A 288358-nucleotide genomic window follows, 5' to 3' on the forward strand; every position below is an offset into this window, starting at 1 on the left:
TTTTACCCTTAATTCTTCAACTCTCCTGATTTTTCTCAGCGTATGCCGCCCAAAATATCTTCTTTTGGGCTTATTTTCAATTTATGTCCCTCTTTATTTAACAATTGAACTATTTAATCTTTCTAGTAACTTTTACACTTTTTTCAATTTAGTTCTTTTCACTTAATTGACTATCCAAACATTAAAATTTTCTAATGAAATTTTAATACCATATTACTAACACTTCATAAATATTTATAAAAATATTTTTGACTCAATTTTACGAGATCGAGGTCTCGATATCTTATTTTTACCCAGTTTCTTCAATACTTTCTTTTTCTAACTAACCACTAAATCGGTAAAATTTTTCTATCAATATTTTCATACGATTTTCCTATCATACCAATATTCATACAAAAATATTAAAATAAATTTCTCTTTAAATCGGATTTGTGGTTACGAAACCACTATTCCGATAACCTTGAATTTGGGCCATTACAAGTTCCCTTCTTGAAACAAAGCTCAAGGTAACTTTTTTATGCTTTACTCTGTGTTTCATTCAATTTGTCGCCTCTCTCACTTAAATCTTTTTCTTCCTTGTTTTTTTATTGAATAATCTATTTGGATTTTGCATCTGTCTGTTGAAGAATTTCTTTTTCTTCCTTAATTTATTTTTAACTTTCTTCCTTTTGTTGGGATTGGGAGGATTCAAGTTCTAGTTCTAATTCTTTTTGTGTGGCATCTCCTTGCAGATATGCATCAGAGCCAAGTATAATTCGTTATGCAAAAATTGCCCTACAATTACAAAATAAGATAGTCTGGGATGTGGCTTTGCGGTACAGATGGATGACGGGAAGCGTTACTGTTGTCAAAAGTCGATCTAAATTCATCACTTAACTGTTTGCCTGAGTTCTAGAATATATAGACTCATAGATGTAGAACATATTTCTCGAGTGGCTTAAAATGCTGCTGCAACGAGGCAGGCTGTAATCATTGGAGTCAATTTATATTTTGTTGGCTTGATTCCATAATTCTACTCTGTGTTTTATATAGTTTATATGTGTTTGTGTGCGCGCCTGCATGCACATGTGTTATAAGAGAACATTATGATTTATGCTTGATGCAGAAAAAGGAATATAACAAGAGAATGAAGGAAGAACATAATATAGTCAGGAAAAGTAAAGACAAAAAGGTAAGATTTATGGGTTTCTTTCTTCTGTGTGCTAAACTGTAATTATTTCTGTTTTCTTTACTCATATGAGCATGCTCAATTGTTTAACTCTTAGAACGCAAGATATTAGATATCCTTTAAAGGTAAAATATTCTCCCTGTGATACTGACACGCAGAGAGCATATCTTTATTTAATTTCCCATTTCCTCTTTCACATGGGCACATCTGGAGAGATGTGAATGACTGCTTCCATTCACAATGGAAACCTCTCTTGTATGTAGTGGAACAGAGCTCTTTGAGCATAGGGAGGTTATTAAGTTGAACATAATATTTTATATTTTTGTGGTACAGATGTTAGATGGAGATTTTTCTTTTGATGAATATGTTAGATGGAGATTTAATTGGTTTTTAGACTTGTAATATATTAGATTCAAGATAATTTCTTTCAAAGTTGCCAATTCATGATAATATTTTGTTGACATAATAATAAATAGGGAAATATTTGTAGTTTATGATTTATGACTGTTTTTTGGACCAAAAGATGCTTAGGAATAGCTTTTGTTTTGTTTTCAGGAAAGAGTTGTTGATCTCACGGCAAAGCCTACTCAGTTTGCAGCTCGACCTAATCTTTCTCCTTATGCACCCCCAGTGATTCCTATGGACTATGATGATGGTATTCCATACAGAGGTGGGTGTTATCTTTGACTATTTTTAAGTTGCTCTTAATTGTTCGAGGTTTAAAGATGTGCTCTATTGGTTTAGATTTGATCTTTGAATCATTTTGGTGCTTTCTTGAGTTTTTTTATTTACTTGATCCCTGCTATGCATATTGTTCTGATTTTAGATGTTCATAGCTTGAGGTATCTGTCAATGCTTTTGTAATTTATGTTGACAAGAGATGTTGAAACTTTGAAGGATTTGGACAGTGGGGGTGAAGCATTATTTCTGCCTTTTTCTTAACCTGTGGGGCTTTAGTTGGCAGGTCTTATTTGATTCCCGTTTTATGTTCTGTTATGGGCTTTAATAAACTACCAATTTCTAATAAAGAAAAGAAAGTGAGAAAAGTGAAGAGGAAAATTTGATGTTCTTCTATAGATACATTTTTTGTCACAGATGCAAGTAACAGAAGAAAGGGTCCAAGTCATGGCTAAAAATAGTCTAAAAGAGAAGTAAGAAGTAGCTATAATTTTTTATTGAATATATTCTCTTCTTGATCATTGCAACAAATAAAGCTTGAATTTAGATTTATGGTGCTTGATTAAAATATTTTATGATGTTAACACTGGAAATTTTAATGGAAAGCTGCGTTATGCTATTTTACAGGTATTAGTGGGGTGACAGGAGAACTTCTAGAGCAGAATGCTCATGCCTTCAATCAAATATCTGCAAATCTTGCAGCTTTTCAGGTGAACTACCGATGAAAGCACTTAGAAAGCAGTGCTGGAAAAAGAACTATTTGGTTGGATTCAACCTGGCTCAGTCTTCTAGCTATGACTTCTCATTGTTGTCCAACTTTCAGAAGATTGGACGAAATTGAAAGGAGTGCATGATTTCTATGTAGTTAATACAAGTGTCTTGACTGATTCATTTATTTGTTCAACCAACGTGTGCTTTTGATGTATTTAAATAAAAGCTTTCGTTATTCTACAGTGAAAGGGTCTGCATCATTATTTTCAAATATTTATGATATTATTTAAACTCCTAATTGAGTTGCTGTCACGAGTCGGTCGAGCTCCAATTCGGTTAGAGAAATTATTAAAATATTTTTCTTTAATTAAAATAAATTGTATTATTTGAGGGTAGTTTAGCCTTTTTATTTAAAAATAATAATAAGTTTACATGTGGTGGGATTTTAATATTATATTTGCATTTTAATTGTATTATGCATACTTTATTGCTTCAATGAATTGGATACCTATACTTAAAATAAACCCTTGACTAGGGAAATATAAAAAATTTGCATGTGGCAGGATTTAAACTCGTGTTAATATTCTAGCTTAATAATTGAGTATTATTATATATTTAATTTGATTTATTTATTTATAAATAAATCATTGCAATATATGTAAAAACAATTTAAAATATAAATTTATTAATATATATATAAATGTATTAGTATATGTAAAAACAGCTTTTCCGAAAAATATTTTTAGGAAATTTGCCAAACAACAGAAAATATTTTACACAGATTCGTCCAAACACCAGAAAAGTAAATCATTTCCAGAAAAGTAAATCATTTTTCAGAAATCATTTTCCAAAAAACATTTTACTAGCAAACAAATGGAACCATAATATCAAAACCATCCACGTGGTGGATGAATGGACTCATATTTGTTTCAGAAATGCAATACATTAAATCTCAACTTTAGCTAGCGAGTTTCTAATAATCAATTTTCATTGAGAACAAGCAACGTATGAAAATTCTTTTAAATTAAAGAATCTTCTAGTTCTTTAATGAATGTTCTTTAATGAATGTTCATATAAATTCTTAATTAATTTTCATATTATATATGATCCAGGATGGTCTAACTGGTCACGCCAAGTAGTAAATGTATTTCTATCAGTAAACTTCTGGTTTACTTTAACATGTGTTTCAATTGTACTAAATTGTAACAAATTAATAATTTTACTATCATTCCTTTTATTTTGTATCCACATATAAGTGCTATTGTGACATTTACTACTGGAAATATCTAAAACAATGTGAATATTATAATGTCACTAAGTCAACAAAATAAATATAATTTCCAAACAATTATATGCAATATTTGCTTGAGGGAATATGTCAAAATCTTCAAATATCTAAAAAAAATTTGCAACTTTAAGTGCATCCAACCATAAAGAGCTTTAGATAGAATTGTCATATTTTATTGCTCATAAATAGATCTTTCACAACCAAATATTTTGCTTCCAATCTCTTAATGGGGATGATGACAAAAGAAGATCACAAATATTATAAAATAAATATAAATTAATAACTCAATTCTCTTTTTTTCATCCATTCAAAATAGATATTTATAGCAATAGTGATTCATATGAAATATAATATTTTTCTCATTTGCAATCTCAATATAAGATCCATTATAAATATCTTTTAAAATCAATGGATTAACCATCACAATATATTAATATATTAGCTCTTCTAGAACTTTTGAATAATTTTTTACTATCAAATATTGGAATAATATTTTTTTTGTTTTAGTACCAAATAAGATAAATATTTTCTAACAAATAAGATAAATATTTTCTATCTATAATGATAGAATTTATTACTATATTCTCATATCCTTCCTCAAAGAATATTAACAGAAACAAAATATTTAGGCATATGCCACATATGTGGCCAATAATCTTTCATATCACATTGATAACATAAGTTATCTTTACCCTTTGAAGAGTTATCTTGAGAACTCTCATTGTTCTCTTATTTATTACTATGTTCCCACTTTTAGTAGTCCATGATTATATCTTTTATTTTCTTTATGTTTGCATTCACTTCAGGGAATGCAATAAATCTAGTAGGATAAACTTCTAAACGCCTCCATTGATTCTTTGTTTCATAATCACCATTGCAAAACATGCGTGAATTTCAAATCAAAATCTATCTATTCATATTGTCATGACTGGTCTCCAATCACATCCTCAATTACAACAACAATCATGATCTCTATATTTTCATTTTTCATAATTGTTTTGCACAGCTACATTCACTTCAGGGAATGAAGCAAAACTAGTGGGAAAAATTTTATAGTTTTTCATTAGTAACTTATTATTTTGCTTAGCCACTAGAATGCATGAGATCGTTCGAAAATATTGTTAAAGTCATATTCACAATATTGCTACTGCAGGAGCACAATAGATATTTCAATCATATAGTGTAATGTATTCCTTCGGGGAATATATATAGTACAAATATATGAGTATCTCATGTTATTTATATATATATATATGATTTTAATGTAAAACACATGAAGGTTTTATTCAACATATATCTTCTTGGTCTGAAAAATAATATTATATTTTATAAAATTTTGCATCACAAGGAGTTAGAATATAAGCTCTTAAAGAACTTTTTTACAGTTTGATGCAATATTAGCTCTTCAAGACCATATAATCCTTTTATTATATAACCTTAATCAATGCTTAATTTATTTTAAATAAAATTTTATTTATTCATATAAAAATAAAATGAATAGGTATAAATAAAACATATATTAAATGTAACAAATAATAAATTCATGTCACTAATAAATCATTGTGGTTAGATAATATATATTTTATATATCATACCACAACAAAATACAAAATATTATAATGTCAAATTAAAATAACTTTACAACTATAAAAGTTTAAACATAAACATTTTCTAACCTCCACCTCTTATGGCATAATTTCATCTCAAATTTTACAATGATAAGAAATTATCACAGATAGGGTGAATATCTCAAAGTTCATGACAAGTAAGTATTTTTACTCACATTCCGCAATAATCATATATCTTAATCAAAATCAAAATTAAACCAATCAATTCTATTAAAAATGAAAAAATATTTTTCGCTACATAAAAATTCCAATAACTAAATGCGTGAAAGGTTTTATAAATTCATAGAGATACGGATAGTAAATTATATAAATTAAACTTTTTAATAAAAATCAAATCAAATTTCAAAAGAAGTTGATTAGATTGGCTTACATTACCATGGATGAGAAGTAGTGATTATAAATATCCTTTGTAATGAAGAAAAAGAGATCATCCCCAAGCAAATATCAAAAAGCAAACTTTGAGAGTGAATCTTACTTCTCGATTTCATATAAATAATGGTACCAAGTCTTTCACCATCCTTAAGAATAAAAAGTAAAATAAGTTAATCAAAACAATGATAACGTATAATGCAAGAAGAATGAAAAATAATAATCAGATATGAAACATTAAATAAAAGAAACTTCATGTAAAAACTTTGCATATTGCCGTTAAAGATATTGAAAATCATGAAGGATAAATTTGATCGTCGATAAAAGAAACTATCACTTTAAGTAAGAACGTGCTGATAACGTATTATAAAATAAAGAGAGGTGGAGAGAATAAAGAACAAAAAAATATGAAAGCAATAGAAGATGTACTTTATTGATCAAAATGGATGATTACAATGCTTCATCAGAATATCTATTTATAGGCATAAAAAGTATAAAAGAAGTAGATATCTAATTCTAATAACTATTAGAATTTAAAGTACATTAAAACTTTATCTTGATTGTGATGAACATCCACTTAATAAGATATTCATAACAAAAAATATTTTTTTATAAAATTCTAAAATATATAATTATAAAATTCTACAAAGGTATTTAAATTTCAAGTTTTTTTTTGAATTATTTGAATTTTAAATATATTTTTTAATTTTATATATTATTTTGACTTTTTAAAATTTATAATTGTATATTTTATAATTTTCTAAAAAAATTATATTTAAAATTTTTGTAAATATTTTTATATATTATATATGATTTTTTTACATTTTCAATCAATATAATATATATAATACTAAAATTTAAAAAAAGACACATGGTGCGTTCTAATAGCGTTACGTGGTCGGTCAATAGACAGTCAACGCCTATCGTCGGTCAAAGTTAAAAAGTGTTTTTTAATATTTAAATATTAAATATTATAATTTTCTATTTTAAATTTAAAATTTAAAATTAATGTATTTATTTTAATTACACCTAACTGCTCGCGATAAATTTTTTTATTGATCAAAATATGTCACATGACGCTTTTTCATTTGCCAAAGTTGCGTAATAGTTTTTTTTTAATGTCCATTACAAAATGAATTAAAAATAAAGAAAATTAATACTTTATGTATCAAATTAAAATAAAAAATTTAAGTACCAAAATAAAAAAATTGAGTATACTTCATAGACTAAATCATAACATAACCCTTTTTAAAAATCCCCATGTCAAAATTAATGAACAAATTTAAAAAAATACGAGGTTGGTGGTCGGTGGGAGAAGCGTGCGCCGTGTGCCTCCCCAGCTCACCTCCCCTCCGCTTTTCCCTCCACCTTTCCAATTTCGGTTCTTTCCTTTATCAGTTCCTCTTTGTCTCCATTATTTTTCTCCCTTTTTCTTATTAATGGAGATTTTACAAAGTTTTATTTCTATTTGGTATACTACCAGTAAAATTTTTATATTCTACAGGTAGAGTAAGAGTTGATAAGTGTCTTATAATGATATAATATAATACAGTGGCGAAAATTTCGAGTCAATTGAATTGATGAGTCCTATTTTATCATCCTAACTCTATTTGAAATATTTTTTAATTGAGTTTAGTCGAACCAAGTGAAATTGTTTGAATTAAATTAAAAAATTAAACATGTCAAACTAAAATCTTATTACGATATAACTAATTTCATGTTAGAGCACATAAATTTTAAAATTTTTTCAAAGCAAAATAATAAAAAATAAGATATTTTAGCATGATAAACTTGAATAATTAATTAACTTATTTAGGTCCCAAAATTATTATTTTAGAATTTTTTCAAAATTTTAACTTTTTTTATATATTCTTTATTTTTTAAAATTTTTATAATTTTCTAAAAAATATAAAATATAGAATTTTTATAAATATTTTGAATTTGAAATTTATTTTGGCTTTTTTTTATTTGTAAATTTTGTTGAGAGAGAGATCAGTTTGTTCATGTTCAAAATTGACAGGGACTAAAGGGATATTTATACCAGTTTGTTATTCGAGTTATTTGAATTGTAAAATTCAACTCATCTTGAACTCGAATTACTTATTTAAGTTGACTCGAATAATTCGATTCAATTAACTCGAAATTCGAAGTTTTTTTCGATTTTTTGAATCGAATCGAGTTTTGCTCATCCCTATTGGCCCTAGCCTCCCCTAAAATAGAAAATTTTTCATTTAAGCTCCTTTATAATTTATAATATTTTAAATTGGTAATGGTAAAATTACACTTTGACCTCTAAAATGATAAAAAAATAAATTAATCATTTAAAAATTATAAAGATATAGGCTATTAAAATGATAAAATTACATTTATATTATTGTAAAAATATACAGTTTAATCCCAGGCACACTAAAAATATTTTCTAGCTTTGTCATTACAGAAAAGATATACATGGTAAAGTTTTAAGATTACTTGTAGAATAAAAATACATACTAATATTATTTATTTTGAATTTTATAAGATTCTGCTTACGTGGAAAACATGGTAATTTTTTTAACAAGTTAAAAATATCATGATTTTATGCCATGTTTTTGTCCCTTTTCAGTTGAATCATCAAAGTAAGGAACTCGAAGTACGAGATAAAAGTTTCCATATTTGATTTAAGAATATTTTATTTATATTGGTAGAAAAAAGAAACGTTATAATAAAAGACCTAAATCAATATTAAAATGCTAAATCTGTATAAACCAAGTAAGCTCCGACGTGAGGGAGGGCGTAACCATAAAGTAAACACCATTCTTGTTGAAACAGCAACTTCGGCAGACCCAAAAAACCTCATCATCAGACTTAAGCCAGCCTTGTTTTTCGCAGGTAACGGGAAATTCCCCTCTTTCACGCCGAAATCATCAGAATGAAAACAGCAGTGGAGGATGTAGAAGGAAGTCTCGTTTCAAACCAAACCAGGTTAATTAATTTTGCTCTCTTAATCTGTACTGTATAGAGTTTCAGTTTTGTTACTCCAATTTGGCGGAATCATAATAATAATTGCTCTTGCTTTGTAGTTTTGAATTGTAATGAGGGTGAGTCATCTGCACCTTGTAGGATAGGAATTATGACTCAATAATTTGCTTAATTGCGGTGTTTGTAAAAGAAGGAAGGGTGAGGATGATTAGGGTTGTTTAAGGAAATGCAAGTTTTTGTATTTGATACTCTATTTATTCAAATTTATTTTTAGAGTTATTTCTTGCCTTTATTTATATATTAGGAATATGTGATTTTTTTTAATAACTAAATTCCTTTTATGACTTAATTATTTTTTTCATTAATTCTAAAGCTAAGTAATAAGCATTTACATAAATAATTACAAAATATGATTTATTTTTTCAATTAAATATCCCTATGTATTCTAAAAGGATGGACATTAAAAATATTTTATATACTAACTAAAATTAAAACATAACTATCAAAATAATTTAACTGATACAAATTAATATTTTAAAAATAATTAAATTTTGAACATTTTTCTTTAATTTTTTTAAGAAAAGCACGAAAAGAAATTACTATAAAAAAAACGATATATATGCATAATGGAAAACTGTAACCACCAAAACATAAATAATTGCGCATAATGAATTTATTTGACATTAAATAACAATAAAAACAATTAATTAAATGGTTTGTATTTAGTATACTCGTAGTGTACTTTTTTTTTTAATTTTACAAGCAACTGTAAAAATAATACAATGTATTTTTTAATATTTTATTATACTTTTATAAGACACTTGTCAATCCCTAATACACTAATAATATCAGTATACCAAATAATTTCCTTTAATTAAAATGTTTGTTAAAAACAATTGATTGTAATGTAATAATATAATTTATAATAGAGAAATTATTTGGTACAATAGTAAAATATTAAAAAATTACATATCACTTTTTAAAATTGTTTGTAAAATTAAAAAAATATATATATATATCAAATTCTCACACTTTATAAATTATTTAAAATATTTTCATTATTTAACTTTTTAAATTTACCTTTAAAAAAAACCTTTTACGATTATATTTTATTATATTTTATTTAAATGACACAAAATATCTCTATTTACTAAAATATAATGGATTCTGAAAACATTTTATTATTTTTAGACATTATAATTATTATTCGAAAGTATAATGCATACATAGTAATTAAAAAAACTACTCAGTAGTAATAATGTTTTTATAATTTTCGATTGAATTTTAGTTCGATTAGTATTGGTATTATTATCGGTGCAAGAGGTTATGGATTTGAATACATTGAAACGTATTGTCCTTCTTTTTAAAAGTTGGGGATGAACTATAAGTAATTATAGATGTAAGGCATGAAGAGTTTTTTTTTTTTAAAGAATGTAAAATAAGTAAAAGAACAATATATATATTTATACATATAGATTTCAAACTACGGTTAGTGTCCACTTTTTTATCAGGAGAAGTTTTGAAGTGTTGTTCTTTAAGATGTTGATTCGGGCTTTAAACAGTTGAGATATTGTTTTCAAGGTATTTATATTTGATTTTAGACCTAAAATTTTGTCTCCTCCAAGAAGAGCCCAAAAGGGTTCATAAAATTTATCAGGAGCGCCTAAGACCCATCAAGAAAATATTTTATCATTTTGACGTTGATGAAATTTGAAGCCAAGCCTTTAAAAGGTCTTAGTGGATAAAAACACTACCAATAAAAGAGCTAATTTCCCCTTAACAAGCAACATGATTGAATTATTATGTGTGGATATTTTATGTTTTTCATAATTTAAAAGGTTGTTTGAAAACAAATATATCTTTCAGCATTTACATTTTCGTTAATTTAACTCTTATTTTTTCGTTAAATTTAGTCATTAACTTTAAAAAAAGTCAAATCATTTTATTTACAGAAATATTGACAAAGTATTAATTTTTTAATGATATTGGCATGTTTACATGTATTTCATATTGATATGGTATTATTTTTATTAATATTTAATGTCAATAAATAATTTAAAAATTATAAAAAAAATTAATAATTTGAAAAGTATATAAAAATTCAAAAACATTAGTATAAAGTATACCTGAATTTTCATATTTAAAAATTTAACCTAATAATTTTTTTTGAAAAACTGAAGATTAGGTTCCACCATTTTTAAGCAATTGAGAGTTAAATTAAAAAAAGAAGAAGATATAATGGTTAAAAACCAAATTAATCATTAGGACTAAATAGAAAATGATGCTAAAAGGGAAAGTATTTTTCTAAAAGGGAATCATTGGATCAAGCATGGTAGACCCTACCAAAAAATTTTTGCCAAGTGCAATCTGTCGTCGGCATGGGTTATCGAAGTTTTTACTTCAACGAAGAATCATAGGGGCTGCTTGGCAACGACAGAAGAAGATTCATTTCCTTATTACTTTCCCCCACCACACGTTTTAACGCTTAGCCCTTCCAAATCTTGAAGATCCCTTGAAATTTCCTTCCGTTTCCTTAACGTCCACTGTTCTTCGCATTTGTCTACACTTTAGATTAAGAAAGGAAGTACGCTACGAAATCAGATCTCTGCTGATTCATTTTCCAGGTAACCCATAAATCTCGCTTCTTCTTCTCTCAATCAAAATTCAGCTTCTAATCACACCGATCTCTCCTCATTTCCTTGTTTCAAATTCAGCAAAGCTTATCGAATCTATCTTTTCACTCTTTGTTTGGTGTTGTAATTCTCAATTCTGCAACTGGGAGAAAGCCTTTCTAAGCTTCAGTTCAACAGTAACCAAATTCGGTTGAGTTCATTTTCCTTGAATCTTTGTTGTTTTACGTTTCATGTGTTTGTTAAAATGCCTGAATCCGAATCATATATCATAACGTAAATCCTTTTACTGTTTTGAATGATGATCTAAAGCGAGTTGACTTTTCTTTCTGTTTTGAACCCTTTTTTTTTTCTTCTTATCCTTTTGTTATGGATAAATTGCTCGTGGTATAACTTACAAGTAAGCCGATATGGTATTATAAATCGCTTTGTTGTTGTTATTGTTGAGTGAATGAGCTGCTGGAAATAATTACTGCAGGGACTTAACATAAGAAACTTTATAGCTCTATTACTTATAATCAATCTTTTTCTTGGTTCATCTTGGTCGACTTTTAAAGTTCTTGTATATTATGTTTTTCAAATATTTGTTTTTATCCGCGGTAATTTTCTGTGGTACCTTGGTTTTGACGATCAGTGGTCATTTTCATAATACAGTTGGCAACAATGGCAGAATCTGAGTCGGACTCTGACTTTTTGAAGGAATTCTACATTCCTGCGTATATATTTAATGATGAAACAAAATTTTCTGATCTTCGTGATGTACCTGAGTTTCCAGTGCTTGTGTTTATCAACTCCAAAAGTGGTGGTCAATTGGGTGGCGATCTTCTTAATACATATAGAAGTGTCCTCAATGAGCATCAGGTACCATTACTCTTTCAGAATGCATGTTGGAAATATTTGATTTATGGCTAATCTTAGTGTGATTAATTTCAGATTTTCGATGTGGGGGAAGAGGCCCCTGATAAGGTGCTTCGCAGAGTTTACACCAGACTAGAAAAGCTGAAACAAGAAAAAGATGAATTTGCCACGAAGATTCATGAGAGATTAAGAATAATTGTAAGTCGAGCCTGATACTGTAAAATCTTACAGGTCTATATTTTTTTTCAGGCGGCTATAAATAACAGCGACCATCACTGCAGCTATTTTTAATTCAAATATTGGTATTTTATTTTGTTATTTATTCCTTACATCTAGATTGATATTTAGGTTGCTGGTGGTGATGGGACAGCTGGCTGGCTTCTGGGGGTTGTTTGTGATCTTAAATTGCCACATCCACCTCCAATTGCTACAGTTCCTCTGGGTACCGGAAACAATCTGCCTTTTTCATTTGGCTGGGTGAGAATTTACTTGCTTTTAGTTGTAAAATCAAGTGATAGGATGAGAGTTCAACTATCAAGATATGTTTTATTAATTAGAGCAATGAACTATTGGTCACGCTGTCAATTCCTTTTTTTGCTCAGAACGTACTTTTAATTGGCTTGGTAATATTTGGCGTATCCATCTCAGTTTCATTTCTTGTGTGTGAGCTGAACTAAGTTTATACACTTAGTCAAAAAAATAATTAGAGCCCTCCCTTTCAGTAAATTTGTAATGTTAGCTGAAAATTCTTGCAATTCTTGATTGACGCTATAGTAGGCAACATGAATCTGCTAGAAATCTCTATATCATGAATAATCTCCTTCTAATTTTACGAGCTATTGAGTATTTGTTCCACTGATTTCTACAGGGAAAGAAGAATCCTGGGACTGATCGGAATTCTGTGCTGTCATTCTTGGAACAAGTAATGAAAGCAAAGGAAATGAAAATAGACAAGTAATGGTGTCATAACTCATAACTCCTCTCTTTCTCTCTCTCTCTCTCACACTTGCACACACATTCTTGAGGTGTACTTGTAGACTGAGGAACTCCCTGATTTGGCATTGTATTTTGAATATCCAATTTCAATGAATTAGGACTTCGCCTCTTCTAACCTTTAGTTATACAATATACTCCACCTCTAGGTGGTTATTGTGTAAATGTTTACCAGAAGAACACATCTATCAATCCTCTGCAGTACTAATGTGCTAAGAAGTATGCAGTAGGGAAGAATCATTAACTATTAATGGTCAACCCTTCTGGTGTAACTTCTTAATGGAATAAGTTCTGGGAAAATTAAATGGACTTTTTTGACAAAAGAAATCTTCTGGGACAGGTGTAAGATCTAAAAACAGAGCTCATTCCTATTTAACTACATCATCAAGAGAACATTCTTTTTCCTCTCTTTTGATTCCTTACACCATTTTCTCTATAATCTCTTTTAGAGAGGCCAAAACTTTAGAAGCATTTTCGCATCCTGTTCTCCTTAAATATCAAAGCCAAATTTAAAACTACATAACTGCATTATTTGATTCTTATCAGTTGTACGTCTCTATATGGATGACAATACTTATTTGCAAAGATCTTCTCCTTCCAACATACATTGAAATGATTTTTTCAATTAAATTATGGGGTTTACTAACATAAGGAACTGCAGCATAGTTCTGTCTTACTGATATATGCCTTTTTGTGGTTCAGTTGGCATATTCTCATGAGGATGAGAGCTCCAAAGGAAGGTCCATGTGATCCTATTCCACCTCTGGAACTACCACATTCTTTACATGCATTTGGTCGAGTCTCTTCAACAGATGAACTGAACATGGTGAGACATTCTACCATTACCTCCTTTGTCTTCTTAAGATCATTTCTTTTCATTAAGTCTATGTTTCTTTGCTATCAAGTATTTGTATATTTTTTAAACTTTCTAACTTGCCGTGAAAACGTTAAATACCTTTTCTGATTTCAAATGCCTTTTTTGGAAACGAAAAATTCCCTTTTCTCTTTATACCATTGAATATTTTAGCACATAACTCTTCCTGGCACCTTTGGTCTAACTTCCAGTTCCAGTTATTATTTTTTACCTAATCCTCAAGTTTTATAAAAGAAATGCAATAGGTATAAAGAAGCATAACATATTTTGTATCGTATTGCATCCTTACATGGAAAGTATTGATCCTCAGGAAGGTTACCATACATTTCGTGGGGGATTCTGGAATTACTTCAGCATGGGTAAGTATTTTATGTTGCTAAAATAAAGCTATCAATCTTCTTACAGAGTGTGTTATTTATGACTGTGGATGCAGTACACATGTTTCCATATTGATACTTTAATGTACAATTGATTATACATTCTGCTATCATAAATTAACTTTCTTTTCCTTTTTTTTTTTACTTTCTGTTGCCTAATGGAATTTTAACAATCCAGTAAAGAATATATGATATTGTCAAAGATACGATTGAAGAAAAACTTTGACAAATTTAAGGTTTCCTTGTATGTCTTTATATGCATTGGACTTTCATGTCGGACATGGGTGTTTCATGAAAAATGAAGAGTGGGAGCAAATAGGTGTGTTCTACCATACAGTATCCTCCCCTCCCCCCCCCCCTCTTTTGCAGCCACCTTTTAGGCTAAACAAGGGAAACTTACCCTCTCTTTTCCTGTAAGTGAAAGGCAGGATTAGATCACTGGTCCTGTACAACCACCAAAAGACTTTACCTGCTAAGCTAGTTGACACCTGGATTACTATTGTACGATTCAACATAAAAGAACAGATTCCTTTACCCTCACCCTCTAGTTATCTGGTGTACTCATCTTTGTTTTAACATGACAAATTGACTATTGGTTAACCTCATTAATAGCATTGTAATGTTGCCTACAGGAATGGATGCTCAAGTATCTTATGCTTTTCACTCAGAGCGGAAGTTGCATCCTGAAAAATTTAAAAACCAGTTGGTTAATCAGGTATGATTCTGTCATAATGTCAACTGCTTTGTTTGATTATGCATAGATGCTTGTCAGATCATTAGACTTTCCTTTTTAATAATGTTACATGTTTACTTCTAGCTTATGTTGTCATGATAGACTTATTCTCTTTCAGCTTTGAGGACAATCTTTTTCTAGAGTTAGTTATGTTACAATTTGTAACTTAGAACTGGTTATTAAGTATTTTAAAATTCGTAATATCTCTAAAAAATTGAAGGAACTAGAAACCATACATGACACTGGATAAATTTGGTGGTCTTGTAAATTGCGTGACAAATTTCATTGGATAACAGTTTGATGATATCTGCATGCTAGAATATGCTGTTGAATTAAAAATTAATTACATCATTAGGGCATTGGTTTGTTGAGAAACTAATGCACATTACTGGTTTGGCATTGATCTGCTATGCATACTGAGATGGTTAACTGCTAGGCATTGAGCTACTGTTCAGTAAAAGGAATATGTATATGTTACCAGGATCTTGCATGTCTCTGATGCTGCTTCTCCCTCAGAAAGATATTCCAGTTACTGAATTTTTTATGTTCCCTTACCTTCTTTCCAACAGAGCACTTATGCAAAGCTTGGCTGTACCCAGGGGTGGTTTGCTGCTTCTGTTTTTCATCCTTCTTCAAAGTGAGCTTGGTTGCCTTTTTTATCTTTATGTGTAATAGTTAAAGTTTTCTATTCAAACGAAAGATCAGGTTCACATTCAGGTTTCATGCATTTTCCTTTAATCAAAGATTGACAATTTTCTCTAATGAATTCTTGATGACGGAAAATAAAAAATAAATTCAAAAGAAAAACTAGGAAAGGGGAAGGTGGAAGAGTTTATAATGTGAAAAGTCTGATTTGTTCCATATTGTACATTTGTACTACCACCTTCTGTGTTAAAATTGCATTTTAGCCTTTCATTTGAAATAAATAATGGCATGCATACAGAAATATCTTTTAGTACTCTAGGTCCTAATAGTTGGCTGGATACTATAGAGCGCCTCTGGCCAGATAAATTTCCCCTCTTTTCTTAGTAAATTGAAAGTTTTATATGATCTTAAACTACAGGAATGTTGCCCAGCTTGCAAAAGTGAAAATCATGAAGAAACACGGTCAATGGCAGGACCTCCACATACCACAGAGGTAACTTTCATTTTGTCTAAAGCAGCTTTGCTGGCTATAAACCATTCATAGTTGTCATATGTGAAAGAAAATGATCCGGTCATACCAGAAATCTCGATTGTGACATAATGTAGAGGAAAAGTATAGCAATAGGGTTCAAATGATGAGTAAAAGCATTGCTTACATATTCAATTATAGGAGTCTTTTTGCTGCCTAAATGGTAATTCATTTTATATGTTACAATACTTGGAAAAGGTAACAACTAAATGTAACACTCCATACCCGACCCAGTCACCAGACCCGAGTATGTGATGTCACATTACTTCGCTGAAGCAACTTAAGCTACTATAACACAAATACATTCAATTCAAGCTTCAAAATAATTCATATGCATGCATTTATACACTCATTGATTTCATTTCATCACTTTATGTGGGTTATATGGGTTAATTTCAGAGTTAGGACTCAAATCCAAACTCAAATGTCAAATTTATGTCTCGAGACAGGTCATAAATAATTTTGGGAGTTTTAGCTTTGAAGTTAACATGCCTTGTGACACAATTGTGTCTCGAAGCAAGGTCCTTTATGTCTTGAGACTAAAGCCAACACTAAGATGCCTAACAAACTTGACAAAACAATTTTAAGTTGGCTGAAAAGTTCAAAATCTGCATGATTCGACCACTGCAGAAGTGACTGGTAGAACATGCCAATTTACTTGATAGTTGGGTTACTGAGTCTAATATATTTTACATTGGCGTTTGGTTTAATGCTTTTGTGTAAGAAATTCATTAATAAATAGAATAAGCGAAGAAGTATAAAAGAGATTACTAACCTGAATAAAAGAAAGTAGAAGACCCAATAGTTCTCTGGGTAGACAGAGAAAACTGGTAACCCACTATTCATGACAAATTTTCTTAGATATTTGCAAAAATTGGTCATGCTATGTTATAGAGCTTCTGATCCCACATCTTGTTGTAAAGCTTAACAACGTTGTCGAAACATAAAATGTGTTTCTCGTGGTTTTTGGGCAATAAAAATGCCTCTTTTTTTCATCTTCTCAAGTTTCATGCACTATTTTTCTTAATTAGACGATTCATGCTTTGCATTTTAACAATGAAAATGTAGTTATAGAGCTTTCTGTTAAATAAAATCATTGTCTAGTGCTTATTTCAGATTTTTCTGCTTAATTTCCTAATATTTCTCCCATAGTTACCCAACAGTGCTTCTAATATCTTTCTCTTATGCCTCCTGAATTTAAACAGCATAAGGTCGATCATATGCCTCAACTTGCCCAGCTTTTCTGGTGGTCTAAATCCTTGGGGAACACCAAGTGGCAGAAAAAAGAATGAAGTTAGTTCCTGTTTTTGATGATTTGTTTGATATATGACATTTGGTTTGCCTTTTTGTTAAGATTATCAACCAACTTTGCTTGTAAGAACCTGATAGATGGTTTTTTTCCCATGAATTTACAGAGAGACTTGACTGCACCGTATGTAGATGATGGCCTTCTGGAAGTTGTTGGTTTTAGAGATGCATGGCATGGGCTCGTGTTGCTGGCTCCAAAGGGACATGGAACTCGCCTGGCACAGGTAAATAATTAAAGAAGGCAGGCATATTTCAGTAGTCAAACCCTGTTCAGATTGGACATCCCTAGTTCAATTCTCTCTCCCCCAAACTATTTTAAAACTTTATGAGAGAATTTTTCGAACCAATGATTTTGCTTCTTTTCTTATTTCCTTGCATTGTTACAAGGACCTAGATGTGTGTAAAAAAGTTAAGAGGACCATAAAATTAGTATAGTTAAATTGATCAAAACAATACTTTTTGTGTGCGTGCTCACATGGTCATATTTGTTTTTAGGCATAATTATTTATTTTGGACCTCCAATTTTACAAAAAAAAAATCATTTTAGTTCTTTAGTTAATTTTATCTTTTTTAGCCCTTAAACTTGCATTTTTTGTCAAATCACCCCAAAATGGATAAAAAAGTTTATGTTTTTTAACTTTGCTAATATGGTATACTCGTGGATTGCCATGTGGATGACATGTCAGCATTTAATTAATTTTTTAAAATAAAAAAAGTAGTAAAAAATATTGTTAAAATTAAATATCATTAAAATTATTAAAAAATATTTTTTAAAATTTTAAAAAATTAATTAAATGTTGACATGTCATTCACGTGGCAATTCACATGCATGCCACATCGGCCAAGTTAACAAATGTTAACTTTCTTATTCATTTTGGGGTGATTTAACCAAACATGCAAGTTAAAGAATTAAAAAGGTGAAAAATTAAATAAAAAGCTTTTTTTATTTTGTAAAGTTGGGGGTCAAAAAAGTCATTATGCCTTGTTTTTATTGGTATTAATCTCTTTCGGTGTTCAGTTCCATATACAGTCGTTTGGTAGTGCTTGATTTGTTTTTGTCATGGAAAATAGGCACACCGAATCCGCTTTGAGTTTCACAAAGGTGCTGCTGACCATACATATATGAGGATCGATGGGGAGCCGTGGAAGCAGCCACTGCCAAAAGATGATGACGCAGTTGTAGTTGAAATTTCCCACCTTGGACAAGTCAACATGCTCGCAACCCAAAAGTGCCGATCGAAAAGTGTGAACGATGTTTCCTCATCAACTAGTCATCATAATGGTGAAGAAGATGATGATTTTAGTGATGAAGATGACTCTAAAGCTGAGCCAGAGTTCAGGAAATTTGGTGCAGCAGACACGTTCAGAATCCCAGATGAGATTGATATTTCTCAACTTAGTTAAACATCTGATAATTCCATTTCTTGTGTTCATTACTTATTCACTGTAATAATGTTTGGGGTTCATTTGGTTTAAATATTGCTGTAAAAGGTTATAACTCAATAGTTAAATTGCCGCTTTTTAAACCAGAAACCAAATGATCCCATCTTAATGACTCCATTAGCTTCCCAATAATTTGATTTTGCTTTGGTAATTTGATTGTAACTTGCACTCCGTCAGCATTACGAATCCCCTATTTTTGTTTTTATTACTGTTACTCGGTGTATCTTTTTTTTTGGGAACTTGAAAGCATTGCAGCAGCTACCTCCTATTTGGGTATTTGAAATCAATCTGAATCTTTTAAAACCCTAAAAAGCTTGAAGCAAATGAATGAGAGGATTCATACATCAACAGAATATACCAATTGCTTTGAAGTTGAACCTCCTAAGTTTATAGAATCCTTTAGATTTTCTTTAAGAAATAAAAATAAAATAAAATAAAATTAATCTTCTTGAGTTAATATCTCTTGGATAGACTTCACTACTTAGTGGTCTTCGTAATAGAAGAGACATTAGATAATAAGCTTGTGCTTGCTTGAAAATATCATCATAAATGATTAAGGTGTGCCGTCCAGATGTATAAATTATTTAGCCAAAACAATTCCTGTTTAAGGAGCAAGATGTGATAATGTAGCTTGAGAATCCACTCTTTTGGCTATCCAATGGTGTACTCCATCACTCCCCGTTATTGGAAAGTGGTCATTACTTGAGCCACGGAAGATGTTTTTTGACTAATAGTTACATAAACAAATATTACATTTTGCCCTTACTAATTGAGAATCATATCCATGGGTATTGTTGCTTTACCGGTTAATCTAGCGTCAATAATTAATTCTCGCTAACCACGTCCTATAAAGATCATTGAATCGATAACAATAAGTCATGTTTGAAGATACTCATAAACGGAAGGTCTCGAAATAATACCTGAGACAGGAGACTCAATTAATCGAGATTCAAAAGCGAGGTCGCAAACCAGTGGATGAATATTAATTGCTACATCTGGAAGAGTAATATGGAGGGATTTAACACTACATTACTGTTACAGTTTTACAAGTTATATTTAATTAATCTAACCATGAACTTTGTAATACAATTGTAGTTTCTGTTCACTTGATTTTTAATCATTAATCATATCAATGGATCAATACTCAACTGATTCTGGACTTCAATTTAATACAAACTGCAGACCGAGCAGTGCATTAGGTTTCGGAGAATAACTCTTTTCTTGTATAAAGAAGGCACTAATTTAGCACCAACTTAACAAAGATAGCTTCAAAACTAGGATTTGCCTCAAATGTCACTTAAATATCAACTACTATCTTTAGTTCAGTCTTTGATTCAAAGTAGTAAAGAAAAACTAAATTGCAAGTGGCAGTGGAGTGTTATGTGTCAGTCTTATCCCGTGAGTGTTGAGTGATGAACGTGTCCAGGGTATTCATCAACTCACGTGCGTATATGCCTTGTGCTCCAATGCCTAAGGAAGGAAGGAACGTGCTCAGCATCTTCCTCAAGCTGCAATATTTTTAAAGTTATTTTTATTAGTAAAGTAGAACCCCCAGAAAGAATACGGAAGAAAGGGGGGAAATGTAGGTATTGCCATATATAATAGTTTCCATAAAGATTGAGATGGGATATAGGGATTGATTTTTAACTTTATTCATGTCAGTCTTTCCTCTAACGGAATCTAGCCCACTAACATGCATTAGTAACTAGATACCTGGCAGTGTTGCATTTGCCACTCACTTCTTCTCTGTAACACAGTTGATATACAAAGGTTAAATCACAGGTTAGAGACAATAAAATACAACCCAATTGATGCTTTTTTAGGTAATAAATCCATTGGTAGAAAAGATCATGAAGCAGAGGTGAGGTGGAATGAAATTCAACTCTACTACACAATATTAAATTTAGATGGAATGGATTTCGCCAGGTGGATTAATCAGATGAATTAGATCCCCAATGGATTAATCTATTTATGTATCCATCATACATGCCAAGTGGAAACCATCTCCAATAAACAATTTTCTTTTCCTACCACCAATTTAAAACAGGTATTGGTCCCAAGGTGGTCATTATATATACATGATTTCCAGTCATCTCTCTCTTGTAATTTTCTCCACAATTCTCTTTCTTTCTTTCTTTCTTTCTTTTCTCTCTCCCACTCCCTTGATTATTACACACAAGAGACAAGTATAGAAAGGTAGGCAGAGATGAGCTTGAGGAACACAAGTACCAAAGACCAAGCTCCAAAAACTGAGTCGGGTATGGGATGTTGTTCAAAGCCAGTAAAAGGCATTTCAGGATGCTTTGATCCAATGAGTACTGATAAGTCTGGTAAAAGCAGTAATGACAGCAAGCTTAAACAGGCTGAGGATTCCCTCAGGACTGTCATGTACTTGAGCTGCTGGGGTCCCAACTCCTAATTAATCTCAACCAAATATGTTCATATTGAAGTTATGGTCAGCATGCAGCAACCAAGACTGTCAAAGGCACTACATGCAGAAGCTGCTGGTTTACCTAGTCAGCAAGCTGTTTTTGTTTCATTTTGTAATTTTAAGTTAGTGTAATGTAACTTAGTTGCTTTATAACTATGTTAGGTTTATGCTTGATGTAATTTTGATGTTGATTGAGCTGATAAATCAGCTTTGTTTACTTGTTCAAGCTAATTAGCACAAGTTACCATGTGTATTAGTGGTAGTAGGTGAAGTTTAGGTCAACCTACTGTTTTGTCAAGATTGTAAACTTGTTTATGTATTGGCTTTGGGCCATTTTTGAAGTTCAATGAATGAATTCAACAAGTTTTCATCCATATGCTCTCCATTTTTAGTTTTGCTTCAAAATCCATTTGAGTTTTCTGCTTTGTTTCTTCTACAAGTCACGAGACTTGCTACACAAGCATTCTGCTGAAGCTTGCTGCTGCTGCCTCTTGCTCCAACAATTGGTATCAGAGCCAGGTTCTTAGAGGACCTGTTGTAGTTCAACATCAAAACGATGGCATCATCAGGTTTTTCACCAGCTTCACCACCTGTCTTCAATGGAGAGGGCTTCAACATTTGGGCAGTTAAGATGAGGACTTACCTGCAGGCATTCGACCTATGGGAAGTTGTCAACTCAGATGCTGAGCCAGCACCTCTTCGAGCTAATCCAACAGTTGCTCAAATAAGGCAACACACTGATGAAAGAACAAAAAGGCACAAGGCCATGTCATGCATACAGAACTGTGTGACAGATGTGATCTTTATGAGGATCATGGCCTGTGAAACACCAAAGGAGGCTTGGGACAAGCTGAAAGAAGAATTTCAGGGGACTGAGAAAACAAGGCAACAACAGCTGCTCAACTTGAGAAGAGATTTCGAAAATTTAAAAATGAAAGAGGAAGAAACAGTTAAGCAGTACTCAGATCGGATTATGGCTGTTGTAAACAGCATAAGGCTCCTAGGAGAGCAATTCAGTGAAGCTAGAATGGTTGAGAAAGTCATGTCCACTCTACCAGAGAGGTATGAAGCCAAAATTTCATCCCTCGAAGACTCAAGGGACTTGACAACTATCTCCTTAACTGAGTTAATCAATGCCTTGTATGCACAAGAGCAAAGAAGAGCCAGCAGACAAGAGGAGCACCAGGAAGGGGCTTTTCAAGCCAAAGAAGCCTCGAGCATCAAAACTCATAAAGGCAAAAAGTTCTGGAAAAACAGGCCTAAGCCTGATGCTGCTAGGAGCAGTGACCAACTCTGCAGACATTGTAAAAGAGCTGGTCATCCAGAAGATAGATGCTGGTTTAGACCAGATGCAGTATGCCAACACTGCAAGAAAAAAGGCCATGCTGAAAAAGTTTGCAAGAATAGAAGCAAACCAAGACAGAATCAATTTCAGCAACAAAAGGCAGAAGCTCGAGTAGCTGAAGAAAGCAGTGATCAAGAAGAACATGTTTTTGCTGTGTCATGTGCAGCAAATCAGAAAAAGGGTTCAAAGGGCTGGCTTCTAGATAGTGGGTGCACAAACCATATGTCACCAGATGCAACTATCTTCAAAACTCTGGATAGAACCTGCAAAACCAAAGTAAAAATTGGAAATGGTCAGTTAATCAATGCTGAAGGAAGAGGAGATGTGCTGATCCATACCTCCACAGGTGGCAAAATCATTTCAAATGTACTTTTGGTACCTGAAATTGATAGGAACCTTCTCAGTATAACTCAACTACTTGAGAAAGGTTACTCAGTTGTTTTCAAGGAGAAAGAATGTCAAATTTTTGATCCAAGTGGATCAAATCTCATAACAGTCACCATGACTGATAAATGTTTTGAAGTAGACTGGCCAAATGACTCACATTCAGCCTGCATAGCCTCCACTGATGACTCGAGACTCTGGCACCAGAGGCTTGGACATGCAAACTACAAATCCATAGCCCGCATGGTCAATGAAGGTCTGGCAGAAAATTTCATCGATTCAGTGAAGAATGATGAGGTTTGTGAGATATGTCAGCAAGGAAAATTGGCAAGATTGCCATTTCCAACAAGCACAACATGGAGAGCATCAGAGAAGCTCCAGCTTGTGCATACAGATGTGTGTGGACCAATGAAGACTGAGTCTTTCAAAGGAAGCAGGTACTTTATTTTATTTATTGATGACTTAACAAGATACTGCTGGATTTATTTTCTAAAACAGAAGTCAGAAGTTCCATCTGTGTTCCTGAAGTATAAAGCTGCTGTTGAAACTGAGTCTGGTTGCAAACTTAGAGCAGTGAGGTCAGATAATGGAACTGAGTACACCTCAGCTCAGTTCCAAGCCTACTGTGAAGAAGCAGGTATCAAACACCAGTTGACTAATGTGTATACACCCCAACAGAATGGGGTCAGTGAAAGGAAAAACAGAAGCTTGATGAACATGGCAAGATGTCTTCTGTTTGAGAAGAATTTGCCCAAAACTCTGTGGGCTGAAGCTGTTAACACAGCAGTCTATCTCCAAAACAGGCTCCCAACCAAGGCTCTGGCTGAAAAGACTCCATTTGAAGCCTGGTTTGGGTTTAAGCCATCACTGGCTCATCTCAGAACCTTTGGTTGTCTGTGCTACACACAAGTTCCAGCTGAGAAGAGAAGCAAGCTAGATAAAAGAGCTCAAGCAGGGATCCTGATCGGCTATAGCTTGGTTAAGAAGGGCTACAGAATCCTAGAACCTGCTACAAACAAGATATTGGTTAGCAGGGATGTTGTTTTCAATGAAAAAGGACACTGGAATTGGGAGAAGGCTGAACCAGAGGCAGTGGCTGAAGATCTCGCAGTGGACCAAGTTGAAAATGATGAAAACACACCTGAAATGGATGTAGATGATGTTCCAATCAGAGGCACTCGATCACTGGCTGATGTTTATGAAAGAGCACAAGTGGCTACTGTTGAACCAAGTTGCTTTGAAGAAGCAGAAAACCAGGAGGACTGGAAGCAAGCAATGATTGAAGAAATCAGAATGATTGAAAAGAATCAGACCTGGAGTCTGGTTGATAAACCAACAAACAGGAAGATTATTGGTGTCAAATGGGTTTATCGAGTAAAGAACAATGCTGATGGTAGCCTAAACAAGTTGAAGGCTAGATTGGTTGTGAAAGGTTTCAGTCAAAGGTATGGGTCAGACTACCTGGAAACCTTTGCACCAGTGGCCAGGCTAGACACTATCAGACTGCTAGTTGCCTTAGCAGCACAAAAACAGTGGCTGATACACCAACTTGATGTAAAATCAGCATTTCTGAATGGATTCCTTGAAGAGGAGATTTATGTGGAGCAACCTCAAGGTTTCAAGGTGTCTGGCAAGGAAGAAATGGTGTACAAGCTCAATAAAGCCTTGTATGGCTTGAAACAGGCTCCAAGGGCCTGGTATAGCAGAATAGATGGCTATCTGACCAGTCAAGGATTTGAAAGAAGTCTCAGCGAGCCAACTCTGTATGTTAAATCAACAAGTGCTGAAACTCAGCTCATTGTCTCAATATATGTCGATGACCTACTGGTGACAGGAGGAGATCATGAGATGCTAAGCAGTTTTAAAGTCAAAATGCAACAGCACTTTGAAATGTCAGACTTGGGATTGATGTCTTACTTCTTAGGCATGGAAGTAAACCAAGCTAAGAATGGGATTTGGCTAAGTCAAAAGACCTTTGCTATGAAGGTTCTCAACAAATTCTCAATGGAGAATTGCAAAGCAACCAGCACACCAGTTGCTGTTGGAGAAAAACTCTCGAGCCAAGACAAGCATGAAAAGGTTTGTGAAACAACCTATCGAAGTCTAGTTGGATGTTTGTTGTATTTGACTGCTACTAGACCTGATATAATGTATGCTGTGAGTCTACTCTCGAGGTTTATGCATTGTTCAAATGAAAGTCATTTTAGAGCTGCAAAAAGGGTTCTAAGATACATCAAAGGAACTTTGTCCTATGGAATGCAGTTTACCAAGGCTGAGAACTTGAAGCTAGTTGGATATTGTGACAGTGATTGGGCTGGTTCCTTGGATGACATGAAGAGCACTACAGGTTATGCATTCAACATAGGCTCTGCTATGATTTGCTGGAGCTCAAAGAAGCAGGGAGTAGTGGCTCAGTCGACTGCAGAAGCAGAATATGTGGCTGCTGCTGCAGCAGTCAATCAAGCCATATGGCTTAGAAAAATTTTGAAAGATATCAATCATGAGCAAAAGGAAGCAACTGAGATAATGTGTGACAACCAATCAGCAGTTGCTATTGCAAAGAATCCTGTTTTTCATGGAAGGACCAAGCACTTCAACATCAAACTTCATGCAGTTCGAGAAATGGAACAAGCTCATGTTGTTAAGCTGATACATTGCAGTTCTGAAGAGCAAATTGCTGATATTTTAACAAAAGCACTAAGTGTTTCCAAATTTCAACACCTGAGAGCTAATATGGGAGTTTGCAACATGCTAACCAAGGAGGAGTATTGAAGTTATGGTCAGCATGCAGCAACCAAGACTGTCAAAGGCACTACATGCAGAAGCTGCTGGTTTACCTAGTCAGCAAGCTGTTTTTGTTTCATTTTGTAATTTTAAGTTAGTGTAATGTAACTTAGTTGCTTTATAACTATGTTAGGTTTATGCTTGATGTAATTTTGATGTTGATTGAGCTGATAAATCAGCTTTGTTTACTTGTTCAAGCTAATTAGCACAAGTTACCATGTGTATTAGTGGTAGTAGGTGAAGTTTAGGTCAACCTACTGTTTTGTCAAGATTGTAAACTTGTTTATGTATTGGCTTTGGGCCATTTTTGAAGTTCAATGAATGAATTCAACAAGTTTTCATCCATATGCTCTCCATTTTTAGTTTTGCTTCAAAATCCATTTGAGTTTTCTGCTTTGTTTCTTCTACAAGTCACGAGACTTGCTACACAAGCATTCTGCTGAAGCTTGCTGCTGCTGCCTCTTGCTCCAACAGTTCATCAACTGATTCAATGTCCTTAACCTTTGACTTTGACTCTTTGAGTGCCTTCACTTCTTCTAAAGCTGTCTAACAGTCGACAGAGTATTTGTACGTATAGTATCTTTCTTTTTTCTTTAGTTTGTACAAATATATGTTCCATGTCGTAAAAGTTGGCTTGCCTGTATAGCTAGGTTTCTGCCTCTCTTGTACAAATAATAATTGTATGTTAAGGAGTGTCGATGCGTTTGATGAAATTCTGCAAAGGTTTAGTTTAAATTATCGCTTTCATCCCATCCATTACTAAGGCCCGCTGGAAACCTAACTTGAAGGACACTAGGCGCTTTCCATTAAGGGGTTAATTAGCAATGTATGTCGATTTTGAAAGATAATGGGGAAATAAGTTTACTTTTTCGATACAGAAATAGATTGATTTTGAAGAGAGAAACAGAAATATATAACACAAATGATAAATATAAAAAATATATAATTTCATTATATAATTACATATTTATTATTTTATTTATATAAATAAAAGAGTTATTAATTAAAAAGATGAATTAAAGAACTTGAAAACAATATATTTATTAATTATTAATTAAAAATTAAAATAATATGAAATAAAAAATACAAATGTAAATGGGAGAGGAATCAAACTTGAGACTTAAGCATAGCAGAAAACCTTCGTGCAAGACATGTTTTCTATTTCTCTCTTCAAAATCGACTTATTTTTTAAAATATCGAGAAATTCGCTCTAAATCCCTAATTATTTTTTAAAAACAACATTTTCTTCAAATTTTCCCTTTGATTAAGACCCAATTTCATATCTACATTTTTTTCACTCAATTTTTATTTTTATTTTTGGTATACCAAAATTCATAACACCCACTTAAATACATATAATTCTTAAAAAGTAAATAATATTTATTAGAAACAATTATATTATTAAAAGTAAAATAAATCAAAATAAGAAATTTTTTATATGAACAGATGTTTTAAAAGATATTTTAAGCTAATTTTTTTAAAGTAATGACATGCATTATCATAATAAATTATTATTATTATTTTTGATAATTTTACAAAGTTAGTATTATTGAATTCAAGTGCAATTAAAAGCTTTATAATAGTAAGGTTAGTGTCTTAAACTTTTAAGTGATCAAGTTTGAATCATTCCGTGTAAACCATGAGCACTTAAGCAAGGATTTCAAATCTTATAAAAGAAAAAAACCTAATGTAGGGAGAGATTATCCATCATTTAAGAATTTAATCCAGTTGGATTTTAAATTTAATTGGGATACAAGATATAGAAATTTATTTACAAATGATAGGAGGAGAATGTAGCATAAGGTAAGTGATGAAGAAAAGAAGAGGGAAAAACAGTAACTTGTTCCATATATTATGGGCTGAACATACCAAAAGTAGCCGCTGGTTAGAAGAAGAAGAAGGAGGTATTCGCCAAAACAACATGCTATAAAAAGTAACTGCCTCTTTCCTTTTAATCTCCTTATTTTCCTCCCTCTACCTTCATTAATATTTATATGCCTCATCTAACCCTAAGTTTTTCGCTGTTCTCTGTGTGTTTATGTTGTAGGAATGAGTTGGAAGAGTAAGGCGTGGGCTGTTGCCGCCACTACTGTTACGGCAGCTGAAGTTTCCAAGGAAAAAAAGCTATGCCTATGGAGCTCAGCTAAGCACCACCACCAAGCTGCCATTAATAATGTGGTGGGATCCTCACAAAGGGAGAGACCATCATCACCAGCAGCATCCACTTGTTCAAGGAGGAGAGACAGGGAAGAAATGCGCCATCAATCTGAAGAATCACTTAGAACAATTATGTACTTAAGTTGCTGGGGACCCAACTGATCATAACCATAACAATGGGAAATACAGTGAAAGGATAACCAGAAGGAAAAAGAGGGATATTTGTGCATTTTATATACAGTTTGTATACATGGAGAGGGTGGGTGACTGACGTATTAATGTATGGTTTAAATATCCTTATAGCTTCAAATCAAATGCAAAGAAAATGATGGTTTTTCATCTGCCAAACCAATCATAACATTATCTAAGGATATATCAAAGTTTTCCCTTTCTTTTCTTTTTCATGCAGAAGGGAAGAAACTTATTATACATATTAATTTCAGAGTGAGTACTATGCACAATAGTAGGTTTCTCAACCTCTTTTTCTTTTAATTTGAAACATAGTCAGGTTATTGGGTTATAAGACAAGAAACTTTTGCATGTGTAGTAGACCATTACAACCAATATATAGAGGAGAAAATACTTAATTAGGCAAGTAGGTGTAAATTAATGAATAGTTGAGGGCTTTCGGGTTTTAATTTTATCATTTGTAGTTGTAATGTGTGGATCTCTTTCTTATTTTTTTGTATATGCTTTATACGAATTTTGTTTAACTTTTTCAAATTAATTTGGTTTTTATGTTCGATTTTTCATCTTTCCAATTTTGTATGTATAGAGTATTATCCAATTTATTATGCTAGTAAGTAGAATTGAAGATGTTATAAATATGTATTTTTTTTAATTTGCTTTATTATATCTTGTATATTACAACCTCAAATACATAAAATTATATTGGGAATTCTTATTTAAGAATGCACGTGAAGTATATGAGTCACAAAATGAGAGTGGTAAGTAACGTTTATAATCTTCAAGAGTTTTAAAATAAAATATCAATATAAGTTTTCATTTATGAGTTCAACACGAAATTTCTATGAATGCAAATTCATCACTTTTACTTTTTCTTTTTTCTTTTTTTGAAATAAAACATTTTTAAAATTTTTCAAGACCAACCATAATTCTATGGGTAAACTATCAAATAATCACTTTTGTTTTATCTCGGGTTATATTTTAGTCATTTATGTTTGAAATGTTACATTTTTAGCCACTCACATTAAAGTTTTGTAACATTATAGTCACCAAACCGTTAATTGTCATTAACGGTATAAAGGTAAGTTGACGTGGCACATTAAATCATTATTTCAAACAAAAATTTTAGGTTAAATTATATAATTGGTCTCCATATTTTTTTCGTTTTGAGCAATTTAATTTCTTCTTTTATGTTCTTTTAACTTTCTTTTTCTTTCTTTCTTTATTTTCCATTCTCTTTTGCTTTTACCTTTGTTTTCTCCCCTTCTTCATCTCTATTTTCCACATAATTAATTCAAAGAAATGAGATTTCAAACATGAGGCATCTGGAAAATTGTTTTGCTTGAATGATCTAATAATTAATTCAAAGAATTGGGATTTCAAACATGAGGCGTCTGCAAACCATGCCAAACAGTCAACTCAAGGTTACTTGTTAATGTGTAACATTTAACCATATGATGGATTTAAGAGCCTCGTTGCACGAAAATCATTTGAGGCAACTCTTAAAACCGCAATTAGAATATGGAGAAGGAATGAGGGAACATAAAAGAAGAAGAAAAAAAAGAAAGTTAAAAGAACATAAAAGAGAGAGAGAAGGGAAGAAAACTAGAGAAGCATAAAAGAATGAAAAATAAAATAAAAAAGTTAAAAGAACATAAAAGAAAAAAATTAAGTTGTTCAAAACAAAAAAAATATAGGGACCAATTGTATTATTTAACCTAAAATTTTTGTTTGAAATGATAATTTAATGTCAAATTACAGTTTCCTAAATAAGGAATATTGTGTGTGTATTATCTAGGATTCTGTAAATACTTCAATAATTGTTATCCCTAACTTTAAGGTTGTTTTTAGGGTCAACATTTCTAGAATTAATTTGTTTCCTAGTATAGAGTTTCCTAAGTTAGCTCACTATGTGTATATATATCAGTGTAATTTCTTGTGAATATTTTTAAGCCTGATTTTAACATAGTATCAGAGCCATTTTTTAGCTCAATTTTTGGGATTTTTTTATTATTTGTTTGGCAACTTTTTCTTATTCCCGATCAACCCTCAAGCCTATAGAATTTGTTCAAAAACATGGCTGAAACTGTCAAAACCAATAACACGGGGGTATCTCAGAAGTCTCAGTGAACAACTCAAACCCAACAAGTGAGTTGCAGAACATCCAAGCACCCTACAGGTTAAATGGGAAGAATTACCTGAAGTGGTTTCAACTGGTTCGCACGTTCTTGAAGGGAAGAGGAAAGCTGAGTCACCTACTCGGAACTGGACCTAAAGAAGGAGATCCTAAGCTTGGTGCTTGGGATGAACAATACTCTACGGTAATGTCTTGGTTATGGAACTCTATGATGCCAGAAATCAGTGATACATGCATGTTTCTTAACACAACTAAAGAAATATAGGAAGCTGTGAAGCAGACTTATTCTAAAGTTTGAGATACTGCCCAAATTTATGAAATCAATACTAAGATTTCATCTACCAAGCAAGTAAGTCGGTCAATTACGGAGTATCCAAATCTGTTGCAAAGCTTATGGCAAGAGATGGATCACTACCAATGTATTCAGATGAAGTGTAGTAAAGATGCAGCACTCCTGAAAAGGTTCATTGAAAAGGATCGAATTTATGATTTTCTTGCTAGATTAAATGTTGAGTTTGATGCAGTAAGAGTTTAAATACTTGGAAAAGAGGATTTACCATCACTAAATGAGACAAATTACGATTGTTTGTGGTGAGAAAGGAAGAAGATGAGTTATGATTGAGAATAGTTAGGTGGATAGTTCAGCCTTGCTTACAAAAGCTGTAAATGATAGGAGATTTGGCCTGAAGCAGCCAACTAGCAAATATAGTAGGCAGACAGAACTTACAAGGCCTATTAACAGGGATTCCTTATGGTGCACCTACTGTAAAAAAACCTCGTCACACTAAAGAAAGATGCTAAAAACTCTATGGGAAGCCATAGACAACGAATAAAAAAATTTCAGAAAAAAGTGGACAACCAAAGGGACAAGGGCAAACACATACAACAAGACAGTTGGCTGGAGAAGAGAATTCTTAAGAATCATCTATTGAGTTCAATAAAGAAGAAATTGAAAAGTTAAAGAATCTGCTGGGATCATTGGAAAAATTTTCTTCAACAGGTAGTTGTAGTTTGGCTTTTTCAGGTATATCCTCTTCTTAAGATTCTAAAGTCTTGGATATACCCACCAAAAGTTCTTAAGTTATTGACTTAGGAGCAACAGACCACATGACCCATTCCTCATAAAAATTTGTTTTATATACACCTTGCCCTAGTAATAGAAAGATAATAGTAGCCGATGGTTCTATGATCATAGTGGCTGGTCAACGTGATATTGTTATAAATAAAACTCTTACTCTTAGAAATGTCCTCCATGTTCCAAAACTGTTTACCAATCTTCTATCCATCCAAAATATTACCAAAGACTCTAATGGTAGTGTGGTTTTCTATCCCAATCGATGTGTTTTTCAGGAACAAAATACGATGAGGATGATTGGACATATTAAGGAAGTAAATGACCTATACTATCTTGAAGAATCCAGTGGACAAGTTAATGCTCTGAATCCCCCACATTTATCATTCATCTCAGAATCTGTTAAAACCAATAAAGACCAAATTTGCCTTCATCACCTCCGCCTTGGTCATCCATCATTTCATTTAGAGTCCTTAAAGTTATGTTTCCTTCATTGTTCAAAGGGTTAACTGTTCAAAAATTCCATTGTGATGTTCATAAACTTGCAAAACATAAACGTATCTCTTTTTTGGTAAGAAATAAAAGAACATTTACTCATTTTACTCTTATTCATGGTGATGTTTGGGGACCATCCACTATTTCAAACATTTTTGGGGCTCGATGGTTTGTATCCTTTATTGATGATTGTACCTGTGTGTTTTGGATATTCCTTTTAAAATAGAAATCTGATGTAAAGTCTATCTTTCCAACCTTTTACAATATGATCAAAACATAATTTGGTGTTGAAATAAAAAGGTTTAGGTCAGACAATGCCAAGGGCTATTTCAATCAATTTCTCTCACCATATTCTAAGAAAGAGGCATTATACATGAGTCATCTTATGTTAGCACACCCCAACAAAATGGTGTTACCGAAAGAAAGAATGGTCACATTTTAGCTATTACAAAAGCCCTCTTGTTCTAAAAAAAATGTCCGTAAGCAATACTGGTGAGAGGCTATTTTAACTACTACTTATATGATAGATAGATTGCCTACAAAAGTCCTTGAATCTCAAAGTCCTATGTAAGTTCTATCAAAATTCTTTCCTAATTTCAATACTTCAAATAACCTTACTCCAAAAATATTTGGTTATGTTGCCTTTGTACATGTACATTCTTAAAATAGGGGAAAACTTGATCTACAAGCTGTCAAATGTGTCTTTCTCGGTTATTCTTCCACTCAAAAAGGGTACAAATGCTATCATCCTGCCACAAAAAATATTATGTACCAGCTGATGTTACTTTTATAGAACAAGAGAATTAATTTACTAGTCCTTATCTTCAAGGGGATCTCATTAACAGAAGATAATGACAGAGAATTCTTTCTCCTTGATTTTCCAACTCCTGCCTAGTCAAACACTCACACTCAATCCTTTACCCAGCCAAACACCCAGTCCTTACTTGCCAACCAGCCCGCCCAACCCAAAACAAAGCCTAATACACCCAAATTACAAGAAGGGATTTAGGATACTACTCGTCCTTTACTGGTTTACTCAAGGAATAAGGCACCGGTGCAAGTTCAATCATCTTCTTCTTCTATACAACTTACTACTATACAACCCGAGGTAATTGTTGAACCTACTTTGAATATTAATACTGAAACTACTGAAAATTCAGATCAGAAGGACTATGATTTTCCCATTACTATTAGAAAAGGGACTAGAGCCTGCACAAGATATTCCCTGTACTTATTCACGTCTTACTAAAATTTGTCTTATAAGCACAAAGTCTTTCTTACTAGCCTGAAATCCATCTCCATTCCCAAAATTGTATCTGAGGCATTAGATGATGAGAATTCGAAAAATTCCATGAAGATTAAAATGGAAGCCCTTAAAAAAATAAGACATGAGACTTGGTGAAATTACCGAGAGGAAATAAACTAGTAGGATGTTGATGGGTGTTCATAGTGAAATATAAGTCAGATGGTTCTTTGGAGAGATACAAAGCAATATTGGTAGCTAAAGGGTACACTCAAATGTATGGAATAAACTACCTTGAGACATTTGCTCCTGCTGCAAAGATGAACTCTGTGAGAGTGTTGTTGTCACTAGCTACCAATCGAGGCTAAAAATTACAGCAATTTGACATCAAAAATACCTTTTTACATGGTGATATTGAGGAGGAAGTCTATATGGATGTTCCACCAGGATTCGGTCTAAATACAAGACAAGTAGTTTGCAGACTAAAAAAGGCTTTGTACGGACTAAAATAGTCCCCGAGAGCTTGGTTTGGAAGGTTTACCAAAGTAATGCTCAAGTTGGGGTATAAACAGAGCCAATGAGATCACACTCTATTTGTAAAGCACTCATCTTCAGGGGAGTGACTACTTTATTAGTCTATGTAGATGCCATTATACTGATTGGTGATGATCTGGAAGGAATGGAAAATTTTAAAAAATGCCTAGTAAAAGAATTTGAAGTCAAAGAACTCGGTAAGTTAAAATATTTTCTTGGTATTGAAGTGGCACATTCTTAGGAAGGAATCTTCATATATCAGCAAAAATACATAATTGATTTGTTAACAAAGACGGGCAAGTTGGGATGCAAACCAACAGAGACGCCTATAGAGGTTAACCACTGACTTGGAGATGTACTAGAAGATATAGTCGTTGATAAAAGTTCATATCAAAGACTTGTGGGGAAGCTCATCTACTTGTCATATACTAGACCAAATATTGCCTATGTAGTCGGTGTTGTAAGTCAATTCATGCACAACCCCAAAAAATCACATCTTAGAGCCGTGTATCATATTCTACAGTACTTAAAGGGCACACCAGGCAGAGGAATTTTATTTAAGAAAAGGGAGAAGTTAACCCCTGAAGCCTATACTGATGCAGGTTATGCAGAGTCTATTGTTGATAGAAGATCAACCTCGGGCTATTGCACTTTCCTAGGAGGCAACCTTGTGACTTGGAGGAGGAAAAAATAGAATGTTGTGGCTAGATCTAGTGCAGAAGCTGAATTTAGGGTGATGGCACTCGGGATTTGTGAGCTATTATGGCTGAAAATCATTTTGGAAGATTTGAAGATCAAGTGGGAAGGTTCAATGAAGTTTTATTGTGATAATTAGTCTGCTATCAATATTGCACATAATCCAGTTCAACATGATCGTACGAAGCATGTTAAGGTTAATAGACATTTTATAAAAAAAAGCTTGATAACGGCTTAATTTGCACTCCGTTGTGTCCACTGATGGTCAACTGGCAAATATACTTACCAAAGGACTGTCCAGGAAGTTCTTTCAGAAACTAGTAAACAAGCTGAGAATGGATGATATCCACTTTACAGCTTGAGGGGGAGTGCCAGATTACAGTTTCCTAAATAAAGAATATTGTGTGTGTTGGCTAGGATTCTGTAAATATTTCAATGATTGTTATCCCTAACTTTAAGGCTGTTTTTAGGGTTAACATTCCTAGAATTAGTTTGTTTCCTAGTATAGAGTTTCCTAAGTTAGGCTCACTATGTGTATATATATCAGTGTAATTTCTTGTAAATATTTTTAAGCTTGATTTTAACATTTAACGTATCACGTGAGCTTACCGTTACACTGTAAAATATAATTAATGGCTCAATAATAAATATTACAACATGATAATACAAGTGACTAAAATGTAACCTGAATGACTATTTTAATTGTCTATCCTAATTTTATTTATACACAAAAATATAAAAATATTATCCCTTATAAGTGTGATTGGTTAAAGAAAAAAATACAACTAAAAATATATATAAAAATAAAACAAAAATGAATATGTGGGTGAAATCATTGCCTGTCAAACCTGATTTGACATTGGGATGAAAAAGGAAAGATGCTTTTCTTTTTTATTTATTATTAGATTTTGAATAATTTTGCAAGAGGGCCACATGGGTGGATGTTATTTTAATGCCCCAAAAGTAATATATGTTGTTTACATCATAACATTTCATCAAAAACAGAGCACACTCCATGAGCTCATCTCGATATTGTATTTTTCGAACCTTTCAATCCATTCTTTCTAAGCAAAATTAAGGCTTATTTTCTACAAAAAAAATATATTTATATCAAATGATTACATGGAATCAAAAAATGAATAGACATCAGCGTTGCACTGTCATTTTCCAACAATGAAAATTAAGTAACCATGAAAGTTGAATGCCAAGAAAACAAAACAAAAATATGTGTGTTTTGCTTGCAAGCATATGTTATTAGACGTTAAGGAGCTTTCAACAACAGTGACAACTCAAACCACATCCCCAAAACTGATATAATAACTTAGTTTAATATTTAATTCCTACCCCATATCCATTTACGAACAAAATTCCACCCTTGTTTCAACTTTTTATTTGCTTCTATGTATTGAACTTGACAAACATAGACAGATCCAAGTGTGTGTGTAAAGCCAAAAAATATGATGGGTGTTGAGGAGGAGAAATCTGAAGGTGAAGGGAAAGTTTGGAGTCTTTGTAGGATGCCAAAGTTATGGCAGATGAGTAGTGGCAATGGGAATGGCTCATCTTCATCTTCATCATCATCAATGGGGAACAACAATGTTTACCAGCAAACCCCAAGTAGTGAAAGATCAGCTGTGACTTCTTCAAATGCATTTTTTTCTATGGCCAAATCTTTGCTTCCTGCTCGAAGAAGACTTAGGCTTGATCCTTCCAACAAGTTATATTTTCCTTGTAAGTTTCTCACCTTTTAACTGGATGGGGTTTTGAAGTGAAGTTTTTTGGCTTTTATGATTTGGTTTCCGTTGCATGATCCTGTTCTGTTTGTGGAACTGAAAAGGGGTCCTTTTACTTATTGCAAATGCGTTTCTGCTCAAGTGATTCAATTGCTAAAAGTGAGATTTCATGGCTAGTGATGTGCTATAATTGCCAGTAAGTTAATTTGAGTAACTCAATCTGGGTGCATGAGGTTGAATTTTGTGGTTTCTGTAGATGAACCAGGTAAACAGGTCAGGAGTGCCATTGACATTAAGAACACTAGCAAGTCCCATGTAGCATTCAAGGTATGGAACATGTCCTTATTATTGTCTGATGTGTGGTAAAAACATGTTGCTACTGGTTCTACATTGATTCAAAACATCTAATGAGTGAGAGCTTTGTGGTTCCTTCTACAGTTCCAAACAACTGCACCAAAGAGTTGTTACATGCGACCTCCGGAAGGTATACTTGGTCCCGGAGAAAGCCTTATCGCAACCGGTAATCCATCAACTTAAATAACCCCTTTACTACTTTCTATGCGTCGGCAGAAGAACACTGATTGATTTATGGTTTTAATGAGTTGTTTTTTCTGACGAACAGTATTCAAGTTTGTGGAACCACCGGAGAACAATGAGAAACCAATGGAAAAAAAGAGCAGGGTTAAGTTCAAGATCATGAGCTTAAAAGTGAAAGGAGAAACAGATTATGTCCCAGAACTGGTATAATTCTGCAGATACATTTAGAACATACAATTTCTTCATGTCAAATAGTGAAACTGAAAATGTGTGGTATAACAATCTTGCAACAGTTTGAGGAGCAGAAGGATGAGGTCACAGTTGAGCAGATATTACTTGTAGTTTTTCTAGACCCAGAACGTTCTTGTCCTGTAAGTAATCAAAACATAATCACAACTGGATTACTTGGTTTATTCGTAGTCTGTTTCTAAAATAAATATCGGTCTCAAAGGCACTGGAAAAACTAAAACGTCAACTGGCGGAGGCAGAAGCAGCACTGGAATCGCGGAAAAAGCCACAAGAAGAGACGGGACCGCGTATCGTAGGGGAAGGACTGGTTATAGATGAATGGAAAGAACGGAGGGAAAGATACCTAGCTAAGCAGCAGGTCGAAGGTGTTGCTCCTACTTAGCAATTACCAACTCCATTCAATCTTTTCCATTGCTTTCTGTTTATGTTGTCATATGTGGTAAATTTGAGCTGAATTCCATTTGTTCAACGACTGTCATGTCCCCCAATTTATTGTAGATATTGGGGTATATAAGTAACAAATTTGTGGAATTTGGAAGAACCATGTCACGTTCATTATGGTTTTCCTTTAATTTTTTTGTTAAAGTGCACTCATAAACTTTGCTACTTCAGATTTTCAAAGAGTTATATAGTTCATCCTCTCTCTCTCATGGCCCAAACTGGACTTATCATATAACCATTGGTTCACAACATAGGCACTTTCAATTAAAGCAGAAAAGAATTATTTTTTATTGAAAAAAAGAGAGGTCTCACGTAGATCCAGTAAAGTCATGAACAATGTAGCGCCTCAAGTAGGTTCACCCTGGGAAACAGGGTCTTGAGGAAATCTACATCTCAATGAAATGGATCACTCATCATGGACCAAGTTCTAAAACATCTATTGTTTAAAACATGTCTACAGGCTCGGGAATAAAACAGCTTTCTCAATCAAGAATCTTCAGAAGCAGAACTGGCATTTTAAAGCTTGCATATAAATCCTCATTGCCAAGATCCATTAAGCAAAAAAGTAACTTTTTTTTCTTATTATAAATGGTGGGTTGCTGGCTCATATCAAGAAATTCAACCATTTTTTTTACTTATTTGCTTCATCGATTGCTCTCGGAAGCGCGGACAAAATAAAAGTAATCATCACCAGCACAACTTTAAAAAGAAAAAAGAGATGGGGATGTAGCCCCGATTTGACACAGAAGAGCCATTGGAAGAGAAAGGCTGTTCCGCAACACGTAAAACGGCATGGTTTTAGCACCAACAATGAGGCATTTTTCTTCAAATCTAAACATCAGATAAGCCCGGTAGAGTTTGTGCATATATTACTTTTGACATCATAACAAATGGAAAACAATGGACAAGGGTGGAAGCTCCAAGACGAGAATATGAACAACAGAGGCGCTCTTCTATCATTTATATACAACTTTGAAACAAACCCTAGTTAACTACTTCAATAAAACTACTTGGGTGCTGGGCTCACCGTCAACTTAGCTCATACTTTTCTTCATCACTAAACTTTTAGACTCACAATTTCTTATATTTGGGCCTTGCAAATTTGATGATTAAGGTTTTCAAAATTATATCAGTCGTGAAATATGTGAACTATTAATTCATCGGTTTGATTCAATGTGTTGAATTGATTTAGTTAAATAAATCATTAAATAATTTAAAAAATTAAATTATATTTAATTGATTTGTACGGATTCTAGAGTTAATTAATTTAATGTCGTTTTGAAATACGGATATTTTAATCAATCTGGTCTAATTCAAACAACTTTACTGATGATTATATCAATTTCATCATGAAATTTCAATATTTCAAACATATTCAACTTAAACCTAAATTATCCACCTTTTAAGGCCCCCCAATTTTTTTTAACAAATTTCTTTTCTTTTCTTAAGAACACATATAAGATTCGTTACAACAAATAGAATAATTGTAATCTCACGATTAATTACTTCATTTATGAATTTTATAGTAATAGAAATATATATCTTATTGAAATAAAATTTGTAACTTGCTATCATCTTGTCTAGTGAGCAAGGATTTATCTTTATGGAAAAGATAATTCATTCGGATCCGCATGAAACTCCAACTCTATTGCATTGTCATAATGCATGTATATTTGAAAGAGGATAGCAATCCTCCTTGCTTCTCTCATGGTACAATCCTTTTCTCACTGAGCTCCTTTTTCCTTGATTTATAGAGACAAAATGTAATGTAAGACTAAGATTGGGGCCAACAATTAATCACGGAAGAAAAGACTCATTGAGTCAGGATCACTAACTAATACTAATAGAATAGAACTAGAACTGATCCAAACTTAAATCGACTCAAAACCAAATAAACTCAACCCAAATAGTAAAATAATCCTATCCTAAAACAACCTAACTCTCAAATTGAGTTGATGGAAAAATTTTAAAATCCAAATTACCTTGATTTAATAATTCACCCAAACCGTCCAATTGACCATCTGCGTAAAATTCTTTTTCCGCTGTTTCCTAAGGGCCAGTTCTTCATTGCTTTTGAAAAGTGCTGTGGAAAAGTGCTTTTGAGAAGTGCTTTTGAAAAGTTTGGTTTAAAATTTGAGTGTTTAGCATTGCTATCAAAAAGTGCTTTTGAAAAATAAAATGTCCATTTTAGAAATGTTATTATCAAGTAACAAATATGCATTTAAATAATATTTAAATTAGTTAATATTATTATATTTTAGTAATAAAATAAAAAAAATTATTATAACTTGTTGTTAATATTTTAATATATAAAATATAAATTGTAAATATTTTTAAGCAATAAATATTAATTATTTATAAAATTTAATTAAAATATATAAATTATATTTTAAATATTTAAATATTTGTAATTAGTATTTTTAAAAAATATTTTATATTTTTAATTAATAATTTTAACACAATTGTAATTAAACATCAAGAAAAAAAAATACTATATTATTGGAGGGATGAAAAAGTAATTAAGCACAAAAAGTGCTTTTAAGAGAGGAAAAGCTAAAATTTTTAACTTCTCCTTTTCAAAAATACTTTTCAAAAACACTTTTAAAAAGTTAAAAATTTCAGCTAAAAGCAGCTTATTCTTCATAATTTTTTTTTAAAAGTGCTTTTGAAGTCAAAAGTACCTTTTTTAAGCAATGAAAAACTGGCCCTAAAATTCCTAATCCTAGAAAGTGTGTATGCATCGAGCTTGCTGATGTTGTCTATTTGATCTTTCTTTTTTCTTCGTACTCGTTTTACTTCTCCTCATGCTATTTCTTAATGTAGGGTAATATTTTTCTCTTTATATACATATGCCAATGTTACAGCCATTATTGGCTACGAATTCTTCCTTCTTGAATCATTAACACAAATATCAAGGTTTCCCATGATACACTTGTCATTAACAGTTTCTTCTCTGCAAGGCATGAAGAACATCAGATTTGAGGAATGATGCCATCCCGATATTGTATGGTTGCTGTTGTGTCAATATGTCATAGCAAGCAAAACACAAAAGAGGGGAGAAATACGCTACCAAAACCAAAACCATGAAATGAACCTACATGATACAAAATTATTTTCAGACAAAAGATCAATGTCGTTACAGTAGATGTGTGAAACCGATTCACTGTCCTCACACTATCATCCATGTCAAATGCCGGTAACCAACCCACTTGGCAGCAAGATTGATTCCGATAGCCAAGGCTGCACCTAATAATGGCATTGGAAGCCGTCTCTCCATAGCAATACCTTCTGTTTCCTCCCGTACTTCTGAAAGCTTCTTTGAATGGTTAAAGATAGCTAACGCTAGATAAGAAGTGATCACCAAGATCCTAACCCAAGGTTCCCCGATGGCAGCCATTACAGCTGCAACAGGCAGTACTGATGTAACATCATCTCGCTTTTTAATTACACGCGAGAAACTATATAACCCCAATAATAGAGTCCAGTAGAGTGGCTCAGAGATATAGCCAGTCACGGCTGCATAGCCAATGAGACCGGATATTGTGAGCATATATGGTTGACAACTTATGGAGTTGGGAACAGTAGCTTCAGCAATGGCGAGAACCGCTGATGCAAGCACAATAATCACAGTAAGTTCTTTAACAGGGGCATATGCCACAATCCCAGAGTAGAAAGCTCTGACACTATAGATCAAAGTATCTATACACCTGATCATGGAGGTGATTGGATCCCCAATGAAATAGAAAATAAGGGCAAGTGCAAGCTTCAAGATGTACCCCACAAAACGAACAACACTAAAAGCAGCGTTTCTCCAATTAGATAGCTCTAACAAAACAGCCCTCCATGCATAGAGAAGGAATGCCACAGCTGCACATGGTTCAAAGAGAAAGTGGATTAATTAGCATTATGTTAAACTTTTTTATGGCAATTCTTTGCTTTATATGATTGTAATGGCGTGACCGAACGGTAGTAATACATGAAAACTTTAACAACGCCCTAAACTCGTTGGAACCTATGTTATGAATAGTTTTCATGGGATTTTCACTAATTACATGGTGAAATTCTAATACTCAGCTGAATAGGACATATGAAGAAGCTCACCAACAAAGAAAGGCCACCTAACAGGAGGATCAGGAGCTTCTTTGGTCAAGTATCGGAACCTCTCCGGCATTGTACTCTCTCCTCTTGCCAACCTCTCCGCTTCATCAACACCACCATATTCTCCTCCATTGCCAGCATTAGCATAAAACTTGGATTTTCGATTGAGAGAAAGCCCCAACCGTTTCCCAGAAAGTGAAAGGAAATTTGGGGCCGGCCTGGGAATGAAAGCTTGGGGTATTGAGGGAAATGAAGGGGGGTTTGATGACGGGATAGGACAGTGCGCCGAGAAATTGAAGAAGTTTTAAGAGGGAAGAGTGATGGGTTGAGTGAGAAGTTAGAAGCAATGGTTGGGATCGTCATTGAAACAGTGAGGTGGTTTAGGGTTCAGAAAGGTTTCGCCATTAGCAGAGGATTTGGGAACTGAGAGGTTTCGCCATTATCTTCAAGGTTTTGTTTTGGTAGCTTGGGCTACTTTCATCTCTGGGCTGTTTAGGCCCATAAAAACTTCGAATACAAAATTCTCCAAAATTTATGTACCTCTTGACATGTATTTCGCTTGTAAATATGTTACTTTTTTTGTCTCTTCTACATCATACTAATCAATCTAAAGAATTATAAACAACACTTATATAGGTAGTCAGCATATGTCAAGGTGCATTCTCAATGCCTTTAATATCTAATAATCAACTGCTACAAAGCTCTAGATAAGATGTTCGTAAATGGAGGGATTAGAAGTTATTAATGCACACCCTAAATTACTAAAACTGTGTGATGGGTGGAACACACAAATAGATTCTATAAATTTTTGAAAGATTGTTGGACTAAGAGCAAATGTCTAACACATCCAAACTCATGAATCCATATCTTAAACCACTTCATGCTTAGTTTTAGGTCTAGATATTGCATTTGTTACATTATTAGGCCTAGAATCTTAAGTGGTTTAGCCTAGTCACTTTCATTTCTGCAAAGGGTTTGATGGTGTAATGCTGTAAGTCTTGGTATATGTAGCTTGAGTTGATTGATTCATCATTATGACATTTTAAGTTGTACAATTGTATAACAATCGAATTTGTTGAATATGGATGGATCCGCCATTGAAAATTCAAGCAAATTTAGAGTCGAGTGTATAATTATGACCAAGATAACCAATGGGATAAGGGATCATTTAGGTATATCCCTAGAGCCACAAGTGTTGAGATTGAACTATAGCTTTTCGAGATAAGCTTTCCCTTGCTTAAACTCTTAGGGCTAGTTTGGTATTGTTATTGCGATGCAGAAGTGCTTTTGGAAAAGTTGCAGTTGGGAAAAGTGTTCCTTAAAAGAGCTATGGAAAAGTGTCGTGAAAAAGTGCTATTTGTTTATTTCAAGTGTTTGACATTATTGTCAAAAATTAAGGTTGAAAGTTAAAATATCTATTTTAGACATTACGTTGAAAAATAACAAATCCATATAATAACAATTACACAAGCAGTACAATCACTATTAAATTAGTTAATCAAATGATATTTAAATAATTTTAATTAAATTTATGTGTCATATATTAGATATTAATAATATAATAATAATTACTATTAGTTTAATAATAGCAATTATCATGAAATTTATGCATCTATACATTTTTAACATTACAAAAAATTAATGTTTATAATTTTGAATCAAGGATAAGAAAAAAAAACTGAAGTTGCATGATATTGGATATTTTGGTATGAGCTTAGAGTTCACCATAAAATAAGCCATTTAGAATTTAATTTTTTAGAACTCTATTTCAAACATAGGCTTGAATAAACACTTACATTACTCTTATCTACTCAAGTACAAAGTGAAGTAATGTAAGTCTTTTTTCACCCCTAAACAGCTAAAGTGAACAACCACTGCACTTGATACCAACTTCTCCATTTGAGTCAATAAACACTTCTTGAAAGTGTTTTTAGCTGAAAAATCAATATGTTTGGGATTGCTGCTTTTAAACTTCTAAATGCATTTTCAAATATGCCCTTAGTGTTGCTTGTTTGGTAATTAAGCTTAATAGTACTTGTGTTGTTAATTTTTTGCAAAATACATCTCATAATCAAACATTTTCCACGGTTGAGTATGACTCCTATTTCAGTCAAATTTGAGAAATAATCTTTTAGTTAAACTCTGTTTAGTTGTTTCAATCAAACACTAATTAGTCTAGATTATTTTATTATTATTTGACTTATGAATTTAGCCTATAAATAGGCTCTTTTACAACCTTAGAAAATACACCCATTAGAGATTAGAACTCATAATACGTTTAGAGAATTTTGTGTTTACGTTTTGAGGGTTCTTTGTTTTCAGGTTTTCAGGGTTTAGTTTTTATCTTTATCCTTTGTACTCTTCGTTCTTTTGTCATTATAATAAAATTATCTTTTCCCGTGGTTTTTTTATCCTCTTTGGAACAATTTTTTCGCGTTAGATTTGTGTGTTCAATTTCTCAATTTATTCCGTTTTTTTTACTTGTTACTTAATTGGGTAGATTCTCAACAAGTGATATCAGAGCTAGTTTAATTTTTAATAGATCAGCCCATTCAGAGATGACAGCAATAAGGTTTGAAATTGAGAAGTTCGATGGTGAGACAAATTTCAATCTATGGCAAGTTCGGATGATGGCAATTCTTGTTCAAACCGGCTTGAAAAAGGTTATTACCGGGAAAAAGCCTAAGAATCTAAATAAAATAGAATGGGAAGAGCTCGGTGAAAAGATCTTGTCTGCAATCCAGTTGTGCCTCGCAAATACGGTCTTGCAGGAGGTATTGATAGAGAAGACCTCATCCGCATTGTGGAAAAAGTTAGAAACTCTTTATGCGACTAAGTCTCTAGCTAACCATTTAGTGTTGAAACAACGTCTATTTACGTTCGTATGAACGAATGTGAGCTTCTTAGAGATCACATCAGTCAATTCATTACTCTTTTAAATGATTTAAAGAACGTTGAGGTTCATATTGACGATGAAGATCAGTCTATGCTATTATTATGCTCTTTACCCCATTCATACAAGTCTTTCAGGGAGACCCTGATTTATGGCAGAGACAAACTCTTGTTCGAAGATGTGAATGGTTATTTGTAGAGTATAGACAAACTCGACAATGAGTTTGGTTTGGATAGCAAGGCAGATAGGCAAGCTTTCATTTTGGTAGCATCAAAGAAACGAGACAAAAGGTGTCGTTATTGTAAAAAGTTAGGTCACGTCAAAGCAGATTGTTATAAACTGTGAAATAAAATAGCTGCTGAGAATAACGAGGAAGATGTAGTTGATGCTAATTTGGCCGATAAAAGCGGTGATGATTTCTTGTTAGTGTCAACGAGCGATAACTCCAAGCTCACGTCTGAGTGGATCCTAGATTCGAGATGTTCTTTCCACATGTGTCCCAATAGAGAATGGTTCTCCATATACAGCTCGGTTAAAGGTGGAGTTGTGCACATGAGAAACGATTCATCTAGTAAGGTAATTGGTATTGGTACTATTAAAATTAGGATACAGATGGGACGATTAGGACACTCTCAAATGTCAGGTATGTACCTGATTTACGGAAGAATCTCATATCCTTGAGTATTTTAGACTTGAAAGGATGCAGAATCAACATCGAGTCGAGCGATATTAAAGTATCTCGTGGAGCTCTCGTTTTTTTAAAAGGTAAAAAAATCGACAGTATATATATTTTGGAAGATTCTAGAGTGACCGATGAACTCAGACGTCCCTCGTCTATTACGGAGTCGAATTCAACTAGTTTGGAGCGGAGGTAACTTGGTCATAGGAGGAAAACAAGTATGACCGTTTCATTGAAGAGAGGTTCTTTTTTTATGCAGGTTTTGAAAAGTTAAGGCACTGTGTTCGTGAAAATCAGACTCGGGTTAATTTTAATTCGGCAGTATACAAGTCAAAGGCTAAAGGTCTTCCAGTTTCTAAGCATAAATTCAACTCAATTAATTCTCTGCATAGTTCAAGATAGGCCTGTGGCGGGCTTTGGTAAAGATGGCATTGTGGAAATATGAGTCAAGGTGGAGATTTGTTGAGTATGACTCCTATTTCAGTCAAATTTGAGAAATAATCTTTCGGTTAAATTTTGTTTATTTGTTTCAATCAAAATCTGATTAGTTTAGATTATTTTATTATTATTTGACCTATAAATAGGCTCTTTTACAACCTTAGAAAATACATCCATTAGAGATTAGAACTCATAACACATTTAGAGAATTTTGTGTTTACGTTTTGAGGGTTATTTGTTTTTGGGTTTTCGAGGTTTAATTTTTATCTCTACCTTTTGTACTCTTCGTTCTTTTGTCATTATAATAAAATTATCTTTTCCCATGGTTTTTTATCCTCTTTGGAGAGGTTTTTCCACGTTAAATTTGTGTGTTAAATTTCTCAATTTATTCTATTTTTTTTTACTTGTTGCTTAATAGGGTTGATTCTCAACATCCACTTTAATTTTGCATTCTAAAACACTCATCAGTGAGCTACAACAATGGAGAATGAAGCATGCTTTTAAAGAAAGCAATCCAGTTGCTTATGTTTCTGGTAGGAATGGGGAGTTGTTATTTTAATCATTCGACTACCCACATATTTGATTTTGGATTTTATGTTATGTGTACTAGCTTTAGGGGCGAAATCAGAAAATTTTTTTTGGGTGGAATTAAATTGTATATTTTTGCGATAATAAAAATACAATTTTACCATTTGAATAGTCTATATATCTTTATAATTTTTAAAAAACTAAATGAATTTTTTATCATTTTTTGGTAGCCAAAGTACAATTTTACCATTATTAATTTAAAATTTTATAAACTATAAAAAGACTTGAATAGAAGATCCAAGTACCTACCAATACCTAGACTCCCCATGGACTAGCCCTAATTGTATTAAGGATCATTTGGTAAAAAAAAATCTTAGTACGTGATAAATGGAATCCTAATATAGTTAACTTCATATTTTAATATTTTGGATTTCAATTTTGTCAAATAATAAAACTTCAATAAGGCCAACAAGCTATTAATCTCGTTACAGGGGCAAAGCTAGAAATTTTTTTTAGGGGGGTCGAAATGAAATTTTAATTTTTAATAGTCTATATCTTTATAATTTTTAAAGGATTGAATTAAATTTTCATAATTTTAGGGGGCCAAAGTGTAATTTTACCTCTACTAATTTAAAATTTTAAAAATTTCTAAATGACCAAAATAACGATTTTTCATTTTAGGGGGCAGGTCCCCTGCTAGTCCCCTGGATTCGTCTCTGTCTCATTATAACTTTTATGTGCTCAAGTAATAGCATGTTGTATTGGGTTGAATCCCAAATATACTATTTCTTCCTTTAAGATTATATCTATGTTCAAGTTTTAACACGCTGTGTTTGCGTTCAATGCTAGGGAAGCCCTTCATTAAGCTTTGTTTGTACCCCAAAAGAAACCTTTTTTCTTAAAAGTTTAATTTAATAATTGACCCTCAAATCATGCCTTTTTTTAAGTTAAGTTTTTAAATTCTTTTTATCGAATTAAATACCTAAACTTTATTTTTTATAGTCAACACTAGCCACTGCCGTTATATCTATTAAAAAAACCTTCTACATCTAATTAAGAAGCGAGATGTAATTAAAATAAAATTAAATCAAATAATATATTAATATTAAATAAATTAAAAAATATCCCTCTTTCTCCCACCTTCTCCTATTTCATTGCAGAATGCAATAGTGGATATGGGAAAATCAAGACTATAAAACTACTTCGATTGTAGTGCTCAGAGATGACCATTGATGTTTTCCTTTTTCAAATTGTTTCCCCATTGATAGATAGATAAAACTCTAAAGATGAGCTTTTAGTAATGTTGTTTTAAATTCAAAAAAAAAAGACCTCGGATGGGACAGTGAATAAGTTAAAGATTAATGAAAAAAACAAAAAAAAAATAAATAAAGGTATGATGTGTCACAATTTGGTTAGCTCGTGTAACGATATAGGTCAACATTGGTACTGAATTCGACAAAAAAAAGGTAAATTATACCAACAGTTACTCAACTTTGGGGTAGCTAACAAAACAGTCACTTAGGTTTCAATTTAGTCACTTAACCTTCAAAAAATAATAAAACAATCTTTTTAACCATTTTCCGTTATAGACGTAAGGGAAAAGTGACATGGCAGATGATAGATTCCTTATTGTCATTAATCATCGAATTGGCTAGTTAGCACCAATTTAAACAGCCCTTTTAGCACCAATTTAAGGTTTAGGCAGTAGAAGAAGAAAAAAGAAGAAGGAAAAGAGAAAAAATATAGATGCCGACCGTGATTTCGGTGTGCTATTATGAAAACCCAACCAACTTAAACACGTCTTAGTCCAATGACAACCCAGGTAGGAGGTATTTTGGGTGTAAGAAGTTTGGGAGTGGGTTTTGAAAACCATGTAGTTTCTTCACTTGGTTTGATCCACCATTGACACCCCGTTCACAAATTGTGTTGTTTGGGTCTTCTGAAAAAAGTGAGGACATTGAAGGATGTAAGGGGGAGTGAGAGAAAAACATAGGTTTTGATGCTTGTATTTGTAATATTGTTGCTGTTTTTTAAACCCTAAACCAACTTATGTGATAGTTGGTATTGTTGTTGTTAGCACTAAAAACTAGCTTATGTGGCTGCTGGTATATTGTTTTGTTATTCATTAATGGTGAGTGAAAGCTAGGGGTCCCAAATGTAATGGTTTGTAAAGGGTAGAAGTATGCTTACAGACTTGAAAGTTGAAATATGAATTGTAATATGAGAGTATTTAGTTATTGTAATGGTCTGGTATTCTCTCATATTTGTATTTCATTTCATTTGATTTTTTGAATGTTTATTCTTCTTTTAAGGCTTGAAAGAGTATTGGTTACTATTTTTTATTTTCTTACATTGCATGGATCAATGATCATATGTTAGAAAAGATAAAATAGATGAAAAAAAAGACAAAAACACATTGGTCAACATTAAACTTCTTTTATATATTAAGGCCAAAATGTTTAAAAAAAGGAAGGGTAAACAATTGCCAAATTGCCTACAATTCTATACAATTAAATATATTTAAATTGTAAAAAAATTTACAAAAATTTCAGTGACTATATGCCTAAGTTTAGATAAAAATAGCATTAATGGACAAATTTACAAAAAAAATAATCTGCCTAAGTTAAGAAATCAGTAGTAGATATAGGCAATTTTACACAAGTTCAAAAAGTTAACAAAATAACGTCATATTCACGGTGTTATCGTTAGCCTGTCATAAATGACGCTTGAGTAAAAGTCATTTATCTAACAGTGGTTGGTTCCCTCTTGAATGAAAGCTTTTCTCTTGGGGCAGCATCTTGTTGGTGAGTTGGGGTAGTTTGTATCTGAGTTGGGGCAACCTCCAACTGAGTTAGGGTAACATGTTGTTGAGTTGGAGCAACCACTTGTTTGTGAACACCAACTTTGTGTCTTTTGACCTATAGGAACAAGTGAAATCCATCAAACAAATTTGATTTATAAGTAATATAATGAAGCAAAGGCAGATGACTTATTGGGATGTTTTGGCCAACTTCCCCTTTACAACTCCTTTTATTGTGGCCTATTTTGTTGCATTTACTGCACCTCATTTACACCCCTCTCTTCGTCAACCTTTTTATTGTTTATGGTTCATCAGGTTCTTTCATTCTCACCTTAGTAGGTCTACCAAGTGGCTTTCTTAGTGTAGGAGGCAATATTGGCAACATGTTTGGTACATACGCCTATTGTTTAGGACCCCTTACTGGCCTTATGAAGTTGGAGTAAATGGAAAGTTGGGTTTGCTTGGTGTACCATGTTTGTACATAAGTTTCTGGGAACTCAACTTTTAGATGAATGATAACCACTGCATACATGCAAAGAATGCCAGTAAGATCCTAATTCCTGCAGAAGTAGGAATTCTCAACTAGGTCCACCACATGCTGACTGCCTAGACCACATTCAACCTTATACTTGTCCCCACCAGTATGTGATGGAACACACCTAAAAAATAGTCACTAAAACAATATTAAAAACAACATGTGATTAGCCCCACCAACAATCATACACAAGGTATAAATATATTAAAAAATGGCAGAATAAAGACATACGTGTATTGGTCTAACAACATGTGATCAACTCCACTAGAATCATACACAAGGCAAAATAAAGGCATCAATATATTAAAAAATTATCTATTTACCTTAATGAATATTTGATATTGACATCAATCTTTTTTTTTTATCTTTGGGCACAATATTCTTTTAATTTTTTCATCTTCTTCTTTCTTCTTGACAATCAACAACATAATTTTGGTCCTAATTGTTTCCATCATGGTCAGAATAAGTTTCCCTCTTGCTTCCAATATCTCCTACCAATAAGAAAAATAAAGGATTAGTGAACTGCATGTCCTTAATGATTAGTAAGTAGCATAAAGATAGGGGTTTACCTTGTTAAAACATTCAGAAAGATTATTCACCAACATGTCAGACTGGCTCCTAATTGAGAAATGGGACCTTAACTAGTGAGTAGAGTTATTTTCCTTTAACCAATCATAAGCATGTTGATTGGTATTCTTCAATTTAGCCATGACCTCTACAAAATCCCTTGGAGTGCTTGCTTTGACAGCTTTCCAAAATAAATCTTTCAATTCTTTTGTTCAAAAATCAACCTTCTTGAAATTGGTATGTCAGTGTCTAACACAACGTCTTGTTTCTATATAGGAAACAACATATATATTACTTCTAAAAGTCCCTACAAATAGAACAAAAATAGTTTAATTCTTTGACATACCATAAACCCTAAACAGAAACAACATAAAACAAAGTAGACAAATGGAGTTTTACCTTTTGTCTGTCAGACATGAGAGTTATATGGTATGAGCTCACAATTTCTAAGTTTAATGCAAGCAAATCCAAAAACCAAAGCCATGATGCTTGGTTTTCACTTTCGACAGTAGCATATGCAATATGATAAATGTCATTATTTGTATCTATCCCAACAGCTGCCAGTAAGTAGCCACCAAAGTAGCCCTTTAAGAAACATCTATCTAAACCTATTATCCTCCTACAACCAACCCTATAGCCATCTTTGCATGCCTACAGAGACATACATCCTTTGAAACAACCTTTTATCCAGATAACAGGTTATTGTTGTTCCCTCATTTTAGGTCCTAACCTCTAACAAATACTCATAAATCTTCTCATATTGAGCCTTATGATCTCATTCAATTAATTCCAATGCCCTAAGTTTAGTCCTCCTACATTTGGTTAGTGAGACAAGGCAACGGAAATCTCTTTTGACATTTTGTTGCAATGATGTCAAAGAATAATCAAGATCAACAATGAACTTTTCTTTATAATGTTGACCTATCCAAGCTGAGGTTACAATTTTATTTTTATAGACTTTAGAGCAAGTATGGTTAGGGTTTGAACTCCTAATTTTCCAAGACTGGTCAATAGGGTCATTAAGGTTTAGTCTAGAGGTTCATATGTACCAAGAACATTTTGAATTGCAGACTGCCTTTAACCTCTTTAGATCTATTTTAGAGAACTTAATAAAATAACTATTCAACCTACCATACTACTTGGCAGCTTCTTTTGACTGTCTGTGAACTTAAATAACATTCCAACATGAAGTTTAGGATTACTCATGTCATTGTCTAGGTTGAACTCAGGCCAATTTTGGCCATTTGAGTCAAATTCATGTGCAATATTTAACTTCCCAGAATCATCACTATCACACAGTTCCCCTACTTCTATATCATCCATGTTTAAACCATCTAGATTAACCCTAATCCTATTAGACACAACACTATCAAATACATCACTAACATACACATCACTATCAGACATTTCTTCTTCACTATCATTAAAATTATCATCAATTAAACCTGCCAAAGAAATTTAACATCAATAAATGCAAACAACAACCAAACAATTTAATACAACATAGGCAATGACCAAATATTTTAATACAACATGACAAACAATAACCAATACAAAAACAATTTAATACAAACACATCCATTTCTATCATGCACATGGCAGACAATAACCAAACACTTTAACCCTAAACCTAGGCAATGACAGACAATAACCAATACAATATATAAGCTAAAGAACAAATTTAATCCAATTGATATTTGAAACTAGGAACAAATTTGTCTTTTTATAACAAAAAATAACCAAACTTGATATTGTTAGTCATAAAAATAAGAACATATTTGTCTTTTTAATAAGGCAATTAGTATGCAAATGGAAAACATATTTGAATACACAATATTTCAATAAACATATTTAAAATACTCATAAGTCATATTTGAATAGTTAAATCAGTTTGATACAAACAATAAACATGACATACATAGTGTCATACACATGGCAGACCATACACAGTATTTTCCATTCACTTTAATAACCAGACCCTAAACCCTATGTGAATAACAAATGAAATGAAAAATTGTCATGCACGTTAATAACAAATGAAACCAAAATCTAGCATAAACCCTATGTGAATGCAACATTTTTCAAAATTTAAATCTAAACAACCTTAAACTGAAATAACCCTAAAACTAAGAAATAAAAAACCAAATACAGAAATTTACTCGTTACAGTGGATGTAACACATTAGCAGCTTCTCTTTTATTGACCATTGTCTATGAAAACCAAAAACATTGATAGGTTTCCCTTTTTGTCTTCTTTTCTCCCCAAACAAAAAATACTAATTGATTTTTAACCCCTAAACCTTGTTAATTAATTTTTGAATCGATTTTCTAACTTTAAACCAACCTTGTTAATCGATTCCCGAATTAGTTTCTAACCCAAAACCCTATTAATTTTTTCCCAATCGATTTTCTTTTACTCTTCCCCTTAATCACAATCAATTTTTGTTTTTTTACCCTAAACCAACCCATCTATTCAGATTTTTTTTCCCTAAACTCATTTCAAACCTTGAACCTTCCATTGCTTCACCAACGTGGCAAGTTAACTGACCACATCAACTAGTTAACTTGCCACATCAGCGATCTCGTTAAGACAGTAACGAAAAATATTAATAAGTGACTGATTTGTCACTTTTTAATAACGTTAGTGACTATTTTGTTATTTTTCAAAAGTTAAGTGACTGAATTGAAACTTGAATGACTGTTTTATCAGCTACCCAAAATTGAGTGACTGCTAGTGTAATTTACAAAAAAAAAACTTAAATAACTCAAACAAAGGGCGTAGTATGAGGACCAACCGATGAATTAAGCCCTCATTAAAAGGTTAAGTTGTAACGCACCGTTTTAGCTGTTTTCGCCGGTTCGCCGGGACCAATCAGGCGGTGCGTTTTGTATCAATATCTCCCAACAAAACGATTGCCTATTTCTTGGAAGCTGCAGGTCGTATCGTCACACTCCCGTTTCGTAGTAAAACAGCATCGTCCATTGATTCCCTTCCCTTACTGCTCCCTCCCTCTTCCATTAAAAAAGAAGATAGAAAGCAGCTACCAAAATGGCTACTTTGCTAGCGGCTACAGGTCGTAGAGCAACTACTCTATCTCGATCCCCGGCTCTGTCTCAAGCCGCTTCTCTCATTCCTCGCCGTGGTCTTGCCGGCGCTGCGGGTATTCTCCGTTTTCCCTTTTTTTATTGTTACAATTTACAAGTCTTTGTTGACTCAAATATATGTAAAGTTTGTCTGAACATTTTCGAATCTCATTTACCTTAGATCATAGTTGAAGCTAAAGGATCTTAGAAGTGAAGATCCTATTTTTACCCAACATTTCTTCAACTCTTTTGCACTTTGCAGATCACCATGGACCCCCGAAGGTTAATTGTTGGCAAGACCCAATGAACCCATCTAAATGGAAAGAAGAGCACGTTAGTTTGTTTCTTTTTCATGCTTATATTTCAGTTCTGCCTTTTTATTTCTTACCCTAGTTCCAATTCTTTCCATGTTGTTTTTACCGTGCAAATTTTTGAAAACTGTTTTCTTTTAATTGATTTTGTACACCTAATTTAAGCCCTGTCCAGTCTCAATGATCGGTGCTTCATTTCCTTTACTTGAAGTTAAAAAATTTTGTTGAGTTTGAGCAGATTTTACATCACAGCATACAAGTTGATTCTTTTGCTTTTTACTCGACTATGTACAAATTAATTGATACTATTTCTGAATCAATATAATTTAGATTGGTGGGAAAACAATGTAGTGGAAATTAGACAAGTTGTAAATGTGGAAACTGTCTTGACCTTTTTTTATGGTTGTGCAGTTTGTTATTGTCTCTTTATCCGGTTGGGGCCTGCTTTTCTTTAGCGGATACAAGTTCTTCACTAAAGGCAAAGGCAAGAAGGAAGAGGTACTTTTATACTGAACTTTGGTTGTTATTAGATTGGAACCTCTGCATTTTCTTTTCTATTATCTATTTATATGTGATATGATGAAATTCAAGGAGTGTCATTATGGACTGTCAATGCCTATTAACAAAATGAAACGACTGCACTAAGCAGAACAAACACATGCATCGCTGATTACAATTAAACAAATAGTCATTGAACAAACAAGTTTTACTCTAATCTCCATTTTTTTTATAAGCATCGGGTAATTTAATATCATCCTGTGCAATCTGTTGTAGTCTCGGAATTCTGAATCAAACAGTTTCCTGAATTTGTTGAGAATGTTGAAGCAGACTTTGCAGCTTTACACTGAAGTCTGAACCGATAAACTTCCTCGACCTTGTTGAGAATAGCTTAAACAGACTTTCCAACTTTATCATGAAGCCTGAACTCAACTGAACTCACTAGACTGATCCCCAACCTGTTTATGAATGCTACAAATTTGATTGCATACATACTTAGTGTGAGAACAAGAAATCAATACATGACCTTGGTTTCCAAATGCTCATCACAAACCAACACAAATTGCATTAGTAACTAGTAAGAGACATATCCTATGAGCCAAGTTTGTCCTTATTAGGAAGTATGTCTAGAATTACCATCCAAGTGATGATATCATGTCTAGGAATCTGATGCTTGAACCATAAAATTCTCTACCAGCTTATGCATGTTTGCATCATCACAAGGTCTAGCTACACGATACCTGCGAGCAGAGTTGAACCAATTAACATCATATGCTGCTACTTGAGTTGATTAAAATTTCCTTCTCCTGACAATGCCTTAGGTTAGGTCAATGTTTCTTGTGGCTTTTCTATTGAGTCAAACTTCATCTCATTTTGTTGGAGATGTTTCCACTAGTTGATGACCTTGTTTTATTGAGTATCTAACAAGAAATTGACAATGGGGTGCTTAGCAATTTCTAAAAGCGTGATGGAATGCCTAAGCATGTTTTCAGATTTAAATTATTGTTGAGCATCAATTATAGCTTATCCCTTCATTTTAACTTTTGTTTTGTGGCAGAACATGGTGGAAACGACACATTAATGAGGTTGGAGTTTCCAAATTTTACAAATAGTCCATGAATAATGTATTGCTGGAACTTCCATGTCCTTGGTTATCATCTTGACTTTTCTGTTTTCTTTTCTTTTCTTTTTCCCTCAAGTAAATTTGGAGGTCAGCTTCTTATCAGTGAACATACAGCCTGTTTCATTGGCTTGTCTCGTTGGTAATGGGATGTAACAGTTTTTAAGACCCAAAATGTGTTGATGAATTGGAAAATTTAATGAACTATGTTTTTATGCATGTTGTCTTGATTTTGCTTGACCCCTATGCCAAATATAACTTAATAACTATGTTTAATGTTATGTGATACAATATGTTTGACGTTATAACAAGCAGGAACTTGAAGTAATGTGGATACAGTGCTTCGATTTGAGATCCAACCCATCATTCAAAAAAGAGAGGAGAAATCCAGGTTTCATTTATTTCTGAAAATGATTTCTGTATTCCTTTTCATGTTTGTTTGAAAACAGAAGGTAAAAATGTTTCAAACGATTGAAAGGTACCTTTTTAGGCATATAACTTGTGAAAGTAAGACCAACAACAATGAACACTTGAACTACCATGTAGATTTTTACTAATTCTAAACATAATTTCCTTCATTGCTTAAAGAAAGGATAGTCAATTACTGAAATAAGAGCAATACAGGTACTTAAAAGCTAGGACATAACACTTGAGAAGTGGTGTTAACTAAAACTCAGTCTCAAGACTCGTCCATTTCTTCCTTGTACCCTTGTTTATCTTGTGAATCAGACATAAAATCACCGGAAAGGTCACCATTTGTTGCTGCTTGTTTATCTGAAATCTCCATATCTTCCATTTCATCTCTTTCGGCAACTTCCTTCTCCTGTTCTTCCACGTCCCTGCTGTTATCATTGGTTGCTTCAAAATTTTGCTGATTGACTTCATTTGTGTTATTACTGGCTTCTCCATTGACACCAGTGTTTTCTGATACTTTTCTTGCCTCGGAGTTATCTTGGTTGGTGGACATTGCCTCAGAGTTGTGACGCCTCAACAAATTTGCTGTTGCAAGATCCATTTCCTTCCTCAGACCTGTTTCGGGTTTGCCCCACTCTTCCATGCTTCTTACATCTTGATATTCTGTTGAAAATATTCTACTTGTGCTTTCCACTCCATCTATTTCAGAATTTACTTTCTTCAAACATTTTCCAACATTCTCAAGGAATCTCTTTTTTGCAAATATCATCCCTTTTGTTGTGCTTAAATTTCCAAATCTCTCTGCTAAGCTTGAAATCTTACTATCATCCGTTTCCAGTTTGTTCCTACCTTGATGACTTGGTTGGCTTTTATGAAGCTCACCTTCTTGTTGGGGACTACTCTTGTTTTTGCCTTCATCCATGTGCTCAAATGTTGCAGTAGCTTTTGCATGATTCTTTTCCATATCCGTTGTTGTATGTTTAGAATTCTTATCATTTTCAAGAGTAGTCTCACCCTTTTTCTCATCTCCATTTTTAACCCATTCTCTGTTGTCTTCCTGATGATGAGGATAACTCGATTTAGTTTTGTCCTGACCTTTTGTAGAATTATCAGCACCTCCACCATCCTCACGGGCACGTGTCAACGCTGTCTTTGGCTCCATAATTGTTATATTTATTGGAGGATTTGCTGGGTGATGAGTAGTGAGAGAGGAGTTGAGGCGGTGCTTCAAGTCCTGGATTTCATCCTCCTTTTGCTTCAAAGTTGCTATTAAAGCTGGGAGCTGAGGATTTTGGTTTCCTGAATGTCGGAGGAGTTTGATCTGGTTTTGTTTATCCACCAGTTCAGACTCCATGGTCTTTTGCTCGTCTTTGAGGGAATCAATGGTAGATAGCATTTCCAAGAGCCTATGATCCAACTCCATTTTTTGCTTTCTAAGAGAGTTCATCTTTGCTTTTGTCTCTTCAGCTTTCCCTTTCAGTTGTTTGGTGTATTCTGTTTGTTTCTGTAATGAAAAACACAACACATGTAGAACCCTCAAGACAATTTATTTATGTAATATATGATAGAAAAGCAGGGAGACCTGCAGCAGGAGCTGAAGGGAAATGAGGTGATGGCTGTTCTCTTGGAGGAGGTTGGAAATGCGTCTCTCGCGGAGCTTGTGGAGGGCCATAATAGCAAGCATTGCAACCCCAAAGGCCAAAAGCAGCACCAACCCACAGGGTCTTGGCCTCTGCTGCCCGTTTCCATTACCTTTCTGAGATATTAATAATCCTCCCATCGCCATCTCTTACTCCTTTTTCAGATATCAACAACCAAGTAAGATAGGGAGATGTTTAAATAAAAAAGGAGGATACTTGGTGTTGCTTAATTTGCTTGTCATGTAGAAAGAACCATGCAACTACTCTCCACCAGCATGGGAGTTGTTTTCAGGCGGTGATTCTGGACTCCACACTCACACTGCATTCATTGTTTTAATGTTCACGTCTTCTTTTTACCACAATAGTAATAGCCCCTCCATTGTTGTTCTGAATTGCAGGCATCTATTTAGATTAACTACTCTGAAAACACTCCAATACCGTCAAATGAAAAATCAGTTGGGATAAAAGTTGTATCGGATCAAAACTCCGAGCTGATTTTATTTAAATAAATTTTTTTATTATAAAATTCAGGCTTAATTAGTAATAATTAAGGTTTTGATGGATTAGCCATAGTTGAGTAGAGATGAAGGTGGTGGTGTCGTTTAAACGCCATTGGTGTTGTTTAACCCTCCAAAATACAACCATTACCAATCAGACAAATATTCCCAAATCCTGCAATTGCGCAAGTTGGATAATCTTTTCCCTGCAATCCATCTCCTAAAAACTCTTGATTTCCCAGCCCAAACATCCTCTTCCATTAAACCTTCACTATACTCTCACCTCTTGAGGGCATGCACATACCTTCAATCTTTTCCTCACGGGCTCCAACTCCACGCCCACGTCATTAAATCTGATCTCCATATGGATCGTTCTGTAGGTATCAGTTTATTTGCTCTCTACTTTGTGTACCGATTTTAGAGAAACTCGGAGAGTTTTCGATACGTTGCTTGTAAAAGATGATAATTCGTGTACGTTGATGGTTTCGGAGTATATTAGAGCGGGAAACCAAAGAGTTCGCTTCAACTGTTTCTCGAATTAGTGGGGTTGGGAATTGAGCCTAGTGGGTTCACTCTATCTGCTGTGATAAAAGCCTGTTCGATTCTTGGGATATTGCTTTCATGGGAATTATGAAACGTGGGTTTGATTCGGATAATGTAATTATGACCGCGTTGATTGATTTCTATGGGAGGAATGGGCAGTTGAATGAGGTGTGCCAGATGTTCGATGAATTGCCTGAACCGGATGCAATTTGTTTGGATTCTGTGATTTCGGCTTACACTTGCGACAATTTTGACAGCTTGTGGGAATTTAGGGTGGTTGAGGCAGGGGAAGCAAGTGCATGCGCAGGTCATTACTTGTAGACTTGGTGTAGACATGGTGATGCGGTTCTAGAACGGTCTCTTCTTGACATGTATGGCAAGTGTGGGTGGGCTGAGGAGTCTCAGCATGTTTTCGATAGGATGTCGAAGAAGGATTCACTTGCTTGGGCTGCCTTACTTGGTGTTTACTGTCAGAATAAAGACTGAATCTGTTATTAGAAAATTGAGGGAAATGCGTGATGAAATTAATTCGTGCATGTGCAAGTGCAAGTGCAAGTGCAAGTGCAAGTACGGCTGCTTTAACACAAGGGAAACAAGTTCATTGCCAGTATGTGAGAAGGATTGGTTGGAGAAATGTGGTTGTGGAATCAGCCTTGGTGGATCTTTACGCAAGATCCGAGGCTATTGATGTAGCGCATCGCATCTTCATGTGGATGTCTGATAGAAACTTGATAACACGGAGCTCAATGATCTATGGGTTTGCTCAGAATGGAAGAGGTGGAGAAGCTCTAACCACATTTAATGAGATGATGGAGGGCATGGAGCCTGATTGTATTAGTTTTACCGGGGTTCTTTACACTTGTAGTCATACTGGGTTGGTAGATGAAGACGATATTTTAACTTAATGACGGGGGAATATGGGATTAGACCTGAGATTCAACATTACAATTGCATCGTTGATCTGTTGGGCTGTGCTGGGTTGCTAGAAGAAGCTGAAAGTTTGATAGAGGATTCAGATTTTAAAGATGATTCATGTCTATGGGCTGTTATTCTTGCGGCTTGCTCAACCAGTACAAATTCCAGTACTGCAGAGCGCATTGCAAGAGAAGTGATTCAACTTACACCTCACCAACGAGTTATGCTGTGTTGGCTAATGTATATAAAGCAGTAGGCCGATGGGATGATGCTTTTAAACTTAACAAGCTAAGGAAAGATAGAGGAGTTAAGAAGACTGAAGCCAACCACACCTACTAGGAACATACATGCCTTCTTGTCTCAGGAATGATGATGCTTTGGTTTCAAATCCTTTGGATGTACACTCCAGTGTGATTATTTTCCACTCATCCCCCATTTTCAACCTCCACTAAACAACTTGACCCTCCAATGAAAGGTTAAAATTTTCTTTCTCATAACTTTTCTTTTTTTTACTTTCTTTATATTCTAAATAAATTATGTTTAATTTTTTTCACAAAGTTAATTAGTTTTTTTAAGTTATTTATTTAAGCAAAAATAGCTTAAGTTCGAATAACAATTGTAAAAAAACAATAATTTATAAGTGATGTAATTAGTTAATTAATTAATAGACTGGATTAATTAAAATATTTAAATAAACATAAAAATAAAAATATTTTATAACTTTAAATATTATTAAATATATAAATAATGTTAGTAATCATCATACCATACCACCGGCATTTAACACAAATCCTATCATAGTTAATCTCACCAGAAAAGTAACATGATGAAGATATTGAATGAAAGTTTAGCGTACGCCATTTGGAAACTATTTCTGATTAGCATACCCTAAAATCATATAGATTTAGTACGAAGTCTCAAGCACAAAATGTAGCAGAAGAAAAAGACCACTAATTAGCATGTAATGTTAACCCTCTTTGCAGACAGGACTACTGCAGGTCTTCTTCGCTCATCATCTCGGGCAGCAGAGATTAAAGCAAAAGAATCCTTCGATTAAGTCGAACAACACGGAAATATGAGCAACACAACTATTAAAAGTTAAGACTGCTAAACCTTACTAACCACAAATTTTGATTGTCATTGTATCCAACTTTTATCTGATTTCTCAACCTTCTTCGTTCAGCAGTATGTGTATATATTTAAACAACATATCAATAAAATGAATAGGCAAGTAAGCCAGCCAGGAAGGGTATGGGAAGAAGATGCAATTTGAGTACATGGTATCTTATCTCACAAGATCTAAGTCCAACACAAGCAAATACCATCTTCTGCTACGGCCTCCTTATCATTATCAGAGTGCTGCCGCCACGGTTCTTCTTGCCGCCTCACGCTTCATCTCGTCAGCTTTACCGCTACCTCTGAAATACATGTAAACTTGCTGCAAATTTGAAAGAGAAAAAGAAAACTGAAGGCTTTAGAAGAAACGAAAATGGGGAAAGTTTTGCTGAAAAAGTAATCAAAGACGAGGAATTTATGACCTGAATAACCCAGACACTGAGCAATGATTCAATGCAGAAAAATCCAAAACCAATGAAGTAGAATATCTGCAAGTCAAAATGAAGCATACCATGTCGAGTCTTCTCAGAGATTACTGAAGTAAAACCAGAAACAACAATTGCAGGCAAAGCATCCTAATGGCCTAAAACTTACCCCCACCAAAGCATTGTGGCCAATGAGATCAATCGCAGGCAAAATACCTCTGCACCGTTAACACATCAGCTATAGATTACCATAGAGGTACAAGTATACAAGATTAAAGTACCAAAAAAAAAAACTGTTCATATATGAAAAGGATAAAAACATATTTTCCAATGTGGTTGAGAATTCAGGGATAGATTTGCTTCCCCTTCAGATTGTATAAAACTGTAGAACACAAACCATGTATGAATATTCAGGTAGAAATATTCAAAAACCCACCAAGGAAATCTTAGGTTTTAAAAAGGCTAGATATCCACTCTCTAAAAATTGTTACCTTCTCTATAAAAGAATTAAACCAAAAAAAAAAAATGTAACAATCAAAATCCTTTAGGGAGGAAAAAGTTCTAACACACTTACGCAAGGGATTTCCCCTTGAAAATAATTGGGGGAGCAACTGAAGCAAAGATGCAAAAGCCAATATGCAACTGCGAGGAAGAGAGAAATCAGAAATGAGAAGCTTTCAATATGTCTTCAATGAATATGGAACAATTACAGTGAGAAAGCAAGAAGCATACCAAGTAAAACAAAAAAAACCATCCAAATTTCAACGCACTATCAGTCCTGTAAAATGAACAGGAACATAGCAACACAGGATAAGATTAAGGATTACACGAAAGGCTTACATTTATAATCATTGGAATCAAGATAGTAGAAATAATTGCACAAAGTATTACCATCTTTATATGCAATAATTGGACAGATACAGTTTTTAGTTACTTGTAAACCAAATAAGGAAAAACCCAAGAGTAGTACCTCATAGCACGATAGAGAGGGCGATACCACATTACGTAGCCACCAGGGACCCCAGATATGAAATATATAATGGCAAGAAACCAAATTGTTGGACCTGGAATAAAATACAAACTTATACTATGATAAAGATGTCAAAATAGAAATTAAACACTTGACGGATTAAGCACAATACTAACTTTCAAAACCCACCTTCTCCTTTGATCCAGGCTGTAGTAACAGCTACCACATTCCAAGTGAGACAAAGAACCAAACCTTCCATCCAAATAAAATTACAGACTTAAGTCAGCATTGGCCATAATAACAAATTGACAATTTAGACGTTTTTCAAGATGTGAACAGAAATGATCATTACAGCCAATACAAATCACATTTTTAACTGAAAGACTCACCGAAGACTTAAATGTAAGAAGAGCAAGAAAAAAATGGAAAAAGAACAGGGCCAAACCAAAACCAACATCCAAGCACTCCATTTTATACTGGTGAAAGTTTTTCCAAAAGAACCAGAAAAACCTGAACTTGAACTCACCTAACAATGTTGTGAAAGCAACATACTGAATCTTTTGTAGGTGGACTGGTATTTCATTTGCAATATCATGATGGATAATAGGAAAATACGGTGGCCAATTTTTGTCCTCTATTACAATTCCAGCTGCCAAGAACAAGGCAAGAACACATGTCAAAATCAAACTGGTAATGCACAAACTCGTGACTCATCAAGATAAAAAATAAAAAAGAACCTACCTCGTGCTATTGCATCCTCTTTCCTTCTCAATTCCTGCAAAATATAAAGTTAACATTCAGTTACTATGAGGACAAATTATTCTAAGAGCAAAATAAATAGCAAAACCACCTTACATACAACACAGTTACATATTGCATCCGAACATATAAGAATCAAGTCATTGCATAATTTAGTATTTTCATAATAAAAAGACTACAGAACATAAAGATATTTTACAAGCATTCAGACAGAAAAACTAAACTGAAATATGAATAAGAAATTCATATTCAAAAACTATGGCTTTGAATTTTTTGTGCCAAGATAGCAATATTTAAATTACTTCAGAAATCTGTATAATTTGTAACTGCAATGCGAAAGGAACAACTTATCACAATTGATATTGAATACCGCAAAAATAAATCGGAAGCACCAGACTTATTATTCAAGGGCCAGCCTCACAAGAGTGTAAACAGCCAACAACAAATTACCTGTTCACGCTTATTCAGTTCAGCCTCTTTTGCTTTAAGTTCCTTTTCTCTTGCTTTTAGATCCTAGATTTGATAAGACAAAAACATCAAAAGAAGTCTTTTGCTTAAACATAATATCCAGAAACATGACAAACGGCCATCCAATATATGAAAACTTTTAGGATACCTTGGCAGAATCAAGAGGAATATCTACAGTTGCACCACGGTCATATGGTTCAGGAGGAAGGGGTGAAAGCCTTGATGTTGCAGGAGGAACACTACCGGGGTTCTATATTGTGTATTTTACAAGCAAGACTTTAAGCATTTGCACAGGATCATTAATTTATGCATACAGAAGCACAACACATATAGCAGCATATATAGGACACGAAAGTAAACCAGTCACATGAGAAAGTATTACACAGTCAACAAGCAGTCTTGCAAAAAAGTTTCACAAAGCACGCAAGGTATAAGCTAATGGGAAATCAGGTCCCATGCAAATTTTGGATAAACGATGTAGCACAAAACTGCATCTGCAATCAGGTTTCAACAGGCCATGTTCCTAAATATCATGATATACATGACTTTCATGCCAGATCTCCTGTCACATGGAGAAAGCATGCTCATCCCTCCATAACAGCTCTCCTTGAGCTTTGCTTTCATTCTTGGACTGTGTAATGTGGCCTTTCATGGAGCACCTATTTTGGATCTATCTGATCTTCATTCTAAAGAAAACAAGCTGTTTAAGAACAGGGAAATAATAGAATTTATTGAAACCCAGCAACATATGCAGTGGCTGGGAAGGGTTATAAATTCATCCAAGAAAAAATTCTGGCACGGCTATCAATGCTAACAGTAGCAACCACCTCAAGACCATTAAAAATGAAGCATTTCCAATCATATCAAACATTGATAGCATCTTCGCTGATGATAACCAATTTCATCATTGCAACCACCACAAAGCTACAACTTAGTGCACTACCATTAATTAGTTAGAATAAAGCCAAAGCATGGTTATCATGTGAAAATCGATGATCAACTTTCACTAGTCATTGCAACCAACCTATGCATTACTAGACACATACAGGTTAGTATGTCAACCATTCTACACCTGTCACCAGATTTTGCTATTCCCACAATTGAAATTGTACTATTCAAACATTATGCAGGTAGAGGTAACCAGACAATTGTAGGAAAAATAGTACTTACAGTAGTATAAAAGGCACCTCCACCATAATTTGATTGCCCCGATCCTTTCCTAACTGCTGGATCCTGCGATAAATAAAATGGAAACATACGGATCATTCCAAGCAAAAACAATAATTAAGAGCTTTAACAAAAAAAATCATCATGCAAAAGTTAAATCACTACTAATTTTGAAGGGATACCATGACGAGGTTCAGTGTGTTCAAATCAAAAAAACAAGTAAACCATATTCAACAAAGAAAATCCGTACACCATGAATTCACACCATCACAAGCATCAGTTTTACGTATCAGAAACAAAGCTTATTGTTAGAATACTGGCATTATTAGAGTCTAAGGCAGTTTCTTTCACTTCGTAGCTTTACATTTCCCGCAACGAAGAAAAAAGTACATGAACACAGTTACTAGAACTACATTATGGAAAACAAGAAATCCTACATAAAATGAACTAATTTTAACATAAAAATTTCCAATCAGCAGCGCAAATGGAACAGATCTAGCAATTTAGCTAATCAGTCATCCAAGTCATCAAAACCTACGGGTCAACTCTCGTCAGAAGAAAGCAGAAAAATGTGCAAATCTACAATCGGTGGCACTGGAATTTATGAAAGAAAAAATGGAATATGAATACGTGAAAACGTGCATACGAAACTTACCGAAAAAGGATTGACCTCTTCCTCTGCGAAAGGGTTAGCATCGAAGCGACTCATCGAATCTCAAAAATGAAACTGCCAACACTAAGGCAATGCGATATAGATCTGAATTTGAGACACTGAGAATAAAAAAGGCTTGGTGACAATGATAGTTAAAGGAAACTAAAAGACGGATTTGGAGAAGATAAAGGGGAGAAAGAAGTGTGACCAAAGTAAAAGGATCAAGTAAGCCGCGGGTGGGGTTTTAAATACGAATCGTAATGGGCTTGAATTATGTCCAATTTTGGGGCCAATTCCGCGTCTTTCTTTAGCGGTTAGCAGCATTGTTCCTTTTAATTAATTAAAAAAAGGGATTAATTGCACATACGTTTTCAAACTATCATGTTTCTGTGTTGAAATTTGTCACGAAATTTCAAAAATTGATCAATCAAGTCCCTTGAGTTGAGTATTAGACTTGAAGCATTATTGATTCACAATTTAGAGAAAAGAGAGACAATGTTATTAAATTTTATGCATGTAAATCCGAAGTTTTTCATATTAATGCTTAAAAATTTGATTACGGGTTTTAAACATGCTTTACATTATATCTGAGTTAATATTTAACATCCAAGATGAGGACTAAACTAATAGAAAGATAGTGATATTTTAAAGATTTAATTATAATGTTTTAAAGTTTGAAGAGTAATTTAAAATTTAGGGATAATTAATCATTTCGTGTTTGGAATTGGGGATAATTAATCTTAAAATATATACATTTGTTGGTTTCTTTATTTTAGATCTCATTAGTCAACTATGACTCAACAGCGAATACCCTTGAGAATTAAATTACTTGTGATGAGAGGCATGCTGTTGAAGGAGAAAAGACATGATGATTCTCTCTCTCTCTCTCTCTTGGAAAAATTGGATAGCCATACTTAAATTTAATACATAGAAAGAAATTAAGATTCAATATAATATTGATTGTTCCTTAAAATCGTTGATCCGAGAATCAATTGAAAAACTGATTGAAACTATATTTTTTTGTTTTTGTTTTTTAAAATAATGTATTGAAGTGAAGTGAAAGTAGGAATAAAAAATTGATGATGTATGATTGGACCATCCATCCATCGTTTTATGAGAAGCTTATAGAAAATGAATGAATAAGGGAGAGATCCACCACCCACGATATCCCCAGCCTGAAAGGAAAAGAGCAGTTAGTAAAAGCCCAACAACAAATATTTAAGTCCAAAAGGAAGCCCAAATCTAATAACTGAAAACTGACAAATCAGCAGCGCAGGTGAAGTTGGAACCAGCCACCCATTCCCCTCCCATCCTCACCAAAGCCATCGCAACACCATCCTCGTCTCTGTTCACTTGACCACCTGAAAAGAGAAGCTAGAAATAGAGAGGAGAAATGATGCAATCTCGCTTTACCTCTGTTGTTCGTGCCATATCATCCGCCGCAAAGGCAAGGCCCTTCTCATCCACCATCGATTCACCTACCCCCACCAAACCCGATTTTCCTCCCACCCTTGCTGGCCTCCGGGCCCGCCTTGCCGCCGAATCTCCCACCCTCTCCGATTTTGTGGGTCTCCAAACCAATAACCTCTATTCGGTCGAAGTCGGCACCAAGAAAAAACCGCTCCCTAAGCCCAAATGGATGAGAGAATCCATTCCCGGCGGCGAAAAATACGTTCAGATTAAAGCCAAATTAAGGGAATTAAAACTCCACACTGTCTGCGAAGAAGCTCGATGCCCCAATCTTGGCGAGTGCTGGTCCGGTGGCGAGACTGGGACCGCAACTGCCACCATAATGATCCTGGGTGATACTTGTACTCGCGGTTGCAGGTATTCCTTTTTTTTTTAAGTAAAAAGTAAATGTGATGCCTAAAAATTTATATATTTACTTATCAAATTTTATTGTTTGTGATCTTTCCAGGTTTTGCAACGTGAAGACGTCGCGAACGCCGCCTCCACCAGATCCCGATGAACCGAGGAATGTTGCGGAGGCAATTGCATCGTGGGGTTTGGATTACGTGGTGATTACGAGCGTGGACCGGGATGATTTGGCTGATCAAGGAAGTGGGCATTTTGCGGAAACCGTTGAGAAGTTGAAAACTTTGAAGCCAAATATGCTTATAGAAGCCTTGGGTATCAATTACATCTTAAACTTTACTTAATTTTTACTTATTGGCATGTCCTCTAACACTGAAGGTTGAAGCTTAGCTCCTTTCTATATATAGATAATAAGTAAATGCCCTTGTAGAAGTAAAATCCTTAATCAGGTTTCGGCATTTATGGTTGGTAGGGATTTATTTTCACAAAATTCTGTAGTTTGACATAAAAAAAAAATTGCAATGAGGGGCTGTTCTTGCTTATTTACCTCTTCAGGATTTCTTATCCAGTCTGAGTTCGTACATCTTAGCTGATTTTGGCTTGCACTGTTTTCAATCTCTTAGTTCCTGATTTCCGGGGAGATGCTGGCTGTGTAGAGAAAGTTGCAAAATCTGGATTGGATGTCTTTGCTCATAATATTGAGACTGTTGAAGAACTTCAAAGGGTTGTACGTGATCACCGTGCTAATTTTAAGCAATCTTTGGATGTTCTAATGATGGCCAAAGAGTATGCTCCTGCTGGAACACTTACCAAGACTTCAATTATGTTAGGATGTGGAGAAACGCCTGATCAAGTTGTGAAAACAATGGAGAAGGTCAGAGCAGCAGGTATTGATGTAATGACATTCGGTCAGTACATGAGACCATCAAAGCGTCACATGCCCGTATCAGAATATATTACACCTGAAGCTTTTGAAAAATATCGAGCCCTTGGCATGGAAATGGTATGCCTGTGATGTTTGATTCTAAAATTTATAGTTTTCTTCATAAATTGCCGCTATGTCTCTGCTCATATTGATTGAATGCCTAACCAATTTACCTTATCTGGTTTCTTTTGATTATTTTCTTAGTCTGTCTTTGGCTTGGTTGACTACAATTGCTTGTTGAAAGAAAAAGGGTATCTTCCTTTAATGGATCTTGTTAAGTTGCTTTTACCAATGGTTTTTAAGTGCTTTTGCAGAAGGGATCTAAAATTGAGGAATGAAAATGTTAGAATGTATGACAATATAATTGCCAATGCTAGCTTGCCAACTATATTCATCTCATCTTTTTGCTGTCCCCTTTTAAAACATCTGCCATTCATGATTGGAGCTGACAGTTAATGAGTTCTAATAATTTGTACTACTGGCACTCGTATCCATTCCAGGTTGATGTAGAGCTTTCTCAACATATTCTTAAAAGTGATTTTTAGGATAAAGTTTTGTTTATTTTCATTCATAAATTTGCATACATGATATGTTTATAAGTTGTTTAAAATGAGATTCGAACAAGCCTACGAACAACGATAATATTTATTTTATAGAAGATAATGTAATAATAAAAATAAAGAGATGAAATCTTAACTGGTGTATAAATTCCTAATACTGATAGGGATATATTGCTAATTGTTTTGCTTTGCTTTTATGCATAGTCTTAATTAGTTTACACATCATTCTTTAAGAACTCTTTAAGTTTCTTTTCTTAAATAAATATACTAGTTTGTTATTGCAATAGTGTTTCTTTTTTGTCAGAATATTGAATCAGCTATTGAAGTTGTAATAGTACTTAGTAAAAAAGTGTGAATATGCAGGGATTTCGATATGTGGCATCTGGTCCCATGGTCAGATCATCCTACAAGGCAGGAGAATTCTACATCAAATCTATGATAGAATCTGATCGTTCTGCTGCTTCTTCATAGTTCCTTTTCTCTTCATTCCCTATGTTATTCTTTTTCTTTAGATATCATTAACTTGCTTCTGATACTACACAGCTTGGCTAATAAATTGGTTTGGAGGCTGACAGCCAATGATTCGGTACTCCAATTGTTGCAGTATATTGGCACCAATTTCTAATTGAGATTTGTGTCGTATTTGTTGATGTTGTAATTATACGTAAGCTACACTTTTGGTGCTTTATGAAATATTATGATCAAGGTTTAGGTTTTAATTGTATAATCATGCATTTTTGCCCTCTAAGTACAATACAGGTGTTTTCATTCTCATTCCATAGGGCTGCTAGCCTATGTACGAGGGTGTTAGAATTTGTGATCATGCTCAAACTCCTTAGACATTGTATTAGATAGGAAATATTTTATTTTTCATGCTTGTGCCAATAAGCTACTAAATGCTTAGACTCTGTTAGGCTTACTAAAAGACTTCAGTATATAAGCATGAGCCTATATTTTGACTTGTCCATTTAGTATACGATTGAATTATGAAAAGAGAATTGTTTAGGATCAAAATGGGATAGCAATGGGGCTCCCAAATCCTTTTGGACCTCAGCATATTTTAGGCCCTTAGTTTGCAGTCTATGGGTTAAGGTTGCTCAATTAACAGCTCATATACGAAGAACAAAGAAAGAATGGTCATATGCATGAATGGATTTAGACCCTTTAGTTAGTGTTGTGTTGTTTGGGATTAGTTTAAACTTGTTGTCGCCATAATAACGTTAAGTTTGAAGTTAATTCAAAAGATTGATTCACACAATTGTCTTAACTCTTAAGATATTGCAAATTTTCCTTTTGTGAATTCCCTCTCGTTTGTCACAAAAAAAAAGGCAGCAAATGAAAATGTCAGTTTTCTTACAATGCAAATGTACAAATATAAAAATATCCTGGTGCTTTTTTTCCATTCCATGCATGCTTCTTGTCTCAGTTGCAGCATCAGCTTAAGCTTGAAGGCACACCAATGCTTTGGCTCTGTTGATGCAGAGGTCTCAAGACACGGTCTGGTGGACATGGCAGCAGAGCTGGAGTAGGATGTGCAATGAAAGTAGGAGTTTCCTCACCAGGCATTAAAACTGATACTTCATTCGCATAAACTGTCATCTGCATAATTAAACAGATTTTCAATGTTTAAGCAACAATACAGCCAAGTATTTGTAAAGAAGGAAGAGGATCCAAATCAGTGAAGGTACATTAATTCATGAAACCAGACAAAGTCTTAATTGTGGTTTAACATTTATTATTATATTGTTCGTCCATTAACCAAGGGAGTTGAAAACCTTAGAAGAGACAAAAGGATGAGTTATTGCATTCTTGGGATACAAGCATAACTAGCATATAAAAATAATTGAGGTAAGATAAGAATAATTATATGTAGCCAACACCATTCCCCACTAATAAAACAAAACCATTGTCTGCAAAATTTTCTACCTTTTCCCCACAAATAAAGGAGTGGGGGTTTCCAACAACCGGATGAAATTGAAAAATAGGCACAACTCAACTAGGCAAGTAGCTAGCAAGCAAAGCTAAGATGATATATTATTAAACTAAGGGACAGATGAAAGCGTGCCATGCTTTGATCATACAAAGTGGGGAATCCACAGCACCATATGTTAGTATTATTCTATTCTTCAGCTAAGTAACACATCAGGTGATGGTGTTGGCCAATGCTTTAGCCAAAACTTGCATCCAACCAACAATTCAGCATGGAACGCTCCACCCTTTTATCAATGCACTTAATGCAAAAGGACATTAATATATGAAGATATGGCATTAAAGATTTTGTTGCTATCTCCTGTTAAGATCTTAAGGCGATGTTCCTTCATTTTGACCCACCCCCCGGGGTTGCCGACTTTTGATTGGATGGAAGCTCAAGAAGTCAAAATGATGGGAAAGATTTAGATATTAAAAAATAAACAAAAGTTAGGCAACACTTCAAGTCTGCCGGTCATTAAGTGTGACATTTGAGACAAAAATCACATGCTGGTGATGCATAATTCTCTCATTACCCCTATGAACCCACATAGACCGCATACAGATATATAATGCTTATCCTGTGTTGTGTATCTATGTTATAAGATATTATTACTATAATAATACATAATGCATACCGCTGTGTGAACTGAGAATTCCGAGCCATCCACTGCCATCTTCCATGGAGATGATGGGATTAGTATTTAATCGGCATGCCTTATCCTAAAATTAACCCACAATCCTCAATCAACTAATTAAGCTAAACCCTAAATGCTATTAGAGCCATACAGCATAATACCATGGGGACAAACAACAAGGCCATGGTTTCACGAGTGAGAGAAAAAGGAGGCATGACAACTGGCAAGATGGTCAGCATACATGTAGAAGATGGGTCCTTGCCACTAACCTTTTTGTCTAAGGAAAAGAGATTTTGTCCTCAACAAAGACCAAAAACAAAGTTGTCCACAAATTGAAATACTTAAATAACCCAATATACACGCAGTTGAAGGTTACTGTATGATAGTATCAAAGACTAAGTTCAAGCCTTGATAACTCTTTCTTCTTCTTTTTTAGAAAAATATCATGAGGCACCTGTACTATAAATTAAATTATATTTTGTTTTCTCTATTAAAAAAAATTAGTCCTTATACATTAGATCACAAAGCAAATCGATTCTTTTATTAGAAATTCTTCTATTTCTACTGTTAAAATCTTATCTTTGTACATCAATATGGAGTACACATGACAAGTCACATGTCACTGCTTAATTATTTTGCTAGTCATGCCAGTTTTTAACAAAAAAAATTTTAACAAAAAAATCAATTTATTCTTTAATCTAATGTATAGAAACTAATTTATTTAATTTTTTAGTAAAAAAGACAAAATACAATTGTACTACTCCATGATAGTTTTTTTTTTATTTTTCGAATTTCTTCGGGTATTCGAAAAGATGAGGGAGGAAGATAAAAGAAGAAGAGCACAAACTTTATGATAAAAGTGTAGTAACGAAATGGATTAGTTTTGATGCAACAATGCAGTGTGCATAATGATCAAAGTGATGCACCAAATTAGCTATAATTACAGACAGAACAAAAGAAGAGTCACAATCATGCTGCCAAGCCCACTCATTAACTCTGCTAAACAGCAAAAATAAAACATCAAATTGCAAGAAACACATATAGAGATAGAAAGAGAGTGAAAGGTAACCATTTCTAATATTAAAGTTTTCATGTATAATCCTTTTCTATTATTCTGGATCACTCATTCCATTTTGTTTCCACATACCAAGAAAATCTTATGGCAAATTTCGAATACTTGAATTCAACCGAAAAAAAAAAGGGGGAAAGTTTAGAGAGAGAGAGAGAGAGCTTACTTTGGGAGAAGGGCAATTAAGCTTGGCATTGAAAATATTGTGAGACTCAAGGTCATTAGGGGTTGTTGAGGTATCGGAAGTTGGCCTGAGGAACCTCTCGAAGATAGCCATAACAAGGAACATTGATATGAGAATTGCAGTAGCTACAAACCCAAACGACACCGCATTCACCGAGTTGTCGAAACGTCTCCAATGCTCTTCCCTCTCTAAACTCAATGGATCCACTGTGGCCGTAGGTGGCACCGTTTCCCAGAAATATTCACCACCCATTAACCCAAAAACACACCAACCAACCTTGTTGTATAAGGAGCAGAATCAAGCAAAAACACTTGTAAACATGATCAGAGAGCCATCCTATTCCCATGTATGCATGTAGAATGATAGTATCCTATCCTCCATTAATAATAACATGCCTTAACAAAAAAAAAAAAACACCACTTCAAGTTTGAGGCACTGGAAACTTCTTTCTCTCAAGGTTTCGCCTTTACTTATATATATATATAATATGCACCAACACTTTGAATGTTCTTTGCCCTTCAAGCCTTTTAAGAAGAGAGGATGGATGAACAGGGTATTACCGCCGGTTGAAAATGAGAGAGCTTTTTTGGGTTGTCTGAAAAATAGACCTTTTATTGCTTCTTCTTACTCACCTCTTGGCTCTTACAATTCAATCTTTGCATTCTCCTATATATATATAAAATATAGATATAGTTACTGTTGTTCAAAATTTTTTTAAATAAAATCATTATTACTATTAATGCAGCATTTACTCCAAATATGATGCTACGAAAAGTTGTCACTATACAAGAACCACTATCATTACCGGAGTTCAGATTTTTTTTTTTTTTGACTGACATAAATTTAGAATCTTTACTTAAATCTAAGGTTTTAGTACATATTTTTGTCTTAATTATTGGAAATTTTCGTATTAAAAATTTTCAGACCGGGTAGTTCTTAGCAAGATAGATACGCATCTACGGTTCATTAATTACAAAATTAGTTCTGGATTAACTTTTTTGGGCAGCATTGTTGCGTTTGAACTTAGGAATACAATGTTGAATATCAACTCCAATGTATTTTGTTAGTGTTTATTGTTGTGTAAAGTTTAGCTTTGGTCAACCTAAATGAAGTGACACAATTGAAAGTTGAGGATGCAAGTGGCACACTAAGAAAAATGGAATAAAATTCGGTAAAGCAATGGTTTGCATTGAAGACGATGGTTGAAGAGGACATGCTGGAGCACATCCAGAATGTCAAAACTCTCAAAGAAACATGAGATACATTGGCAAGTTTGTTCTCCAAGAGAAATGACACAAAGCTTCAACTCTTCGAGGGCAAATTATTGTCGATGGCACAACGTGACATGACAATCTCGTAGTATTTCCACAAGGTGAATTCGTTATGCTGAGAGATTGGTGATTTGGATCCACAAGCTCTGATTGGGGACACTAGGGTGAAGAGGATAATCATACATGGTCTGAGACTAGAGTTCAGAGGCTTTGTTGCTATAGTACAAGGATAACAAACCCAACCATCACTTGTTGAGTTTGAGAATTTGCTTGCTGGTCATGAAGCGTTAGCAAAGAATATGGGAGGAGCAAACAGTTTATGCCAACAAGAGAAGTTGGAATTTCAAACAGCAATGTAGATCGAAAAGAAACAAGGACAAGGTAGAGAGTTTACGAGATAAAGGGAGTTCTCATACAAGAGGAGACTGTAAGCTGGTTGGTTATTATGATGTTGATTATATGGGTGATCATGATACCCAACACTCAACGACTGGGTATGTGTTTTTGTTTGGGTCAGAAGCAGTTTCTTGATGCAATAAAAGTCAGTCAACTGTTTCTTTGTCAACAACAAAAGTTAAATATCGAGCTGTAACGATGGTAGCTCGAGAAAGTACTTGGCTCATGCAAGTGTTACGGGATTTGCATTAACCAATAGAGTGTGCTACTCCTCTGTTCTTTGATAACGTGTCATCAATGCGTTTGGTGGAGAACCTAGTTTTCCATATAAGAACTAAACATGTGGAGGTTCATTATCACTTCATCAATGAGAAAGTGCTGCAAGAAGAGATTAAGTTGCAACATGTTAAGATGGAATAGCAAGTTGCATACTTATTCACGAAAGGCTTGAGTGGCAATAAGATTGAAGTTTTTGTCACCAACTAGGTATGTTGGAAAGGAAGTAAGCTAGTTTAGAGGGGGAGTGTTGAATATCTAACCGCCTCCAAACGTGCAAACATTTAAAATAAAGATCGTGCAAATAAAATATATAATTAAAGTGCAGTATCTGAAAGCAAACATGTCAAATTGTAATATAGAAGTGTTGCAACGAAACATCGGTAAGTATTTCGAAGATCATACCTAATGGAGGTTGAACTAAATCTAAAATTATCTTCTACGGTAACAGGTCTAAACAGTAACCACTAAAAATTATATTACGATAAGTAATAGTAAAAATTAAGGTCATGAAATAAAAACAAAATTATTAAAATGAAGTTGATAAACGAAAAACTCTCTAATAATAAGCAGAAGATTAACTTGCTTCAGTGGTTGTAATTAACTTCACAATTCGGGTTTTATTAGTGAATCAGTTATTAACTAACCCGTATTACCTCTTGGCCTTTACTAATTAATTAATCGACTAGTACTCACTTATCTCTCAGTCTCACTTTTCTGACCAGGATAAATCACTATTTACTCAGTAAACTTATCTCTCAACCTCGTTTCAATCCTAAAGTTTAAGCACACATAAATTTATACCAACTAAATCGTATGAGAAACCCTTATTCTTCCATTAATCACTCCTACATCCACTCTTTAATATCCTTAAAGGACTTAGCCACTCATTGATTCAATTACTATCTTCATTAGAATTAAATTAATCATGCAATACACACAAATTAAATTAAAACAAAAAAGGATAGAAATTGATCCGCTTGATAAATTGGATGTGTTCGAATCCGCAAAATCCTTTAATAGTTGTCGAGATATCGTCGTTTGCAAGAGAAACGTAAAATAAAATTATGAAAATACTTAATAACGAAGACTTGGACTTAAAATCAAATCCAAGTTGAATAACAAGAAATAAAACTATTTTTAAAATAAAATAAAACTAAGCTAAATCCTAAACTACTAAACTAAAACCCTAAAACGGCTTGGCAAAAGCTCTCTCTAGTTGAGCATAAGCCTCCTATTTATAGGCAAATTTAGCAGCCCAAATTAGGTCAATTACAAGCCTTAATTGCACTGAATATTGATTGTACGAATGAAATCACCCTTGCTTAATTTCTGCCTCTGTCAAACCTATGTCACGGCACAACCTAGTGCGTGTTGCGATACACAACTTCGAATATAAATTCTTATGCTCGTATAGCTGTGTTGCGACACTGGAAGCTTGTGTTGTGACTCGGTTGTCATTCCTAATGCTTTTGGGCCTGAAAATAGGTGTCATGCATACTCAATTAAATCATTAAAACTACCTTAAAGTTGATATTGACCCAATAGGTCAAGTAACTTGAAATATTGCGTAAAAATGTTTATTTTGTAATAATTTAAATCTAAACTAATAAAACTTAAAATGTAATAATTAAACACTAAACGACTTAAAAACAAGCTCGTTAAGTGTCAAAAAGTACTTAAATTGCCACTACAATTTGTGGCAGGTCAATATCAACACTAGCTTGATGGAAAATGTGTTTTGTTAGTGTTTATCGTTATGCAAAGTTCAACTTGTCTTTAGTTTTTAGGCACTAAGTTTAGTTTAAGTATTTTGTTAGTAATGGAATAAATTCCACATTATTCAGAAACAAAAAGGAAAGGTTATGAGTTTATATAAAAACTCATATCCTACATAGCTCAAAAACATAAAAGTAGTGAGACTTTGGGTCTATATAAAGACTTATCTTGTAAGTATTATTTGCACCAAACTAAATATTGAATCTTCTATTTGGTTCTTTAAAGTCTTCCTTTATTTTCTTATTTTGGAGTTTTAGAAGGTGTAGCTAAATTTTAGTTGAGTGGTGTCATGAACTTGAGTGTTCTACAACCACAGAACATACTAAGAAAAGTTTCACTCCTTCCAAACCTGACTTTGATACCAATTGTAGAACACTTAGGCCCATGACAACATTAAACTAAAATTTAGCTACACCTTCTAAAATAAGAAAAAAAAAGAGGAAATTTAAAAAACCAAATAAAAGATTCAATATTTGGTTTGGTGCAAATAATACTTACAACATAGGTCTTTATATAAACCCAAAGTCTAACTACCTTTATGTTTTTGAGCTATATGGAATATGGACTTTTATAAAAACTCATAACCCTTTGCTTTTTATTCCTAAATAATGTGGAATTCATTCCCCTGCTTATATAAAACTTAATACTAAAATTAGTACCTAAATACTACTCACCAAAGTTAAACTTTTTACAATATAAACATTGACAAAATATATTTTTCAGTAAGTTAGTGTTGATATTCAAGACTCCCCCTCAACACTAACTTTCACCATGCCAAACTGATGGCAAAAGCTTCTGAGTTTGTTGTTAGAAAAGCCTTTTGTAAACAAGTTTGCCCATCAACTGCACACGGCTTTCTTTGTACTCCTACAAATTTTGTAATTTCTTCTTATCACCTATAATGTGATTTGAGTAGCTCGAACCAACAATCCAATGGTTCTCATGATCAATTTGATTGGACATTACAGTTGTAAAAACCATCTTCTTTTTCGCAACAAACAATGCCTCAACATCCTATTTTTTTCAATGTTGACGGTAACAACATTACCTTTCATAGGCTTTTTCTTCGACCAACAAGTGTGTGCCTTATGACTCTTTTTACTGTAATTGTAGCAGCTCCTTCTAAACTTTCTGTCACTGACATATGGCTTCGCAACTCCCCTTACACGAGAACTTCCTTTATCCTGAAAACTCTTCACATTGTCCTCGTTCCTTTTCAATCCACCTTGCTGCTTAGAATTCCAACTGCTCTTGTTGGTATAGAACACTTGCTCCTCCTGTATTCTTTACTAACACTTTTTGACCAACAAACAAATTCTCGAACTCAACAAGTGATAGTTGGATTTTCCATCATTGTATTGCAATAACAAAGCCTCTAAACTTTGGTATCAAACCACGAATGATTATCCTCTTTACCCTGATGTCACTGATCGGACCTTGTGGATCCAAATCACCAATCTCTTGGTATAACGACTTCACCTTGTGGAAACATTGTGAGATTGTCATGTCATGTTGCACTATCGATAATAACTCACCCTTAAGGAGTTGAAGCTTTGTGTTATTTCTCTTGGAGAACAAACTTGCCAATGTATCTCATCCTTCTTTGAGAATTTTGGCATCTAGAGCACATCCTCTTCAACCGTCGTCTTCAATGCGAACATTGCTTTACCGAATTTTATTTTCCATTTTCTTAGCATGCCACCTGCATCCTCAATTTTCAATTATGTCACTTTATTACCGTTGACAACCTCCCAAAGGTCTTGTCATTACATATAAGACATTATTCAAGTTGACCATGTATTATAGTTGTTATTAAGCTTTTTCATTCTGCCGACAACTTGTAGGTCTGTCATTGTATCGACAGATTTTTCTCACAATTAAATACCTAAAGTGTGAAAGTATTTCATGATCAATGTACCAAGTAGTTCCCAAAAAAGAGATGTGGGTCACAATGGACACTCTTAAGTATCAAGTCTTTAATTAACCAGAACCTTTCCTAGGCATGCAATTTCACACTACCACACTTCTTTCCAAAAACTAAGCAACCAAGGATAATTTTCAAGTATGAGAATTTCTTTTCTGATGTGGAAGATCAAACAATGCTACAACCACAAAGCATACTAAGAAAAGTTACACTCCTTTAACCTGACTTTAATACCAATTGTAAAACACTCAAGCTCATGACACCACTAGACTAAAATTTAGCTACACCTCCTAAATAAGAAAATAAATGAGAAATTTAAAGAACCAAATAGAAGAACCAATATTTGATTTGGTGCAAATAATACTTACAACATAGATCTTATATAGACCCAAAGTCTCACTACCTTTATGTTTTTTAGCTATAAAGGACATGGGTTTTTATATAAACTCATAACCCTTTACCTTTTGTTCTTGAATGATGTGGGATTTATTCCACTACTAACAAAATACTTAAACTAAACTTGGTGCTTAAAAACTAAAGACAAAAAACTAAACTTTCCATAACGATAAACACTAACAAAACACATTTTTCAACAAGCTGGTGTTGATATTCAACATACAAAATAAAAATTTAGGTTTAGCAAAAATGATTCGCATATTGGTTTTTAGGAATCAATTTTAGCTTGTTTTTATATGTTGAAACATTAATAGAGTGATAAAATATTTATATTTAAGTATTCTATTAAAATAAATTTTAGATTCATTCTTTGAATAACTTCATACTTCAAACTCTAAAAGAAATTTAGATTCAACATTTTTTCTATTTTTATAGGTTTCAACATCTTTTTATACCAGAAAAAAAAACCTTAAAATGAAAAATAATACTATATATTTTATTTGGATGTTGATATAGTGTACAACAAGAGAATAAGGCAAGGAGGAGACAATGAGAGGGTAGTGGTGGGGCTATGAAAGCTGGTTCACCTAAAGAGGCAAAGAGTTAGGATAAGAACTAGAGGGCAAGCTGACTGTTTGAGGAAGCAATTGTTTAGAGTAACTTTAGAGTGTTGAAAAATGATCATTTTTTCATCGTTGATAAGGGTATTTATAGGAGAAACCCTCATGTCCACTAATGTAACGTGGCAAATCATCATGAATGAAGTAATCATCATTTGAAATGTGAAGGGCATGCATTGTGAAGCCCATTCTGTTATGTATTCGATCAATACAAGGTTGTAATACTTATGTGGATCCCACATGAATTTAAGGTTTTGTTCATACTTGAGGAATATTCACACCTAAAAGCTAAATGCTTAGCCATTTTGAGGAGAACAGAGGGTTGGGAGCCTTCTTGGTATAACAGGTGGTTGAGAACGTGAGGGGGGCAATGGGTCATTGTTTAGAGTAAGTGATTGAGCAAGAAACTTTTTTAGGTGAAGTCAACAATAGATCAACAATGTCTATACTTTTAATACGTGTCTAAGAGACGAAGGAGTATAACAGATATATACGAGCTAAATGAGAAAATTATTAAAGAAGATAGATATTGATATTTTGCTTTTATTTTTTCGTTTTAATAATAGAGTAATAAAAAGTGTTGGATAAAGTCTAACTTATTATACTGATATACAAAATGTAACGGAAAATTACTAATTAGAGCCTCCAAATTTGTTAGTGGCAAGCAACCAACAACAGAGGATCTCGTTACATGAACCATGAGGTGGTCCCTTCTACACATCTAACTTGATTTTTGAGCACTCAAAATACTAAACAAAGAAAATAATTTATTTATGGATCACTTTCGTTTAGGTTTTTATTGATTTGTGCATTCTTCAATTACAAATTTTGAAGTACTATATAGTAAGTAGTTGACGTTTCTATGTCAACCAAATTGATTTCTCCTTAATCTATCTTTCAATTTTTCTTATATTTCGATGAAGAAATAAGAAATAAAGGAAAGAGAAAAAAAATACTTCTTTTTTTGCAAAATTTATAAAATTTTCATGTTTAAAGTTTATGGTTGCTTCTCTCAATAATGTGGTATTTGAAGTTCAAATCTAGACCTCTTATTAAGAATATAATATACCTTACCATTGCTAATAATACTTGTTGGTTAAATATAAATATTTTGACTCGATTAATTAAAATAAAATTGTTATGATACTAAGGCTCCCTTTGGATGCAACTGCATCTCAGTGCGTTGGCTGTTTTAGGCTAAAAAAAATTGCAACTGAAACGTTAGTAAACGCAAGGCTGTTTGGAAAGCATTCTTCAGTGCGTTGAGAATGCATTTCACCTCACCGGAGGCTTAATTTCAGACTGGAGCCTTTTGTTCCAGTGAAAATTGGGTAACTTCAATTGCTTTTTTTTTCCTCTTTTACCCATATATTCTTCCGTTGCTTTCTTCTTCAGGCTTTTCTGATGTTTGGTTACCATTCTTCTCCCCTTTCCCCTTCCCCTTGGGTTGCAAATCAGTGTTCTTGGATTTTCTGTGTTTCTCTTTTTTTCTAATTGAAATTTTCATTTTTTTCCTTATTTGGTTTTGCATTTTTTTTTAAAATTCTGTGTTCTTGGATTGACAGGAGCAAAAGTTCTTGATCGGAAGTTCAATAATAAAACTGTCTTGCTTCATTTCCATTATTTATTGCTTGGTTAACATTCTGTAAGGCCTTTGTAATTATGCTTCAATATCGTGTTTCAGTTTTTTTTTTGTTGATTATTTTCTAATCTTGAGTTTCCCCTGTTCTGCATCAGATATGCATGTACTATGAGTCCATAATCCATATTATTTCAGTGATAACATGGGGGGTGTACTGAGGACATTGTTATTTGATCCCTCTTTTTTCTTTTTCTCTTATTTAAGGGACTTACATTTGTTATGCTCAGGTGTAAACCTTGATGGAATCTGTTTTCACTTTTCTTTCTCAGAGAGTTTTTACATAGCTTTATGGCTCTGTAATGATGGTCATTGGAGTATATCCGTCCTGTGGATTTTTGATCTAGCATTCTCGTCTCCCAAAAATATTTTAAGTTTTACATTTTTCCTTTTATTTTCACTGGGCTTTGGGAAAGGTTGTTAAAACTTTTGCAAAACTAGTGAACTTTTGTGGTATCTACCAGATTGGTTCAATGCCATTTGCTTATTTTCTTGGCATATGGTGAAAGTCGTGACTCGTGAAAAGTATTAAAAAATAGCTCGTTTTAGTATGTATAACCTAAGTTGTCGGATTTTGGATCAGTTAATATCCAGAATCAAAGAATCACTACAAACGTGATATATTGTTCTTATGGTTCCTTGCTATTCTGTAGAATCGGTGAGTTTATTTGCTATTCTGTAGAATCGGAGTTGTTCTTATGATCAATGTTGCAAACTTTTGCTTCTAAAGATGCTTGCAGTGGGAATTTTTATTGTTAGACTCCTGTGACTTCTTTTATGACTCTTCAATAGTCTGATCAATAAAGTCTTTGTTTTGAATGGTTTTCTTTTGTTGCAAAGGATGGTGTACAGGATGAATTCAGTTTTATGCTGTATTTTAAAATGCTATGCTGTCTGTATGCTGATTTGCATTTTATTCTCTTGTGTTCTTTGTCTGGTGATGTTCAAATTGTTAGGGAGCTTGTTACAAATTTGTTAATGGTTTTGTTTATTAATGTTTTCTCTATTCATTGTCTTGGCTTTTCTAATCTATTCATCCTTATTCTGCAGCATATTGAAGACTTAACTCAGGAAAAGTTTTCACTGCAACGAGCTCTTGAGGCCTCACGTACATTAGCAGAATCTTTGGCTGCTGAAAATTCATCTTTGACTGATAGTTATAACCAACAGGTTTGTTTCCAAATATTAGATTAGCAGCATTACCGGCTGTCATGGTCATGATATGTTTTTTTTATCAGTTCATCGTGCTTCTCCATTGCAACACTTTCTGTCATTTCATTATCCTAATTTGTATTCTCAATCCTTCTTAAAAATCTCTTAATTATCTTACATTTACTTTTCTCCCCAGAGAAGCATTGTTAACCGGCTAAAATCTGACATGGAGAGCTTACAAGAAGAAATCAAGGCCCAACTGGTTAGTATTTACTATATTTAGGTACTGGTAGTCACTTCAAATTGTTAGAAATAATTGAATCTTATATAACTACATACCACTTTATGTCATATGGTTAATGCAATGGTGTTTGTATGGCATGTGTCATGTGTGCACATATGCACATTGGTTTAGACTTGTTTGTGCTTAGATAAAGTTCTATCTAAAAATTGAGATACCTACTGCTGTCTATTGCATCTCTGGTGGTACCCATTAACCAAAAAATGCAGTATAAGGAACCCTCTTGAGGTTGTCCATGTCTATGCCCTTTGATCTACACTTGAAGGGGCCTTAAGTAGTGCTATCCCAAAGTTATTAAATATTGGGTTTGTTTCGGTTTTATATTCAGGTTGGGCCCCTCAACCTATTGCCTATTGGTTTTAGGTTAGATGCTTAATAACTTTTTATCTATAAAAATGATCCTAAGGCTGGAGCTTGTCCATTTTTCCTGGATTCAATCAATAAGTCTTTGTTTTGAATGGTTTTCTTTTGTTGCAAAGGATGGTGCACAGGATGTTGTTGAACTTTGGCCTGCAATGCAATAGGAAACCAACAGCAAACCAGCGTGCAAACCAGCATCCAAGCTGAACCAGATAAGCAGCAGCATTTTGTTTATTTTGTTCATTTGTAACTTGATTTAGTTGCAATGTAATTTATACTTAAAGTTAGTAGGAGTAGTTGTTGATTTATGTTTGATGTTATAGCTGGCATGTCAGCTACATTTTGTTTGTAATTCTATCTAGGCTTTAGTCATGTATCTTATACTTGACTCGTTCAAGCTTTTGATGGTTTTTGAACCATGAACAATAAGAAATGAATCAGATATGTTGATGAAGAATTGAACATGTGGTTTCTATTGGATTTCTTCTGAAATTAAGAAATGAATCATTTTTCATTCATCATTGCATTGCTTCATCTTTAGCTCAAATGTGAATCATTTTGCATTTTCTCTTCTGATGAATATTCCAATCTATTGGACAAATACACTAGTGTGATGTTGGAAACATGGATCTAGATTTGAATTGTATGCCTTGGGTTTCAATATAAATGAAGCAGAAATTATATATTTAAATTTGATTTATTATATAAATAGTAAGAATGAAATGAAAAGTATAAAAATATTTTGAAAATATGAATGTTACATTTTTAAAAATATTTTATCCAATTTCTGTTGAAATAATGTTTTGATTGATTGTAGGCTAAACAGGGATTTAACAATGCTAATGTTATAAAGCCATATTTTGACGTCTTTAATCTTATATTATAACTCCAATGTTAAACTAAATCAAACTTTTTATCACCCCAATGTCTTATAATATTGTATTAGTAAAACATTTTAAAGGATTTGGTATGTAGGCAAAATTTCATACAAACATAGATAACGAAATTAGTTCAATTGAGTAACACTGTTAAACCTTCTTGTTAAACTGAGCTGTTCAGTAACTTATGTGCTAGGAATTAGTAAAAACCAGCAGTAGCATATTTATGTAATTGTAATAATTCATTTTTAATTATTTATTATTGAAAATAAATATAATTGTAATAATTTTTAATCATTTATTAATTTTATAATTGTTAAATAATTTTAAAAATTTCTATTATATATCATTTTTAATCTAATGTCCTTAAAACTCATTTTCTATTTTCACCTCACCGCTACAGCTGCGTTTGAATCCAAACACACACTCCACCGCTGTTTCTAATCTCACTGCTACAGTACCCAATCTCACCGCTACAGTAACTAATCTCACCGCCACCGCTGTTTTTAACCTCACCGGAGCTAAACACACCGCCCATCCAAACTAAGCCTAACTATTATCAACCCACTGACCTGCTAGTCCGTCAAGTCTTGACCTGCACTCTGTATGAGTTCGCACATGCATAGTATGGGCGACCCCTAGATGAGGACACGTAATACGTAATATAGGTTCGCCTACACACGGTGTGAATCCACTTCGAGTATACACATTTTAACTCTAAAGTAGGGTATGTATCATCATGCATGGAAACCTACCTAACATGTCACATCTATGAACAATAATCATATCATATAAAAACACTAAACAAAAGTTATCTTATTTCTCAAAAAATTTATTTTATATTCACATAATTCTAGATGTTTTTGTCCTGTACTACAATGGTTAATTTTCAGTTTCTTTTTAAACATAAATTATATTTTATTTGGATTCAAAATCAAATCCACACAGTTTTGAAACTCTTTTGATATTGGGTTAGCAAAGATTATGAAAAAATATTTTTAGTATTCAATAAATACATTCATTGATAGAGTTAAAAAAATTTTGGCGGAATTAAATTGTATATTTTTACGATAATAAAAATGTAATTTCATCATTTTAATAAATGATATTTTTATAATTTTTAAAGAATTAAATTAAATTTTTATTATTTTGAGAGAGCCAAAGTATAATTTTACCATTATTAATTTAAAATTTTATAAATTATAAAAAATTTAAATGAAAAAATTTTCATTTTAAGGCCTAAGCCCTACCTACTCCTTCGTTCTGCCACTGATTATATTTTAATTAATTTTAGTCATGTTGTTTTTGCATTCCACGATTTTTTTTATAGCTTTCCATTTCACAATTGTAAAATCAAAATTGATGATAATTTTTTCTTAAAATATTAAGTTAATTCCAATAAGCATATTTAAAAAAAAGAAAAAAAAATAAATCTCCATATGTGGTGTGGTGCGGAGTGGTCCAATTCAAGGTAGAACACTTCACATGCCTCCCGTGCATGACTTTACAGCCACAAGGGACTGGGGACCACGTAAAACATTTGTTATCAATCTGAGTACTAATCCCATCATGCCACCTGCCCATATCTTATTGAACTCTCATCTGCCACCCGCACAACTCCGTCAATGGCCCTTGGGCTTATGTGGGATCAGCTTACTCGGCCCGTGATAGTCTTGGGCTCATGTGAAGTCTAAACTGCTAACCACCTTTTGTTTTATTTTATTTTTTTGCTATGGCTACTCATTCTTTCTCTTCTTTTGACGGTGCTGCGGGAACAATGATGGTTAGGTCGTGTAATGAAATTATGGGCCCACTATTTTGAGAACTGGGCCTCCGTTTGTTATCCACTACAAAAGTTCCATGCCTTTAATTACTATTGTTTATCACAATACTCCTTAATTTATCTTACTTTAAAAATAAAAATTAAAAAGATTTTATATTAATTTAAAATGTATTAAAATGAAAATATTTGTTTAATACTATATCGAATTATTACAACATTTTGTTTTATTAAATTAATCATGAAGATAAAAAAAAGAAGGTAATGCCAATTTTATTTTTTATTTATGTAAAACGAATTGGTTTCATTAGTTTTTACATATTTTCATTTTTTTTATGATTAATATTTCAACAATCCGATTATCATGTTTCATATTCTGTTCATATAGGTTACACATGTAAATTTTGACATAGATTAAAAATTTTTAACTATTTATTTTATGTAAAAATTTTCAGTCGTTCAATAAATATTATTATATACATTATTTTAGATCGATATGATAGAATAATCGAATTGGTTCAAAAATTTACATTCATAACAAGTACGACTATATAGATAAATTCAATCGTTAAAATATTAATTATATAATAAAATATGAAAAGATGTAAATTTATTTTAATTTTATATCGGTGTAGGTGAATTACTCTCTTATTTTCATAATAAATTATATTTTACCACATTAGATTGCATATTAAATTAAATACCATGTGAATTTTGAGATTTATTGCAACAACCCGATTTTTCAATGGTATCAGAAATAGTAGTTTCGAGGCCACCAAATTCAACGAGTAAGCTCATATATATTATTATTTAATATTTATGAATCAAATGTAGTTTTGAAAATGTTTTTGAAATGGTAATTTTTTTATAATAATTTATTAGGTTCGAGTGGTAAAACCCTAGGTCAATTGGTTTTAGAAAATGAGGTATCGAGACCACGTTTCTATAAATCGAGACGTAAATATTTTTATAAATATTTACGGAGTGCCATTAAGATGGTATTAAAGTTCTGTTGAAAAAGTTTAACGTTTCGATAGTTAATTAATTAAAAAGGACTAAATTGAAAAATGTGCTAAATTTACTAATTATAATATTTAAGTGATTAAATGACTTGATTAATAAATAAGAAAGGACTTAAGTAACAAATATACCTAAATTAAATGGTGGGACGGCATACGAAGATAAAATAATAAAATAAAGCAAATGAATGGCAAAATGGTAATTTTGATGAAATTAAAACTTACAAATTGAATTTTAAAGCTTTCTATTCAATACATCTTCTAATTTCGGCTTAAACCGACATAGGAGAGAGCTCTTTAAGCTGTATTTTCATACTTTTGCTTCATGTGAGTTCAATTCTTACCCGTTTCTTATAATTTTTATGTTTTGGGATTGTTACAATTAGGTTTAATTAAACTTTACCTTAGTTTTTGATTTTATTAAAAAATTTAGAAGTTTCTATTGATAAATATTAAATGTTTTTGATGAATAACTTGGATTTAGTGCTTTGATTGTGTTGTATGATGATTTTATAAAATGATTTTGTTAAATATTGATTTTAGGATTAAATTGTGAAAAGGTTAAAATATTAGGGTTTGATAGAGAATTTTGGATTATTAGGGGCTGTATAATGGGTTAGAATATTTGGATAAATTATTGATTAAGAAAAATTAGTTTATTTGATAGATTAACTAATTAAAGGATTAAATTATAAAAATTGTAAAAGTTTGGGGCAATTGTGTAAATTTTAAAAATAAAAGGTTACTAATTGTGAAATGAGTTGGAAATGAAATATATGCTAATGAATGAGTAATTTTATATTTTAGATCAAGATTTCGTAGATAATTGTGAAAAAAGAAAAATAGCAGAATAATCCCTAAACCTCTACAATTACTACAATTCAGTCCTAGTAAGTTCGTACGGTTAAAATTTTTTATTTGTATAAATTTATGAATGATATTATTTATTTATTCTATTGTTGAAAATGAATTATTGTTGGAATTATAATATTGAATTGGATTTCGATTTGAATGAAATGCGGGATTTGAGTACATTCGTAATTTGGTGTATGATGGTATTGGAAGGAGACAACGACATTTTTCCCAAGTAAACCAGGGTTCAGCATTTGTTGCGAACTCTCATGTTTTACTTTTTGTTTGGCGTATTTTGGTGAATCAACTCTTACGAGCTTCTGTTCAGCTTTCGAGCTTCTGTTGGCATATTCAAATGAACCAGCTCTTATGAGCTTCTGTTGACGATGTACTCTTATTCGTAAGTCATTCTTCGAATGGAAAAAACAATTGGTAAGGTGATTTATTAAATGAATTTAAAAGACATGTTATTTATTTTTATATTGATTTGAATACGGATGTATTTATTAATAGAAGTTGTGAGTGACAGGAAATTGACAATGAATGACAGGGAATTGACATGAATGATTTTATTTATTTGGCTTGTTATAGTAGATTCGGTAGGATTTTGTTTAACCCGTCGAACTTACTAAGCTTCATTAAACTTATTTGTATTTTTTAATGTTTTTGTAGATTTTCAGAATGTTAGACGATCGGATCAGTGCTTAAGTCACACTATCTAGCTTATCTCTGTAATTTTTAAAACATTAAATACGGTTTATATGGCATGTATAGGCTTTTGTACGGACTTAGTCAAAGTTTAACTTATGTAAATATTATGAATAATATTTTGTTTATATAACCAACATACATATTGGTATGAAGTTAAGGTATTATTGTGATGTTAGTATAAGTGATATATGCATGTATGTTTTTTGAATTATAGTGAACTTTGGTAACTTTGTTAGATAAGTTAAATAGGTAAGTTTGGATACTTGGTTGACATTTTTTTTTAGTTGTCATTTGAGGTACCTAAGGGCATATTGGTTGTATGTGGTCATTGTACAGCCCAATACAAAATTAAACTTAACCTAATTACAATGTACGGCCCAAATGGCCCAAAAAAAACATCAGAAAAATTTACCCTAACCGTAGGTGCGCCGCACCTAGGGCCTTCGTCCCTCTGCCTTCTCTGACCCTTCTGTCGCCACCGCCGGCACGTCCCATCGCCACCTGCCTTCTGGCCACTGCCCACTTGCTCCATCAACATCAAACCTGCAAACAATAAAGAAAAAGCAGTAGAAAACAGGCTATAAAAAATTGAAACAGATATGTAATGTGAGGGGCTTTTTGGTTTTTGATTTTCGGTATATAAAACCGATTATATACAGATTGTAGGGGGAAAATCGGTTTTAAAGGGATTGACTTTGAATCTGTAAAAGGGGGGTTCTATTTTTCCTTTTCTTTTTTTGAACGAATACTAAGAAATAAAAAGGTAGAAACCAAGGTGATTTCCTGTTTTTTTTTATTTCAATCTTTCCTTTTTCTTTATTTTTATCGTTGTTTTTATTATTATATTTTTTTCATTTTTATTTCTTAAACGAAAAAAAAACTCACCGGCCAGGGCTTCGAATGCCCGTTCTGACGCTTCGTCGGCCGTCGGAGGCGGTGGCGGTGCGGCGAGCGCTACGGCGGCGCGAAGAGGACCCAATGGCCGAACAGTTGAGAGAGAGAGGGTTTTATTTTGAAATTTTTAAAAAGGGGTGGCTGAAATGAGGGTTTTCAGAAAATTTGGGCTTAAATACTAATATAAAACGACGCCGTTTTGATAGGGTCAGGAAAGTCCCAAAACGACGTCGTTTTGGGCTCCTGACCCAAGACCCGACCCGCCTGCCCTAGGGGATCCGCGTGTTTTGGACGGAAGGGCTAATTCCACGTTTAGCCCTTCCGCTTTTTAATGCTTTTTAAATTAGGTTCTTTTAATATTTTTCAATTTTACCCAGAAATTTATTGTGTTTTCGATTTAGTCCCTATCGGAACTCTGCGTTTTGCAAGAATGGGATTAATTCCCTTTTGCCCCTCCTAGTTTTTCAACGCGTTTGATGTGGTCCTTCCCCTTTAATTTATTTATGATTTAACCCCGAATTTTGTTTTAAATTTTTAATTTAGTCTTTTTTTTTATTTTGTTTATTTTCTTAATAAATTTTAATATTATTATTGTTATTATTATTAGTTTTATTTTCCTTATACTTATTCGTTACTATTTTGTTAGTTTGTTAATTAGTTGCATATTATTTTTAGCTTTATTCTCTATATATATACATACACATATACATCATGCATTTACATGTCTTTATAGTAACTTATTTTATATACGTACAAACATATATATGTAAATATTTTTATATTCTATAATTTATACATATGTATTTGCACACCTATATATATCTATACACATTTTTTTTAAAATACATGTATATAAAATATGCTTTCATACACCTTTATAATATATATACATATATATACTTACATATACTTCATACTTTTAAAAATATACATTTTGTTTATATTCTTTATATTTCATAATTTTACATACCTACACATATATGTACGTTCTTATATATACATACATATATATTCTTTATATTTTAAAATATATTTTATACATAGGTATTTTTTATATATTTTATAATTCACATATGCATACATATTTTGATTTATATCTATATACATATATATATCTTTACATTTTTAATTGTATTCACTATTTATTTATTTATTTCATTTTCATTATTATTTTGAATGAATGATTTAATTTTATTCGTTTATATATGTTGTTATTTTGTATGTTGTAAGTTTGACCTTTTATCTATTTTATGTTATTGTTGTTGCTCGCATCATTTTTATACTTTCGTATTCATTATGGTTTTGCCATGCATAAAATGAAATTTGTTTCCACATTCTTTACTACGACTCCGTGTTTTATTTTACTCGATATAACGAAATTTGTTTTAAATAAATTGCATTTCGTGTTTAGATTCGAGAAGATCGTGCCCTAACTTACTGAGTTTCGATTTTCACAATAAATCTAAATACGTGAATTTTTTTAAACTCAAGTTTTAAATGATCTCAGAAATTAAGAAAAGATCGTGTTTTAACTTACTGGTCGTGATCTTTTTATTTTTTAAATTCGAGATAACTAAATATCTTTTAAATAAGTAAAATTTTGGCATTCATTCGCGTATCGAAAATTTGAGACGTTGTATCTTAACTTACTGGATATGATGCTTTTCTCTCGATTAACGTGAAATATGCCCTTTTCTCAAAATGTTCAACATTTTAATACAAGGATCGTATTTTTAAAATTCTTCAAAGTTTTCAATTTTTGACATTAAGACATTAATTAGTCAACTAGGTACCAATTTTGGGCGTTACGAGGGTGTTAATCCTTCCTCGTACGTAACCGACTCCCGAATCTGTTTTTCTGAATTTCGTGGACCAAAATCGTTATTTTAATATAATCAAACCGTTTATTAAAAACAACCACTTTTCGAGGTGATCCAATCACACCTCATTAAAAAGGATTGATGGCGACTCCCACATTCGATTTCATTTTTTCAAAACCCAAGTTGACTCTGTTTCCATCAAAAAAATAGTGTCAACAGTGATAATGCATGTTTGAGACTTGATTTTTAACTTGTTTTGAATGTATTGTTATGGCTTATTGATGTGCAATTTGTTGAGGCTAGGTTGGTGTCAATTTGGGTGAGAAATGTGGCTTAAAAAATGACCTATTTTCGTCAACACAAGTATAGACATGGGCGCGTGTCTCAACCGTGTGTGACACACAGCCAAGTGACACGGCCGTGTGTCCCCTGTATCTTCTTAAGAATGCAAGTCAGTATGCTCACATGGCCTAGCACATGGGCGTGTGACTTGGCCGTGTGACCCAAGTCAAAGAGTTACACGAGTATGGACACGGGCTGAGACACGACCGTGTGTCCCTATTTCGAGTGCCCACATGGCCTGAGACATGGGCATGTCTCCTGACCGTGTGAATCACACGGCCGTGTGACCCCTGTAGTATTGAAAATTTTAAATATTTTTGAAAAATTTTCTGAGTTTTCGATTTAGTCCCGACTTGTTTCTAATATGTATTTCGGGTCTTGAAGGCTCGTTTAAGGGACAATATATATGATTTTGATTGGTTTTATTATGAATATTGATATGTAATGAAACGTTTGAAATTTTTGTCTAATTGATCTGTAAACCTCGGTAAAGCTCTGAAACCCTGTTCCAGCGACGGATAGGGTTAGGGGTGTTACATTTATCATTTTTTTTATAAATTCAATATGTTTAGTGTCAAATATATATTTTTAAAATATGAACAAATAAAAATACAAAAGTTTTAGCCTTTTAATAAATCAATTATGAAATTATTTAAAATATTATATTTTTACAAATAATAAATATTGTTTTGAAACTATTTTTTTAAATACATACAATCTAGAAATTGTATTCAAATTCAAAATGTTATAATATCTATTATTTTAACTTTACAATTTCAACCAAAATCATATTTAATTTTCATATTAATTATTTTTGTAAAATTTTTACTTATATCGTGAATGTATCATAATTTAGTATATATAATTATTTTAGATGTGCCTCCAACTTAGTTATCGCCCACCTTTTTCCTCTCCCATCAACCCTTTTTTTTTCTTTCTTCTTCTTATTCACTACACATGTTTCTCTTTTTTCTGTTTGTAGACCTATTTTGTGGGTATCTTTGTTGTCTTCACAAGTTGTGATGGACAGATGACGATGTCTATCATTCGCTAAAACTCTACTGACTACCAGTAGTTTTTTTTTGAAAAGTGGGTGACTTTTCGTCAACTTTTTAATTTGTTTCTATTTTGAGTGTATTTCAGAATAATAAATGATTTGACGTGTCGATTTGGACCTGTGTTGTCTTAAGTTTTATATGTTTTTTGTTTGTTTTCCTATTATTTAATAAGTGTTCATTTTTAGAAGTTTTTGTCTGCTCTTGTAGCACGTTTTTTAGTCTTACTTATGCATGTAATCTTAGTTTTACAAGTGATTTTGGGGATGATTTTATTGTCATCCTCTCTAGTTTGGTGAATGTTTGATTCTTTTGTCGATTTTTGCTCGCCGCTTTGGACCATTCGGGGTTGATTTCTTTATCGTATTAAGTGCTTGTAATCACTCCAGATATGTTATGCTTGAGTTGTGACAAAGCCAATTGTTAATGTATCATAATGTCCTATTGATACTAAGGCTAAAGCTTTTGTTGTGTTAATGAAGCTTGTCCTTCACCATTTACGACGAGTATTTGCTATTTTTTCTCTGAATTGTATGGTTCGTTCATTGAATGAACTAATAAATTTATCGTTAAAAAAATAATTTTAGATGTATATTATTTTTTATTATAACTACATGGAAAATATAGTATATTTCAAAAGCCCTCCTTAGGTATATTGTTTCAAGTCATAATTTATATATATTTTTAAAAACTTTAAAACGTTTTTTTTTTATTTTTTTGGCCAGTAAGAACTTTAAAACGTTAATCATTCTATTTTAGGTTATTATATGAATATAGTGTGGTGTCGTATAATAAATTTTATCGATAACAAATTACAATCATGGATGAACAGACTAATTTTGGATGATAGCAACAAATATTTGGTCCCAATGAGAGAATACCACACTAATTGTATGGTGACTAAAATGTATGAATAATAATATTCCATTTATTTCTCTCTATAGTCGCATGGAACGTGGAGCAACCTATGCAGCATCTGCATACCCCTCCCTTCTCCTTTTTTCAGTTTTTTCCTTTTTTGTCAATATTCTCAGCCTTTAATTTTAATTTATACACTATTTACGATAAAATTCTATATATTTCACTATAGCAAAATAGGTTTTTAGCGGCATTTTTAGCGACGTTTGGATAAAAAAGCCGTTAAAGATCAAGCATTAGTGGCGCTTTCTAACAAACGCCGCTATAGATCGAGCATTAGCGATGCTTCTTGAAAAACGCCGCTATAGATCATGCATTAACAGCGATTTCCAAAAAACGCCGCTATAGATCGAGCATTAGCGGCGGTTTTTGAAAAATGCCGTAAAAAAATTAAGCACAACACCATCGTTTTATGTTGAGCTTTAGTGGCATTAGCGGCGCTTTCTGAAAATCGCCACTAAAGATCGAGCATTAGCTATGGATTATGGGTTAGGGTATATGGTTTAGGGTTTAAAGTTTAGGAGTTACTATTTTAAGGTTTATGGATTATGGGTTTAGAGATTATGGTTTATGGTTTATGGTTTATAGGTTAAGGGTTTATGTTTTATGATTTAGGGTTTAGAGGTTAGGGTTAGGGTTTAGGGGTTAGATTAATTAGTGTTTTTTAATTTATATATTAAATAATTTATTATATAATTGTAAAAGAGATAATATTAATTTTAATATATTAAAATTATTTTTATAGTTTAAATTATTTAAGAGATAATAGATAAACTTTTTATATATTAAATGGTTTATGATTTAAGGTTTACTTGAGACTTATTAAATGATGAAATTTTATACAATCAATTAATGCTTTTATATTTAAAAATATTTAATCTAAACCATTTGATATATTTAAATATTAGATTTAAAAAATTGATAAATAAATAAAAAAGTAACAGATTGATAAGTATAGATAACTATCTATTTTGGATAGGACCAAATTATAACAAATAAAAATGAAATACAAAAACTAAAATCATTCCACATTGAATGTAACACCCCAAATCCGATCTAAACGTTATGACAGAATCTGGCGATGTCACATTGTAACACCCTTTACCCGTATTCGATGCTGGAATAGAGTACGAGGCATTACCAGAACACATACACTTATAAACATGTTAAACCGAGTTATAAAATTTCATTCAAATTTAAACTCTTCAAAATTTTAACATGCTTTTATAAATCTTCACGTTATAACTTCAAAATACTATATTTGTAACAAATAGGGCTTCTGAGACCCAATACATACTCATGCAATTCAATACTTCATTTCCATTTTATTTAATTCACGATTCTCATTTTCATGATTCAATTCAATTTCTCAATCCAATATACATTTCAATACCACAATAATTCATTTAATTCAAATAATATCATTTGCAATTTCCATTTAATTCACGTACAATTCAATTTCATTAAGTTCAATACTAATACATATTTATCGTTTAACTTAACGCCCCTTTTTTGCATCATTTTACACTTCAAGCATGAACCTAGTATTTCCTTTCCTTTCCACTCTCGTTTCCTATGCATATCACACAAGAAATAAACATTACACTAAACCGTAGTCGCAAGCTAGCCTTTTTGAAGACTAACCACATGATAAACCATTTTAATAAAGATTACAAACTTTAAACCTTACCACCCTTTTATGATCACAATCATATTTTCATCTAGACATTTACCATCTCAATGCATAATTTTATAAATTTAATGTGGCATAATCCAGCCACAACTTGGCCAAAGCCTAAGCATACACACCAAATATGCTAGCCAAATAAACATATAGTGTAAGCATTATAAGCATGGATAAGCATCACATTTATTTATGTATTAAACTTACCAACATGAGTTAATTCATAAACCATTTCTGACATTGCTACATACCAAATCATATACCAAGTATACCACATACACATACTATGAAACTTTATTTTCTCACATGAACTTTAACTATAACTAATAATGCACAATTATAAACATTATTTCTTTTTAATCGTTTATCGATTATAATCGAGCATATGACCAATTATACACAAATCATTCATATGTTCTTCCAATTTTCCTCCTCCTCCTCCTCTCCATTCCACATCCTTAATGTGTATAACACACTTAAACAACATTAACTACAATTTCACTATTCACTCACATGTATATTCAAAGCTATCAATTCGAGTCAGAGTCACTAAATTATTTTTACCTGAATCTACAGAACTCCAAATTAAGATCAGTAAATTTTCCCGAAACTAGATTCACATATCCTCTTACCATAAAATTTTCAAAATTTTTTGTTTAGCCAAATAGTACAGTTTATTCTTTAAAGTTTCCCCTGTTTCACTGTTCGACAGTTCTGACCTCTTTCACTAAAAATTAATTATCTCATTGTACAGACTTCGGATATTGTTTCTGTTTATTTCTCTTGAAAATAGATTCACTGAGGATTCTAAACATATAAATTTTATTCCAAAATTATTTTTTACAATTTTTGACAATTTTCCAAAGTCAGAACAGGGGATTCCGAACTCATTCTAATTGTGTCTAACTAAACTTCAAATATCTCAAAATATATAACTCTTTTGTTTGCTCTGTTTCTTTCATGTGAAAATAGACTCATTCAGCTTCAATTTCATATATTATTTAGCCTCTAATTCAATCTTCACCAGTTTTAGTTATTTTTCAAAGTCACACAACTGTTGCTGTCTAAACTGTTTTATTGCTAAATGTACTCTTTCATAATTTCACTTTTTCATTTTCAATCACAATTCAATTCAAAATTCACTTTTCCATTTCTAAGTCGATATTCAATTCAATTCCACACATATATTCATTATTCAATTACACTTAGTCAATTTCCCGATGAACACTTCGGAATAATAACAGATACTCGGTGGATTCAGCACATAGCAACCGCCTTATTAATCAATGATGTCCGGTGGAATCAGCACATAGCAACCATCTTACTAATCAATGATGTTCGGTTCACATAGTAGCCTGCACATAGTACTACACACGTGATCGAAACTATCCGGTACGCATAGTATCCTGCACATAGTACTACACATGCGACCTATCATTCCGGTACACGTAGTAGCCTGCACATAGTACTATACACATGACCATCATTTTCACTTTTACATAGTGGCCTACACACAATCCGTGCCACACATGTGATCATTTCTGTCACTTCATTCGTATCCCTTTTCATTCCAAAGGTTCACTCGGGAAAATTTCACTTTTTCTCACTTTTTTTTATCGATCAATTTCAATTTCTCATCTTTCTTGATTTATAACAATACATTTAACTTATATAACCTTCATACTATTCATTCCAGTCCAAAAATCATAATTTTGTAAAATTACATTTTGCCCCTAAAGTTTCACAAAATTACAATTTTTCCCCTAGGCTCGTAAAATAATTTTTATTCAATTTCCTTACATTTTAGGCCTAGCTGAACCATTTTCATAACTATAGCAGTCCTCAATACTCACTTATTCACACACTTGTGACATATTTTATAACTTTTACAAATTAATCCTTTTAGGCATTTTCATCGAAAATTACTTAGTACAAATCGTTTATCACACTCCAAACATTCATATTTTTCCATAAAACATCAAAATACATGCATATCATTCATGGGTAAATTTTTCAACACAAGCCCTAATTCAAAACAATGGTAAAAATAGGTAAATCTTGTTACGAGGATTTTAAAAACGTATAAATCATTAAAAATGGGGATAGAACGGACTTACAATCGAGCTTGGAAGCTTGAAAAACCCTAGCCATGGTTTTTCCATGCAAATTCGGCCTAGGGGTTGAAGATGGACAAAAATTGGCCTTTAATTTTGTTTTTAATTCATTTTAATAACTAAATGACCAAAATACCTTTAATGAAAAACTTTGGAAACATGCCTAACCATACCCATTTTTGTCCACCAACTTAACCAATGGTCTAATTACCATATAGAGACCTCCAATTTAAAATTTCATAACAATTGGACACCTCTAACATATAGAACTCAACTTTTTCACTTTTTATAATTTAGTCCTTTTGACTAAATTGAGTGTCCAAACGTCAAAATTTTCGAACGAAATTTTCACGAAATCATTTTGTGAAATCGTAGACCATAAAAATATAATGAAAATAATTTTTTTCTCGTTGAATTTGTGGTCCGAAACTACTATTCCGGCTAGCCCCAAATTCAGGCTATTACATCGAACATCTAGCAAAATAGTTATATTTTAGTTAGGAAGAAATATCTCTAATAAAATGAAGATTAGATTGAAAAAGAATAATATAAAATCATGATTAACGTCTCAATCTTAAATAGAAATTTGATATGTGAAGATTGATTGCTTACATTGGATAATTCTAACTTAATAATTAATTAGAGTCATTTAATCATTTGTTTTCTTATTAAAATATACTATATTTATTTGAGAGTACTTGATTTTTTTTATAAAAACCCAATTTATAAAAAATAGTAATAAAAATGTTTTATAAAATCACATAATTAATAATTTTTAGGAGACAAATTAAAAGATTTTTAACAAAGTAAAACGATATTATTTTGTTCAAAATGAAAAAAAAATTTACAAAAATACCACAAAAGGTAAACAATAGCGACGTTTTTATACAGTAAAAACTTTTTAAAAAAATCACGCGTTTTATCCTCAAATTTCCATTTTCCCCCCTGAAATCGGTATCCTGAAAACACCCTTTAGGTGTTTCTTTCCGCCACCACCGTCTTCATCATCATCGTTCCCGAAATCAAAATCCCAACCCATCTGCTGCATCGAAATAAAAATAATCACCTCAGCACACTGTTACTCCCTCAGCTCTGCGCGAAACCCTAAAATAATGCCTCCCAAAGCAACTAAATCCAAGGAAGCACCAGCTGAGAGGTCCATCCTCGGCCGATTCTCCTCTCATCTCAAGATCGGAATCGTAACTTTCTTCTTATATATATATTTCATTTCATTTCACTTTTCGAAGCTAAACTTTTTCCTCTTTTGAATCTCTTTTTCGTTGATTTGCAGGTGGGACTGACTAATGTTGGGAAGTCTACTCTTTTCAACACGCTCACTAAGCTTTCAATCCCAGCTGAGAACTTCCCTTTTTGTACAATCGAACCTAATGAATCCCGAGTTAATGTCCCTGATGAGCGATTCGAATGGCTTTGCCAGTTGTTCAAGCCCAAAAGTGAGGTGTGATCTGTTTTCTGCTTTGTTCTGATTGTCTTTGCATGTAATTAGCATTAATTGCACTTAAGCCACTATGTTTTTACTATATCCATATAAGTCCTGAACCTTCAGTGTTTACTGTAATCAGCCTTTCATTTGAAATGAAGGCTTGTTTGGGTGCAATTCAAGTGCAGGGGCTTACTCAAGTGAAATCGTTCAGGGGCTTTTTTAGTGTGTTAACCATTTTTAATCTAAAAGGTAGATTGTACACTCATTATTATTATTTTAGCTTGTTTCCTCTTAAAACTTTGAGATGTTCGATGCAACAGGTTTCAGCTTTCCTAGAAATTCATGATATAGCTGGACTGGTTAGAGGTGCTCATGAAGGGCAAGGATTGGGCAACAACTTCTTGTCTCACATTCGTGCAGTTGATGGTATTTTTCATGTTTAACGTAAGATCCCTAGTCTTTTGAGCTGGAAATATCTCTATTTTATGTTTTTCTGTTAAAAATGGTAGTTTTGTTTAATATGCAGCGTAAGGTTTTAAGTCTAACATTACCTTGTTGAATATAAATTTTACATGTACGACAGAAGGCTTGTTAAAAGTTATCAAAAGGTTTATTTTGGTACTATTTTGAGGTTATCTAAAACCATTTTTGATTTGACAGTTTTTACTACTATGATTTTATTGTAAGGACTCTTTGGAATCTTATTTTTCCAGCTCAATCTTATAGGTGCATTTGAAGATTCAGACATCATCCATGTCGATGACTCTGTGGATCCTGTAAGGGATTTAGAAATTATTAGTGCAGAGTTAAGGTTAAAGGTTTGTTCTTGAATTCTTATGTTCTTGCAATAGGTATTTGGAACTCTGATTTCTATAATACAATTCAAATAGTCTGCTTTTTGGAGTTGGAAGATTAAGTAACACATTTAATAAGCTTGAAAATGAAATTTGAATTAAAAAGATTAATACATGTAGACATGTATGTTCGTGCACTTGTTGTCTGCACGTGGCTTTGTTTGGATTTTTTTTGTATTCCTAATATTTGTCATCTCCTTATTCAATATATTTATGGTGGTCTTAATATTGGAAGAAATTTAGCTATATACATATTTGAAATTTAAATTGTGGCACCATCTAAAAGATTTCACTCGTTATACTATTTTTAGCTTGTTACACTTGTAATGCTGCTGTTGATTCATTATGAATTTCCTTTTCGCTTTGATAATATTTTTTATTCTACTTTTACTTCAACATTGAAGAACCTCTTTGTTTTTTATAGTTTAATATTTTTTTATTCATTATCTCTATCTCTTTGATTATCTTGAGACATGTTAAGGTTTTTAATATTTTACTCTCTCTTTGTTTGTCTTGAAACATTTTAAGATTTTAAATAATTTACTATCTCTTTATCAGTCTTGAAACATTTTAAAGTTTTCTTGAAATATTTTGAGGTTTTTTTTATAATTTACTATGTCTTTGTCTCTCTTAAAACATTTTGAGGTTTTTAATAATTTACTATATCTTTGGTTGTCTTGGAATAATTTACTATCTCTTTGTTTGTTTTGAAATATTTTGAGGTTTTAAATAATTTGCTATATCTTTGTCTGTCTTGAAACATTTTAAGGTTTTCTTGAAATATTTTGAGGTTTTAAATAATTTATTATCTCTTTATCTGTCTTGAAACATTTTGAGGTTTTATGGTCTTCGATATTGATATAAATTAAACACCTAAGACTGATTTAAAATCATCAGTTCAAATCCTGAAGACCATGACTTTGGTGATGGTCAAATGTCACTGTTAAAGACAAGCAGTCACCATATATAAGTCTATGTTTATCTAATTTATATTTTTTATTGTAATTTTTAAGGACTAGTTTAGCATAGTCAAGGATTCATTTAATCAGATTATCAGGTTTATTCTTTATGAGCTTATGCTATTGAGCTATATTTGTTTATGGGGTGGGCTATACAAATGCCAAAAAGTGATGTTGCTTGTTATATTACAGGTTAAGGCATGGCTTGCAGATGAAAAAGATGTTCGCCTTGGGGACTAGAAAGCAGCTGATATTGAGATATTGAATACTTTTCAATTGCTTAGTGCCAAGCCGGTTGTTTATTTGGTTGGTGTTCCTTTTATTTTACTTCTCAATTTCTTATTGTTATATTGTGTAATACCTTACCAATTTGTATGTTGTAGCTGCTTGTTCTGATAATGTTACTCGTGTAAAGGAAGTAGTTTCTTTCATCTTTCATTGTTTCCGGATTGTATTGAACCTGCAGGTTAACATGACCGAGAAAGATTACCAAAGGAAAAAGAACAAGTTCTTACCAAAGATTCATGCTTGGTATATTCTTTTCCTCTGTGTGCGTGTGTGTATGTGTCTTGGAGATTGGGGTTTGCACAATGCCCTGAAAAACATTGAGATGAAGGTCAAACTAACCTCTGTAATTTTATTTGTGTTTTGAGTTAACGCGTATTCACTTCTATCTGTTTTTGTCTTGAAAATCCATGCCCCTGAGCTTTATTCCAGTATTGGCTTTTACTAGGGCAGGGCTGAAGGAGAAAAGAGAAGCTAGAGATTACACAAAAAATTAGAGAGATTGGAATAAACAGAGAAAATTAGTAGAAAATTCGAGACATTTGTTTTTTTATTGTAAGAATATTTTTAACATTGTAACTTTTAACATTATTGTAAGAATATTTTGAATTATACTTCAGTTATCAATTTATATCATATATCTTTCATTGAATTGAATTTGAAGTATCATTTAGATTTATTGTTTTTGGTTGGATTCTATGCTACAGGAAGGGTTGTATATGGATGAAGATTGAGTGTTACAAATCTACCAAAGTTAGTGGCGTTTTTTCATAAATGCCGCTAAAGAACGGTACTTTTAGCGGCGCTTGTCGGTACAGCGCTGCTTAAGGTCATGTTCTTTAACGGCGTTTGTGATAAAGCGCCGCTAAAGCTTATGTTCTTTAGCGGCATTTGTGGGTAAAGCGCCACTAAAGGTCATGTTCTATAACAGTATTTTTTTACAGACGTCGTAAAATTTAACAGCATTTTTTGCGGCGCTTAAAAACGCCGCTAAAAGCCTGTTTTGCTGTAATGTTTTCTGTCACATCATCTGAAAATGCTTCTAACTGGAAGTGCTTTTCACCCAATGATTCAAAAAATGGCTACTTTTCCAACGACAATTTAATTAGTCGTTGCCCCCCAAACAGTCAATATTTTTTTACTATAACCCCCCCATTTCTTTTCTTTTTTCCAATTCAATCTTAACTTTCTCTCACATTCTCAATTCTCTCTCAAATTCTTCTCAATACCCACCTAAATTCACTAATTTTTTTTTGCTCTCTCAATTTTATTTATTTTTTATTTAAATTATCTCAACATTTTCTTAAATTATTTTTTCTAATACAAATTATTTGGGTTTTTTTCGAAATTATCAATGGCAAGTTCTCTAATCCGTCATGATAAGAACCGCATTTTCATCGATCAATTACAAATGGTAAAAATATTTATTATTATATTTTAACATTGTATAAATTTTATTTATTTTTTTGTTATATTTGAATTTAATATTTTGTATTTTTTTTCCTTGAATAGGCGGAAGATCGAATTTTGCAATCCAACATTCGTAATCTACCCACTCCTTCATCACCCTTGATCGAATCGTACTTGAGAGAAGCTGGTTTTTCGCACGTGCTCTTGTAGGTATGGGTGTAAGTTGGACCCGACACTCGTAAGCGCATTGGTGGAAAGATGGAGACTCGAGACGCACACTTTTCATATTCTATGTGGTGAGCGTACTATCACTCTAGAGGACGTGTAATTATAGCTCAGGTTACTAGTGGATGGGTCCTTAGTGACTAGGACTGTTCATACTGATTGAAAAGCTATATGCGACGAACTATTAGGACTAGTTTCAGAGACAATTTTTGGAGGTTGAATAGAAATGGCTTGGTTAAGAAGAAATTTTGGTGAGCTTGATGAGAATTCAGTTGAAACCGAAAGAGAACACGCTCGGGATTATATCTTTATGATAATCAAGGGTATCCTAATGCCAAATAAGTCATGAAATCTCGTCCATTTAAGGTGACTGCTAAAACTCGTCAACTTTAGAGAAGCATCAAACTCAGTTGGGGGTTCTTCGTGTTAACATTGTACTAGGAGATGTGTCAGGCGACGCAACCACGAAAAATTGAAATTGGTAGTTGCATGCTACTACTGCAGTCATAGGCGCAATATCGACTACCATCTTTACGTCCTGAAGCAAACTACCCTTACACGTTCCCACTCATAACAAGGTAAAATTCATTAGATAATCTATTTACCGTGATAAAATAATTTAAAGTCTAAATTATTTTGTTAACAAGTTATTTCAATATATGGAATCATGTGTCGAGTTACGCAAGACTACCGAAAGAGCTGTGAGATATACGGCTTCTGTTAGACCAACGATTTGAAGCGGAGGTAATTATTTTTTTAAAATTTGAATTATTTATTACGATATTTGATTTGAGATTTAATAGTGTATATATATAACTAATTATTATTTTAATATAATTTTGTATGGATGCCATACGAGGATCCAGCAATTCGGGAATGTATCCCGTCCGAATTCTTGGTGAATCCCAACATCTGGCACGTGAAGGTGTCATTGGTAGTGTACGTTACTATAGAGATGCATGAGTTCGATAAGGTGTCGCGACAATTCGAGTTCAAGCAATTGACTCTAGTGGCACCTCAGGACCTCGATGATCTGCATCCTATCGACTTGGTGGGGAGGCCGGATGAGAATTGTATTAGATTCCACGCCGAATATATCAACATTTGGAGTAATTGGTATGAGTTTTTACCTTCTCGCGAGGCCATTTTCATTCCAGACTTACCTTGCTATCTCGAGTACATGCCTTGGTTTAGGCTTGTTGGCAAGCCATACTTGCGAAGCGAAGAAGATGGGAGTGGAAAACCACATACGAGGAGGCCACAACGGTCGCTGACACATCCAAGGTCTAGTGAGGTGGGTCCATTGTTTGCATATACACAAGAGCCGACATCGATGCCCACACCACCCCCTGGTCAGTATATGTCATCCTATTCTGGTGCGTATGTGAACCCTATTATTTTTACACAAGCACGATATATTCCACCACATTTTTCTATTTCTCCACATTACACAATGATGCAATTGACATTTTTGACAACGACAATGTCAACGACGACGTATAGGATGTCCATGTTTCGGCCACCGACTAAGAGTCCAGTCATTATGCCACTGGTGTACAAAACACAATATAGTTATACCCCTACGCCAATGGTGACACAAACACCTCCGGGATTATGTTCTATTAAGATAGATCATCTTCCCAACCACCTATTCCTAGACCAGAGGATGCACGAGGGAAACTGAGAAGTAACTAATCGAAATCAACTATGGACGAAGGAGAAGAAAATGAGAGGCCTGTACCAAACCTATACCAGAGGTTCAACCAAAAAGGAAACCGACTTGCAACAGTCTACCATCCCGATGTGGCATACATTCTGACACAAGATAATAGTTGATTTACTTTATTATTGTACTTATCATGTTAACATTTCAATAAATATCAAATGTGTTTATTGCATCGAGGTCAAACATACTTATTTTTTAAAATAAAAATCGTTTTTCATTAAAGTTGACTTTTGTTATAATTTATTTATTTGTATTGTATGGTAAAAATGTGCTTTTGCAAAGTACAAGTTGATTGCAGTGAATAATTCAATAGATCTATTAATGAGGTGTTGTTCTTGTATCATCCTTTCGATGTAGACATGATGGCACTGTATGCCCTAGGTTCCTACACCACCCGCATTACCTCGATTGGTTTAACTTCTCCCGGATATCCATGTTGTCTCATATTCAAGTGGACATCAGTCGACCTTTTGGTTTGCGACACAATGATCTATCGACTAACAACTTGAATATAGTGCTTGATACAGGATTTACATTCATCTGGAACCAATGGGAATACATTTCTCCACACGTTGTACATGTTTACCAATTTGTAGACTTCGTCCACAAAACTCATTGGATCCAAACGTACACTGCGGTATGTTGCAACTGCATAGGCGCGTAGAAATCGAAGTGCGTCAAATATACCATAGTCACAGGTTCAGTTTCTAAGGTGTACAGGTACGATCCCCTGACAATCCTTTGGTTAGTCTGTCAAACTCCGTTACCCGAAATCATAGGTCTTCACATGAGTGACACATTGGATGCATACAGTTCACTCGTGTTATTGCCTTCCTAATTTCTTTCAGTACATCATCGCTCCAAACATGGTCGCCCTAGAGCCTAACATAATTTTCCGCTTGCTTTGGAAACATTTTAGCCAAATAGAAATATGTCTCTTTGACATTTGAGGTTACCGAAAAATGACGAGTTTCTTTCAAAATGAAATTGATGCATTCTGTCAGGTTTGTTGTCATGTGCCCATAATGTAGACCCTTGTCGTAGGATTGTGTCCACTGTTCAAAAGGTATGTTGCAGAGGTAGTCCGCCCCGTCATTATGTCCACTGCCATATCTCATTGTACGACGCGTCCCACCCACTATGCATCTTCTTCAATACCTTGTACTTTGCAATCCACACCTTGCGGTATGAAGGTGTGTAATCGAACTGGCTATGAATCTTTACAATTAGAACTGACACTGAAATTTTAGACTCGCTTTGACCATAGGTAGTATTATTTTCGCGATCATCTCCGAATCTAATTTCAGATGATCCCGTGAAATACCTGCAACACAAGTACGTTAAGATTAGCAATTCAACTGTGTTGTACACTAAACCAGTATTAGTGCAACACCCGCGACAACACACATAAGCATAGCAGTATAGTTCTTTATCATCCACAACATTGTCTTCTTCTTAAAAAATGCCATGATTTTCTATTCAAATTTGTTGTCTCATATTGCGCACTTTGTCTCGAACTTGTTAGATCAGGATTTAACCACATGGAAGTTTACCCCGTTCTTGATGCTATATCACTTCACTGGGACGATAAAACCATTTTTAGTTGAGAACTCTTTCCTCACTTCTAAATCACCCAAATCTAAAGAAGAACTCTTGTGGCTCAACCTTATGTGTGGTAGTTCTACAAACTCCAACCCATCTTCTACGAATAGGTTTACATTATACATGTGAGTTAGATGTGAGTACGTCATGAACCGTGGATCTTCTTCAGCATCAACGCTAGGACCTTTACCATATGAACCTCAATCTTCTAGTTCAGTCGGAATCAATGCAATTTCTAAACCATCGACACCAAGCTCCCAGATTGAATCGTCATTGGATTTAGTCCCTTTTTCATTCTTGACTCCACCAACATCTATCGTGTTAGATGTCCCCTCAGCGATAGATGTTATAGGGAGTACGTCATCCCTTTTTGTATAGTTGTCAAAATGTCCAAAATCACCTGTTGATTGCCAACTGCTAGAAGTTGATGTCATTCCCCTGTAAGTGTTCCCAACGTTGAACATCGGCTAAATAAATTTCAAATCAAAACCACTAATTGAGTGTCATGCAACGGTCTTACTACCAAACCCTGACAGCTCGGTGCTCTAGTTGTTGCAGTTAAAATCTAGGGCCAAAACAGTTGAGTGTCTTCCCATTGATGATTCTAGGGTATCATAATGAGAATTTTCTAACACACCGGTGAACCCACCACACAACTGTGTCGTTGGACTCTCGATTTGTTCTTCCGTTTTGGCCTCTCTAACAGGAACATATGTCGACCTCCGAAGGCCTTTATCTGTCTTTGCAAACTCAGCATATAACTCGAGAAATGGTGATCCACTGCCAATATATGTTTGCACCATTGCCTCCAACCCCCTCGCACATTTGATTTTGAAAGCGTCATATATGACGGGGTCGACCAAAGCACAAAACCGATACTTAAAAGATGATACTCTCATCTAGTTGGATCCGACAATTTTTTGCCTAATTCTTTTTCAAAGTTTTGGCAATTCAATATTCTGGTTAAAAGCCATCGCGTTATGTTCTCTGATAAAAAAACAACACCATTCTCGGTGTCACACACTTCACCGTCATAGTAAATAATGATATTAATTCTTCCACTCATTTTTAGATCCGGATAACCTATTCCACATGTTCAAAACAAAAACATCATACAAAGAAATAATGTTGTAATTAAATATGAACAACAAAAATCAATGCTTACTTTAAACAAATAGGTTGCTCCAACTTATGCCTTATGTGCAAACTTCTTCTCTTCTAATCTTTTTACGGTTTTTCTTTGCTCGTAAATGCATTTTGCCACTCAATGCTGAATTAAGTTGGTTTTATAGACCGAAAATGACTTGTAGTTGGTTCAGAAAATTCCTCAGACTTAGTGGGGACTTGAAAATTGTAGAGAGAAAATACTCCAAGTAGGACGCACTGTCAGCAAAAGCACTGAAAGAACGTCTAGCTAGAAGCATTTTCAGTACCATGTTAGTTGAAAAAGCTTTTAGTTGGACGCACTTTCAGTGCTTCTGATGACAGTGCATACTACTTAAAGCGTTTTCTCTCTATAAATTTCAACTCTAGCCTTATTCCAAGAAACCCATCATATATCTCGGGATATATTTTTTGAACCTCATAATTTGAAAATAATAGATAAGAGAATAAATAATTTACTAAAAAATTGGATCAAACTAAAATTAAGAAGGCGGAAAAAAATTAATAACTAATATTTCATCGATGCCGAGTAGGCCGAGTTTCGATTATGATTCCAATTCAATTTTTTAATTCAAATATACGATTGGCGTAAATACAATGTTTTTAATTTTTTGAAATAAATTATTATTTAACATCTCCAAAAATTAATACAAAATAAATAATTAAAAATATCAAAAGAAACCTTAAAACCCTACTTTTAAATACCCTAAAAACCAATAACCTTAATTTTAAAATTAAAAAAATGACGCCGGAAAAATCATGGGAAAAACGCTTCTATATGAAAGTGTTTTTCAAAAATGGCCTATTCCCGTAATTTTTCCTAAAATCAACTTATTCATGTAATTTTTTCTGATATTTATTGGTAAATTAGTCTTAATCATTAATTATTAGTTAGTTGGGATGATACTTTATCATTAATTATTAGTACTTAGATGGAACGATACTTAATCAATAATATCATCATTATTTTGAAAAGGTGTTATTATAATGTGATAAATCTCAATACTATATATCAATTTTGATTTGATGTGTAATTTCATAAATGAAATTTTGATTTGATTTAATTCTCATAAATTATTAATACGATTATTTATATAACATCATTTTCAGTTTATATATTGCATACTCATATAATTATATTGATCCAATATAAAAATAAATTGATGTCTTTTTTCCGAATAAATGTATTTATTTCTTTAAATGTGTATTGTAATAAGGCCCAATTGGCCCAAACTATTTACAAGACAAAAAATGGGTCGTCCAGGCCCAATAGTCCAAAACCTAGCCCACCTAGCATCCTAAACTTCCCAAACCCTAGCCCCATGTTCAGTTCAGCGCCGCAAGCCCCCACGATGCGCTCCACCTCCGCAAGCCCTCGCCGCCGTGAATCTCGCGCACGCACGTACCTACAACAAGCGAAGGAGATGAGCAAAAAATCGGGTCAACTGAATAGATTTTTTGGTTTTCATTTTTTCTTTCCCATTTTCGGCTATTTAAAAAGCCATTTGTAATCTGTAAAAGAAGAGGGGGAAAATACCGAAAGAAATTGAAAGGCAAATAGATTTTTCTTTTTGAAAGACAAAGGTTTTCTTTCTCTCTGGTTTTTACCTCATTGAGATTATCATTCTTTTATTTTGTTTCATATATACATATATTTTTTTTCTATAAAGTTTCTTTGTATTTTTATTTATTTTTGTTTAAAATATAAAGAAAAGGGACGAACATACCTATTTTCGTCGGAATCGCTGAGTTGGCACCCCTCTCCGTCGCGATCGGAGACCGGGGCGGCCGTGGCATGCCTCGATTGGCGGCGGTGGCATAAAGGAGGAACCCTAGCAGAGCTTCTCTGTTATTTTTTTTTCTGAATCAAAGAGGAAAATGAAAATTTTAAAGGAAAATTTGGCATTTATAAGGGTTATGAAATGACGTCGTTTAGGGCCTGCTTCAATGGCCTCAAAACGACGTCGTATAGGGCCAAAACCCGCATGTGTGACCCGACCCGCTTGGTAACCCGCGTGTTTAGGGGGATATTTATCTCCTTGGTCCCTTTACTCTCTAGTCGTTTTTAATGCAGTCCTTTTCATATTTATAATTTTAACTCTGTGTTTTATTTTTTGTTTCAATTTGGCCCATTGTTGCGCATCGTTTCAGGGAGACGGGTTATTTTCATTTTAGCCCCCTCAGGGAATGCGCGCATCGCCATTTAGTCCTTCATTTTATTTTAATTACATTTTTTTTCTTTTCTCTTTTCAATTTGTTTTTTTAAATTGTTATTATTATCATTATTTATACACGTATTCTTATAGTATACACATGCATGCTTCTTTAATATATATATATATGTTTTTATAGTATATGAATATTTTAAACTTTTTTTTATGCATACAAGCAAATTTTGATATACGTATACTCTTATATTTTTTTTACTTTTGCAAATAGTATTTATGTATATTACCATATATTTTTATTTTCATATATTATTCTTCACTTTTTTTTACAAATATATATATATAAATATACATGTACATTTTTGAATATACATATATTTCCTATATATTATAATTTAAAAATATACATATATTTTTACAGCATATATATTTACATTTTTTTAAAACATTTTTCATTATTCTATATATATTCCATTACTTGAATACATATTGTACATATATAAATATTTAAATATATACATATACGTATACCTTTTTTTTTTCTTTCTGTAAATATATGCATATGCGTTTTTTTTATACTTTTATTTTATTTTTAATACATGTTTTGTTTGCTTTATTGGATATATTTCATTCCTTCTATTTGCATGTATACTTGTATATGTGTTTTAGATATATGTGTACATATGTTTGCGACTTTACTGTTATATTGTATTTGTATATATGTATTTGTAAATATTTATTCGTATATGTTGCAAATTAAAATATTTGTATCACATTGTACATTAACTTTTTAACATACCCTTTTGAAAATATATTTTGGCTTTAACTATACATCAAAGTTATTTTCTTGATTCAAAACCTTTTTTTTTGAATAAAAGCAATATTTGGAGTTTGGGATTTTCGAGGGAAATTGAGCCCTAACGTATTGGGTTCTGATTTTCTTTGATGATCTTAAATAACCGATGATATTCTTTATTCAAAATGCATGAGCATAAAAATCATTTTTGGGAACTTAACTTGTCGTGCCCTAACGTATTGGGTGTGGCCTGTTACTTTCTCAAAATGAAGATTTTCGCATAAAATAAAAGTGATATTCAAAGTTCGGGGATTATGAGGGATTGTACCCTAACCTATTGGGACTCGATTTCTTTACATGACTTGAACAATTGGTTATCCTTTTACAAATTTCATCATTCAAGCTTATCCTAAAATCTTTTTAACTTTCAACACTAAGACATCAAATAGTCAATTTGGTACCGTTTTTGGGCGTTACGAGGGTGCTAATCCTTCCTCGTGCGTAACTGACTCTCGAACTCGTTTTCTCAAAAAAACGTAGACCAAAATAATTTTTAAGGTGAGCCGATCACACCTTAATAAAGGATCGGTGGCGACTCCAGTTTTTATTTTTAAAGTCGACAACTAAATTTTTATTTAAAAAAAAACGGTTTTGACAGCTTGGCGACTCCGCTGGGGACTTTGAGAGTCGAGCCATAAGCTGATTATGTTTGTCTTTGTGTCGAAAATCAAAAGTTTTAAAATTCACGAGTTCCCTTCGCATTCATCGTTTTTTTTTTATTTTGATGTTGGCAACTTTGCATTTTCATTTTGCATTTCACTCTTAAGTGGGAGCGAGAAACTAGTCCTTCGTGAGGTTTTCACCTCCGTACAGGGTAGTGGACCGCTTCCGGGATACATCCGTACCTATGTCTTCGTGAGATTTTCATCTCCGTGCAGCCATAGGGAAATGTATCCCCCTGAACTGAACTCGATCCACATGAGCCTATAATGGGTGAGGATCGAGGAATCTGCTGGTTCGGGTACCCCTTACTCTAGAAACTAAGCCTCATATAGTGAGCTTTAGGAACTTGCCCTAGGTAGAACCACTTCGATTCCCTAGTATTCACTCGAATAGGTGTTCTATTTATTCTTGTTTGCTTTTCCTTTGTACTAACCTGTTTTCTTTTTTTTTTTTGTTATGATTGCATTGCATTTTCATCATAAAAGAGGTGTTGATTCACGTTCGGTTGTTAATGGAGAGCTTGTCATAAGGAAATGGGTTTCTTGATAAAGTAGAAAATAATACGGTTGCCCGAATATGTTCCGAGAAAATACAACAAGAGGAATGTGATAGTTTAATGGAGGACTACATAACTATTGCTCCGTTGCCCAAAGACTCAAGCTGATGAAGATTATTCGAGAGCTGCTGAACTCTTTTTTTGAAGGGAAGCAACGAGCATCACGACGATAAAGGAGCAACGAAGCACGGCCCGGATCAAGTAAAAAGGAGATAGAAGAGACATCCCTTTTGAAGAGTTCGTGAGATTTATCTTAATGCTTGAATGAAGAAGAGGATCGAATGACTCCGCCTATAAGGGCAAAATCGTATATATATCTGCTTTATGTAAAGAAATTTATTTTCTAGTAAAGTTGTTCTAATAGAATTGAACCAAGAATCAACGTCTCTTTTTGCATTCACTTCATGCATTTGCATTACACAACATCACGTGCATTAAGGACCATTAAAAGACCCTAATTGAGTAAAATTATTTCAGCTAAAAAACCAACATTCCTGTGGTACCCGAACAGAAACTAAAGGAATGGACCAAAGGTTGGAGAGATTAGAGCTGATGCAAATACAGATGCTAGAGCAATTGGCCAAATTTCAACAAGATATGATGGAACAGATGCTAGAAATCCAAAGAAATTTGATGAGCTAGTTAACCCAGTTATTGGATATGAGGTTAGGAAAAGGAAAAAACCCAGTGGTCCACTTTGGGAATGATAATGAAGGCCCTGCATATCTTCCAGGCTTTACCCCAACAAACATCCAAGCACAACCAAACACATATTCACAAAGGGTAATTGTTAACATTCGACCACAGTACCAGACCAATACCTCGACATCGGTGAATTTCGCGACAGGCTCAGGTTCCAATCTTAGGGGCAATCTAACTAATCCTGTTGTCCTCGATGATCTAGCAGAAACAAAACAAGCGAAAGTAGAGTTTTCAAAACAATTTGAAGATCGTTGCAAACGGAATGGGCAAGAGTGGAACTCCTAAGACAATACTTCAAAAGTCTCGAGGAAGAGGAAAAATGAGGTGAATAATGTGGGTAGGTATAACGAGGGTTATTCAAAGCCGATTACCGCAAACCAGCCAAAGACGGTTACTATTGGCCATCAGATCCCCCCAAGACAAGAATCTGGCACAAAGCAAAACATTAAGAAGTCTCAATTTGCACCAATCCCAATGTTGTACCAGGAGTTGTATCAAAGTTTATTTGACGCACATGTTGTCTCCCCTTTCTACTTGAAGCCTTTACAACCTCTGTACCCCAAATGGTACGACACAAATGCGTAATGTGACTATCATGCGGGAATTACAAGGCATTCTATAGAAAATTGCACTGCCTTTAGAAAGCTGGTCGAAAGGTTTATCAATATGGGCATTGTCAAATTTGAGGATTCATTCAGTACAGAAAACCCGCTACTTAATCATACGGATAATGAATGGACTGCGATGAATGAAAAAATGTTGGGAAACGTTTACATCAGTGCCGAACACGAAGAAACAACTAGAGAAGAGATCTTGTTAGATGTTCGCCCTTTATAAACCTGGGAATGTTCTAAATAGTTGGACTGCAGAGGAAACCCTGTAGTATTTAGAGTCTGTTAGAGTAATGTTCAGAAAACACTTGTTGCTTTCAGCCTAGAAGCAATAAGAATTTCTTTGTGAGATAGGCTCACGTCTAAACATTATTATTTTAATGAAATACATTATTGCAATCATCTTTGAGCAAATGTTCTTTCATTCTTTACGTTTTTTCCATTCTTTCAAATTTTTTCTGCCAAATTATTCATTCATTTATTCATATTACTCATACATTCTTTTGGATATTCTTCGGTACCCACTATGGGTCCCCAAATATCAATAACATGAGTGATGCTGCAACAGACCCAGAATCTCCTTTTGAGTGAGACATATGTTTAGAGGGATCTCACAACTTTGAAGATGACATGGATTGTAGCTTATTTCTGGACTTATTAAGGATGGTAGAGCAGGAAGGAAATTTTACCTCATGAGGAGACAATAGAAACTGTGACCTTGAGGGAACATGCATGACCGGAAAAAACAAAGTAAGACGTTGTTGAGTTACTTCAAGCATTCAAAGATACTTTCGCATGGTCATACCAGGATATGCTAGGTTTAAGCGCCGTTATTACAATCTGAACAACAGCACGATATCAGAAGTTTACAGAATGTTCAAGGCGAATATCATGAATGGTGCAGTGAAAACGTTACCGGGGCAATGCCATTCTTTTCAGTTTATCACGATTTTATCATTGAAATTGAAATTCTTTCTCTTCGAGTTTTGGCTAAGCTGAAATAAGATGAAGATCCAATCCTGATACGATTAGTTGAACCTAATTGAAGGAAAATGCTAGAAACTATTCATTTTGGTCAGATGTACCAAGAAATTAATGATGCGAGCCTATAGCGAAAGGTTTGTCCCAGAGAATTCCATGATGGCGACCTAATGTTGAAGAAACTCTACAAAAAGTATAACGGATGCCAAATTCAAAAGAACCTTAGGTTACAGAGAAGTTTTTTTTCCCAAAGGAACTTTGATTGTGAGCGAGATGGATGATAAGTCCTGTAAACTCAGATTCAGTCAGGAAATGCTCCACTTAAAGAAGGAGATGACCAGGGTAAAAACCCGCAAAGGGCACTTTGAGTCATTAAAAAATGATGAAATGAAAAAATGAGAAAGTGAAAAGGAAAATGAAAAAGTAAAAGGGAGAGGCTAAGGTGAAAACCCGCAAAGGGCGCCTTAGACCAAAGGGGATTTGAGTTGAAAACCCAAAAAGGGCGGCTCAAATATTGATCAGAATAGGGCATGAGGTTATCAAAGCAACTCAAATACTATCAGAATGGGGGCATGCAGTGGTCTTGCTATACCTGAATCAACAGGAAAGGGTAGGCGACATTTTGGGGTATCGACAAAGTACTCTAGATCTCCTAAACACATGTTAAACTCAGAATGGTCTTCAAAAAGTCTGTACAGCAAAGTTCAAGCTGCGATATCTGGGGCACCTAATGCTTATACTATTTTTGTTATTCTTGGAACATTTCATTCATTTTTAAGATACGTATTCCTAAATCAATTTCTTTGTTATCCATCTTTATTATCCTTGATAATTTATTCATTTCGAGCTATGGTCAGAGCCAACTCTATTCTTATTCATGATCTTTTTACAAGCATGTTTCATTAGAATAATGATTCATAGACTAATAAAACTTTCACAATGGAGGTTTTGCATATTACTCTAGAAGTTTCTAAATAATACAGGAACCTGAAACAAGACTATTGTTTAGAACGCACCAGGTTGGAAATCTAATAAGGAGAGGACTAAATTCAGACATCCCTTTGAGTTTTTGCTGTCTAAAATATCGATTGATCAAAATGGCAAGATGTCGTATTGGTGACAAAGCTTCAATGAACAAGCAAGTAATGATCACCGAGTAATAAGGAGAAATTGTTCTTGGAGAAGATTTCTTCATTTGTGCATGAGCATTTGGTACAACACTCTGGGAATGGTGTAAGAGACCAAAAAGTTTCACATCTTGTATCCTTGAATTGCGATAACAGAGGATTGAGAAAAGCCGCATATTTTTACCATTGGGTTACAGTGGGAAAACAGTGGTACAATTTTTGCATCCCAGTGGATCAAACTTGGAAGTTTACAGTGGGGGCAATCCGGTCAAGTGTTTCTTTGGAGACGCCAGCTGAGCAGGAAGGTGTTATAACATATTAGTGATGAAACCTTAATAAACTTAGAGTAATAATAACCCAAGCGTTAAAATATCATTTTCATTCAAATGTCATTCATACATGTCTAGTTAGAAGCATTTGATTCATTCTGATCATGACATCCTAATCATTAGGCATAATTAGGTTCACTATACAGGTCATGTTCCCTAGAGAACAGATCAGTGATGCTAGCAGATCTTGCCTTCCTGCATCGACAGTGAAGCAGATTGAGGACACCAACCTCGCCTCCCTCGGTTGCAGTGGAGCAGATTGAAGATTTCAGATCTTGTCTCCCTAAGCAGTAGTGGAGCAGATCAAAGATGGCAGATTTTACCTCCCTGTGGTTACAGTGGAGTACATTGAAGCCAGTAATTCTACTTCCCTGGACAGCAGCGGAATAGATTGAAGATTTCAAATCTTTTCTCCCCAAGCAGTAGTGGAGTAGATCAAAGATGATGAATTTTACCTCCCTGTGGTTACAGTGGAGTACATTGAAGCCAGTAATTCTACTTCCCTAGGCAGCAGCGGAATAGATTGAAGATTTCAGATCTTGCCTCCCTAAGCAGTAGTGGAGCAGATCAAAGATGGTGAATTTTACCTTTTTGTGGTTACAGTGGAGTATATTGAAGCCAGTAATTCTATCTCCTTAGGCAGCAGTGGAATAGATTGAAGATTTCAGATCTTGTCTCCCTAAGCAGTAGTGGAGCAGATCAAAAATGACAGATTTTACCTCCCTGTGGTTACAGTGGAGTACATTGAAGCCAGTAATTCTACTTCCCTGGGCAACAGCGGAATAGATTGAAGATTTCAAATCTTGTCTCCCCAAGCAGTAGTGGAGCAGATCAAAGATGGCAGATTTTACCTCACTGAGGTTGCAGTGGAGTACATTGAAGCCAGTAATTCTATCTCTCTAGGCAGTAGTGGAATAGATTGAGGAAAACAGATCTTGTCTCCCCAAGCAGTAGTGGAGCAGATCAAAGATGGCAGATTTTACCTCCCTGAGGTTGCAGTGGAGTACATTGAAGCTAGTAATTCTACCTCCCTGGGCAGCAGTGGAATAGATTGAGGAAAACAAATCTTATCTCCCTAAGCAGTAGTGGAGCAGATTAAAGATGGTGAATTTTACCTCCCTGTGGTTACAGTGGAGTATATTGAAGCCAGAAATTCTACTTCCCTAGGCAGCAGTGGAATAGATTGAAGATTTCAGATCTTGTCTCCTTCATAAGTGGCGGAGTAGATCAAAGATGGTGAATTTTACCTCCCTGTGGTTACAACGCAGTACATTGAAGCTAGTAATTCTACTTCCTTGGGCAGCAGTGGAATAGATTGAAGATTTCAGATCTTGTCTCCCTAAACAGTAGTGGAGCAGATCAAAGATGGTGAATTTTACCTCCCTGTGGTTACAGTGGAGTACATTGAAGCCAGTAATTCTACTTCCCTGGACAGCAGCGGAATAGATTGAAGATTTCAAATCTTTTCTCCCCAAGCAGTAGTGGAGTAGATCAAAGATGGTGAATTTTACCTCCCTGTGGATACAGTAGAGTACATTGAAGCCAGTAATTCTACTTCCCTAGGCAGCAGCGGAATAGATTGAAAATTTCAGATATTGCCTCCCTAAGCAGTAGTGGAGCAGATCAAAGATGGTGAATTTTACCTCTTTATGGTTACAGTGGAGTATATTGAAGCCAGTAATTCTATCTCCCTGGGCAGCAGTGAAATAGATTGAAGATTTCAGATCTTGTCTCCCTAAGCAGTAGTGGAGCAGATCAAAGATGACAGATTTTACCTCCCTGTGGTTACAGTGGAGTACATTGAAGCCAGTAATTCTACTTCCCTAGACAACAGCGGAATAGATTGAAGATTTCAAATCTTGTCTCCCCAAGCAGTAGTGGAGCAGATCAAAGATGGTAGATTTTACCTCACTGAGGTTGCAGTGGAGTACATTGAAGCCAGTAATTCTATCTCCCTAGGCAGTAGTGGAATAGATTGAGGAAAACAGATCTTGTCTCCCCAAGCAGTAGTGGAGCAGATCAAAGATGGCAGATTTTACCTCCCTAAAGTTGCAGTGGAGTACATTGAAGCCAGTAATTCTACCTCCCTGGGCAGCAGTGGAATAGATTGAGGAAAACAAATCTTATCTCCCTAAACAGTAGTGGAGCAGATTAAAGATGGTGAATTTTACCTCCCTGTGGTTACAGTGGAGTACATTGAAGCCAGAAATTCTACTTCCCTGGGCAGCAGTGGAATAGATTGAAGATTTCAGATCTTGTCTCCTTCATAAGTGGTGGAGTAGATCAAAGATGATGAATTTTACCTCCCTGTGGTTACAACGGAGTACATTGAAGCTAGTAATTTTACTTCCCTGGGCAGCAGTGGAATAGATTGAAGATTTCAGATCTTGTCTCCCTAAACAGTAGTGGAGCAGATCAAAGATGGTGAATTTTACCTCCCTGTGGTTACAGTGGAGTACATTGAAGCCAGTGATTCTACTTCCCTAGGCAGCAGTGGAATAGATTGAAGATTTCAGATCTTGTCTTCCTAAGCAGTAGTGGAGCAGATCAAAGATGGTGAATTTTACCTCCTTGTGGTTACAGTGGAGTATATTGAAGCCAGTAATTCTATCTCCCTGGGCAGTAATGGAATAGATTGAAGATTTCAGATCTTATCTCTCTAAGTAGTAGTGGAGTAGATCAAAGATAGTGGATTTTACCTCCCTGTGGTTACAGTGGAGTACATTGAAGCCAGTAATTCTATCTCCCCGGTCGGCAGTGGAATCGATCGAAGAAAGCAGATCTTGTCTTCATGTATTGGCATGAAGTAGATCGAAGAAAGCATATATTGTCTTCCCATACTGGTAGTGAAGTAGATCGAAGATACAAGTCTTATCTCCCTGAAGTTGCAGTGGAGCAGACGAAAGTAACTAATCCTATCTCCTTGAAGTTGCAATGGAGTGGATTAAAATCACAGATCTCATCTCTCTGAAATTGCAGTAGAGCAGATTGCATCAAGATTTATCTTTAAATTGTAGCCGAACAAGTTGAAGCTATAAGAATTATCTCCCTGAAGTTGTAGAGGAGTAGATCAAAGATGGCAAATTTTGTTCTTTTGAGAAGCTACAAAGTATGAATCCTATCTCTCTGACATTGCAGTGGAGTGGACTGAAGCACCAGTTCTTATACCACTGAAGATGCAGTAGGAAGGAACAAGGCTACTTGAGGAAGAAAAGCACTAAAGAAGTCGAGCCTCAATAAGCCCGGGCACAATTGGGCTTTTAGTCTTTGCTCTGTTCCTGTTACACGGCAACGAGCAAAGAGGGGCAGCTGTAATAAGGCCCAATTGGCCCAAACTATTTACAAGACAAAAAATGGGCCGTCCAGGCCCAATAGTCCAAAACCTAGCCCACCTAGCATCCTAAACTTCCCAAACCCTAGCCCCATGTTCAGTTCAGCGCCGCAAGCCCCTACGATGCGCTCCACCTCCGCAAGCCCTCGCCGCCGTGAATCTCGCGCACGCACGTACCTACAACAAGCGAAGGAGAGGAGCAAAAAATCGGGTCAATTGAATAGATTTTTTGGTTTTCATTTTTTCTTTCCCATTTTCGGCTATTTAAAAAGCCATTTGTAATCTGTAAAAGGGGAGGGGGAAAATACCGAAAGAAATTGAAAGGCAAATAGATTTTTCTTTTTGAAAGACAAAGGTTTTCTTTCTCTCTGGTTTTTACCTCATTGAGATTATCATTCTTTTATTTTGTTTCATATATACATATATTTTTTTTCTATAGAGTTTCTTTTTATTTTTATATATTTTTGTTTAAAATATAAAGAAAAGGGACGAACATACCTATTTTCGTCGGAATTGTTGAGTTGGCACCCCTCTCCGTCGCGATCGGAGACCGGGGCGGCCGTGGCATGCCTCGATTGGCGGCGGCGGCATAAAGGAGGAACCCTAGCAGAGCTTCTCTGTTATTTTTTTTCTGAATCAAAGAGGAAAATAAAATTTTTTAAGGAAAATTTGGCATTTATAAGGGTTATGAAATGACGTCGTTTAGGGCCTGCTTCAATGGCCTCAAAACGACGTCGTATAGGGCCAAAACCCGCATGTGTGACCCGACCCGCTTGGTAACCCGCGTGTTTAGGGGGATATTTATCTCCTTGGTCCCTTTACTCTCTAGTCGTTTTTAATGCAGTCCTTTTCATATTTATAATTTTAACTCTGTGTTTTATTTTTTGTTTCAATTTGGCCCATTGTTGCGCACCGTTTCAGGGAGACGGGTTATTTTCATTTTAGCCCCCTCAGGGAATGCGCGCATCGCCATTTAGTCCTTCATTTTATTTTAATTACATTTTTTTTCTTTTCTCTTTTCAATTTGTTTTTTTAAATTGTTATTATTATCATTATTTATACACGTATTCTTATAGTATACACATGCATGCTTCTTTAATATATATATATATATGTTTTTATAGTATATGAATATTTTAAACTTTTTTTTATGCATACAAGCAAATTTTGATATATGTATACTCTTATATTTTTTTTACTTTTGCAAATAGTATTTATGTATATTACCATATATTTTTATTTTCATATATTATTCTTCACTTTTTTTTACAAATATATATATATAAATATACATGTACATTTTTGAATATACATATATTTCCTATATATTATAATTTAAAAATATACATATATTTTTACAGCATATATATTTACATTTTTTTAAAACATTTTTCATTATTCTATATATATTCCATTACTTGAATACATATTGTACATATATAAATATTTAAATATATACATATACGTATACCTTTTTTTTTCTTTCTGTAAATATTTGCATATGCGTTTTTTTTATACTTTTATTTTATTTTTAATACATGTTTTGTTTGCTTTATTGGATATATTTCATTCCTTCTATTTGCATGTATACTTGTATATGTGTTTTAGATATATGTGTACATATGTTTGCGACTTTACTGTTATATTGTATTTGTATATATGTATTTGTAAATATTTATTCGTATATGTTGCAAATTAAAATATTTGTATCACATTGTACATTAACTTTTTAACATACCCTTTTGAAAATATATTTTGGTTTTAACTATACATCAAAGTTATTTTCTTGATTCAAAACCTTTTTTTTTTTGAATAAAAGCAATATTTGGAGTTAGGGATTTTCGAGGGAAATTGAGCCCTAACGTATTGGGTTCTGATTTTCTTTGATGATCTTAAATAACCGATGATATTCTTTATTCAAAATGCATGAGCATAAAAATCATTTTTGGGAACTTAACTTGTCGTGCCCTAACGTATTGGGTGTGGCCTGTTACTTTCTCAAAATGAAAATTTTCGCATAAAATAAAAGTGATATTCAAAGTTCGGGGATTATGAGGGATTGTACCCTAACGTATTGAGACTCGATTTCTTTACATGACTTGAACAATTGGTTATCTTTTTGCAAATTTCATCATTCAAGCTTATCCTAAAATCTTTTTAACTTTCAACACTAAGACATCAAATAGTCAATTTGGTACCGATTTTTGGGCATTACGAGGGTGCTAATCCTTCCTCGTGCGTAACTGACTCCCGAACTCGTTTTCTCAAAAAAACGTAGACCAAAATAATTTTTAAGGTGAGCCGATCACACCTTAATAAAGGATCGGTGGCGACTCCAGTTTTTATTTTTAAAGTCGACAACTAAATTTTTGTTTAAAAAAAAAACGATTTTGACATGTATAATTGAATCAAAACTAAAGCTTCATGTGTATAATTGCACCGAATTAAAATTCATGCATCAAATTAAAGTATAGGGATTACAAAATTATTAGTAAGCAAAACTTCAAAAAATTAAAAAATTTTGTTTTTATAGAGAATTTTATAATTTTAGGAATTTTTAAAGAAATTTATAGTATTTTTTACTTAAAAATTAAAAATTCCTTTAAATATGAAAATTTTGTAAAAATGCAAAAAAAACCCTAAAATTTTCAAAAAACACCATAAATTTCTTAAAAATTTTCATGAAATTCTAAAATTTTCTAAAAAAACCTAAATTTCCAAACAAACAAATTTTTTAAAATTTTTATTTCTTTGAAGTTTCGCATATACTTATAAGTTTTCTAAAAAATGTTTTTATAATTTTCAAAAATAATATATATAAAATAAAAGACTAAATTACTAATTAATAGGTGTAATATATTGATAATTAAAAAAAACATTTCATTACTTATCCAATACATAGAAAAATTGGTTAAAGGGACAAGTTAGCATTTCCTGTCAAAATTATTTTTGGGCCAAAAAGTGTAGCAAATAAAAAACAGCATCAGAATTCCAAATAGAATTAAAATGATTTCCCCTTGGAGTGAAAGTACAAAACAGCTACTATTTCATCATTGCAAATATAAATGAATGAAATCCACAATCCAGGATGTATCTCTAAATTCCAAATGAAATAGTGATTAAAATATCATAATTTAGAGGCAAATATGAAGGGGAGGGGCTTGGCCACCAAATTGATTTTGTTTTTAGTTTTCTCCCCCATTTAATCCTTTTAAATATGATGAAATTATAAATTAACACATAATAAATTTATATTTTAGTCTATGAAAAAGTTACAATTAAATTTCGACCCTGCAAAAAGAATTTTAAATTTACTCCTGTCATAATTCATTCAATCTTATCATGAGTGGATGATTCAGTATTATCCCTTTTAGACATCGATTAATTTATTAAAGTTTTGTCGCGGTTAGATATGTCTCTAAAATTTTGAGCCTATATCTTCAAACACAAAGGAATTAATGCAAAACGAATATCAATTAACTTAAATACAAAAATTAATTAAAACTACTTGCCTATGAGTTGAAAAAATTTAGTAAAAAACTTTTAAGATCGATAAAAGTATCACAAAGGTTTATATACTAAATGTTGGATTGTATTTTTGTCCTCTTTACTTAAAAAATGGATAAATCAATCCTTTTACATTAGGTTAAAGAGTGAATCAATCATTCTGTTAAAAATTTCATACATTTCTATTGTAAAAAACTGGTCCTTATACGTTAGTACGAGATACACATGACATATCACGTGTAATTGTCTAGTTATCTATCAGTCACATCAGTTTTTAACAAGAAAAATGAATATAATTTTTAATAAAAAGAATCAATTTGATCATTAACCCAACATATAAAGAATAATTTATTTATTTTTTAAAATAAAAATAAAAAAACAAAATGCAATCCGGACATATTTTTAGCCTCAAGAACCAATGGATCATAAACATTCTACATCAGTGTATAAAATGCGGGCCAGGCATAAGGAGATTCTATCTTTGAGCAAGAAGCAAGAACCAAAATGAATAATTGGTAGCTTTAAGACTTGGGAAACAGATTGAGGCAAAAAAAAAAAAATCAAAGTCAAAAACTGAATGGTAGTAATTGGGCTATCCCCGACGTATTATAGAGTGGAGGCTTTTCCTTCTCTCACAACTGACGACGCATATTCTTCGATCAATCTTCGTCACGCCCCTCCCCATACTACTGAGATCTGTCTAAACATTCATTTCACAACATCCTTATTTATTTGATTATTTAATATGCTAAGTTTTGTGGGTTTTTTTTTCTGGTCATATTATGAGAGAGATTATTCCAATTATGGATTTAGAATACATAAAAGTTAAGAAAGGAATGAGATTTATGAATAGAGGCTCAGTCTTTGGATAGTCTGGAGGTGTAATCGCTTAAATCTTAAGGCTGACAGAAGTTTAAAATATTGTTTTTCAGCTTTTATGGGCCTAAATTTTTTTTTGAACTTTTAAAAGTCAACAAAAAAATTTTATCAACTTCTAAGGAGCCCCCCAAAAAAACTTTTTTTAGCTTTTAAGTACACAATTTTTTTTACCAACTTTTAAGGGCCTTAAATTTTTTTTTAACTTTTAATGAACCTAAAACTCCATTCTATTGTTTTATCTAGGACCCCAAAAATGTCAAGAAGACTTAATGAATATAGAGATAGAATTTTGAATATCATGTCAATTAATTTGAAATTTACACAATTTCATTATTAAAATAGTGACGTGATCAAGTAAACATACTATTGATTTTATAGAGAATTGAAAGTGATACTTCGTATTAGAGGTGATAATGAGTTGGGCTATCCGATCCGGCTCGACGGCTCGCCTTAAAAATGGGAGGGTTCGGGTAAAAATATAGGCCTGAAATATGGGTTTGGGCAAAAAAACGAGACCCGTTTAGAAAATGGACCGGGGCTCGGGTAAAACTTTTTTGGCCCGGGCCAGCCCGGCCCGAATTATATATTAAATATATATTTTTTATTTTTAATCAAACATACTTTTTAACTTATGAAATGTAAAAAAATAAATTTATTTTTAAAAATATATATTATAAGTTACAAAAAAAATATTAATCATTATATATGTATCAATATATATGTATAGAATTAGAATCAAAAAATTTAATTGATTCTAATTCTATTTAAATAAATATATATGTATTAATCGGTTATAAATATTAGCTGACCAATAAATTTAATTTAGCTTACAATTTATAGTTTGTTATAAAATTAAATATGTTGATTGGTTAATATATAGATATTCTGGTTGGTTGATTATATTTTGCAAGTTTTTTATGTTATTTTGGTGTTGTAAAATTTAATATGAGTCGGGTCGGGTCGGGCTTAAAAATTTTCTTTCGGGCCGGGCTTGGACAAATTTTTAGGCCCATATTTCGGGCAGGGCCCAGACCTAGAAAATGAGCCTAAAATTTTGTCTAGGCCCAACTCAAACCCGACCCGGCCCATGATCATCTCTACTTCGCATATTATAAAACTCAAACTTTGATGCTTGTTAAGTTACTAATCAACACTCAATCATCTTAACTAATTATGTCGGATGATTTTTTATTATTTATTTAAGAACTTAACTTCGATCAAGATGTTTTAAAAAGTTAAACTTTAGGCCCTTAATAATAATAATAATAATAATAATAATAATAATAATAATAATAATAATAATAATGATATACCATATCATATTTTTTTAGAGTGAATGAATAATATAATATATCAAGAAACATTAAGTTAGCTTTTATGATTATTTTTAAGGGTATAAATTAAATTAGGATTTTCCTAAAAAGTATAATTTTTAGGCATCAATAAAATAGTGTCACGTCATTAAATTTTAAAAATAACAAAATATTATTATACACTCATCTATATCTAATATTTTCTCCAACTTGATTTAACTTTAGTAAATTTAAATTACTTAAAATAATTAATTTTTTAAATTAAATTTTAAACATTTTTTCCATAAATTTATATTTTTTTATTTTGTGCAACCAATTTAAAAAAATTAGTAAATTTTGTGCAATTTTTTCCTTGTCATTGACATATAATTTTGGTAATTATTTTACCCTAAACTCAGAACCTTGAACCTTGAAATTTGAACCCCGAATCCTAAGATTTAGGGTTTGGGATTTAAGGTTTAAGGTTTGAGTTTGGGTTTGGGGTTTGAGGTTCAAGTTTATGGTTCAAGGATTTGAGGTTTATGGGTTGAGTTCAAGGTTTAAGGGTTTCGGGTTATGGGTTATGAGCTCGGAGTTTAGGATTTGAGTTTAATGATTTGAGGTTATGAGTTTGGGGTTCATGTTTAGGGTTTGGTGTTCTATATGTTGGGTTTAGGGTTTGAGATTCTAGATATAGGATTTAGTGTATAAAAATTATCAAAATCATGTGTCACTGACATGGAAAATTTGTTAAAATGTCATTAAATAATTAGAAAGGGGCCATGAATAATATAGTGGGAAGGGTCCATAAAATATTTTCTCTATAGATGAGTGTATGATAATAATTTCATGTATTTAAAATTTGATGATGTGCCTAAAAACCTTAATTTTTATGATTATCCTTATGCAAGTTATTCCCATTTTTTAGCTCTAACAAACAAAGAAATAAAAGCAAATAGTCAAAAGATTTGTCAACTCTCGAAATATGTAAGTCCCACAATCAAGTTTTGTATAAGATTTAATAAAATTAATTATTTTTTTTATAAAATTTTAAAACCTTAAACTTTAAATTCTAAAACCCTAATCAAATCATAAACACTAAATTCTAAACCCTAAATATGAAACACTAAATTTTAGTCAACTATTTTTTGGATAATGAAAATTTAGTCAACTTTAAACCTTAAGGTTAAAACATTAGAGAATTTATTGTTAGAAAGTGCATTATATTAATTAGAATTTCTTTTAAAATATATAATATGGTATGTTATTTTTAGGTGCTTACAAATTATTATTTTTAAGATAATTTTAATTTATATTATGGGTTTACTTACTTAGTGTCACCCTTTAACTAGGTCTTAACTCAGTCGAGCAATTATCAAAAACCTTTATTTTATCCATACTATGATTATGGGGTTTATTGAATTGATGTCGTCCTTCAATTGGGTCTCAATTCTGAATTGAACAATTACTGAAAACCATTCCTTTTCATGTGTACTATATTTAAGGGGTTTATTGAGTTGGTGTCACCCTTTAACTGGATCCAATTCAATTGAACAATTATCGAAAACCATTCATTTTATAAAATAATAAATATTATCGTGAGAATATTTTTGTTATTTTGAAATTTTTTTAAAAAATATAATTGATAGGATTTGAACCCAAAATCCCATAATTATCAATGTTTTTACTATGTCTTCTTAAAACAATTTTTTTTATAAATATGTTTATTATATAATTTTTTTTTCATATGAGTAGGAATGACAATGGAGAGGAGCGGGAACGAATATTGTCAAATCCATCACTGCTCCACAGTTGGCACGGTCTGCTCTATCACTCACCCCACTCCACTATGGATGTATAATCTTGAAAACTATTACCACCTTCATGGATATTGGATACATTCATCCCCGCCCTATCTTGCTCCGCTTCAATTTAAATTTGTTATTTATCTTTAATATTTTAAAGTCAAGCAAATATTTTAACATAAATTTTCAAAAAAATTATTTTAACATAAAATATATGAATTTTTTAATATTATGTTATTACATTTTACCTTTTTAATAGTTCATATATATAAAAATAAAATGGTAATTTTATATAGTGGAATGGGTTGGAGTGGGGCAATCAATTATCATAATTGCTCCAAACCTGCTATCTAAAAGAAAAAGTCCATCCCGCCTCGCTCCACACGCAGGCCAGTTCGAAATTCATCGGGCGGTTCTGGTTTTGCCATCCCAACGTATAAGTATAATTTTAAAACAATTTATTTAGTGAACAAGTAATCTTATATAGGAAAAATGACTTATTTGACCCTCAAACTCTAAAAAAAATCATTTTAGTATTCTATTTAATTTTTCGTCTCTTTTAGCCATTAAATTTGTATTGTTTGTCAAATCACCCCAAAATAGATGGAAAAGTTAACATCTGTTAACTTTGCTGACATAGTATCCACGTATATGCTACTTAGCAATTACTTAAATTTTAAAAATTAAATTTTTTATAATTTTATAATTTTTTAAATAATGTTAATAATTTTTATATTTTTTTTGAATTTTTAAATATTAAAAAATTAATTAATTGTTGACATGACATCCACGTGATAATCTACATGTGTTTCACGTTAGTAACATTAACAAAAGTTAATCTTTTCATCTATTTTAGAATAATTATTTATCTATTTTAAGATAATTTGATAAATAATATAAGATCAAAGGCTGAACATAAAAATTTAAATAAAAGATTAAAATATATTTTTAATAAAATTGGAGGACAAAATAAAGCATTATCCCTTTAATATATAAGACAGCAAGGAGCTTAGAGATTAACACCCCACATTGTGAGTCACGTGAATGGTTCCAAATCATTGTGCTGTCCAAAACACGACCAGACAAGAAGTTGGAAAAGTACTTTGTGTGTCAAATTTTGATAAAACAAGGAAAGCCGGGACACGTTGATTAATGCACTTTCCGTTGTAATTATGCCCCTCTTTTCTCTTTTTTCTCCAAGATAAAAGCTATTAATAACTTCAGGATCTACCACTTTGTTGTCTTAATGCAAAACTTGTGTCCACCACCCGTACCTGTCCAACTCCTATCCGTTTGGAGTAAATAATAAATACCCCTTTATTCATTTGTTTTATAAATTCTTCCCCATTCATCCCGTGTTTTTACACAGTATATAACAATAATCCTTCTCATTTTACAGTTTACCCAGAAGAGATGAATCATCCACCTGTACTAAAAATGGAATGCTTGGTTCCAATCATCAACACTCTGAAATGGACATTAGCATTCACTCATCCCTCGTAATAATGATGCAGGTTATCTAAGTTGCAAAATGAAAAAAAGAAGAAGAAAAAGCATCAACCTAAACTCTAAAATATGTTTTTTCCCTATTACACGTGAAATCGATTGTATTTTTGATAGTGGGAAGAGAAAAGGAATAATATATGAAATTAAAGAGCACTTGGTAGATAAGCCTGTGTTGTTGTTAATTGTAAGCAGTGCTGTGGAACCTTTTAATGGTACAAAGATTAAGGATTCGAAGGAGGATATGGTTATTGGTGCACCTTGGAGTCTTGAATTGGCCAAGTGCTGCTCCATTCCCTATGAAATAATCCAAAACCTTGTTGAAAGTCCCTGTTTCCACAATGCAAAGCTCTAAAGGTCCAATGGAGTTGGTTCTCCTGGACACAACATAGCCGTGATCCACAAAAGAAGCATCCATTACGCCACAGCACTCACCTAGCACCCTCTCCTCCACTTCCCCTTTTATTTCCCAGTAAATCATGTAGTGCCCTGGTTGATGCATCACCTCCGCATGGCTCGTGAAATCAACCAGCTCCCCTCCATACTTGCTTAGCACCTCTGACCCTCTTCCTACCGCCAGCTGAAGGTCATTTTCTGTGTTCTTGTCTATGTTAACCGTTAATATTAGCTCCCTCCTGAATATGAAATTTAATTTCGGGGTCCCATTGTGAAATCCAGCCACTTCCACCACATCTCCTAGCCGATATCTGTAAAGCCCTGACAAGAATTACATACAAGTGAAACAAGTTATCTAATCATCCATCCAACCATCTTCAAAAGAAAGAAACTTAAGCAAAGTGCAGTCGGACATGGATGTAACAGTCATGTTAGACCATCTCATAATTAAATTAGTGAAAGAAACATGAGCATATATAATATACCAGTAAAAGTTGTAAGGACAAGCTCATATTCTTGTCCAAGCTTGACTTGGGAGAGTGGGACTGGTTCATCTTCTATGTAACCAACTGTGCTGGAAGTCAAATCTTGCTTCTTTTTGTAGAGGGGTATAAACTCGAAATAAGAAAAAGTAGGGATTACAGCAAAAGTGACATCCTCAGGCGGCAAACAAGGATCCAAGTTCACCCCAATCCAACCCTCGGTTGACCCGTAGTCAGCACTCACTAGCGGTAACGAGACAGCATAGTGCCTAAGCTTCTTCAAGTAGGGTTGCATTGAGCCGGTCATGATAGAGTACACATACTTTGCATTCGGCCACAGCCTGGGAACGATGCCATACCAGTTGGAAGCTTTGGAGTCCCTGCAAATGGCTTCAATCTGTGATGCCAAACACGGGTTTGGAGAAATTATATCCAACACGGCTTTTCGCATCCTGGGCAGTGTTATCCTTGAGCTCAGTGTGCCGTCCTTGATATCACTGCATATTTCTTCCCATTGCTCTTCAAAAGAGGCAAAGGCTTGGACTATGCTGTAAGCGAAGGTTGAGGCGATTAACTCGACCTCATCCCAAAACAAGAGGCCGAGTAATAGATGGCAATAAGTAGATTGTTTATAATCTCCCCCGAAAATCACTTCCTGTGGGCTGCAAGTGAATGACTTGGTCTTCTCCTGTTTGATGTTGAATTCTTCACTAGCATAATAGTGGGTGGTTGCTGTTCCCGCTGTTAATCCTCCCTTTGTTTTTAACCGTTTACTGCTGTATATGAACTCCAAGATTCTCCCACCTTCTCTTATTGGATAAACCCTTTAAAAAAATACAAAAAAGGATGGGAATAATGGGATCAGCACGCATTGCAAAACAAATTAAGAAAAGCAACTTATACATTTATATCTGAGTATGGGATGGATGACCTTGATCTGTAAGCTGCTGCCAACCTATATATCTGCAAGGTGGTCTGGGAGCTATGGCGAGTAAAGGGTAAAAGCTTCTGTCTCCCTTCTGTGGTACCGGAGCTACAAACAAATTGCAGGTAAGCCGTAATAAAAACGTTATGAGAGACGGATCGAAGGCAAGAGTCTCATCTAAAAGATGGCTTTTTGGGACAGTGAAGACCCGAAACATAAAGGAATAAAGAAAAAGAGAAAAGGAGTATTGAAAAAGAAGTTACCTTAGAGAGAGAGTAGTAATAGTTTGTTGAGTGAGAATAGGAGCAGTGTCTCCATCTGCAATTCGTTGAATAAAAGGCTCAAAATCTGCATGGGAGGCTAGAGGAACTAAAGAGGCGTAAAGAGATTCCAATGCACAAGCATCCATGTCTTGGATCTTCATGTCCCCAAACCATTTTTTCAGGTACTCCACACCATAGTTGAGATGAAGAATCTGGCCAAGTGTCTCCGTCTGGACCATGGCGGCGTTCTTCGATACACTATCGAACCAACTGATAATTTCGTACTGGTAGTCACCATCGGCATTGCCATTACTGTTCACAACTTGAGCTGCTTCCATCAAGCGCTGCAAAAGCAACAGAGGAGCCTAAAACAAAAACCAAAGAAATGAGGAATACGTGGGCATATATATTGGTGTAGCAGGATGTGGTTTTTTGGGTGTGTGCGTCTCAGAATCAGAAATACACAAAAGGAAAGGAGGGAGCCCACGGTTGAAAATCTCGCATTCATGCCTGTGGCCTAATTATAATAGCTAAGGTCATTGTCCCTTAATGAAAGGCTCAACAAATCTCCATTTGTTTGCAGAAGTTCCATCATGGAATTTGTACGATGGGTTGTAGACCACAAGTGATGGAGTTTATCATTTCAGATAGAGATTCTCCTGGATTTGGAGTAAAATATGGCAGGGACCAAACCCAATCATAGTTTCCCTCCATGTTCATAATTAAGCCATCGATTGAAAGTGTGATAAAGTTTCTTCCCCATTTGTGGTTATGCTATATGTATGTGTGGAAACTATTTTTTATTTTTTGAAAAAAAACTAAAATTAGCTGTCGATGAAAATTTGGAGTCGCCATTAATCTTTTATTAATGTGTGATTGGATCACCTAAAAAAATAATTTTGGTCTACGAGTTTCAGAAAAATAGATTCGGGAGTCAGTTACGTTCGATGAAGGATTAGCACCTTTTTAACGCCCAAAAATTGGTACCAAATTGTTTAATATTGTCTTAATATCGAGAGTTAAAAATATGATCTTTAGTAGAAACTTTAGAAATGCATTACTTATTTAGACTTTTCTCATTTCGGAAAAAAATGTCACACCCAATGCGTTAGGGCACGATATTCTACTTCTTCAAAAATGAGTTTGTCCAAAATACTCGTGTAATAAATTTTAAGAGAATATTCATTTATTTAAAATTTATAAGGAAATCGCGGCCCAATATGTTAGGGCACAATTTCTCAAAATTCTAAGCATTGAATATTTCCTTTAGTGTTTTTTAGAAAAATCATTATCTCGAGAAATCAGAACATCACATCCAATACGTTAGGATACACATGTTGAATTCCCGATGACAAGCTTTATTTTGTTTGATTAAAGAGCAATTCTCGATTGTTAGATTTTACGAAGAAAATTGGAACCCAATATGTTAGGGCTCAATTTTCCTAAAAATCCTAAATACGAGTATTATCTCTATTTTGAAAATTTTCTATTTTTAAATTCAAGTAAAAAATGGTGTAATGTTATATTGTATGTATAAATGTCGCATTAATAAATACCACAATTGTATAGAAATAATATAAATAGTAAATAAACGAAATTAATATAAACAATAAGACAATGACATACGAAATATTAAATAAATAAAAAAACACTTTTAAAATACAAATGAAAGCATAAAGCAATAAACAAACGAAGGCAATAAGCAAGAATATAAAGAATAAAAGGTACATATCACATACATTAAAATTATGAAGAATGAAATGCATACATATGAATTTACATATAAAATTTATAGAATTTATATAACGAAGTATATAATATATTTATATAAAAAAAAGAAAATATAAAAATATATAAAAAATTATAGAGTATATGTTTAAAAAAATATACATGCATTTGAGATTTTTTAAAAAGAATAAATATATACACATATATATAATTATAAAAAATATGCGTTAAAAGAAATAAATATATACATGTACATATATACCAATATATAAAAAAATTAAATAATAATTATATTAAAAAAATGCACATACATATATAAAAAAATGAATATGTACAAAAAATAAAAATACATATATATACATTAAAAATAATTACATATGAAAAATTATAAATATAAAAATAATAATTACATTATTAATTAATTAATTTAAAGAGAAATATAAAAAGGGACGAAATTGAATCGTTGGTGAAAAATCTGGGGCAAATCTGCGAATAAGTAAAGTCACAAGGACTAAATTGAACGTGCGCATAATCATGGAGGAACTGGAAGGGCAATTTTCCCTTCTCCTCTAAACGGCGTCGTTTATCAGGACGAAACTGAAATTGAAAATAAATAAAAGGGGTAAATAAAAAATGAAGAAAACTTAATTGAAAATATATTAAAAGACGGAGGGGCCAAAAGTGCAATTTGCCCCTCCGTTCAAAAACGCGCGGACCCTAGGGCTGGGTCGGGTTGGGCTCGAGTCAACCCGGGCCTTAAACGGCGCCGTTTTCGATTGGCTATATAAGCCAAAATTCCTTGCAAAAAATCATTTTTCATTACCTTTTTTAAAAAACAAAAAAAAAACTCTCTTCCCCTCTCTCTCAGCCCTCAGGTCCGGCCAGGGTCCGGTCATCAGCCACCGCGTCGGCCACCGATCTCTGGCGCTGGCACCGCCGTCTGCAGTGGCCGGAAGAGGGGAAAAAACCCTAATCGGTCTCTTCGACCGTTTTAAACCCAAATCTGGGTTTGAAGCCTCGAAAAGCCAATAGAAAACGTGAAAAAAAATCACGAAACCTTTCGATTTCCGGCCACCGGTCCTTGGGGGTGGCTCCCTCAATCACCTCGGCGTCGCTTCAGAAACAAAAAAAAAGGTTGTTTCTTTCCCTTTTTTATTCTTCTATTATTTGTTTGTAAAAAAATAAATATAATGGTAAAAAAATAAGTAAAAATTGCAAGTATTAACCTTTGATCGACTTTGCTCACTGTTTTTGTGAAAATAATATCCCTCTTTTTTATTGATCTGCCCATCGGTCCTCTGTTACAGTGCATTGAGATTGCTTTTATAGCAATCGTGACAAAAAAGAAAAAGAAAGAAATCTTCTTAGTATCTGCTTGACAAGATCTCTTTTTTCTTGTCATATTTGCTTTGTTTCCTTTCTCGATGTGCAGGTACGATCGGGTCTTGGCTGCGTGAGGAGCTAGGTGGCTGTGGCGCTTGAAGATTTTATTAGAAACTCTAGGGTTTCTGACTATTGTTTTGGACCTGGTTAGTTCGGGCCTCTGTTTGGTTTGAGTCACTGTTTTGAATTGGGCTATGAAGGCCGATTGTAATTTAGGCCTTTTACCCGGGCCGAAATCGGGTATTATACTATATGTATGTATTACTTCCATTTTCCAAGATGATGTTTTTCTTTTTTTTACATTTCCATGATACCGGAGATTCTGCTTTTCTTTTGCTTCATTATCTTTCCCTGTTCTAAATTAAAGGTTTAAAAGGGATAGTCGTAAATATTAATATTTTTCCCCCTAAACCCTGCTGCTTGGATTTATACCGTCCAATTCTAAAATCATTTATTCTTTTGTTCTTCAAAGTTTCGGCTCTGCCCTTATTTAACAAATTTCCTCAAACTAAACGTTTAAAATTTCTTCAACATGCTATTTTGAAGTACATGTCACCGACGCCTTCTTATTGCACAACGCGGTCGAAATTAAAGACACTATTCTCCATGCGAAAAATGAGATGGTTTAAGATAGATCCGAAAAAGAAGTTTGGTTTAGAAAATGGATTGAATTTTTGAATAAGTTTTTTTTTGTTTGAGTTCGGCTCGACTTGAGTTTTTAATAGAAAAATCTTTTGTTATTTTTGTTGTTGTTTTTCTATATTTTATTGTTATTTTTGCTATCCTTTAGTATTATGTTGTTATTATTTTGTTGTTAATATTTACATATTGTATAACACTTGTTTTATTGTTAATTTTGTTACTAGTTTAGAAATATTTGTTTGTTAAGAGGCATTTATTTGAATGTTATTTAAGTATAAAGATTTTTTTAAATTTATTTTAATATTTTTAACGTATTTAATGTATTATATTTTTAAATTTTTTTATATAAAGAAAATAATACGGGTCGAGCTTAAATTTTAATGTTTTTATTTAGATTAAGATAATAAAAAAGTTTAGACTAATTTTCTGAGAACCGAATCCAAACTAAACAATCAAGCTTAAAATTTCATTAGGACTCAATTCAAATCCGATTCCATCCACTAACAACTCTATACCACGTTGAAGCTCAACGAGGTTGAACATTAATTAGTGTTTTGATTTGTAAATTGGTGGAATGAAATTTAAAAGAGGCAAAAAGGAATCAGTGAGACTGTAAAGTGGTAAATTTTTCTTTTTCATAAAAAGCTTATTATCCTAATCATAATGATCTTCAATAAGCCAGTAATAGAAGTTAAAGAAAAAAAAAACTCAAATTTGAAGTTCTGGTACTACACGAAACCTCCCTATCCATGGCCGCTCTCAACAGTATCGCCTGCCGTAAACCCATCGTTAAATCCCAGAGTTTCCCCGATTTCTCTCCAATTCTCCCCTCCACTCGTCTCTCTCACAAAACCAGCTCAAACCTGTTAAAGCTCAACCCCAAAAACAGAAGAAATTGGGTCATTCAGTCAGTCACAGAGGACAAAGAATTGGCTCCAAAGAAGAACAGTCATTCCCATGAACCTAAGAAGCTTTTGTTCCCAAATGGCTCCAAAACTTTGGAGGCTTCTTCTTCAGAGGTTGGAGGTGGTCACGGTGATGGTGGTGATGGCCATGATGATGTCGAGAAGTTGAGTAGTAGAGCAATCAATGCCTCTATTGTTCTTGGATTTGGAACGCTTGCTGTATCCAAGTTGCTTACAATTGATCATGATTACTGGCATGTAAGTTATCTCCTAGGTTTTTCATTTTTTTTTTGCATTTTAATTTTATTTCCTGTTTTACTTAGAGTTGAATAATGATTCTTTTCAAAAGAGCTTTCTTTTGGTATGCTCTTGTCATGAGAAGGGTATTTTCGCTTGGTAGTAGTTTTCCTTGGTTTCACTTCTCTCTCTGCTAGAGTTGGTTAATCTCTTTCGTTCGTCATTTTATGATTTTAATCTTGAAAATTGTTGAGGTGTTTATAACTTTCTAAACTAACCATGAAATCTGAAACTTTGCTTGTAAAAAAAAGGGGGGTCTTCATTTATGATTTGTGCTTTCCTGGAAATTTGAGGTTTTATGCAGATTAGCTTTCAAAAACCAAGTGAAAGCTGGAGCCCTCAAAATAAAATGAAGTGAAAATCTAAGTGCTATAATATTGTTTTTTTTCCTGTCTCAGTATTTATTTGATTCTCATGAATGATTAACAGGGATGGACACTTTATGAGGTACTCCGATATGTTCCACAACATAATTGGATTGCATACGAACAAGCTCTTAAAGCCAACCCAGTGATAGCCAAAATGGCAATAAGTGGGATAGTCTATTCAATAGGAGATTGGATTGCACAAGTAGTTTCTCTCTCTTCTCCACTCTATTAATCCTTTAAACTTAAACATATATTGCATTCGGCTCATATTGTATAGCCTGTGTGTAGTGTTATGAAGGAAAGCCTCTTTTCGACTTTGACCGGACACGCATGTTCAGATCAGGCCTTGTTGGATTTACTCTTCATGGATCCCTTTCTCATTATTATTACCAGTTTTGTGAGGTAATACTTGTGGTTCATAGTTTATATGTTTTGCTGCTTTGAGTCAATTTTATCCCATGGAGCACTGAAACACTTTGAGTTCCAGGCTCTGTTTCCTTCCGATGACTGGTGGGTGGTTCCAGCAAAAGTTATCTTTGATCAAACAGTTTGGGCTGCAATCTGGAACAGTATATATTTTGTAATTTTGGGGTTCTTTCGTTTTGAATCCTCGGCTAATATCTATAAAGAACTGAAGGCAACATTTTGGCCTATGCTGACTGTAAGAAGCTTTTCTTCTGTTTCTTTTGATGCATATTTTGGGTGTCAATGGTTGTGGTATGCATTGCAAACGATGTAGTCTACTCTACCCATGATTTTTGATAGACTGGAATTCTATTTCATGCTTTATTTGTTAGAGCAGGATTTATCATATATGCTTCTTTTTCTTTTACATTAATCACTGTCAATGTAAAATGTCTACCTCTTCTCCATGATGTATTGGAGGATTCAAGCTTTGTTTAACAGGTGTACCTTAAAATCGGCTTCGAAAAAATGCTGTGTGGAGAAAGAGAAATCTGTATATTTTAATTTAGTTCTATATAACTGACCTCAAGCTAAATCATAGCTAACTGTGAAACCATGCCTATGCTGAGAACTGTTTTGATTGATTTCTGCTGATATGGTGAATGGAATAATTGTGTATTTCTCTTTTATAATCTCCATGGTTATTTTTGGTGAAATCTCTATGGCTTTTTGGTGGTAATGAAAAATCACAAAGGAAAATGCATTTGGTGAAACATTTCACCAACATTGGCACACTCCGAAAATTTATTATGCTGTTAGCAACCGGAGTTGCTCTGTCAAATCTACCCTGGGTTTCAAATATTGGAAATTTGACTGTTATGTTTGTTCTGTACTTGAGTTTGATGAATGTGCAGTTAACATCTTTTTTATTTGTATCTCATGCTAAACATGATTTATTACTAATAAATTACACTCACTTCACAGGCAGGTTGGAAGCTTTGGCCATTTGCTCATGTGATTACCTATGGTGTCATACCTATTGAACAAAGGCTCCTTTGGGTTGATTGTGTGGAGCTTATCTGGGTAACAATATTGTCAACGTACGTATCTCTGCCATCTTGTCTAATATGTGAAGACATATGCCACTGTTCCTGCAGCACATTCTTCGTATATCATTTAGTTGCTACAACCATATAATCATTTATTAGGTGTTGTGTGTACTTTTCACTATATTTTCTGTATTCGTCTTGTCTCCCGCATTCTTAACAACCAAATTGCAGAACCAGGATTATATGCTATTCAGGCCTCTTACTTTTTATCCTTTTCGCATTAATCCCTGTATGAGTGTTGGCCATTTTTCTCTCTAGTTGGTCTATCTTTTTGACAAATCTTCATACATGATACAACTACATATTTACTTGTCATATAAACTGATACAAATTCCATGGTAATATGTTTTGAATAGCGTGCAACAGAATTTAATCATTTTTCTGTTTCTTTCCGTGCTTGTTATATTTGTTTCGATTGGAATTTCTTTCTAACGCGGGCTGGTGTTTTCATCTTGAAGTTATTCTAATGAGAAATCAGAAGCACGTATAACTGAGCCAACGATGGATGCAGACTCGAATTCATCAAACAATCCCCCTGAGGTAGAGCTAGAAGAATGTTTTGCATCCTTTGGCATATATTTTGAATGATAAATGAAGTTTACATAGTATAATTGATTTATGGTACTGAAGTTCATCTCTAGGCATTCACTTCCTTTTCATGTTGTACTAATGCATTTCTATCTTCAATTATATTTGTCAGGAATAATAAACGAATCGATATCTCAGTTGTAAAGAGAGATGAGAAACATCATTTAGGCGACTTGGAGGATTACTTGTAGTGACTGGTGAAAGAGTAAAGTTCCCTACCAAGGAATTTCACCCCATATACAACTTTTATACTTTTTTCCTACATTAGTCTTTCAGGTAAAGCAGCAAAGGAGTGGGGATATAATTTGTATCAAGAGAAGTGTAATAATATGGACATAGCAACATTCCATCCTTACCCTTGTATGATATATACTGATGTATTAAGTGGAAGAAAGTGACGGTTACATACCACCAACTTGCCAGCTTTCCAGAAACAATTCGCCGTGGTGGGCGGCAATACTAAAGAAAAGAAAAGAAAGCATTAAATACATGGTACTGATTCTGATTATGGACTGAGTTGAGATTAAGTAAAAAATTTATATTCATTTGTTAGGTATGGGCAGCCCGACCTAAAAAATAGACTTAAAAATTTACTCAAGTTTAACTTAAATAAAAATGTTAAAATCTGAGTTTGATTTGACCTGTTCATATTAATATTTTTTATATTATATTATTTTTTACATAATTTTTAAATATATATAATACACTAAAAATATTAAAATAAATATTTTTAAATAAATTAAAAATAAATTTTAAAAAATATATATTTAAATAATACTAAGATAGATGTAACTTAATAAGAAAATATATCTAAAATAATGATAAAATTAACAATAAAATAAGTGTTATATAATATTTAAATAATAATAAAATAATAGTATTATAATAGTGAAATTATAGCAAAATAAGTAGAAAGCAACAAGAAAATATCATTTAAAAAAATTGTTATCTAGTGAATTTGAGCCAAGTTAGGCTTAGATAAAAAATATCTTACTTAGGGCTTGACCTGTTTTTAAAACGAATTTTATTTTTTGCCCAATTCTATTTTTTGAGCCTATATTTATACTCAAACTCTCCTACTCCTATCCCTAAAGAAAACAAAACCAAACCTAAGAAAAACAATTAAACCTAAAGAAACACAACATACAAATCGATTTTTATCGGCAAGAGTTGTTTGATGAATCTTTGCCTATAAACTTGCAAGGCTTTCAGCTCTAGTTTAAGGACCAGCTCTTCATTGCTTAAAAAGAGTACTTCTGACTCTAAAAGTACTTTTGAAAGAAAAGCTGTGAAGAACAAGCTGCTTTTGGTTGAAATTTTTAACTTTTCAAAAGTGCTTTTGAAAAACACTCCTGAAAAGAAGCTAAAAATTTTAGTTTTTTCTTTCCCAAAAGCACTTTTGGTGCTTAATTACTTTTTCACCCTTCTAATAACATAGTATTTTTCTTTTTTTTCTTGGTACTTAATTATAATTGCGTTAAAATCATTAATTAAAAGTAAAAAATATTTTTTTAAAATACTAATTACAAATATTTAATGGTTATATTTAAATATTTAAAATATAATTTATATATTCTAATTAAATTTGATAAATAATTAATATTTATTGCTTAAAAATATTTAAAATTTATATTTCATATATTAAAATTTTAACAAGTTATAATAAATTTGTTATATTCTTACTAAAATATAATAATATTAATTAATTTAAATATTATTTAAATGTATATTTGTTACTTGATAATAACATGTCTAAAATAGATATTTTATTTCTCAAAAATATTTTTTAATAATAATGCTAAACATTTAAATTTTAAATCAAAATTTTTAAAAATATTTCTTAAAAACATATTTTTACAAAAATTTTTCAAAAATACTTTTTAAAAGAAAGGAAGAATTAACCTTACATCTAGCTATAATTCGCAAACTCTTCTTTACCATGGTTCGACTTTTTAGGCACTTAGATATTTTTCTGTAGACTTGTCAAATACGAGATATTTTTCTGTGAACTTGTCAAATTCTAAACAGACAGTAAAAATTTATCCAATCCAAATTATTCAAATCTAGATTCAGTCAACAACTAAGCAACTGCAGGCATCATTATCCTTTTTTACGCCAGAAAGACATCATAGTGTGATAAAAGCTAACCTGTCAAAATATTAGAGGTTTGCAATCGAAATTTTTAATTACTATTTTGATTTTATTTGATCTTCATCCACTACCAACTGGCCACAACGAAGTGATAATAATAAAAATAGTCCATGCACAGTTCACGTTTTAAATTAATTTAACATTTCAAGGAATATAACAATATTAAATCTCTGCCGCACACCATTTCATTCATTATCAATAAGGATTATATAATACATACATGATTGCGCTTTAAATAGCTTTTTCCGATTACCAATATACGCGCACAAAAAGAAAAAAGAGCTTCATCCACCACTCTAAACAATGGAAAAGATTCAGCACAACCATGTACAAGCTAAAGGACTAAAGCTTCATGTGGCCCAGATTGGAACTGGTTAGACAATTCTCTTCTTTACATTTGCTTATTTTATATATACAGTGTACGTAATTTGACTAATTAATGATACTTGTGGCTAGCTAGCTTCTAATGATGATGGGGGTGTGGGCATGCAGGTCCCAAGGTGGTGGTATTCTTGCATGGGTTCCCGGAAATTTGGTATTCATGGAGGCACCAGATGGTTGCGGTGGCTAATGCTGGCTACCGAGCTATTTCCATTGATTTTAGGGGCTATGGACTCTCAGAGCATCCATCAGAACCAGAGAAGGCAACCTTTAATGATTTTGTTAATGATGTCGTTGCCGTTCTCGACTCTTTGGGCATCACTAAGGTACTGTTAGTGGCTTTGATGTGTTTACGAGCTAAATTCAGCACATATGTTGAAGCTTCTTTTTTTAACTGTTGAAACCAGGCGCATCTTGTTGCCAAGGATTTTGGGGCCTTTGTAGCAGCCATGGTGGGCATACTTCACCCTGATAGAGTGTCCACCATCATTTTACTAGGCGTTCCTTTCCTGCTACCAGGTCTCTCTCCACTCCAGTCTCAACTTCATCTCATTCCACCAGGCTTTTATATGCTAAGATGGATGGTAAGTAATTTCATTTCATCTGCTGCTAATCTTTTTCCATACCATCTCTCGTTTCCATCATGTTGTGCTGTAAATTCATGCAGGTACCAGGAGGAGCTGAAGCAGATTTTGGCCGCTTTGACACGAAGACGGTTATTCGCAAGGTTTATATTATGTTCTCTGGAAGTTTACCCCCGGTTGCTGCTGATAATCAAGAGATAATGGATTTGGTCGACTCATCTGCACCTGTCCCACCATGGTTGAGCGAGGAGGATCTTGCAGAATATGGTTCTTTATACGAGAAAAGTGGATTCCGCACTGCACTGCAAGTTCCATACAGGTAAGCCTGCATACATGGGTTAAGCATGATTGATAATGTTCCACTAAGTCAAACCAGTCCTATGTCATAACTGGTGTATTTTGTTCAAATATGTATTTTATACATATATATACATATCTTACATGCAGGACTATGATGCTGCCCTGTGGGCTGGATGATGGGAAAATCAGAGCTCCAGGACTTGTGATCATGGGAGAGCAGGACTATATCATGAAATTCCCAGGGCTGGAAGACTATATCAGGAGCGGCAAAGTCAAGGAGTTTGTGCCCAATTTGGATGTCACATTTTTGGCACAAGGGACCCATTTCGTCCAAGAACAACTTCCTGAGGAGGTGAATCATCTCATTATCTCCTTCCTTAACAAGCACTGCGAATAAAGGAAACCGATGACCTAGTTGCTTCTTCATCTTCTTCCTTCTTTACCGCTGAATAAAAGGACCTTGTGCCATTTAAATAAAGAATAATATGACCTCAAAATGGTCAAATTTGAATGTATTGGGAGTTGGAGAATCTTCATTCCAGTTCAATTAATGTGCTTGTATTCACTCTTACACCAAGATTAGCTGACGGTATCATTTAACAACCAAATCCAAATCAACAGGCTTGAGTGGCAAATTGGAAGCTTACAAGTATGCTGCCAGCTCCATTAATTAAACGAAGCTAGAGAAAAAGATACCTGTAAAAAAAGCAGAATTTGGAGGAAGATAAGAACTGCCACAAATTCCAATTTTGAGCTGATTAAAGTATTGGGGGTGGAAACATAGTGCGTTAGTATCAGGGTCATATACACTACAAATAAGAGACCAAATAATCCGGAACTTATAGATGTTTGCTTCAACCATTTCATAATTGCAAATAATTCACTGCAAGTGTTATCCAAAAGCATGTCTTCCAGGAAAGTAGACAAGCGTTACCTATATTGTATTTTGTGTACAAATTAGAGCTCATATGCAGGGAGTCTGGGGCCCCAAAGGCTCAACCATGTCTAGGAGAAGATATAAACTTGTGAGCCTGATCAAGCAAAAAGCAAGCAAATGCTTTTGCCCTATACAAGACCTTTACATTGCCTGTTTTTGGTTAGAGTGAAAGGAGAACACAAGCATTCCCACTAATGCCATGGCAAATTCCTACACGCTTCAGCAACCCGCGGTTCCACACCACCTCTGCTGCTTCAAGAATTTCATCATCTCCAAAGACCTAAAGAACACAGAGATTCTAATGAATTCTAATTCCGTCAGGGTACAAAGATTGTCGTTTGTTGCTAATTTTATTTCTTTTAGTAGCAAAACCTTGAAGAAAGAATTACTTTGTATTGAACTTAAAATTGCAAGCAAATAGTCAGGATGAACCCATTAATGCTTAATATTTAATGATGGAAGTTATTCCCATAGATCTAGCAATTCTAGGACTAGGAGTATGCCTTAGTTCTTTCTCTAGTAGCTATAATCTATCTATCTATACCTAGATATTAAAACAATCCCAGAGGATTGTGACAAGTATGACGTGTTAGTAATGCTTGGTTATTTGTCAATGCATTAAGAGTAGTTTCAGTTGACATTTGTTCTACGTACAATATATTCCTTTTCTAGAGTTAACACATGGCGACCTTTGTGTTTTGATATTTTGTAACGCCCTAAACCCGACCTAGATGGATAGATCAAGTCTAGGGTGTCAATTGAACTTACCAGAAAACGAATGCACACAAAGTTGATTTAACCGATGCATGGATACATCTTAAAACAACAATTTTAAACACACACACATATATTTAAGTATAGGACCGTTAGAAGATGGAGTCCCACATCCGTCGGCCGCCTAGTTTTGGGAGGTTCCTGAAATTCATTCAGTCTAGTTAGTACATTGAAATCTAATGTAAAGTATAATTACTCAACGTACATAAAATGACTCAGATATCACTGAAATTTCAGATAGCGCACACTCACTCTAAATCGATTAGATTAGTAATTCCCAATAGTTTCGGATGCAGAGCAGTTCAGATACTCGGCAGATTAGATACAGAAATAGATTTATATGTAAATACAGATACAGATGCAATTATCCTACCCCATCTGCTACACACCATCTCCGACCAACTTAACACACCAGTAGGTATATAATACTTGTCCAGCCCTACACACATCATAGTGTTGGTACGACATGTTGCAGTGTTCACAGTCTCATTGCCAGATCAGATATCATTACAAGTGATTTGACCACCAAATCAGTACAAAACACTTTCTTCAATTCGTAAATTTCACCCCATACAAATGTAGAGAACAATTGACCAATATATATATTTACTTATGCAGATACAATCATACAGTACTAATATAAAAGAGGGTTGAAATTCTTACGAATTGTCTTATCCGGGTATGTAGTAACGGTTTATAATCATGATAAAGTAGATCATACAGTTCAATTTAGTTCATACATATATTACAGATGGCTTACACTCGCCTCATACAACAATTATGGCGTTAACTGAAATTTAGCGGTTCAGGTTCACATGCCTATGTGAGTGCTCGTGTGACTCAACACGGTCTGACACATAACCGTGTGGTTGCCCATGTGCCCCTATTCACCAAGTCAGTGAGTTACACGGTCTAGGTACACGTCCGTGTGTTGCCTGTGTACCTTACACAGTTTGACACACACCCGTGTGTCCCTAATACATAAATAATAAGTCACACTGTCTGACACACACCCATGTGCCAGCCCGTGTGACCATTGCACATTAATGTTTCACGCATGGCCTACCACACGCCCGTGTGGCTCATTTGTGTGTCTCAAGTCCAAAGTTAGTCAGTTACACGGTCCACCACACGGCTTTCTACACGGCCTGCACACACGCCCGTGTGACAGCTCGTATGCCGTCGACTGTCCCGTTTTCGACAACAAAAAATGTAGAAGAAAAGGGTTTTGATACCCTACCTGAAAACCACGATGACCTTGAAGCAAACTTGGGACTCCTGAAGCCTAGAAACCAAATCCAACTACTCAATTAATGGAAATTCAAACAGATACACTAAATTGCAACAACAATTAACACCGAAACCTTCAACGCACAAACCCGAAACAAACAAAACTAACTTAATGGAAGTTCAACAGCGCACACTCGAGTTTTAGACAATGAGAGAAGCGTTAGGCATCTCTTAACCTTCCCCTAAGCTTCCGTAACCACGAGCAAATAAAGCAAAACAAAATTGATCAACACCCTCACTTCGAGATTTCAAGAAATTCGTAATTCATACATAACAACCGGAATTACTACGATTAAATCTTACCTTTAAGCACTGAAACAACCAACAGTATGATACGATTGAATAATTAACCCTGTCGAAACCATTTTTTTGAAAATAAAAAATCTAGTAGTCGACTTGAAAATGAAACGAAAATTGGAGTCGCCATTGACCCTTTATTAAGTTGTGATCGGCTCACATTGAAAATGATTTTGGTCTGTGAAATTTGAGAAAACAGGTTAGGGATTCGGTTACGCATGAGGAAGGGTTAGCACCCTCGTAACGCCCAAAATTGGTACCGAATTGATTAATTAAGGTCTTAATTTCGAATATCGAAAATTCGTGAAGAATTTTAAAAATTATGATCCTCCAATTTATTAATGTTAATTTTATAAAAGATGCTTGGATAAATCGAGATGAATGCTAAATACCTTCTCGTCTCAGATTAATAAGATGTCACGCCCAATACATTAGGACACGACATTTTTAGTCCTCGAGAATGAGCTTGTCTTTTGATTTTCAAAACTCTTGCAGTGGAGTTAAAAAGGGATATTCAGTTGCTTTAAGTCAGATGAAAAATTGAAACCTAATACGTTAGGGCACAATTTCTCTAAATTCCTAGCATTGAATATAGCCCTTATTATTTAAATCTTCATTTCGAGAAAACGACATGTCACATCCAATACATTAGGACATGACGTATCGAATTCCTGAAAGTGAGTTTTTGGTTTATGCGCTTTGATTGTAGAAAATTTTTGATTATTTAGATTCAACGAGGAAAATTGGAACCCAATACGTTAGGGCTCCATTCCCTCGAAGATTCCAAATTTCGGGTATTGCGCTATTTTAAAAGTTTTTGGATAAATTGGTTTTGATACTTAAATGAAATTAAATGTAATTCTTTAAAATACAAAGGATTGATTAATGATATACAATGCGAGATGATGATTCATGGACTAAAACGTATACTAACGAACGTCAAACAATCAATAAATATAAATAAACAATACAATATAACAATGGCAAGAATCTCATATTATATGTTGGCAGATATTAATAAGAATTAAAAGGAATATTGGGTAAATTAATATAAACAATTTTTGAAATAGACTAAAAAGTGAATAGCATACAAGGGCGAAAGTTGAAAATTATTAATAAATCACATGCATCAAATTTTATCACAAATAATATATATATATATATATATATACGAATTTGAAATAGATTTAAAGGAAGATAAGAAAAACACTATGTGAAATTATAATATTAAAATGAATTTTAAAGTAAATAAAAATATATGTGTAACATACCAAATAACATACATACATTAATCTAAATAAGCAACATGTATATGAAAAGAAAAGTTTAATAATAACACAAATAATACTAGGGTTAATAAATAATAATATTATTATTATCAAATTAATTGCTACATAAAAAAACGAAAGGGATTAGACTAACTTAAAAACAAAATTAAAAGAACCAATTGAAAATAAAACAAAGTAAAGGGGCCGAATGCAATGCGTGGATAACTTGGGGGACCATATGGGAAATAATCCCCGTCCCTCAAGAACACAGCATATAATCTGGGCCAAGATGAAACAAAGGCAAAATGAAATGCAAAATTTATAAATAAATAAAAACTGATATGAAAACACTACAAAGTAAGGGGGACCGAATGCACAAATAACCCTACCAAGGCTTCAACGCGCGGATCTTAGCCGCTTCTGGGTCGGGTCATTGGGTTAATCAGGTTAAACGGTGCCGTTTTGAGGGTTGTTAACCCTAGCCCAAAACGACACCGTGCGACTATATTATTTAAACCTAAAAATTTTTTTTAGCTTAGTTTGCTTAACAAAGAAAAAAAATAAAAAAGAGGGTTGTCCCCTCCTCTCGTCTGCACTAGGGTTTCAACCCTAGTCTCACATCACCGAAAGCTTCCTCGATTTCCAGCCTCACAGCCCTCGCTCGAACTCTGATTGAGGTGAAGTGAACGAGGTTTCGGTCGACGCTAACACAGAGGTAAGTCTTCCTTCCCCTATCTTTATTTTACAAGTATCAAGAGTAATAAGCGAATCGGAGAAAGCATAAAAGAGAGAAAAAAAGAAAAAAGAAGTCACCTTCAGCAAAATTTTCTTTTTTGATTGCTCTTGTTATTTTTTTTTGTGTTTGTCTGCATAACCGTTTACAAAGGTTTCGTCTTTTGTTTTATAGGCCGAAAAAAGTAAAAAAAAATGAAAAATACGAAAAATACAACTTTATCTTTTTTCTTCTGCGTTGTTTGCATCCCATTTGCAGGTGTACGGGGGCAGAAGTCGACGTGGAGGTACGGAGGCTAAGGCGCATGCGTGAGGGCAGAGGCTTGGCACGCGCGAGGGGAGTTAGGGCTGTTGCAGTGCTGGGGCTTGCTCGCTGCTAGGGTTTCGGCCTTGATTTGGGCTAGGTATTGGGCTGGTGTTGGGTTTGTAACGTTTGGGCTTAGTGGGTCTAATGTGTTCGGGTTTAGGGTGTCTGAAACTTTAGGCTAGTTGGGTCTACTAGGATTTGGGCCTGTTGATGTAAAGAACTGAATTGTTTATTTTTTGAACTTTTAATTTTTAATTTGGTTTTATTTTATTTATTTGTTTATTTGGTTTATTTCACTAACGGGCCGGGCAGATTGGGTCTATTACATCTGCCCCTCTTTGATCATTGTCGTGTAACAGGAATGAAGCAAAGACTAAAAAGGGCCAATTTTGCCCGGTCATGTCGGACCTTGGCAGCCTTATTCCAACCTACTGCCTCTTCAGAGGTGTAGGAATTGATGCTTCGATCCACTCCACTGCAACGTCAGGGAGATAAGACTCGTATCTTGAACTTGTTCTGCTGCAACTTTGAAGAGAAGTCTGAAGCGATTCGCTCTACTGCAACGCCAGAGAAATAAGATTCGCTTTCGTAGCTTCAATCTATTTGACTGCAACATTGGGGAAGTAAGATTCGTCGTCTTCGATCTGCTCCACTACTACTTAGGGAGATAGGATCCACAATCTTCAACCTATTCCACTGCTATTCAGGGAGATAGGATATACAATCTTCCACCTATTCCACTGCTGGTCAGGGAGTTAGGACTTGCAATCTTCAACCTATTCCACTGCTGGTCAGGGAGTTAGGACTGACAATCTTCTACCTATTCCTCTGCTGGTCAGGGAGATAGGACTTACAATCTTCAACCTATTCCACTGCTGGTCAGGGAGCTAGGTTTTGTGATTTCACCGATCTGTTCTTTGAGGAACATGACCTGTATAATTCATTTATGAACTTAATTATGCCTAGTGATTAGGATGTCATGATCAGAATGAGTCAAATGTTCCTAACTAGGCGTGTATGAATGCTGTATGAATTTGGAATGTCATTTTTGAGAATGATCCTTCTTCATCGCTTAAGTTATCATTGCTCAAGGTTTGTTAAGGCTTTATCACTGACGTGCTACAACGCCTTCTTGCCCGGTTGGCTTTTTTGAAGAAACACTTAGTCAGATTGCCCTCACTGTAAACCCCCAATTTCAATCCACTCGGACGTAAAATTCGTACCATCATTCTCTCACTGTAACCCAATGGTAGAAAAACTTGGCTTTTCTCAAACCTCTCTTGTCGCAATTCAATGGTATAAAATGTGAAACTCTTTGGTCCTTTACACCATTCCTATGGTGTCATACCAAATATCTATACACAAATGAAGGATTCTCTTCTCTAAGGAAACCCCCTCTTATTGCTTGCTTGCTTGTTCACTGGAGCCCTATCACCGACACGACATCTTGTCACTTTGTTCAATCAATGTTTAGACAACAAAATCTAAAGGGATAGTCTTAATTTAAACTTTTCCTTCCTAGATATTTCAACTTTTAAACCTAGTGCATTCTAAACAATATTCCTGTTTCAGGTTACTGTATTATTTAGAATCTTCTAGAGTAATATGCAAAACTTCTATTTTGAAATTTTTATTAGTCGATTAATCATTATTCCAGTACAACATGCTTGCGAGAAGAATGTAATGATGGGTAAAATAGTATTGATTTAAGAACATAGCTCGAAACGAATAAACTATGAAAGATAGTAACAAATGAATTGATTGGTAATGTGTATCTTGAAAAAGAATGAAGTATTCCAAGAACAATAGATTCAAATATAAATAGTATGAAGACTAGGTGCCTCAAATATCGCAGCTTGAACTTCTCTGCACAAACTTTCTGAAGACCCTTCTGAGGTTGACATGTGTTTAAGAGATCTACAATACTCTGTTGATGCCCCAAGACGTCGCCTACCCCTTTCTGTTGGTTCAGGTATAGCAAGATCACCACATGCCCCAATTTAGTCAATATTTGAATCGCCCTTTTTGGGGTTTTCAACTTAAATCCTCTTTGGTCTCAAGGTGCCCTTTGCGGGTTTTCGCCTTGGGCTTTCTATTTTTTTATTTTATTTTAGTTTTTTGAAAAGGCGCTCTTTGCAGGTTTTCACCTTGGTCTTTTCCCCTTTTTAGGCAAAGTATTTCTTGACTGAGTCCGAGTTTACTGGATTGGGCAGGCTTTTACCATCCCTCTCGCTCAAGATCAGAGCTCCACCAGAAAAGGCCCTCTTTACAACATAAGGTCCTTTCCAATTTGACATCCATTTCCCTTTAAAATCTTTTTGTAGATGAATGATATTTTTCAACACCAGGTCCCCTTCATGAAATTCTCTGGGACGAATCTTTTTGTCATAGGCTCGCATCATTCGCTTCTGGTACATCTGTCTATGATTAATAGCTTTTAATCTTTTTCCTTCTATCAGGTTTAACTGATCATATCGAGATTGGATCCATTCAGCCTCATCTAACTTGAGTTCAGCTAGCACCCGAAGATAGGGGATTTCAACTTCAATGGGTAATACTGCCTCCATCTTGTAAACTGGAGAGAAAGGTGTTGCCCCAGTAGACGTCCTAACAGATATTCAATAGGCAAGGAGAGCGAACGGTAATTTCTCATGCCAGTCTTTGTATGTCTCAGTCATTTCCCTACTATCTTCTTGATATTTTTATTAGCTGCCTCCACTGCACCATTCATCTTCGGACGATACGGTGACGAGTTGTGGTGTTTGATCTTGAATTGACTGTAGACTTCCGCTATTATGCTATTGTTCAAGTTCAGCGCATTGTCAGATATGATTCTTTCGAGTATTTCGTATCGACATATGATCTCTTTTTTCAAGAACTTGCTGACTGTTGATTTCGTGACATTAGCATATGAAGTAGCTTCTACCCATTTAGTGAAATAATCAATAACCACGAAGATGAAACGATGCCCGTTAGAAGCTTTTGGCGATATGGGCCCGATAACATCCATTCCCCACATAGAGAAAGGCTATGGGGAAGTCATAACGTGAAAAGGTGACGGAGGTGCATGTATTTTGTCTGCATAGATGTGGCATTTATGGCACTTCTTGGCATAATTGATGCAATCTCCTTCTATGGTGGACCAGTAATAGCCGAATCTCATAATCTGTTTAGCCATGGTAAATCCATTAGCATGCGTTCCACAAATGCCCTCGTGGACTTCTTCTAGGATTTTCTTGGCTTCCACATTATCCACACATCTCAGTAGTACTTGATCTTTTCCTCTTTTGTATAAAATCTCTCCATCTAGGACATCGTCTATGGCTAATCTCCTTAATGCCCTATTATCATTCTCCGTTGCCAGCTCAGTGTACTCGTGATTCTTCACGTATTGTAATATGTCTTGGTACCAAGGATGATTAACTTTTTTCTCTTCCTTAATATTGTAGCAATGAGCCGGGGTCTCATAAATGCTCATCTGGATAGGTTTCATATCTTCTGGCTTGTTCACCTTGATCATGGAAGCTAAAGTGGCTAATGCATCAGCCATTTGATTCTCATCTCGTAGGAGATAGTGGAAAGTAATGTCATCAAACTCTTCCGTCAATTCGAGGACCAACTTTCGGTACCTGACTAATTTGAGGTCTCTCGTCTCCCGTTCACCTTTGAGTTGGTATATTACCAACGCAGAGTCCTTGTATACCTCTAACGTCTTAATTTTACGTTCTATATCTGCACGGATGCCCATGATGTATGCTTGGTATTCAGCCATATTATTTGTGCAATCAAAATCCAATTTACTGGTGAAAGGATAGTGGTCTCGAATTGGGGATATCAGGACTGCCCCAATCCCATTTCCTACGGCATTTGAAGCTCCATCGAAATTTAGTTTCCAAGGATGATATTCTTGATAACCTTGTTCAGCAATTGCCACGTACATCAAGTCTTCATTTGGAAAATCAAAATCCAGGGGTTCATAGTCTTCTAAAGCTCGATTGGCTAAAAAGTCTGCTATTGCACTCCCTTTAACAGCCTTCTGACTTATATAGACTATATCGAACTCGGAGAGCAAAATCTGCCATCTGGCCATCCTTCCATTCAATGCAGTTGTCTCCATCATATATTTTTAGGGGTCTAATCTTGAGATTATCTAAGTTGTATGGTAGGGCATGTATTGTCTCAATCTTCGCGTTGTCCAGATCAAGGCACAACATAATTTTTCAATAGGCGGATATCTCATTTCACAGTCGGTGAATTTTTTACTAAGATAGTATATCAACCTTCTCTTTCCTCCCCGTCTCATCATGTTGGCCTAACACGCATCCCATGGACTTATCAACCACCGTTAAATATTGGATCAGTGGTTTATTCAGGTTAGGTGGTGACAATACTGGGTACTGGACAGGTACTGCTTTACTCTGTCAAAAGCTTTCTGACATTCTTCATCCCATACACCTGAGTTATGTTTATTCAAAAGACGGAATATGGGATCGCATTTCTCAGTTAGTTGTGAAATGAACCGAGCAATGTAATTCAGTCTTTCTAGGAAACCTCGAACTTCTTTTTGAGTATGCGGCGGAGACAGTTCTTGTATTGCTTTGACTTTGTCTGGGTCAATCTCAATCCCTTTTTCACTGACTATAAACCCTAGAAGCTTTCCCGACCTGGTCCCAATTGTACACTTGACTGGGTTGAGTTTGAGCTGGAACTTTCTTAACCTTAGAAATAGCTTTCTTAGGACTTGCACATGTTCCTTCTCTATTTGAGATTTGGCAATCATGTCGTCGACATAGACTTTTATTTCCTTATGCATCATGTCATGGAAAAGGGTCACCATCGCTCTTTGGTATGTAGCTCCTACATTTTTCAACCCGAATGGCATCACCTTATAACAAAAGGTTCCCCATAGGGTTATGAATATGGTCTTTGTCATATCTTCAGAATGCATCTTAAATTGGTTATATCTCGAGAAACCGTCCATGAAAGAAAATAATGAGTATCCTGCTGTGTTGTCCACCAATGTGTCGACGTGAGGCAAGGGAAAATTATCTTTCGGGCTGGCCTTATTTAAATCTCTGTATTCTACACACATTCGTACCTTCCCATCCTGTTTAGGGATGGGTACGATGTTGGCTACCCATTCTGAGTACTTGACCACTTGTAGGAATCCAGCATCGAACTGCTTTTAAACCTCCTCATTTATTTTTAGCATAACATCAGGCCTCATTCTCCGGAGTCTTTGCTGAACTGGTTTGCAATCATCTCTTATAAGAAGACGGTGTACTACAATGTCTGTATTGAGACCAGGCATATCTTGGTATGACCATATGAAGACGTCTTTGAACTCCTGAAGTAATGCGATGAGGTATCGCTTAGTTTCTTCAGTTATGCGTGTTCCCATTTTACTACTTTTCCTTCCTCCAGGGTCACAATCTCCACCACTTCCTTATGAGGTAGGATCTGTTTCTCATCCTGCTCTACCATCCTCAACAGGTCTGGAGATAAGTTACTATCTATGTCGTCTTCAAAGTCCTGAGATCCCTCTAAACACATGTCTCGTTCAAAAGGGTTCTCTGAGTCCATAGTAGAGTCATTCATGTCATTGATATCCGGAGACCTGCTACAGGTGCCAAGGAGTATATAAAGAATGTGAAAATTTTAAGTATATTTATTCGTATGGTATGATTATAAAATTGATGAAAGAATGATTTGGAAGAATATGAAAGAATCCGCAGTAATTACTCATATAAAAGAATGAAAGAATCTTAAAGGAAATATCTGTTCCAAATAACTGCGAAGATGAATTTCATTAAGATAATGATGTTCGAACATAAGCCTATTTCACAAAGGAATTCTTATTGTTTCTAGGCTAAAACAACAAGTGTGTTCTGAATACTCTTGCATTTGTACTTGTAACCGTTCTTGGATATCCTTTTGCATTTGCTCTAATTTCTCTAATCTTTGGTCAATTTCCTTATTTTTCTGGCGAGTACCGTATTGATGCTTAATTGGTGAGCTTTTGTCGGTTTCCAGATTAGCTGTAATGATTTTAACCGGTTAGGGTCTTTCAGTGGACTCTAATGTATGTGATGCAATGTAATGCGAATGTATGAATGCAAAGAGGCGTCGATTCTGATTCAATTTCATTTAGAAAACTTTACTAGAAAACAAAATTCTTTACATAAAACAGATTACATATATGGTTTTGCCCTAGTGCTCAGAAATTTAATTTTCCTAAGTAACGAAGCTAATTCTTGTCCCCGACTTGATTCCAGCTCATACTTTACGCTTAGTGCATCAGCTTGTACCACCAAAGTCTGCAGGTGATCAGCTACCTCTCGAATTTGAACCACAGCTTATCCCATGATACGATCTCTATTTTCAACTTGATTCTAAAAGTGGTGAAGTTGCTCCCTCTGATGAATTTCGTTGGTTTCCAGGTACTCAGTCCGGATCTCACAATTTTGCAATGCCGATTCCAACTCTTCTATTCTTTCTTTCATTTTTTCGATCTTGCTCAAGCTCGCTCTCAATTCCATCGCGAAATTTCAAATTTGGTACTGATGAAGAGATCTTTCTAACTCAGCCACTCTACCTTTTAGTTCACATTTTCCCTTTTGGTTCTCTGACAAACTCTTCTCTAAAGCTCCATTTCGCGACTGAACCTCTCAGAATTTTTTGCCCATCCATCAGCCTTGATCTTTTCTTCCCGAATCTCTTAACGCCACTGTTCTAAAGTTTTCCCTAGCCCAGCAGTTCATATTGATAACATCAACTTCTTATAGTCTGTCTTCAAAATGTCCAAATCTTCCTCAGCTTTGTTCTTACCTTTTCTTAATTTCTCAATCTCTAACTTTTGAACATCCACATCTAATCCCAAGTGCATCTTTTCTTCTTCCAACTGCTCGATCTTTTTTCTAAGCTCTGCATTCCTCTTCTCAAAATCTTGCTTTATAATTTCCAATTCAGAGGGAACAACCCGCAAAAGTTCTTCTATCGATAAACTGTCTCCTTGACCTGGTCTTGGGATATTATCTTTAATTCTTCTAACCCACCATTCATTATATTCAGGAGTCGTCATGAAGCCTACGGCTAATCTCTTCATCTGTCGAATTTGGTCCCATGCACTGGTTATCTCTCGAATCTTCTTTTTATAGACATTGTCTTTATATGAGAATTCGAACTCAGCTAAGCCTTGGGTTGCAGGTCTAAACTGCCTTGACCTGTACTGTCTTAGCACCATCAATGGAGCATAACCAACAGCTCCCCAGATTCTAAGTAACGGGACCCAATCAAAATTACCACATCGGTACGAGATCTCATCTGGAAGCAACCACTGGGCTCTCCACTCGATGTCCTCCTCATGAAGATTCTGAAGAATGACCAACCATTTCTTTTTTGAGATGTCATCTCTCCTTGGTGTAGCTGCTATCTCTTTTAATGACGAATAATTTTCAGGGAAGACTCGATACGAAACCTTATCAATTTTCCAAAAATGACCGTGGAACCATGCAAGTAGAAGCTGCATACATCCGATGAATCTGCCTTCACCCCTCCTTCGACATGAATTCAGTGACCTGAAGGTTTCTGCCAAAATTGTTAGAACTGGCATAACCCTCTTATCAAGTCAGGCAAAGAGATATAAGGTCTCCTCATCTACGTGCCCTAGGGCCCTAGGAAAAATTACTAGCCCATAAATGCTCAGAGCAAAGACGTCGACCTTCTTCCTCGCATCAGGGTGTGCCAAAATCAGCTCTTGCAGGCTTTTCTAAGGGATGCATTTGCTTTCTCCGTTCTTCTTGATTCGTGCTGTGACCCACTGCTTGCTCATTCCGGTGATGTTCATCAACTTCTTTACAAAGGTTAGGACATTAACGACTCTAGAGTAGACTTTATCAACTTGGATCTTAGGGCAACGAAGTAAAGCTGTATATTCCTCTATAGTGGGCACTAAATCAACCCTTCCAAAGGTAAATCAACCATATGCGGGGTTCCAATACTGAGCGAGGGCCCGAAACAGATGTTCATCTACCTTCATGTCGAGTAGATACGACAAATCCCCAAAACTAGAGTTGAACAATTGCTTAGTTTCGTCATCCCAATGATCCCATAGTACTTTTAATTCCTAAAGGCTATTTTGCGTTACACTGATACGGGTGTAGCCCCACAACTCCGACGTGTACCCCCCGACTAGACTATCTCCTTTCTGTAATTGTGTTTTCCCCGACCACATACGGACAACAGCATTGTCCTCTACTTTATCAAGAAATCTGTTCTCCATGCCAAGCTTTCTAATTTAGTAATCGAACTTGAATCGACACTCTTTTGAATATGAAATGACATGCAAACATGGCAAAAGGCATCATAAGTTAGTACAACATACAAAAACACAACTTTAAGCAAGTAAAAAAAATCAACACCTCTCGGGGTAACAACTAGAGTTTCCGCAATATGATCGAGGGTGGATTCCTAGTGTTTCCTATATGCAGTTCGGTTCTAAAGTTGAGGTACCTGAACCAGAAGATTTCTCGATCCTCACCCATTATAGGCTCATACGGACCGAGTTCGGTTCAGGGGAATACATTTCCCTATGGCTGCATGGAGATGAAAATATCACGAAGACATAGGTACGGATGTATCCCGGAAGCAGTCCACTATCCTGCACGGAGGTGAAAACCTCACGAAGGACTAGTTTCTCACTCCCACTTAAAAGGGTAAGACTAAACAGTCTGTATGCAATATGATGCTAAGATATAAAACTCAATTTACAGTAATCATACCATACACAAATGCAATGAGAGGATCGTAATTTTTCAAATTAAATTTTCAATTTTCAATAATAAGACAAAAACAATCAATTTTACAGCTTGACTCTCTCGAGGTCCCTAGTGGAGTCGCCAAGCTGTCCAAACCATTTTAACAAAAAATTTAGTAGTCGACTTGAAAATGAAACGAAAATTGGAGTCACCACCGACCCTTTAATAAGGTGTCATCGGCTCAGCTTGAAAATGATTTTGGTCTGCGAAATTTGAGAAAACAGGTTTGGGAGTTCGTTACGCACGAGGAAAGGGTTAGCACCCTCGTAACGCCCAAAATTGGTACCGAATTGATTAATTAAGGTCTTAATTTCGAATATCAAAAATTCGTGAAGAATTTTAAAAATTATGATCCTCCCTTTTATTAATGTTAATTTTATAAAAGATGCTTGGATAAACGAGATGAATGCTAAAGACCTTCTCGTCTCAGAGTAATAAGATGTCACGCCCAATACATTAGGACACGAAATTTTTAGTCCTCGAGAATGAGCTTGTCTTTTGATTTTCAAAACTCTTGCGGTGGAGTTAAAAAGGGATATTCAGTTGCTTTAAGTCAGATGAAAAATTGAAACTTAATATATTAGGGCACAATTTCTCTAAATTCCTAGCATTGAATATAGCCCTTATTATTTAAATATTCATTTCGAGAAAATGACACATCACATCCAATACATTAGGACACGACGTATCGAATTCCCGAAAGTGATTTTTTGGTTTATGCGCTTTGATTGTAGAAAATTTTTGATTATTTAGATTCAACGAGGAAAATTGGAACCCAATACGTTAGGGCTCCATTCCCTCGAAGATTCCAAATTTCGGGTATTGCGTCATTTTGAAAGTTTTTGGATAAATTGGTTTTGATACTAAAATGAAATTAAATGTAATTCTTTAAAATAAAAATGATTGATTAATGATGTACAATGCGAGATGATGATTCATGAACTAAAACGTATACTAACGAACGTCAAACAATCAATAAATATAAATAAACAATACAATATAACAATGGCAAGAATCTCATATTATATGTTGGCAGATATTAATAAGAATTAAAAGGAATATCGGGTAAATTAATATAAACAATTTTTGAAATAGACTAAAAAGTGAATAGCATACAAGGGTGAAAGTTGAAAATTATTAATAAATCACATGCATCAAATTTTATCACAAAATATATATATATATGCGAATTTGAAATATATTTGAAGGAAGATAAGAGAAACACTACGTGAAATTATAATATTAAAATGAATTTTAAAGTAAATAAAAATATATGTGTAACATACCAAATAGCATACATACATTAATCTAAATACGCAACATGTATATGAAAAGAAAAGTTTAATAATAACACAAATAATACTAGGGTTAATAAATAATATTATTATTATCAAATTAATTGCTATATAAAAAAAACGAAAGGGATTAGACTAACTTAAAAACATAATTAAAAGAACCAAATGAAAATAAAACAAAGTAAAGGGGCCGAATGCAATGCGTGGATAACTTGGGGGACCATATGGGAAATAATCCCCGTCCCTCAAGAACACAGCATATAATCTGGGCCCAGATGAAAGAAAAGCAAAATGAAGTGCGAAATTTATAAATAAATAAAAACTAATATGAAAACACTATGAAGTAAAGGGGACCAAATGCACAAATAACCCTACCAAGGCCTCAACGCGCGGATCTCAGCCGCTTCTGGGTTGGGTTATCGGGTTAAGCAGGTTAAACGGTGTCGTTTTGAGGGTTGTTAACCCTAGCCCAAAACGACACCGTGCAACTATATTATTTAAACCTAAAATTTTTTTTAGCTCAGTTTGCTTAACAAAGAAAAAATAAAAAAGAGGGCCGTCCCCTCCTCTCGTCTGCGGTAGGGTTTCAACCCCAGTCTTACATCACCGAAAGCTCCACCGATTTTTGGCCTCACAGCCCTCGCCCGAACTCCGATTGAGGCGAAGTGAACGAGGTTTCGGTTGATGCTAACATAGAGGTAAGTATTCCTTCCTCTATCTTTATTTTACAAGTGTCGAGAGTAATAAGCGAATCAGAGAAAATATAAAACGGAGAAAAAAAAGAAAAAAGAAGTGACCTTCAGCAAACTTTTCTTTTTTGATTGCTCTTGCTATTTTTTTTGTGTTTGTCTGCGTAACCATTTACAAAGGTTTCGCCTTTTGTTTTATAGGCCGAAAAAAGTAAACAAAAAATGAAAAATACGAAAAGTACAAATTTTTCTGTTTTCTGCTGCGTTGTTTGCATCCCATTTGTAGGTGTATTGGGGCAGAAATCGACGTAGAGGTAAGGAGGCGAAGGCGCATGCGTGAGGGCAGAGGCTTGACACGCGCGGGGGGAGTCAGGGCTATTGCGACGCTCGGGCTTGCTCGTTGCTAGGGTATCGGCCTTGATTTGGGTTGGGTATTGGGCTGGTGTTGGGTTTGTAACGTTTGGGCTTAGTGGGTCTAATGTGTTCGGGTTTAGGGTGTCTGAAACTTTAGGCTAGTTGGGTCTACTAGGATTTGGGCCTGTTGATGTAAAGAATTGGACTGTGTTATTTTTTGGACTTTTAGTTTTTAATTTGGTTTTATTTTATTTATTTGTTTATTTGATTTATTTCACTAACGGGCCTTGCAGATTGGGCCTATTACAAACCCAATAGAACGTTATACGAAGAGAAATTCAAGAATGATGCCAAAAGAAAGAAGCAAAAGAAAAAGAAAAATAAAAAGAAAAGGTGAGGGAGAAGAAGTTAATGTATAAGGAAATTCATTTAAAATCTTAAGATCGATATTTACGAAGAAGTGCAAAAATAATATTCCTTAATGCACACACAAAAATTCAAACATTGGACCATTGAAACAAACAAGTGTTTAACCATTGAACTAATATGTTCATTATTTAAACCTTAACACAAAGAATCTAACTTAAGTGATACATGCAAATCTAATAATTTAATTAAAGAATACGCAAAACTTGAAAACACATGACTCAAACCTCAGACCTTTAGTGAGGAACCAAAGCACATTACCATATAAACACCTCACATTTCCATTGACACAAACTAAAAAGAAAACTCATATTTTTAGGGTGTTACATATTTCTTCGATGTTTTAATTGAAATGCATCATGTTTCTCTTGACTTTAGTAGAGGCTAACACCTGTATCTAATATGACTTTTTACATCCTTAGCCTCATCTGTCATGTCCATTAACACGTGGACAATACCTGGCAATCCATGCGCAACACCTCAATGCTTTTCTCCATACCATTCCAACATCAAATGACTCCCTCCTCCTTTCTTCCCTAACGCTCTTCCATTCTTGATAATTTGAATTTCATCAACTGTACGTTGCACAATAAAACACCCAAAAGTTTCACAGTTCATCCAACCTTATTTAGAGATGATATATTGCTAACATATACTTACTGTAGTTGTAGAAGGGATAGTCCCTTCAGCAAGATGCTTGTTCAAGAACAGACAAACCCATCAAAACCCAACTCTTCCATGCAATAATTCAACAAGGAGATCTGTTGAGAGCTTAATTTGATTAATTTATTCATAGAAATTACAGTAGCAACCATAAAGTTGAAAAATCATCTATAGAGTACCGTTATAAACGAGGTTAAGTAATGATTAAGCGACTCTTGATTTCCAGCCTACTTTGTGGCCTCAACATCAAGAGCATAAACATGGATAATTATTATTAGAGTAAACTACCAAAACAGTTCATTTTCTTTATGTCAGGTTACATTTTAGTCACTTATGTTTGAAATATTACGTTAAATAATCATTTCAAACGAAAATTTTAACGTGCCACATCAGCTTACCGCTACACCATTAACAACAATTAATGACTCAGTAACTAAAATGTTACAACACATTAACGTAAGTGACTAAAACGTAACATTTCAAATATAAGTGACTAAAATATAACATAAGGTAAATAAAAGTAACTATTTTGGTTGTTTACCCTTATTATTATTTAGAGAGATAAATAAAACAATTTATCTTCCTCTATTGCGTATTTATATATAATTTAAATAGAGAAAAAATAGATAGAATATAAATATAGAGTTTTGCATCTTTTTATATCTCCTAAAAATTTTCCATTTTTGGTAATTGATTGATTTCTGATTGCAGTGGTTTGTTTGACCAACTGATTCTATTAATTGATTTGATCAGCTGATTCTATTAACATCCATTATGAAATTTAATTAATGAATATTTTTGAAATTTTAAATAAACAAATTTCTTAAGTTCCTTATTTACAAATATTAACTTTATGAAAATTAATAAATATTAATAGTGTATCAATATAATTGTAAACTATATTTTTAGTGATAATTTTGTCATGTTCTTAGTATGTAATTTAGTGATAATTATGTCACACTCTAAATGAATTTGTTAAGTAGCATATTTCAATTAATATAAAGTTGCATAAGAAATCATTTTACACAAGTAAATTGAAAATAAATTAAGAGTACATAAATATTGAATGATGAATTGGCTCGATTGAAAATTTCTCGTGGCAATGTTGATTTTTGTAGATTCACGGTGGAGTTTTAAAAAAAAATTACTTTGGACTTTGGAGGTGAAAGTGAAAATAAGAGAATGGAGGCTATTGATATCTTAGCACCCCTATTTGAGAGCATGTGGCAGATAAAGTAATTTTTGAGCAAGCATGGTTAGATATGTCATTCCACATATCTTATTCCCTAATGTTGAAAAAGTTACCCATCCCAACAGTTTTTTATTTTGGAGGTTTTAGCTGAATAAGCTCTTGCAAACCTCCATTCACCAAGTACTACAATTAGAGGGTTTGATTACCCAATCCTCCATTTGTGCACAAATAAACTAAAAAAAACCCAAAACTCTGTTTAACAAATATCTCATAGCCCAATTTAAGTAATGAAGCAAATAACAAAATTGATTGTATGGGTAAATAGGATACAACCCAATTTGAGTAACGAAGCAAAAGAAGAAAGTGAATTATGTACGAAAAAAATAAAGAAGATGAGTTCAAATATCACCCATGGCTAAGCATAGGTTGAGGTTGCTTGTGTCAACAGGTGAAGTAATAAATTATTTTAGGGGCAAAACCGAATTATAATTTTTGTAACAACCCATTTTCGGTAAAATCAGAATAGTGGTTTTGGGACCACAAATCTGAGTTCGAAAAGAAATTTTTAATATTATTTTATGGTCTACAGTATGATAATAATTTCATTTGAAAATTTCATAAAGAAATTTTACCGATTACATGTTTAATTTGATAAAAGACCAAATTGCACAAAGTGCAAAAGTTGAGTTCTAATAGCTAAAGGGATTAAATAGCTATAGAATTTTAAATTGGAGGTATTTATATGGTAAATAGACCATTAAAAATGCTTAGTGATTAAGGATGATGATTCATCCATGGAAAATAAAATAAAGAAAAGGACTAAATTGGAAAGTAAAATAATAAAAGATGATAAATGATAAAATAATGAAAATATAATCATTTATATCATCTTTCCCAAATTAAAAGTATGGAAACCCTAGCCATGGAAACCTAAGCTCAATCCAACTTATTTTGCTTGATTAGGTAAGTATTCTTGCCCCGTTTTTAATGATTTTTATATTTTCGAGATTGTAATAGCTTAATCTAGCTATCTCGGGGATTAATTTGTAAAGTTATCAAGGTACTAGGGTTTTTCCATGGAATAACATAGATGAATTATGAAGTTTTATGGTAGAAAATGAAAGATTGTTGATAGATAAACAACTTTTGTAAAGTGAATTTTTATAAAATTAAATTTTTAGGGACTAAATTGAAAAGATGTGAAATCCATGAAAAAATTCTAAATTTTATGAAATAAATGGGCTGTAAATGTTATATATAAAATTTAGCTAGGCTTGGAATAAGGATTAAATTGCATGAATTTCACTTTTCGAGCCTAGGGACGAAATCGTCATTAATTAAAACTAAATGGGCAAAACGGTAAATTTTCCTAAGATGTGAATTGGACTGAATTGAGTATAAATTGTATTAAATTGATGTTAAATTTACTCGTATAGATCCGGATAGACCAAATTAGGAGTTAGAACTAGGAAAAGAGAAAGTGTCGGATTAGTAGATTTTACGTGCATGAACATTTGTCGAGGTAAATTCTTATAAATAAATTTTGTATATTTATATGTTTGAATTAGATGCTGTATATGTGAATTGTATAAATGCCGTAAGTGTGAAATTGATCACATATCCGATAATACCTTAGAAATAATAAGTCTCGTTTGGATAAAGGAAATTTGATGGATACAGAATTCACGATTGGTTGTAGTTCTGCATATGTTGCGAACACACCATAGCTCTTACGAGGGTCCCGTTATAAGCCCTCTCGAGCTTCCCGTTACATGGTTCTTGGGAGCATCCCGATTGGTATTGATCTTGCATATGTTGTGGACATACCGCAGCTTTTTGTGAGCATCCTATTATATGATCGGTAGTGATCCTGCATGTGTTGCAGATATACCGCAACTCACTATGAGCATCTTGTTATATGGCTCTCCGGAGCTTCCCGATATTGCTCGCTTGAACTTCCAGGATTTATGGCTATCCGGAGCTTCTGATTTATGGCTCTTCGGAGCTTCCCGTTAAAAGCCTTTTTCTGAGCTTCCTGATTTAGGCTCTTATGAGCTTCCTGTTATAGCCCGGATAAGCTTTCTGCTACATGACTCACATGAGTTTCCCGTTATATGGCTCGAAAGAGTGCTTTCTGATTATGTGCTCTAATGAGCACTCCTGAATATGAGTTGACAGATTGTAATTGTACACCTCGAGTGTGCTACATGTTTTATCCATCAATATTGCAAATAAATTCAACGAGAAAAATCCTGACATGAGAAAATATGAGCATGAAATGAATTATTATACTTATCTTCCTGAAATACATGAAAATGATGATGCATGATATATGGAATTGACCTGTCCATAGGCCGGGTCGAGTTCGGGCCGGGCCTGGAAAAAAATTTTGGCCCACCTTTTAGGCCCGGCCCGGCCCGAAATATGGGCCTAAAATTTTTCCCAGGCTCGGCCTGGGAAAAAAATAATAAGCCCGAGCTCGGCTCGATTTTTAATAAACACAAAAAAATATTTAAAAAAATAAATTTTTTTAAAGTATTTTAAAATAAAAAATAAAAAATAAAAAATATATATTTATTATATTCGGGCCGGGCTCGGGCCAAAAAAGTTGAGCCCGAGCCCGGCCCATTTTTTAAACGGGCCTAATTTTTTTACCCAAACCCATATTTCGGGCCTATATTTTTACCCGAACCCTCCCATATTTCGGGCGGGCTGTCAGGCCGGGCCGAGCCACCCGGCCCATGGACAGGTCTAATATGGAAGTATGAAATGATGATATATAAACAATGAATTTGTTTGATGAATATGTTCATCTATGATTATAGATTTGTACACCTCGAGTGTACTTCCCATGTTTCCATCGATATTTCAATTGATTTAATGGGTAAAATCCTGATATGAAATAATCTGAACTTAAGACAAATTATTATGAAAATGTACTTGAAATACATGGATATGATTTGTATATGTTATTGAATTCATGATGTGGAAAATATATGTATATGGAAATTTTGTTATTGTTGAGCCTAATCATATTTCTTGATATTTGAATGAAATATATGACTAACAAGAGTAATAAGGATATGTGTTAGGGCTTGTGACCAAATTGGTTGATTATGTCTTGCATGTTTATCTTGAACATGAATGAATGGTAAGTTAATTACCATGTTATACGGGCTTACTAAGCATTTCATGCTTACTCTGTTTTATTTTCCCCTGTCCTATAGTAATTAGGAAGCTCGTTGGATTGGAAGTTTTGCGGAGATCACTCACATTATCCATCAGCCCATTTCGGTATATATGGTAAATCAATTATGGTTATAATGGCATGTATAGGTTAATTGATCAATATTGGCATGTATATATTTTGGTTATAATTAGCCATTGATATGACTTGTGATGAACATGTTTTGATTTATATAAGAAATTATGTTATGTTTGGCATGTGTTTGAAATGATTCATTTAAGCTAGTATATTTGATAAAATACGCATAAAGGTGAACTTGGTATCTAGGTAAGTATGAGTATAAGATTGGCATGATAATAAATTATCATTTAAGGTGCCTAAAGGCACATTGGTTGAATGTTTGTATTGCATTATGAATATGTAAAAATGTTGGTATAGGTGGAAGACAAATTGGATGAGAATGTGGCTTGACAAATAGCCTATTTTCATCCACACGGGTAGAGACACGGGCGTGTGTGACACATGGCCTAGAACATGGGCGTGTGATCTGGCTGTGTGTCCTCTACATCTTAAAAATTGAAAAATAGAATGCTCAGAATTGATCACATAGCTTGGCACATGGGCGTGTGATTTGGCCGTGTAACCCCTACACCTATACACGGTCTAGCACACAGGCGTGCGACTTGGCCGTCTAACCCAAGTCAGAGAGTTACACGGCCTGAGGTACGGACGTGTCCCTTGGCTGTATGAGCCACACGGCCTGACCACACGGGCGTGTGTCCCCTGCACCTAGGCAAAATTTTGATATTTGAAATTTTTTTGAGTACCCGATTTAGTCCCGATCTGATTCTAATGTATATTTTGGGTCTTGAGGGCTCATATAAGGGACATTATGATTGATTTCTGATATGAATGCTATAAGGCATGAATTTATTTGTTTATCTGATCCGTAAAATCTGGTAATGCTCCGTAACCTTGTTCTGACGACAGATATAAGTTAGGGGTGTTATAATTTTTTTGAGAGAATGTAATTTTATAATATACTAATATACGATTTTATCATTTTTGAAAGGTTGAACATAATTTTGTTCATACCTTGAAGGGTCAAAATGTAATTTTATTATAGATTAACTTGTAATTTTGTTATTTTTAAAGAGACTAAACTGAATATTTCCATTTTTAGGGGCCAAGACCACTGCTAGTTAGACCTGCTCATGGGTCGGGTCATTCGTCCTAGCCCGAAGGCCCACTCAAAAAATAGGAGAATTTGAATAAACATACGAGGTCCAAGAAATGGGATTGGGTAAAATTTGAAGCCCATTTTTCTATATGGGTCGAGCTAAGGACAAGATTTTTTGGCTTGAGCCTCGGCCCGACATAAGTATATTATGTTATAAAAATAATTATATTAATTGTATATGTTAAATAATAATTATATATATTAAATCATCAACCCAATAACAATTATAATTCATTACCCAAAACTTAAAAAAAGCTTACCCAACTAAATAACACAACCCAAAATATAAAATGTGTTTTTTTTAATATAATAAAATATTTATTATATTTATGATAAATTTTTTTAATATAAATATTTTTTAATGTGTTAGAAAATTTTTATTTTAACATTTTTAATACATTTAGTGTAATACTTTTTTTAAAAATTAAATAAAAACTAATCTAAAAATATCAAATATGGGCGGGTTGAGTCAAACCCGAATTTATCTCTTTTAAATTGGATTGAAGTTGATCAAAAGAATAAACTCATTTTTCGAATCGAATCGGACCAAACTTAGAAAATTGATCTAAATACTTTGCACAAACTCAATCTAAATTCGACCTAACCCAACCCAACCCATCAGGAGCTCTACTACCTACCTCTTTAGCTTTGCCACTACTTGCGTCAATAACGCAAATATGTGGTGGGGTAGGGGCGGAAAATGCAGGCAAGGCATGAAGAAAGAAAGAGAAAGGCAACGGTTTGTTTAAGGTCCAAAGCAGTGTGTTTGAAAAGATGAGATAGAGAAGACTAAGGTTTGATGAGAGTATCTCCAATTTCTTCTCGATTGTTTTTAAAACAAATAGATTTGTGCATTTTAATTAATTTTTTATGATTTACTGTTTGCATTCAATAATTTTTTAATTTAATGATTCTGAGTTCTGAAGATAATGAGGGATGGAAACTTGAATGATTTGCTAAACCTTGGGGTTTTTTTTATTTTTTAAATAGAAGTTTTTAATTTGTTAAGATTTTCCATTAAAATATAAAAAAATAGCCTTATATCCTTCAAACTTAGACTTGTGCTTTAATTATTATGTAAATGGTAAGAATGGAGTGAACAAATTAGTTGAGATTCGTTATAACATATATTAAAAAAAGTATAAAAACATATATTTATCAAATCCAAAAATATTTTAAAGATTTGGAATTCATTACCAAACGAGTTTCTAACTAATCCATGGATTTGAGAAATGATCATGAATGCTATATTTTTAAATTATTTTCTGCTTAATTTACATTATCTTTGAAATCCAAATCCAAATTCTGAAATACTAGTTCCTAAATACTACTTAAAATTTTTTAAAATAATTTCAAAGACCAAGGATTGAATTAATAAAACTATAAAGGTTGAGGACTATAAGGGTTATTCTACCTTTGCTAAATAATTGCCACATTCACAATTGATGGAAAAATTGGATTAAAGGTGGTGGAAGGACAAGTTTTTTAAAAAATATATAGAGAAAATTAAAATCTCAAAATTAAAATAAAAAGATTAAATTTTAAAATATTAGAGTTGTGTGACCCGAATCTCGTTTGGTCCGGCCTGAAAAGTTCGAGGTACAACTCATTTGTTAAAGAAATAAAATAGAGAGATAAAATTGTGGATATGTGGGAGTGAAGGTTTAAGGCTGTAGCTCACCATAGATCCCCATCCACCACTCCGCCTCCGAGGTACGAATCTTGCCGTTCAAGTTGAATCAATATAGGAATATACTTCTTCTATTAGACGTTGATTATAAAATGGTTGTTTAACCTTTAAAACATTTGTAGTTGAAAACCTCTTGTATTGTTATTTTTCAACATTAGTGAATTTATTCTTCTCTACCCATAGTTTTTTCCAATAAAGGTTTCCACGTAAAATATGTATTCTTATTGCTTTGCGATCAATTCTACTACTATTATCAACATATAGTATAACATAAAAAAGTATTTAATGTATTTAAACCTAATCAAAATTTAATGTTGTCTACCAAGGAATTTCGACAACTATACTTTTCTTTTCGACATTAGCCTTTCAGGTATAATAGTAGAGGAGTGTAGCTATGATATACTGTAATTTGTACCAAGAGAAGTGTGGTGATATGGATGATATACCAACTCTCAACTTTAGCTTAAGTGAAAGCATATTTTCTTATATGTTATAAATTATGGGTGGAGCCAGTTTATTATGGTTTAAGTTTTCAAATATTATAAGATGTTTTTATTTTGAGATCTTGCTAAATTTTTAACAAACGATTATGGAAAATATTGAATTTATTGAAAGTATGTGGTTACTAGTGTAATAATATGAGTAAAAATATATTTAACACGTGTTTTAAAATAGTTAGACATAAAATTAAGATAATTAGTATAGATTTAAATATGCAATTAGAAATATGAGTGAAAACTCTTGTAAAAAATAAGACCTCTTCAAAATAAGCAAAAACTTTTCCTTCTTTTTGCTACAAACAAGTCATGTAAGTGGTTAAAAATTACCAATTATGAACAATCTTATAACTAATGACTAAAACATGTGGAGAAAATAACACTTCAACCAAACGTAGCATTAATTATAAAAATAAAATTTAATTTGAATTTGATCAAACTTAAAAGTAAGAAAAAAAAACTTTATCCAGATCTAGATTTAATCAACAGCTTGCCAATGTTTTTAAAACTGGATTGATGGTCGAACCAATTAGATCATCGTTTCGTCGGTTCAACCGGTCTGATTAAAAAATTATTAAAAATTCAAAAAAAATTAGTGCAATCAACTTTTTATCCTATTAACTGATCCATACTGGTTCCCGAACCAGCCAGTTTAAAACCCCTTTTCAAATTGATATCCCAATTGATTCCTAGTCCAATCGATCAAATCGACTGATATGATTCAAACAACATTCAACTCCCCGTATCTTGCCCAACATTGTCACCTTTTGAGATTAGAGTCAAAGCTGAGTCAAAGCAGGGGTGACATCCCGACGAGGAATCACGCGACGTTTCAACAACGTGATGAATTCTATCTCAAAGTAGCTGTGTAATTAGACTTTCAACAGAGTTACTTTTCCCTGTTAAACTCAGATTATTCTAGAGATATTTTAGTCAGATTAGAACTCTAATCTTAGCCTATAAAAAGGGCTTTAGTAACCCTAGAATAGATATTTTCATAACATCAAGATTAAGATAAAAGATTAAGAGAAAGCTTTGAGAGAGTTTTGAGGGGCTTTTTTGTTTTAGCCAGAGAGTTTTATATTTTGGGTTAGAGTTTGTTTTAATTATCTCCATTTTGTACTATTCAATTATTTGCTCATTTAGTGAAGTCTCATTTGCCCGTGGTTTTTTATCCTCTTTAGTTGGAAGAGTTTTTCCACATAAATATTGGTGTTTGATCTTTTCTACTTTTCTTGTTTGTCGTTTATTTGGGTTTATCCCTAACAAATTGGTATCAGAGCTTGGTTAGGATTCCGTAATCAACCCGTTCAGAGATGGTGACAACGAGATTCGATATTGAGAAGTTTGATAGGATCATAAATTTCAGTTTAGGTCAAGTTCAGGTGACTACAACATTGGTTTAGAACGACCTGAAGAATGAGATAAGCTTGATGAGAATACTCTATCTGTAATTTAGTTGTGCCTTATGAACAATGTGTTGCAGGAGGTGTTTATGGAGAAAACGACATCTGGCTTATAGAGAAAGTTAGATACCCTTTACATGACAATGTCTCTGGCTAATCGATTGGTGTTGAAATAATGCATATACACGTTTTATATGGTCGAAGGTGCGTACCTTAGGGCTCACATTAGTGAATTTGTTACTTTCTTGAATGATTTAAAGAATGTCAAGGTTAAGATAGATGATAAAGATCAGGCTATGCTGTTATTGTGCTATTTGTCTCATTTATATAAGTCTTTAATGGAGACATTGTGTAACAACCTGATTTTTAATGGTGTGAGAAAAAATAATTTTGGGACCAAAATTTTGACGAGTGAGTTCGTAAATGTTACCAATTAATAATTATGAATATAATAGAGTGTCATATTAAAGTCTGGTCTAGTGATTTTGATGTTTGGTTGGTCAATTAAGGAAAAATGACTAAATCGTAAAAACTAAAAAAGTTAATTTCTATTGACTTCTTTTAGTTAAGTGGATTGATTAATGGTCTTTAAGGTTAAAATTAGCAATTTGCCCACTTTTCTAGGAAGTGGATGGTTAGGTGTTTATTTTCTCTAAAACAATAGTATAATACAATTCAATTTTTAATGGTTAAAATGTAAAAAGAAACAAAATCCCATCATCTTCTTATTTTTGTTTTTTCACCATCGAAATAAACAATTAGAAGAAGGAGAAGCCATTGTTAAGCTTCTAGGAAACATTCAGTTATTGCATGGTATGAATTTCAAAGACGTTTTTCGTAAATTTTATGTTTTTGAGATCGTTGTAGCTTAATCTAGGTAGCTCAGAGACTATTTTGTAAAACTATCAAAGATTTTTAAAGTCACCATTGTTGTTTTGAATTTTATTTGGATGTTAAATGGTAGAGTTTGGAACTTTGTTAGGAAATAAGGCTTATTTGTAAAGAGACGGTGGTTAGTTTTTAAATTAGGGACTACAATGGAAAAGTTCTAAAATTAGCTTGAGATTTCTATAATTTTTGGTTTTATAGGGTTATCTAAGGATTGAATTGAAAATGGTTTGAAGGGGTTTAAATGTGAAAATTATAAAGGTATCGATTTTAAGGGATAAATTGAATAAAATTTAAAAGTTTAAGAAAATATTATAAAATGTTAAATAAATAATCATATGCACAAAGTTATACTTTATAAGTATTTGAAGTTGATAATTAAATTATATTATATTATAGATCAAGAAACAAATCAATCGGTAGATAAATGCAGAAAATGAAAAATTGCTGAGTAGTCCTTGGTGTCGTGTTTGTTGCTGTTTCGGTTTAGGTAAGCTCGTATAATGATTAGTTTGAATTATAATTGTCTTGTGGTTTGGTATATATGTATAACTTGTATTGAGTAGTTATGGAGAAATAATTTTGAATGCTTGATTGACTGAAAGTGTGAAGTATGGTATAGACAATGTATGTGATTGAAAATGGGAATTTATATAGTTGAATTTATGCACATGTAATAATGTTTAAGAACAGAAAGAAATGGATATGAATTGAGTCCCGTATGAACATAGTGAACAACTAGGATAAAAATGACATGTCAATAGTGTTATTACTAGTGGCAGAGGTAGAAAATGTTTTTGGGAGGGGGCAGAAGTAAATTGTATATTTTTATGATAGTAAAAATGTAATTTTACCATTTTAATAGTCTATATCTTTATAATTTTTAAAGGATTAAATAAAAAATTTTATCATTTTAGGGGACCAAAGTACAATTTTACCATTACTAATTTAAAATTCTATAAATTATAAAGGGCCTAAATGGAAATTTTCCATTTTAGGGGGGCCATCGTCTCAGGTACTGGTCTTGAATGTTTTACCTATAACACTCCCATACCCAACCCAATTGCTGAGTCAAGGCACCAGGATATCACATTCGTTGCCGAAGCAACTACTGAAAATTTTAAATCAATTTATCATATTATTTAATTAATGTAGATCATTAACTCATTTTAGTAATAACTGAATATATGACAGAAATAATTATGAGTTAAAGGAGCTAATTAAAACATCCATAATTGATCAAAGACCAAATTGTAAAGTTTATAAAAAAAATTGAATTGTCGTCGCGACGTTGGGGGTTTCACGTTGTGACATGGCAAACTTGTCGTCATGACCTCGTCTCCATTTTCCTACAAATTCCACGCTTTATTTTTATTTATTTATTATATCAATACCTAAATCATATTCAGATTTTATAACCGCCACTTCATTTTACATACCTTCCACTTACATCTATTTCTAATCTCAAGTCCTCATAAAAACATAGCAATCAATCAAAGATAACAAATTTTATAAAATTAACACAAATATTAAAGTTCTACAAATAAGACCATTGGAGGACTTGCACTTTCAAAATTAGTTTACCCACTTTATGTATATTTCATATTTATTTCTAAATTGTGCCAATCAATTTAATTCGTCATAAAAATTTAACATAGATTTCAATATCACATAAATTACTAATTATTCACTTATTATTTTATTAATTCGTTTAAAAATACTTACATGTATTAATCATTCCATCGCTTACAACCATTTCGAAACATTTCAAATTCTTCTACTATATATATATATTTCTCCACCTCCTCTCCATTCCACATCCTTTATGTATATATTTATTAGAATCTTTAGCTTTTAGTATATAATTTATTAAAATTTTAGAATTTATAATTTAGCCAATGAGTATAGTAAATTCTTCAAATTTGCCCCTGTTCTGTTGTTTGACGGCTTCCATCTTTCTTTACTAAAAAATAATTATCTCTTAGTGCGGGGTTCAGACAATGTTTCCATTTATTTCTATTGAAAATAGACTCATTAATAATTTAAAAATATAAATTTAAACCCACAATAATTTTTTTTTACAATTTTTGATGATTTTCTAAAGTCAGAATAGGGGAACCCGGATCCACTCCGACCTTGTTTCACAAAAACTAATATATCTCAAAATATAAAATTCAATTTCTTCACTGTTTCTTCCATATGAAAGTAGACTCAATAAGATTTAATTTCATATTTAATTCAATCTCTAACTAAATTTCTATAATTTTTTGGTGAATTTTAAAAGTTAAGTCACTACTACTATCCAAATTGTTTTAGTGAAAATATTTTCTTTTCCATGTTTCTTTACACTATCTTTCATTCAATCACACATAATTTCCATACTTTTGATTACTATACAATTTAATCACTTATGTTTATGTGTAGATTGCATATTCATTTCCTAATCTTAGCACTTTTCACCATACAAATCACATTATCTCTTTCTAATTTAGTGTTTTAAGTCTCTATTCTTCATCAAATACTTTCTATTTCTAGTATTTAGATTAAATACATGTTTCATACATCTCACTCAAAACATCTTTAACTCAATCTATTGAAATACAAGTAAGGTTAATTTAAAAACTTATATCTTTTAGCAAGAATTTCTTCTCTTTTGCTTTTCTTCCATTTCATTCTCAATTTCATCACTACCCTTCTCTTTCCATCTGTTATTCTTCACTTCCATCTACTTGTTTCTTGCTTCTAAGTTGATGAACATACTCTCTAAGACCTTTACTTCCATTTTCCTTTTTAATGCTCATAGAAATTCTTATGATTTTGGGGTGAAATAGTGGAATTGAATAATCAAGGACCAAATTGTAAAAGAAGGAAATATTTTTTTTCCTTCCATATACCATTCATGTTGGGGAGACAAGGATGAAGAAAATTTCATCTTTCCTCTCTTTTTATAGTACCATTTTATTATTAGAATATTATCAAAATATCTAATTGATTTATTATTAATATATTATTTAAAATATCACCAACATCATGATTACAATCCAATGGCCCATATTTTATACTTCAAGGCTAAGCAAATCTAATGATCATAATTCATACATATATCCAATGACATTTTGGTAATTTTTATAAAAATGATTTATTTATTAGTATTTTGCTAAATAACCATTTTTGCCCTTGGCCAACTTTTATATTTCCATTTATGGCCTATTCACTTTTGGTTATCTTCACTTTTAGTCCAACTTTTCAAATTTACACTTTAACCTCTCAACTTTTGAATATTCACACTATGATCCCATCACTGTTTATTTTTTCACAATTTAGTCAATACCTCAAATTTATATCTCACAATATAATAAAATATAATATATTTTATTTTATATTTTATTCATTTATTTTTTCACCTTCTCCATTACCTAATACCTTCCTCTACTAACATCGATATACTTTATTTCATTTACTCGATAATTTAATTATGCACTTTCTGAATATACCACTTTACAAAATTTAGGATGATGATTTTAGGGGCATTATAAACATTCTTCCCTAAATAAAATTTTGTTCTCGAAATTTTCTTAATTTGAGTAACTATAAATTTCATTATTTCTTTACTTCCTTTTATTGCCTTGATATCCTTTTGCCTTGTGATCATATCTCTAAAATTTCTTTATCCCATTAATGTACACTTCACTTAATCCGCATTACATATATCCTTCTAATTTTTGACATAAACCTTGACCTTCTATTATTAAACCACAATATACACTTCACTTAATTCACATTACATCGCTAACATATAACTTACTATACCACTCCATGACCTCTAATACCAAGTTTAGGATATTTTAACTTACTAATTTCTATTTAAAATTAAATAGTCTCTTCTCACTTTACTTGATGGTCATAGTAAACTTTAATAGTTCAATAAACTTAACACATCACCTTTAGTTGTATTATTAAACTAATACATCATTGTATTATTATTATTTTTTCATTCATTATTTCTAATAATAGGATTTCAAGTTATAATTTAATTAATTGAATTTCGTATTTCATTTTTCTCTAACATCCATTATCCTTTACTTTCTTTACATCTTATTTCAAGAAGAATCTATCTCACATTATTTTTTACAAGGGGGTTTTGAGGATGTTACATTATCGATGGCTATGGTCCTGCATTTGTTGTGGATTCTTCATAGCTCGTATGAGTAGCATCATGTAAAGTTACCATCCCGACCCTTAACTTGTGTGAGCAGATCCATATTTATAACTCGTGTGAGCATTATATTCATAGCTCGTGTGAGCCTTTTTATCTCGTGTATCCGACGTTAGTTTACTATAGCTCAACGAGTGAAAATAGGGTTTATTAAATGGAAATGATGGTACAAATGAATAACAAAGTAATTAGTCTTAAATGAGCCATGTATGTTAGCTTCGTATATGGTATAAAGGCATAAATCATGTTTTATATTCAATTGTGAAGAAACTAACCTTACTGGGTTTGTGGTGTGCATAAGATATCAAATAATGCCATTTTTCCTAATTATATAGTTATGTGTTCAATGCTTAATTTATATTAACACCGGTAAGTTACGTTAAATTCTGTACAAAATTACTAAGCAGTGTGTATGCTTACATTTTCTATGTTTGTTTTCTTGTAGATAATTGAAAATTACGTGGTCAGTTGGAAATTAAGTCGGAGCTGACATTATCCGTTCAACGACTTGGTAGATTTTTGATCATTTTGGGATAGGGTATAAGTGGCATGTAAATAGGTGTTTTGGTTACAAATGTGTATTCGTAAGTTTGTGTTTTGAAATGGTTACATGAATGTTAAAATGATATTTAATGTTAAGCTTCAAGATGTGTGCCATGTTTTGATATGAATTGGTAAATACGTTTTGGTCATTTGGTGAACTTTGCTTGATGTCATATTGGTATTTCAAATGATGATCATATGAAAATGTTTAGGTATGAGAATTGTGATATGAATAATGATGAATGCTTGAATGTAAATGGTTGAATTGAGGTGTCATTTGTGGCATATTGGTTAGGCACTTAGGATGAATGATTTAAGTTGTGCTTTGGCATATTTTTAATGTTTTTGAATAGGTTGAGGGATGGTTTAATGCTTGCTTGTGGTTCAAGTGAACTAGGGCTATGTATCTTGTTTGAAAAGGTTCTATTAGGTATACACAGTCTAACATATGGTCATATGTCACACATGGGCATGTGGCATGGCCGTGTGGTCTGATGTTTTGGGTAATGATTGATGTACACAACCTCAGTGAGTTACACAGTCTGGGTACACGATTGTGTGACTCCAACTTACACTGCCTCAGCCTGTTACACGATTCAGGACACGGTCGTGTGACCTTTATTAGAAATTTTGCATTTAGGTCCACACAGCTTCAGTCTATTACATGGCCTGTCGACATGGTTGTATGACCTTGTTATACATGGTATCAGTTTGTCACACGGTCTAACCACATGGCCATGTGACCCTTATTTATTGAAATTTTCATACTTTTTGTAAATTTTATGATTACGTCCTTACATATTCTCGAGTTCGTTTAAAGACTTTCGTAAGTTCGTTTGAGACCCGAATTGAATATGAATGCTATGAAACATGATCGATGGAGGTGTTTACATGAAATCTTGCAAGTTATGTATATATAAGAATTTTGTATGTTTTGTTTTTTGTCGTAGCATCTTATAGCTCGGGTTCAATGACTAGGTCGGGTTAGGGGTGTTACTATTGGGAAATGTGCCTATATTGTGGTAAACATGTAACTATTTTCTATTTATTTTAACGATAAATAAATAAATAAAGTTAATTTCACATTTCACTATTATATCTTTTGTATTTTCTATCTTTTATATTTTGCATGCATAGCGAAATTATGACAATCAAATATTAGCTCATTGATTGTCTAAAGTTCAAACTGAAGATAAGTGGCATTGTAAAGAACGTTTACATTACAAGAATTACAACTTACTTCAGTAGATAATCTAAATGAGTCTGTAATCTCGTAAAAGAATCAAAGTGAGCATTTGATTCAAAATGCTAAGAAGGATTATTATGTCGTCTACAATTTCAATTGGGGAGATGGCTAGTCTTGGCTATCGGAGCAGTTGATCTACGAGTAGAGACATAGATGTATTCATTGGTAGAATGATATATTGGACTGGACCCAAGATGAATTAATTCTGAATCCATTTGTGAATTAATTCATTTGTGACATTCATGGTGTGATTTACCTAAATCCTAAGTTAGTCACTGACTATGCGTATGCTACTCATGTGCTTTGGTATAAATGGAGGCTTATACTTTAAAGATGATCAAACCTATAGTTGGTATGTTGGGTACATAACTTGTGTATGACATGGCTTTACTAGCAACAGTGGAATTCATAGCTCAATTAAAGAGTTAATGATATTATCTTAATGGAATTGTGTGGATTAATAAATATAGAATGCGGCCACGAGTTGCTTGTTCTCGAACGAGTAATTTATCACAATCATTTGTTGACAGTAATCATATTAATCATTAAGAGGACATAATGTTGACAATGAGATAAAATATGATTATATTGAGTGAATGAATTTAACTCAAAGGAATCAAGGATATCACATGAGAGTAACACTCACATGATGAGGTCATTGGACAAATCAATTGGATGAATTGCTTTTGTAAAGAGTATGCAATAATGAATTTTCAATCATGGTACTTCTTGTGGACTGACTCCATGATTATGTAATTGCGAATTATCAAAGCGATGTTTCTAGACATAATTGCAATGGCTAGAGCCTAATTGTATATGTCTGATTAGTCCCTCCGCTAGTTCAACAAAAGCTCGATTGGACTGTATTTGAATCAGAAGAAAATTCTATGACTTCGGGAATAATTTAATTGAGTCGATTTATTCGATGTGGAATTAAATTAGGTAGTCATAAGAATTGTTCAACTAGAGGATTTGATTAAAGAATTTTCTTGAAAAATTAATTTGACAAATCTAAGTGATTTTTGGAAAAATTAATTTCGATCAAGTAAAATTAAATTAATCAAATCAATTAAATTAGTATGATATTTTTGAAAGTTAATTTTCAAGTCAGACAAGTGGCCCAATGGGTACTTGAACTTGAAAATTGGATATGAGATTGTAAATTGGGTTTAGGAGCCCAAAATCAAGAACAAGATCCAAAAATTGGTCGAACCGGGCCCGGTATATGAAACCGGGCTGACGGTCCAACCGGTGGTTAAATCGAACCAGTCGGGTCATCGTTGACCTGGACCGAAACTGCTCGGGGTGTTGGAAGGGTGTTGCACCTTTATCACTGGACATGGCAGTGTCAGTTGCTGTGACGTCCCGGTGGCCGGCGACAGTTGGTTGTCAGTGGTTGAACAGTGGAAGAGTTACGTTCTTACTGGAATTCCACCTGAGAATTTGATTTCAGATTAATTATTTCAAGAATAATATTATTTTAATAGTTTAATATTAAATTTTATTTATTTTTTTATCTAAATAGTATTTTATTAATTTAATTTTAAAGTTATTATCTTAATATTAAATTTAATTTAATTTTTATCTTGTAGATAAACATTTTATTATTTTAATAAGATTTAATATTAAATTTAATCCAATATTTATCTTGATAAATATTATATTAATTTAATATTAAAGTGATTAAGTTTAATCATAATTGAACTCTGTAATCTCTCCCTATATAAAAGGAGCCTTGGGTTATTATTTACACACACTTGAATTGAAAAGAAAGTTGTAGAGAGAAAATTCTCTGAAGAGATTATTCCAGAAAATTTCTAGAGTTATTTTCTTGATTTACAACTTGACCCAAAAGTTTATAGAAATTTCAATCCCACTGATAATTTTTGTGCAAAACTTCCTCATTCGAAGCGAGCTCACACTTGGCAGACGTGAGCTTGAGGATAGCGGAGAAGACTACTCGGTCGAAGCGCTAATTCTAGACGAATTGAAAAGGTAAAATTGTTATTAAGTGTTGATTAATTTATATATCACAACTAAGATCTTGTTTTGGAAAGTTTTTTAAAACTTTGGTTTTTCCCTAAATTTATTGTCCGTTGCGTTTTCCAAACTCGTTTTTCCAACAGTTACACCCTCATTTATTGTAGAGAAAAACTCCCATTTGAGGATGTGAAAGGAAACTTGTTGAGAAAATACAAACTTGAGAATGAGTTAGGTTCAAATAGCAAGTCATATGGGCAAGTGTAACACCCTTAACCCTTAACCGTCACCGGAACAGGGTTACGGAGCATTACCAGACTTTTTAGACCAATTACGAACATTTCATATCACTTAATGCACATATCAAAAACCAATCACAATTCACTTACATTGTCCCTTATATGAGCCCTCGAGGCCCAAAATATGCATTAGAAACAAGTCGGGACTAAACCGGAAACTTAGAGAATTTTTCTCAAAATTTCAAAATTTTGTCTAGGTGTAGGGGATACACACTCGTGTGACTCACATGTCCAAGCGACACACTCGTGTCTTAAACCGTGTGAGCATTCGATATGAGGCACACGGTCGTGTCCCAGCCTTTGTACATAGTTGTGTAACTCTCTAACTTGGGTCACACGGCCAAGTCACAAGCCCGTGTGGTAGGCCTGTGTAAGGTGCAAGGGTCACACGGCTGTGTGCAAAACCTGGGCATTCTGTTTCTCAATTTTAAGACACAGGGGACACACGGCTAGAACACATGCCCACGTGCTAGGTCGTGTGTCACACAGGGCTGAGACACACGCCCGTGTCTCTTCCTGTATGGACAAAAATAGGCCATTCTAATGCCACTTTTCTCACCCATTATGTTATCAACCTATACACAACATTTCAAAACATCAATACATCCGAAACAAACAATTAACACAAGCCAAAATCATGTTTTAAGCATAACATAACATAACATAACATCACAAATACTCAATCACTTAACTTTACCTATTTAATCCATCTCATTGATTTATCAAAATCTATTTCTATTTATATATATACAAGCATATAACATTCATATCCATATTTTTAAGTATTTCATTTCCACACCAACCCTATACATGCCATATAAACCAAAATATACGTTGCAAAAGCTACCAGATAAGCTGGATAGTGTGACTTGATGTGCTGATCCAATCTCCCGACCTCACGTTACTCTACAAGAACATTAAACAACACAAGTAAGTTTAATGAAGCTTAGTAAGTTCAATAGGTTAAACATAAATCTTTCCCTACATATTATGACAAATTATTTAAGTAAATCATTCAATGTACATTTCCTGCCAATCACAACTTTAATTGATGAATTCATTTATCTTAGATCAATACCAATCGTACCAATAAGTATTAAAACATTAATTTCATACGTCACTTACCACTCCTTGCTAAATCGGAGAAAGGCTTATAGATATGAGCACATCATATTCAGAAGCTCAAAGGCTGCACAGAAGCACATAAGTGCTAAAAAGGAACCCGTAAGGGTTAAACGAAAGCTCATACCGGCTGAATGGAAACCTATAAGGGTTAAACTGAAGCTCAAAAAAGTTGAACGAAAACCCATAACGGTTAAACAGAAACTCATATGAGTTAACAGAAGCTCGTGCGAGCTAAATGGAAAGTAAACATGAATGTTCGCAACAAATGTTGAACCTTGGTTTACTTAGGTAATTTGCCATCAATTCATCATTTGCATTTACCATCAATTCATCATTTGCCACAGAACGATTGTACTTAATCCGGCGTTCCATTCGTTTTGAAAAATCAATTCAATTTCATAATTTAAAAATAATTTTATTTTCAACAATAAATATGAATAATTACATAATACCATTCATCAATTTAATAAATAAATATTAAAGTTTAACCATACGAACTTACCTAGATTTAATTGTAAGATTTGTAGTAGTTCAAAGACTATTATGCTAATTTCCCCTTTTCACGATTATCTACGAGCTTTTGATCTAAAATATAAAATTATTCAATCATTAGCATATATTTCAGTTTTAATTCACTTCAAAATTAATACCCCTCATTTTTTAATTTACACAATTACCCTAACTTTTATAGTTTTTTACAATTTAGTCCCTCACCAATTAGTCTATCAAATGAGCTAACCTTTATCAATTGACAATTTATATAAATATTCTAAGCTATCATATAGCCTTTGATCAACAAAATTGTAATATCAAACCCTAATACTTAATCTTTTCACAATTTGGTCCTAAAATCAATATCTATTGAAATCACTAAATAAAATCATCATATAACAAAATTAAAGCTCTAAATTCATGTTAATTCATCACAAACGTTCATTATTCATCAATGGTAACTTTCAAAATTACCCATAAAATAAAAAACTAATGAAATAGATACTTGGACCTAATTGTAAAAGTCTTAGAAACACAAAAATTTCAAGAAAAGAACAAGAATTAAACTTACTTGAAACAAAAATAAGAAAAACCAGCTTAAGACTCTCCTATGGCATTTTGATTAGACAATTGTTGAAGAAATTGTCTAGAATTCTCTTTTAATTTCAATTTGTTTATTTAATTTTACAAAAGTTCCCATTTTGCCCTTAGGTCACACTTAATTTGTTATTTCTTGTACACATATGCCGCCTCAGCCACCTATTATAGGCTTATTTACCTTTCAAGTCCTCTATCATTTAACATGTAATCCATTTAATCACTATTTCTTTAATTAACATGTAATCAAAACGTTAAAATTTTCTAACGGAACTTTAATACTACCTTAATGACACTCTGTAAATATTTATAAAAATATTTATAGTTCTGTTTATAAAATCGAGGTCTCGATACCTTGTTTTCTAAATCACTTAACTTAATAATTTCTTATAACACACTAATTACTATTTCAAAAGTTCTCCTAAAGTCACATTTGGCACCTAAGTACTAAATAATAAAATTCACGAGCGTACTCATCAGATTTGGTAGTCTCGAACCATTATTTTTGATGCCACTGAAAATCGGGCTATTACAACTCTCTCCCCTTTAGGAAATTTCATCATCAAAATTTGTTACCTGAGAATAGATTCAGATAGTGTGATCTCATCAATTCTTCTGTTTCCCAAGTAGGATCCTCCAAACCATGACGAGGCCACAATACTTTAACTAAGGTACTTGTTTATTTCGTAATTCTTTAACCTCTCGAGTCAAAATTCTTATCGGTTCTTCCAAATACGTCATATCTGGTTGTAGCTCAATTTCACTATGAAGAATCACGCGTGAAGGATCAGATCTATACTGTCTCAGTAACGATACGGGAAACACATTATGAATCTTTTCAAGTTCAGGAGGCAAAGCTAATCTATAAGCTACCAGTTTGATTCTTTTGATAATTTCATACAGTCCGATAAATCTTGGGCTTAACTTTCCTTTCCTACTGAATCGTAACACCTTCTTCCATAGAGAGACTTTTAAGAACACTCGATCACCAACCGCAAATTCTCTATCTCTTCTTTTCAAATCTGCATATGATTTCTGACGACCAAAAGTAGCTTTAAAACTGTCCCAGATGATTCGAACTTTATCTTCAGTTTCTCGGATCAAGTCAACCCCCACTAGCTTAGATTCACTCAATTTAGTCTAATACAATGGTGTCTTACATTTCCTCCCGCAAAGACCTTCAAATGGTGCCATTTTTATACTGGATTGATAATTGTTGCTATATGGAAATTTATCCAATGGTAAATACCTATCCTAACTACCACCAAACTTGAGCATACAACATCTCAACATATCTTCTAGAATCTGAATTACTCGTTCTGATTGCCCGTCAGTCTGAGGATGGAACACTATACTGAAATTTAGCTTTGTACCCAGAGCCTCTTGCAGTTTACTCCAAAATCTCGAAATGAATCTCGGATCTCGATCAGAAATAATGGATATCGAAACCCCATTTAACTTAACAATCTTTTCTATATACAATTCCGCTAACTTCTCAAGTGAAAAGTCTGTTCTAACTGGTATAAGATGTGCTAACTTAGTCAATCTGTCAACAATCACCCAGATCGAATCTTTCTTTCTTAGAGTCACAAGTAATCCGAATACAAAATCTATCGTGACATGCTCCCACTTCCACTTAGGAATCATGTCAGGTTGTAACAAACCTGTTGGTACTTGATGTTCTACTTTGATTTGCTGACAAATCAAATACATCCGTTTCAAATCATAATACGTCTTTGTACTACCCTGATGAATGGAGTACATACTACCGTGAGCTTCAGAAAGAATATCATTTTTCAAATTCGAATTATTCGAAACACAAATTCTATTACGATAACGTAGCATACCACTATCATTAACGCTAAATTCTGAACTCAGATTGTTCTGAACCATCTGTCGTTTCAACACCAATTTCAAATCCTCGTCTTGCAATTTCAGAATTCGTTAAAGAAACAAAGGTTTCATTTTCAGCTCTCCTAATACAGGACCATCTTCATTAACAGTTAAATGAGCGTTCAATGCTCGAAGTGCGAACAAGGAGGACTTTCAACTGAGTGCATCCGCAACCATATTAGCCTTTCCTGGGTGGTAGTCAATAACCAGATCATAATCTTTCAGTAAATCTAGCCATCGTTTCTATCTTAAATTCAGTTCTTTCTGAGTCATCGAATACTTCAAACTTGTATGACTTGTAAACACGTAACATTTATCACCGTATAAATAATGTCTCCAAATCTTCAAAGCAAATACGATTGCAACCAATTCAAGATCATGTGTAGGATAATTCTTATCATGCAATTTTAACTGTCGAGAAGCATAGACCACTACTTTTCTTGACTGCATCAGTACACAACGTAATCCATTTAAAGACGCATCACTAAAAAACATATGGTACACCCGATTCTGGTTAAGTCAAGACTGGAGCTTCTGTTAACATTTTCTTCAACTGATCAAAGCTCTGCTAACACTCATCAGACCAAATAAATTCAACATTTTTCTACAATAATCGAGTCAATGGTGAAGCAACCACTGAAAAGTTCTTGACAAAACGTCAGTAATAACCTGCTAGACCCAGAAAAATTTGCATTCCAGAAACATTCTTTGGAGTTTTCCAATTCACCACTGCAGATACTTTGCTCGGATCCACTCGAATCCCTTCAACTGATACAATATGAACCAAAAATCTGACCTCGTGAAGCCAGAATTCAAATTTGTTAAACTTTACATACAACTGCTTTTCTCTCAAAGTCTGTAGCACAACTCTCAAATGTTGTGCATGCTCGAATTCTGTTTTGGAATCTATCAGTATATCATCGATAAACACAACCACAAATCTATCTAAATAAGGTTAAAAAAATCTGATTCATCAAATCCATGAAAGCAGTAAGGGCATTAATCAAGCCAAATGGCATTACCAAAAATTGATAATGGCCGTATCGAGTTATGAAAGCAGTTTTTGGCACGTCACACTCTTTGACCTTCAACTGATAATACCCGAATCTAAGGTCTATCTTCGAAAACACCGCAGCACCTTTGAATTGGTCAAATAAGTTATCAATATGAGGCAAAAGATATTTATTTTTAATTGTAACCTTGTTCAACTGCCTGTAATCTATACACAGTCTCAAAGTACCGTATTTCTTTTTCACAAATAATACAGGTGCACCCTAGGGAGACATGCTTGGTCTGATAAACCCTCGGTCTAATAACACTTGGAACTAAGCCTTTAATTTGTTTAATTCAGTTGGTGTCATACGGTATGGTGCTACTGAGATCAAAGCTGTTTTTAGAACCACATCAATCACAAACTCAACTTCACGATCAAGTGGTAAACTCAACAATTCCTCAGGAAATTCATCAGCAAACTCACTAAGAATCGGTAATTGTTCTAGTTTTGATTCTGAACCCCGAGTATAAAAAATGTAGGCTAAAAATGCCTCATTACCATTTCGCATTAATCTCTGAGAAAAAAAACTGAAATAACTTTAACAATATCTTTCGAATTCTCAGACTCAACTGATATCATCTCTCCTGTCTAACATTTCAAATCAATCTATTTCTTTCTATAATTTATTATAGCATCATGCTTCGTTAACCAATCCATTTTCAGAATAATATCAAATTCCTGAAAAGGTAGTAACATCAAATCCGCAGGGAATTCACAGTCTTTCATTTTCAGCGGACAATCACGACACAATAAATTAACTATTACACTTTGGCCTAATGGATTAGTGACTTGAATATCATAATCGGTAGGTTCAACAAACAATTTCTTTTCTGATACTAATACAGTGCAAATATAAGAATGTGCAGGCCCACGGTCAATCAATGCATATACAGTAACATAGAAAAGATAGAATGTACCAGAAATTACGTCTAGAGCCGTAGCTCATTCTCTTGCTCGGATGGCATAAGTACGTGCAAGCGCCCTAGCCTCTGACCGGGTAGCAAAATCCTTCATACCCAAATGAGCAGTTCCAGTAGCACTATTTTGGCCCAAACGTCTACTTCGTTGAGAAGTGGCCAACTGCTTCTCTTTCTTCTCTTTATTTTCTTTTTGCAATTGATGACAGTTTCGAATGAAATGATCAATTGCTCTGCATTTATAACAAGCCCCCACTTTACTTTTACATTCACCGAGGGGTATTTCCCACAATACTTGCATTTAGGCTTGGGAGAATTTTGCACACTACCCACACTTGCAGTGGGTCTAATAGATACCCTGTAATCAGGTTGAGTCATCTTAGTTTTATTTGATCTTTCACACATTGAGGTGGCTCGACTGAAATCATCTCTAGTATTTTTAGCCGGTAATGCTGAAAAGGATTTGAAGAAACTTCTTTTGTAATATTCTTTATTCTGTCTATCTCGTTGCATTTTTCTATTGTACACCTCTTCCATCTTTTGTGCACAATCTGACAGAACGAAAAATTCTCGTATTTTAGTACCCCCAATCATCATTTTGATTTCATCATTCACCCCTTCAAACTGAATGCACATTTCTTCTTCGGTTGGTACAATTTCCCGGGCATATTAGCTGAGGTATACAAATTCTCTTTCGTACTCAGCTACCGATCTATTTCCTTGACGCAAGTCAAGAAATTCTCTCTTCTTTTTGTATAGATACCTTTTGCCAACACATTTCTTTTTAAATTCACTCTAAAAGAATTTCCAAGTATTTTCTCTTTCGGTACTACAACCACTATAGTCGACCACCAGTTATATGCTTCTTCTTCCAGTAAGGAAACAATACATCTCAGATAATCATCGGGAGAATAAGCTATTTCTTCAAAAACTCTTACTGTATTCTGAAGCCAATATTCAGCTTTGACTCGGTCATCATTTGACCTACCCCGAAATTCTTCAGCCCCACACTTTTTGAGTTTTTCTATCAGAGTACATTTACTGGATTCAGTTATTGGAGGAGGGAGAGGTGCAACTGGCGGCACTACAGGTGGCACAGTAGGGGGAGAAGGTTGTTGAGTCAGATATCTCTCTTGCATGAATTCACTAAACCATTGATTCACAACCCAAATAACATATTTTTAAGTTCTTGTTCTTGAGCCAAACGAATTGGGACGTTACTACTTGTCCCATGTTCAGATGTCTGTACCTTACTATTGGCCTCATCATGATTAGCATGTTCATATTTATCTGACATCTTTACAATCTATAAGAAAAAAAGAGTTAGATCGGATTACACACATCACACTATCACAGATTTATATGGCATGTATTTCTAAACATTTTACACACTACGTTCATTCTACGAGTTGGCTAAATCGAAGCTCTAATACCACTAAAAAGTAACACCCCTAACCCTTAACTGTCGCCAAAACAGGGCTATAGAGCATTACTGAACTTTTCTAACCAATTACAAACATTTCATATCATTTAATACACATATCAGAAACCAATCACAATTTACTCACATTGTCCCTTATATGAGCCCTCGAGGCCCAAAATATGTATTAGCAACAAGTCGAGACTAAACCAGAAACTCAGAGAATTTTTCTCAACATTTCAAAATTTTATCTAGGTGTAGGGGACACACGCCCAATAGACATGCCCGTGTCCATACCCGTGTCTATCTCATTGGTTTATCAAAATCTACTTCTATTTATATATATACAAGCATATAACATTCATAACCATATTTTTAAGTACTTCATTTCCACACCAACCCTATACATTCCATATAAACCAAAATATACGTTGCAAAAGCTACCGGATAAGTTGGATAGTGTGACTTGATGTGCTGATCCAATCTCTCGACCTCATGTTAATCTACAAGAACATTAATCAACACAAGTAAGCTTAATGAAGCTTAATAAGTTCAATAGGTTAAACATAAATCTTACCGTACATATTATAACAAATTATTTAAGTAAATCATTCAATATACATTTCCTGCCAATCAAAACTTTAATTGATGAATTCACTTATCTTAGATCAATACCAATCATAACATTAAGTCTTAAAAAATTAATTTCATACGTCACTTACCAATCCTTGCTAAATCGGAGAAAGACTTACAGATATGAGTACATCATATTCAGAAGCTCAAAGGCTGCACAGAAGCACATAAGTGCTAAACAGAAACCCGTAAGGGTTAAACGGAAGCTCATAGCAACTGAATGGAAACCTATAAGGGTTAAACTGAAGCTCAAAAGAGTTGAACAGAAACCCATAAGGGTTAAAAAGAAACTCATATGAGTTAACAGAAGCTCATGCGAGCGAAATGGAAAGTAAACATGAATGTTCGCAACACATACTGAACCTTGGTGTACTTAGGTAATTTTCCATCAATTCATCATTTGCATTTACCATCAATTCATCCTTTGCCACAGAACGATTGTACTTAATCTTACGTTCCACTCGTTTTGAACAATCAATTCAATTTCATAATTTAAAAATAATTTTATTTTAAAAAATAAATATGAATAATTACATAATACCATTCATCAATTTAATAAATAAATATTAAAGTTTAACCATACGAACTTACCTAGATTTAATTGTAAGATTTGTAGTAGTTCAAAGACTATTATGCTAATTTCCCCTTTTCACGATTATCTACGAGCTTTTGATCTAAAATATAAAATTATTCATTCATTAACATATATTTCAGTTTTAATTCACTTCAAAATTAATACCCCTCAATTTTTTCATTTACACAATTACCCCAAATTTTATAGTTTTTTACAATTTAGTCCCTCACCAATTAGTCTATCAAATGAGCTAACCATTATCAATTGACAATTTATCTAAATATTCTAAGCTATCATATAGCCTTTGATTAAAAAAATTGTAATATCAAACCCTAGTACTTAATCTTTTCACAATTTGGTCCTAAAATCAACATCTATTGAAATCACTAAATAAAATCATCATATAACAAAATTAAAGCTCTAAATTCATGTTAATTAATCACAAACGTTCATTATTCATCGATGGTAACTTTCAAAATTACCCATAAAATCAAAAACTAATGAAATAGATACTTGGACCTAATTGTAAAAGTCTTAGAAACACAAAAATTTCAAGAAAAGAACAAGAATTAAACTTACTTGAAACAAAAATAAGAAAAACCAGCTTAAGGCTCTCCTATGGCATTTTGATTAGACAATTGTTGAAGAAATTGTCTAGGATTCTCTTTTAATTTCAATTTGTTTACTGAATTTTACAAAAGTTCCCATTTGCCCTTAGTTCACACTTAATTTGTTATTTCTTATACACATATGCCGCCTCAGCCACCTATTATAGGCTTATTTACCCTTCAAGTCCTCTCTCATTTAACATGTAATCCATTTAATCACTATTTCTTTAATTAACAAGTTTTGGACCTTTTTCATTTTTGTCCTTTTTATTTAATTAACTGTCAAAACGTTAAAATTTTCTAACGGAACTTTAATACTACCTTAATGGCACTCTGTAAATATTTATAAAAATATTTACGATTCTGTTTATAATATCGAGGTCTCGATACCTCGTTTTCTAAATCACTTAACTTAATAATTTCTTATAACACACTAATTACTATTTCAAAAATTCTCCTAAAATCACATTTGGCTCGTAAGTACTAAATAATAAAATTCATGAGCTTACTCATCAGGTTTGGTAGTCTCGAACCACTATTTCTGATGCCACTAAAAATCGGGCTGTTACAGCAAACCTAAGTTTTGGTTGGGAGAAGTAAGACTGGATCGAAGTCGAGGAATTCAGACAAGACATGTGGCTACTGCACGAGGTTAGTTCACATTAAGGAAGAGTGTTATAAGATGCAAAATAAGAACATGAGGGTTTTTTAGAGCAACGAGAAAGGAAAGCAAAAGGCTGAGGTAGCCGATGCTAGTGTGGCCTAGGACAAGTGTGATGAATGGTTGTTGGTGTCTACGACTGAAAAGTCTAAGCTTATTTCTGAGTGAATCCTGAATTTTGGGGTGTTCTTACCATATGTGTCCCAACAAGGACTGGTTCTCCACAAATATTCCAGTTGAAGATGTAGTTGTGCACATGGGGAATAATTAGGACATTGTCAGGTGTCAGACATGTGTTTGATTTACAGAAAAACCTGATCTCCCTACATATGTTAGACTCGAAATGATTTTAGAATGGTCATCAAATCAAGCAGCATTAAGGTATTTCGTGGAGCTCTTGTTTTGATGAAAGCTTAGAAAACCGACAGTTTATACATTCTTGAGGGTTCAACAGTGACTGACATAACAACAATTTCCTCGTCTGTTACAGAGTTGGAGTCAACTCGGTTGTGGCATATACGACTTGGTTATATGAGCGAGAAAGGTATGAACATAGTGAATAAGAGTCATATAGTTTTCAAGTTCAAGCACTGCTTGGATTTGTAATATCCTGGAAAAATCAAATTAGGCCAATAACGGGGTCTGACAAAGAAGGCATATCAAAATACGAGTCAAGGTGGAGATTTTTAGGGTGTGTCTCACATTTTTTGGTTAAACTAGAGTCAAACTAGGGGTAATATCATGAAAAGGAATCACACGACGTCACAAGTACTTGATGATGTCCGAAACAAGACAAATTAAAGGTGATGTCACTGCGAGGAGCCTAGGACGTCGCAACGACATGACAAATTCTATTTCAAAGTAGCTGCCTAATTAGACTTTTAGTAGTGTTACTTTTCTGAATTAAACTTTGATTAGGGGTGAGCATTCAATCGATTTGAGTCAAAAAATTTTTGAGTTAGTCGAGTTGACGAATCATATTTTAGCAATCGAACTTAATTTTAATTTTTTTTAAATCGAGCAAAAAAATTTCGAGTCGAGTTAATGAATCCTATTTTTTATACTCAATGTTGCGTTTACAAGGACTTGTTATTTAACTAGTAGATAAAGTACAACATTATTTAACTACATAAACAATATAATTTACTTAATAATTACATGTAAAGAACTATTTTAGGCATGCAAAGTAAGTAACTATAGATAACGTTGCAAGACGATCCTTGCGGCCATACTTTGAGTCAACTATATAAGCTATAACACCACATGCATAATTATATTTATATAGCGCATAGTTATGCGTTAAGAACTCCTCTGTATACAAGATAACAAAATGATATACCAAAAGTATGATATAAGGACACATGCCACTACTATACAAAATATGATATAACAAAATGATACATCAAAAGTATGATATAGATGGTGTGACGCTCCAAGACTCGAGTTCAACAAAATAGGTCCAAGCTTCCTACACAAAAAAATCAAGAGTCTAACCAATTATTTTGACCAAACCAAAGCAAATGTAATGTTGAAGTTTCCATAAACGTTAACAAAAAATCTATTCCAAAAAGTTAAAATCAAACTATCTTCAAGCTTTATCTTCTTCAAACATTGTAGATAGTACTGACAATTCTGTAACAAAAGTAAAAATGTATTCTTAAATTATGAAAATCTTTACTAGAAAAATTAAAATAAACATTCAATTTTGTGATTTGTAGCTAAGTATGTTACCATCTTCATGTTTTGATAACTTTGACAATTCTAATAAATATCAAAAGTGAAAAATATTAGTTAAATTGTGAGAATGTTCCTCCATATATCATCATCTATATTTTGAAGTTCCTTCATATACTCCTAAAGTTGATAGAATCTTTTGATCTTCGAAGCCAATCTTGTGTGCAAACTAAAGCCTAAACCATAGAAAGACTCAAAGAACTTCTAAAATCACCTAGAACATGTCCACTCTTGAAGCACTTTTAGATGTAACAATTGAGATAGAAATGAATAACACATCTCGAGCCATTTGCGCAACAATTGGGAATCTTGGACTATTAACTTTCTACCACAATAACAGATCAAGTGAATCTGAATTATTTTCATAATCTTCTCCCAAATATCTATCCAACTCAGATTTACTTTCCAAGCCAACATGTTACTTTTTCTTCATATATTGTTGCACGACTAAGCTTGTCTTCGGTTTTACTTGATCTATTTCATATTCACTTGAACTTGGGGCTTTAGTGGGATAATTAGATTCAACTTTAAAGTTCATGTGACAGTTTCCCTAAAAAATTTACAGAATATTCAGTAAACAAACCATGCAATTCTCTATTGACCATCATTATAATGTCATCTACAATAATAAGAAAAAGCAAGTTAACTCTAAATGCATGAAAATTCATTTTGCGTCGTGGGTCAAAGATAACTTCTAGATAAATAAGCAAGTTCATTAATTTTGAATCACCTCAGTACTTTTTGTACTTGTCATTCATTTTTAAAACCATAGATGTAACAACCCGTTTTCAATGGTGTCAAAAATAGTGGTTTCGAGACCACAATCCCAACTAATGGTTTAGGTAAGTTCGTATATTGATTAAGCTTATTAATTTTTTTGGTGAAATTTTGATTAATATTTGTGTTACGTATAACTTAAAATGATTGTTAAGTGATAATTAGTGATTTGGATTAAATTATAATGTTAGCTAAATTGAAGGCTATGATTGAAAATAGGAAATTACATGGATAAGTACTTGTGATGAAATAATGTGTAGACAATTATATGATTTGGATATGAAACGACCCGTTTGAACCTTGTGAGTGCTTAGGATACAAATGACATGTTATTAGGGTTATTACTGTTTTAGGTGCTAATCTTGGGTGTCCTACAGATGGTTGAGGTCCTGCATTTGTTGTGGATTCTCCACAACTCGTGTGAGCAGCATCATGTAGCTTAACATCTTGACCCACAGCTCGTGTGAGCAGGCCCATTTCATAGCTCATGTGAGCAGGCCCATTTCATAGCTTGTGTGAGCATTTACAGTTACAACTCGTGTGAGCAATTATCGTTATAGCTCGTGTGAGCATTTTCCCTCATATCCAATGTTATTTCACTATGGTTCATCGAGTATAAAATGAAATATGAATGAGTTATGTGAAATGTTTATATGGAAATAGATTTATGAAATGGATTCTTGAATTGAAAATGTAAGATGTTGAAAGAAAATAAGCTAATTGAGTTATATATACTATTTATGAATGTTATATGGTATGATATAGTATAAGCTTCATATTTGTGAATTCACTAAACTTGTGAGGTTTGTGGTGTGCATAGGAAACAAATGAGTTTATGAGTTGTTTAATGAATTTTATGTATGAAATGTTTAGTTGAATCCTTTTCGGTAAGTTTGAGTTTACGTTATATACAAGCTTACTAAGCATTGATTGCTTATTTCCATTGTATTTCATTCTCTATAGGTCAACGGAAGTCAAGGTAAGTTTGAAATTCAAGTCAGAGCTCACACTATCCGTTCTTTGACTTGGTAAAAGTTTAATCATTTTGGTTTGGTTATAAATGGCATGTACTGGGAGCCTTTAAGTTCTTTTGCTTGTGATGAAGTCGTTTATAACTTTCGCTTAAGTAAGATTTGTGGTTGTGTATATATATTTGGTATTTTGGCTCATGTATATCTATATAAGTGCTTTTGATCATTTGATTTATACATCATGAAAGCGGTTTGAGGTATGGAAAAATGGATGTGAATGAAATGGATGAATTGGTATGTTTGACATGTTCATAAGGTAGGAACTTGTGATTATTGAATGTGAATTTGGATTGGTGTTTGTTTTGTGGTGCCAACGAGGGCATATTAGTTAGGCACTTAGGTTGAATGTTTTGGTATGTTTTAGGCATATTTGAATGTGTGAAAATGGTTGGAAAAGGTTTGGCTTGGTACCTAAGAAATGGTTGATGATTTGGCTTGTCTTAGAAGTTATTTTAGGTGCCCACGGCCTGAGACACGGGCTGTCACACAGTCGGGTGCCACATACAGTCACTCCTCACAGCCTTGTGACCTATTTGATTTTGGTGCAGGATTTTCCACATGGCATCAGGTTGTCACACGGTTTTTCCACATGACCATGTCTTTGAGTCACAGATTTTGGGCTTTATCACATGACCGTGTGGCCCTTATTTTTAGTTTTTTTTCCACATTTTTCTATTTTGTTTGAAATTAGACCCTAATTTTTTCAAACTGATTTTAAGGCTATGTAAGCTCGATTTAAAGCTCGTATTTGTATATATGCTATGGATAAAAATTGGTTATGAATATTTGATATTTAAATTAAATTTTGAATTATTTTAGTTTATTTTTTTAATTTATTAACTATCGTAATGCTTTGTAACCCTAATCCCCACAATGACTCCACCCATCGAAAAGACAATGCACATCTGTGACTACTTCAAAAAAAGAATTAGAGGCGACATGACATGATCCAGACACCTTCAATGTAAGTTTGTGAAAAGGCTCAATGTAAGTAACTCTTCAAAAATTTTCCCAATTATCACATGTGGGGACTCCATCTCTAGCACCAAGATTTAGAAAAAAAAATTTATGATCATCATTAACATAAGCTTCAAAAAAAATCCATATTTTCAACTACATTTAATATCATATAAGTTGAATTCCATCTAGTAGGCACATTTAGTCGTAAACGAGCCTAAGCACCTACTATTTCTTCTTTTGCTTGACGGTTGAATTTAGGCAACCTTAATGGTGATGCTCTAATATATCTCATAGCTCCTATAACTCGACCCACAGAAATAGAAGCATCCTTAACCTTTTTTTGAACAATAAGATTAAGAATGTGTGTCGCACATCTCATATGTATATATTTACCATTCGCAACACAAGCTTTTCGATGGACCAACTTCTTTCTCAAATAATCAATAGAAGCATTGTTAAAAGATGCATTATCAACAGTAATATGAAAGACCTTCTCAATCCCCTAATCTCGAATACATTTCTCAAGGGATTGACCAATGCTCTTACCTCTATGAGCAAAAATTGGGCAAAAGTTTATAATTCTATTTTGTAATCTCCACTTATCATCTATCCAGTGAGCTGTTCGAACCATGTAGGATATACTTTGCAATGAACCATGAATTATTTATGGAATTAAACAAAGCAAGATAGCTCTTTCTAATTGTCCAATTAGATGAAAGATGAAACCTTGGGCATACCATAGAAATAAAAAAATTAAAACCCTCCCCTTTTACAATTTTAAAAAGGAAATTCATCCACAATAATCAAATGAATCATTGCATTTCTAATATCATCTTGATTAGACACCCAAGTTGACAATATACATTTTATTGGCTAGATTTTGCAAATGCAAGTTCTCCTTGCTTAAGATCAGAGGTATTACCTCAGGGTTTTCTTGAACAAGTCTTCAAATGGTTATTTAGATTGGTGGTAGAAGCCCCGGTTTCCATTATGTAAGTGGCATCGCAATAATTGCACTTTGCCCTATTCTCCCCATCTTTTGTTAAGTATTTGCTGAAATGTTGTCAACAAGGTACTTTTAGTTTGGTCTTTCTTTAAGTAGTTCCCGTCTTTTTTGTGCGAATAACTTTAGTAGGAGAAGTAGGAGCAACTTCTTGTAATGGTTTTTACTTTAAGTATTTTACGATAACATTGAGTCATTCATCTACAATAATAAATATAAACAATTAAAATTGAAAATATAAAATACATATTTTATATTAATTGCATAAGAATATAATTTGTTCCGTAAGAATTTCATTCCGAAAATCTATAAGTCTGCATCCACTATAACCATGTAACAATCTATTTCCAGTGATGTCAGAAATAGTGGTTTCAAGACCACAATTTCGATGAGTGAGTTATTATTTTATTATTTATTTAGTGTCTACGGGATTTTATTAAGGTCGTATTAAATTTTCGTTAAGAAATTTTGACGTTTGAATTGTTAATTAAGTAAAAAAAAACTAAATCGTAAAAGGTGAAAAAGTTGGGTTCTATTAGCTAAAGGGGTTAAATGACTTTGGAAATGAAATGTAATGGACTTGAATGGTAATTATACCATATATATTGATAGTGGATGTACATGGATAGGTTTTAATGTAATTATGGTAGTTTTTAAAGGTTAAAATGATAATTATACAAATTAAACTTAAACTAAATGAAAACAAAAATTGCTTCATCTTTCTCATTTAACTTCACCACTGAAATTTGAAGAAGGAAATACCATTTTTAAGGTTTGGAGCATTCGGTTAAGCTTGTTGCTTGCATGGTATGTGATTTCAGCCCTGTTTTTAATGTTTTTTTATGTTTTTGAGTCTATTTTAACTTAATCTAGCTAGCCCGAGGGTCAATTTGCAAAATTGTTAAAGGTTGAGGGTTATGTCATGAATTATTTTGAATGATTTTTATGTTAATTGATAGATTATGAATCCTTGTTGAAAAATAAACAAGTTTTGTTAAGTGATTTTTGATAAATTTTGGAATTTGGGATTAAATTGTTAAATGTGTAAATCAATAGGTTTTATTGTGAAATGATGGAAAATATGGATTGTATCAAGGTCTCTTTCATCTATGGTTAACATGGATTTAGGTTAAAATGGTTAGATTTTAAGTTATAAGCTTAAAGACTAAATTGTGAAAAGTCAAAATGTTAGGGGAAAATTGGTAATTTTACATAAATATGAAATATGGATTAAATTGAATACTAGAAGTATTTAATTGATTGAAATTATCTATTTTGATCAAAATAAGCCACGTTCGGACTTAAATCAAGGAAAAGCTAAAGCTTCGAACTAGTTTGATTAAACTACTACGCTCTAATTGTCGAGGTAAGTTCGTAAGAATAGTAATCGCTTAAATTTGTTTTAAATCGAATTATTATTATGTTATTTTGATGTTATATGGAAATTTACATATCTTATGGTTGATTTAAATTATGTTATGGATAGATATACTAACTTGTGAGTTGGTGATGTTGACTATGATTTGCTAAGCTTATGGCATTAGAGTTGAATCATGTTTAATCTATGTACTGTATTATTGAAATGTTAAGTTATGTTTAAGGTTTATACGAGCTTACTAAGCACTCGTTGCTTACGTAGTTTCTTTTATTTGTTTTATAGATCATTAGAAGCTTAATTTTATTAGAAGCTCGTCAGAGATCTATCACATTATCCAACAGTTAATTCAGTGGTTTTTGAGCATTTTGGTCAAGGTTTGTAATGGCATGTATAGGGTGTTTTGTAATGGTATTTTGATGAATGTGTTAATGTTGTTTTGGCATGTATAAGTTTCAAAGTTATGTTGGTTTGGTATCATTTGATGCCTTGTCAAATTATGTCATTTTGGTTACTTTATTGTGCATGTTTAGAAGGCTCTTTATGGTATGTTTTGTATGGTTTGGAAATGATTATAAGTGGTATGTTTGGGTAACTAGTTGGAATAGGTTATCATGTGTGAAATGGTACAATATTGACATATTTTGATAGTTTGTGTTTTAGTATAATTTGGCGCCTTTGAATGGCATATTGGTTAGTTGAAATAGGATCTTGAAATGACATTTTGATGTGTGTTTTGGTGATGTTTAGTCCCTTTTAAAGTGTTCATGAATGGGTTGCAAAGTTATGCATGGAATGGTTTTGAAGTGGCTTGATTTTAGGAAATTTTAGGTTCACACGGCCTGAGATACGGGTGTGTGACTCAGCCGTGTGAGTTACATGGCCTGGCGACACGGTCGTGTGTCATCTGGGGATTTCTTAAGGTTCAAATCAGTGAGTTACACGGCCTGATAGACAGGCGTGTGGGACAAATTAAAGAGTTACACAACCGTGTGATCCTCCTTAGAGAGTTACACGGGATGGGACACAGTTATGTGTCCCTGGGTCAAAAGTTACACGGCCTAGGGCTATGTCACACGGCCATGTGACCCCTATTTTGAAATTTTTTACATATTTTCCTTAAACTTTCAAAATTGTTTCAAATTAGCCCTGAATTTCTTTTAAACTATTTCTAGGGCCTCAAAGGCTTGATTTAGGGGCAAACTACATGTGATTGGTTAGATTATGATATGTTTAATTTATTTGAATATTATAAGGTTAAAATTTTTTGATTGTACAATAATGCTCCGTAACCTTAATTCGAAGACAAAAACGTGTTAGGGGTGTTACAAACCCCCCGCTCGATGAAGCCTTAGTGTTCGGATGCTAATTAAGGAAATACGACAGATAAGATATGTTCTGATCGTGTATGGTATTAGGAGTTTACGTAGAATTAAAATTTCTTGAGCACACTTGCGATGCCTCAACGTTGTAGAACATAAGGACTAGCACATAGATAAAAACAAAATGTTTGATGAAGTAGTATTCGCCTAAAAGCCCTATTGGCGTACAGAACGAGCGAACTAGATGTAAACCAGATTAGTTATAAAGAAAAAGAAAACACTCAATTAAGTTTCTCGGGAGTTGAAGACCTTAATAAGATAATTCAGTAAAATGGTGACATTTGTTAGGTTTCAATAAGGTTTTAGGTAATATAAAAAAGATATGCTAGATAGGATGAGGAAAGCCTTTCTTCACTCTTCTAACATTACTATTTGGAGGGGCAGGAAAGGGGATTTCTTCATGTTAGGACTGAGATCCTGGACGTCACCAATGATTTCTCCATGACAAGGTAAGGTTTATAAACCTCCCTGTTAAGAAAACATAGATCTGTAAAAGCACTTGGTGGAGATAAGACCCATACGGGTTTATAAGTTGCAGAAAGGTTAGGGTTTAATAGATGATTCTTAATGACATTCTTTCGTTCCATTAATGGTGGTTGCTGTGGTACCAAGTCGATTGATCGAACTAGAGTTTAAGCTGCTACTCGTAACCACCAGGTGAGCCTCTAGACTAACTCTTACATATATGTTTGTATTCTAGATACTTCTGTGTCATGTGACCAGACAGTGAAACTTAAACTAACAAAGCATGATACTATGCATCTGATAAGAAAAGAAGTATATGCATGTATAATATGTTTGAAAGCATGATTGAGTCTGTCATGACCAAGTCACTGCATGAAAGGTCTATGCATAAAGTTTAAGGGGTTGTGTTACATGTTTAGAAGCATGAATGCATCTGTCATGAAGAAGTCTGAAAGTAATAAGTCCGTCAAGTATGAGTTTGCATGATGAGCATGTGTCTGTCTTATGAGTCGTCTAAAGGAGTCTGTCGGGACTGAAAACACAAAACTTAGGCCAAAGGGGTCCATTGATACTAAAAACATGAATATTTGATAAAGACAATTCCATGACCATGACACACTAAAGATTATATAGTGCAAGACCATGGTTGGGCTATGACACCATATGGAATACGTAAATGACAATTAGGTGAGTACCAGCGATGAGGGGCAAACCTCATAATGGTGAGTATAGGTGAATCCTTATCATTAAAAACACCAATTTCCATAAAAGTGAGCCTTTGTGACTATCTATGTTAAAAGGAATGCCTTTGTGGCAATATTTTGAAGGGAAAGCCTTTATGGTGAGTACTAAATGTTAAAGGAATATCTTTGTGGCAATTTCTGTAAATGGACGCCTTTGTGGCTATCTCTGTTAAAAGGACACCTTTATGACTATCTTAGTTAAAGAAATACTTTTATGGGTATCTCTGTTTAATAGAAGCCTTTGTGGAAATCTCTGTCAAAGGACGCCTTTATGACAAGACTTTGAAAGGGAAGGAATGCCTTTGTGGCATAATCTGAAGAACGGTTCTCGTGGTGACCATTTGAAGATAACAACTATGAGCGGACTTAAATGAATGGAGAACACGGTATTCAGAGCATTAGCGAGTGCAAATTAGCTCTGAAAGTAATGCCAGTATGGAAGGTTATTGCGAAGTATATACAATCGGTGGGGTCAAAGTTATAAACGAGAAACAAATGATGAAATCCTTGAATAAGGGCTTAGGTAAAAGAAGGTTTCCTTACTAAGTTTTGTCGAACTTACCCCTCTGTGTTTTATATCTTAGGTAAATGAGGCGCTAAGAGGGACGACGCTAGGGCTACACCAAAGGAGTAGCGAAATGGGCACTTATGCATACAGAGTGAAGGTTACATGGGTGTGTTCACGTATGATAGAAACGTTGGGAAAAAGTCTAGAAAAAATTATTTGTAGGCCATAGAGATCATGTAGGTCAATAAGTGAAGTCAGCAATATTATTATTTAGAGGTTGAATAAGAGAGACAGTATGAAGATATCTACAAAAAATACAAAGCTCTCTAGTTAAAAAATACAAAGATTCGATATCGAGAAGTTCGATGGGATCAAAAATTCCATTTTATGGCAAGTTCGAATAATTGCAATACTGGTTTAGAATGGCCTGAAGAAGGTCGTTACAGGGTAAAAGCCTGCAGATTCAGATCAGTCGAAATGTGATGAGCTTGATGTGAAGGCTCTGTCTGTAATTCAATTGTGCTTCACGAACAATGTTTTGCAAGAGGTGCTTATGTAGAAAACAACATCTGGCTCATGGATAAAGTTAGAAATCCTTTACATGACAAAGTCTCTAGCTAATCGATTGGTGTTGAAACAACGTCTATGCACATTTTGTATGGCCAAATGTGCGTACCTTAGGGCTTACATCAATGAATTAGTTACTCTCTTGAATGATCTAAAGAATGTCGAGGTTAATATAGATGATAAAGATCAGGATATGATATTATTGTGCTCTTTGCCTTCTTCATATAAGTCTTTCAGGGAGACCTAGATTTATGGTAGACAATTTATCTCTACAATGAGTTAGGTTCAAGTAGCAAGTCAAATAGGCAAACCAAAGTTTTGGTTGTGAGAAACAGGACTAGATCGAAGTCGAGGAATCGATTCAATACATGTGGCTACTGTAAGAAGTTAGGTCACATTAAGGCAAAGTGTTATAAGCTGCAAAATAAGAATAGGAGGGCTGCTGAGAGCAATGATAAAGGAAAAAAAAGGCTAAGGTAGTCTATGCTAGTGTGGTCGAGGACAAGGGTGATGATTGGTTGTCAGTGTCTATGAACAACATGTCTAAGCTTACTTTTGAGTGGATCTTGGATTAAGGGTGTTCTTACCATGCGTCCCAACAAGGACTGGTTCTCCACATATAGTCCAGTTAAAGGTGGAGCTGTGCAGATGAGGAATAATTCACCTTATAAGATAATCAGTATTGGTACCGTTCAAATCAAGATGCATGATGAGATTATCAAGACACTGTCAGGTGTCAAACATGTGTCTGATTTATAAAAAAACCTCATCTCCCTAGGTATGTTAGACTCGAACGATTGTAGAATGGTCATCAAATCAAGCGGCATTAAGGCATCTCGTGAAACTCTCGTTTTGATGAAAGATCAGAAAACTGACAGTGTATACATTCTACAGGGTTCAACAGTGACTGGCACAATAGCAATTTCCTCGTTTACTATAGAGTTAGAGTCAACTTGGTTATGGCATATGCTACTTGGTCATATGAGTGAGAAAGGTATGACCATTTTGAATAAGAGTCGTACAATTTCTAAGTTTAAGCACCGCTTTGATTTGTAGTATCTTGCAAAAATCAAATTAGGCCTATGATGGGGCCCTACTAAGAAGGCATATCAAAATACGAGTTAAGATAGAGATTTGTGGAGTGTGTGTCACATTTTTTTTGTCAAACCAGAGTTAAAAGCAGGGGCGATGTCACGACGAGAAATCTTGTGATGTCACAACGATGCGACAACGTCTAAAATAAAGCAAAACAAAGGCGATGTCGTGACGAATTCTATCTCAAAGAAAATCGTAATTAGACTTTCACCAGGGTTACTTTTCCCAGGTAACTCTGATTATTCCAGAGATATTTCAATCAAATTAGAACTCTAATCTTATCCTATAAAAAGGACCTTAGTAACCCTAGAATAAATATATTCATAACATCAAGATTAAGAGAGAGCTTTGAAGGGATTTTTTGTTTTAGCCAGAGAGTTTTCTATTTTGGGTTAGTTTTTTTTATTATATTCATCTTGTACTCTTCGATTATTTTCTCATTTAGTGAATTTTCATTTGCCTACCATTTTTTATCCTCTTTATTTGGAGGATTTTTTTCCATGTAAATATTTAGTTGTTTGATATTCTCTACTTTTCTTACTCGTCGTTTATTCAGGTTTATCCCTAACACTATACTATATAATGACAAGTCATAACCAAATATAAGCTCTCTTAATGACAATAGTGTTGTCAAAATTTTCAAGTTTGTGATCCAACAAAATTTTAATTATTATTTTAATTAGACTTTAAACATATAATTTTATAAAAAAATTAACCATTCATTTATTCTCTTCTTTTACTTCTTGAATTTGTATTGTTTATCTAATCACTTTAAAATGAATGAAAAAGTTAATGTTTGTTAACTTTGTTGACTTGACATCCACTTATGTTGTAGTCCACATATATGCATCTATTAGGAATTAATTATTTTTTAAAATTTTAAAAAAATTAAAAAGTATTTTATAATTTTTAAAATTTTAAAAAACTAATTAATTAATGACATTACTATAATCATGTGTATGCCATGCCAGCAAAGTTAACTTTTCTATTCATTTGAGATGATTTGACAAATAAGATTAAAGGCTAAAAGAGACAAAGATTAAATGGAAGGTTAAAATATTTTTTTATAAAGTTAAAGGGCTACAGAAGTAATTATACCTTTTAATTATAATTGGACATCATCCACGTTACCAATTCTCCACGACGGAGTGAAATGATAAAAAAACTTCCATAAACAATACACGATCTAAATTGATTTAACATTACAGTACCATGATTAAAGAAACACAGTACTCATATAGAATCATCATCACCTGCCATTTCACACATTATTAATAAGGATTATAATATAGACATATCATACTGCGCTTTAAATAGCTTTGATTCAACGCCCTTGATCTCTCACTCAGCTTCATCCACCTCTAAACAATGAAAAAGATTCAACACAACCACGTCCAAGCTAAAGGATTGAAGCTTCATGTGGCCCAGATTGGAACTAGTTAGAAATTTCTGTACGTAATTTGACTAACTAATAATACTAGTGGCAAGATAGTTTTAACAATGATGGGAGGTGTGGGCGTGCAGGTTCTAAGGTGGTGGTATTCTTGCATGGATTCCCGAAAATTTGGTATTCTTGGAGACACCAGACAATTGTTGTGGCTAATACTGGGTACCGAGCTATTTCCATTGATTTTAGGGGCTATCGACTCTCATAGCATCCATCAGAACCAGAGACGGCAACCTTTAATGACTTTGTTAATGATGTCGTTGCCTTTCTCGACTCTTGGGTATCAATAAGGTACCATTAGTGACTTTGATGTGTTTACGAGCTAAGATCAACACATACGTTTAATATTTTTATACTGCTAAAACCAAGCACATCTTGTTGCCAAGGATTTCGGGGCCTTCGTAGCAGCTATGTTAATGAATGAAAAAGTGTTATGACAGTTATTAGTTAGAGCTTGGTAGTTAAGGTGGTTATGGTTTCTGTTGATAGGTTGTGTTATAAATACTATGTTTTGGTACTTTGTTTAATATAATAAAATTCAATCTTTCCTATCCACTCAAATCCGTTATATGTTTCTCAATATGGTATCTAAGCCTTAGTTTTTTTTTTAAGAGTCTTTTTTGTGTTTCTTCCATGGTGACAGAAGTTGTTTCTGGTAATGATGACAAGAATCATCCGTCAATCAACACAGCTACACCTGAAGCTGGTTCTTCTCCCGATCCTAGTTGTGATTCTTTGAGAAAGATTCAATAATTTCCTACGCATGATACTATGAAACTAGGTAAGCATAACTTTCTTTTATGGAAATAACAGGTTATGTTAATTCTTGAGGGGTATGGGTTGCATGAATTTGTTCTTGGAACTATTAGTGTTCCTCTACAGTCTGTTGTTAACAGAGATGGTAAACTTGTTGCTAACCCCTATTTCTTGTTTCATAAGCAACAAGATAAGTTGTTAGCTTCTTGGTTATTATCCACCATTTTTGATGATATCTTGGTGCATCTCACTGGTGCTCGATCAAGTTTTGATGTGTGGAATATAGTTGTCCTGCAGTTTGCTACTAAATCTACTATGACAGTTTCTACTCTGACGCATTCTTTGTATTCTTAAAAAAAAGGGCAATCAACCATTAAAGAATACTTGGCCAAAATTAAAGGTTTGTGTGATACCTTAATGGCTGCAGGCAATGCTATTTTTGAGGAGGAACAAATTAGTATCATTCTTGCTGGTCTGTTAGCGGAGTATAAGTCAATTCGAGTTGTGGTTTCAGCAATGTGTGTTCCACTTGATCTTCTTGCTGAGATGCTTACTGATTGTGAAGCTCGACAACAAGATTTTGTTTCTAGTATGCCTTTACTCGCTAATATTGATAAGCAAAGTGGTATTGATTTACAGGCTAATATTGATCAGCAAAGTGGTATTGATGATACAAGCACTGGGCAGTTCGACAGAGGTTCTAAACCACCCTACAGGGGTGGTGGTTCTAGGACATTTCAAGGCAGAGGCCGAGGAAGAAGGTTTGTCCATAACAAACCTCAATTCCAGCTGTGTGGTAGGACTGGTCACACTGTACAGAAGTGTTACTATCGATTTGATGAGTCCTTTGAAAGGGTTTCTAATCAGATAATGCATGTGCATTGTCATCAGTTTCAAGATTCTTCAAATTCATTGTATGGAGGTTCTCATTTTTGTTCCCAAAAAAATACTGTGCAAAGTTCTGGTTTTCAAACTAATGCTGTCTCCATAAAAGGGCAGTTTCCCACAAGCTCCTTGAACACAAAAGTATGGTATCCGGACTCGAAAGCATCCAACCATGTTACAATGACCTGGGTAATTTGCAGAAGGTAGCACAATATATAGGTAACAACAAGCTTTTCATGGGAAATGGTGTGTCTGTACCAGTGGCTCATGTTGGCTCCTCATCCTTTACAAGTACAAGCAGAGTTTTTCATTTGAAAAATGTGTTGCATGTTCCATGAATCTGCAAAAACTTAATGTCTGTTGTACAATTTGCTAAAGATAATCAAGTTTATTTTGAATTTAATCATTTCCATTGCTTTGTGAAGGATACCAAGACAGGGAAAATCTTGTTGGTGAGTCGCATTCATGACGGTTTGTACCAGTTTGATCTATTAGGCACTCAAAGTTTCACAACTTTTTCTTCTCCAGCCACTGCTCACACTACTCATCTAGGGTCTCTTATTTTTAGTGGTTCAGTTTTTTATTTGTGGCACAAACGTCTTGGTCACCCTTGTAATAAAACTGTCACTATAGTTCTTCAAAAGTGTAATATTGTTTCAAAGAGTTGTAAGTTGAATTCAGTTTGTTCAGCATGTCAACTTGGAAAGTTTCATAAACTTTTATTTTCTACCTCTACTACTGTTTGTTTAGCTCTTTTTGACATAATTGTTTATGATCTGTGGGAACCTACTTCTATGGCATCTGAAGGCAATTTTTATTATGTCTCCTTTGTTGAGGCATATTCTAGATATTCTTGGATGTATATTATAAAGCGCAAGTCTGAGGCCTTAGACAAATTTCTTCATCTACAAAAATTTATTGAAGTTTAGTTTGGATGTCAAATAAAGGTTCTTCAAATTGATTGAGGTGGAGAATTTTGTTCTTTTCCAAAGGTACTCTCTCAGCTGGTGATTCATCATCGGCTTTCTTATCCTTATACCTCCAAAAAAATAGCTTGGTGGAGAGGAAACACAGGCATATAGTTGATACTGGTCTGATATTGTTGGCTTAGGCTAGTGTGCCTATGCATCTTTAGGCTTATGCTTTTATCAGTGTTGTTTATCTCATCAATAGACTTCCCACACCTGTTCTCAATGGCAAGTCACCCTATAAGGTGTTACATAAAACTGTACCTAACTACATGCATTTAAAGATGTTTGGCTGTAGGTGTTATCCATATCTCAAACCCTTTAATACTCATAAGTTACAATATCGTTTCAGGTCTTGTGTGTTCTTCGGCTATAGACCTGTTCACAAAGGATACAAATGTCTTGATGATACTAGTAAGATCTTTGTCTCTAGGCATTTGGTGTTTGATGAAGAATGTTTTCCTTTTGCTAGCTTTACTAGCTCAGGCGGTGGTTTCGCCACTTCTTGGACTCAGCCAAAGTTTCAATATCAGCAGTCTCAGGTTCCAGTTGTGGTATTTTCTTTGGACCAATCTGGATTTGGTGCTCCAAATGTGCCTGGTACTTCAGCTCAGTTGAATTTAGGAGCTATGTTAGAGTCTGGTACTTCATCTTCTTTTGGAGTCCACTGATTTAAGATTGAGGCAAGACGATAGCATCTCGCCAGGAAATGAAGCTAGCAATAGTAGTTCTGCTCATACTCCAATTCCATCTCATTATGATGTAAATCCTCTAATGAATTCAAGTTTGGATTCTGCTGGTAGTCTAGTTGTTAGGGAACTTCAGGATCCTTTATCAGTTTTACCTATCAACTCTCATCCTATGCAAACCAGATCCAAAAATAACATCTTTAAGCCCAAGGTGTTCTCAGCTGAGTTGAGTGAGACTGAGCCTGTCACAATTGAGGAAGCATTTTCTAGTAAAGAGTGGACACTAGTAGCTCAGCAAGAGTATGGTGCTCTGTTGAAAAATAAGACATGGGACTTAGTTCCTTTACCTGCAAACAGAAGAGCTATAGGCTGCAAGTGGATGTTCAAACTCAAACGCTGCTCAAATGGCACTATTGCTTGTTACAAGGGTCGCTTGGTAGTTAAGGGATATCTTCAGGAAGAAGGTATTTATTTTCAAGAAACTTTTAGCCCAGTTATGAAACCAACAACAATTCGAGTTGTTTTGACGTTGGCTGTAAAGTTTGGATGGTAGTTAAGGCAAGTGGATATCAACAATGTGTTTTTCAATGGTGACTTGTTAGAAGAAATTTATATGGTTCAACCTCCTAGTTTTGTGCAGAAGCATGGTGAACGACCGTTGGTGAGTAGAATGAAGAAAGCACTGTATGGTCTTACATAGGCTCCCAAAGCCTGGTTCTCCAAGCTACAAGATTTCTTGCTCACTTCACAGTTTGTTTTGGCTAAGTTAGATGGTTCTCTCTTTGTAAGAAATGCTGAGGGGGTGATTTTGTATGTACTAGTGTATGTGGATGACAAGATTGTCTTGGAAATCATCAAGGTAGCATAAATAGCTTTGTTTCAACCTTGGATACCTAGTTTTCCTTAAAAGATTTGGGGCCTCTAAGTTACTTCCTTGGTATTGAAGTAACTCCCACCACTGATTGGTTGTTTTTAAGTCAGTGCAAATATGTTCTTGATCTTCTAAAAAAAGCTTGAATGGATCAGGCAAATGGATCTCCTACACCCATGGTCACTTTACCAAACTTATCTCAGCATGTTGGCAGTGCAATTGAGAATGAATCCGAGTATAGAAGCATTGTAGGTGCTCTGCAGTATGTGGTCATCACCAGACCTAAAATTACTTTTGTTGTCAATAAAGTTTGTCAATTTATGCATCGGCCTCTTGACCAGCACTTCAAGGCTGTAAAACGCATTCTCAGGTATCTTCAAAGCACTGTGGACTATGGTATTCATTTTACTGCAGCTGTCAACTTGGATTTGGTTGGTTATTCAGATGTAAATTGGGGGACTGATGTGGATGATAGGAGGTCCACTACAAGGTTTTGTGTGTTCCTTAGGGGTAATCCTGTAGCCTGGGGATCGAAGAAGCAACAGACTGTTTCCAGGTTAACAGCAGAAGCTGAGTATAGAGGGCTAGCTCACACTGTTACAGAAGTGATTTGGCTTAAGTCTCTCTTGTCTGAACTGCATGTTTCTACCTCAAGAAAGGCCGTAGTGTAGTGTGATAACTCAAGAGCTGTTGCTGTATCTGAAAATCCAGTATTGCACTCAAAGTTTAAACATGTTGAGTTAGATCTGTTCTTTGTTAGAGAGAAGATTGCTACTGGAAAACTAAGTGTGGGTCATATTCTAGCACAGGAACAAGTAGCAGATGTCTTTACCAAACCTTTGTCAGCTCCTTTATTTGCAAAATTTAAATCATATCTTAAATTGGTTGCAAAGTTTGAACAAACGGCAGATATTAGGAAGATGGAGGCATGTTAAGGAATGAAAAACTGTTATGGCAGTTAGTAGTTAGAGCTTGGTAGTTAAGGTGGTTATGGTTTCTGTTGATAGATTGTGTTATAAATACTATGTTTTGGTACTTTATTTCATATAATAAAATTCAATCTTTCCTATCCAGTCAAATCCCTTATATGTTTCTCAATAAGCCATGGTGGGCAAACTTCACCCTGACAGAGTGTCCACCATCATTTTACTAAGCGTTCCTTTCCTACTACCAGGTCTCTCTACACTCCAGGCTCAACTTCCTCTCATTCCACCTGGCTTTTATATGCTAAGATGGATGGTAAGTAATTTCATTTCATTTACTATTATCTTTTTCCATGCCATCTCTCATTTCCATCATGTTGCATTGTAAATTCCCTACAGGTGGCAGGAAGAGCTGAAGCAGATTTTGGCCGCTTCGACACAAAGATTGTCATACGCAAGGTTTATACTATGTTCTCTAGAAGTTTACCCTAGGTTGCTGTTGATGACCAAGAGATCTTGGATTTGGTTGACTCATTTGCACCTCTCCCACCATGGTTGAGCGAGGAGGATCTTGCAGAGTATGGTTCTTTATACGAGAAAAGCGGATTTCGTACTACACTGCAAGTTCCATACAGGTGAAGCATGATTGATTATATTCTAATAAGTCAAACTAATCCTATGCTATAGCTAGTTTATTTTGTTCAAATATGTATTTTATACGTATATATATCTCTTACGTGCAAGACTATGATGCAGTCCTGTAGGCTGGATGATGGGAAAATCAGAGCTCCAGGACTTCTGATCATGGGAGAGTAGGACTATATTATGAAATTCCCAGAGCTGGAAGACTATATCAGGACTGGCAAAGTAAAGGAGTTTGCGCCCAATTTGGATGTCACATTTTTGGCACAAGGTAACCATTTCGTCCAAGAACAACTTCCTGGGGAGGTGAATCATTTCATTATCTCATTCCTTAACAAACATTGCAAATAGAGCAAATCCATGGCTTAGCTTCTGCTTCGTCTCCTTCCGCTGAATAAAAGGACCTTGTGCCATTTAAATAAGAATAATATTACCTCAAAATGGTCAAATTCGAATGCATTGGAAGTTGGAGAGTCTCTTGATTTCAGTTCATCAAATGTACTAGCATTCACTCTCTTACACCAAGATTAGCATTATCATTTTAACAACCAAATCAAAAAGGCTTGTGGAAGCTTACAATTATGCTGCCAGCTTCTTTAATTAAACAAAACTAGAGAAAATACACTTGTAAAAAAAAAGCTTTAAAGAAAAAAAAAGCACCAACTTTGGGACGAAGATAAGAACTGCCACATATTCTTATTTTGAGTTAATCAAAGTATTGGGGTGGAGAAATAGTACATTAGTATCAGGTTCATATCATTGACTACAAATTGGTGCACATATAAAGAGAGCAAATAATCCGAAACTTATAGATCCATGCTTCAACCATTTCAAAATTGCAAACAATTCATTACAAGTGTTATCCAAAGGCATGTCTTCCAGGAAAGCAGACAGGCAATACCTATTGCATTAGCCTAGAAATTAGAGCTCATATGCAGGGAATCTGGAACCCAAGGGCTCAATCATGTCTAGGAAAAGATATGCCATACCCCCAATCCCTTCAAACAAGGAATAGGGCCTATCACCCCCATGCATCTCTCCCTTGGATATAAGCTTGTGAGCCTGATCAAGCAAAAAGCAAGCAAATGCTTTTGCCTTATACAAGAACTTTACGTTGCCTGTTTTTCGGTAAAGTGAAAGGAAAACATAAGCATTCCCACTAATGCCATGGCAAATTCCTACCCGCTTCAGCAACCCACGGTTCCACACCACCTCTGCTGCATCCACAGCTGCTTCCAGAAATTCATCATCTCCAAAGACCTAAAGAACACAGAGATTCTAATGAATTCTAATTCTAACAGTACACAAATTGTTGCTGGTTGCTAATTTTATTTCTTTTAGAAGCAAAACCTTCAAGAAAGAATTACTTTGTATTGAACTTATGCTACGTTTGGTTGGAGTATTATTTTATTCCACATGTTATTGATTAGCTATAAACTAATTACAATTGGTAGCCACTCGCATGACTTGTTTGTGGCAAAAAGAAGGAAAACTTTTGCTTATTTTGAAGAGGTCTTATCTTTTACAAGAGTTTTTACTCATCTTTCTAATTATATGTTCAAATTTATATAACTATTCTTTATTTTATGTCTAACTATTTTAAAACCTGTGTTAAATAAATTTTTTTCTTATGTTATTACACTAATAATCAATTGTAGCATTAATGAATTCCATTCAAGCAAACACCAAGTCAGAGTGAATCCATTAATGCTTAATATTTAATGATGGAAGTTATTCAAACAATTCTAGCAATTCTACCTTAGTTCTTTCTCTAGCGGCTACAATATAAATAAAAAATCTAATTTACTACATGCTTTTGCAAATACATAAACCTCATTGCAGGAATAATCTCACCATCAAACACACGAATAATTGATAAACAAGTGTCCAATCAATGCCATTACCCAATAAACTAGGAGAACCTAGTGATTTTAATAAAATGTCCCTCGGAGAAGGACAAAAAAAATGTAAATTCTTTTAAATATAGTTTACACAAGAACTTAGAACTTGATAAATTTTAATCTTACCTCAGCAGCCTTGACAAGAGTGAGGGCGATCCCAGGGGCTCCATGGCACCAATGGACAAGAACATCCGACTTCCTATCTTGTTCACTTGCAGGGTAGTTCCCACCCGGAAATCGATTCCTAATCATGTATCTAAGAGTGCTTTTTACATCCTCAGCGTCATCCGGTTTCAACTCCGTGTCCATTAACACATAGATAATACCTGCCAATCCATGCGCAGCACCCCAATACTTTTCTCCATACCATTCAAACATCAAAGGACTTCCTCCTCCTTTCTTCCCCAACGCCCTGCCATTCTTGATAATTTCATCAACCACTGCACGCTGCACAATAAAACACCCAAAAATTTTATGTTTAATCCAACCTCATTTAGAGATGATATATCACGAACATATACTTACTGTAGTTGTAGAAGGGATAGTCCCTTCACCAAGATGCTTGTTCAAGAAAAAACAAGCCCATAGAAACCCAGCTCTTCCATACAATAATTCATCAGGGAGATCCCTTGAGAGCTTAATCTGATTCATTTAATCATAGAAATTACAGTCTATTTTTTTTAGGAAAAAAAAAAGCGGCCATAAAGTTGGAAAACCATCAGCAGAGTACCTCTCTAAACGGGGTTAAGTAGTGATTAAGCGACTCTTGATTTCCAGAATACTTTGCGGCCACAGCACCAAGAGCACAAACACCCGCTCGACCACATAAAAAGGTTGCATCCCTATTTTTACATTATATATATATATATAAACTGGATATGGCCCAATTTAAGTACTGAAGCAAATAACGAAATCGATTGTATGGGTAAACTGGATATAATCCAATTTAAGTAAAAAAGCGAAGGAAGAAGTGATAGATGTACCGAGAAGATAAGGAAGCGGAGTTGCAAGCATCAACAATGGCTAAGCAGAGGGAGAGGTCGTTGGTGTTGTTGGTAAGTTGATAGGATTTGAAGAGCAAGAAAGCAGTACCGAGACTGCCACAATAGAGAGTAAAGTCGGAGACTTTTTGCAAAGTTATCCCCCACGTTTCCAGCGTTACCTGGGTCAATAAGGCAAATATGTGGTGAGGTTGAAGGAAAAAAAAAAACGCAGCGAAAATTAGGAAGAAAAAGAGATAGAGAGGGAGAGGCAACGGTTTCTTTGAGGTCCAAAGCGGTGCGTTTGAAATGTTGAGATAGAGAAGAGTAAGGCATGGATAGAAGTTTGATCAGAGTATCTCCAATTTCTTGCTGTTCGTTTTGTGTTGTTTCGGGTACGAAGTCCGGCAATACGTTGGGAAAGAAACGATCCGCCATTATTTTTTCAGTCTTTTGGGTTTCTTTAAGAATCGCGAGAGTGTTTTAACTTTTTTAAGGGATTAAGCATTTTTACAACTGATCTGGAGCTGCCACAAGCTAACACCTGTCTCCACGCTGCTATGGTTTTTAGTAAAAGTGTCAGAAACATGCCATGAAGAGCAGGAAGGAATGCAGAAGTGGCAAGGAATAGGTTGCTTTGGCTCAAATTGAGTGTTTTTTACTTAAATATATTAAAAAAATTAAACACTTAATTGGTTCTCAGCTAGATTAATTATCGAAATGGTATATTTTCTTTAATCGCACCTATCTGACAGGCGTGAATCAATTTTTTATATTAAAAAATATTTTTTTATGTAAATAAAATATTAATTTTTTTATTTTTATTAAAAATATTTAAATATATATACAGGTAAAAATATAGTCAACGGGTCAAAATACGGGTAAAAAACGGGTCGCGCCTGTCAGATAGGCGAGACTAATTGAGCCTGACAGGTAGGTGCGAATGGTCTACCCGCGCAGTCCCCCCTCCTACAGCATTTGCTGTTGCATGCCCCCTACCCTGCTGCCCCCTCCACCCGCACAGTACCCCTCCTGCAGCATCTATTGATGCATGCATGCCCCGCTCCCTCGCTCCATCTCCTAGCAACTGTTGTTGCATCATGCTGCTGTTGTGTCTAATCCCTTCAATGGGAAAAAGTTGCAAATGGGGGACCTTATAAGCATGGTCCCCCAAACCCCATCCACGGGAAAAGAGAAAGAAAAGAGAGAAAGGAGAAGAAAAAAAAGTAATGTATTATTTTAGTAAATAATTTTATTTATAATTTAAAGAATTTAATTAAGATATTGTAATTTTTTTTGTTATTAATTATTAATTATAAATTATTTATATTTAGTGTTTATAGTTTTGGATTAATATTTTGTATGAATGTAGTTTTTTTTGTTTTTTATAATTATTTTAAAATCAATTTGTTAGTAATTTAGGGTTATGTTATAAATTTTTGTGTTTGTAATTATTTTAAAATTAATTTATTAGTAATTTAGGATTAAGTTATAAATTGTTGTGTTTAGTTTAGTATTTGGTGAGTTTAACATATAAGTTTATAAAAAAATTAAAAATTATTTCATTTTGAAAATGAATTTGGGCAAATGATGTTTAAGCTCATTTAATTTTTTTAAGCTGTTAAGTATTGGTATGTTAATAGTTGCTGTTAACTCATTTAATTTTTTTATATCAACTTGGATATCAATTTGTCCAAGTTTAATCATAACGGACTCTTTTCATAAATTTATGTACTTTAAAATTATTTTTATAAAAAAATGATTGTAGAAATATTGAAGAATATAAATTAATTATTAATATATCAATACTTAACAGCAACTTAAAAAAATTTAAAAAAATTGATAATAATACATTAATAGTATCAATTAAAAGCGTTCCCCAAAACTCATAATTAAGATTCTTATTTTGAGAAATGGGAGTAGAGTTTTAGCTGTGTGAAAAAATATGGGATATGGATATCTTTATCTACAATAACAAGTAGGATATGAATCTTCGAATTCCATTTAATGCACTTTTAGGTAGTTTTGGCCGTGTTTTGTTTCTGAAATTTGAAATAATTTATTGTATTTTTTGAAACAAATTAAATGAATTCATTTTTTTAATTACAGATTTGCAGCAAATGGGTTCTTTGATTAATAATAATAATCACATATCAAGTACTATTAATGAGATAGTAATAAAATTTTTATTTGATACTCATGTTATTTGCTGAATTAAATTATATTGTATTAACTATTTTGCTAATTTAATAATGTCAAGGTCCGTACCGCATATTGAGGGGCCGTGTTAATAGTGTAGAGTTTCTACCAGATGAATGCCTAATACCAAACTTAGAGTTAGTTGGTTCAGATTAGAGACATTGATCCGGACTTTTGATCTACGATACGACTTGATTTCCGCTTTAGTCCAGCGATGGCGTTCGGAGACCCACACATTTGATTTTCCGTGCAGGGAGTGTACCGTCACTCTAGAAGATGTTGCACTACAGCTCGGGCTTCCCATTGACGGGAATGATGTCACGGGCGTAAGTTCAATCTCTAGGCCGGCTACCCCTTATTATGAATTACTTAGACCCTCGCCAAGTGAGGGGAAATTTACCAATTTGAGATTTTCATGGCTAAAGGCCAATTTTGAGTATTTTCCAAGTACTGCCAATGAACGGGAGGTGATGCAGGCCGTTCGAGCTTATATTATGCACCTTATAGGTGGTGTACTCATGCCAGATGCAAACGGCAATACGGTCCACTTGATGTACTTACCTCTATTATCCAATTTGCATAACACCCGTTCATATAGTTGGGGGTCCGTAGTTTTAGCCATGCTGTATCGAGAACTTTTTCGGATGACAGATCCTTCTGCGATGGACATAGGCGAATGCCTCATACTGCTGTAGTCGTGGGCACTTTACCGGATGCCATTCTTGGCATCCATTAGTCATCAGTCATATACATTTCCACTCGTTAATAGGTGATGAATTCTTACTCGTTATAAGGATTAGTTGACTTTTTTTCAGATTATATTGTTCTAATAATTTGTTTTCGTAGATGGAGTACTAATTCGAGTATCGAGAGGTCATACACGATTCCGATATACCGTCTGATGATTGATAATCATGCTAGAGAGGGGGTAACTTTTTCCAATATAAACTTAGTTTTATTATTTTATCTCACTCGACCCGCGTTAATATAACAATGTTATTAACTTGCAGTTCATTTAGATATCGTGTTCTGTTCCAAAAATTATGGCGATTATTCCCTCATCTGCCCACGTCCACTCAAACTTATGGTGCATTAGCGCATCCGTTATCAATTTTCAGGTAGTGGTGGTATCATGGCAATCGAGTACTCCGGTAATTCGGCTGCATACAGTATATCCTGACATTGCCAGTACAATTGGGGGAGATCCATGAGATGAGTAGGAGGGGGAGGTATGGAAATGATTGGGGAGAAGTGCATGAAGAATATATTACAATGTGGAACCACCAATTGGGGAGGGTACCTTAGATGGATCTTGCTTTGGATCTGTAGCTCTCGTTAGAGTATATACAGTGGTACTGTGAGATAGGGAAACCATTTTTGTTTAGTGGGCGGTCGATGGTAGTCCCTCCACATACGGCACGAATTGGGCAACCCTTTCCAAATCCGCATCATGCACCAAAGCCAGAGCCAGAGCCGGAGCCGGAGGCAGAGACGGAACTACATTTGGGGATAGTTCTTATTATCTAGATTTGGGGGCGATGACTATTTCCCGGGCTCGTCAGGCCACAGATATCTTTTAGAGTTTGATATATTTAGCCCACTACCACCTCAGTACTCCAGTCATCCTAGCTCGTATGCACTTCAGTACTCTGCTCCTTCTGGCTCGTATCTACCTCAATACTCCACTCCTTTTGGCCTGTATCCACCGCCGTACTCCACTCCTCCCGGCTCAAGTTCATCGATGGCGTTTGAGACATATGATTTTTCATCTATGTTTCGCACACCCCTACATACGGATAACGAGAACATTGATCACAGTAATCTCCCGTAATGTGAACGTCGAGCTCCACAAAAATATACCCCTAGAACCACACCATCAAACCATCAATTTTAGGGGGTTTTGTAATATAAATAACTTCATATTTATGTAATGAATATTTTTGGCATTTTATTTATCAATTTAATTTTTTTTTGCAATTTAAATAGTCAATTTTGTATTTATATAATGACTTTTTTACCATCTTATTTATCAATTTTATGGTTTTTTTTTTATTTTGCAATTTCAATAAATAAACTTTATACTAACTATGTAAGTCAAATTAGATTAACTGCAACAAATTGTAAACAAATTTGTGATTCAATCCTCTCAACATGTAATGAACTACATCTCAATTTCTACTCGATTAAGACGATTGTCCAACATGGTAGTTTCGGAGCGGACATTTACTCCGATTATGACCGGCTAATCTGTATACGCCACACAACTTCCCGTCGGATTTCTCCTTAATGTCCATTTTGTTATGGATTCTGGATGATTGTGGATGACCTTTTGGGTTCCTACGTAACCCTTTATCTGGGACAAGCTCGAAGGTCGTCGGAGGTACCTCCCAAGTAGATAGGTCAGGAAACACGGGGAACTCATTCTCCCATACACGCAACGTACGTTCGAGGGTGTACACTTCATCGATAAATTGTTCTACATTGAGCGAGACTTTAGCACAAGCTGCAACGACATGTGCACATAGATAATGAATTGTTTGAAACCTCCTGCAGTCGCACCGTCTGTTTCGGAGATCAACTCCGTAGAACCTAGGTGGTATACTGGGTCAACGACCGATAGTCTCTGTAACTCGAAACGTTTCATTACGCCGTGAATATACTTCTACTGTCATCGACCTCGCCATCTGACGGTTTGCAACCATTACATCCCTAACATCTTCGACAAACACGTGTCCCGCCTCCATCTGGTTGACTTGTTGCTGACCCATTCTTGGCATCAAGGTAGCCAACTTATAGAACGTAGCCGAGAAGACAAATGAAATCGGAAGATGTCGTGTTTTTAACAATACAACGTTGATCCCCTCCACCAAGTTTGTGGTCATTTGACTATAACGAAAGTCCTCGTTAAAACTTTAAGCCCATTGCCACAGATCTATAGAACTCAACCACTATCGAAAACATGTGTTTGTTTGACCCTCCATGTCACTCTTAAGTTGGGCCATTCTTTGAAAAAAATGTATGGCTCTAGCTCGTGCGTTGCATACGTATTAAGAAAATATAAGTTACAGTATTGCTCTAAAACATTAAAACTTATATTGAAAAGATAAGGTAATTCTTTACCCATTCTCACAACTTCTCTCTTCCAGTCTGCATTCTTATAATCTCATTAAAAGTTAGTCGCAATGTGCCGGATGCAGTAAACGAATCTTCATGGTACACCGGAACGCCTAATGGCTGTAATTAATCATTTCCCTCTATCAGAGATGATGCAAATATTATCGTTGCTAATAACATACCTCCACAGGTTGGTAAGAAAGAATTCCCACGATTCTATATTCTCCTTATCGATGATGGCAAATGCTATCGGGAGCATGTTCCTGTTGCCATCTTGAGCAACCGTAAGAAGTAGGATCTGTTTGTATTTTCCATATAGCCAGGTTCTATCTACTTGCACAAACGGTTTACAGTGGGGAAATGTGCGCACATATGGATCAAACGTCCAGAACATCCGATGGAAAATTCTTTTTCTCGATTGTAGCTGGTCATCCGGCCCGTAATAAGGTCGTGTCTGTAACTTAATGATAATCCCCGACACGTGCTCCCTCATAGCGGCTATCCATCCTTGTAACTCATTGTACGATGCATCGAAATCTCCGTAAAATTACTCTATTTCCATCTGTTTAGCTATTCATGCCTTCCGGTATGATACTCGATACTGGAATCGTGCCTGCATTTCAATAATCAGTACCGAAACTTTAATGGTCGGCATGTCTTTCACCATTGGCATGATGCATGTACAGATAGTTTTGGAGTCAAGTTTTCGATGATCTTCTGTCATACATGTTAAAGTACATGTGTGAGGCACAACAAATTTTCGTATCTCCCACATCTGTAACTTTTGGATAAATACAGCTCGTATCCGCCAATTGCACCCTTTTACCGACCTCTAACACTCTCCAATATATAATGTTGGTTTAGACACGACGACTTTGTAGTCTATTGATATATTCATGCTATACCGCTTAATGGCAAATACGCATTCTTCCTTACTTTCGAATCTCTGGCCCACGAACAACTCCTCAGGATTAGAATATACGGTCATCCAGTGAGCAGGTAGTATTTCAGGGTACTCTAGAAACTCGGCTGCCCACGCCGTATCGAGGTCTATCCGAGACATGTGTGCCTTAGGATTATTGTGTATCACAATACGACGAATCTAGTTTTCGATTGAAGACGCGTTAACATTTCTATCCTCATTCACGCCTTCTTCGTTAATATCATCCGGGACCTTGTCCACGTCGGGATCACTTTCACTATCGACTTCGTGATCAGTAGGATCACTACTATAGTATACATCATCACCAACCACATCAGTCTCGGGTGCAGCATTAAGATCAATATCAATCCCGTGTATAGTTGAATGACAATCAACATGCGATATCAGAACCACCATACACGACTCTTGAACTCCATCTTCTTCACCTAATGGAGTGGGATCTTCAGTTGCCTCCACACCAGCTAACTCAGCAAATAACTGAATCGGTGTATTTTGGTTGCTCCGAGTCCCACAATAAAGAGCGACCATTGTCTCCACGTCTTCATCGTCTACAAGTTCCATTTCGATAAATTTTATTGGATCCGTCGAAACTGGAAACTTGTAGAAAAGTTTTGATATCCTTCTCCCACAACGTCTATAAATTTTTTCACTAATTTTTTCCTTCATATCATCAAACAAGATATTTCTATTAAATCTCATTGCTACTTGTTTGCGACATTCAAATATATATCCCATAGTTGTTGTCAAAATTTCTCCATCAAAATAAACGCATACAAAAAGCTGATTATCCATCTTCAATACTAGATCTGTTAAAAAAATTTCAAAATTCTTAAAACAGTTTCGAAATGCAAAAAAATTATATAAAATTTTTAATGCAAAATTTTTCATTCAGAAGCTAACAATATTAATAACCTAACAAAATAACTTTCAAATAATAAAATTACTAAGAAGACTCTACATTCTATTTAAAAAGAAATAAACCAAAATACCTTATCCTTCTTGTTTTCCTTTCTTTTTTTCTTCTCCCTATCTTCTTATTTTCGTTCTGCTAAATTTTGTGTCTGTTCCTCTGCTAAATTTTATGTCTATGCTTATTTGTTTTTCAGGGGTATATGTAGGAGAAAAATTAAGCAGCAGTGGGCCCCACCATTCGCGCCTCTGAGTTAGGCACAACTAGTCGCGCCTATCAAATAGGCGCAACCTGTATTTCGTATCTATACCTGGGTTATATACTGATCCGGGAAAAAAATTAATAATATTTTATTAAACGAGAAAAAAATAAAATATTTTAATATAAAAATTTGATTCGCGCCTGTCAGATAGGCGCAATTAAAGAAACGTACCATTTCGGTAATTAATTTAGCTGACAACCAATTTAGGTATTTAAAATTTTTTTTAATATATTTGGGTAAAAAACCTGGTTATATACTGATCCGGGGAAAAATTAATAATATTTTTATTAAAACAAGAAAAAAATATTTTAATATAAAAAATTGATTCGCGCCTATCAGATAGGTACGATTAAAGAAAACATACCATTTCGATAATTAATCTAGCTGACAACCTATTTAGGTATTTAAATTTTTTTAATATATTTGGGTAAAAAAACCCTCAAATTCAATATATATTGACTTTTTTACATATATATAATATAAAAAAATTAAAAATTTTGAAAATTAAATACTAATTGGATTAATTATGAAACTGGTATGGTTAGGGGTGGAGGGTGTCAAGTAGGCATCACCACCCCTCTTTTTTTACACGTCAGTGATTGTTAAACAAAAAATAATAATTTTATATTAAGGGAAGATGGGATTTTATACGATTTAAATACGGGTTGGTAGTTGTGCCCATATAATAGGCGGCACCAATGGTGCCAATCTCATAGGTGACACCTTTGAGCAAATTTCTCAACTTTAGTTGGAGCATCAATTGCGGTAGTATCGCTCTCAGCTCTCTTTCTGCAATAAATTGTAATTATGAGCAAAATTGTATAGAAAAAATTATCCTTTTAGTTTACCATTATCATCTAATGAACAGCAAAGCAATTTGATTAAAATTTAGAAAGAAAGCGTAAAAAACATCCAACAACAAAATTAACAATCATTAGAACCAAAGAACTTAATGGAAGAATCTCAAATTACCCAATTTTCCAGGAAACTTAAAAAAAATAAAAATCATAAATAATAACATACAAACATAAAAGAACCATCATTAGAACTGCTGAACTTATAACCTCAAATTACCCAATTTGTAATTTTTTAAGTAAAGAAAGAACATAAATTGGGTAATTTGAAAAATTGAAGAATCAATATTCTTTCTTTGGTTCTAATGATTGTTCATTTCTGTTATGCACTATTATTTGATGATTTTTACGTTTTCTTTCTAAATTCTAATCGAATTGCTTTGTTATTCATTATGCGATAATAGTAAACTAAAAGGATAATTTTTTCTGTACAATTTTGCTAATAACTACAATTTATTGCGGGAAGAGAGTTGACGGCAATATGCTTCAACTAAAGCTAAGAAATTTGCTTAAAGGTGCCGCCTATGGGATTGGCACCATTGATGTCGCTTATTACATGAGCACAATCACCAACTTGTATTTAAACAATATAAAATCCCATCTTCACCTAATATAAAAATATTATTATTATTTTGTTTAACGGTCACTGACATATGTCAAAAAAGAGGGGTGGTGCCGTTAATTTAACACCCTCCACCACCCCAACCATACCAGTTTCGTAATTAATCCAATTGGTATCCCATTTTCGAATTTTTTTCATTTTTTTATATTATATATGTAAAAAAACCATATATATTTAATTACTAAAGAAGGGTAAAGTCCAAACAGTATATTGGCTCCACACTTGAGGCAGTAAACACCATGGCCATGAGGCTTGACCACGAAACCAATACACGGGATTCAAATTCAATTTATGAAAGCATGCTTTTGACGAACCGATCATTTGGCTCCATTGATTCAACTTATCTAGTCGATTCAATTCATCTATTATTTAAAAAAAGAATTGGAAAACTTCAGAAAAAAATTTTAATTTTTCTTATAAATACATTTAAAAAACAATGATGGTTTTTTTTTGGGGGGGGGGGGATTTGGGTTGGTTAGTGGGTTTTAGGTTGGATTTTTTCCCCTAGTTTGGACCAAGAACTTCGGCTCAAAAACATAAAAGTTCTACAATTAGCTTTTTACTGGTTCAACTGATTTCCGATTTGCGGTCTTTCTAAAATAGTAATTGGCCAGTTTCTAGTCTAACTGGTTCATCCAGTCCGGTTTAAAGATGCTTTCATGTATTGGTTGACCCTCTAAATACGTTCCCCACCAAGGACAGACCAACTACATGGGCATGGTAGTGGAGGAGGGTTGTCCCTTATGCAAACAGGAAAAAGAGAAGTTAGATTCTGGAGCAACGTCGAGTAAGAAGATGGGTGACAGGTTTAGTGCAAGAATTGAAATGGGCAACAAATCATCTAAAGGGCAAAGCAGTAGTAACCAATTATTATAAGATCCCTTGGAATGCATTGATTTACCTGTTGTGGAGAGAAAGAAATAACAGGATTTTCTCTCGAAAGGTAATCCTGTTATTTCAACACCTTTGGATACAACACAGTCCCCAGCTTCCTCTTTCTTGGGAAACCCCTGTCACACCAACCACCACAACCATGCCAAATTCTACTTGTAGTTTGGAATGCAATGTGACATCTTCATCGTTTAGGTCGTCCAGTTTGCCACACACACCGACAGAGCAAAATCTGGTAGCCTTTCATAATCAAATATAGCAGCAGTTACAAGGTACCACCAGTAGAGACCTTTCAACACCACCAGAATCTAAAGTTGCCTTCTCCGACGATGACAAATTCTTCTTGTTCCTTTTCAGTAAGTGACAGCTTCTCCATAAGGTTAAGGACTATGGGAGGGCAAAACGCTGCAACTCCTTCCCAATTATAATCACCTCCATCTGCCACAAAGAACCAACCTAAAAGATCTAGATCTGTGCTAGTACACAACTAAAAGCTCATCTCTACCAGCACAAAAGATAAAACAGAACATAATTCTCACAAGGATACCCTACTGAATGGCTCTAACATTTGCTTTGGAATCTCACATCTTTACATTATACTCTCCTACAAGATTACCAACCAAAAACGCATCCTCAATTATATATATTATACATGCATTTGCTTCATCAATCTTGCATATCTAGAGGTTGCTATGTCGGTTGATCTATTAAGAATATAACATTCTTAAATAAATTTACACATAATTTTGTCTAAAATTGCATATACTGAAACATTAAAAAAGAAGAAGAAGAATTATGTAAAAGCTATTCATATCAACATATTATATATGGATTTTTAATTAGTATAATATGATAATCAGTGAACCGTATATATGGATATGCTTACCAAAACCCTCTTATTTTACTTCCTTAGAGGTCAAAGGATCAAGGAATTGCACAAGTTTATCCCTTCATCCAATTGCTCTTGTAGAGTTGTCTAAATGCATTGCTCCAAACTAATTTTCACTCAAAAGGACTAAAAAAAGCCTCAAAATCCAAAATGTCTTTTTAGAAATGAGTTTTTGTTGAAAAACAAGTTTGATCTAAAAATTTATTTTTAATTATGTTTTTTCTTTTCTTTTTTGGTTTACATTTTCAGTGTAAAGTAGCATAAGGAAGCATTTTGTTCCAACTTTCAAGACAAGTAGACAATGATACAAGATAGGTACAGTACAGGTTTACCTTAATTTACCCAAACAAGCAAGTCCAAAATGGCTGTTCTTCAATTCAATTCAAGGATGCACATTCATTGAATTCAATCCAATATATTGAAGAAGAAAAGAAAATGTTTTGAAGCATTGTTCCACTTAGTTTGAAGCAAAATCCAAGTACATCCTATTGGCATCTCTATCACCTGAGTAGTAACACTTGATCAAGCTATCAACTTGAAAACCAAGCTTCTTGTAAAGACCCATGGCAGGAATTCTCAAAGGATCAACATGAAGAGATATCCGATGGATGTTTCTGGTCCTGCATTTTTGAATTGCTGCTTTTAGTAATGCTTCCCCATGGCCTTGCCTTCTACGACTCTCCTTCACTGTTTAGGGTATTGAGAGACAAATAAAACAAGAGTAAATAAACAAAAAAGAAGAAAACATAAAATTGACTTGGTACTTTAATCGAACATGTTATCGGCCAAGTCAATACTCGAATGAAGTGAGACGAAAAAGGAATAGAAACCTGCAAGCTTTGTTATGGAAGCAGAAAGTGAAGAGGGCCAAGAATACATGACATAGCCGACAACCTCTCCATGAAGATCCATCATGTAAAGCAATCCAGTGTTGTTCTTTCTCAGCTCTTGATCGAAGGACCTAGCAAGTGATTCGTGCTTGGGGAATATCTTCTTTTCCAGCTTCACTATCTCTTCTACTATGTTTGCAAAATTTGTTGAATTTCTTTGTAGCTCCACCACCGCAGCCCCGCTTTCCATGTTGATACCTTGTTTCCCGCTCCAATCAAAATCTTCTTTGTATATCTTAGTAGTTCCTACTTCTGTCTGAAAACTTATGAGGTTGAAATATGGAAATTTTAATTTTATTTTAGATTTGAAATTTTAGGTTAATGCTGATAAATTTATTTTATTAAATTTAAGTTCGTTAGTCAGTGAAACTTTTTTAGTTATATTGCTATATTTTAAAATATTATATCAATAAATTTAATAAAAAGTAATAGTGTAAATGGATCTTATTTTTTAAATTTAAAAAAGTTAAGGGACTAAAATTTTTAAAATAAAAGTATAAATATTTTAACTTAATTATGAATGTAAAAATAGATATTATTATTTATAAGGATTTCAATACGCTCAACCTTGAATTTAATTAGAATAAGTGAATCATTTAAATAAAAAAAATTTATCTAAAGTTAAAATATGTTGTTAGTCATTGCTCTTTGATAAAATTTAAAATTTAGTTCATGTATTTAAAAGCTAGAAATTAAGTCTTTCAATATTTTTTTATTTAAAATTTTCAATCTAATCATTGAAATCGTAATTATGTTCTTTCAAAATTTATCAAATTAGCATGTTGATTAAGTTGTTACGTGACATGTCATAATTAATAAAAAATAAACATATTAAGTTAACAAATTTTAAAAGAAACTATCAACAATAATAAATTGACTATGATTTTTAAATTGAAGCAAGAACTAAATTTCAGATTGTACATAAGTACAAGGTAATATAACATATTTTAATCTTTATTTAATAAATTAATTGTTTTTCTTTAACAACTTAACCATTGATATTCCCTTAATTCAAGTAAATATGCTGAATTTTTTTAAAAAAAAGTACGCTGAATTCAAACATATTTATTGATCTACGCTATTTTTATTCTCTTTCCTGAAAACGCGTCCTACAGTGTGCATTTTCAGGAGAGAGAATAAAAACGCGCCCTTTTTTTTGCCACATCAGTGAAAACGTGCCCTATAGGACATGCTTTCCTTTCAACAGTAACTTTTAAAGCAGTTACAAAGACTCTAACAGCCATAAAATTTCCTACATAAAACCCTCCAAACTTCATTCTTTTCAATCAAATATTCAATGCTCATTCTTCTCTCCTAAATTCCCAATCCTCAATCCTCAATTTTCAATTTTCTATTTTCAATTTTTAATTTTCAATTTTCAATTTTCAATCCTCAATAATTTTTTAAATTCTTTTTTGAATTTTATTCTCTTTGATTTTATTCTTTTTGTTATAACTTTTAAATGGAAAATCAACTTATTCGTTTGGATGACAAGCATATCTCTAAAGTTCAATTACAAATGGTAAGAAATTTTATTAAATTATTTAATTTTAAATAGTTAATTATTATGATGTTTAGATTATTAATTTTTCATGTTTATATACTCAGCCCGAAGATCAGATTTTGGAGACGTACATAAACAATTTAATCAAAGATGCACCGGATGCAAGATTTTTACACGTGGCTCGCATGCTCGGGAGGACTAAATTGGATCCCCCACTTATCAGTGCTTTGGTCAAAAGATGGAGACTGAAGACACACACATTTCATCTTCCCTGCGACGAGTGTATAATTACACTCGAGGACATTAGTTTACAACTCGGTCTATCGGTCGATGGGGATGTCGTTACAAGCCAGTTATTAGTGTCGATTGGAGTGCAATATGTGAGCAACTACTAAAGAAAGTGCCGAAAAAGTTTAGGGGTAGTCAGATCAACATAAGATAGTTGGAGGACAACTTCCAAACTATCGAGGCTTTTGTGAGTGACGTTGAAAAGGAACAATTCGCTTGATCTGGGGTTTGTTAATGCCAGATAAATCTTGCAATCTAGTACATTTGAGGTGGCTACTATTACTAGATGACTTGAACGAATCAGGATGACTTAGTTAGGGATTGGCGGTGCTGGAGACATTGTACAGAGAAACGTATCGAGCGATGATACCAAATAAAGTTAAAATCAACGGTTGCGTGCTCCTTCTTCAATCATGGGCATGGTATCAACTATCATTTTTACGCCATCGAGTGGAACTCCCTTATGAATTCTCACTCGTCATATGGTAAAATTCATTTGATAATATCATTATCGTTTTTATTTTTCATTGTTGTAATTTTGAAATAACATATTATTTAAATAGGAGGAACAACCCTACGAGACACAACGGTATACTGACCAAACTCGAAGATATTCGACTAGCTTTAGATCAAGAAATTGAAGAGGAGGTTAGTTTATGAATTTCAAAGTTATATAATATGTATTATATCAATTGAAATTAAATATTAGGCAGGTGCAAAAAATTATAAATTCGTACTGTAGTTTGTATGGATATACGGATCCGAGGATTCAAGAATGCGTCCAGCTCGAATTTTCGACAAATCGCAACATCTGGCACGTTAAAGTGCCATTAGTCATTTTTGCAACGGTTGAGATGCACAAATTTGACCGAATGATGCAACAGATCGAGTGTACGCAATGTATTCCACTGCCACCCTAGAAGATCAATGACCTACACAAAATCGACTTTCGGGGGAGACTCGAGGAAGGTTGACCAACATTCCACAAGAAGTATATTGAGATGTGGCAGCGTAGGTACAATTACTTGCCAACGCGTGAACCATTTCTCACAACCGGAGTTGGTGACATCTCTGGATTACATAGATTAGTTCAGGCATAACGATAAGTCGTATCTACTACAGGCTTCGGAAAGGAGGCAATGTTGTCGTAGGAGGCCAAGACAAGGGCCCATCAATCCTCGGTCGGGAGAAGATGCCGTGGCGGGATCGACATCTGCTCCATCTGCACTGGAGGGCCTGATTGTCGTACAACCTCCCAGCCAATATGATTCATTTAATTTTTTTCTTATAACTTAATTTTTTTTTACAAGCATCACAACACGCACACTCATTCCCCACATCATCACCTTTAGCTTCGGTTTATTTTATACAACATGCGCAATCATTCCCTGCATGAACACATTCAGCACCAATTTATTTTACACAAGCATCATGACACGCACACTCATTCCCTACATCATCACCTTCAGCTTCAGTTTATTTTATACAACATGCGCAATCATTCCCTGCATCAACACATTCAGCACCAATTTATTTTACACAAGCATCACGACACGCACAATCATTCCCTGTATCAACACTTTCTCCAGGGATATATTTTGCACGACTACCACCTACCATGCCATATTACATGCCAATCCCGCCAACAACACCGACGCATTCGGTATCACCTAAAATTCCCACCTTTTACCCGTAATTGGGCATGCGACACCATATAATGGCCTGCCAATAGTGACGTAAACACCCCCAGCATTGTTGTTCTACCGATGTGGGTTATCCTCGCAAACGTTGACTCAAACAGGGGGATCTATAATGGGTAACTATGACACGGTCGCAATCAACCACGAAGGAAGGAGATGAAGCCAGCGATCAACCCCGACGTGCACATTAAGATGAAGCCGAAGTCGACGAGGAGCCACCAAACAAAATAGTGTGACGGAACCTTAGGTGTGCTCGATGTCCACCCGATTGTGGCACACATTCGAGACGTCAATGATTATGTTATTTTGTATTTTTTTATATACTTTGTTTTACATCCCAAATGTACACTTATTTACAATATACGAAACAAATTTATTAAATTGGTTTGATTTGTAGACAATCATATTATGTGTTTAAAATTTACAATTATTTATGTTACTTTTTCATTTAAGTTTTTCTCTATTCATTTGTTAAGTATAATATTTTCATAAAACAAATAATTGCTCAGAAATTTCGAAAAAATATTAAAACTTTGGCTTGCATATTGTATTATATCTTACTTCAATAATTAATATTAACTTACACTTTACAGAAAAAATTAATGAATAAATGAATAAGTCAGTGTTTTCACTGCATAAGTTAGTGTTTTAATTAGCTCATTTACACTTCAATAATTAATATTAACTTTGGCGTGCGAGTTCAACATGTGCAATTTCTACATTTTCATCGATCAAGTTTATCCCGAGTTGCAAGGGCTCAGAAGCAATCAAGTTTGGTGGTTGAAAAGCCCAGAGAGAAAACATGGGGCAATTTCAACCAACACCAACTTGATTGCTTTTGAGCCCCGCAACCCGGGATTCCCAAGATAAATTTTTTTCCTTAATACCCCACCCCATCCCCTACTTACCCACATCTCAATCTCCTCTAATTTTTTTTCCTTTTTCTTGCGTGTTGAAATTTTCAGGTTTAAAGATTTATTTCTCTCTTGCTTTGAGGTAGATGTAGTTGTTGGAATTTTGATACTAAGAAAGAAAGAATTGCATAAAAGGAATGAGAAATTTAGCAACAAAATTGTCTGCTAAAGTGTTTATTATTTTCATTCATTTATTTTGAACAATGTATCAAGTAGAGGTGATCAAGGGCCGGTCCGGGCCCAAGCAAAAATTTAGGCATGTTTGCTAGGCTCAGACCAGAAAATGGACCTAAAAAATTTGTCTAAGCCCAGCTCGAATAAAAATACTAAAACCTGGGCCTGACTCGGCCTGCCCATATTAAATTTTTTTATATTATATTATTTTTTACATAATTTGTAAATATATATAATATATCAAAAATACTAAAAACATTAAAATAAATATTTTTGAATAAATTGAAAATAAATTTTAAAAAATATGTATACTTCAATAATACTAAGATAGATGCAACTTAACAAGAAAATGTCTCTAAAATAATAACAAAATTAACAATAAAACAAGTGTTATACAATATCCAAACAATAACAACAAAATAGTAGCAACATAATAGTGAAATGATAGCAAAATAGGGAGAAAAACAACAAGAAAATATCATTAAAATAACATAAAAAATTAGATTTTTTTGTCATTTAGTGAATTCGAGTCGGGCTCGGGCAAAAAATGTCTTACCCAAGGCCTAACCTGTTTTTAAAATTGGCCTTATTTTTTCCCAAGCCCATTTTTCGAGCTTATATTTTTGCCCAAACCCTCCCACTTTTCGGTTGGACCAGGTGGCCCGGCCCATGAGCAGGTTTATAACAAGGGTATTTATAACAAGAAAAACTCATAAATATGGAAAGAAATAACAAAGATTTTTATACTAATAATGTCAAATATAAATGCTAAATATATTATAATAATAAATACTAAATATTCTAAAAAGAAAATATATTTTGTTTAACTTGACTTGCAAGCAATTCATTTTGTTTAACTTGACTTGCAAGCAATATATTTAAATCTTGTTCATATTTTTTAGTTCACCAAAGTTGACGTGTTTGCCAACTTTGCATGAACGGTCATCTCGCAACACTCCCCCTTGGCCTTCATGCTACGAACACTATTTTTATCCCTCAACTCTTCAAACCTCAACTTTCCAATGGTTTGATCAAGATGTCTACAAGTTGATCCTCAGTACTACAATGGACTAGAGTCACTTCTTTGCTTTATTTGACTTCTCTCACAAAGTAATACTTGATTTTAAAATGCTTTATCTTTCCATGAAAAATTGGGTTCTTCGTAATTTCTATGGAAAAATGGTTGTCGCAAAAAAATTGAGTTGCTTCAACCTGCACATGATTCAAATAAAAAAATAGTTTCTCAACCAAATTGCTTAATTAACTGTTGCTGCAGCTACATACTCAGTCTCAGCTGTGGATTTAGCAACTGTTGATTGCTTCTTCAAACTCAAAGAGAATTCTCCAGATCCAAATGAAAAACAATATTTAAAGGTACTTTGCATATCATCCACTAATCCAACCCAATTACTATCAGTGTACCCAATAAGTTTTAAGGAGTTCGCCATTGTGGTGTTCGCCGTTGAAACCAAACACCAAAATCAGTTGTTCCTTTAACATATCTCAACACCCTTTTCACCGCTTTGAAATGAGAAGTATCACAATAGTGCATAAATCTTGAAGACAAGCCAACTGCAAACATAATATCTGGTCGTGTTGTTGTTAAGTACAACAAACAACTCACAAGGCTTCGATAGTTCTTCTCATCATCTTTCTGAAAGCTTTCACTACTGCAGAGTTTTTCTCCAAGTGCAATAGGCGTGCTAATTGGTTTACACTTTGCCATACAGAAACTCTTCAAAATATTTTGTAACACCCCCGACCCGTATCCCTCACCGAAACCGGGTTATATAGCATTACCTGAGTTTATAGATTAAATAGATATAAATTTCAAACATTTCATATCATATAATATTCAGGTCAGAACTAATTAAACTCATACATATTGTCCTTATTCGAGCCTTCAAGACCCAAAATACGCGTTAGAAACAAGTCGAGACTAATTCAGAAACTCAAAGAATTTTTCAAGAATATTAAAAATTTTCAAAGTTGCAGGGTTCACACGGCCATATGGCCAGAATGTACCTTAAATAACAAGTTTACCATTCCCTGCAAGCTTAGACATTAAGCAATTCAAAAATCATTCGTTTAACTAGTTCAAAACACATCAAACACATTAAAAACATATCAAAATAATCCTCTTAGGTGCCTAACCAATGTACCCTCATTGTTACCACATTTATACCATCAATTTATATTATCAAAACATCATTCAAATTCAAATTATATACCTAATTTAATCCATTTTACCTAGTTAATGAATATTTAAACATCAATTTAGCATGCCATAATAAAACTAAAAAAACAACCACATGTTTATATGTATATACCAAACCAATATTAAATTTATAACCTCGTTTACATTTAATCCAAAAAATAATTATTATTTAGACACCCTAAGTACATGCCGACACAAAAGGATATACATCACTACATTTGAGATCGGGATCGTTGTTGGATGCTGAATCGGTGATCAAAATTTAAGTACCTAACCTACGCAGCGAAAATAAAATCGAATGCTGAGTAAAACTCAATGGTATTTCTATAATTTGAATAATTAGAGACAATAGATTACAAATGTATAATTGAAATATAGACACATATTAATATTTAAAAATCATCACAACTACCACATGCCAACTCTTTGAATTCATACATGATAGCATATCATAATTCATATGTTTCACAATATCCCAATTCTCATACTTGCTATATAAATAGCTTTTCACAATTTGATTCAGATCTCATTAAAACAATGACATTATCCATTCTATATTCAATTCATGAGTATAAAACCACTATTAACACTATTCGAACTCGGACGGATATATGGATCAAACCAAACACACCAGTTTGGCACCTAGTGCCTCATTGGATAATTCGAAGTAGTAAATTGACATTCAGTGTCTCATTGGTTAAACTGAAGTAAATTGGCATTGAGTGCCTCATCGAATAAATCCGAAGTGATAAATTGACACCCAGTGTCTCATCGACTCGAAGTCGAAGAAGTCCCTGAACTCATCCAATCCTGTGGCATGCCATCTATATCCGACTCAGCCCGATACAGTTAATAGGGTTTCATTTCACTTTCCACATACAACCAAAATTCAATTATCATATTTGCACACATAGATATATTCATTTCAATTTAATAATCAATACATTCATAATATATATCAATTCAATCAACTTTAATTCAATTCAATGTCAAAGTGCCAAATACTCACCTCAACACTTACCATATGCATGAAATCAAAAAAAATACAACAATTAATAACTAGTTTCGGATTATAGAAATACAAACCAAAAATTTTGAGCTATTCGATGTCAACTTTATCTTTCCCCTTTTTGGTCGAGAATTTTGGTACGATGTTAGCTACGGAATTAAAACAATTAAAATTCATCAATATAACACAATTTAATTTCATATTGAATATTTTAATTTTTACTCAATATTTGCCTAATTTTCAATTTAGTCCCTAAAACGAGACTAACTTTATTTCTTCACATTTAATTCTATATTTTCATTCAATTTCCACTTTAAACTAAATTGAACTCCCTATTTTCACTTAAATCCCTAAAATTTGAATTTTCACAATTTAGTCTCTATTACTCAAAATTTACAATTTATTTACAATTCAATCCTTTTTCATTTCTAACTTAAAAACCTATCAATTTAATCTCTAATACTAAAATTATTCAACATAGACAATACTTAAAAACTAAATAATTTCTAAAATTTCGACATGGGTCGGGTAGTACTTAGCACTGGAATTCCAAAAACATAAAAATTAGAAGAAAAATGGACTAAATTGACTAACCAAATAAACTTGGAAATTTTGAAGCCCTTAAGGTCGTGCTTTTCTTCTTTATTTTTCTTTCTTTCTTTTCTTTCCAATTTTTTTTTTGCTTTCTTTCTTTTTCTTTTATTATACTTACTTTATTATTATATTATATATATTTACTTAAATATTAAGTAAAACATATTATAATAAATATTAACTTTAATTTATTAATAATATATATAATAATTTTACACCTTATGTTGCCTCACTAAAGAAACAATGGTATAATTGCTTCTTTAGTCCCTTTAATTAATTTTTTAATCTATAATTCAATTTTCACCCTATATGCAATTTAGTCCTTATACCTAATTAGTCTTAATTCATGCAAATGTACTTAACCAAAACCTAATAAACTACACAACTAACTTCGTAAATATTTTAATAAATAATTACGAGTCTGATTTACGGGAACTGAGTCTTGAAAATTCACTTTCCGTCACCCCTGACTATCGGGTCATTACAATTCTCCCCCTAATTGAATTTCGTCCCTGAAATTTACCTGAAAAGAGGTGGGGGTATTGAGATCTCATAGTCTCTTTCGGTTTCCAAGTCGCTTCTTCAACACTATAACCACGCCACAACACTTTCACTAACAGAACTCACTTATTGCGCAATTCTTTCACCTCATGTGCCAAAATCTCAATCGGGTCTTCTTCGTATGACAAATCAGATTGAATCTCAATATCTTTTGTCGAAATAACATGAGATGGATCCGATCGATTTTTCTAAGCATTGAAATGTTAAAAACATCATGAATTTTCTATAGTTCTGCAGGCAAAGATAAACGATACACAACTGGTCCCACTCTTTCCGTGATCTCATATGGTCTAATAAAACGAGAACTCAGTTTCCCTTTTCGACCAAATCTCAAAATTTTCTTCCAATGAGAAACTTTAAGAAATATTTTATTACCAACAGAATATTCAATATCTCAACATTTCACATCTGCATATGATTTTTGTCTATCAAAAGCTATCTTCAATCTATCTCAAATTTTCCTTAAGAATGTCTTTCGTTTCTTGAATTAATTCCGGCCCTATTATTCTTCTTTTGCTCAATTCCATCCAACAAACAGGTGATTGACACCTACGACTGTATAAGGCTTCATACGGAGCCATTTGAATACTTAATTAAAAACTATTATTATATAAAAATTTAGCCAAAGGTAAGTAACGCTCCCAACTTGATTCAAAATCAATAACACAAGTACGAAGCATGTCTTTCAAAATCTGAATAATACGCTTAGATTGTTCGTCAGCCTGGAGGTGAAAAGCTGTGCTAAAATTAAGTCGCGTACCAAGAGATTCGTGCAACTGTTTCCAAAATCTCGAAGTGAACCGTAGATCTTGATCATAATTATCGACATAGGGACATCGTGCAATCTCACTATTTCTTGAATATAAACTTCAGCAAGCTTTTAAAGTGACCAATCAGTTATGACTCCAATGAAATGAGCTGATTTTGTAAGTCGATCAACAATCACCCATAAAAAAATTTTCTTACTTGCCAATAAAGGTAACCTTGTTAGAAAATCCATTGTGATACTGTAACACCCCTAACCCATATCCGTTGCCGGAACAGAGCTACGGAGCATTATCGAAATTTACAGATCAAGTAAACAGATAATTCACATCATATAGTTTACATATCAGAAGTCAATCATATGCCCAAAATACACATTAGAAATAAGTCGAGACTAAACCAGGTACTCAGAAATTTTTTTCGAAAAACATCAAGAAGTTTTTTAAGGTGTAGGGGACACACGCCCATGTGGTTAGGCCATGTGTCTCACATGGTCAAGAGACACATCCGTATCTCAGGCCATGTGGGCATTCGAAATAGGGGCTCACGGCCGTATCCCAGCCCATGTCCAAACTTGGAAGCTCTCTGACTTAGGTTACACGGCCAAACCACACGCCTGTGTGCTAGGCCGAGTGGGCATACTGACTTGCACTCTTTAAAAGATATAGGGGACAGCTGTGTTTCACATACGGCTGAGACACACGCCCATGTCTCTGCCTGTGTGGACAGAAATAGGCTATTTCATAAGCCATTTTTCTCACCCAACAAGGCATGTACCTATAGTTATCATCATGCATACAAACAAGCCATATTATGGCATCCAAAACAAGTAAAAATCAAGCCTTAAATATATAATATCTTAACATACAACCAATATTCCTTTAAGCACCTCAGATGACAAATTATAACATGCGTGTTCATGTATTCAATATATTCATATGTACAACTAACGTATATGCATAATTGTACCCAAGGTTTACCAAGCTAATTTACATTATTTCAAACCAAGTCACTTACTTACCAAAACATACCATATGGTGCCAAAATGTATTTTATATACTAATATATTTAAATATATTTATACCTTATATATTAAGGTACCAATTCCTGATCAATTCATCACACCCCAAAACACATGTATATAAATGCACTTTTAGCTACCATTTTACCCTTTTACCATACAATCATAAACCAAATCACACATCAATCATATAAGGCAAATATACACCAAACCAAAAAGTGTCAACACACAAGCCAAATAAGTGACTAATTTAACAAAACCCATATGGGTCAACATTAACCAGAATACCTATACATGCCATTATAACCAAAATCAAAACATCCGAAAGTACCAATAGAATCGATGGATAGTGTGATATATCTCCGACAAGCTTCTAACCCGATTGAGATTTCGATAATCTAAAAAGTAAAGGAAAACAACTATGTAAGCTATGAATTCTTAGTAAGGTCGTATAAACTTTCATCATATCAATTCATTTCAAATATGAAATTTATACAAATCAAGAATAATCCAATATTGACACAGCAATACTTGTAAAGTTATACTCAATAACTCACAAGGTGAATAAATCCACAGCACCACTTATACATATTATTCCTAGCATAGTAGGCTTTTAAACAACTTTAACTCTTCCAAATTTCTTTATTTCATTTGCATTTCTTTACTTTCCGCACTGATTCCATATGCTTAACACACCAGTCATAAACATATCATTCAACCATATCCACAAGCTAGTGCATTTAAACATAGCATTTTTCGAATTAATCACATGATAAGTCATTTCATAAGAAATTGCAGAACTTAAACCTTACCACTCTTTCATGAGCACTAGCATATTTTCATTTGAGTACACTAGCATATTTTCATTTGAGTACTTACCCTTTAAATGCATCATATAAATAAACATATTACCATTTAAGCAATATCTTGGCATTTTCCTAAGCATCAAACAACAACACTTGTTAGTGTATTTAAACATATTTCATATAAATTTAATATTGATAATCTTATTTTCTCAACATGTCACACTTGAGTTTATTACTCGTCTCAACTTACATAATTTCCTTGTATCGTCATATAAAAAATATTCATATATGTACATATCGTGATACATATCATTCTCTTACCGTTTCTTCATAATCATATATCATTCATTTCATTATATCAATATATCATGTACCATCATTTCCATGTATTTCGTATAAATACCAAGAAACATATATAAACTCAATAATAATCAAATTTCTATGTTCATAAACTTTCCACATCTTGTATTCATATATCAATTCCATATATTTTGAGTATATATTGGTATAGTACATTTCAATTTCATGTTGTCTCATGTCAGAAATTTGCTCGTGAATCATTTAAAATATCGATGGATACACGAGTAGTACATACGAAGTGTACAAATCTGAAATCCATCAATTCATATTCGGGAATGCTCATACAAGCACATAATGGGAAGCTCTTTCGAGCCATATAATGGGAAGCTCATGTGAGCCATGTAACGGGAAGTTCCGTAGAGCCTTTAACGAGAAGCTCCTACAGTCAATATCGAGAAGTTCAAGTGAGCTAATATCGGGAAGCTCCGGAGAGCCTTTAATTGGGAAGCTCTTAAGAGCCTTTATTCGGGAAGCTTCGAGGAGTTATATATCGGGACGTTTACAAGAGCTGTGGTCTGTCCACAACACATACAAGATCACAACCAACCGGGATGCTCCGAAGAGCTATTAATAGGAAGCTCGCAAGAACCATATAACGGAAAGCTCATGAGAGCTAATGACGGGATGCTCTTTCGAGCTGTGGTGTGTCTGCAACACATGCAGGATCACAACCAATTTGGAAACCCTGTATCCATCGAATTTCATTTATCCAAACGAGACTTAATACTTGTCATACATTATTCGGATATGCGATTGATTTTCATACATGTCAATTACACAATTCACATACATAAGATTCAATTCAAATATATAAATTCTCAATTTAGTTACACGAATTTACCTAGCTAAATTGCAGAAATACCAAAGTTCAATGGCATTTTGGAGATTTTCTATTTTTCTCGATTTTCCACCCGATCTTGATCTAAATTAATAATTCCATCCAATATATTAATTTAGACGATAAAACAATTCATTTCATGCAATTTGGTCATTTTTGACATTTTTACAAAATTTCCCCTAAAGTTTTACTTTTATTTAATTTACTCCCTGAACCCAAAACATGCAAATTAACCATTTTTAATGCAAACTCATACTAGCTGAATATTCATGGCATTCAATAAAGCCTATTTTTGCAATAATTTCACATCAAACCCTTGTATTTTTACTAATTTAACAAGTTAATCATTAATCGAAAAATTCATCAAAGTCACTTAACAAAATACTTTTAATTAACAACTAATATCTCAAATTCATCATTTAACATAAAAAATCATATAGATTCATCAATGACAACATCCAAACTCTTTAACAAAATAAAAAACAAAGGTAATGTTTAGTTGGACCTAATTGTAACAATCTCAAAAACATAAAAATTATAAGAAAAAGGGACTAAATCGACTAACCAATTGAACTTGGATCTTTGAAACCCCTGAGGCCTTCGTCTCCTTCTTTCTCCCTTTTCTTTTTCTTTCTTTCTTTCTTTTTTTCCTTTTGTTTCGTTTTGCTTTGTTTCTTTCTAATTCTTTTATTTTATTATTTTGTTTTATTATACATTAATATATTATTATATAATATAATATATATACTTAACACTTAAGTTTTATTTTGTAATATATATATTAAATTCACAAAAAAATCTACCTTATGCCGCTTCATAAACAAACAATGGTATAATTGTTTCTTTAGTCCCCTTAATTTTTCTTTAATCTTTAACTCAACTTTCACCCTTTATGCAATTTAGTACTTATACCTAATTACTCTTAATTCACTATCAAAACGTTAAAATTCTTTAACAAAAATTTAATACCACCTTAATGACACTCCGTAAATATTTATAAAAATATTTATGGCTCGGTTTATAGAAACGAGGTCCCAATACCTTATTTTCCAAACCCACTTAACTAGGGTTTGATCACTTGAATCCAATAATTCATTATAAGACATAAATTATTAATTCAAAAATATTTTTAAAACCATATTTGACTCATAAATATTAAATAATAAAATTTACGAGCTTACTCGTTGGAATTGGTGGTCTAAAACCAACTATTTTCGACACCATTGAAAATCGAGCTATTACAGATACAATCCCATTTCCATTCAGGAATAGAAATAGGCTGAAGTAATCTGGTGGGAACTTAATGTTCTGCCTTAACTCACTGACAAATTAAACATTTAGCCACATACTCGACCACATCTCTTTTCATTCCTGGCCACTAATAAGATTCTTGCAAATCGCGATACATTTTCGTTCCTCCAGGATGCAAAGCAAAATGACTATCATGAGCTTCGCAAAGTATCAACTCTTTCAATTCAGAAACATCTAGAACGCAAATTCGGTTATGAAACCTCAAACAACCATAATCATCAATGCTAAAATTTTCTAATATATCATTCTAAACCATTTCCCTTTTCTTCGCCAACTTGTCATCTTCTAACTGCGCTGACTTGAATCGATCAAAAATCACTAGTTTGATTTTTAGTTCAGCTAATAGGCTTCCATCGTCATTGATACTGAGTTGAGCAAACATTGCTCACAATGCAATTGCTGCTTTTCTACTCAACGCATCAGCTACAACATTAGCTTTACCAAGGTGGTAATCAATAATGCAATCAAAATCTTTCAGAAGTTCTACCCAACGACTCTGTCTTAAATTCAACTCCTTTTGGGATAGAAGATATTTGAGACTCTTATGATTGGTATAAATATAACACTTTTCACCGTACAAATAGTGTCTCCAAATCTTTAGAGCAAAAACCACAGCAGTTAGCTCTATATTGTGTGCCAGATAGTTGCGTTCATGCATTTTTAGCTGATGAGATGCATAAGCAATCACTTTCCCATCTTGCATCAAAACACAACCAAGACTGCTCAAGGAAGCATCACTATAAATGACAAAATCCTTTCTCGATTTTGGTAAAGTTAACTGGCGCTTCAGTCAAGATCTGCTTTAATTTCTCAAAACTTTCTTAACACTGATCATCCTAATTGAACTAAACATACTTATGCAACAACTTTGTTATCGGCAAGGCTATCTTCGAAAATCCATTTAGAAAGCTTCGGTAATAACCAGCTAGTCCAAGAAAACTACGAGCCTCTGACACATTCCTCGGTGCTTTCCACTGAACAATTGCCTCGATCTTTTTAAGATCAACTCTAATTCCATCTGCTGAGATAACATGACCCAAAAATACAACCTTTGATAACCAAAATTCACACTTATTAAGCTTTTCGTATAACTGTTTCTCTCGTAACACTTGCAAAACAATTTTGAGGTGTTACTCATGCTCGTATCCAGATTTCGAATAGACCAAAATATCATCAATAAAAACTACCATAAATTGATCCAAAAGGCATTACTAAGAATTCATATGACCATATCTTGTACGAAATGCCATCTTCTGTACATCATTTTCTTTCACTTTCAACTAACAGTAACCCGATCTCAAATCAATCTTTGAAAAGATAGAAGCTCATTTTAGCTGATCAAATAAGTCATCAATATGGGGTAGAGGGTATTGATTCTTAATCGTCAATTTATTCAATTGTCGATAATCAATACAAAGCTACATCAAACCATTTTTCTTTTTGACAAAAAGCACTGAAGCTCCCCAAGGCGATACACTAGGATACATAAAACCATGATCCAATAAGTCTTGCAATTGTACTTTTAATTCTTTCAACTCTGTAGGTGACATACGATAGGGGGCATTGACGCTGAAGCCGTACCAGGAAACACTTCAATTGCAAACTCAACCTCTCGATCCAGTGGTAATCCCGATAATTCCTCAAGAAACACATCAGGGAATTTGCAAACAGTTCAAAATTTACTGTAGTGGCTATCAACAAAATTCGAATTAATAACATAGGTTTGAAAAACTTCACAACTTTGATTAAGAAGTTTATTAGCTCGAATTGCTGAATTGATATGAGTTGAACTACTTGTTCGAATACCATTCACCTTAATCATATCACCGTTTTCACTCTGAGCAACAAACTTCTTTTTACAGCAATCTAGAATCACCCCGTGCTTCGTAAGCCAATCCATACCCAAAATCATATCAAAATCGCCAAACGGCATTATCAACAAATCAACAGGGAATGTTATATTCTGTATCATTAACGGACATCTCCTACACACCTGATCCACTAACACAGATTGTCCCAATGGACTAGACACCACTATTGATACTCTAGACGTCTCAGATTTTAACTTCCTAACTCAACCAATTTAGTATTAACATAAGAGTGCGAAAACCCCGGTTTCATTTAAGCATAAATAGGTTTTGAATGTAATAAAAATATACTTGTCACAACATCATTAGCATCACCATCCTCACGAATCCGCACAACATAAGCTCGAGCTGGAGTTCTGGCCTCTGACTATTAAGTAACAACATCATTTCCCTTTCTAGCACCACCTCTTGAAAATGAACCACTTCGACTTGACCTGTGACCTCTAAAAGAAGACATAAATCTCTGAGAAGTAACAGGTGTAGCATTCTCATTCTTCGGACAATCTCTAACAAAATGTTCTATAGATCCACAGCGAAAACAACCTCGAGTTAACTTCCAACATTTTTAACTATAAAACAAAAAATATATATATCAACATCCAAATCCCGACTTAATTTGACTCAATTATGGCATGTGCCTCTAGAATCAACTCCGAGCTCGATTTAGTCCGAGAATCGACTAAACCTGCAAAGCTTTGATACCACTAAATGTAACACCCCCAACTTGTATCCCTCGTCAGAATTGGGTTATGGAGCATTATCGGAGTTTACAAATCAAACAGACATAAATTTCAAACATTTTGTATCATATAATATGCAGGTCAGAACTAATTAAACTCATACATACTGTCCCTTATTCGAGCCTTCGAGGTCCAAAATACGCGTTAGAAACAAGTCGGGACTAATTCAGAAACTTAGAGAATTTTTCGAGAATATTGAAAATTTTCAAAGTTGCAGGGTTCACGCGGCCGTATGCCAGAATGTACCTTAAATAACAAGTTTACCATTCCCTACAATCTTGGACATTAAGCAATTCAAAAATCATTCATTTAACCAGTTCAAAACACAATCAAACACATTCAAAACATACCAAAATAATCATCCTAGGTGCCTAACCAATGTACCCTCATTGGTACCAAATTTATATCATCAATTTATATTATCAAAACATCATTCAAATTCAAATTATAAACATACCTAATTTAATCCATTTTACCTAGTTTATGAATATTTAAAAATCAATTTAACATGCAATAATAAAACTTCAAAAACAAACACATGTTTATATGTATATACCAAACCAATATTAAATTTATAACCTTGTTTACATTTAATCCATAAAATAACTATTATTTAGACACCCTAGGTACATGCCGACACAAAAGAATAAACATCACCACATTTGAGATAGGGATCGTTGTTCGATGCTGAATCGACGATCAAAAGTTAAGTACCTAACCTGCGCACGGAAAACAAAACCGTACGTTGAGTAAAACTCAGTGATATTTCTATAATCTGAATAATTAGAGACAATATATTACAAATGTATAATTGAAATATAGACACATATTAATATCTAAAAATCATCACAACTACCATATGCCAACTATTTGAATTCATACATGATAGCATATCATAATTCATATGTTTCACAATATCCCAATTCTCATACTTTTTATATAAATAGCTTTTCACAATTTGATTCACATTTCATTTAAACAATGGCATTATCCATTCCATATCCAATTCATGAGTATATAACTCATATATTCCATGTATTTACAACATATTTCACATTCTATTTTCAATTCACTATATCACTTCTATTTCTCATACCATGCCATTTCATTATCAATTATAGAATTTTATTATTTATTTACCCTTATTAACACGCTCGGACTCGACGGATACACGGATCCAACCAAACACACAAGTTTGGCACCCAGCGCCTCATCAGATAATTCAAAGTAGTAAATTGACACCCAGTGTCTCCTCGGTTAAACCAAAGTAAATTGGCACCTAGTGCCTCATCGAATAATTCCGAAGTGATAAATTGACACCCAGTGTCTCATCGACTAGAAGTCGAAGAAGTCGCTGAACTCATCCAATCCTACGGCATGCCATCTATATCCGACTCAGCTCGATACAGTTAATAGGGTTTAATTTTACTTTCCAAATACAACTAAAATTCAACAATCATATTTGCACACATAGATATATTCATTTCAATTCAATAATCAATACATTCATAATATATAGCAATTCAATCAACTCTAATTCAATTCAATGTCAAAGTACCAAATACTCACCTCAACACTTACCATATGCATTAAATAAAAGAAATACAACAATTAATAACTAGTTTTGGATTATAGAAATACAAACCAAAAATTTCGAGCTATTCGACGTCAACTTTATCTTTCCCCTTTTTGGTCGAAGATTCCGGTACGACATTAGCTACGGAATTAAAACAATTAAAATTCATCAATGCAACACAATTCAATTTCATATTGAATATTTTAATTTTTACTCAATATTTGCCTAATTTTCAATTTAGTCCCTAAACCGAGACTAACTTTATTTCTTCACATTTAATTCTATATTTTCATTCAATTTCCACTTTAAACTAAATTGAACTCCCTATTTTCACTTAAATCCCTAAATTTCAAATTTTCACAATTAGTCCCTATTACTCATAATTTACAATTTATTATACAATTCAATACTTTTTCATTTCTAACTTTAAAATCTATCAATTTAATCTCTAATACTAAAATTATTCAACATAGACAACATTTAAAAACTCAATAATTTCTAAAATTTGACATGGGTCGGGTAGTAGTTAACACTAGGATTTCAAAAACATAAAAATTATAAGAAAAGGGACTAAATTTACTAACCAAATAAACTTGAAAACTTTGAAGCCCTTAAGGCCGTGCGTTTCTTCTTTCTTTTTCTTTATTTCTTTTCTTTCCAATTTTGTTTTTCTTTCTTTCTTTTTCTTTTATTATACTTACTTTATTAATATATTATATATATTTACTTAAATATTAAGTAAAACATATTATAATATATATTTTAACTTTAATTTATTAATAATATATATAATAATTTTACACCTTATGCCTCCTCATTAAAAAAACAATGGCATAATTTCTTCTTTAATCCTTTTAATTAATTTTTTTAATTTATAATTTAACTTTCACCCTATATGCAATTTAGTCCTTATGCATAATTACTCTTAATTCATGCAAATTTACTTAATCAAAACCTAATTAACTATACAACTAACTTTGTAAATATTTACAAATAAATATTTACGAGTCTGATTTACGGGAACCGAGTCTTGAAAATTCACTTTTCGATCCCCTGACTATCAGGTCGTTTCATATTCAATGCGAAGCCTTGTTGACTTATGAAAATTCCTTCTTGAACTTGTCGAACTTCCATCCCAAGGAAATATCTCATTTCCCCAAGATCTGACATTTTGAACATGTTCACCATTTGTTGTTTAAACTCATTTACTAAGACTTTGCTGCTTCCAATCACAAGTAGATCATTTACATATAGCGAAATAATTAACGAAGTGAGTTCACCAGTTTTTTTCACATATAGGGTAGGTTCGTTGACTCTTTTCAAATCCTAAGCTCGCGAAGTGCTAATCTATCCTCGTGTACCTAGCTCGCAAGCCTGTTTCAAATCGTATAAGGCTTTCTTAAGCCTATATACCTTCTCCTATTGTCCTTTAATTGTAAACCCAGAAGGTTGCTCCACATAGATTTCTTCCTACAAATAGCTATTCAGAAAGGTAGATTTAACATCCAGCTGGTGAATTTTCCAACCCATTTGTGTTGCTAAGGCCAATAATAATCTGAATTTTCCAGCTGGCTCCACATTTGTGTTGCTAAGTCTCCCAATAATCAATGCCATACTGTTGACTGAAACTTTTCACAACCAACTTCGCCTTCAGCTTGTTAAAAGAACCATCAACATTTAATTTGGTTTTGAACACCCACTTGACGCCAATGACCTTTTTGTGCGATGGCTTGTCAACGAGCTCCTAAGTTTGGTTTTTATGAATCATGCTCATTTCATCTTGCATGGTTTATTTCCACCCTTCTATAGTTTCAGCCTCTTCAAAGCTCGTAGGTTTAAGTAGTGCTACGTCAGCTCTCTGATAGATCTCATCAATGGAACGCGTGCCCCTTACTGAAATGTTGTCGAAGTCTGCTTCAATTAGCTCATCTCTAGACTATGACCTTAGCTTACCATTATCATAATGGTTTTGCGAGCCCAGTTTGCCCAACCTTTGCTCAACCTTAGTAGCATCCCAATTCTATATTTTATTTTCATCAAACACAACATCCTTGCTCACCAAAATTTTCTTGGAAGAAGGATCATAAATTCTATAACCCTTCCTATTGTTGTTGTATCTAAGGAAGATGCTTGACTGCGACCTTCTTTTTAATTTGCTTCTTTTCACCTATGGAACATGAACAAAATAGACATATCCAAAAACTTTAAAGTAAGAAACAAAAGGTTTGTTTCCAAACCAAGCTCCGAATGAAGTCTTTCCTTCTACAACCTTGGTTGGTAATCTGTTCAGCAAATAGATTGATGTGTTCACTGCCTCAGTCCAAAATTTTTTTGGCAACTTACTTTCAAACAATAGACACCTCGTCATGTCCATTACTGTCATGTTATTTCTCTCGCACACTCCATTCTACTGCGAAGTATAGATGTTTGTAAGCTGGTGATGGATTCCTACTTCTTCACGGTAGCTTTGGAATTTATCTGAAGTGTACTCGGTTCTATTATCAGACTTGACTTTCTTCAGTTTGCAAACAATCTAGTTTTCAACCTGTACTTTAAACTTCCAAAACACTTCGGCTACATCAGATTTGTGTTTCAAAAAATGTACCCAACAATACCTGGTATAATCGTCAATGAACAAGACAAAATATCTACACCCATTCAATGAGGGTGTTTTCATGGGTCCGCACATGTCAGAGTGCACCAACTATAGCTTTTCTTGAGCTCGCCAAGCTTTGCTCGTTGGGAATGGTAACCTCGCCTACTTTCCAAGTTGGTAGACTTCGCAGATACCATTTTGCTTCTCTACACTTATTGTTTCTGTCACTAAACCTGCTTCGTACATTCGACTAATAGACTTATTGTTTGTGCCAAAGGTTCGCATCATCAACCGTACTATTATAGGCCATTGAGTTCGCCAAATTCCAGTCTAACATAAAACTTCTATTTGTCATTGAAATTGTTACAACTTCATGTTCTAATAAATCAAATATTGTGCAACCATTCTTAAAAACTACTTTGTAGTTTGCTTATATTGAAATGCTACTGCATTTTTCTTCCTTATACTTATGTTTGAGTTTTATAAAGCATCATCTTCTGATGAGAAGATCTTGTTGTTGTGCTTGCATAACCACTGTCAACTATGACTCCATTTATGCTCCATCCCTTGACAGCGTAACCTTTGTAAACTTGAAGCCCTAGTTACACTTCAACCTTAGACCGTATAATCACTGTCAACTTGGACCTTGAGTTGCAACACAATCCGATTTCTCGGGTGATGGCTCCATACTCACATGACAGATGAAATTTGTAGGTCATCTAGCTCCACGACACCACTGTAAATTCAAACATTCCTTAAAACTATAACCATGTCTATCTCAAATATAAACAAAAATAAATCTACTAACTTTTAATTTTCAACGTCAAGAAAAAAAAAGAAAATTCTTTATCAAAGTGAAAATGTGTGCTATAGGCCGCATTTTTCTCTCTCCAACATTCCGTATAAATACATTTTTAGGAGAGAGAAAAAACAGCATAGATCACACCTTTTTACAAAATCAGCATAATTTCCCAATTTTTTTTCAGCATATTTCATTAAATTAACCATTAATATTATTATTTAATGAGAAAATAAAGTTAACAATGCAATAATACCCCCATGAAATTGAAGAATACAATATAAACCACAGAATTCTATTAATCAGTTTTCTTTCAGTTGAGAAACCAGGTTGTTAAAAAGGAGAATTTTAGAGGGGGAATACCAAAAATGATTCTTGCTTCGCCTATCCTTAACCCCAAACCTAAATTTGGCGGCCATTCCAGCAAATCGCTTGCTATATCTACCAACCCTTTCCTTCGCTGCTCCTTCTTTACCACTAAATTCAGTTCTACTCTTCTCAAGTGTCACTGCGGCACCCACAACAAAGATACAGATAAGTCCACTCAAGTAACCACTTTTACTTCAATGTCTGCAATTTTATGGACTAAATTTAACCTTTTAGATTAATTTCTGATCAAATTATGGAAAAACGGGTTTTGCATTATGGGGATGAACAGGGATTTTCAGTGTTGACATCAGACATCCCATGGAAGACTGAGAGTTTATGGAGCACCATGGCTCTGTATATGTTCAATTTGCATATTCCTTTGGGTTTTGGTGGCCTTTCCATTGTTTCTTATCTCTTGCATCAACCTGTCCTTGATCCCCAGACTGAGGTTTTGATTTATCCTTTTTTTTATGTCTTAATGTTAAAGATTGTAATCCGAGATTGGTCTGTATTTTTGAGTCCCTTGTTTTTGGCTTCGTTTAGAATTAGACAAATGTTGGGTGCTCCAGCCTCCAGAGATGAGGTAAGGCTAGGGACCTGTAACTTTTTCTTGAAAACCCAAATGGTTGCTAAGTGTGAAAGAATTTAAGGTCTTGGATAGGTTCATTTTTTGATGGTTCATCAGATGAAGGTCCACTCAAAACTTGCATTTTCTAGTGTTAATTGTGCCTTTAATGAAGTGAGCAGGAAATCATTTGTGCTAGATATCTTACTTGCTGGCTTATAGCCTTATACCAACTCTTTGAGTTAATCTTCCATCTTTTTTCTAAATTTTCTGCAGGCACTATCGTTGCTTGTAATTGATATTTTGGAACTGCTTGCTACTCTCTTTCTCCTGAAGAGCGCCATTAAGCCAAACAATAGGCTTTTGGACATTTTCAAAGCTAACCCGGTAGAAAGGAATTGGTTATTAGCATCAGCACTGGGTTTCGGAGTACTTATTTTGTTAGTTTTCCTTACATCAATTGTTGTTGATGGATTATATGGGATAAAGGTTAGTTTCTTCATCTTCATTGCTTTTACTATCCTCCTTTATCAGATGACTTTTATCATGGTATGGGTCACCTTGGGGTAGTTGCCTCGTCATGTTAAAAGGGTTTTGCAATGTCTTGTTTGCTTTTATATGCCATCATCACGCTCTACCTTTGCATGCTTTCTAGTTCATTTTTGATGTATTTTCCAATACATCATATTGTCTCTAAGACGTGTTAACAGAAAGAAGGGTGGCTGTAAAAGAAATGGAAAGTAACTTACCTTTTTCCTTTTTGTTCTTTTGATTTAAAATATAGGATGTAAATAATCTGATACTGAAGGAAATGCTTGTAAGAAGTGACATCTCAAAAGGTGCTTGTATTACCGTATACTGCATCATCACACCTATCTTAGAAGAAATGGTATACAGAGGCTTCATGTTGGCATCTCTTGCCTCCACAATGAACTGGAAGCAAGCAGTTGTGATTAGTGCCGCCATCTTTAGTGCAGCTCACCTGTCTGGTGAGAACTTTTTACAGTTGTTTGTCATTGGGTGCATCCTTGGGTGCTCTTATTGTGGAACTGGAAACTTGAGTTCTTCCATTCTCATACATTCTTTGTATAATGCGTTCACATTGATTATAACTTTTTTATCATAGATAACAAGTTTGATTTCTTCTCTGGTTTCCTTGGCCATAGTATTAGTAGGAAAAAACAACTTGGAACTGATGTACAAAATATAAGCATCTGGTTGAGCTTAGCTAAGCTTAGCTACTTCGTTCCTCTCTTTCAAAGAGGATCCTCAAATAAAAACAGTACATGCATTTTTAGTATTTAATCCTAGAAAAACTGTCCCTTAACCTTTTCATGCATGTTTATATGCCTGTTGCATACAAATTAATGTTTGGGAACAAAAGGCATAGCCATTAGCTAGGATTAGGAGAGAAACCGTCCCGATATACGGTATGAATGGAAGGTACTATCCGAGCATTAATTTGGAAAATACCTTTAATTTATTCAAAAAAATTAAACTTGAAAACATTTTTATAAAATTATAAAAAAATTTTAAATTCTATTCAGAGTTTTATAATTTCAAAGCAAAATACAAAATTTAAATTCTATTCAGAATGAGTTTTATGCTTTCAAAACAAAATAAAAAATCTTGTGCCAATTAAAACAAAAGAATGAAGAAATTTGCAAATATAAGAATATTATTTAATTTGTTAAAAGTTACTCAAATTCTTAAAGCATTTATAAAAAATTAAGTAAAAAAAAATAGTATGTTAAGTTACCAAACCGCCCGTCTGGCGGTACTGGAGTTATTAGTAATTTTGTTAAGGTGCCACCCAGGCGGTTCGTGCTACTGCCTGGGCGGTATATAGTAAATATCAATTTCGTTAAGGAGTTGCCACTTGACGGTATTATAACCATTCATAAATTCATTCTTCTATAAAATGTTGCCATATCATGTCTGCCAATAATTTTCAAATCATTTTAAATATATTTGAATGACTTATAAACTCTCTTTCAAATACGAAAACATATGCAATACTTTTACGAAAACAATTGTAATTTATTAATGGTTTAAGGGTGTGAAAAGTCTTCAAATTTTTTCAAAAAGACAATTAAATCCCTATTTTTCAAAAAAAGCAATTAAGCCATTGATTGTTTTTTTTTGTATACAATTAGGTACTTGAACGGTAAAATGTATCAAAAAGGCTCTTTAACTGTTAACTTTAACTTTAAAATGTACTTAAATCCCTATTTTTCAAAAAAAGCAATTAAGCCATTGATTTTTTTTTTGTATACAATTAGGTACTTGAACGGTAAAATGTATCAAAAAGGCTCTTTAACTGTTAACTTTAACAGTTGACCGTTAAAGTTAACTGTTCATAATTTTTTTAATTAAAGCCACCCCGTGTCACAACCACGGCGTGACATGTGGCAAAAAAATTATAAAAAATAAAAATCAATAAAAGTTATAAAAATTATTTAATTTTAATAAAAATATAAAAATATTAAAAATTAGAAAAAAAATTATAAAATGCATCGAAAAGACTCTTTAACCATTAACTTTAACCGTTGACCATTAAAGTTAACGACCTCCAATTTTTTTCAGTTAAAGCCATCATGTGTCACAACACATGATCATGTGTCGCAAAAGTGAATAAAAGTTATAGAAAAATTATAAAATGCTTCTTTTAGTATGATAATTTTTATTTTTTTTATGAATTTTATATTTCTTTACATTTTTTTATAATTTTCATGACTTTATAAAATTTTATAATTTTTTTATAATTTTTTACGATTTTTCTAATTTTTCTTTTCTAACTTTAAATATATATTTATATTTTTTATTAAAATTTAATCATTTTTATAAATTTTACTGATTTTTATTTTTTAATTTTTTGTCGCATATCATGTTGTGGTTGACACATGGTGGCTACAATTGAAAAAAATTAGGGGTTGTTCAAGTACCCAATTGAGTGCAAAAAAAATGTAGGGGCTTAATTACTTTTTTTTTAAAGTTTGAGGGTCTTTTTGATGCATTTTAAAAATTCGAGTATCTAAATGAGTGAAAAAAACAGTAATTTAATTATTTTTTTTATTTTAAAAATTTAAATATTCTTCTACACTCTTAAACCTTTATTAATCGTTAAATTAAAACCAAATCATACAACTTATCCGTGAATATAACTCAAACTATGTACATACCATGCTATAGGAGACTAGAATCCAATTCTATTGCATACTTGTCAACCTTTCAAAGGTGATGGAGACTCCAAATGATTGTGACTTCAAAATCCCTGAACCCCTATATGTTTATTTCATAATTCATTTCATTCTTCATCACCTTTTTTACCTTCAATCATATACTTGAAATGTCATTCAAATGAATCTTTTTAACCCCTAGATGTTTATTTCATAATTCATTTCATATATTACACTTCCATTTCTTATAACATGCATCCCTTATAACTCTTTTCATGGTTCATATTTAATTCATCTCTTATACCTTGGGACCTTTAAGCTTCATTTTTCATTTCAGAATTGGTTCATTGTTTTTGTGCTTCACATTTTCATTCATTTTATAGTATTTAACAATTTTCATACTTATGCTCATTATAATCTCAATAAAATAGGACACGGATACTACAGGACTCCACAAATACCAATAAACGTAAAGTGAAATGTTCGGGGGCCATAGAACTCCAATGGTTGGCAACTGATGTTCAACCAAAGATATCATAATAGAACTCAAAAAAAAAAATACATATCACACAACTCCAAACCACATGTAACACCAATACAAAACTCCAATAAAATCATATGCATGTGACCCTAATTGGCATGTCAATCGTATCTTAACTTTTTTACCGAACTTATATGAGTTTAGAAACAAATTTGAACGCAAATTTAAATTCTTTCATAATTCAACAAGGCCAATCAAATTTCACCATTTCATAACCATATAACAAGGGCTTTTTAAACCCTTCATAAACACATAACTCATTTTCATTGTTACTTTCACATTTTCACAATCACCTATATTTCTTCGCATGTATTCACATAGTCACACGTGTACATATATCATTTAACATTATTGTTTAACTATGTAAACCATCCTCCATTATTACCGGTCAAAAAAGGTTCTTGTGCCTTCTTTAAAAGCGGGAGACAAAATTTCTAAGGCTAAAATTGAACATAAATACTTCAAAAACTCAACATTGAATGATTGAATTACGTGAAAAATCACTCACTTAACGCTCTTTTAATATAAATTTATGGTTTTGACACCAATCAATTTATATTTTTATCTCCTCTTCGCTCTTGCCCTCAACAATGCTATTATTATTTGAGTAGTTTAACGGCTGCTAATGGCATATAATTTAACGAAATTTTTTTATATATATTTTAGCTTTTTTTAATTAGGGGATAGGATAATATTTTTCAATCATTAACTCATGATGAATATCAAACAAAAAAAATATCAACTTTTTTATCACTTCACTTATAATTTAACTGTCAATTGTTAATCTTTTTAACATACAAAGTAATTATGAATTTTATAATATTTTGAAATATCTTATTATATAAATAAAAGGTTTGATATAGATGGTTTTTTTTGAACAATCTTATTATAAGTTCTTGATTGTATCTGTTTTTTTCTAACATAATACTTAGAACTACACATAGCTCTTTCTCAATTTATAAATAGAAGGATAATGCACTTCAACGCTCGAACCCACATCCTCTTATATTGATAATAATGCTCATACTAATCGAATTAAAACTCAACCAACAGATTTCACATAGATAGTTAAGTAGTAAGGTTTGATGTTATTTGGTTCATTTCATTTCTCTACTTTAAAGAGAGAAAAACAAACTAATTAAATTATATTTACTTGAGTAAAGAAAAAGCATGAGCCCAAATCTCAATAGGTAACTTTCAGTGATTCATAAAAAGATATTTGACAAATCATTACCTCACTCACCACTCATTATTTCCTAATAATAAATAGATAATACAAATTCACTAAGATAAATTATATATTTTTTTGGCATAATATCAAATTTTACCTTTTAACATTTATATATTTTTATCAATTTAGCTTTTATTATTTTTTGAGTTAAAATTTTAAATTAACCTTTTAAAAGAATCAAATCGCTTATTTTTAACATATATGTTAAATGAAACTTTACTTTTTTTTAGTAACACTAATATGACAATTTTTGTGGTAGTCCATGTATACTTTATGCTAACATGATACTATTTGTCTTATATGTTTTATTAACAAATAATTTAAAAATTATAAGAGTATTTAAAATATTTTAAAATAAAAAAATTATAAAAAGTTCATTAAGAAAAGTATGAAAAACATTTGGATTGTCATGCTGGCCACAAACTTTAAAAACTTAACATTTTATTCAATATTCCTATTAAAAAAATGCAATGACATCTTTTTGAAAATTGATGGTCAAATTTAACATTAAAAAGAATAAAAGCTAAATTGAAAAAAAGAAAAGCATAATGAATTATTTGGCTTTTAACTTTAGAAAAGAAAAAGTCATTTTAGATCTCCATTTAATTATTTTTTCTTTTTTAAACTTTAAACTTGCGCTTTTATCAAATCACCCCAAAATGAATGGAAAAATTAACATTTAACTTTGTCGACGTTGCATACACGTGGATTGCCATGTGGATGACATGTCAGCATTTAATTTATTTTTTTAAAATTTTAAAAAATCCAAAAAATTATAAAAACTATTTTTTAAAATTAAAAATCATTAAATTTATTAAAAATATATTAATTTTAAAAAATATTTTTAAAAATTTTAAAATTAATTAAATGTTGACGTGTCATCTACGTAGCAATCCACACGTAGGTCACGTCATCAAAGTTAACAAACTTAGCTTTTCTATCTATTTTGGATAATTTGACAAAAAATGCAAGTTTAAGGGCTCAAAGAGGCAAAAATTTAAATGGCGGGCTAAAATAATTTTTTTTGTAAAGTTGAAGGACAAAAAAAGTCGTCATTATGCCAAATGTAAACATTAAAAACTAAATTTAACATTACACCTCTTTCTATATAATACAATTTCAAATCACTCACACTACATTACTAGGTTTTTTACCTAGATAATACAAAAAGAGTTACGAAAATGGGTATGTTGTAGATTATTTATGAAAATAGTATGTTTTCTATAGTAAAATTAGGTGCCGCCAATGCATCAAGCGGCATCACCTATAAAAAATAATATTTTAATATAAATAAAATAATATTTTAATCTAAAAAGGGGTGACGTCAAAACATCGGGCACCCTTTTTCACCATGACTTTGACTTTTTTTTTATTTGGGGGTGATTGTGATATAATTTTGAATTTCATGCCTTTATTTTATGGAAATTAGAAGTTAGTCCATTTAGTTCAATTTATTATAATTTGATGGCCTTTTTACCCTAATAATTCAAAAAAAAAATTAAATACCAAAATGGGTCACCTACAAATTAATTATCGAAATGGGTTGTTTGCTACAATATTTTTTGATGCCGTCTGATTGGTTGGCGACACTACATAAGTTTTTTAAAAAAAAATTTTATTAGTGCCACCAGACATATTGGCAACAACAAACTAAAATATAATTAGTGATTATATTTATTATGTTACAAAATAGCTATTTTAACTTAGGTGGTAGAGTGTGTGGTTTTTAATTATATGGTTGTGCACATAGTTAAAAACCACACACCTTACCAGTTGAACTAAAACAATTATTTTATAATATGATAAATATAATAACTAATTATATTATAGTTTGGTGCTGCCAATGTGTCAAGCGACACCAATAAAAAAATATTTTTTTAAAACTCATGTGGTGCCGCCAACTAGTTAGGTGGCACCGAAAAATACTATAGCAAATGACCCATTTTGATAATTAATTTGTAGGGTGACCCATTTTGATATTTAATTATTATTTTTTGGATTATTGAGGTAAAAAAGCTTAATTCGATCTTTGTATGTTTTCAAATTTTAAAAGTTAATAAAATTATTTAATACTGTTAAAATCGATCATTAAATTACTTATTTCAAGATTAATTGTTTATCAAACTCGATCTTTGTATATTTTTTTTTATTAATTTTTCACACATAAATTGTTGAATTGATGATTTTATTAATTTTTTGCACATGAATTTGATAAATACTTAATCTTGAAATAAGTAATTTAATGATCGAATTTAACAATATTAAATAATTTGACTAACTTTTTAGCTTCGAAAACATATAAAGATCAAATTATAATAAATTAAAATAAATGGACTAACTTCAAATTTCTATAAAATAGATGTATTAACAATCACTCGAAAGTAAAAAAAAAGAGAGTAAAAGTCAACATGAAAAAGGGGTGCAACATGACATTTTAACCACCCATTTTTAGATTAAAATATTACTTTTTAAATTTATTATTAATTAATTATTTTTATTAAAATATATTAATTTTAAAGGTGATGCGGACGACATGTAGAAAGCATACCATTGTCAAAAATAAATAATTTACAACATGTACTACTTTTGTAATTAATTTTTTTATATATTATCTAAATAGAAAACCCTACATTACGTAAATAACTGATGGAACTCTAGTCAGGGGGTTAAAAAAGGGTGTGATGTCAAGCATTCGAAAATTAAATTCTAACCGTCTCCCGCGGTTCCTGGCATCATTTCATTTCAATAATCTTACAACTAGAATCGCTTGCTCTACATCGCAATCCATAAATCTTACACGTATTCATCCTACCCTTTGACGGATTGTTGAACTTTGGCCTGCAATGCAATAGCGGACCAGCATTGAAGCTGAATCAGTGCAGCAGCAACATTTTGTTCTTATGTAATTAGCTTTAGTTCTTTTGTAATTTATCCTTAAAGTTAGTAAGATTAGTTGTTGATTTGTATGATTTCCAATGTGATGTAATAGCTGATATGTCAGTTACATTTTATGTGTAATTGAAGCTTTGTTTTAGTCATGTTATTAGTGGGAGCAGTTGTATATTAGGTGATTGCCTTGTAACTTATATTTTAACTTAATGGAAATGAAAGATAGATGAATTTTTCAGTTTATTGTTCCATTTTTTTTTGCATCCATTCTTCGCTTCAATTCTCCTTAGTTCTCTGCCAAAACTCCAACAAATGGTAAATAGAGCCTATCATCTTTGAGGGCCTCCATTGTTGGTAACAGTTCTTTTTTGTGAGAAACCTTGAAGAGAAAGAAATTGAAGCTATTTTATTGTTGCTGCAAAATGAGCTTTACACCACCACCACCACCACTAGTCTTTGTTAGTGAAAACTACCACATTTGGGTTGTGAAAATAAAAACTTATTTGCAAGCATATGACTTGTGGAATGTGGTCGAGAATGACACAGAACTAGCTCTATTAAGGGCCAATCCCACGATTGCACAAATCAGCATAGTGAAGAGTGTGCCAAGAAGCATAAATCAATGAAATGCTTGCAAAATGGTGTGTTTGATGTGATATTCACTCGAATAATAGCTTGTGACACTCCAAAACAAGCCTGGGAGAAGCTGAAGGAAGAGTTTCTGGGGTCAGATAAGACTAGGCAGCAACAGTTGATCAACCTCAGGAGGGACTTTGAGAACTTGAAGATGAGAGAGTTTGAAACAATCAAGTAGTACTCTGATAGGATAATGGCTACAGTTAATAACATTAGGCTCCTTGAAGACGATTTTAGTGAAAGCAGAGTTGTTGAGAAGGTCATTATCGAGAGATCTATCAACCATATCACTATCTGAGTTGATAAATTCTCTGTATGCACTCGAGTAAAGAAGGGCCAATAGGCTAGAGGAGCATCCTGAAGGAGCCTTCCAAACAAAAGCCAAAGAAAGCTCAAGTTCGAGCTACAAAGGGAAGAAACCATGGCTTGAAAAAAGGGAGAAACCAAAGAGGGATACAGGAAAGAAGAAATTTCCACCATGCATTCACTACAAAAGGTCTACACATTTGGAAAGGTACTGTTGGTACATGCTTGATATTCAGTGTAGGAGCTGCAAATAGTTTGGTCACATAGAAAAGGTTTGCAAAAATAAAGAAAGGGCACAAACTCAGTAGCAAAATCAAGCTCAGGCTACTGAGGATATACAAGCTTAGGAGGAGCATGTTTTAACTGCATCCTGTTATGTAACCTCAAGAAAAGTCAAAAAGGACTGGTTAGTAGACAATGGCTACACTCACCATATGGCATCTAATGAAGAGCTATTCAAGGATCTTGATAGAAGTCTTGCTTCCAAAGTCAAGATTGGAAATGGAAACCTTATTGAAGCCAAAGGCAGAGGCAATGTTCTGATCAGCACACATTAAGGTAACAAAACAATCTCAGATGTCCTTTTTGTACCTGATATAGACCAAAATCTGCTTAGTGTTGGTTAGCTAATTGAGAAAGGTTATTCACTTATTTTCAAGAATAACTCTTGTGTTATTAAGGACTCACTTGGTCAAGAACTAGTCACAGTAGCCATGACTGATAGATGTTTTATGCTGGATGTGAATTAGCTTGAAAATAAAACTTATACTAGTCTTGCTGATAAAGCTAGTTTATGGCACAAAAGGTTAGGCCATGTCAATTATAGATCACTTGGTTTGATGCACAAATCTAATCTGGTTGAAGACATGTCTGAAGTTGAAATCAGAGACAGAGTTTGTGAAATTTGTCAGCTTGGGAAACAAGTGAGACTGCCCTTTCTAGTTAAAAAGGCGTGGAGAGCTCGAGACAAGCTTCAATTGGTCCATACTGACATTTATGGACCAATGAAGACATATTATTTGAATGACATTAGATACTTTATGTTTGTTCATAGATGATTTGTAACACCCCTTAACCCGAATCCGTCGCCAGATTAGAGTTACGATGCATTACCGATCAAAATCCAACTCAAAAAAATTTTTTAGACTAATCAACTCAAGTTAAACAGCATATAAAATACTTATATATATATATTATACATTTACAAGGCACCACTTAGCATATTAATTACAGCCTAAAACATACAACTTCATAAATTTTATTACATCTAAAATCATATATCATCCCAATCAAAATGAATCAAGTACAAAGCCGTATAAGTATAATTACAAACATCATATTATTCAAATTGTTAACAAAAGAATAAAGATTATATATAACATTATCTTTTTATAGCCAATACATTAAACCAAATCCATATGTATCACATTGTATTATCTATCACAAGTTCCTACCATATCCGAATACACATTACCTACAATACCAATTTAAAATCAACCATGCATCATTAATCAAATTTCATATACTAACCATATTTCAAAAAAATCCAACTATATCTTTATCATTTACCTAATCAAATCTTAATTTCATAACTCAAGCATATATCCGAACATTTATTTCATTTCAATTTACTAACTATACTACATATTACAACATAGGTAATCTACCCTATTTGGACAGCTTTTATACATCAATTTGAATAGCATTTATATACCAAATTAGACAGCATTTTCACACCAAAATTTGGATAGCATAAATACATCAATTTGGGTAGCATATATACAACAGTTTGAGCAACATTTTTACACCAAAACTGGATAGCATATATGCAACAAATTGGGCAGCATTTAAGCATTAAAATTGGACAGCATATATGTAACAAATTGGACAGCATATATGTAACAAATTGGATAGCATTTAATCATCAAAATTGGACAGCATATATGTAACAAATTGGTTCAACTCATAACCAAATCAATCCATCATCCAGTGCATAACTATTATACATATACTAATCACTTAATCAAATTTAACATGTCCAAACTATATATATATATCACATTTATTATCATATCACAAACTTATACCATACTTCAATATGCAAAATTATAAACCCCATTTCCATGACCATTAAAACCATATGCATAAATACCAAACTCGATCAAAATAAGATGAGCCATTTTCGCATGACCATTTATATACATATTCCAAAACTAACCAAAAACATAAGCAAGCCTATACATGCCATAATATTGAGTTCAAAAATTTATCAAAGTACCCAAAAGATATCGATAGTGTGATAGACTATGCTAACAATCCCCGAGCTCGTAATGTGACTCCAAAATCTATAAAACAGACACAAGCAAAATACACACACAAAGTAAGCTTCTTGAGCTTAGTAAGTCATAAGCAAAATCTTACGTATAAATATTTGCTCAAAAACATTAAGTAAATATAATCGAATATCAATTACGTAGCATCATTTAACATCTAAACAATGATAACCATTTTTTTTATATATAAATCTTGCACAAGCTGAATACCTGTACTCAAAACATAGATATTTTATATCATATATCAACAGCCCAAAACATTCCAATATGCAAATGGTTAGCTTGTAATACATAATCAAATTGATAACTTTTACCAATTCAATTAACTAACTCATCTTATTCCCTTGTAATTAAATGGCTAATTCATACCAGAAACTTTTATACCTTTCCATGAACAGACTTTATTTCATATTGCCCATTGAACCATTCAGAATTAAAAAGGATACGCGGATAGTCGGAAACTCTTACAATGCCAACGTCCCAGACGTGGTCTTACATGTAATCACGTATCGATGCCACTGTCCCAGACAGGGTCTTACACGTAAACATAAGTCGATGCCAACGTCCCAGACGTGGTCTTACACGATAACACATCTCAGAAATCCTATGTCATGACATATGTATCCTAACTATTCCTAAGGTTCATACGGGGCTTACGGACGTCAGATCTCGTTTGAATCAAACTCGAAAAGTAGCCACATCATAATACCATATTCGGCCATAGCCCAACTTATTCCCAAAAATTCAATTCGGTAAATAAAAATTACAATTTTATAATTATATCAACATTTAAACGCTTACGGGCTTACCTCGGATGTTGTCGACTGCTAAATCAGCTACTCAACCACTTTTGTCTTTCCCCGATCCAAATCTGATTTCTTTAATTCTTGATCTAAAAATATTCAAATTAATCTTATTTAAACACCATTCTATTTAATTTAGCCTAAAAACACATGAATAAGAAAATTACAATTTTTCCCCTAACATTTCACACTTTTTACAATTTAATCCTTTTTCCTCAAAACAAAAAATACACAAAATTTGACTACACTCCTTAAGTGCCAAATTTTCCTAGTGTCCATACAAGTGCATATTTTTAATTTATTTAGCATTTTAGTCTCTCAAAAATTTATTTTCATAATTTAACCCTAATTACTCAATTTCACCAAAAATTCAAAAACAAAACATGTCAATCTAACAAATATCTTTTATTTTTCATCAATTATCATCACAAAACTTACAGAAGCATCAATAGCATAACTCAAAATCATCATCAAATTTCAAAATTGAGGCATGGGCTAGATAGAGTGCTAAGCAACAATCACAAAAACATAAAAATTATGTAAAATAAATAAAAAAACACATGCCTAATTAGCCAATGCATGTGCCGAACCCTAAAACCCTTTTTCTCTTTTCTTTTTCTTTGTATTTTCGGCAAGAACAAAGATGATAATGGCCATTTACATGCTTTTGTTTTATTTAGTTATCATTATACTAACTTATTATTATTTTACAAAGACAACAATAATTAGGCTCTTTCATAATTAACCACTAATTTTTTTTTATTTTACACGATTAAGCTCTATTCTCAAATTAAGCACTCAAACAATAAAATTAATTCACGAAACTTTCACACATATAAATTCACGCATAATAGACATAGAAAAAAATATTAAAATATTTTTCAGACTCAGATGTATTGTCCCGAAACCACTGTTCCGATTTGAGTCAAAATCGGGCTGTTACATGATTTTACTAGGTTCTCCTAGGTCTATTTTCTAAAACAAAAGTCTGAAGTATTTGAAGTTTTCAGCAAGTTCAAAGTCTTAGCTGAAAATTAATCATTTTGTAAGCTCAAGAGTTTGAGATTAGACAATAGGACTAAGTACCTGTCAGAAAGGTTTCAGAAGCTGTGTGAGCAGGCTGGAATTCATCATCAGCTAACAACCATTTATACTCCTCAGCAGAACAGAGTTTGTGAAAGAAAGAATCAAACAGTACTAGATATGGCTAAATGCCTACTGTTTGAAAGCAAATTGCCAAGCAAATTTTGGGCGGAGGCTATGAACACCTCAGTATACCTGCTTAACAGATTGCCAACCAATACTGTCAAAGAAAAGACTCATTTTGAAGCTTGGTTTGGACTTAAGCCAACATTTTCACACCTAAAGGTGTTTGGTTATGTCTGCTATACTCTCATCCCAGCTGAGAAGAGAACCAAACATGAAAGAAGATCTGTGCTAGGGATCTTTGTTGGTTACAACAACACAAAGAAATGTTATAGGATCTTTAATCCTTCAACAAAGAAGATCATAGTGAGCATGGATATGAAATTTGATGAGGGAAATGTATGGAACTGGATGGTACAAATGCAAGCCTAGATAAAAAAAGTCAACAAGACAACAATTTGCAACTAGCTAAAAAAGAAGAGCCAATTGGTGATGATTTTGATGATGTACCTGTTAGAGGCATAAGAACCATCAGTGATATCTATCAAAGATGTGATGTTGCAATACTTGAGCATACTAATTTTGATGAGGCTGCCAGAGAAAAGAATTGGAAAAGGGCCATGGAAGCTGAAATGGAGATGATACACAAGAATGACAGTTGGGAATTGGTTGACAGACCAGATCAAAAGAGGGTTATTGGTGTGAAGTGGGTGTTTAGGGTCAAATACAATGCTGATGGGACTTTAAACAAACACAAGGCAAGACTTGTGGTGAAAGGATACAACCAATAGTATGGGATCGACTTCATTGAAACCTTTGCTCCTATTACAATGTTAGATACAATAAAGCTTCTGTTTGCCTTGGCTGCTCAAAAGCAATGGAGAGTGCACCAATTGGATGTCAAGTCTACTTTTCTGAATGGCTTCCTCAAAGAAGAAATCTTTATTGAACTACTAGATGGGTTCAAGGTTCTTGATGAAGAGGACAAGGTCTACAAGCTAAAAAAAGGCCTTGTATGGTCTGAAGCAAGCACCAAGGCCCTGGTATGACAAGATTGATGCATACCTGTCTAGGCTCGGGTTCGAGAAAAGTATCAGTGAGCTTACTCTCTATGTGAAGAAATTAGAGAATGAAACCCTACTGATTGTGTCACTTTATGTGGATGATTTGTTGGTAATTGGAAGCAAGGGGGAGCTAATTGATGAGTTTAAAATGCAAATGCATGATGTCTTTGAAATGACTCACTTGGGAGAAATGACATATTTTCTTGGCATGGAAGTAATTCAAACTAATCAAGCTATCTTTATAAGTCAGCAGGCCTTTGCTTTGAAGATCCTAAACAAATTTTGCATGTCAAATTGCAAAACTGTTAGCACACCAGTGGCACAAGGTGAAAAATTAACCAATAGTGGCAACCATGAAAGAGTTGATGAGAAAGAATATCGAAGCTTCGTAGGATGTCTTCTCTATTTGACAGCTACAAGGCCTGATATCATGTTTGATGTTAGCCTTCTATCTAGATTCATGCATTGTTGCGATGTTGTTCACTTTAAAGCAGCTAAAAGAGTTCTTAGATATGTGAAGGGGACTTTGAATTATGGAGTGAAGTTTGAGAAGACAAAAGAGCTCAAGTTGATAGGGTATTCTGATAGTGATTGGGCAGGATCCATTGATGACATGAATAGCACAGCTGAATACTTCTTCACTCTTGGCTTAGGGGTCTTTTGTTGGAATTCAAAGAAGCAACAAACTGTTGCTCAATCACTAGCAGAAGTAGAGTATATTGCAATTGCTGCAGCTGTTAATCAAGCCATTTGGCTCAAGAAGTTCTTATGTGACTTGAATGAAGATCAAGTTGATGCTACAGAAATTAGAGTTGACAATCATCCAGTTGTTGCCATAGCTAAAAATCCAGTATTTCATGGCAAAACCAAGCATTTTAAGATTAAATTTCATTTTATTAGAGAGGTTAAACAATCAAGGGAGGTTAATCTGATTCATTACACCTCAGAAAATTAGTTTGCTGATATTCTAACTAAGTCTCTCGGTGCTACAAGTTTTGAGAAGTTAAAGAAGAAATATTGGTGTTTGTTGCATACAGTTCAAGGAGGAGTGTTGAACTTTGGCTTGCAATGCAACAGCGGACCAGCATTGAAGCTGAACCAGTGCAGCAGCAACATTTTGTTCCTATGTAACCAGTGTAGTGCTGATTTTAACTTATTGGAAAAGATGAAATTTTCAGTTTGTTCCATTCTTTTTTGTATCCATTATTTGCTTTAATTCTCCTTAGTTCTCTGCCAAAACCCCAACACGGATCTTGCTTTCCGTTCACTCGATCTTGCTTCATCGCAAGCACAATTGAATTTCTGTTTTCTCAAACAATAATCCTCTCAAAACTCTGTTATCTCCCTCTGATTTTCTCTCCCTTTCTTTCGTAATCTTTATTTTTTTTAATTCAATCTTTCTCTTCTTTAATTGTTTTTTACTTAACTTTGCTGCTCTGAAAAAAATGGATATGGAAATGGAGGATTCTCGCTCTAGCAGCTCACATTCTATTCACTCTGTGGCTTTCCATGTTTACTTTGCCGCTGTTCGAACACGACGGTTTGCTAAGAATTTGATACCGAGTTCTCCATGAATATCTTTAGTTGGAGTCTGTTAAATTTTCTTTTTAGTGTTACTTTTTGTTTTTGGGAAATTTATTACTTTGATATTTTAACTATTTCTTTTCTTTGAACATAGAAGTTTGAAGGACCGATTTAGAGATATTAGGGTCTGCCATGAAATTCTATGAGAATTTACAAGTTTGTTTGCTGAAGGAATCGGCGGATTGAATTTTTAAGGTTCTGTGGAATTACCCCCTTCTTTTGTTAAGGTTTCATGTGGAATTGCTGAATGCTTTAGCCTTTTCAAGTGTAGAAGAAGTTGAAGAAGCTTACAAATTTGAAATTTATGGCTTTGAATGATTCTTAACCTTCAAGTCAGGTTGTTATGCAATTGGATTCTATTAGAGCTTTTACATGCGCATAAAAAGGAATTAAAAAGAAAGCCTTGAATTTGAATTTAGTTTTGGTGGAATTGTCGATTTATTGTGGTTTGAGTTTTATCATATTGTAATTCAAATGGAAGAAAGGAGGGAGTTAGGATTTCCACAGACAATTGCTTGTAGTTTAAAGGAACAGTTAGCAAGAACCACTCTTAATAATGTAAGGTCACAAGGGCATACATATATAGAGCTTCCTGAGGAACGGAAGCGGTTCATTTTCTTCAGCACTCTGTGCCTTGCACCATGTTATAGTGATTCGATGTTACTTGATCATCTGAAGGGGAACCTTCACACAAAGAGATTAGCTGCTGCTAATCCATGGCCTTTCAATGATGGTGTTTTGTTCTTTGGTAAGTGTAACGAAAAAGAGAAACAATTGGCTGTTGTAAAATTTAATGAAAATAGGTTGTTGGAATTTGAAAGCAATGACAACAACCTTGCTATTGTGAAATATGTTGGCAGTGAAGTTAGTTCCTATGAAAAGAATGTAGATGGTATTGCAGAGGATCCAGATCTGGTGATTCCAGGGGTGCTAATCAAGGATGAGGTCTCTGACTGGAAAGTAAGTTTGATTGATTTTGGGAAAATAGCAGCAAGATTCTGTGAGAATGGAGTCTCAAATAGGTTGAGCAGAATATGGTGTGAATGGTAGGGGAAAGAAGCTCCAAGAAATGATGATAAGGTGAAGGTTCCAAAGCATGAATTTGCTGTTGTTACTTTTGTTTATAACTGTGATCTAGGAAGAAAGAGTTTGCTTGATGATGTCAAATCACTTTTCACATCTGGTTCCCCCATGGAATTGGTTAATGTTGTGGCTGCTGGTCGCAAAAGGAAGAAGTCGTTTTCTGATCCAGAGGATATAAGTGAATCGTTGAGTAATCAGTACGATTCATCTAGGGAAGACTCTTCAGCTTCAAATAGCGCTTCTTCGAGACTTGCATTAGATCGATATGATGATCAGCTTCTGCTCACAAGATTTATATCAAGTAAGGCTGTAAGGCGAGAGTTAAGGCGGCAACAGTGTATAGCTGCTGAAAGAATGTGCGATATCTGTCAGCAGAAAATGCTTCCTGAGAAAGATGTAACAGCGCTCTTAAACTTAAAAACTGGAAAACTTGTTTGCAGTAGTAGAAATGTTAATGGGGTATGCTTCATTAGTAAACTTGGTTCTGAATCACCTTTAAATATGGATCATATTGGTCAATATGGCTTATTTTATAGTCTCAGCTTGAAGCACTGATTAACATGTGTATTTTGAGGTTCCAAATTTTATTTACATCTATTGTCTTTCGAAAAATTTTGTAGGCATTCCATTTATATCACACTTCATGCCTTATACATTGGATCCTTCTTTGTGAGCTTGAGACGATTGAAAGCCATAAAGTTAATCCAATAGTAAGAAGAAGATTGTTGGTGTTAAAAACAAATGTGCTAGCATGTTAGCTAAGACTTGAGCAGCAAGGCTCGAGACTTGCAGAAGAAACAAACAGAATTTGAGACAGAAAATTGAAAAACAAAAGCAAAGAAAATTGAAGAGTATATGGAAGGAAATCAGATTGAATTTCATTCATTTTGAATAATGGCATAAAGCCAATACATAAACCAAGCATTTTGCTTGTCAAAAACAGTATGGTCACCTAATCAATACCTACTACAACTAATACATTGAAAATGAAAACAAAGCTTGTACACATAAACAAAGCTGAGTTAACAGCTCAATCATGATCAAATTACATCAAACATCAGCCTAACATGGTTCAAAATGAACTAAAATACATTACATCAAACTAAGGTTACAAAATGAACAAAAATCACCAGCTGCACTTGCTTCAGTAGCTCCTGCATGGCTCGGTCTGCTTCTTGACTGCTTCTGGTGTTACATGCTGACCAAAATTCAACAAAGATATAGGAGGAAAAATGGAGCCAAATGCAATGACACGAGGAAGGATTTGGAGACTAAACCTATGGGGTTCCTGATTTCTTCTATACTCTGCCCTGAGTGCCAAGGTACTGGAATTGAGGTTGAGGATGATAAGCTGGAGAAGCATGATATCTCTCTGTCTCAGGTATGCATTTTGTGATCTTAAAACATCGAGCTGCTGTATGTATGAGGGAACTATATGGAGTTCGTTTCTTTCAAAATGAGTAGAACTGATTATGCTTATGTTATTCAAATCACGCAGCATAAGTCTATGTCGATTAACATGGGTTTTACTATACTTTCAGATGTTTAGCTATAAAATTAAAGTCAGTGATGGTCGTAGAGCATGGATGAAAAGTCCTGAAATGTTGGAGAGCTGTTCAACAGGGTTTCATTTTCCTTCTCAGTTTGGAGAGATGGTTCAGGTTTTCAGACTTGTGCTCACCATTTCCATTTTGTATCAATGAAAATTAGAGACCTTTAACCTTATATTCATTTTAAGTTTGGTGTTTCTTGGTTGCAGGAGAAAGTATTGCCTCTAAAATTGCTGCATTTCTACAGCACCGACAACTGTGAATGTGGCTCAAGTTTGGTAGGATGAATTCTGTGCAGTTGACCTTATCGTCGATGTCAGCAAAAATGCGTAGTGTAACCTGTTATACGTATACAGCAGGTCATGAATACAATGAATAGTTAGCACTTTTGCAATAGGATATTCTCTTTCTATTTTCCATCATGGAGCTTTGTAAATAACTGTTGTACATTGCCGATAACTGCCTGCATTATAAATGATCAGGTCGTCATTGACTTTTATATTAGAAATATACAGATATAGTACTTTCAACTCATCTTGTCTATTGCTCTACTGTAGTTCCTGTCATTTAATTTTAATTGATGAATGCGAACTTCAGTGTTTTAGATTTATGTAGTACGCCATTTTAACAGTAACAAGTGGGCGGCCAACCTGGAAATCAGCCGGTAGTTTCATAGTTGATCCAACCAAAGATTACCCATACAGGTTTTGCGAAATCCCAGTTGACAACCCTGCTGGCCTCCATTGGTGCTCGAAAAAGAGGTGATATATGGGTATAGTTAGCTTTTAAAGAATCTAGTTTTCTATATTCCAGGTGAATTAAATATAATATTATGTATAAAAAATGAAATGATTAGTAACTTTAAGAAACTAGTGTCATCATATTCACCACTTACTATGCGGGTGAGTACAAGTAGAACATCCTGTTGTAACCCGTTGGCTATAGGATACACCGCATATTGAACTGGCGTCCCTCAACCTGTGTTCAGATACTATGGAGTGGCTGGCAGAACAGCTCTGCTCTTGAGCAAAGCATTTATAGGCACATTTTTGCAGGACAAGTAAAATGATTGCTTTGGTAAGGTGAGGATATGTTGCAATCTAGCAAAATGAGGTGTCGTGTAGAGATGATAGAGAGGAAGAGTAGAGCAAACTCTGGAAAACAAGTGCGATGGCAAGTGGTGGTGATCGACGTAATAAGGAGTTGAGAAAGATGAGAGTTACTGATTGTAGAAAGAATGTCGCAAAGAGAATTTTAGAGAACTAAGTTTGCCAAAAGATCCAAAAAGAAAGAAAGTCCTCAAATGAGAAGCTCAAACTTTATTTATAAGCCTTGAAAAAGGAAGTTATTAAAAGAAAGTGGGCATGAATGTGCAAAAATTATGGGTTGTGGGATTGAAAATGTTTACATGAATGTGAGAAAATGGAAAGTAACTTATATAGATTAAGAGTATAATGACAGTTAATAAAAGTTGTACCCACTTGAAATATTTTAACAAGAAAGGTTTTTAAGTGTCAATGCAGCATTTGTTCATTAAAGAAATAAGGAGGAAGCACCATTCTCAAAGAAAGGTCAAGAAGAAATTCTTAATAGGTTTCGTATCTAAGTCTCTAAGTCATGCTTTTCAAGACATCCTAAAAGTGGCATAACTTAGGAATCTTGCCAATCTTTCAACGTTATTCCCCAAAAGTCATTCCCAACGAAGTTATTCCTAAAAGAAGTTAAAGTGCTCATGCAATGAACAATATTTCCTGGAACTACTATTGATTAGATAGTTAGTAACCAAAAACAAGTATCTACATTTCACTCCCTGCATGAGAATTAGCTTTGAGAAAAGTGATTCTCAAGCATTAGTCCAAAATAATAATAACTAATCTATTACCCTTTGCAAGGTACTTATTGATAATTGCTCAAGTTATATAAGTAGTAATATGTGTGCAAGCATGATGCAAGCAAGCTATATTCAGGACAATAATAAATAAATAAATAAAGAAGAAGAAGAAGAAAAAGAAGAAGAAGAAGAGAAGAAGAAGAAGAAGAAGAATGAAAAAATTTTAAATAATGAATAAATAACAATAATAATTTTCACATATATGACTAAAGGTGTTACACATGTTTGTCCCCATCACACATGTTTGCTTCTGTTACATCCACATAACCCTACACTAATAATAGGGTATCATTACTTAGGTTCCATCCCTTTATATGCACTAAAAAAGACAAAGGGATAGGGGGAGGCTCTCTCTTTCTCTCTTTCTTCAACCAAGCTCTTATGAGACTCCTTTCCATTTCTTATCTTTCTCTGTTTAAACCTCTCCATCAACATAAAAACTTACAACAAGTGGCACTCCACCTTACTCAAAGGTGAACCACCATCTAAATCACTACTTCATTCACTTGTTAATCTTATTGGTTAACAAAAGGTATGAAATTTATAAAGTTTGACTGTTTGAATTGAATTGAAGCTAATGGGTTGCAAAACTAGCGAGATAAAACATTAGTGGGATTGAAGCTAGTAAAATACTATGCTATCGAGACGTGAAGCTAACTGGAAGAATCTATTGAAATCAAAAATCTTATTAATAACCAAGTTATTACTCCAAAGTTAATAATGTTAATGTATATTTAACAAATACAGAACACATTATAAATTTCAGATCTCAACATGGATTGAAACTTGTTGGGAATAAACCTGTGTAAGCAACGTAAAAGAATAATAATGAAGAAATTGAAAAGATCGAACACACAAATTTTACGTGAAAAAATCCTCTGAAGAAGATAAAAAACCATGGGCAAAAGGAGATTTCATTAATAAGAGAAAAGTACAATATGGAGAGAGTCACGGCAAAGAAAACCCGAAACCTCAAAAGAAAAAACCCCTTCAAACTAAAACATAAAATTCTCTCTTAATTGTGTTATTTTCCATGTATTAAACCTAGGGTAACTAATGCCTATCTATAGGCTGAAATTCGTAGCTTTTATGACTAGAATATCCCTAGGTTAATTAGGGTTTAAGTGGGGAACCAAAATAGAGTTTAATTGAGAGAAGAAACTAAGAAACTCAAGGAACACATCACTACGTCGTGATGTGACATTCATGTCATCATGATGAGGAGGTGTTGCGTTGTTAGGATGAAGGCTTTCTTCTCGTTGTGACATTGGCTGCTCATTGCAACATCGAGTTTTATCTCATCGGGACGTCACTTACTATTTTTCTAAAATATGAGGCTTACTCCACAAATTTTCACCTTGACTCGTATTTCACTTGACTTCTTTGCGAAGCCTTATCATGGGCCTAATTGGATCTTTATTGGATACTTACCAAGTCCAAACACTGCTCGAACTTTGGATCCGAAAGTCTTTTTGTCAACATTCAGGCCAGATTGTGTTCTGTGCCAATTTTGTGAATCTAAACATCTCCTAAAATGATCACCTCTTGAACAAAGTGATAATAAAAGTCTATGTGCTTTGTCCTTTCATGGTGTATATTATATTTGGTCAGATGTATGACACTTTAACTATCATAATATATGGCAATTGCCTTTTTCTCATAAACCAGTTCTCTAAATAGGCCTCTTAACCAAATTCTTCCTTCACAGCTTTAGTAGTCGATAAGCCCACTGTGGCTTGAAATGTTACTTTCCAACTAATGGCACAATCTCTGAAAGCAAATAGATATCATACGAGAGACCTTATTCAATCTAAGTCTCCTGAATAATTTGAATAAACATAACCGAATAAAACCTTTTGGTTTTTTTCGAACTTTAAGCACATATTTGAAGTACCCTATAAATATCTGAAAATCTACTTAACTGCATGCCAGTGTAATTTGCCAAGTTTGGCCATGTATATACTAACAACACTAACAACGTGTGAAATATCGGGACAAGTGCATACCATTGCATGCATTAGAGTTTTGACTGCGCTTGAGTAAGGTACCTTTGACATGTACCTTTCTTTATCTTTACTTTGAGGGGAATTTGAAATTGAAAGTTTGAAACGTATAGTTAAGGGAATACTTACCGGTTTTGAGTCTTGCATCTTAAATCGCTCAAGGATCTTCTTGGTGTACTTCTATTGCGACAAGAATAATTTTCTGAAACGTCTTCCCCTTGAAATTTCCATTCCTAAATTTTTTTTTGATGCACATCGATCCTTTATCTCAAATTTAGAGTTAAGCATGGTTTTAAGGCGTTTAATTTTTAACAGATCCTTAGCTACTATCAACATATCAACAACATAAATTAGCAAGTATATGAAAAAAATGTTATCTAAACGTTGTAAATACATATAGCTTTCATACTTACTTCATGTGAAACCAATACCTAATATGATGGAGTCAAACTTTTGTACCATTGCCGAGGAGGTTGCTTCAAACCATATAATGGTTTTAGTTGAAGGCAAACATGATCTTCCTTACCTTCAGTTTTGAAGCCTTCCGATTGATGCATGTAGATGTCTTCCTCAAGGTCATCATGAAGAAAAACAGTTTTTACATCTAAGTATTCTAACTCAAGATTTTTTGATGCAATAAGAGCCAAAAGTGCCCGGATGGACGTATGTTTTATGATTGGAGAGAAAACATAATGAAAATAAACTCCATCCACTTGAATTTATCCCTTTAAAACCAACTTTGCCTTATACCTAGTGTTGCTTGAACTTGAACCCTCCTTCTTATTGAACACCCATCGACAACCAAATATTTTCTTTCCGATAAGTGATTTAATTAGCTACCAACCTCGTTCTTTTGGAGTAATTCCACCTCTTTTTTATAGAAACAAGCCATTTTCTAGAATCAGAGACTTGAACTACCACGAAATAACATGAAGGATCGGTTGAATCAATGCTCTCTACAATAAGTCACTAGGTTTCCTTCATAGTATTTCTATGGTGGTTAGATTTTACAACTTTTTCTATCATAAGCCAACTTATAATTTGTTAATTGAGATGGTGAGGGTACTTGTGAGTCGGATGAATTCTCAAATTGATCCTAAACAATAATTTGATGATGAAAACTAGAATTTTTTCGTGACGTCACGACATCCTGTGTTTCCTCTTCGGGACATCGCCATGTTTGTCATGATGTTGTGGCGTCGTGCTTCCTCTCCTCGCAATGTCACCCACTATTTCTTCGACTCCATCTTGCTTAAGACACTCTAGTTTGTTGTGTCTTTAAATGCAGGCGACCCTTTTTCCGAATGAATCATAGTAGATTCATCGAACGTAACATCTCTACTGACAAATGTCTTGATGGTTTCTGGGCACCACAATTTGAAACTTTTCGTACCGATAGAGAATCCAAAAATATGCACTTCACGACCCTTGGTTCAAGCTTTACCTAGCTTAGTTTTACATAAGTAGTACAACCAAAAATTTTAAGGTTAAAATAATTGGGAGGATCACCTGACCATATCTTCCCTAGAAATTTTCTATTCAATGCTCGATGGAGAGATCGGTTCACAAAATGGCTTGCTAAATTGATGGCTTCAGCCCAAAATTCCTTTCCTACCTGTATTAGAAAGCATACATCGGGCCTTTTCAAGCAAGGTTTTGGTCATCCTTTCAGAAACTCCATTTTGCTGTAGAGTACCAACAATGGTGCGATGTCTTTCTATCCCTTCCCATTTGTAGTAACTGTTAAATTCTGATAAACAAAACTCAAGACCATTATCCGTTCTCAACCACTTCATGGACTTCCCAGTTTGTTTTTCTAGCAGTGTTTTCCACTGCTTGAAGATCGAAAACTTCATTCTTCTGTATAAACCCAAACTTTCTTGGAGTGGTCATCAATAAAAGTTAGAAAATATTTATTACCTCCTTTTGAGATGTCAGGAGTCGGACCCCATAAATCAAAATGAATATAGTTGAGTCCCTTTGGTTTTGCGCACTGCTAAATCGAAACTTACTCTGTATGCTTACCGTAAATGCAGTGTTCATAGAAACCTAGCTTTCCAACTCCAGTGTCTTTAAGAAGACTTTTTTTACAAAATGTTGTTATACCTTTCTCCCTCATATGATCAAGTCGCATGTACCAAAGTTTGGTTGAATCAGAATCTATGGAGAAAGAACCACGTCACTTTGTGCAACGTCAAGTTGGTACTTGTTGCGACGTGGCGACAATATCTGTTTTTTTTATAATTACAACCACACCTGTCACCGTCGACCCCTGCAGAATGTATAGGTTGCCCTTCTTCTGTCTTTTTATCACAACGAGAGCTCTACGAGAGACGTTTAAGCCGTTTGACTTGAAAACAGTCCTATAACCATTCGAGTGTAAAATTCTGAAAGAGATGAGATTTTTCTTTAGATCAGGCACATACCTGACATTTGACAGTGTCCGTTTAATTCCTTTGTGCATCTTGATTTGTATTGTGCTTTTACATCTGAATGGATCCTTGATTCAGGATCCTTGTCGGGACACATGTGGTAAAAGCACCCTGAATCAAGGATCCATTCAGATGTAAGTTTGGATATTTAACTCGTAGACACCAATAAGAAATCGTCACCTCTATCCTCGGCTACACTAGTATCAGCAACTTTGACTTTCTACTTTCCTTTCTTGTTGTTTTTGGCATTCCTCTTGTTTTTATTTTGAGGTTTGTAACATTCTGATTTAATGTGGCCCATATTCTTGCAATATCCACAATTTTTGCCACGGTTCTTGGATTTGATCTTGCCCTAGACCTGCTTCGATTTGACTTTCTAGATTGTTGTTTGCTGTCGCATGTGAAATAATATGCGAATGTGCAAGTATACAAGTCAAATCAAGTAATAAAGTAGTAAGTCTCCATAGGGATCAGTTATGATTAATTTGGTTATCACTATGAATTATATGAATCAGGCCATGGCAAAAGAAAACATAATAAAAAATTGTGTAAAGGATAATCACGTATGCAATATTAAAATAAGATAACTAATTTAAAATGATGTGGCAATGTAATGAGACAAAGTTGAGAGGAAAACACCGTTGAATGTGAAGGTTGGAATCACTTAGATTATACCCTTATAACACAATCATGCCATGGAAAAGTTTTAACCAGTCTACTTTTCATAATCTAACTACAGTAATGTACTTCTTTTGAGAGTCAAACTTTAAGCTACCAATCTTAAGGTTTTGTATGTCTACAAGCTTGAAGGATGATACCCACTATTGTTTTTTTCTTACTCTGTACAGAGCGCAATTATATGTCTAGAGTGCTACGAATATTCTTTTGAGTACTTGCTTGTATCATTCGATCACAATCCAACTAATCTAGCCTTTCCAAAATTAAATCAAGTTTGTGAACATACCATTCATCCATCTATGTCTAGAGACTGCAGACATGCATTCAAAATAATACAAATCAAATGAAACAGTAGATCTAGTAAAGATATTGCTTAATCATTAATGGAAATAAAGATTCATCAAGTAATCCCAACCTAATGAGATGAGCTCATGGGTTGAAAATCAACATCCAAAATAAAGGTATCATTCAACAACATCATTTAACAATTAAAAATTCCCAAAAAGTAATCAAGATAATGAAGGAAGAACTTCAGCAAGCCTTCGCCAAATCAGCTCCCAACTCTAGTGCTGCAATATGGTGCCAGACCCAGGGTTGAATGCTTCGTCCCCTTCCTTGTGTCTCTGTTCTGTGCTTTAGCTGCTACCTATCTTATTTTCTCTAGATTTTTCACACGAGTTGTTTTTGAAGAAGAAGAACCGCTCCTCAATTCTCGTTCAAATCCTCTGTCTGTAGAATTCTCCTCTCTTTTCTCTTTTATAAGGTAGGTCCCCCCTCTCAGCAAACACTTTTCTCCCTCTTTTTTAGGTGGATTTATCTGGTATATGTCCAGATGGCTGGGAGTGACAAAGACTGAGTGCTGCATCAGCATCTTCCTGGAATTGCCATGGCATTTATGCTAGCAATCTGTCCAACCTTATTCCATGACAAAACTTTACTCCATTTCTCTTCTTCCTTGTTACACCTGCTACAAACATAAACAAGTCATTTCCTTTCACCAACAAAAGTAACATATATTAACATTGAAAGTACAGTCCAAGCTTCATGATGCAATGTTATAAAAATATCCTAAAAATGCAAATATAACTACTTAAGTACAGACAATTAATCAAGTTTAGAGACTTGCAATATAACTCCTTTCAAGAGTTATCACACCCCCGAACTTGAGTTATTGCTTGTCCTCAAGAAAAATATGTATGAATGCATGTATGCAAGAATGCAGGAATTTCCATAACACATAATTACCTTTTGTATTGCTAGACCGTATGAAGCATATTTCTTTTACCTACATTCTCAACTATCTTCAGCCTCTAAGAATCGGTTCAAGTTCCATAAGCTTATTTAGCAAAGTAAGTGCAAAAAATTTGTCCTAAAAATAAAACTTCCTAATTGCTCAAACAATTTTGACTATAGCAAGTACCTCCTAGTGTACTTAGTTTATCTTTCATCTAACTCAGTTTCTTCTTCTTCTTTTTTTTAGTCAAATTGACTTTTCATAAATTAGTTACAAATACTTTTACTAGGGAATTCATCTTGTCACATAGTTTCTTTACTTGACAATTTCAATGGAGCATACACTAAATTGCCAAGTATTTTATCATGTCACAATTTGAATGAAATGCACTCATGAAGTTAAGGCTGTTAATTTATAAGATGGATGGAGCAGAAAACTATCTCCTTAGCTACTCAGCCTAGCACTACATTGGAGTGTCCCTAAACTTCTTCTATTATTGAATTACTCGTACTTAAACTTACTTTTCTAATCAACAACATAATGGAGGAAACAAAATGTTGCTGACCTACTTGGCAATTTCAAGCATTAGAGTAACTTATGGAATTAATTTATATATATATTTATTATTATTATTAAAAATTACCAATATCCTGAACTTAGCCTCAAGAATTTCTAAGATTATTAAAGAAACCTACTATAGACTAATTGTAATTAGAATTAAGGAATTTTATTTTTAGAGGTCAATTCTCAAGCAACTGTTTTAAGCTAAACTCACCTAATTCACCGTCACAAATTTCTAAGTATGCTAAAGAATTAAATTCTTCATCGATCATCATCAGCAAAAATATACTCATTGTAGTCTAACAGTTTTCTGGCATTTATGTGTCATGGAAAAATGAATGAAAAAATGAACAAATATTAAAACAACTATCTAATCCACAACAGACCCCCAAGCCTAAGGGATGAATTATCCTCAATGCATGGACATGTAAAAATAAAAAAGAATGAAAATACATATATAGAAAGAAAAATGTAAAGACAATAGTTATGAATGCATGATAAAATGAAATTGAAAATGAAAGCTTGGAAAGAAAGTGTTGTTACTCTAGTTTGGGCGAGTGGTTTTGCGGGCAACATGCTTGTAACACTGCTTCCATTTCAAGTAATTGATTGGCACCTCATCCTCCTCCTCATCTAATTTGGTGAGATCATCAATCAACTTATTAATCTCACTATCTTGTTTTGATACTGGCGTAGTCGATGGAAGTGGGATAGGTGTAGTAGCAGGTTTAGTTGTTGTAAAAATCTGGTTGGTTTCTTTCTCTTCTTGGTCAAACTCAATATTCATAGATTAGGTTTTCTCTTCCCCTACCTTGGGTCTTGTTTAGTCCTTCTCCTTAGTGGCAGTGTGAATGGTGGTAGGTTTGGTTGCATCAGCTTCGGTTTCAAGACTGAACGATCTTTTGGAGATATTATGGGTATATCTTTCTTCTGCTGTTTGGTTGAAAAAAGGCTCTTGGGGTGAATTAGCCTATGGAGGAGGAACACGGTGAGCAATTCAAAACAAGTTAGAGTAACTGTAAAAAGAAAAAAAGGTAAGAGCTTTGTAGTTATGAAAGAAACAAAGAAAATGTTGAAGGAGAATGAAACTAATAGTAACTGTGAAAGAACAGAAAAAGATTAGGATAAAAGAAGAGAAAAATTAGGCCGTGACGTGGGTGATAAGAAGGCTAAAATTATGGCCTGGCACGGTAAAAGAAAGTTTAGGCGGGAAGATAAAATTTTATTGGGGGTAAATAAAGTAAAAACTAGCAAGTGTTGCTAATAGGCAAACCACTAAGCTACCAAGCCCAATCCTTAGTATACCTGCAAAGGAAAATAGAAAAAAATTAATTAATTTTCCGAATCAATTAAAGAAAAAAAGAAACAAATAAAAAAAATAAAACAAAGAAACTCATGCAGAGGATGAAATTTAAGTATTTTAAAGAGTAATGGAATGTTTATCCTGAGTTATAGGGACACCCCAATAATGCTTCAAACGTCAGCCATTGAGTTTGAAATTAAGGCCAGTCTTGCCATCTTTGACTTCTACAGCTCCATGAAGGTAGACATGCACTATCTCAAGTGGGCCAGACCAATGAGACTTCAATTTTCCAGGAAACAATTTTAGCCTAGAAGTGAACAACAGCACCTGTTGTCCAGGGTCAAATTGTCAAGGTAAAATCTTCTTATCATGCCATCACTTTGGCCTTTCTTTATATAGTTTGGTATTCTCATAAGCCTGAGCTCTAAACTTCTCTATCTCATTCAGTTCCAATAGTCGATTATTGACAGCATTAATCCAATCCATGTTCAGTTTCTTAATTGCCCAAAATGCCTTGTGTTCAAGTTCAATAGGCAAATGAAAAGGTTTTCCATATACCAGTTTGAATTATGACATTCCCAATGGTGTCTTGAATGCAGTACGATACGCCCATAAAGCTTCATCCAATTTTAATGACCAATCTTTATGAGTTGGATTCACCACTTTCTCCAAAATCTGCTTAATTTCTTTATTAAAGACTTCAGCTTGTCCATTTGTCTGAGGGTGGTATGTCATGACAATCTTATGCTTTACCCCATATCTCATCAAGGTAGTAGCAACTAATTTGCAATCAAAATGGGAGCCTTCATCACTAATAAGTGCCCGAGGTGTACCAAACTTAGTGAAAATATTCTTATGCAAGAACTTTAGTACTGATTTGGCATCGCTCGTAAGAAGAGCAACAACTTCTACCCACTTGGAAACATAATCTATAGCCACAAGTATGTACATGTTGCCCCAACAAGGTGGAAATGAACAAATAAAATTGACTCCCCACACATCAAATAACTCAACATTTAGAATATTTTGTAGCGGCATTTCATGCTTCCTTGAGAGGTTCCCAGTTCTTTAACAAAAATCACAAGCCTGGCAAAATTCACGAGCATCTTTAAACATGCTTGACCAATAAAAGCCAGATTGGGGAACTTTTGCCGCAGTTTGCGTTCCCCTAAAGTGTCCTCCATACGGTGCAGAATGATAGTGGTGTAAAATACTCTGAATCTCGTCATCTGGAACACACCATCTAATTATTTAATCTAAACAATGTTTGAATAAAAATGGCTCATCCCAATAATATTGCTTCCATCATGGAGAAATTTCCTTCGTCTCTGACTGTTGAGCTCGGGTGGCAGTAACCCACTTACTAAGAAATTAACGATATTGACATACCAAGGTAATGCTGTGGAAACCAACAATTGGTCATTTGGGAAATCCTTCTTAATGAGTTGGATATTTCCGTCTTCATTACCTGCTTCAAGCCTTGACAAGTGATTAGCCACTTGATTCTCAGTTCCCTTCTTATCTCGAATTTCAAGATCAAATTCCTGTAGCAGTAAGATCCATCAAATTAACCTTTGCTTGGCATCTTTCTTGGTCACCAAAAACTTAATCATAGAATGACCCGTATAAACTGTAAGGCTATTTGATCAAAATAACCCCAAAAAATAAATAATTATATAAATGACCTAAGTTCAAAAATAATCACCCAAATAACTTGAAATGAATAGTAAATTAGGGTGGAGGACTTAAATGGCCGGCACCACCTAGATTATTGTGCCAATCATCACTTGATAATTTTCTCAGGTGTTAAAAAAAATTTTGAGGCTGGGAGACCTAAATGGCCGGCACCCTCATACTTTTTTTCCACATGTATCATACTAGTATATTTTACACGAGTATTTGAAAAAAAAAATTTGGGCTAAGGGACCTTGATGGCCGACACCAAATTTACGGATTAAAAAATAAATTTTTTTGGGTCCTGGCCAACTGGTGGCCGGCACCCACCTTTTCAGAAAAATTTTTTGGGGTCTGGGGTACTAGATGGCCAGCTTCAGCTTTCTCGGGGATCGAAATTTTGTTTTGTCTGCTGGGACACTGATGGCTGGCATCCTTGTAGAATGTTCGTGTTTTCTTTTCTGTTTTTATCATAATTATCAAGTTGGCATAGTATAAAATATTAAGTCTGGCATAGTACAAAATATTAAGTAAAAATATATAATTCTAACAAATAATATTACGCAAATAATAATATAAGAAAACACGAACATTCTACAAGGATGTCGACCATCAGTGTCCCAGCAGATGAAAAAAAATTCGATTTCTGAGAAAGCTTAATTCAACCATCTAGTACCGCTAACCCTAAAATTTTTTTCTAAAAAAATGAGTGTCGGCCATTAAATGGTCAGCACCAAAAAAAATTATTTTTAATCTGTAAAATTGGTGCCGGCCATCAAGGTCCCCCAGCCCAAAATGTTTTTTCAAATACTCGTGTAAAATATACCAGTATAATATGGGCGAAAAAAAAAGATGAGGGTGCCAACCATTTAGGTCCCCTAGCTCCAAAAAATATTTTTTTAACACTTGAGAAAATTATCAAGTGATGATTGGCACAGTAATCTAGGTGGTGCCGGCCATTTAAGTCCCTTACCTTAATTTACTATTTATTTTAAGTTATTTGGATGATTGTTTTTGAACTTGGGTTATTTATGTAATTAATTAGTTTTTTGGGGCCATTTTGGTCAAATAGCCAAACTGTAACTTTGGTACCAACTAAATAAAATCTGAATTTGTCAAATGCAAATACCGCAGCCAATAGTTCCTTCTCAGTAATTGTGTAATTTAGCTACGCATCTGTCATGGCTCTGCTTGCATAATAAATGGCATGAAATACTTTATCCTTCATGTCCCTAAGCACTGCTCCTATAGCAAAATCACTTACATCTCACATAAGTACAAAAGGTAGTGTCCAGTTTGGTGCTATGACAATCGGTGCTTGCACTAGTTTTAATTTTTTATATACGTGTAAACAAGACTCATCAAACTTGAAAGCATTAATAAAATCTTGCATGGCCAAGGAAACTTTGAATTCCTTTAACTGTGGTAGGTGGTGGTAATTTCTCAATAACCACAATCTTTGCTTTGTCTACGGTAATCCCTTGCAGTGAAATTTTATGACCCAGAATAATGCCTTCACATACCATGAAATGAAATTTCTTCCAATGCAGAATAAGGTTCATTTCTTCACAATGACAAAGAACTAGCTCCAAGTTCTTCAAACCTTCAAAAGTATCGCCAAACACCGAGAAGTCATCCACGAAAACTTCTAAGATTTTCTCCACCATATCCGAAAATATTTCCATCATACAGTGTTGAAATGTTACTATGACATTGCACAACCCAAATGGCATTCTTTTGAAAGCAAAGGTTCTATACGAACATGTGAAAGTGGTCATTTCTTGATCAGTAGGAGCTATGAAAATTTGTTTATACCCTAAATAACCATTCAAGACGCAACAAAAGGCTTTCCCTGCTAGTCTATCTAACATTTGATCAATGAACAACAAAGGGAAATGGTCCTTCCGAGTGCTTTGTTAAGCTTATGATAGTCCATTCATATTATCCATCTTGTGACAGTACGAGTTGGGATGAGTTCGTTGTTTTCATTGCTAACTATGGCGACACCTCCTTTCTTTGGTACACATCGAACACGGCTCACCCATGAACTATCTGAAATAGGGTATATTATTCCAACATCAAGCCATTTAATAATCTCCTTTTTAATGACTTCCTTCATAATAGGGTTCAATCTTCTTTGCTGCTTAATATACTTGCTATGGCAATCCTCTAGTAGAATCTTATGCATGCAAATAGCAGGACTGAATCCTTTTATATAAAAAATTGTCCACCCTAGTGCCTTCTTAGATTTCTTCAAAACTTCTAATAATTTCTTCTCTTGATCATGTGTCAATTCTGCAATATGACTACCGACAAAGTGTTGTTGTCTCCCAAGTAGGCATACTTTAAGTGTAATGGTAAAGACTTTAACTCCAAAGTAGGAGGATCCTCTATGGGAAGTCTAGGAGGTTTGAAAGAATGATTTGATAAATTTAAAGGTTCGAAACTCCTCTCATGTCGACATTCAACTTGCTTAGTCTCCATAAGTTCACCAAGTTCACAAATTAGTTCTTCTCCAGCTAGTTCAAATGGATCTCCATCATCATCAAAATTGCTATGACATAACTCTGCAAATTCCCCCTCTACTGCTAAGTCAAGAAATCTAATGGCGTAAAATTCTTCATTTTTATCTTTACACTTCATGGCATAAAAAACATTAAAGGTTATTTGCTGATCATTGACCTTCATTGTTAACTCACCTTTTTGCACATTAATAAGCGTTCTACCTGTGCTAGAAAAGATCTACCAAGAATAATTGGTACCTCTTTATCAACTTCACACTCCAGAATAATAAAATCTGTTGGAAAAATAAATTTATCAACTCTTACCAGCACATAGGAGCGATCTGCTAGCTACAGCATGATAGTGGTGGGTCTTGCCTTCCCAATTTCTAACTTCCTAAAAACAAACATAGGCATTAAATTTATACTTGCAGCTAAATCACATAATGCCTTGCCAGCATAATGATTTTCAATTAAATAAGGGATAGTAAAACTCCCTGGGTCCTTCAACTTTGAAGGTAATTTCTTCATCAACATTGTTGTGCACCCTTCAGTGAGTGCAACAGTTTCAAATTCCCCTAACCGTTGCTTCTTTGACAAGATATCCTTCATGAACTTAACGTAATTTGGCATTTGCTCAAATGCTTCCACTAACGATATGTTGATATGAGGTTGCTTCAGGACATCCAAAAAAATTTTGAATTGAAAATCTTGCTTAGACTTCTAGAATTGCTGAGGAAAATGTGGCGATGGCCTTCCTTCAACTTGTTGCGGATGTTTTGCTGTGGCATTCTTATTGGCAACACGAGCTGATTCTACTTCAACATTATTTTGTTTGAACTTCTCAGTTGTAGACTGTTCCACAAATGGTTCTGAATTCATTCCATGCGCAAAATCTAAGCTATCCTCTTCAACAACAACGTCATTAATAACTCCAGGTAGCTGAGTACCAGTTCTGAGTGTAATGGCCTTGTAATGCTCCTCCCATTGAGATCTTTAATTTTCAATATCACTTGGTAATGCTCCTTGGGGTCTTGAACTTAATGCACTGGCAATCACGCCTACTTGATTTCCAAAGCTCTTAATGATGCAGCTTGACTCTATATTACAACATTGTTCTTGGCCATATATTTCTTTAATAGAGCTTCCATCGATGAATAAGATGATGCTAAAATTTGTTGAACATTTTGCTGTGGCATGGTTGATTATATCCAGCTGGTGCACTTATGACATTCTGTTGAGCAACATTATTGGAATTTCCCAATCCTTGATTACTCCAGTTGAATTTGGGATGTTGTTTCCACTGTAGATTATATGTACTGGAATATAGATTACTGTTCCAATTGAAATTTTTCATGTAATATACTGAGGCTGGGTTCGATGGGCATTCATCAAAAACATAATCTTCCCCATAATAAACATATGTTAGGTTGGCTACTTTTATTTCCTGTACTGCAGCTGGCCTCTTCACTGTTTTAATCATATTGGCTAAGGATGATACTTGAGCTGTTGATAAGGTGATCGTGTCAAGCTCCATTGCTCCAACAACTCTTCTGCGTATACCCACTCGTGTAGTAAGATATAATCATTGTTAGCTATCTTTTCCAAAATTTCATTTTCCTTATTGTATGATTTATCTAGCCAAGTGTCATTGGCAGATGCATGAACTACCATCCTTGTATGTGCGTTTTATCCATTGTAACACATTTCCATCTATGTCCAATTTTGGAAACCATGTATCGAGCATTTTCTAAGTAATTCTTTGAATCTCTCTCAACCTTCATACGATGTCTTATCCTCTGATTGCTGAAAAGATGTAATTTCGTTTCTTAACTTTGCATTCATGTTTGGAGGATTGTATCACAACAAAAACCTTTGACAAAGTTCATTCCAAGATGCTACCATTCTTGACGGCAAAGCATTTAACCATGCTCTGGCACTATTTCACAATGAATAAGGAAATAACTTGAGTCTCAAGGTATCTTTAGGAACACCCTATTGCCTAAATGAATCATAGACCTCCAAAAAGAGTCTTAAGTGCAGTTGTGGATCTGCAGTAGGTAATCTAAAATAGGCACTACATGTTCTCTTATAGGTCTTTCTCTATCACCTATCATATGAGGAATATCAGCATCCTTACCATTCAGATGTAATGGATCTTCTTTGTCTGGATCGTTTCCAATCCTTGCCATCTACAATACTTTTCTCCACCTCAAGGTTCTCTCAATTTCAGGATCAAAATAATATTCTTTATTCTTGGGAATACCTCTACTCATAAACTAGCAACAAACTTGAAAAAGAATAAAAAAAAACTCAATAAGCTAATACTACCAAAATTAAATCAATAATAACAAACCAAAGTTCACCAAATTGCCGATCCCGACAACGGCGCCAAAAACTTGTCACGTGTGAAATAATATGTGAATGTGCAAGTATACACGTCGAATCAAGTAATAAAGTAGTAAGTAAGATCAACTCCACAGGGATCGATTATGATTAATTTGGTTAAGTTATCACCATGAATTATATGAATCAAGCTATGGCGAAAGAAAATAGAATAACAAAATGTGCGAAGTATAATCACGTATGCAATATTAAAATAAGATCACTAACTTAAAATGTTGTGGCAATGTAACGAGACAAAGTTGAGAGGAAAATACTGTTGAATGTGAAGGTTGGAATTACTCAAATTACACCCTTATAACACAATAATGCCATGAAAAAGTTTTAACCAGTCTACTGTTCAGAATCTAACTACAATAACCTGCTTCTTTCGAGAGCCAGACCTTAAGCTACCAATCCTAAGGCTTTTTATGTCTACAAGCTTCAAGGATGATACCCAATATTGTTTTTTTTCTTACTCTGTATAAAGCTCAACTCTATGTCTAGAGTGCTACGAATATTCTTTCGAGCACTCACTTATCATTTGATCACAATCCAACTAATCTAACCTTTTTAGAATTAAATCAAGTTTGTGAACATACCATACATCCATCTATGTCCAAAGACATGCATTCAAAATAATGTAAATTGAATGAAACAACAGATCTAGTCAAGATATTGCTTGATCATTAATGGAAATAAAGATTCATCAAGTAATTCTAACTCGATGAGATTAGGTTATGGGTTGAAAATCAACATCCAAAATAAAGGTATCATTCAACAACATCATTTAACAATTAAAAATCCCCCAAAAATAATCAAGATAATGAATGAAGAACTTCAGAAAGCTTTCACTAAATTAGTTCCCAACTCTAGTGCTGCAGTATGGTGTAAGACCCAAGGTTGAATGCTTTACCCCCTTTCTCGCGTCTCTGTTCTGTACTTTAGCTGCTACCCTCTCTTGTTTTCTCTAGATTTTTCACATGAGGTTTTTTTGGAGAAGAAGAATCGCTCCTCAATTCTTATATAAATCCTCTATCTATAGAATTCTCCTCTCTTTCCTCTTTTATAGGGTAGGTGCCCCCTCTCAATACACATTTTCTCCCTCTTTTTCAGGTGGATTTATCTAGTACACGTCCAACTAGATAAGAGTGACGAGGATTGAGTGCTGTGTCAGCATCTTCCTAGAATTGCCATGGCATTTATACTGGAAATCTGTCCAACCTTTTGCCTTGACAAAACTTCACTCATTCATCTCTCTTCTTCCTTCCTACATCTACTACAAACACAAACAATTCATTTCCTTCCACCAAAAAAAGTAACATATAGAAACATTGAAAGTACAGTCCAAGCTTCATGATGCAATGTTACAAAAATATCTCAAAAATGTAAATATAACCACTTAAGTACAGACAATTAATTAAGTTTAGAGGCTTGCAATATAACTTTTTTCAAGAGTTATCATCTGCCTCTTGCAACTAGAACTAAGGCTTGCCCATTTGACCTTTTATTTGGGCCTAACTCGTTATCGAGTTTGTCTTTGCTCAGTAGATTTCCCTTCACGTTCTTAAACAAGAGATTATCTCTTCCATAAATCATGGTCTTCCTAAAAATTTTGTAAGAAAGAGGTAAATAACACAAGAACAATATAGTTTGATCCTGTCACTGATATTTGCATCAAGATTCTTTAGGTCGTTGAGAAGTGTAACAAACTCACTTATGTCAGCCTTAGTGGACTCACCTTCAGCCATCCTGAATGTGTAGAGACGGTTGTTTTAACACTAACCTGTTGGTTAGAGATTTCATCATGTATAAGGCTTTCAGTTTTCTCCATAACGCAAATATTTTTTTCTCTATCAATACCTTTTATGACGCATTGTTTGTGAGGCATAGTTGAATTGCAGATAGAGCTTTTTCATCAAGCTCTTCCCATTTTGACTAGTTGCATCTGCGAGTTTGTTTCTTGTAATGATCTTTTTTAGTCTGTTCTTGATCAGTATTGCTGTTATATGAACTTGCCATAGACTGAAATTTGTGATTCCATCGAACTTCTCAAGGATGGGTTGAATGCAATATTTGAACCATGCTTTGATACCAATTTGTTGAGGATAAAACCATGTAAGAAACGAACAAGAATAATAACAAAGAAATTGAAAATATCGAACATACAAATTTTACATGAAAAAACTACTCCGAAGAGGATAAAAAACCATGAGCAAAAGAAGATTTCTTTAATAAAAGAAAAGTTCAAAATAAAGAGAGTCACAATAAAGAAAACCTGAAACCCCGAAAGAAAAACCCTTGCAAACTGAGAAAATAAAACTGAGAAAATAGAGTTTAAGTGGGGAACTAAAATAGAGTTTCACTGAGAAAAAAAACTGAGAAACTTGACGAACATGTCGCCATGTTGTGACATGGCATTTATGTTGTCGTGATGAGGAAGTGTCGCGTCATCGAGATAAAGATTTTTTTCTCAACGTGACAGTGGCTGCTCGTTGCGACGTCAAGCTTTATCTCGTTAGGACGTCACTTATTGCTTTCTCTGAAATACGAGGCCTACTTCATAAAACTATTGCTAACATATATAAAATACTCTGGAATTGATTAACAATAAAATAGATTATAAAATATATATACTTACAATTTATTATATTGACAACTTCTAGTTTGACGCATATGATTTTTTCAGTATCAAGTGTATCTATTGGATAGGCGTATGAATTTTAGTATCTAATGAGGAATAATCACACGAGGTAGAATGAATATTTTCGGGAACAATCTCACGAAGTAACATATTCATGCGGGATATGGTGATCATATCTCTTAAGGTTGTCATAATAAGGAGAAAGTATACTTTAAAATTGATCATTAGTTGCTCTCTAAAGTACTAAAGCATTTACTGTGCTAAATTACTTTTCAATTATGTAGTAACTTAGAATTCAATGTCTTTAATGTTGTGAAAGTGGAAGGTATACTTACTTAGCTTTTATTTGTTTTGCAAAATTTCGTATTTACCATAGAAAGAATTTTTTAAGAATAATGCTAACTATTTTGTTGGTAGAATGTATATATATATGAAAGTGACAAAAGTAGTGCTTTGTTCATAATGGTTGACTTTTTTACTAAGAGTATTTGTATTTTAGGTGAGCGACGGAAGTGGTGTTTTGACCACAATGATCAACTTCTCCATGAAGAAAATGTATCTAGGAGTGTAAAAAAATTAATGCATAACCACAAGGAGTGGCTTTTTTTATAGAAGAATTTATATTTGTAGAGAATGACGAAAGTGATGCTTAGACCATTATAGTCTTCTCCTCCATTAGGTGTAATTGTACATAAGAGAGTGATGAAAGTGGCACTTTGACCATGATGATCAACTTCTTTACCAAGATATTTAGTATTTTGGGAGAGTAACGGAAGTGATGTTTTAATCACAATGGTCAACTTCTCCACTGAAAGAATTTTTATTTTAAGAGAGTGATGGGAGTGATGCATGTATCAAAATGATCGGCTTCTCTACTAAAAGAAGTTGTAATCGAGAAAGTAACAGAAGTGGTGCCCTGACCAAAATGATCAACTTCTCCACTAAATGAATTTGTATTTGGAAGAGTAATGAAAGTGGCACATTGACCATAATAGTCGACTTCCCATTAAATGTACTTATGTAGAACAATTAGTTGAATTGGCCTACCATGAAAATTAAGAACATCAAGTTGAAAATTCAAGCCTATAAGAATGTACTTACATATCAATCAAAAAAATTTCAAACACATGTAAAACCATATATAAGGTACGTTAAATTGAAATACGCACCTTTTTGGCATCACTTAGTTGTCCATTATCTTTCTGTTGTAAGTTTTTCTTAAATCATTACAATCATGTGTAGGATGTCCAAAAATCCTATGGAAATTACAACACATAAGACTAGAGTTTTTCTCCATTAGTAGGTTGGAACACAGTACTAGTTAGACAAACACTACTTTCATTCACCTATTCAAAAGTTCAAGTACGTTTTCCATAGAGCGTGAGAATGATGGTGGAAAGTATCTTCCATCACTACTAAGTTTAGGTTTCTTAAATAATTTTTCTCAATTTGAAGCAAGGAAGTCACCTTCTTTATGATGAAACTGATGTTCATCACTTATTTCCCATGATAGTATTACAGGTTCTTCTCGCAACCTTTACCAAGCTAGAAAAAGAAGGTAGTGGCGAATTTTGCAAGTAAAGTTGGAATTCATCAAACATACATTGGATGTATACTTTAACCAATTTCTTTTCATCATGAGTTGATTGCACATTTAAAACTTTCACTCTAAAGCATTAAATGTAATCCATGACATCCTCTTTTGGACTCTAATATTATGTACCTAAGTTAACAAGACTAACCACGAACAAGTAAATAAAATAAAATCGAAAAGATTGAACACAAATTTAACATGGAAAAACTTCTCAAAAGAGGATAAAAAACCACGAGCAAAAGGAGATTTCACTATAATAAAGGAAAGTATAAAAGATGGAGAGAATTAAAGGAAAACCCAAACCCCCACAAAAAAAATCCTTCAAAACAAAGAACAAAATTCTCTCAATCTAAATATTTATGTTGTGTAAAACATAGGCCTAGGCTGAAATTCATAGCATATATGACTACAACCCTTGATTAATCAGAGTGGGAAACTAGAAATAGAGTTTAGCCGAAAAACTTGAATTGCACGTCGTTACATGCCATCACGTCGTCGGGACAAAAAAGGATCTCGTGGTCGGGATGAGGGATTTCTTCTCGTCGTGATGATGGCTACTTGGCAGGATGAAGAAAACTTTCTCGTTGTGACTTCACACACTGTTTAGTCCAAAATGCGAGGCATACCTCCATAGCTTACGTCAATATATGTTTGGCTCCAAATTTACCTCCAAAAGATTTGGTAGGAAATGTTTTTGTGACATTTCTAAAAAATTTAGACGATTTCCCATCATCACCAATTGGAATTCTTATTTGCGAAAATTTATTATTTATTTTCAAATTTTTTATTTTTGTATCATTATTATTAATAGGCTTTGATCATGACATTTTGATTTGTCATATTTGTAATACATAAAAAGTGGCATTTTTTTTCAGAAAAAAAGTTTAACATAATAAACATGTTGACTTGTCGCTCTTTATTATTATTTTTATATTTTTTTTTTGACAATTTTAAGAATCATAATAGAAAATTTTTACTTGATGTTTGGTTCATAAATAATTTTTAAATAACACTTTTGGTTTGTCACTACTATGAAGAAAATATAATGATACATTCTTAATTCACTAAATGTCCATTATTAACAGAAATAAAATATTCACCTAAAAGTTTAACTTTATACGACATTATGAGTAACATCATAATATTTTATATAAATAAATGATGTTATATATTCATCATGTATTTTATTAAGTAATGATGAATTTATTAAGTGACACTTAAATTAGTGTCACAAAATATATTTTAAACATGATGAAAATAAATAATGATCACGTTTAATGATTGATGGTATATTTTATAAGAAAATTTTTAATAAAAAAATCATAGTTTTACATCATTATATGTTTGGCGCTAAAAATTACCGTTAAAAAAATTTGGTGGGAAATGTTTTTGTGACATTCTAAAAATTGTGACAATTTTTCATCACCATTACCATAAACTCTTATTAAACGTGATTATTCTTGTGATTATTCTTGTTGATGTAATTTCTTTTAGTTTAGCAGCTGAATTTTTTTCTAGGTTGATAATTTATCAACTCGATCTCGATTATAACCAACTTTTCTAACATTTTTCATACTCTTAACCTAAGCCCCATTACAACCGTTTAAAGACCTCTTGATTTGTGTATCATTTCATTTTATAATGGCGGAGATTTGATTTTTAAGCAAACATATGGTAATAACATTCTCGTTCGATTGTTGAGTGCACAATATTTGAAACAATTTGAGTGTTTTGAGTGATCTTGAGTGAGGATGTCAATTCTTGTTAATTTTGAATTTAAGATAATTATTTAAATAAGGGAAGACACTTATGTTTTTGTGCTTTTAAAATTTCAGCTTGGTTGGCTTGATTCTTTAGAGTCCTTTTGGTTGAATTTCCAATGGATGATTCTTTGCGAATTATCTTGAAACATTATTGATGAAAATGACAAATTAAATGAAGTTAACTTGATTGTGGGTTGAGGATTTTGCTTGAGGACAAGTAAATGCTTAAGTGTAGGGATATTTGATAGGTGCTACAAGTAACATGTTTTAACTTCATTCTTAATTCATTTTCGGATGATTATTTGATTTAAAATGGTGAAATTTATGCTCCTAATCCTTTAAATTCATGTTTCTATACTTAGGAGAGCATTTTGGAGAAAAAAAGCTAAAAACAACCGAAAATCAGAACAAGTTTTAAGGGTCACACGGCCATGTGCTAAACTGTGTCAAAATCACAAATTGCACTCTAAACACGTGAAAAAGCACATTTTTAAGGTTTTTTTGGGAATTCTAAGACCTATATATGACAAAAATAAGAAGATATGAGAGAGTCGTCGTACAATACTCAAGAAAATAACTCAGAAAACACCATTGAAGCTGATTCTTAAGCAAATTTCCATCAATATTGAAGATCTCCTTTTGATTTCTTTTAAATTTATTATGAGTTTCTTTGTTTCTTGTGGTTATACTATCTTTGAGATGTTTTTATTTGCTATCATGAACTAATTTTCCAAATATCTAGGGAGATGAACCCTAGGATGGATTATGTTATTTGAATTCTATTTTGACGCATTAAATATTTGGATCTTTTTCTCAATTATGTGTGCTTAATTCTGGGTTTGATATTTCTAGATTACTAATCTATATTTGATGTACTTAAATCAAAGGTGGAATAGACCCTATTTAAGAGTAGATCTAGCATAATTGAGTGGAGTTGCATGCAATCCTATAAATAGGATGACATAAATTTACATGATTAGAGGAAAATCTAATAAGGGAATCCATACATCAAGTTAATGCGATAATAGAGGTTTTAATTATAATGAAATTTCAGTTAATTAACCTAGAGTCAGTTGCTCTTAGTCTTGAAAAGAGATATTAGTATAATTTAGGGATTTCTACGAATCAAGATACTAAGTAACGAAATTGCGTAATTTAGATTTATAATAATAGATTAAATATAGGTGAATTCTTTCCTCAGAATTGTTTCAGTTCTTGGTTGTTAATCAATTATTTTCTTGATTTGTTCTCTGTCTTGTTCTGTAGTTAATTAATTTAGTTAATTTTAGTTTTAATCAATCACTCCAATTTATCGGTTAAATAATAGAAAGACAGTAATTACTAGTAATTTTAGTCATCGTGGGAACGATATCTTTGCTCACTGTAGTTGTACTATTAATTCGTAGTTGTACTTGCCTTTGTCGAATTTTTAGTTGGTTTACAATTGCATCAAGGTTTTGGCAACTTTACCGGGGACTAAAATCTTAGGAAAACTTTATTTCTATTAATTTAACCATTTTTATTTTTACTTTAATATTTTTTAATTTAATTTTTACATTCTAATTTTTTGTTTGTTTGCTTCTGGCAGGTTCTTTTGGTTTATGACTAGAGGAAACCCGTTGGATCCATTACTTTTTGATAATGAGATTGAAAAGACTGCTCGCAAAAATCGTAGAGAGGTTAGAGAAGCAAGGCAAGGTCAATAAAATATATTAGATGATTAAGAAGAAAATGATATTTTTGGGGAGATGGGTGATAATCAAAATAATCAGCTACCTCCTACAGATCCTGCTCCTCATGCTATGTATGATTATGCTAAACCTACTCTGACTAGGGCTGAATCGAGTATTGTGAGACCGACTATTGTTGCAAACAATTTTGAGCTAAAGCTGAGCAAAATTCGGATGGTATAAGAATATGTTCAGTTTGATGGTTTGCAAGATGAAGACTCGAATACTCATTTTGACTACCTTTCTGGAGATTTGCGACACATTTAAGACCAATGGCACTATTGATGACGTCATATGCTTACGGTTGTTCCCATTCTCTTTGAGGAGTAAGGAAAAATAGTGGTTCAATTTATTTCCACGAGGTTCTATAACGACTTGGGATCAGATGACCGAGAAGTTTCTATTGAAGTACTTCCCACAAGCTAAAATGGCTAAGTTGAGGAACGACATCTCTTCTTTTGCTCAAATTGATTTAGAGACTTATATGATACATAAGAGAGATTTAAGGATCAGTTGAGAAGGTGTCCTCATCATGGGTTACGTTTGTGGTTGCAAGTTCAAACCTTCTACAATGGTTTTAATCTCTCGACTAGGAAACTAATTGATGCAACAGCTGGTGGAACACTGAATAATAAAAATACCCAAGGAAACTGAAGAGTTTATTGATGAGATGGCACTGAATAACTATGAACGACAAGTCATGAAAATGAAATCGATTAAAGCAGCCAGTGTTTTTAATATTGATACAGTTTCTATGTTAGCAACTTAGGTTGAAGTTGTTGGTCAGAAAATTGTTAGTTTGAATTTTTCTAAGTAGGTGAATTCGGCAATGCAATGTGATGCGAATGGAGCGGGGATAATTAATTCTGATTGTTTACCCTTCAGTTCTAGAATGGAGCATGAGAAAATAAACTTTATGAGTAACAATTCTAGACTTTAAAATAACCCCTATAGTAATAACTATAATGAAGGTTGGAGGAATCATCCAAATATCTTTTAGGGTGGTCAAGGAAATCAAAATTCATAACCTCCTTCAGGTTTTCAGCAATAGAAGAAGCCAAACCTTAAGGAAATGTTGGCTAAATTTATTTCAGTGTCAGAAACTTGATTTTAAACACTGAAACAACATTGAAAATTCAACAAGCATCAATTCATGGGCTTGAAAATCAAATTGGACAGCTTGCCAAACTTGTTTCGAAAAGACCACAAGGTAGTTTACCTTGCAACACTGAAACTAACCCAAAGGAACAAATCTATGCAATCACTGTTTGAAACGTGGAAAGGTTAGTCGAGCATGAAAAGAAGTCGAAGCTAGAAGCTGTTGTGAAAAGTGATGAGGTTGAGAAAAGTAAGAAACAACATAAGTCGGTAATTAAAGACTGCAAACCACAAGTTTCATACCTAGCATCATTGAAGAGAGACCACAGAAAAAAAAAGATATGGTAAATATCCTGAACTCTTAAAAAGATTTCACATTAACTTACCATTTGTTGAAGCCCTTTCGTAGATGTCAAAGTATGTAAATTTTTTAAATAAGCTATTAACAAATAAAAGGCAGTTAGACGACTTGTCGACTGTGGAGCTCAATACAGATTGCTCGGCCATTCTCCAAAACAAATTACCCATCAAACTTAAAGATCCAAGAAGTTTTACTATTCCTTTTCTCATTGGTAGTTTAAATGTTCAAAAAGCTTTGGCTAATTTGGGGGGCTAGTATAAATGTCATGCCTTATAAGATGTTTGTTGAAACCATTTTTTATTTTTGGAAAAAACAAAAATTAGTTGTCGACTTAAAAAAAAAATTGGGAGTCGCCACCAATCTTTTATTAAGGTGTGATTGGATCACCTAAAAAATAGCTTTGGTCTACGAGTTTCAGAAAAACTGATTCGGGAGTCAGTTAAGTACGAGGAAGGATTAGCACCCTCGTAACGCCCAAAAATTGGTATCAAATTGATTAATTAATGTCTTAAAGTCGAGAGTTTAAAAAAATACTATCCTTAGTTAAATGAAATTATTTATTAAGACTCTCTTTTTGAAAAGAAAAATATCACACCCAATGCGTTAGGGCACAACATTTTATTCTCTTCAAGATGAGTTGGTCCAAAAAACTCGTATAATAAAATTTAAGAAAATATTTAATTGTTTAAAATTTATGAAGAAATCGTAGCCCAATACGTTACGGCACGATTTCTTAAAATCCCAAACATTCAATATTTCCTTTATATATATTTTTTTAAAAAAAATCTTTATCTCGAGAAATCAACGTGTCACATCCAATATGTTAGGACACAACACATTAAATTCCCGATGACAAGTTTTATTTTGTTTGATTAAAGAACAATCCTCGATTGTTAGATTTTACGAAGAAAATCGGAACCTAATACGTTAAGGCTCAATTTTCTTGAAAATCCTAAATACGAGTATTATCTTTATTTTGAAAATTTTCCATTTTTAAATTCGAGTAAAGGATAATGTAATGTTATAATATATGTATAAATATCGTGATAACAAATACAGTAGTAATAAATACAACAATGGCATAGAAATAATATAAACAAACAAATAAATAAAAACAAATCAATAACATGCAAAGCATGAAATAAATGAGCGAAATAAAAAAAACATGCTTTTAAAATATAAATGAAAACATAAATTGATAAACAAAAGAAGGAAATAAACAAAAAAAAATATAAAGAGAAAAAATGGTACAAAACATATACATGTACATATATAAAAAAATTATATACATATATATAGATTATAAAAAAGATAATTACATATATATATAAACAAATAATAATAATTACATATATTAAAATTAATTAATTTAGAATAATATATATAATTTATGAAGAATAATATAAGAAAACATACGTATATACATATTTATCAAAGTAAAAAATATATAAAAGTATATATATATGCATATAAAAGTTAGTAAATAAAAAATGTATATGTATATAAAATGTAAATGTATATATATGTATATAAAAGTTATGCAAATAGAATAATAATAAAATATATATAATATGTGCATGTGTTTATAAAAGTTTTTAAAACAAATGTATGTATATATATTATTGTAAAAAAATATGCGTATGTGTATATATAGTAATAATAATGATAATAATAACAATAATAATAATAACTTAATAACAAGAAAATCAAATTTAATAAAAATAAATAATAAATAATAAAAAAGACTAAATCGAGCTTTGACATAAATTCTAGGCCTAAATCTGTAAATAAATGAAGTCGAAAGGACCCTATTGAACACGCCAAAGAAAATAAAAATGCAAGAGAAAGAGAAACTTGAGGGAATACTCTTAAGAATTATTATTACTCCCAACTTCCCCCATGGTGAAGGGAGAGGCCTCTATTTATAGTTGAGCCTCCCCAAATCCAACGGTACAGATCAATTACATCAACGGCTAAGATTAAAGGGTATCTACAAATTAAATCTCTAAGATTACAAAATCATATCTTCTAAGATTGCAAATCATATCTAAGATTGCATATATCATATGTAAGATCATATCTAAGATTGCATATCATTGAAGATTATGTTTCCATAAGCTTGTAGATGGACCTTCAACCTTTTCAAGTAATGGGTCATTTCGATCGGGCCAAATGATATAATTTTTTACTAGACTTAGACTTGGTTTTATTATTTTGGGTTTATTATTTTTTTGTGAGCCCAAGCTAAAATTGGGTATTAAATGTTCAAACAACTTGGTCTTGGGTTAAAACCCACTAAGATGAGTATTCAATTAGCGGATAAATCAATTAAATATCATAGGGGTATTATTGAGGATGTACTTATGAAAGTCGATAAATTTACATTCCCTGTTGATTTTGTTATATTGGACATGGATGAGGATATTGAGGTACCTATAATCTTAGGTCGACCCCTTTTAGCCACTGCTAGAACTGTTATTGATGTGGATACTGGTGAACTTGTGCTTCGTGTACGTGATGAAAAGAGTACTCTTAAACCACGTGATTTTGTGAGAATCCCCAATGGACAAGATAATACAAATTGTTCTGTTAATGTTAGTAATCATGTGGCTCAATGTTCTTTACAGGAAATCCCTCATGAAAATGTGTTGGAGCCATATTTTATTCAAATTAATAGAACTCGAGGGGAAAGTGAAGAACGAATGGTTAGCTTAACAAACTAGATGAATGAGGAACTAAGGTTGATGAGAAACCAAGAAAACAAATGAAGTAACAAAGCAACGTCGTGATGTGCATTTAAGGAGAATGAACCAATTCAAATTTGGGGACAAAGTGTTGTTAAACAAATCGAATCCGAATTTTTCCTTTAGAGTTTAAGTCAACAGGGTCCGGCCCTTGTGTGGTAAAAATTGTTTTTCCTTACGAAACCATTGAGGTAACACACCCTGACTACGACAGATTCAAGATAAACATTTATCATCTCAAATTTTATTTTAGTGGTAATACTGATGACGAGAGAAAGGAGCTTCGGCTCCAAGATTCGCCTTAACCGTGAGTTGAAAAAGGGAAGTTAAGCCTAGACTCTAAATAAGTGGTTCTCAGGAGGCAAACTAAGTTTTTTTTTGTGTTATTTATTTTACTTTATAAAAA

At 33.6% G+C, this 288358-nt stretch overlaps 16 protein-coding genes, 1 long non-coding RNA gene, 5 other non-coding genes and 4 pseudogenes across 29 annotated transcripts; 14 read left to right on the plus strand and 12 right to left on the minus strand.

The window, feature by feature from the left end:
- Positions 1 to 11068: 11068 nt before the first annotated feature.
- LOC107920448 (diacylglycerol kinase 5) lies at positions 11069 to 19395 on the plus strand. 3 transcript variants are annotated; one of them, XM_041110222.1, is made up of 14 exons: positions 11140 to 11424; positions 11515 to 11622; positions 12085 to 12291; positions 12364 to 12486; positions 12637 to 12765; positions 13157 to 13242; positions 13984 to 14107; positions 14466 to 14514; positions 15165 to 15247; positions 15835 to 15902; positions 16329 to 16403; positions 17645 to 17732; positions 17855 to 17971; positions 18819 to 19395. In XM_041110222.1, the coding sequence occupies exons 3-14, from the start codon at positions 12094 to 12096 to the stop codon at positions 19149 to 19151; spliced, it is 1473 nt and encodes a 490-aa protein (XP_040966156.1). In that variant the 5' UTR covers positions 11140 to 11424; positions 11515 to 11622; positions 12085 to 12093; the 3' UTR covers positions 19152 to 19395. The 3 variants fall into 3 exon arrangements, with proteins under 3 accessions (XP_040966155.1, XP_040966156.1, XP_040966157.1); XM_041110223.1 differs by having other exon boundaries at positions 11587 to 11622; XM_041110221.1 differs by lacking the exon at positions 11515 to 11622 and having other exon boundaries at positions 11069 to 11424.
- Positions 19396 to 35936: 16541 nt separating this feature from the next.
- On the plus strand, positions 35937 to 37728 carry LOC107918624 (vesicle-associated protein 4-2). The gene is made up of 6 exons (XM_016848218.2): positions 35937 to 36385; positions 36644 to 36714; positions 36826 to 36907; positions 37010 to 37128; positions 37218 to 37295; positions 37376 to 37728. The coding sequence occupies exons 1-6, from the start codon at positions 36112 to 36114 to the stop codon at positions 37553 to 37555; spliced, it is 804 nt and encodes a 267-aa protein (XP_016703707.1). The 5' UTR covers positions 35937 to 36111; the 3' UTR covers positions 37556 to 37728.
- Positions 37729 to 37919: 191 nt separating this feature from the next.
- LOC121226028 (small nucleolar RNA Z278) lies at positions 37920 to 38035 on the minus strand. Its single transcript, XR_005923926.1, has one exon. It is a non-coding gene; the product is annotated as a small nucleolar RNA Z278 (small nucleolar RNA).
- Positions 38036 to 38069: 34 nt separating this feature from the next.
- Positions 38070 to 38163, minus strand: LOC121226021 (small nucleolar RNA Z223). Its single transcript, XR_005923921.1, has one exon. It is a non-coding gene; the product is annotated as a small nucleolar RNA Z223 (small nucleolar RNA).
- Positions 38164 to 38214: 51 nt separating this feature from the next.
- Positions 38215 to 38307, minus strand: LOC121226060 (small nucleolar RNA U36a). The gene has a single exon (XR_005923956.1). It is a non-coding gene; the product is annotated as a small nucleolar RNA U36a (small nucleolar RNA).
- Positions 38308 to 38336: 29 nt separating this feature from the next.
- Positions 38337 to 38480, minus strand: LOC121226062 (small nucleolar RNA snoR134). The gene has a single exon (XR_005923959.1). It is a non-coding gene; the product is annotated as a small nucleolar RNA snoR134 (small nucleolar RNA).
- Positions 38481 to 40698: 2218 nt separating this feature from the next.
- On the minus strand, positions 40699 to 42212 carry LOC107919396 (uncharacterized). Its single transcript, XM_016848867.2, has 2 exons — positions 41716 to 42212; positions 40699 to 41481 (listed from the first exon to the last, which is right to left on the minus strand). The coding sequence occupies exons 1-2, from the start codon at positions 41783 to 41785 to the stop codon at positions 40784 to 40786; spliced, it is 768 nt and encodes a 255-aa protein (XP_016704356.2). The 5' UTR covers positions 41786 to 42212; the 3' UTR covers positions 40699 to 40783.
- A 10724-nt stretch (positions 42213 to 52936) lies between these two features.
- Positions 52937 to 55383, plus strand: LOC107920008 (uncharacterized). 2 transcript variants are annotated; one of them, XM_016849486.2, is made up of 5 exons: positions 53004 to 53312; positions 53498 to 53568; positions 53958 to 54044; positions 55102 to 55129; positions 55244 to 55383. In XM_016849486.2, exons 1-4 carry the CDS (start codon positions 53201 to 53203, stop codon positions 55123 to 55125), a joined length of 294 nt encoding a protein of 97 aa, XP_016704975.1. In that variant the 5' UTR covers positions 53004 to 53200; the 3' UTR covers positions 55126 to 55129; positions 55244 to 55383. The 2 variants fall into 2 exon arrangements, with proteins under 2 accessions (XP_016704974.1, XP_016704975.1); XM_016849485.2 differs by having other exon boundaries at positions 52937 to 53312; positions 55102 to 55383.
- Positions 55384 to 55689: 306 nt separating this feature from the next.
- On the minus strand, positions 55690 to 57746 carry LOC121225772 (YTH domain-containing protein 1). Its single transcript, XM_041110224.1, has 2 exons — positions 57161 to 57746; positions 55690 to 57082 (listed from the first exon to the last, which is right to left on the minus strand). The coding sequence occupies exons 1-2, from the start codon at positions 57362 to 57364 to the stop codon at positions 55844 to 55846; spliced, it is 1443 nt and encodes a 480-aa protein (XP_040966158.1). The 5' UTR covers positions 57365 to 57746; the 3' UTR covers positions 55690 to 55843.
- Positions 57747 to 57824: 78 nt separating this feature from the next.
- On the plus strand, positions 57825 to 60210 carry LOC107920010 (pentatricopeptide repeat-containing protein At1g03540-like; annotated as a pseudogene).
- Positions 60211 to 60291: 81 nt separating this feature from the next.
- On the minus strand, positions 60292 to 64953 carry LOC107920007 (secretory carrier-associated membrane protein 1). 2 transcript variants are annotated; one of them, XM_016849484.2, is made up of 13 exons: positions 64734 to 64953; positions 64082 to 64144; positions 63060 to 63161; positions 62894 to 62956; positions 62426 to 62459; positions 62211 to 62333; positions 61874 to 61936; positions 61685 to 61778; positions 61447 to 61492; positions 61289 to 61356; positions 60884 to 60932; positions 60712 to 60777; positions 60292 to 60611 (listed from the first exon to the last, which is right to left on the minus strand). In XM_016849484.2, the coding sequence occupies exons 1-13, from the start codon at positions 64785 to 64787 to the stop codon at positions 60525 to 60527; spliced, it is 912 nt and encodes a 303-aa protein (XP_016704973.1). In that variant the 5' UTR covers positions 64788 to 64953; the 3' UTR covers positions 60292 to 60524. The 2 variants fall into 2 exon arrangements, with proteins under 2 accessions (XP_016704973.1, XP_040966159.1); XM_041110225.1 differs by lacking the exons at positions 60292 to 60611; positions 60712 to 60777; positions 60884 to 60932 and adding an exon at positions 60970 to 61096.
- A 939-nt stretch (positions 64954 to 65892) lies between these two features.
- LOC107920229 (lipoyl synthase, mitochondrial) lies at positions 65893 to 68749 on the plus strand. Its single transcript, XM_016849822.2, has 4 exons — positions 65893 to 66557; positions 66649 to 66860; positions 67169 to 67548; positions 68394 to 68749. The coding sequence occupies exons 1-4, from the start codon at positions 66124 to 66126 to the stop codon at positions 68499 to 68501; spliced, it is 1134 nt and encodes a 377-aa protein (XP_016705311.1). The 5' UTR covers positions 65893 to 66123; the 3' UTR covers positions 68502 to 68749.
- A 557-nt stretch (positions 68750 to 69306) lies between these two features.
- On the minus strand, positions 69307 to 72561 carry LOC107920230 (uncharacterized). Of its 2 annotated transcripts, XM_016849824.2 has the most exons (3): positions 71872 to 72561; positions 70637 to 70721; positions 69307 to 69629 (listed from the first exon to the last, which is right to left on the minus strand). In XM_016849824.2, the coding sequence occupies exons 1-3, from the start codon at positions 72139 to 72141 to the stop codon at positions 69610 to 69612; spliced, it is 375 nt and encodes a 124-aa protein (XP_016705313.1). In that variant the 5' UTR covers positions 72142 to 72561; the 3' UTR covers positions 69307 to 69609. The 2 variants fall into 2 exon arrangements, with proteins under 2 accessions (XP_016705313.1, XP_016705312.1); XM_016849823.2 differs by lacking the exon at positions 70637 to 70721 and having other exon boundaries at positions 71872 to 72552.
- A 7153-nt stretch (positions 72562 to 79714) lies between these two features.
- On the plus strand, positions 79715 to 82521 carry LOC107919395 (uncharacterized). Its single transcript, XR_005923669.1, has 4 exons — positions 79715 to 80196; positions 81241 to 81360; positions 81539 to 81604; positions 82123 to 82521. It is a non-coding gene; the product is annotated as an uncharacterized lncRNA (long non-coding RNA).
- Positions 82522 to 96990: 14469 nt separating this feature from the next.
- On the plus strand, positions 96991 to 100269 carry LOC107918499 (obg-like ATPase 1; annotated as a pseudogene).
- An 855-nt stretch (positions 100270 to 101124) lies between these two features.
- LOC107919683 (uncharacterized) lies at positions 101125 to 103189 on the plus strand. 2 transcript variants are annotated; one of them, XM_016849082.2, is made up of 2 exons: positions 101125 to 102623; positions 102751 to 103189. In XM_016849082.2, the coding sequence occupies exons 1-2, from the start codon at positions 102095 to 102097 to the stop codon at positions 102840 to 102842; spliced, it is 621 nt and encodes a 206-aa protein (XP_016704571.1). In that variant the 5' UTR covers positions 101125 to 102094; the 3' UTR covers positions 102843 to 103189. The 2 variants fall into 2 exon arrangements, with proteins under 2 accessions (XP_016704571.1, XP_040966160.1); XM_041110226.1 differs by having other exon boundaries at positions 101143 to 101991; positions 102114 to 103189.
- Positions 103190 to 126108: 22919 nt separating this feature from the next.
- LOC121225775 (indole-3-acetic acid-amido synthetase GH3.10) lies at positions 126109 to 128867 on the minus strand. The gene is made up of 4 exons (XM_041110227.1): positions 128116 to 128867; positions 127859 to 127960; positions 126931 to 127751; positions 126109 to 126766 (listed from the first exon to the last, which is right to left on the minus strand). Exons 1-4 carry the CDS (start codon positions 128451 to 128453, stop codon positions 126231 to 126233), a joined length of 1797 nt encoding a protein of 598 aa, XP_040966161.1. The 5' UTR covers positions 128454 to 128867; the 3' UTR covers positions 126109 to 126230.
- A 2960-nt stretch (positions 128868 to 131827) lies between these two features.
- On the plus strand, positions 131828 to 136028 carry LOC107925395 (peroxisomal membrane protein 2). Its single transcript, XM_041110228.1, has 7 exons — positions 131828 to 133031; positions 133500 to 133640; positions 133727 to 133840; positions 133926 to 134099; positions 134828 to 134943; positions 135411 to 135492; positions 135653 to 136028. Exons 1-7 carry the CDS (start codon positions 132618 to 132620, stop codon positions 135656 to 135658), a joined length of 1047 nt encoding a protein of 348 aa, XP_040966162.1. The 5' UTR covers positions 131828 to 132617; the 3' UTR covers positions 135659 to 136028.
- Positions 136029 to 137955: 1927 nt separating this feature from the next.
- LOC107918357 (bifunctional epoxide hydrolase 2-like) lies at positions 137956 to 139524 on the plus strand. The gene is given in 5 exon segments (NM_001327148.1): positions 137956 to 138064; positions 138184 to 138398; positions 138480 to 138656; positions 138740 to 138975; positions 139104 to 139524. Coding segments are annotated over 5 exon segments (948 nt in total). The 5' UTR covers positions 137956 to 137994; the 3' UTR covers positions 139354 to 139524.
- A 58646-nt stretch (positions 139525 to 198170) lies between these two features.
- Positions 198171 to 204694, plus strand: LOC107919787 (bifunctional epoxide hydrolase 2-like; annotated as a pseudogene).
- An 84-nt stretch (positions 204695 to 204778) lies between these two features.
- On the minus strand, positions 204779 to 207509 carry LOC107920784 (lanC-like protein GCL2). Its single transcript, XM_016850630.2, has 6 exons — positions 207141 to 207509; positions 206868 to 207046; positions 206615 to 206726; positions 206410 to 206526; positions 206011 to 206331; positions 204779 to 205243 (listed from the first exon to the last, which is right to left on the minus strand). The coding sequence occupies exons 1-6, from the start codon at positions 207300 to 207302 to the stop codon at positions 204905 to 204907; spliced, it is 1230 nt and encodes a 409-aa protein (XP_016706119.1). The 5' UTR covers positions 207303 to 207509; the 3' UTR covers positions 204779 to 204904.
- Positions 207510 to 209179: 1670 nt separating this feature from the next.
- On the plus strand, positions 209180 to 210274 carry LOC107919389 (protein MAINTENANCE OF MERISTEMS-like). Its single transcript, XM_016848861.1, has 3 exons — positions 209180 to 209754; positions 209910 to 209991; positions 210182 to 210274. Exons 1-3 carry the CDS (start codon positions 209180 to 209182, stop codon positions 210272 to 210274), a joined length of 750 nt encoding a protein of 249 aa, XP_016704350.1.
- A 7631-nt stretch (positions 210275 to 217905) lies between these two features.
- Positions 217906 to 218787, minus strand: LOC107919500 (putative [ribosomal protein S18]-alanine N-acetyltransferase). The gene is made up of 2 exons (XM_016848951.2): positions 218379 to 218787; positions 217906 to 218235 (listed from the first exon to the last, which is right to left on the minus strand). The coding sequence occupies exons 1-2, from the start codon at positions 218626 to 218628 to the stop codon at positions 218006 to 218008; spliced, it is 480 nt and encodes a 159-aa protein (XP_016704440.1). The 5' UTR covers positions 218629 to 218787; the 3' UTR covers positions 217906 to 218005.
- Positions 218788 to 240347: 21560 nt separating this feature from the next.
- Positions 240348 to 242157, plus strand: LOC107918567 (uncharacterized). 2 transcript variants are annotated; one of them, XM_016848153.2, is made up of 4 exons: positions 240348 to 240628; positions 240739 to 240897; positions 241291 to 241503; positions 241799 to 242157. In XM_016848153.2, the coding sequence occupies exons 1-4, from the start codon at positions 240449 to 240451 to the stop codon at positions 242138 to 242140; spliced, it is 894 nt and encodes a 297-aa protein (XP_016703642.1). In that variant the 5' UTR covers positions 240348 to 240448; the 3' UTR covers positions 242141 to 242157. The 2 variants fall into 2 exon arrangements, with proteins under 2 accessions (XP_016703642.1, XP_040966163.1); XM_041110229.1 differs by having other exon boundaries at positions 240355 to 241032.
- Positions 242158 to 256975: 14818 nt separating this feature from the next.
- On the plus strand, positions 256976 to 259883 carry LOC107918981 (uncharacterized; annotated as a pseudogene).
- A 24299-nt stretch (positions 259884 to 284182) lies between these two features.
- LOC121225855 (small nucleolar RNA R71) lies at positions 284183 to 284288 on the minus strand. The gene has a single exon (XR_005923759.1). It is a non-coding gene; the product is annotated as a small nucleolar RNA R71 (small nucleolar RNA).
- Positions 284289 to 288358: the final 4070 nt, after the last annotated feature.

The sequence above is a fragment of the Gossypium hirsutum genome, chromosome D13 (assembly GCF_007990345.1).
Source record: "Gossypium hirsutum isolate 1008001.06 chromosome D13, Gossypium_hirsutum_v2.1, whole genome shotgun sequence".
Lineage (NCBI taxonomy): Eukaryota > Viridiplantae > Streptophyta > Magnoliopsida > Malvales > Malvaceae > Gossypium > Gossypium hirsutum.

Bases quoted from the DNA above. Each gene is read 5' to 3' on its own strand.
- LOC107920448 (XM_041110221.1), top strand. From the start codon at position 12,094: ATGGCAGAATCTGAGTCGGACTCTGACTTTTTGAAGGAATTCTACATT. The intron at 14,108-14,465 runs GTGAGACATTCT...ATTGATCCTCAG, and splicing joins CAACAGATGAACTGAACATG to GAAGGTTACCATACATTTCG. The intron at 17,733-17,854 runs GTTAGTTCCTGT...ATGAATTTACAG, and splicing joins GTGGCAGAAAAAAGAATGAA to AGAGACTTGACTGCACCGTA.
- LOC107918624 (XM_016848218.2), top strand. From the start codon at position 36,112: ATGATGGGTGTTGAGGAGGAGAAATCTGAAGGTGAAGGGAAAGTTTGG. The intron at 36,715-36,825 runs GTATGGAACATG...TTCCTTCTACAG, and splicing joins AGTCCCATGTAGCATTCAAG to TTCCAAACAACTGCACCAAA. The intron at 36,908-37,009 runs GTAATCCATCAA...TCTGACGAACAG, and splicing joins AGAAAGCCTTATCGCAACCG to TATTCAAGTTTGTGGAACCA.
- LOC107919396 (XM_016848867.2), bottom strand. From the start codon at position 41,785: ATGCCGGAGAGGTTCCGATACTTGACCAAAGAAGCTCCTGATCCTCCT. The intron at 41,482-41,715 runs GTGAGCTTCTTC...AACCATGTGCAG, and splicing joins TAGGTGGCCTTTCTTTGTTG to CTGTGGCATTCCTTCTCTAT.
- LOC107920008 (XM_016849485.2), top strand. From the start codon at position 53,201: ATGGCTACTTTGCTAGCGGCTACAGGTCGTAGAGCAACTACTCTATCT. The intron at 53,569-53,957 runs GTTAGTTTGTTT...ATGGTTGTGCAG, and splicing joins CTAAATGGAAAGAAGAGCAC to TTTGTTATTGTCTCTTTATC. The intron at 54,045-55,101 runs GTACTTTTATAC...GTTTTGTGGCAG, and splicing joins GCAAAGGCAAGAAGGAAGAG to AACATGGTGGAAACGACACA.
- LOC121225772 (XM_041110224.1), bottom strand. From the start codon at position 57,364: ATGGCGATGGGAGGATTATTAATATCTCAGAAAGGTAATGGAAACGGG. The intron at 57,083-57,160 runs GTCTCCCTGCTT...TTTTCATTACAG, and splicing joins CCCTTCAGCTCCTGCTGCAG to AAACAAACAGAATACACCAA.
- LOC107920007 (XM_016849484.2), bottom strand. From the start codon at position 64,787: ATGAGTCGCTTCGATGCTAACCCTTTCGCAGAGGAAGAGGTCAATCCT. The intron at 62,957-63,059 runs GTATCCTAAAAG...TATCAAATCTAG, and splicing joins TTCCTCTTGATTCTGCCAAG to GATCTAAAAGCAAGAGAAAA. The intron at 60,612-60,711 runs GTCATAAATTCC...TCAAATTTGCAG, and splicing joins TCAGTGTCTGGGTTATTCAG to CAAGTTTACATGTATTTCAG.
- LOC107920229 (XM_016849822.2), top strand. From the start codon at position 66,124: ATGATGCAATCTCGCTTTACCTCTGTTGTTCGTGCCATATCATCCGCC. The intron at 66,861-67,168 runs GTATCAATTACA...TCAATCTCTTAG, and splicing joins TATGCTTATAGAAGCCTTGG to TTCCTGATTTCCGGGGAGAT. The intron at 67,549-68,393 runs GTATGCCTGTGA...GTGAATATGCAG, and splicing joins GAGCCCTTGGCATGGAAATG to GGATTTCGATATGTGGCATC.
- LOC107920230 (XM_016849823.2), bottom strand. From the start codon at position 72,141: ATGGGTGGTGAATATTTCTGGGAAACGGTGCCACCTACGGCCACAGTG. The intron at 69,630-71,871 runs GTAAGCTCTCTC...TTAATTATGCAG, and splicing joins TTAATTGCCCTTCTCCCAAA to ATGACAGTTTATGCGAATGA.
- LOC107919683 (XM_041110226.1), top strand. From the start codon at position 102,203: ATGCATGAGTTCGATAAGGTGTCGCGACAATTCGAGTTCAAGCAATTG.
- LOC121225775 (XM_041110227.1), bottom strand. From the start codon at position 128,453: ATGGAAGCAGCTCAAGTTGTGAACAGTAATGGCAATGCCGATGGTGAC. The intron at 127,961-128,115 runs GTAACTTCTTTT...ATTTGTTTGTAG, and splicing joins ATTACTACTCTCTCTCTAAG to CTCCGGTACCACAGAAGGGA. The intron at 127,752-127,858 runs GTCATCCATCCC...ATTTTTTTAAAG, and splicing joins GCAGCAGCTTACAGATCAAG to GGTTTATCCAATAAGAGAAG.
- LOC107925395 (XM_041110228.1), top strand. From the start codon at position 132,618: ATGGCCGCTCTCAACAGTATCGCCTGCCGTAAACCCATCGTTAAATCC. The intron at 134,100-134,827 runs GTAAGAAGCTTT...CTCACTTCACAG, and splicing joins CATTTTGGCCTATGCTGACT to GCAGGTTGGAAGCTTTGGCC. The intron at 134,944-135,410 runs GTACGTATCTCT...TTCATCTTGAAG, and splicing joins TGGGTAACAATATTGTCAAC to TTATTCTAATGAGAAATCAG.
- LOC107920784 (XM_016850630.2), bottom strand. From the start codon at position 207,302: ATGGCGGATCGTTTCTTTCCCAACGTATTGCCGGACTTCGTACCCGAA. The intron at 206,332-206,409 runs GTAAGTATATGT...TTTATTGTGCAG, and splicing joins CTATCCCTTCTACAACTACA to CGTGCAGTGGTTGATGAAAT. The intron at 205,244-206,010 runs GTAAGATTAAAA...TGTGTTCTTTAG, and splicing joins CTCTTGTCAAGGCTGCTGAG to GTCTTTGGAGATGATGAATT.
- LOC107919389 (XM_016848861.1), top strand. From the start codon at position 209,180: ATGCCTAATACCAAACTTAGAGTTAGTTGGTTCAGATTAGAGACATTG. The intron at 209,755-209,909 runs GTAGTCGTGGGC...TTGTTTTCGTAG, and splicing joins GGCGAATGCCTCATACTGCT to ATGGAGTACTAATTCGAGTA. The intron at 209,992-210,181 runs GTAACTTTTTCC...ATCAATTTTCAG, and splicing joins ATAATCATGCTAGAGAGGGG to GTAGTGGTGGTATCATGGCA.
- LOC107919500 (XM_016848951.2), bottom strand. From the start codon at position 218,628: ATGGAAAGCGGGGCTGCGGTGGTGGAGCTACAAAGAAATTCAACAAAT. The intron at 218,236-218,378 runs GTTTCTATTCCT...TACCCTAAACAG, and splicing joins TTCCATAACAAAGCTTGCAG to TGAAGGAGAGTCGTAGAAGG.
- LOC107918567 (XM_016848153.2), top strand. From the start codon at position 240,449: ATGATTCTTGCTTCGCCTATCCTTAACCCCAAACCTAAATTTGGCGGC. The intron at 240,629-240,738 runs GTAACCACTTTT...GGGGATGAACAG, and splicing joins ATACAGATAAGTCCACTCAA to GGATTTTCAGTGTTGACATC. The intron at 240,898-241,290 runs GTTTTGATTTAT...AATTTTCTGCAG, and splicing joins TCCTTGATCCCCAGACTGAG to GCACTATCGTTGCTTGTAAT.